The following is a 243026-nucleotide window of genomic DNA, read 5'->3' on the forward strand; positions in this document are numbered from 1 at the left end:
AAGATAGCGATACGACTGACAAAGTACCCAAACTCACAGCTGACAATGAAGTGACGCCTTCAGACGTAGTCCCAATTGAAAATTCTAAGGTAGAACAGGTTACTCCAATTACACTGAAAGACACCACAACAGTTCCAGAAAAAGATATCTTGGAGCCTTCTACCATTTCGCCTGAACCTACTACGTATTATACTACTTATACATATTTCACAACTTCGTACATTGGTAATGAGACAATTTTGAATAGCAGATTAGAGACTGTCACTAGTGTTTCGATTCCTGATATTACTGCAACACAGCAACTTGCAACTGGTAGAGCGATTGATGGTCCAGTCTATAAACAGACCTTAGCGACTGAGGAGAAATCAGTTACACCATCAAAAAGCAGTGAACTGCCAAAGATAGGATTAATCTCAACGATTCGGTCTAGCCAGGTCCAAGATGGTACGACTACGCATTATATGACTGACGTACATGGCACGTATATCGATGGCCTTTATGCTCAAGTTGTAGAAAGTTCAACGAAGATAGAAACCCCACCCTTGCCATCTTCGTCTATCGCCACTCCAGTTCTTCCAACTGGTGTTTTGTCAGTAAATAGTGGCAGAGTGGTAGATGCCGATGAAGTCACTACAATTTACTTTACTACGAAACAAATTGGAACCTTGTTCGACGGCTTATATGCCAAAGTTATTGAGAGTACTTCGAGCACTAAAATAGATGAAGAAAGGAAAGCGACTGTTCCACCTGTTCAGGGACATCGAACTGGTTTAGTAAGATTAATACAGGGTCAAATTGAAAACAATGGAACAACCATATTCTATCAATCAAAAGTAATTGGTACTAGTATTGATGGCAGGTATGCACAGATCATTGAAAGCACTTCAAGTTTCTCATCTGCAACTCCAACAGTAAACATTGCACCAACAGCAACCTTACCTCTTACAAAACCAACTGAGATTCCAGAACTTTCACCTTCACCAGCGGTGATTCAATCTTCTTTGTCTGAAGATTCTACAACAGAATCTCCTGAGCAAAATGATGATTCTGATCAAAGCGAGGAAAACGAAGAGGAGGAAGAGGAAGGTGAGGATGGACAGAGCTCCAAGAAAAAATCAAGGCTAACATTCTCAACCAGAAAACGGACATTTACACCCGTAATTAGACCATTCGCTTCTAGAAACAGGCCAACGTTTAATCCAAAACGCAAAGGCGCACAAGGTGCAACTACGATCACTAGAACCGACATAACGCCTACAATAACAGCAACTTTAGCTGGCAAGAGTAACAGATTCGCTTCCTCTAGAGGACGAGTCAGTTCACCAATAGGTCCGTACTCCTCAACTTTAGCTCCATCAGGTTCAAGAAGGTTCTCTGGAAGAAGGGGACCTTCAAATACTGCGAGCTCTTATGCTTCTTCTACACTAGGAAGTACTAGAGGCAGACCCCAATCGAGAATAACTCCGTCGTCTGTCTTCCAAGGAAACAGACGAGGACCAACATCCATTAGGGGATCTTCGGCAAGAGCTGCTAGCCGTGGGTCAAGCTCAGTTCATCCTGCGGCATCTACTAGATATAGACCACCTATTCGACCTTCGTCGACATTGCTTCGGGGGCAGTCAACAATTAGACACGAAGATCAGGAAAACGATGCTAACGAATTCACTACTACCACTTTAGTGACAGAAGAGACCCCATTCACCGAAGATACGGAAAGCGGCGAAACTGTAACGACACCCTTGCAAACAACTACAGAATCATCAAGGAGGTCGACAAATCCTTTGTTAAGATTCCGTAGGCCAATTAATTTGAACAATTCTGGAAGAACTGCTACAACTCCCAGGCCACCAACAACCACAAGAAGGAATGCCAATTTAAACAGAGCTACTCCGCCAACGACTCCTAGAGTAACAAATGCGCGAACGAATGGGAGAACAACTGCTCCAATCTCTACAAGACCACGACAAAACAGTGCAGGACTTTTCCCTCCTAGAGGCTTATTTGGTAAGAAAACAGAGTTACCTACTGAAGAACAAATAGAACCAACTGAAGAAGCTGTACACGAGGGTGAAGAGAATTTGGAGGATGAGGCTGTGGAAGAAATAGTTGATAACGACTATGAGGGATCAGAACATGAAGACAGAACTACAGTCAATCGACGTTCTGGTAAGTCCATTCGACCCGCGGTACAAATTAGACCATTTACGAGAGCAAGGAGAACTCGTCGCCAAGCGAGTCAACTCAGACAGTTAACGAATCGTTTTCGTCGACCAAGTCAACCAGGATCAGCGAAAATCGAAGAGAAGTCTGATGTGAATGAGAATGTGTCCAGCAAAGAAGACAATGGAAAATCAAATGCAAAACCAATTGCTCGTTACAATAATCGTGGACGGTCTTTACAACCACCTCGACCGACACCAAAGTCAGCTAACAGCCCAGAGAAAACGTCAGCAGAGTCCACAGAGCTAAGTTCAAGCAAGGTTAGACCAAGGACGAAGCCATCCAATGGTGACAGGAGTCCTTCAACTAGAATAAAGCCATCTCCCACTTCTAGCAACGGTAGGCAATTTACTTTAAGAGAAAAAGACGGAAATTCGTCAAGCAGATCAAATTATAAACGGCCTAACTCTTCAGGGTCCAGAAGCAATAGTAGGACATCAAGTAACTCAGACAGAGTGAGACCAATAAGGTTGAGAAACGGTTCCAATAAGTCATCCGAATCTTCTAATTCGAGGCGAGTATCGTCACGTGGCTCATCAAGGTCATCAAGTAGGAACGGTAGAAGAGGATCCTCAAGAACAAGAGGTTCTTTCGAAGATATTAGGGAATCTCCCACCATTTACCCAGACTATGACGGAACAATAACAGTCACCCATTATGTTCCTAACGAGGTGACAATCCCCGTTGTAAATAATGGTGTCACGGAGCATCGAAATATTATAACAGCTCAGCCTAGTACCGAGGTTTTAGCACCCTCTCAATATAGCACCGTAACAGGTGCAGACGGCAGGCCACTGGTAGTAATCGTTAGCGAAGTTACTGGTACCAATCTGCAAGGTCAGACTGAGGTCACTCGATTTCTGCTTCACGAGACGTCCACCACTCGGGTTTCCCACACATTGACTACTCTCGGTGGTCGCAGAGTTTCGCAGTCGGTAATCGTGCCCACGACAGTCTATTCTGTAGAAAACATTGTCTCCACGATTCAACCTGCTTTGCCTGGCAATGCTCCTCTCGCAAATATCCTGCTGTCACAGCTGCTTCTCGGTCAGTTAGGTCAAGCGAACCCTTTGCTACAGCCTCAGGGTACACCTTCCACACAGTATAACACACGTACGACCTCATACGTTACTACGATTACGAAACAACAGAGTACAGTAATCCCTCTTACTTTCCGGGGTAAGGAAATTCTGACAACTTTGGTGGACACTTCAACCAATGTCGTAACCGCAACAGAGTTTATCACGGATACGGTTGTCGTGACACCGACAGCCTCTCTGCCGGCGGCCAACTTGAACTCGTTGTTGCTACTACTCCAGCAACCTCAGCAATCGGCAAAGAATCCTAATCCACTGTTGGACCCCTTGTTCGCTGCGGCTCCATTCACCCAGAGCAATACTTTACCTGGAGAAGTTGAGAGGAGACACCAGCCAGCAGATTCAGACTATAAGCAGGATAGTTACGAGTACTCGGAGGAAGAAGATGACGTCCAGGAGTATCACAAATCGTCTAAGACACGTAGCAGTAGAGGGAAGTCGAATGACAAGAAAGAGGAGCATTCTAGTGCGCCGAAGGAAGAGTCCAGCGTGGTGACTCTTTACGTTTCCGGACGGAGGCCAGGGGAGTTCAGTACCGTTCTGAGCACTGTGAAAGTAGGCGATGCGATTAGCTCCTCCAGGAGACGAAGGGACACTGTAGACAACATGGTTGAAGTTCGACCTTCCATTCCTCCGTCTTTATACGCAGAACCGCAGGAAATTACTATTTTGGCAGCGAGCGAGGATTCGATGGACGCGCACGCGCCGACACAGAGTCTCGAGAGCGTAGTGGGTGACGTCGGACGGCACATTTCCACGTCTATCCACACCTAACCTTCGATAGAAGTAGATCCCTTCTCCCATTTTCTTTTCCTTCCTATCATCACTCTTAATTAAGTCCATCATGACTCATAAAAACCCACCTAGACCGAAGCTGGTGACTTTTCCGTAATTTCACCGTGTTAGTCAGTTTGAACAGTTCGTTGACGGTTCGTTCGCTTCGTAAGGAAATTTAGTTATGTATTATAGTGTATGTCTGTAACATTACTCGCTCGAGCGCGATGCAGTTTCCATGGAACAAAAATTGTGGAAAGCTCACAGCTTCGGTTAATCGAGAACCATGTCAACTGGATCTTCAATGTCCACTTTTCGTCCTGTTTACTCTTCCAATCTTCTTTCTATTTCCCTCTGAATATCCTCCTTCGAACGTCGTCCTGTACTACCATCTACTAACAGAGCCTTGAATCCGCCGCCGCACGCGCGCCCACACGACAAAGTCCAACGCATGGTACTGTCTGTTTGCCGTCCAGCATCGCAATAAACACACTACGCGATGAGTAACCGTTACTAAGTGCACGAAACAGGTATGTCGAACTATTGGATGGTTGCTTAACCCACCGGATGCTTAACACTCGACGAGAATCCCTCCCACAGTTGCTCGGTTGCGTAGATATAACTTGGAAGCAGAAACGTAAACGCGTTTACAGCAACAAGCCAAAATGTCGCATTTTCAGATGATAATCCTGACGACTATCCAAACAGCGACTTTGATAGCAAACGCGAAAGAATCAGTAATTGGTCGCACGACGAAGGTGACGATAATGTCAGAGACATCGCCAAGAGTAGTGACGACTATTTTGAGGAGGCGCCAAAAAAACGAGTCCGAATCCGTGTTCCTGTCGTCAGAAAGAATGGAAAGCAACACAAATTGACTGTTGTCAGACGTAGACCCATAGCCCCTCGTACACAAGAATTCTCATTGACTTCTACGAGTCACACGCCACGCAGAATCGTTGTGACCCGAGTCAGAACTTTGGGTTTAGCTAATACGATGCAGGACGAGGATTCTGATAGTTTTCGACCTGAAACTGGACGGCACAAAGTCACTATAACCAGACGTCGAAAAATTGAATCAACGCCTACTTTGACAACGGATACCGAAAGGAAAGGCAGAGTTACCAGGAAAAAGTTAGTTGCTGTTCGACCGATAGAACCGACACCGAGCTTTGCTATCATAACAACTGGTTTCTTTACTGCACCGTCTTATGAATATGAAAACGAGTACTCGGAAGAGAGTATTGATGAAGAAGAGGATGCCAAGCAAGAAATTACTACAACGGTGACGCCCAAACTGGAGGAGACGCCTAATGTCATCGATAGCAAACCAGATGAAAACAGCGAAGATAAAGGAAAAGAGGCCGAGTCAAAGATGGTGAAAGAAACCAGTACAAGTGAACCAGTTATTATTACCGATAACTTCTTCTTGCCTGAATCTAACGATGAATACGAGGAATACGATGATGAATACCTTGAAACAACGACGACTGAAAAAGCAAAAGAGCAATCGAGTGATGAAGATATCTCAACTACGACTAAGTCATTGGAAGATGAAGATAAGAATGATATCACAACTACATCTGAAACTCCTCAGATGTCTGAGGAAGTACAGTCAATTGTAGAGAAGACGGCGAATACATTTGACAGTGATAATGATTATCAAACAACAACAGAAACTCCATCAAGAAATGATAGTAATTTGGATGAAGAACTGACCACGGTTAAACCAGCAGAAGAAGAAAATGTAACAACACAAGCAGAAACGACTGACACAACAGACGAATACAGTTTCGGCACTACGACTCCTGCAATTATAGAGGAGGATGAAGATGAAAATGTACCTGGGACAACCGAGTCTATAAGGACAACAGTATCTGTGGATGAAACAACAGTTATGAGTGTTTCTGAGGAACAACCTGAAACAACTACAGTTGCAGAAGAATTGATTACAACTACAACTACGGAGGAAGAAAGTCCACGAGATAGTACTGAGCATTCCATGTCATCTACGGAACCAACAGAGTCAGAAGAATCTTTATCACAAGATGCAGGTCGTTCACTTGAAAAAGAAGTCGAAACTGAAATTGAAGATACTTCTCAGCACGATATAGTATTTTCAAATCAAAAGGAAGTTGAATCTCATACTACTACAACTGTTCCAAGTATAGAGCCTGAAATCAAGAAGCCCTCGGCAGACATGGAAGATGTTATCATTGAAAAAGATCCTTCAAAAGTCATAGTAAAATCACAAGGAAGGGAAGAAGTTCAGACCGTGCAACCAATACATTCTGTCATCGAATCCACTTCCTCTTCACCCGATACCCTACCAGTTCTATTCGACCTGCCATCGTCAATTGACATTGCACCCAGTTTTGCAAGCGTGCTACCTCTCGAGACACCCCAATCAGTGCCACATGATTCGACCATTCGCAATTACCTCGACGATTCGGAAATACCGAGCGTAATCCCTCTGGGAGTGGAGTACACACAATCGTCGGAGTCGAAAAGGACCTCCGAGGTGTTCGAAGCCACCCCTAGTCTCGATAAGCCGAAGGTGACGACATCTATCTCGTCTCCAACCCCCGAAGATATCGAGGCAGGATTAGCAGATGACCTTTACCTATCTCTGTCGAGACCTGATTTCCCTCAGATTTTACCCTCGAAACCGACCACTGTCGAACACAAGACGATATCCACACCCGAGTTAGAACCGAGTACAAGCGTTTTCTATACAGAGACTGTAGTGACGTCGACGAGATTGAGAACTTACACGTACGTTGTGACACAACTGAACGGACTGGAGACGAAAGTGACGTCCTCGACGACCGTCAGACCGAGAGTTACGACGCTTACGTTGACGGTGCCTGTCACGGTGACTATTACTCCTACCGTGGAGTCGTCAGCAAACTCCGTATCGTCTGTGTATAATCCAGTATCCGTCGTTGGTGAGTAGCTCTACGCTATCTATCTAAGGCTATCTGAGCCTTTTCTATGACGATCGTTGCGTGGCTCGAACTCTTTTAAAATAAATATAGCGACATATGTCAGTACGAAGTCGATTGGATGGGGAAATTTATTATTATTCTGGAGCAATTGTTCAGACATCGCAAATCAAGAATGTTCCATATTAGGCTCAACATTTCTACTTACTGAATCTTTAATGTTTAGTATGAAAAACTACTACGAATAACTTAGAAAATTGATCTGTAAATAGTAGGTTTTTATGTTGAATAAAGTATTCCAATAAACAACTGTTTCATATTAACAGCAAATTGAGAAAAGATAGAGCAAATCTCTATCAAACGCCTGTAAATGCAACCAATTGTACATGAATGTGCCACATTCTACTATCACTTCTGGCGCACGAGAACTGAAGTCAGAGTCACTAGTTTCTGGTCTTCAACTCATTGCAGCATTTACAGTTTTGTATCTACTTTTAGTCTATTTTTCTTGAAATTGAACTAACTACGGTTTTAAAAACTAGGTGCTTCTGGCCAGTTTTCTTTTCTGTTAAAAAATGGAGAGAAACGTCTTGAATCGATTTAATTGTTAATTTGATCGTATGAAGTGTAATTTAGCGATGCCTGGAACATTGCTCCTTACTATATTTAATTTCTGCAGCAATGTCAAGTATTTTTTATTACAGTCGTTCGAGTCACACGATGATTAGTGTAAAAAGTAACCTTTAGACTAATAAAATTTCTCCTCATGGTAACTTGTTCACATGAGGCTGTACAAATGCTCCTCTGAATCTGACTTTAATTGGCTTAAGGCATTCTAAATTTTTCCTGTATAATAGAACTCTCAGAGACGTGTATATATTGTAAATGAAGAGCAATCTTGTACATACTTGATCCTTTAATGCATTGTTCATTGTGTACAGTTTATATCTAAATATTAAACAAGTAGAGTTAAACCGACTTTCTTTGTCTTCCTAAATCAGTGCACAGTGAACAACTGCAGCAATATTGAAAGCCTGCAGATTTGTAATAAATTGAAAATTGTACACATTTGTTACATATTATAGAATGAACCTACCTTGGGTGTAATTTGTAACTTATTCGATTCTGTGTGTAATGTATAAATATTTACAATCTTGTTTAGCTTTAGTGATGTACATTGAAGGTAAAAGTGTAGCAAGTTAAGCATGATGTAATCGCTAAAATTATAATCACAGGAGAACATGAGGTAAAAGATGAAGAAGGTCGAAGATTCAACCTAGCTACTCGTGTCATGTCGAACGGAGTGGAAGTCATAGTGGCAGGCCCTACACCAGCATTACGCTGGGAGAATTCTCAACCTCAGCCCACGCTGACATTGTCTGACGCGGTTGTCATGATGCTTCCTGAAGATAAGCCTAATGAATTTGTCACGAAAACCTGCACCACTACATTTACGTACCTCGCCACGATTACCAAGGATGGCACAACCACTGTTTCGACAGAGCAACAAGTAAGAATATAGCATATTATCACTAACAATAAAAATTAAAATATTAGTTTTAGACATGATTTTTGTAAGAAACGGAGAATTTAAATAGCAATGTCTGATGATATCTATAAAATTCTGTATCAACATTAGTGAGATAAACTTCGTATTTGAAATTATTGATATACAGGAAATTACATTCCTGTGTACACTTAGTCAATATTTAGGGAAAAGGATTATTGCTAACTTGACCCATAATGTAAATATATTCTACTACAAAAGTAAACTATTGCAACAGCTATTTCTTCATAAATGTAAAATATTTTTTAAATAAAACATCAATTGGTGTTATCATCGTGTAGATATTACTATTAAATTTACTTTAATATTTTGTATGATGCTATAAATATAGAGTGATTAATATAGATACAAAAGTAAACTATTGCAACAGTTATTTCTTCATAAATGTAAAATATTTTTTAAATAAAACATCAATTGGTGTTATCATCGTGTAGATTATTACTATTAAATTCACTTTAATATTTTGTATGATTTTGTATGACTGATTTCATATGAAAAAAAGTTAAAGTATGTTGAACTGAACTAATTTTACTGTACAAGTAGCAAATATTTATTATAATGATTTCACTAATATTAGCATCTTATGACAGAATTCTAATTTATGTCTGGATGTTTCTGTCATATATTTCTCTGTGTAAATGGTATCAAAAGGATGGTATTGCATAGAGTTAGAGATAGTATCAGACTTACTGATAGATACATGTGAGTCTATTCTAGTTAAAAGAAAAAAAAAATGGTATCAATTATCACTGACAAAATCTACTCTATAAGGTGGTAGCAAACACAGCGACAGAAGAGCGTCACAGAAAACATGGATCGGAAACAGCTGCAGTGACACTAGAAGCATCACCCACACTGCATACAGAAGTCTTCAAGACAACCTACACATACCTGACACTGAATACCGATCACCCGAATATAGACAATGCCTTAGAAAGTAGCACGAGAGTGATAACAAACACGGTGACAGCGCCACAGCATTACTTGGATATGATCCTGGAACCGTCAGAAGCACAGCAACCAGAAACGAACACGTATGTTAGCACTCGAATGCTGGAGAAGACTTTCATGGAAGATGGTCGAACCAGAGTCAAAACTTCAACCGATATTGTCACTCAGGTTGGTACCTCAAATGCTGAAACTTGTATTACCAACGAAACGAGCATGTATTTTTCTTTAAAAAAGGGATAGTCTTGTAAAAATATTTAACAGGTATTTCTTGTCAACATAGCCCTCAAAGCAGAAATTTGAAGCTTTTATTAGCTTCTTCAATATAGAAATTCAGTGACAGGAAAGATATATGTTGAATATTTTTCAAGTACTATATCTCACCAAAGCTTCCTCAAAGTGCTCCTGACAATGTCCCCTTTAAGCTTCAATAAAATTGTTTAATTTTTTCGTTTAGCTAATAATAACAGAGTCTGTACCTCCTCCGCGTCCAACCAGCGTCACTACCACTCTGACAGCACTGGATAATACTGAAGAAAGCGTCACCGACGTAATGAAAACTTATTACATCACATACACATACTACAATACCTTCTTGGAAAAAGGTAGCACGGTGGTTCGAACCAATGTAGCAACGTCAACCGATGTCATTTTGGAAAAGATGCCTGTGAAAAAGACATCTACAAAAACCGCAGTGGTCAACTCGACTCCAGAGCCTATTCAAATTTTTGCAACGAAAACGTATCTGACAACGTTTACGTACTTCACAACACTGCTTCAGGTACTATACGTTACGATTCGTATTTTTCTTTGCCAAGAAAATTTGCTTTCAAGTGGTAATAAAAAAGGTTTATTTCATATTGCTTGACATTCTTGGCAAGTCCTTTTTATTAAGGATAATTATCTTAATGAGCTATTTTTTAAATTATTATGAAATGCAATATTATAAAATCAACTGTCTAGAAACCAAGATTAATTGATCACTACTAATTGTAAGGAACATACATTTAACGTTATTCAAAAAAGTCTCGAAAAGATGATATTATATTTTGTAAGGAATAAGAAATCATTCGTGGTACTTTAGACTGCGATTATAGAGGATGTTTTTTATGAAAAACTAGTGTTCTGACGAATATGTCAACGAGATGAGTTCAGACATATTCGTCAGAAAACGCAACCACTGTAACTGCAGCCTTAAAATTCACAGATTTCATAAAAGTATTTTCAAGTTTACTGTCCCAAATAAGATCTATATTTTCTAGAATCATCCTTTTGGAATTAAATTCGAAGTTGTAGCTTGCTAGCTTACATATTTTTATTTCGTTAGATTATTATAGGAATTCATGTTTTGTATCTTTTCCCTCTCTTCGTTGGCATTGAATATATTTTGCAAAAAATAGTAAAACTACGAGTAAATAAATTTTTATATATTCTTAGGCTGGAGCAGATGGAGAGACTTCCACAACTGTTTCTTCACGATCTCATATCGTGGAGAATGTTGTAACAGAATCAATAGCACCCAGTTTACTCGATGCAGGCTACATGAACGCATTGTTAACAACAGCACATCACTCTGACCCAGTGAAGAACGTTGTAACTGGATCAACAATAATTTTCTTCGATGAAGAGGATCAGATCGATCCCACCACTACTACTAATTTCCCCGAAGCGACTTCTACTATCGAAATACAGAAAGACGAAGCGATCTCTGCGAGTTTGGTATCAACAGAACCATCATCTATTAACCATGAACTTAATCACAAGCCTGCCGATCATATTAATCAGGTAATTTAAATATTTTGATTATTTTTTTTTAAGTTTAAATTGAAATTGATTTGATAACTTTCATATTTGACTCGATCATTTTTTAAATCATTCTTAACGTTAAAATCGTGAAATTAATTTTAGGAAAATAACATGACAATGACGGCTTCTGGGGATACCGATCAGAATAAACGACCTACCAATCAAAATACAAACGATCAATCTTCTCAAGTGAGCAACCTTCTCAGCTTAGGATCACTGGGAATCAATAGTTTGTCGGCGTTGGGGCCTGTAATCACGGCAATGGCTGGTCTCTTGCAGGGAAAGACTTCTTCAATTTCGCGAAGAAATGATACAATGCCACAAGAAATGCAAGAAGTCACCACACAAAGATCACCGATTTATATACCTGTAGCAGAGTTTGCTGATGGAGACATAGAAACTGCTGAAAGCCAAAACATAGGTAAGTGCCGTATAATTCACAGAACACCATAAATCGAAAACAGAATTGCGAAACTACTGTACTAATAGATATATAAATATATAATTTAATTTTGTAGTACAAAGAGAATTAAATTGTTTTTGAAGGCACTCATCTTGCGAACATGAACCACAATTTCATCGCAGAAACACGTCACAAAGTGGCATCTAATTTGGCTGATGGCATTCCCATCTCACCAGGCGAAATTATTACTGCAAACAGTGACGTAATAATCGGTAAACCTGGAAAAATGGCACCAAGGCCACCTCAAACATTTTTGGAAGATGAAGAACATATTGGGATGAAACCACCTCCACTTCCAGTTCCCAATATACCCGTCCATCCAGTTCTTGAAGTTTTGGAAAATGATCGAGAAGACTCTCAACCTCAACAAGTCTACCAGAGTCATAAGGGCCCGCAAATACAGATATACCCTGCGCATCAAGTCTATGAAGAACATCTGAAGATTCCAGTCTCGATTCCAGTAGATATCAATCCAACGTTGATACCTAAACAACCGCAGAAATTGCATCCAATTCAATCGTCCCCACCTAAAAGAATGGGTTTACAACAGGACGTGCTAGAAAATGATCCTTTATTGAAGCCACCTGACAGGCCTAACGTGGAACAGTATGCTAATCCTAATTCTGATTCCATCGAATCGGAATGGAGTCCCGAAAAGCCTAGGAGACCTTGGAGTGCAAAAGATCCTCTTAAGGCTTCTCCTCATCCACAATTTGATCAGGTAGGTACCTCTGTTTCTGATATCTGTAGTTTTAAATATAACTATTAAATTGAATTTAGAGAATGATCAAAAATATTGCCTTTTACTTTTCAAGAACTTTACATGAAGTCTTTAAAATATAAATAAATTTTTTAATAAATTTATATGATATATTTAATTTTATTAATTAATTTATACCACAAACTTAAAACAGAGGATTATTACCATTTTATGTATAAATATTTTCAATCGATATCTTAAACTATATGCAATAGCATATGACAGAAAAACAGTATTAATGACAAATTGTGTACAGAAATAATTTTCGCACAATTTTTTAAGACTCCTACCTTATACACAGTCTTTACCAACAGAGGGTTTTTTAATTAAATACTTGATATAATTCATCAACCTAATACTCAAAATTATAATAAATGTTCCAGAAAATTGGCTCAGGAAAACCACCAATAGAGAAAACGTGGCCTTCGTTTGAAGATCAAAGGCGACCACCATGGGCACAAAAGGATCCTTTGCTCCCTAATACTCCTATTGTTATCCAGAGTTCAGAATCTAAACTCAGTCCATCAGAGCCCATCGTCCATCAAGTACCACATGTGATTGATAGATCAACAGGACAGCCTCTGCTGGTTAACATTCAACCTAGTCAAGTGGCCAATGTTGTGATTCCTCAAGGTGGTACACAAGCATTGATCTTCGGCGACACTAACGAACCTCATATAAGTGGCCAATATTTTGATGATCCTTCACCATATCCGGAATCAGAAGTTGGTTTAGGCTTTGTTGGAATGCAAAGGGTATGTTCTACAAGGATAACAGAATTTCTTTACAAAATATTTCATAGATTCAAATTATTTAAATACAATTTTTTGAAATTCAATACCAATTTTTATATATGCATTTTTATGGTAGTTGAAAATGAGTTTAATAGCATTTTGTCAAAACTAGAAATAATTACTTATTTTTTAATTTAAAGATTATTTTTCTTCATACTTAACATGTTATTCTTCTTTTTCATTCAGGTGGAAAATTCAGCACAGTATTCCAATGGAGATAATCCTGCTGACTATATGGTCCCACCATCGCCACCCCTCAATTTCAAGAATCCTCCTGAAAAATCAGGTTCCTCTAATCGGCCATCTGTCATCCCCTTATCACCAGGTCGCTTTGACTATGAAAAGCCTCAAGATAACTTAGAAACACCAATAGAGAAGCCCGAAAAGAAGCCATCTGATATGTATTTAATCAGACACCCTGACAATTCTGACGCTTTGAATGGCCAAGGACACGTGCACACTGAAATCTTAGTCCATCATAGGCCAGAGTCAGTGAACGTGCGACCACAAAGTATATCACATCCACCCACACACTCTCATGTGCACTCTGGTAATAATGTTCCACCTCGTGGACAGTATCCAAAAATCTCCAAGCCTGGAGAATCAGGTACTCCACCCAGGCGAACTGAAATGACAAATCCATCAGATAATTCTCATCGCTATATTATCTTAGCTAAACCAGACTCAGGAAATGAGATTGTTCTGAATTCGAATTGGAAAAATGATAAAAAGCCGCCTCGAATTTTAGTGAATAACAGACTAAGGCCACGTCCACCCATAAGATCAACTACCAGCCACCCTCTCGAAAGACCGATCTATATTGAAAGGCCACTCAGGAAGCCTGTTTACAATGGACCTCAGAGACCTCCACCAAAAATACAAAATACACATACGTTTGTCCTTCCTCATCGCCCAGTGATAAACCCCCAAATTCATCAAGAACCTCCAAGAATATCTACTTCAAGGCCGCCAAATAGTGGAACAAAGGAACCAGCAGCAGAGAAACAGCCTCCATTTGGACATTATCCTCAGGTAAATAAGAATATTAATGTATTGGTAGACTAGTCATAGATATATTTTGTGAAAAATTAGAGGTTGAAAATTATTACTAATTTAATTACAGCAGATCGAGTTCCAAACCAGACCACCCCATCTGTATCCAGAAAACAAAAGACCACCTAGTATCACACAGATGAAACCTCAAACAGAAAGAACTGAAGAACAGGTGCCAACTGGAGCAGTAGAATATCACAACCCCTCTAATCCAAAAGTAAAACCTGAAGTACCTAAACCGACCACAGTGAACAGTCAGTCTCAGAACTTTAGCTACACTTCATCACAAAAAGAGGAAAAACCACAACTGTGGGATGGGAATACGAACACGAAAAAGACTCCCGATTCCGATATTGGTGCCTCAGAACCTGTCAATTATCACAATGTTAAAGAAATTCAGAAATCTGAAAAAACAAAGGATAACGCCGTTACTTTTGTTCAGAGTAATAATACAATATTGAATGGAAACATAGTTCCCGATAATATAGTGATAGGGAAACCAGTAGAAGTTAATCATGTTCAAGAACAAGAGAAGAAACCTACACGATTACATCAAGGATCGCCATTTGTTTATGTAAGTGATGGGGTAACGAATCAGGGAATAGCTTATGGATCAACTTACTATAACACCAAAACTCATGAAATGCCAATAATTCATGGAAAACCATTTGGAGTGTATACTGGATATGAAGATACAACTTCCTATGGTCACAAATTGAAAGAGAGTAAACCAGACCATAGCACGTCACAAGGTATACCTTTAACGTATTATGGGAATAAGAAACCATCGTTCAATGACAAACATCAGCAAAACAATCAGGCATCGTCAGGACACCAATATGAACGAGATGATACTATAGATTTAAAGCCACCAGCCATCATTCCTCAATTTGTTCCAGAAACAGATAAACTTGACATATCGTACCCTAAGCCACCTATAATGAATAACGGAGAAACTAGGCCAACTATGTATGTTAGACCAGGAATTCTAACCCATTCGTCGGAAGTAAAACCTAGCCAGGTCATACAATTCAACGAAGTCAAGCCAAGCTTAGTTCATGAAACCAAAGTCAATAATCAGAGTCAGCTGCAACTGGGTGGCTTTGTAGACTTAAATTCGGAGGGCACTGTGAAAGTTCACAACCAACGACCTAATGAATTAAGACCTGTTGTACATGAAATCCCATCTAATAGCAGCGACATTATAAAAATTAATTTCAGAAATAGCACAGTCCCTCAGAAAACCGAAAATCAGTTTCCTTTAACAAACATTGAAACTATCAAATCTGGATTTGATAAGAACCGTCATAAGATTGTATCTCATCCAGAATATAGTCCAGGAACAAGAGTTCATCCAGAGTATCCACATATTATTACTAAACCCAAGCCGCCAGTACCAGGGCCGATAACTATCTCGACTGCCAATACCAAGCCAGACAACAGACCAAACAGATTTTCCATGTCTGTTGAAGCGATGGGAGAGGAAATCAATAGCAAGACACAAACTGAACGACCACCCAGCATGCTAATTACAAAAAATAATTCAAGTGATAAAAAGAAGAATAAAGAGACTCTTGAAACGGCTTATCAGACAAGCTTTGCTACATCAAGTGCAGACAAAGATGATTCAGTGCAACATGATACTAAAATTAGGATACGTCCTGTCGAAACATCTACTGGAGATATGCTAGGTAACATGGAAATAAACGTGCCATCCAGAGATATGATGCCTCCACCTCTACGACCCGCAGTAGGAGTGAATCAGTCCAATAAAAATGAGGAAGAGGATCTAAAACCGCCACCCATTCCATCACACGATGTTGTTGGGCTCTCCCCACCGCCAGTTGACATTACGACAACCAGTGCGCCCATAGGAGATCGATTTTCCTTTGTTACTGCAAATGAATCCGGCTTGAAACCTCCGCCCAAATATATTTCTCTGAAAGAGTCTTCTGTTGCATCTTTGCCTAGTGTCAGTATGGTTCCACCAAGCCCAAGACCTTCTTTGGCAAGGCCTTTCATCGTGGAATTACTTTCTCAGGTGAATTTCCGCTTAAATAAATTTTCTAGTGATTTTAAAAAATATAATGCTGTAAACTAAAAATATTTTTCGTTAATGAACTTTAGTTAATATATATTATTATTTTTCTTGTTTTTTAGGATATGGTACCTCCACCGCCAGCGACACAAACTACTAGACCATTAGAAATTGCTACCGTAAGACCAGCTGTTGCAGTCTCCGGTTCAATTCAAATTGCAACTGCTGTCGCAACTTCTCATATTCCAGTTGTCCAAGACATCGAGTCCAAAATACCAATTATACACGGAACTGTGGATCTTCCAGTTGTCGTTGACGTGCCTGAAATTTTCAGACCAGTTGAGACGAAGATGACAGAGCACGTTAGCATTTACACTGTTCGGCCATTCGATACAAGACCAGTGTCCAGGTACTTAAAACATCCTTTGCTACCTTTTATGTTTTCTTTATCTTATATTCAGTATTTAACACACTGAAAATATTTTTAGAATATCAATACAACCAACGGCGATGCTAACAACAAACCTAGTGATCCCAACGAAAATGAGGCCATTACAAGTGGATCATATCCAACCTAGTAGATCGTCATCTACAAGCCGAATCGTTGAGCCAACAAAATCCTACACATCTGATGTGCCACGGAATCCTGTGAAATATCCAGAGCATCCAGTATTTTTGGAGTCCAGTCACGATAACGTTATATCATCGACTAAAGTGGAACCTACTGAAACTCTAACTTCCGTCACTATTCCAACTCAGAAGAAGGAATACCGGCCCACAATGACAAAAGATGAAGCTACAACAGTAGTTCCCACACAAGTAATAGAAGTAAAGCGAAAGAACGAAACCACCAAGAAAGTGCAGACTACAATAAGTACAACTGACAGTTCAACGATTAAAGTAACGAGCACATTGTTGAAGAATAGTGACAGAAGAAATGAATCGACAGTTAAGTTGACAAAACACATCAGTAACAGTACAACACGTGGAATAGCTAAGGAAACAACCACTACTGTGCACATGAAGCCTAAAGAGGTGAGAACTATTAGTAGTTTCTGAAATTTTGCTTTTTCTATTTAGGCATTTGTCTTACGCATTATGACTTTGAACGACATTTTTAATTTAATTTCGACTGTCTAGGTCGTACGATTCCAAACATCGACAGTAACCAGGACAGAAACGTCAGTCTTAGGTTCTCCACCAACAACAAGAACTCTGCTTCTCACTCATACATTGACGTCAACCACGGTTGAGACAGTAACAGAAACACTGTTGCGTCCAACAAGCGTGGTCGTGACATCGACAATCTTACAATCAATAATGACCAGAATACCTTCGTCCTACGAAAATATAGTTGACAATGACTCTATTTTCGTAGTAATGAGTGACCAGAAACCTCCTGCACCTGGTGCCGAAGAGGTAAATGTAAGATAAATTTCTTTTAATTGTAAGATGAAAAAGATGTTCTGTAATTCGAAGATATATTACGTAAATGATCTTTTAGGTGGAGGCTGAATATGGTGACATTTCGAGAGATGAACAAGATCCAACTGGAAACGAAATTCACAGAGTATTGGCTGGTGGTGTCCTCGGGGCACCAGTGGTCTCACTTCAACCAATTACCAATCAATGCTCACCTGAATGTAGGGCTTCTAAGGCAGAAGTATGTGCTGAGGTTGAAAATGAAATGAGATGCATTTGTCGTCCAGGTTTTGCAAGAATGTTCCTTGATCGGCCTTGCAAACGTATGTATTAGTAAATATTCAAATACACTTATATTCTAGAAATTAACGATCTTAAAATTCTTTATATCTTAGTAAAAATTAATTTTACTGTTTCCTCCTTTCAGCAACTTATACCTACACTTTGCGAGTTGGCTTAGACCGTATTGGTCATGAACCTGTTAAATACAAAGCAAACATGAATGATTCTACATCGCCAGAATACAAAGCCTTAGTGGGCCCAACTAAGGATGCTCTGGATAGGACTCTGATGCAGAGTGATTTGAGGGACGTCTATAGGGGCTTGAAGATTTCTGGATTCACGCCAAACCCAACGAAAGTAGAATTCCATGTACAACTCAGCGACAACACTAACGAAACAAGATTAAAGGAAGTCCTTCGAAAATATTTGATCGGAAGCAATTACAGTTTGGGAGGCACTGAAGTCTATGCTTCGAAGAACCTTGATGTGGTAAGTATTTTAAAAAAGAAACGTCTTAAGAAGTTTTCATTTTAGATCCGAGTATGTGTAGTTTCGAATTTTTAGAAGCCTTCACTCAGCAAAGTAATAAAGAAACTAGTTAAAAATTAATGATGCATTTCAGATTGATGCAGTCGATTTCGACGAGTGTGAAACCGAAGAAGGCGGTCCTCACCACGACTGTTCACCAAATGCAGCTTGCTTCAACTTGAGAGGTTCTTATCAATGTTCTTGCAAGGAAGGCTGGGCAGATCTGTCCGAAAACCCAGCATATCCTGGAAGGACTTGCTCCCAGGCACCTCTGGGTTGCCCTAGTTGTAACAATAAGGGACACTGTGTAACAAATACCAATGGTCAAGAAGTCTGCGAATGCTTCCCCTGGCACAGTGGACAACGCTGCCAAGTTAATCTTAAAGGTAGGTTTAAAGTAATTTAAACATGAACTTATCAGTAATATGAAAAAGATTGTTTTCATCATCCATGATAGAAATAGGATCGTTCTAATTGTTCTTGGTCAGTCTGCTACTAATATATACATATTTAACTTAATTTGAAACTGTAGAGTACACATTACATGCAAACATATTTCTCGTATTGGTATTTTGTCTATTGATAATATAAAAATTAGCATTTTCTATTAAATAAGATCTTTTATTGTTATTCCTACTCATTATATAGATATAGTTAGGCTCAGTATATTTAAGATATTGCCTCATAGTTATTTTTGCTATCTACATTTCACGACGATGTGATAGACCCACGTGATTATCTTAACATACGTTCCTGAATTCCTATTCATAAAAACAAATTTTTTTCAGTGCTACTGATAGCTCTGGCTACAACTGGGGCAATATTGCTAGGTCTTCTGGCAGTCTGCGTGGGCATGGCGTGCTTCCGTCATCCCAGTCGAAAACGGCAGACTGGCGACAGAAGGGCTATGATTCCTGGAACGGGTGGAGATACCAGTAGCGAGGGCAGTGTCACGGATCTGGCAATTCCTCATCACGTGCCACACGTTCTGCCACCACCGCCACAGATGATAGCACCCTTGCCGCCGACGAAAAGACCAGCCCCGAAAATCAGTGGGAAACCTAGGCATCAACCAAGAAAAGCTACCATGGTGCCAGCAGCTTCAGGTTCGTTACCTAATACTCTAGTTTTTTTATTTAAAAATTGTGAGAAATGATGACAACTTTTGTCAATTTACAAATCTTATGATCTCTTAAAGAGATTTTTAAGGGAATTTCTATACTAAGCTAGAAATTTCATTTTCATAATTACCAAATTGATTAGTTTAATATAAATGCATTAATGTTATCATTACTTGAATTATTATAGTGCCCGTGAACGACGAACAGCGAGATCGTTCACTGACAGTGATGATTCCACGTGCCAAATATCGATCAGCGCCTCAATCTCCACAAAATTATAAATCTGGCATGAGCACGTTTTCGACAGAGGAACATAAACTTCTCAATTATCTCGACAACGGCACGCACAATGCCGGAAACAGGAAACAGAGTATATCCAGCACGAAAGACTGTAAAGAAACCGACATGCAGGTCATCAGAACGCCTGCTAGCCCCACTGGTGCTCTTGTTAGTGCAGGCTTCCAGGTATATTTTCACATTAATATACACAACGACTATTAATTACATTGATTTATTAAGCATGAGAAATATTTATTCGATTATAGAAACTAACATCTCTTATTGTTAAACTCAATATATCTTCCTCATGATTCATTATCTATAAGAATAGGGGCAAATAATAAATTAATTGTAACTAAGTTTTCTGTATGTATCTATAAAGTGGATATTTATTGGCGTTAAAAAGTAGAAGCGAATATAAGAAGATACATGAGAAATACTTCCTTCTTTATGATTTATCATGATTTAAAGTCAATTATTATTTATTATTATTTATCTCAATTGGACTACTTTCATCTACACTTGTTTTATAGTACAAAAGGGAGAAAAAGAATACTGCACACTGTACTAGCTTTGTACAGAATTTCTATTCACCTCTGCGTATGCCACACTCTACAAATGTTCTCATTTTTATTCTAAAATTGCTCGATACTTTTTAGGTCTCAGCTACAGTAACTCGAACAATGGACGCTGATTCGACATTGGCTCGATCCTGCGGCGAGACTACTGTGGAAGCAGCGACCAAGGTTTTGCGGACAGGAGACCTCCAAGTTGATCTTTGCTCGACGTTAGCCCGTTCCTGTGGCGAGACGACCATCCAAGCGCCGACGAAACTGTTGAGACTCGACCTAGGGGAAGCAGGCTCCACCTTGGCCAGATCCTGTGGAGAGACGACAATTCAGCCGCCAACGAAAGTCGCCGATGCTCGAAGAAACAGCGTTAAGGACTCCAGAGACAACAGAGACACCAGAGACAGTGCTAGCGAAGGACACACAATGGCTGAGAGGGATCTGGGTAGCACGCTGAGACTTCCGGCGCAGCATCCGCCTCTTTATAGCCCGGACAGGGTGAGTTACGAGCGAAATTCGAGCTCTACTTATGATCTTTAGTTTTTTATATACTATCATATAAGTTGTTTTATTTCTTATGTTAGTTTCATATTTTAGTATCCCTTGGAGTAGCAGATATTTGACTAGTATTGTAAATATTTCTTACAAAATCGCAAGAAGGAAATTATAGAACTAACATTTTTAATAGAAATTTTTCTGTGTAGATATAAAAAGTGTTAAAAAGCTAAGAATTTGAAATATTGTTGAAACATCTTTTTTTACTTATCAAGTCCTTTAAAAACACACATTTTAATCTTGTAGCATGCATTTAAAAAGCATTAACATTGAAAAAACAATACTTAAAAACCTTATTTTCATTTAAATAGTGCAGTAATTATTATGGTATCTTCAAAAATTCTTTATTCTTAAATTAAATTCTTGATCACAAGTTTGAAATAATTTTCAAGCACTTTTTTAAATCATATTAATATATCATGAAGCTTATCTTGCATCAAACTGAAACTAACAAGTATATTTATAAAATTAGAGAAAATATTAACAAATCTTAATTTGCATTAATAATATCTATTCATCATTAAAATTTCGCTACATGGTTTTAATAATATTGAATAATTAAAAATAATGAGCTTTATAGTATTTTTTAAGCTCAAGTATAAATCACTCACAATCATTTTAATAATTAAGAAATTAAAAATTCTATAATTCATGTGATAATAGCAACCCCGAAATAGGATGGCTACTTGAATGTACTGATTGTGATGGGCAATAAGAAAGAATAGAGTTTGTAATTACAGAATAATTATCTTTGTCTTAACGCAAACATTAATTAATATTTTCAGACTAGCGATCGAGAATCGAACTTCGACTCCCTCTAAACATGGAGCACCCTTAACAAAGGAAATCTGGGTGGCGGAGGGTTGTGGACTAAACCGCTGGACGGTTGTCTCCACATGTTCGCAAACCGTTCAATAAAATTTTCTTCTCGTTGCCAAACGGAAAGAAAAACGAGTTTCGCGAATCGGTACAAAAGTATCGATCGACAACAAAATGTGCGAAATTTTAGCTATTCTGAACATTGTCGACACATCGAGATAAAAAATTTGAAGATATAGTATTCTTACTGGGAGGCTTTAATTCGTTTATTTTATTCAATTAAAACACTATTTATTCAAAAGCTTCTCATAAAGTAAAAAACTAATTCTCTCGATAGTAATTGACAATCTTCAGGATAATCAGACGCGCGACAAAATATTGAAAAAAAAATATATGGAAGCATAAGAAGCGCTTTCTTCTTTATTTATTTATATTCGTATGACGTTTATATATTTAGACGTGTCAATTACGGAAAAGCGCTCTCTTTGCTATGAGCGAGATTTCAATCGAGTTCTATCGGATGTGAATAAATTCACAATCAGGTTCAAAGAGACGAGCGCATTGTTTATCCCCGTGCCAAAATGCAACCAATGAAAGGAATGCTTTCCAAACAAGCTGTTTCCGCCTTCCCAACTATCGTTATTACGTTTTTCATTTTTGTTTCTTAATTGACGGTTACGGAGGGCACGAAATGTTACTTAGAAACCTTATTGGTACAGAGAGTCTTACGGAAGCATATAACTCGTGTGGGATTTATCAGTTTTATCATAATTCATCATGGCCAACAATACTTGGATACAGACCCTGTCATTTGACAAGTGATGGGTAATCTGTATTAGTAAAACGTTTTAATCTAGAAAAAAGACAGTACCACTAAAAGACAACTAAATAACCAACACATTTAGAGTGAGTTTAATCTAATTCAATAAAAGAAACGTTTGCTTCACTGATTCTATACATTTGCTTTCCAACAAATTCAAAGAATAATAGACTACTCGGAGCAATTAGAAGATACTCGTGCAAATATTTTCGCATTTGATTATTTATATATTCAAATATTTTCTATGTTTATAAAAACGGGGATCTACTAATTGTTTCGAGTGGTCTATCATAAGACTCACATGGGTGAAAATGAGACTGTTTATTGAAGAAAAAAGTTTTAAGAGTGAAAGAAGTGGCTCTCAAGTACAGGTACAAATTTCGCGCAATCGTTTCGCGTCCAGCTGATCGAAGAACACGCGAATCGATGCGTGAATTAACATAGTGTCATAGGTCGTGAACGGCGCCGATCGCTACGGGTTCAATAACCGCGCGATCAATCGCGAAAGCAGACATTATTATTATTGTTGTTATTGTTTGTTTGTTTAGTCTATTCTCTGATGGGTCGCGTCATGTTGCCCGGCTTCGTCGGGGAAATTCGTACATCGCGGGAAAAAATTTAATCGAATTCCATCGGTGAATCTCCATTCGATCACAAGCAACGATACTCTAAACTGAATTAATTAAAATGAACCTCTATAATTTGTTTTCATAGTTCATACAGTTCTTACACAGCTGTTTCATCTACTCTTGTTTTATCTATTAGAGATTTCCATGTGTGTACAAAGTAGAACATCTTTGCCACATTAGATATATTGTATCTTTTGTACTGAAACTTTAAATAAAATTAAAAACTTTAAATAAATTTAAGAATACAGTAATATTTTTGTGTTACATGAAAGTTTTACTAATTAAAAAGTTACCATTTACAAACAGAGACTGGAAACTCTAATGGCTCAAAACCACTTTGATTGAGTTACTATTTAAATGAATTTTGGTCCCACTATGTTACATAAAATCTTTGGAGATATCGTTGCTAGTGAAAGACGTTGAATTTTCTGAGTTTGGATGCGAGAACGCGATTGGATTTTGACCACTTGTTCTATCGAGACGAAGCCGCGGCAACGTCACTGGATCAGACTCAAGGAAGAGTGAGCAGGACGTATTGCAAAAGGCACGTATACGTGCAAATTTAACTCTTTAGCTCAATAGGTAACATAAGCGAATTCATTACGGAGGACAGGTGTATCATTAACGATGTTACATTTTTTTTTATAAGGCCGCGTTTAACCAAAACAGCGTCCGAGATTCCATCGGACGTGAAAAGGAACGAAGGCGACGATGCTCGTACCTTATACGTATTGCAACTATGTACTAACTTGTCCTTTCTACGTCCAAATGAAATCTTCTTTATATATATGCATATACATATACGCATAGATATTAATTTTATACATATATAATATACATATAAATATATTCTGTTGTACATATTATCTCCTCGAAAACTTCTACTTAATGCTATTGTAATTTTGTGTACTTAGAGCCTGTATACTTATGCGTAATTTTAATAAAAATGAATAATACAATGAGTTGTTAATTCCTTATTAGTTATCCTCCTATTTTTATTTAAGAGGAGAAATTAATATGACAGTCTGAAAGAAATAAAAAATTTTGTTAAACTTTTTTTAATTTTTGTGGTTTCAAAAATGGTCCTTAAAAATATTAAAGTAAAGTTCGTAAAAATGATAAAGTTACAGAAGTTTCGTTACATGTAGCGCAAGACACGAAACTAGTCACTTTAAACAGTAAGTAAAGACAACAGTAATTAAAACAGTAAGTAAAACAGTAATTACTTGAACAGTAATTAAAAAAAAAATAAAGCAAACAACAAAATACCATAGCAAGATTCAGGTGTGGGAACGAAGGCTTAAGCCTTTACTACTTAAGGCTTTACTACTTAAGTAGTAAATAGTAAATACTAGGAGGAAAGGGAAGACAAAGTGTAAGTTGTCCAAGAAAGAAAAACAGACAGTGGAGCGAGGAGGTATGATAAAATGGATAAAGCGGCAAAATATAAGAAGGTTGTTAAATGAATTGAGAAAGGAAGATACTGGATGAAAGAAATAATGAAGAAGAGGCAGAATGCAGGCAAAAAAAAGGAAAGCGTTTAAAATACTTATGAAAAATAAATAAAATTTGTAATGTAGGTAAAACACAATGTAACCCACCTTACAATGCTGGAAAGCAAGTAATAAAGAAGCTAATATGTACTACTACTATTCTTTTTAGTTACACGTACGAAATTTTCGATTAAATATAATTAATTCTCACATATGTTGAAGAAATATTGATTTCTTCCTATTTTTTCGACATTTTTTCTACAAAGTTTTAACATTCTATAACAATTTCTTATTTTTTTGTCTTATAGTCGAAGAAAATGGTGTTCCAAATTTTAGAGCTTGCACTTCGGTGTTTGTATTTCAGAAAAGTTATATGTCTGTCTATTTCAAATTTTGACAGGTCTTAAAATTTGTGGAGCCTCCTATTATTATAACTACATTGAAAACCACTGGTTCGTGTTACGATTACAATTATTATTTTTATATAAAATTTTTAAAAGACACAGCTCAAGAAAGGTACTTTTTAAAAGCACTAAAGGTTTTTCAGAAAAAATTAGAAAGTTGTCTAACAAAATGTCGTAAAATAGGTTTTAACAAATAAGATAGTGTTTCTAAAATAAACTTTCAAAATTATTTTAAATATATCACTTGAAAACTTAAATATTTCGATAACTGAATTAATAAATACAAAACCTCAAACTATATTATAAAATATGTTGTTATTAAAACGGTAGGATATCAATTTTGTATTATAACACATATCTTTTCAAGCCATTATTACGAATTTCGGTAGGCGTGCATGTACATATGTACATTCAAATTGCGCGCGACATCATATACGTTTTCGTACGCATGCTCTTCGCGCATGCTGCGCCGGCGTGCCGTAAGGGTCAGAGACGTTTGTTCGATTGTCTTGTTAAACATGTTTAATTCTGCAACTGGAGGTTCCTGATCATTTACAAAGATATATTTTCTTAATTTTATCGTATTATCATGCAGGTAATAAGAAATCTACTTTATTTAAGACAATTATAATGAATAATACTTGTTTGAAAAATCAGTACTTCTTAAGCACACAAATTAGCTAGAATTTATGTTTACTCCTTAACATAAATGAATTGTCGATTTGATACGTGTGACAGAAAAATGGGAACATAATTGTAGATTTTATTATTAACAATACATCTGTATATTAGTACAAAATATTTTTTAACCCATACAACTATCCAATAACTCATTACTATTCTGCGCAAAATTTTCTGTTACTCTAATAAATCGAAGTAAACTTTAAATTAATTATTTTCATTCTCATATATTGTGTATCGAAATGTACTTGATGTATTTTATATATTTGCTTCAATTATGCATCTTTCTTTTTTGACCAAGACAAATTGTAACATGTACAGGACTTCGAGTCAAATAAGTGGCGCCAAAGTTCAATTGCACCTTTGACAGTTTTATATAAATTAATAGAATTCATTAACGTATGATCAATTTCATAGGTTCTAGTTAAATTTCTGTGATCTGTGAAATAAAATATAGTTAGTATTGAATACATTTTATTAACATTTTATTCTATTTGTTTCTTGCGTAGAATACGTTGGCGTAGAGTGATCTTCGATACTGTCGAAACTCGGATCATGCGCGTAGCATTCTCGAAGATGCGCGCGCAGCCTACTACGAATGGACGACGCCGAAGGGCAGAGCTTGTTGCAAAGGTAAGTTTTTTACTATTTTCCGTGGTTTTACTGCAGAATTTAACAGATTTTTGTATAAATTAACAAAATATAAGATATTATCGTCTTACTATGCAATATAATTATATCTATATACTCATATAGTCTATATATTCATATAATCTATATATTCATAATCATTCGAAATTTAGTGATTTAGAATTTCTAAATTTTCGATATCTAATAAAAATTGTAGCAATGCCTAGCGTCTCCCCACTTTCTTGTAACATTGCTAATTATCTGATACAAACAAAGGGTGTGATCATATCACTTTTAATTAATGTTAGTACTCTTATTTATTACATGTTATTACTTTTATCTACAATTATACCTCACAAAAATGTTTGTCAACTTTCAATTATAACTCAGTTTTTATGTCGCGGTATAAATATAGTAATTTTACTCTATTTTATAGAAAATTAGGGTTTGTATGCCACAGTTTGAATACATACAACATATTTAAATTTACTTTTACATATGTATTTCTGTCTTATTACAGATTTGTGGCTGTAACTGGAATGAACTGAACGAATGCGCTGTTAATATGACAAAATAATATATATCGATTAACTCAATTGAATTTTGACGGCAATGGATTAGCGAATTTCTTCAAAGGGTTGGTAAGATTTCAATTTATTCTTAATAACAAGTGGTAAAATTTATATCTACACCTATATGTACATATTTCTATTATTTGTTTTGTTTATGAAATCTTCTACTTGTTCAATATTAATAAGATGGAATATGGAAAAACTGAAAATTACAGATTTTGATTCAAATGATTTGAATTTTCATAAATAGGGTTCCTTGTGTATGTATTGTAATACTCAATTATACAATAGATTTAAAGCAAGTAATTGTTACTAGATTTTAACACATTAATCGCGACTATATAATACTTTTTGACATTACGTGTGCATTTTTTGACGCATAATGCAGTTTTTACTGCAAATTTAAACGAAGTATAATTTTAACGTAATTAATCATTTCATATGAGCAGGTTTGATTAAAGAATGTTAAGTTCTACTACATTCCATCATATGAAATTCAATGAAGTTGTAAATACACTTACAACTTTAAAAATAAAAAATTTTGATGTAATTTTTATTTGAAATGTTGAATTATTTCTGTATAATATGTATGTTATCATTTTGTTATTTAATGTTTTACTTACATATTCTGTTGATAAATATGCTTTCGCGAATATTTATTCGATATTTAAGACAGTAAGATATGTGGATCGTTCTATACCAAAGAAATAGAATTTACTTAAGCAGCAGAGATGGGCGTTACTTTAATAAATTTTATTGAAATAAATATACAGAGTTAAAATATCATGCTAACCGGTGTAATCTACTTTACTATCATTTCACATATTTATTCATATGATTATTTGACTCAATTTTTATTTCCATAAAAATGTATTTCCTGTTCATGAATAATTCATAGTATTTATTATTTCGATTCTAACATTATTTGAATGAAAATTAACTAGAAAAGGTTTATTTAATAGACACTCATATCAAGTAACGTCCGAATCTGCATGACAAACACTTCAGAAAAGAAAAGTTTTTCTACTGTCTCACTGTCTCTCACTAATAAATAAGAAAGTTTTTTTTCAGCTATTTTGTGACCGCGCGCAATGCGGTTGTGTAGAATCAGTGTTTGTTCCGTAGTTATTTGTATTTCACGATAGTTATATAGGGCAAGTTGGCCCAAATAATATCCATTTACATGTATAGGTACTTTAAATTTATATACACACGCGATATTAGAGTCAGTGTTTTGTTACGTCATGAGCAATTGCAGAGCACCACAAAGCTCTGATACATGTGAGCACACACTCTTCATCGACTGATGACTTGCGGTTGAGTTAGTAGTCCTTTATTTTTGTCTTTTTTTATTGTTAAAAAGGTGTTGATGTATCGGTACATAATGTTGAGTCATGAAGGAAAGCTCCAGAGTTGGCGAGTTGTGCTACCAAAACGTGAAGAATAATGTAAGTTTTATTTTATTTTATTAAAATTGTATATAAATGTGCCATTTTTATATTTACATTTTTATATTTACATTATTTTACATTATATTTACATGTAATTCTAATTACACATAATTTGTACTGTGACTTATGAAAAGCAAAACTGTTTCATTAATGTAATATGAATGTAGTACATATAAAAATTTAAATCTTTGGTCCTCGAACTTTGACGAAATCGTTGCCACTGTGAATGTTTTACATAAGTGAAGATATAAGCATTATTTCATATTTGCATATATAATTTCTTTACATTACTTTCTATTTATACTGAAAATATCCCATAATCTACTACTTCTAACACTATGAATTAAATACGTATTTTAATTTTACTTTCAACAAAATGTTTGGATATCAATTTTGTTTATCAAAGATCATTCGTCTATTTAGAAAGTTCATTTAGTTAAGAAATGTTCAATATTAGAATTAACATCTCGAGAAATAATTTTATAATCCAATAGTTAGAAAATATTATCCTTCGAATAATTATGATCATTATTATATTTCGACGTATTATAATGTCGCATAATGAAGACGTTTAATCGAAAGGAAAAACCTCTACGTGATGGAATGAAATTCGCGCTTTCATTTGTGATGAGGGATAATTATCCATTAAAGGAAGGAAACTTGTAGAACAGAGAATAGTTACGGTGGAATTGGATTATTCGAGGAACCGTGACATTCGCTAAAAAGTGGAAAGACCGTAAACACGGAACAAACGTTGATGAAACCAATGGCGTAGCGCCTCAAATATCCATTTCTCCTAATAGTATAATTACCTCGCATTCTTGCACTAACTAATTCTTAAGTACATAAAATTACAATGAAGATTTAAAATGATTAAAAGGTAAACAAAAATTCGATTTTTTCTACTTTCAAATAAACAGAAAGGGACATTCAAACTGAGAAACTATTTCTTCAAATAAATTTAATTTTTAAATTGCTGGTATTTTTTAATAAGCTACATCTGTTAATAACTTACATATGATTATTGAGTCATTTTCTAAGGTTTAGTAGAAACACTCAAGATTATATTATGTGCTCTCTATTTTATTATAATCCTTTTTCGACTTCATTACAATTTAATTTTTTATCGTTTCGCATACACTTTTAACAAATAGTAATAGTAAGTATAATTAAGTAGATACTTATAAATCTGGCGCTCCATTGCTGTAATTCATTCGTAAATACGCATAAACTTACTTTCCCATTTTTTCGCCTGGAGAATATAATTCTTTTCAATCTTCGTTTCTTCTTTTACTTTTGTCAATTATCTCACCTTTCTCAGAAAAGTAAATATTAACTAAAATTCCAAATATTATTTGCTGGAAATCAACAATTAAATCAGATTCCTTTGAAATTCTGAGAAACTGTGGTAATCCCTAGAGATTTTATCGGTCAACTCGTTACGATTCGCACTAATTAGAGTGATCTGCAGAGTAAACGTAAATGCTACCTGCGTAAATTAACTATATAAAGCATTATAATATGTTTTTTGAAAAAATTGTAAAGTATCAATTTACAAGTAGAAGAAATTTACATATATTGAATGTGGGGAACTATCGAAGATAATAGAATTTAGAAAGCTTTAAAATTAGACGAAAATTGGAATTATGTTAAAAGTTCTGACATTGACTTAAAATACTTCAGAAGGATTTTTATTCTTTGAAACTAATACAAATTTATATCATATCTACAGTTCAGAGTTTCCTATCAAATACAGTTATTTTAAGTTGTTAGTAGATAGTAGTGGGAGAATGGTTTTCAAAGAATTATGATTTTTGAGTTATGTTATTGTTTCTACAACTCTCATTTTAACATAGTATCTGGATATTACCCAAATTATAATTAAAATGTTTTTCCTGCCATTACTACAGAAAATAAGTAGCTATACACATATATAAACAATACATTGCTGTTAAGAGAATAGCTTTTTGGCTAAAATAGGATGAAATAAATGCACTTTTCTATACAATAAAAGCTACGTATTTTTTAAGATCAATTATTAGCTTATTAGGAAGTAGCGAAAAGATGCTCTCTGTTTTGTATTTTTGAAAAAGGCTCGTAAAATCCGTAACCACCAGACTGTAAATGATAATGTCAACCAATTTACTATTGCCAACATTAATTGATCCATACAAATAAAAGCATTAGATTACCTCCTTAACTATCATCCCAAAGATAGTAAAAGTATTTGAAAGTGGAGATAAAACCTCATCTGTAAAATAGAGAAAATGTAAAAAATAGGAACAGTTTGCACACGAGGGTACAAATGTAGATGTAAACATTAATTTTCTCAAAAATAAAATACTCGTTCCTCAACGTCATGGAATTCTCAACTTTTATCAGACTCTTTGTCAATGTCTATTCGATATTCGATTAAGACACCTGTTTCAAATATAGTATCAATATCAATCTTAACCACATTCATGGACCCATATTTGTCTAACATAATAATCCAATAAAAAATTCGCTGAAAATCCGATTTGCTTGTACTTTAACCCTTTAACAACACCTACATTTTAAAAAGTCGTACTCCCTTCCTGCAAAAAAAGATGACAAAACTAGTTCTCACGTGTCGAAATGAATGCAATATAAAATACAAATTGCTACAAGCATCCAGTCCTAAATGCATACCCTCACAAGCAAATGCAAACATTTATTTCCTAGCAGAGACCGTAGCATAATCCCAAAGTTAAAATTGACGGCACTCGTATTTCACGAAACTTTCGCTTTATCGTCTACTCGCGACACCCATAGTTAAAGGGTTAAGAAAGCCCTTATTCTCGAATGCTAGATTCGGATTAGGCCTACGCCACTGAAACGAGGACAACTTGATTCTCGCGCGAACAAAAAGCGGGGACGTGCGCCGTGCTGCGTTTCTCGATTCGTCGCGGTGCGAGGCGCGGCCTGCAACTAAAACGAGCCTAATCCACAAAACAAACCGATCCGCCGGGCCCTGTTCAGCCCGTTCTGTTCGTGAGACGTCCACGGTGTCGAGGTCTGTCTCCCATACGCGACGAAAGGCCCGATTCGACGAAGGGCCCTCGAACGACTGGCAACTACCGCAAATGACTTTATTTATACCGTCGGCCCTTATTAGGACTCCCGAGCCATGGCCGTGTAAGGTTGTCGGAAGGTAATTTCGCCGGTACCAGGCTTCTTTTGTCGGACCTCGCTTTTTGTACGGCCATCTCTGCTGAAATTACTCCCGACGAGAATGCAAGTTTTTCATGGGAGCGTTACGTGAACCGTTCGCTGTTGATACACTGTTCTCGATCGCTCGATAGTCGTCGATTTCGTTAGAAAACAGTATACGACGTGCTGGGCGTTTTGTACGTACATACGTCTCGCTGAGGGATCTGCTGGGTTTCGTGCCGCAGACTTCCATGGTGGATACTGTTTTCAAAGGTGTTCAAGGGATGTGGAGAAACAAATTAATACTAAGTAGGTAAAGCTTGCGGTTGGTGGTAATATTGTGGGTGTAGATATTATTTTTTTTTTTAAGTAATGATAGAAATCAACTGCACATTCAATTCTAATAAGAAAATCATGCAGACTCTATTGCTAATTTTCTACCTAATTAATGTAGATGCAGAGTCAGAATTCGCAGTTTTAACTAATTAGTATTAAAAATTTTACAAAAGTCTAAGATATTTCGAGCCCTTAGTTGGCTATTTTATATCAATTTAAGAAAACAGAAAATTGCGTAGATTAACCTTTTTAACTTTGAAGAGCCAAAGATTTTTAGAAGCCATACTGCTCAATTTCATATTTCTATAAAATTTTTAATTTGATCACCTAAGTACGTGATTAGTTGTTAATTCTTCGAAGAATGAAGAATGTATCCGCATCATTATTTATTATTGCCATGAAATAATAATTATCAATAACGTCTAAATAATATCTATGACTACAACATGTAGGATTTCTAAATTTTAACTGCGTAGCCACATCACGAATGTTTGGTTCGCTGTTTTCTTTACTTTTTATTGTATGCATTTGGTCAACTTAATATCTAATTGCCCCAAAAACCAGTTAAAATAACACCTAAAAGTTATTGGTGTGTTATAACAAAGTGATAGGAAGAAAATGTTTTCTGCACTTAACACAAAATCTGATAAGCTACATATGTATGAATGGTATTTCTATTTCCCTATTTTCGTTATTTTAAAATTAATTCGATGTATTTAGGAAGAGTAGATACTTATGATAGGTTTAGATTAATATTTTCATTGAGGAAGAAGTTAATTTAATACTTTCATTCGTTTATCAAATTATCATTACATGATAAAAAGTGTCAGTGTATGCACTAACTGACTTGTATGGCTACTTGTACTTCCATAACTAGCGTTACAACTTACAGCTACTCTCCTTTTCACAGGTGCTTGTCGCAGTAGTTTTCAATCTTCCCTTTTCAGATGTGTAGCTCTAGGTATGTGCATCTAGAATTATAAGGCAAATAGCACAAATCACATAGGTATTTTTATTTCTGAGATACTGATGCTCGAAATTTCAAACCTCAATGTTCTTATATTCTCATTTTTTAAGGATAAGTTCTTTTAATTCAATTAACTTTTATATATTCTAAATTCTAATTAAAGTATAATCTCAAATTTTTAGGGAATTCGACTTATATTGTTTTGCTATAATAGAATGGAGTTGCTCATGATGCGAGTACTAATTTTTAATTTTATAATCATTTTGCCACTGTATCTTTCTCGTTTCGATATACAAATACTAAATGGGTTCACCTAAATATTAACAATATCACTATTATTAAATTATGAATTTAATTAAAAGTGTAATCATTTAGTGCTTAATAATTATCCAATGCACCATGCCCTTTGATTACAACCGTTTCGTAATCAGGAATTTCATTCATTGACGTTAATTACAATTTTTAATCATTAATCAAATTACATCGTGTGCCCAACTCTGACTGTTTGAATACTTTCATTGAATTGCTCCAAATGTTATTATATTCCCTCTTCCATCGCGTTTACACGCGTATAAAATTGTCAACAGAAATGAAGAATGAACATAAGAAAATTATGAAATCCTAACGGGAAGCTGCGTTACGCAAGGAGGACTTGGTCCAACGAAAATATTTCGGTCTCTAGCCGAGTCTTTCCTTCGACTGTGACCGCCTGCTCCGTTGGAATGTTGCGCGGTAAAAGCCAAGCGGAAACGGTCGAGGATTTCGGTCTGAGAGGACCGAACACAGTGCCCTTTTTTCCCGGAATTAGCAGGTCCGACGCGTTTTTGCGACGCATTGCACGCGTTGGAGAAATTGGAACCCTTGCGTCCTCGTGTTTCTGGCGACGGACCCCTGCCGATTTTTCGGCTGCGTCTTTTCTTTCACATGTAGCTGTTCACATCGTGCTCGTTTCCTTCACCGAACATAGATAAGATTTCGTCGAAAGAGAAAACGAATAGTCTATGTTCCTCGAAGGATTCGTCTAATACTGTATTTTTATATTTATCGATAACTATAAAGGTACTTTTGAAAATGCAGTTTTCTATTCTTTCTTCGTTTAAATTTGGATTAGATCTGATTGCACTGTTTAGTCTCCTATTCGCTCTATTTCTAATCAAAAGCCTATTTTCTGTCAATAGAATTTGTATCCTGTATTATACTCAAACTACGGATGCTACTTTATACGACTTCCATCTTGGAAGCCACTTTTTTCTGAGGGGAAGACGTTTTGTTCCTAACACTTTATTGTGGTCTTATTTTGTTGTTCCATCTATGATATGTCACTTTTAAACCATGACGATGTTTGCGTGATATTTATATGGATGCCTGACACCTTATGGTTTTTTAACGTGTTTACCGCAACAACTTTTTTATAGCTGGAAATGACGATATGATACAGATCGTATATGCTTCACACCTGAACCATAATATACTGATATTTTAAGAGATGTAATAGAAATGTGAAAATACGATATTAAATTCGATTATTTCCGTGGTGGATGTTATTGTAATGATCGAGGTGTAATAATACTTTTGTTACAAATATTTGTTGTGTATAGGTACTAAATTTTTATAATAAGATGAAACTATAAAAGAACAGGAACGCAACGTTTATTATGACCCATTAGATCATTTAAAGATTTATTTTAGCAATTAAAGCAACTCGCTTTTATTTCATTAGAAATGTGATTGGAAATTTATAAAAATAAAATTCCATTACTTTAAATAATTCTAAAATATAGTATACGGATGCTGCAACCTCTCAGTTGAAATAAATGTCACAATTTCTATTCATTTAATCGTTTACTCAAAAGATTGATTCTTTGTTTCTTTATTGGAACATTCGCTTTTTTATTTAATTTATTCTGTTTTATGAGTGTTTGTTTTGCTTATTTTTTTCTAATTTAACTTTCTTCCTAGTTTTCCTTTTCATCTTTAACTTTTCTAATCTGAAACCTTTTCTTTCTTCTTAATGTTCTCTTTCATTTCTAACACTAATTTTGAATTTGTGATACTTCCTGGATGGGTCAAATATACTAGGATAGAATATATTCCATTTTAGAACTATGTCACTAAAATTTTAAATCTTTAAATGTTTTGAATTTCTCATATATACTACATTCTGTTCAGTCTCAGGCTTAGGGAACACCAGTTAAAATGCTAAAATAATTAAAAATGATTGTTTCTTTACACGTACTTTAAAAAATACTCTTACGTGACATGATTTATAACAACAACAAGAATATGAAATAAGTATAAACTAGAACATTTACTTCACTGTATATAATACTCCTACGACAGCCCCCTAGCTTAAATCATCACGCGCCACAGCCTCGAACCACCAGCGCACATAAATCTCCCGCAGGTTTCCCAAAAGGCGCAAGAATGTCATCGATACAAGTGGTCGAGCCAAAAATCAGCCGAATATAGTTCAAATTCACGTACAAGGGGTCGAGGGAAAGGCAGTCCTTGGGCATCGGCTCCGTTTTCATAGTCACAATGGCGTTACACTAGCCCAGGCGTTAGAGGTCCTTCAACGTGTGTCGCATCCCACGAAATAAATTGTCCAGAAATTTTAAAAGCCGGCGCTCTTTGTGGGATTAGCCGGCCACCGCGGGCTACCAGTTACAAATCACCAGTACCAGTGACCAGTTGCCACCTATCACGTGGCCCACTACTCACGAAGGGTCGCGAATATATGCGCGGCTGGAATTACTGCGATCCAGCATGGCCGGGATCGGTGTGAATCGTCGGAGAGTCGCTGAGACGAGTCAGCCCATTGTGTTCGCGCTGCATGGTAGTTGCATTGTTTGTAAACCAGGCGTGATCAGCCTCCGACGATTTATAACGATCGTTTCGGCCTCCACCTCTATTCTCGCATGTCAGATGCTTTCTCGGCACGCTGGATCGATTGCCGTCATAAAAGCATTCCATCCGGTATCAAGGGTTCAAGTACCGTGGAAACTGTATTGGCTACCTGTGTCGTGGTATGGTGCCGCCTACGCTAGGCTTTTTGAAGACTCGAATGATGCAGAGATAAATGAAAGGTTTTTTTTTTTGTCTTAACAAGCGCGCTCAAATTAAGGGAGGAATTTCACTTTTGGTAGAAAGTCGATTTCTTTAAGATTTTTTATTAAGGAAACTAAGTGGTAAATTATTTTCAGTCTTTTTCTATGTTTGCGTTATATGTTCAAGCAGTTATAATATTTTTTTAGAGAAGAGTCTGTTACCCATTCTGTCTATATTTCTCCTGAACTATTATGTCCCTTTTTCAGTGGTTGACTTTGAAAAAACTATTTAATCGAATAGTTTGAAATTTTTGCTGTATATTGAGAAAATTCTTCAGCGTTTAACGGAAGAGAAGCATAAGGTATATTCTGTTACTATTGCAAATAAATTGCATTAGTTTTCTGAATAAATTTGACCATTTGGGTTTAACAATTTGTCATTTTCTCAAATGCTTTCATTTTGTTATTCTTCGCCAAACGATACAAACGATATAAAACAAGAAACCATCTTACTTCACTATTTTACATGATCCGAGGGCGATATATTATGCCAATTAGTGAAAAAGGAATATATATATAATGGCAGAGAAAATATAGTTGGGATGTTTCATTGAATCTTCACTAAATAAATATAACTACTTGAACATATATGTAGTAATAATGTACAGAAAGACTAAAAATAATTTGCCATGTAAATTCTGTAATAAAAATCTTAAAGAAATTTTTATGAATATTTCCACTTAGATGTCCTAATTTTAGGCGATTTTTAAAATAAAAAATTATTATATTAATTAGAGATCGACAGTTTTGACATTTTTCTTATATGTTTCTGATAGAAATACGAAAACATGCAAATATGTTCAAATTCAGACCACTACGAATTAGGAAAACCGACTCTTTTAAGGATTTTTTCTAAATAAAATGTCTATTAAGGCGTTAGTTGCAGGTTCATATTTAGTAGCATATCAATTATTCAAATACAAAATGAGTTACATATCTAAACTGATTATGTTACCACCTCATCTACATTTTGGAACATTGGAACACATAGCACCAGTATTGTTCATTGGATGCAATACAATAACATTATAATAAATTTTGATCCTTTGCAGTCCAAATGCTCCATCTTTTTTTTAATGATAAATTTCACTAAATTAATGAGATCTTAGTATAGGATTGGAATTAGCACTTCAATTAATAGAAACGTTAATATTTCTTCAACACTATCTCTACATTCTCATTGCCATTACGATATTTCTCGACTAGTTTCTTCTTTCCTATATTTAAACATGTTTGGATTTCCTATTCACACTTTATAGAAGTAATCCTAACCATTTTTATATTAGGCAGCAATTGCATTGGTCAGCCAAAAGTTCCACTAAATAATACCATGACATCTAACGTGCTAATGAAGACATCTTCCCAGTAAACCGTCAGAAGAAAAGGAAGGTCCGTATCCCTCGGCCGAAGTTCCAAATCACCGGCACAATGGCCAACTTCGCGTCCATTGTCGGGTGCAGGGCCGCGGCTGGATCGGCTTCTCGTATAATAGCAGAGAAACTAGCATTGTGCCACTTCCTGAAAGGTGGACAGAAAGGAACCTGGCCGTGATCTATGGACCAGATCACCGTGCCATCGAATCAGACCTGACCCTCTTCACCCGCGCTGAGCACCCCGCCCCTGTCTCGTTGATCGCGGAACCAAAACGCGTGAAAAGGATTTCACAGAAAATACGAACACGAAGGATGTTGCCGTTTTACGGCTGTTCGGCTCGTTTAACTGGTGGCCGCGAACACCGACTTTGACCGAACCGAACGTCTCATCAACGCGGTTTCCTCTTCGTATACTCTTTTTATTCAATTCTCTTTCTCTGACTCCGAGTCAAAATAAACGCACCGCGTTCTGTGGGCACGGTACATCGAGACAGGATTATTCGCGAGTGGTGGTCCTCTGGTTGACTACAATTTGTGGTTTCTTAAGGTCCTTCGTTGATGTTTACTGAAATGCTCATTGAAGTTTTGTGTGCAAAAAGGGTTGTAATGAATAGGTAATTTATTCTTAGGTACATTAGGTATTTTTAGGTGCAGGTTTGTTTTTGTTTTTATTTTTATTGCTTTATTTTTATTGTACAGAATGAGACATGGTTTCCTAAGCAGAAACATTGAGTACGTAGTATATATTTTTGAGTATTTAGTCAGTTGATTGTTATTTCTGGCAGTCAGTAGCTTGGTTCTTTTTCTTATTCTGTTGAATTGCTTGTACAAAAAATTTGTTTAACATTACAATTTAATTGAAATAGCGTTTTCACCTGGGGAAAGGTTTCTGCAGTAATAGATACTTTAACGTGTGAGGGAATATTATTTTTCTTACAATACCCCTTTCATTCTTGTGTTCATGGAATCATGTGTTACAAATACATATTGTGTTACACACTAGAAAGTAGGAAGATAAAAATAAATAAAAGAAGTAAAAAATAGATAACACATTTTCTTTGAAAATGGGAAGTACATATATACATACTTGTATAGATACTTATTATGAAATTGTGATGTTAGTAGTAAAATAAATAATTATATCTACAGTGTTTCTGACACTCTTTAGAAATTTAGAAGAATACCATGCCTTTACCTTTGGAAATTAATAGAGGTAGAATTGTAAGATTTAGTAAGTTCTTTGTATAGGAAGTAATGGTTGATGGTAATTGAAATTCAACGGAAGTTGTCTTTATTCATTCATCTAACGATTTTGAGAAATGGTAGTTACAGTGAGATAGCAATATTGAAAGAATCTAGCAATAACCTGGAACATCCTTAATGAGGCATTTGGTAGGTGCTTTGAAGACGAGATGACACAGTAACTTTTTCGCTAATAGATACGTTTCTATTTGAAACAGCAGTTTCTCTAAAATGCACTTCGAAGTATTCTCTAATATTCACTAATAACTATTTGAAATAGAAAACAATTTATAAATAAAAACAAATGACTCCAACTTCATCAAGGAAAAATTGATTTAAAATAGATAAACAAATTATTCAATTTTTGTTAATTATACTTATTTAATATATTTCTCAATTATGTAATTAGGTTTTCCACTATATCATTAATAATATAATATAATTTCATATTAGATAGTTACTCATCATAGTTTATCACATCTTCATTTTATCCTTATTAACAATTTTCAGATCTAAGTAATAATTTAAATGAAATATCCTCACACAAGTTAATGATATTTTTTAATGCCTTATTTAACGTACAGAAACCCCTAATACTAGATTAGATCATTCTTGTAGAAAGTAGCATAAGTGTCAAAATTGAGAAATGTTCTTTGGTAAAAAATTATATGTACCATACAGAACATTTTTTTACCAAAAAACAAAAACTTTTCATTTCGGCGCTTACGTTACTTTCCACAAGAACGCTTCAATTATAAGACTATAAAAATAATATCTTTCAACTTAAAATACAAACAAAATATATGTATATACTACATGTTTGTACTCATGTGAAAGAGTTCAAAAAATTGAAAAATTTGTAATTATTATTTGTTTGAGTACGTAATGCACATTAACGTCGAAAAGAAACGAAGGAAACGCATGCATACACGCACCTGTCATCTTTCCCAATTTTCCAAGCCACTAACAGGCTCAACGTCCTCAGGCTAGGCGCTTGCAGCCTGCGGCCGGTTACAGTGAACAGAGAACGTCAAGGTGATGAGTGACACAAAGCCAGGACATTAGCAGTAGAGATCCTGTCATTTACCAGGACTTACCTGCCTTTCATTCCTGGCCGGTGCAGCTCTTAACCATTCCCATAGTTCGAGAAGTCGCGAGGCACGGCCTAAATAGCAGATTCTCTTCAGCTTTCGAGCGATCCATCACTTTTGCAAGGGAAATTACATATAACGGGTGTCGGCTAGCAGTCGTAGCTGTGCTCTTTTCAAGATTTCATGGGTGAAATTCAGCGTATCTGATGAGCGCTACAATAAGGCCTATCGTCTCACGGTTTGCTCGCGAAGCTATTGAGAGTCATTGTGGAGATTATACGGGCTCTCAGTGATGGGAAATTATGAACGATGAAATTCTAAATGGTCGATCGAAAATTGTTCCAGGGATCCTTTCGCTTTGTTACCATAAACTATTGCAATTTTACATTATGATAGTCAGCTATTTTCTAGTTTTACAAGGAGACATTGTCAGTGATGTCTCTTTCAGGTCCTTCGTGGACCTACAGCACCGATAACAAGAGAACTCCAAATAGTGACACTTACTTGTTACTTTAATTAGCGATTAGTCTTTTTCAGATTCAAGTTGTTCAATTTTCAAATATTTAAGTTTTAAATGTAGTGAATTTTTTCTAAATTTTTATACTTTTACACAATTCAAATTATGTGTCATACAAATAATAGCTCCACTACCATAGGAAAAAAATGTTTAATTTAAATAATTCTAAACCTTGAAATGTATGTTTCCTAAATTTAATTCTCTTAAAGATAAATGAATTTGATCTTGTCAGTGTAGAAAATATTTTATTTAGCACAAATTTAACATTGTCATCTGAAATGAGCTACTCAAAAGTATTCAAAACCGTATTTTAGATTCATAAGAAGTTGATTACTCACTGCAACATCTAAAACATAAAATCTACAGTGAAAAATTGACTTAAAACGCTGTTTCATAGCGAGTCATTTATACGTCCGTTCCTTATAATTTTAGTACCTTTTGAAAATCGAGACACGCTTCCGTGCATTAACACCGTATCCCGAGGTATTCAACTCGACAACCATTAAAGTTTCACTGTACAGCGAAAATAACAAACAGACAATGAAATCCGATTTTTCACGGTCCCCCACTATCTGAGAAACACATTTCCCGGTGCATCAAGGATTTCCTATTTTCCACGGAGCGTTTCAAATCCTTGGAACGTGTCGCAATAAAGGTAACCAGGAAATCGCAGGATCTCGAGGAGTGACACGCCTCATAGGAAGTTAGGAACCGATCCTCTTCGTCGAGTTTCATGCTATGCTTGTGTTTAATTCCAACCACCGTGTAATCCTCATTCATATTTCATTCAACTATTGATATACTTAAGATTAGATGTGATAATTATAGGGAGTTATCTTAAAGAAATACTTCATAATATAAAATCACTAAACGATACAAGAGAAAAGAAAATTAATATTTTGCTTTTGACTCTAGCAGAAAAGAATTTTCTTTAACTTACTTTAAGTTCTTAGTATGTATTTATTACATACATCCATTTCCAGTTTGTATATTTAACCTTTTGGCTCATAAGTTATTTTGAGGTACAAAATTGTTTTAAATATTTTTTCGACTCTTTATATAATGCTGATAGTCTACATATAAGCCATTCATAGATTAAAATTATTAATTCCATTTTTAAAACATTTTTAAGTTTTAATGCCAACTCACTCAATTGATGCCTTAGGCAGCAGTCAGGCACCATCCACTGACTACCACTGACTCTCATCGATCGTCATCGACCAACCACCAAAATTAATATTCATGAATATCGTTGCAAATTTGTTCTGATATTTTAACATCAATTTCAATGTTAATATTTCGTATAATATTCAGTCAACAGAAGACGATAATTGTTTACATATACCATTTGATAGTTGGGGTTATATATAAATTGAATCTTCTGAAGTGGCAAGACATTTTAAAATTATATAGTCTGGGAAATTTCATTTTTATTTGTTCCAAATTTAAAAGTCATTAAATGTGTTTGAACAAAACACATTTGATATTTTGAGATTGTATTAGAAATTATAAACCAGTCGCAAACAGTTGGTGACAGTCGGTGGTGTCAACGTTACCAACTATACGTCAAACAAAAAAGATATATATATCTATTTAGATTCATAAGAACAAAAAGAAAATATATAACAAATACACGACAAAATATACAGTAATATTATCTGGCAATTATTTCCATAATTTATTTAATAGATATAATTAAGGTATTACACCTGTCATTTCTACGTTTGAAATTTGGTCCGTGGCTGTTGATCGTTAGTGATGTTTGAAATGATCACTCCCTAACTTTATACGTTTAACCCTTTCGCGGCGGAGCGCTCAGAAATGTATTGCGCTCCAAGCAACCGGATCCACACTATCGCAGCTCATATTCGTCGTCCATGTATCCATGATCGGGGCAAAATTTATGGATAATTGTATTTGATTATGTAAAAAAATCTCTGCACAAGAAGCGTGTACTGCTAGCGTATCGAAAACAAACGACTTAATGGACATTGTTGGGCAGCTACTGATAAAAGCGAACGGCGCCAAAAGGCGTTGTTCGCTCGGAGAGAGCATCTATAGCTGAGCGCCAAAAGGCGCTGTTCGCCGCGAAAGGGTTAAAATGGACATAAATATCCTCGATTTGTGAAGTTAACTGACCTGGCAAATGCGCTAATATACTTATCTCCATCAGAAAATTGAATCAGTAAGCTTACAAGCGCTGCCGGAAGTACCAACCCGACAGCGCTCGGAGGCCAGCTCGAGGAGCCTAGCGTCACGGTTTTCTCCGAAACGTCATCGCTATGAGCTGACTTCATTCGTTACAGCGGCTTCGCCCGTTCTTTTGAGAGCTGCAGCCCCCGCGCCTTGTCGTATATAAGGAAAGGGCGACGTAATTAGCGCCAGTTCGATCCTTTGTGTTACTCACGGGGCGTCGAGAACAAGATGATTACCGGCTCTCTACGGGACCTCGTACGAGCAGGCGTTGCCAGCCTGTTCGAAAATGAAAAATCGCGGGCCCTTGCCGCGTTCTCCTTCTTCATCCCCCGTTTCCCTTTCTTTTTCTCTTCGCTGCCCGTTTCCTTTGTACACCGAGAATCGGACCCATGACCCGCCCCGCCCCGGCCCCCTACGAACTCGATCGTTTTAGATGTTTCGGACACCTTGAAAGAGCGCCAAGAGAAAATCCACAGGACGTGAAACAATGGGAACGTCGTGAATAGAGAAACGATCGCGCGCGAGCATAGATGCAATGGATCCTTCGAGAGGAATTTCGCTGATATGTCGTTTTGACATCGCGTTTCTTCGGACGCGTTCAGGCGTATGGAGAGTCAGAGAGGTAACGTTGGAGGGTCTTAAAATTTGGCGGTTGCTTCTTTTGATGGTGGTTTACTGAGCTACGATGTGGTACTCGTTAGACGTGCGATGAATAAGTGATCGATGTTTGTTTCTAAATTGTGCTAGGGGTGTGGAAATTCTGCGTGAAACCATAAACCTGTTAATCCCCTGATCATGAATCTTTTTATAGCTATCTTTATTTTAGATAATTTAAACTTATTCATAAACATTCTTTTAAAAAATATTTACTGTTAATTATTAATAATACATGTTATTAAATACTGTGTAGTATTAGTGTTTTGTGATATATTTCACGGGAGTAGAATTTATAGGTACCACCAGGGTTCTATTTTTTGGTTAATTGCAATTGTGGTTGGTGTCATAAGTGGTAGGTGCTTTAACGTACCTTTAAAATTTAAAAAGTAAAAGGCTTTTCTTCTTTTTCTGAAAAATTTGTGTATTATGCACCTCGTACCAAAATAGGATAAAAACATGTTATGATCTTGATCTGTATTAATTATTCACACACAAAATGTGATTGTAATTTCTCATGAATTTTTGTTTCATAGTGTTACATTAGCTTCTTAACAGTAAGCATGTTTGTACAATATTATTATTGTTGATATATACTTTCAGTAGCTCCAAACAAATGACTTTTTAATTGCATTAATTGAAGTACAGCATTTGTTTCAACGAAATCTCTATTATTATACACATGCATCGCTAATGTGAACTGCGTACAGTTGAAAATGCATGTAATATGCTAACTGTAGACTTCGTCCAAAATATTAACCAATTCTAGTGATTAAACTTGAGATGCATTTATGACAGAAGCAAACGCTGATATCACACAACCACAAATGCACCACCTCATTGACCAATTGCATTTAACAGAAAATCAATCTTATTGTTAGACATTTTTTTCATCATATTCTGTAATTGTAACACAAAGCAACGTGTTTACATACTTCTGTTTCTGACTTTCCAAAAAGTATCATTCAAACTTCTACTTTATGGACTTGCGTCTCATTTCATCCTCATTTTTAAGGGAAGAGTATCCTTATTTCAGTCTCTTTTGCTAAAATATATAAATTCTGTCTTGTTAACTCGAGTCCACGTTACGACTTCTAAGTCGTTAACTCAAATATTTAAAAATTTGTCCCACAACATTGTGTCTTAACATTACAGATTTCGCTCATTTGCTATAAAGATGCCATAACTAAAACATTTATCGTTTTAAAGTTATCAGTATAGAAAATAAACAGTTTCTACTTTGAATGATGATATTATCTTCTTTTCCTGAAAATCATAAATGTTGAGTTATTATTAAATATTGACCCTTTCGCCATAAATAAATAATATATCCGTACCAACTTAATCAAAACCCCATAAGCAGAGTCCACGATCGCAAATAAGTAACCAAACTTGTAATTAACATATCTCGAAGCTTCTCAGTACACCGTAGAGGATAATAATCGTTTCAGATTAAGCGAATTCGGGCAGAACGAAACGCGAGAAGCAAAGAAGAATCAATTTTGCTTTTTCTTGGCGCAGGCGACGCGGTTGGCGCGAAGGAACAGCAGGTAGAGCAAACATGGAACGAAGGGGCCCCGCTGGTGACTTGCGAAACTCGCTCTCAGAGGCTTCTTACGCTCCTGAGCAAGCGTCATGGGGCCCTTCGAAGCTCATAAAGGCCGCGAGAGGGGCCTCAGCCGTGGAAAAACAATGAGGCGGCCCGATCGGACTCGGACTCGCTCCGCGGCCCTTCTGATTCGCCATGAAGCGAACAAGAAATCGAGAACGATGGCTGCTTCCCCTGCCGCATTTGCCGCCGTTCTTCCTCTCTGCTCGTTTCTGTTCTTCCTCCATTCGATGTACGTAGAATACCTTTTTCGAGAAAACCTGTGCCTCTGTCTTTATCCCGGGGATTGACGTCAGAATAATGAAACATCAATGCCCATTTTCTAGGAACGGTGACTGAGAATGTGGAGATGCATTTTGCATGAACTGGAGTCGACCATAGTAAGATAACTATGGTCATTGCAGGATACTACGGATATTTTTAGTAAATATTGCCTTTAGTCTATTCATTCGTAAACAGCATGGAGACATTAAACATCATGATTTAATGTTTAAGACTTAGGACCTTTAAATATTGCATGGACAATATTTTAATGTCGCCCTCATAAAATTTAACTACATAAATGTGTAAATTATTACACTGAATGTGAGGTTTTCACATTTGTAATAGTTTATTATGAGAATACAAGAAAATGACAATGCACCAAATGTTAACCGCTAAGCACGAAACCATTGTGAGGTGGTTTAAAGTTGCTAGTTTGTACACAGAAATAGCAAACTGGCTTTCGCAATTACTTCCTATAAATTATTCTTTTCATTTCTCGAAGGGATTTCCCATTTTTCTATACTTTCGCCTTTGAGAACACGATAGATGTATGTATAGGTATATAATTTATAATATAAATTTTCGAAAGAATGTCACTATAATATATTACACCTAAAGCACTTAATTAACTCAACTAAAATAAAATTATATTATCGCTCAAATTCTTTAAGGAGGGAAATAGTTTCATAAAAAATGATACAATACAATACAAGAAAGACAAAAGTGAGCAGTTAATAAGGCATGTTTTTTAGATGAAGTCAAAAAATATTTGTGAGCTCTTACGATTGGAAAAAAAGAATACATACATAGATTTATTTAAGGAGAGTTATTCTGCTCGAATAATTCGTCTGAAGAATACTTGCACGAAATGGGTGTGTGAGTGATATATTTATTGAACTGTTTGACAGGTATTGCTCATAAGTCATATTTCTTGAATTGCGTTATTTTTTAAATGTAATTTTAAATACAAAAATAGAAAGACATATTATACACCCAGTTTGTATGTATTAGCGTGACACAGGGAAATTGAATATTAATAGAGATTGCTGTACCTAACAGATTCTTGTATTTAGATATGATGGTTTCATTGTCCAAAGGCTCAATATTGCATAATAAGAGAGCTATTTAAGGATACTGATATTTCGTGAATCAAAAATATATTTGAACCTAGCTATACATAAGAAAAAGATGTGTTAAGCTAAAAGAGGCTTTTTATGAATATTTAAACTTTATAAACTAATATTAACCCAACATGGGAACGACCATTTTCATTCTCAACCTGTGAAAGATCTTCTGTGCTTTATTGAATGTATAATATCAGAGCTATGAATCTAATACCTACATACTGGCTGAGTTTCATCAGAAGAATGACCGACAAAGTGTTGCGCATAGCAATGGCTACCTACGGAATATCTTGTGTATTGATTAAACGACGAATGGAGAACAATAGCTTTTCCATAATACTGAAGTGACATTAATAGGGAAAGCTAAAATATTTACGAAAGGAATCTTTCAGCTTCTCTATACCATTTATCTATGTATAAATGTAGTATGTAGTTACTGCATAACAAGTAAGGGTACAAATTCTATTTTAGACACAAATTATCGTTTTTCTTCTACTATTTTCTTATTATACAGCATTGAGTGTTTCAAATAGAAATATATCTTTCCAACACAATATTCTACTAAACGAAGTAGTTTTTACTACACTAGTTCTCTATTTAACCTAATTATATATACTAAAACTAGGAGCGAAAATTCTTTTTCGGCTCACTACACACGCAACATAAGGCCCCAAGTATGGACAACCGAACACGCGTTAAGGCAGCCAGGTTTTCGAGTCAAGGTGAACCTTCCGCGTCGTCGGGCGACGTCCATCGGCCTCCCGAACGAAGTGTGACTTTCTTAAGGCTTCCAGGGCTCAGGGTTCTCGCTAATTCGTGGACGACCTTATCTCGGGATCTCGTTTGGGAGCAAGCTACTAACTCTCGACACCTCGGTGGTAAATTCTCCCTTTCTGGGTCCCCGTTATCCTGCGCCGAGTTCTCGTGGCAGGCCGCAGGAGCGAGCAGGACCGCGCGCGGGCAAAGATTCCTCGCGTGGACGTAGCTCAACTTCCAGCGTGCAGATCGGCTGGGAAGATAGCTGCCGGACCAAGACACCAGTATCCTCCTCCGGGAATCGCGCGCCGTAGCGAAGGATCCTCTGAAAAGCGTCAGGTACCATCGTAAATCGTAATTCGTCGGTTTTCACCAGCGGACATTCGGTACATGGAAGTGGATCGTGGACCGAAGGACACCCCCTGCGGACTTTTCGTCGTCGGGACCCCCGACGTCCTCCTCTTCTTCTTTTCCCATGTCTCTCAGGGTCTCTCCTACCCTCTTTCTTCTGGCGCGAGCGTTCGTCTCGAAGAAAAAAGGAAGAGCCGTGGAACAAGAGTCAGGAACGCGGCTTCACGGAGAAGAGAGGAGGAGAAAGGTAGCCAGGGGGAAGAGAGAGGCGCAGGATAGAGGAACGTGGTAAATGGGGCTGTAAATCTGGCGGGCAGACCCATTATAAGTTTATTACCGACTTTCCTCGACGCGCGACACTTCTTCGGCTACGAGTCGGATTCGAAACCTGTTACACGGAGAACAGCGTGCCTCGAGTTGTAACCGGCGGAGGTGGGAGGGACGGGGGGTCCACATCGAAAAAAGGACATTAGTCATGTTCGTTTATTCTGTCGGAAATGCTTAAGATATTTTATGCTGGACACCGCTGCGGTTTTTTCCGCCGTTCGTGTGTTTCGATGATTCCCTCGTGAGAAACGGTAAAGCTACTTCTGCTTAGCTATTATATTTCTTGCTTATTGTTGGAGAGAAAAAGAGCATTTTGAGAGTTGTATTGACTAGAAGTTTCTCAGAGGGAGTATGTACGTAGGTAACAATACCCATGATTCCTTATTGCAATATTCGCATTAGACTATTGGAATAATATATACCTACTTATAAGTTTTAGGTACCTGTGACATTCTTCTGAACATAGAATTTTCATATCTTGTTCTATCGTAGCCATTATAAAACTAGATTTAGAATAAAGTAGTCTAAAGAATTAGGTAATATCCTTGGTAGAGTTACGTTAGAAAATATCTGAAAGTTAACTATGCAACAGAAGTCCTACTACACTAACTAAACTCGAAATCTTCTGGAATCTATCTACTTAATCCATAGAAAGTTTTATTTAAACTCGTTTAAACCGACATTCTCCTTGTGTTTATGGTCTTGTATAGTCGCACGCTTCTAACTTGTATTCAGACTTCAATCCTTTCGCGAAGCAGATTTTCGTCCGTGCTGGATATTTGAAGGGGCCCCACCGAGCGTTTCCACGTGGAGGAAGGTGGGACGGAACCCCGAGGGTTTAATAACACCGTGGGGCCTGGCATAACCGACCGAGACTGAGTCGAGGGGCCCCCTCTTGGCATATATATAGCAATTAGGCCGTGGAACGTCTCTATCCCGAGCCGCGGCGGCCTTCCCAGCCATGATTAGAGGACATACGTACACGGTGGGGGCCCTGCGCCACGTTCACCGCAAGATTAAGGCCTCTTCCACACTGCCTCCAACCCCCGCAAGTATCGTCAGTCTCACGTCAGTTCAGGTTTTCTACAGTGACGACCTCGTAACACTGGTTGTTTATGTGACAGACTGCTTCAAAGCGTAGCACTCACTTTTTGATGAGTCCTTACCAGTCGGTAGAACTCGTTAGACTGAATATGCGAGCTTCCCGTTCCGGGGCATGTAGCAAATAGTTTATGAGATATGAATACCTGAAGTTGTTTTGTGTGCTACGTGTTTTTAGATTTCAAGATGTCAGCTATCACAATTGAAAAGCTCAAGACTTCAACTTTTAGATTTCAAGATTTCAGACTTCGAAGCTCACTAAAATTGCAGAGTTTAGATTTCAGGATATGACACTTTAGGTTTTCCAAATTTTCCAATTCTTTAGATATGCAAATTTTGAATTCTTTCAAAAGGTTGTGGCTCTCGAAGCAACATTAATTGTTGATATCTTGTAAACTATTGTTCATATGTCCCTTAAATAGGGTTATACAAATCTGACAAAGATTTACTAAGAAATTAGCATTACACTTGAGAAGCTGTCTTCATGAGATGAAATTCGTAGATCAGTTCAAAAATGTGATAAATGAAATTTTCTTTTGTCATGAAGAGCTAATTAGGTCAGTTAGAATGACACTAAAGCCTTGATTGTTTTGACCCAGCTAATAACCTATTACCTATAGTTTTGTATACCTACTTCGAGCTTACGACTCTTTACTCTGAATTCTGCTATATTATTATTTAATTTACTTGAATTAGTGACTTACTTACTCAGTCTTCTTAAATATTCATTTTTGAAACATGACTAAGTGGATGAGAAATAACTGAATTATTAGAAATGAAAATCCATTTTGATATCTATCTCACTTTTTTTTATAAACGTCGTCTAATACAAAAATCGAACTTTCGACAATAGTTGACACGAAGAAATTGACATAAATAGTATTTTTGATGTTTATACAGACTGTATATCAAATTGTCTGAAAAATACGTCTTAACAGTCACGTTGCTTAGTGACAGAATAATTTGAACAGTGTGAATGGGGTTTTAAATTTAGTTCTAAACGTAAGAAAAAGATCCTGCCTACGGTCATGGCCGAAATAAGGATGAGATTAGCGTTGTGGTCGAATGGTCGAAGAAAGACGTAAATAGGACCGGGGCAATATATCGAGATAGAGGCGGCTATCCGACAAAGATGTTTGCGTCAGCTACGGAAAGAAGGATACATAAATAAAAGACAGGTGGATTTTTCTGTCCACGGCCGAGATAATCCGTATCGACCAGAACGAATTCACCGATTTCTCGTGTTCCCACTTGACATCTTGCCTTTTTAACTCAAAGAAGAATTTCTTTGGTCAAGATGGACACTCTCAAACCTGTTCAGACTCATCTTTAGAAGATTTGTTTCTCTAAGCACCTTTCTACTATAGCGAATACAGCTTATGCACGAATGCAAACTTATCAACTTAAAAAACAAAAATTAATTAACAATATTCTTGCGTTCTTTTTTTTAAATTTTAAGTTATGGGAACCGAGAAGAAAATATTTAGAATATATCATAATTAGTATATTATAATATATATTATAATGTTAGAATTAAAAGATGCATTGTAATAATCTATATAAGTAGTTATTGAACGAAGAAATATTCATCTAAGTTCCTTAGAAAAATTTCGCCAAGCATCATTGATAAACTTGTTGAGTGAAGCAGTCGCTTCTCTCGAGGCTCGTGTTCGGGAGGTCTTCGCGTGGGGCGAGGCCACCATGTTTCTTCGGGTCTTTTCGAGTCTCTGCTCGTCTTCGTCGTTCTAACGAGATCTCGTTCGCTCTGTCCTCATTCGGACCACGGCGTGCGAGCATCGGCCACCTTGGGGCGCCCCCGGGTGGCGAACGGACCAACCTGTCTGCCTCGCGCCACCTCTGCTCCAATCCTCTCCTGTTCTACCTCTCCCTTTCTGTCTCTTCTTCTTCTTCTTCTCTTCTGTATACGACCTGACTCCGTCTTTCGGCATGGAAGATGCTCATGGCTGTGAAATCTGTTGAAATATTTTCAAAACACCTTTGAACTAGTTCGTTTCAATAGCTTTCTAAGCGATTTTTCAGTTTCTTCTTTTGTATTGCTACAACTTTAACCATTCATTTTATTCTTCTTGAGGGAGTTATGATGTGTTTTTGCAAATTGGGATGTACATTTTGTGATGTAGAAATAAATATACATTAGGAAAAGTTCTTTCTATTTATTTTTGAAGATTGGGGAGAACTGAATCAATATTCTGCTGATGTATGAAATTAGGTGCCTTCTATATCCGCTTAATAAGTTTCCAAACCTCCTTTCTCCTATTTATTGCTAGCTAACACTTTTTGAGAGAAGCCAAGTGTCTCTAGGATCACTCAATTATAATATCCACTACACCAGTATAATAAAATAATTCCTAAAGTGTTAATCACACTCATTTCATTTTCATGAATTAATCACAAAAATGTAAAACTTGGTTTCCAATTGAAATACAACTCTTACTGTACATCGAGACGTACTATAAATATTGAAAAAGATTGCTCATTAGAAACCCTAAATAAGTTCCATCAAAATCGGAGAGAAGACGTCCACAGAGAGCTAGTCGATATCACCATAAATTGACCAGGTTCGTTTCGAAGACCCCTGAACATGTCGGTTTCAAATCCCAGGAAACGAGGAACAAATTATCTCGTCAGACGAACGCACACCGGTTTAAAGCGACGAGATCGCTCATTGAGAGCCCTAGAGAGGGGACGGGGCCCGATTCCCCCTCTCTGCCGCATGCTCTCGCTGGCGTTAGTCCCATCACGTGACTCTATGCCCTTCTATCAGGCCCAACGCCCCACTATTCGAACTTCAGGCACCTTATGACCCCCTCTTCCTCCGATAACTAACTGACCCAGCGCCTAGCGCCCCGCGTGTCGGCACAGGCGGCTCCTTTCTTACCTGATGAACGCGTACAAACGCACACGCACGTCTTTGAGGGGCCCGCCGTCACGCCAACGACGTGTAGAAGAGGATGATGAGAAAAGGAAGGAGGGAAGGATGACGGTTAATGAGCTAGAACCACGGGGGTGCTCGTCGGGCCCCGAGGCTCCTCCACCTTTCTGGGAAGTCACGAATTGCAGCCTCGTATTCCCTCTCCTCTACTCGGGTTCCGTTTCTCGCGTGAAACTTCTAGCCGCTTTTACGATCAGCCTCGACTACCGAGAGCGAGCCAACAGCTTTCTGGAGATGTACGAGCTGATGACGATGGCTTGTTGTAGGGGTCGAGGATCGAAGCCATTAACGATAATGAATTCTAGGTTGCTTGTTTGTGTTCGCGAGATGTAGTTAGGGGACAATTTACTATATTCGCGAGGCTAGGATCAAAATGGGTAATCCTAACAGGCACGAGTAGTAGTTACAGAAATAGTACTGTCTTAAAAATGTTAATACTCTTGGTTCAACTCTCACATGAGTAATAATTATCTATGTTATTAGGCAATATAATTTTAATTCATCCTTTTTGTTAAATTGGATTTATCAAAGACTTTAAATTGGCTATCACATTCGTATATTTAACAGACTGAAGTTCTTAAAAGTGGTGCGTTTTCGTTGGTTACTACTGTAAGTATGGTAATTGGCTATGAATGGTTTGTGTTGGCTGCTGCCATTTGTGGTGATACTAATTTGATTTATATCCTGATATAATGTTGGTTAGGTGAAACCATAGAATATATCAAGTTTCTTAATTTCCTGTGCCATCAAATTAAACCTCTTAACTAAGAATAAGTGATTGAATGATCAGTAGATATTTAATAGCACTATAATAACTGTGTTTTGAAAATGACTAAGTAGCAAGAGATATGTTTCACGACTTTCACATTTTAACTGCTAATAAAGAAAATTTTCCATCCTGAAACTTTATCAAAGCAGAAGTTAATATAGGATTTCCAGAGAAATGGCGAAGGGTTGACACACCGAAAAATCCATGTTCGTGTGACTTCAGAAATTCTTCGAGGTCTTATTAGATGAGAAGCAAGGGTGCCGAAAGATCAAAGCGGATCCGAAAAATAATCTTCGCGATGGTCCAATGCCTGAACAGAATAAAAGGAGACGGTACCATGATTTGACAAGGAGAAGTAGGGAGAAGAAGAGAGAAATCAGCCTGGCTTGAGAACAGAGAGAGACGAAAGTGCGATGGAGCAATAGTGGGGCCCACCTGACCAACAGGTACCTGGTAGGGCCCCCCATAAGGAGTCTCATCATTGACCCGGCCCACTCCCCCACCACTCCGTAAAGGTTAAAGGGTTTTAGTCCTCCCTTTCTATGGTCAGCACTCTACAACAACGGCTCACTGGCAACTCAAGATGTAGCTAATGAGGATTTTTACGAGATGTTTAATTAAATCAGTTTCTATTATTTAAATCTACTATTTTTTCTATATACCCTATCAAGATTAAAATGTCTCGACATGTGAGAAAAATTAGAGTTTTGAATATTTCTTTTAAACTAACTTTATTTGGGAAAGTGAAAACAACTTGACTGAATATTTGTTAAAAGTAAGAGTGAAGAAAGGTACTATCTAGAGCTATGCAAGATAAGAAGTTTTTTATGAACGTCTTTAGTTACTGGTTACTTAAACATGATCTATTCAATTAATTATCAGCACGATTAATAATCATTTATGTATAGTTTTGAAACAAGCAAGTCCATGAAAGATTAAGATAACATGGAAATACTGTAGTCTATTATGTGTTAAATATTCCACATTCATGAGAGTCTCTATTGAATAAAGTACTTTTAGGTGTCTAAACACAGTACAGGAGATTAATTAGCCTCTGATTCTCTCATCCCCTTCATGAACATACAGAATAAAAATGTTATAGGTATTCTGTTGCCCATGTATCGAGTATTAGGAAAAAGGACTAGGTTGTAATAATATTAAAAAAACATAAGTACACTTTTAATCGTCACACAAGACATATATTTATATTTCTCTTGCTATTCTTTTGCATTTCGTGAGCTATATTTAACTCAACTTACACCTACTGTATGTAAAAAGTACATTCGCCATTTTCAGAATTTTGCATATAAGCAAATATGATTCATACCATCAAATACGATTGTTGAACACTGAACCTAATGGAGCCATAGTGTCAAACATGAAAGTCCATAAAAAATGTTCACAGTCAACTTATAAATATTCAAGTATATATCAATTGAAAAATATCATTAATTGACTGCGGATTTGTACACATTTGTGGAAATTTTAAACACGTAAAAAGTTTAAAAATCCATATAATATTAAAAATATATAAAATATGAAAAGTAAACAGCAAGTTGTAGTATTTGAAAGATGAAGTAAATTTATATTTTAGTTCCATTTCTTTAACAATGTTTAAGAAAATATGAAATTGCATGAAAATCCGCAGTGTAATTATTAGTTATACTACTAACAAATAATTCGAAAAGTCCCATTGTTGTAAAATGGATACCATTCAGAACTTTTACACATAACCAATAGATACTCTTTCAATGACTCGAGCCAGCAACCCATATTCCACTGACACTATCGTTACAAGGGAGCGATCGCTATAAAGGCACAGACAAGCTGGCGCAGAAGACTGGAAGCTCGCGCAAAAGGAAACTCAAGGGTGAAACGGAAAGAGATATTAGTGTTCATCGTAACAAGCGATGTTGTTGCTAGTTCACTCACACTCGGATAGAACATGCAATACGCGCTTCTTTTTGTTTACGCCGGATTACACGGCTACCGTGAAGCGGGGTAACCACTTTTTGCTGCAACTGCAATAGCAGATCAGTCAAGCCGGATCGATTGGATATGCTGGATAATTGCATTTATTCTCCTCGCTGGAGTAGTGTAGTTAAAATAGGAAGCGTAGGGTCACGTGTTTAGACATGTACTGACTTTTATAGTCATAACGTCGGTTGGAATTGAGAATCTTAGAAGATGAAAGAACTTGTAGTATTTCGAAGAACGAGATACTTAAATTATTTGTATTTTATTAAGTAACGGTATGACTCCATAAATGTAGAACAATCTTCATGAAATCTTTACGTGATATTTCAACCACAAACTGTATTATACCTTAGATTTTCCTTTAGTATGTCTAAAAGTTCAGAAAAACGTTCTGATCTATTATAGTGCCAATAAATCTTAAATTACTATCTTCTACATTCTTACATCCTTAAACTAGAACGTTTTTAAAATCCTTTACATTTTACGATGAGAATGTGTAGGTGTATTAATCGTTATTAAGTCATTAAAGACTTTAGCATTCTATGGGATCTATGCAATACGCCAGCAATGTTGAAAGGCATAAGGAATTCTATTCGAATGTAGGAAAACATTTCCCTGCACTACATGTGTTAATATTTGTCGACACCTGTTACGTTCAATCATAGCTATTCCAAAGCTCCCAAAATCAAATTAGATAATTTCAAGACAAGGGTTAATTTCCAAAAATTCACCCTTATGCTTTCGTTAAAATCGCCTCAGCCCCTAAAACAATCCCAATCTCCAGTCACACGCTTTCTGACTTCCTGTTACGTGTCAAGCATCATGGAGGGGAAAGGCGAGAAGAGCCTTTAGCATTTAAATTAACAATTTCCCACAAATTGGCCATTAAAAGTCGGCGCTTCCTGTGTCTCTCTGATTCTCCAGCGATAATCATCCAACGAGGACCATCGAGTACCCGTTTCCAGCGTATCGCCATGAGCAGAAGCAGCGGTTGAGAGCGGCCCTAAAGTGAGCCGCCCAAAACTCGGTCCTATGGATGATCTCGTTGGAAACATGAGCGACCTGTGGCACCGAAGGAGCAGCCGTTGTTTCATGCGTTGATTGGTCGATCGATTGAGAATAATTAGACATCAGGCGAACGAATCGAAAATGGTGGGAGAGGGATTGAAGTGTTTGTGGGAAATACAAACGTGACGCGTTCCTGGCGATGGAGAGAAGCGCCTGAAAAAGAAAATCACGACCAGGTACTGTCCGTTACGACAGGCACCACGGGCTGGCCAGAGGAATGAGGGACAACCACAACGAACCGACGGCTAGTTAATGACTCTATGCGCTTCATTTCTGCGGTGATTATCGACCCTTTCTTGTCGTTGTGGCCCCTCGCTCGGCAACCCTGACCAGACGCGTTACCCCCTGATGACGATACCATTTCTCTTGCAATCCACGAAAGCAACGCTAATTAGTCAGCGAGGGGAATGGTTGATACTGATTTCTCTGAGATTTATGCACTAAGATAATGCAGTTTCTGAATTATGTAGACAGGTGATCCTTTATCGATGGAAATGAGATATTTTGGAAATAAATTTGCTTTTTAGGTAACACTCTCTTGCTTCTTTTATAGATTCTTTTATTGCACTTGTTTTATTTATAATTAGCAATATAGGAGTCATTAATATAGACTTACTGCCCTTTGTTTTTGTAAAGACAGTGGGAAATCATTACTAGATAAGAAATAATAATTTCAGAATATAACTAAATGTTAGCCATTTATAATGCATTCAAAGTAAATTGCTTCAATTTCATAAATGATTATATCATTTTTTTACTTACACACTGTTATGATTATTATGTATTATTTACCTTGAATTCCGAAAATTGAAACAAACAAAAAGGCTTTGAAAATTTGTTAAGGAAAAATATTTAACAACTTAAATATAGAGCTATCTGAAAAGTTAATGTTTAAATACTCCAATGTTTGAAAAAATTTGAATATTTAGATATTGTAATATTCATATACTTAAAAACTTTAAAATCTAGTATGTCTCCTAAATAATTGAATATTGAAAAACTCAAAAAGCAAAAATCGTTTGTTGCGAGACCTGAGGAAGCAGAAAGAGATGACGAGTTTTCCACTTATTTCGAAATCGAATTTTTATCTCCATTTTGTTTATATTACAGTGAATGCAATAAACAAAAACCTGCAATTTAATGCAAGAACAATTATTTTTGTATATATTGTTTGTACTCATTGAAACATTGTATTGTTTCGGAAAAGAGTTTTTACTGTGTAACGTTTTCAGTTGCTTCACACGTGCTGCAACAATCGTCAGGAAATATGAAACCGACAGAGGTAAAATGCGAAAAAGGCCAAGATGCGTTGACAGTAAGCGTTTAAGTTTCAAGGAACTTCTGTCGTCGGGTAGCCAGATTTCTACAGGCTTTTGAGATTTACACAAGGAAAGTCACCGTAAGCAGAAAAAATATTTGACCGACTACTGTCGTGAAACTTCGTGACTCCCTGAAACTAAACACTTGAAAGCCTCTTGAAATTGTGGTTCAGGAAGTTTCAGATTATTTCAATTCCATAAAGTCTTAAAGGGTGAATGTTAACTTTATTGCAAATTCTTAAAGTAATAGTTCATTAATTCAGTCCTGATGTTGAAAAGAATAACCATCTCGTACTTTTATTTATAGATATTTCAGTTAAGGAATAATATATATGTAACTTCTTTAGACAAAACTAATTGGTAATCCTTAATTATGTTTTATGGTTGCATAAAATTTCATAAAAGTCTATATGAAGCTTTTTATAATACTTCCTCTTCTCGTTAGTTAAAAGAGTGCTATAATAACACACTCATTCATTTTATTCTGTACTATGTATGATAAACAAAATACATACGTAGTACAACTCAATTATAAATACTATACAGTCGCTTCTAACTCTCATAGAGTGATATAGTATTTTCTCGTAATAGCCTCGTTACATTCATTACAGTTTAAAATTATTTAGAGTGAAGGGATTTTATGTGCGTGCAGTGCCATTCATAATTTTTGATAAGATCAAATAGTTTATTAACCATAAGTTGATCTCTTGTTCCACGTCGTAAACTTGCTAGTGAATAATTAGCCAATATCAAGAGAACAATATATTTCCCCTTAAAAACATTGAAATTTCGTTTCACTTCCTCAAAGTGAAAATTAAGTTCACACACAATGAGCAATTAAATTCTCTCATCGACTCCGAGCAATCCTTCCATCTGATACTCCGGTGTAAACACACACCGGTGGACCCACTAATCGTCCCCATCACCATGGACACGAGTCCGTCTATACATTCTTGATGAATAGTCTCTCCCCTTGAAATAGTTTCATCTTCCCCCGCACTTTGCCCACGCGCCCCCTACCAGGCGCCCTTACAGTCCGCCTCGTACGCCTTCGCAACCGAAGAGACGGGAGGAAGGAGCCGAAAGGAGTGAAGGTGGGAGTCAGGGACGGCTGGTGCTAGTTGAGTTGTCGAGCTGACACGCGTTCTTCGTCCTGCTCTAGCGACTAGCATCTCGAGCTCTCTCCCTTCGATCTTAGTCCCCACTAACTCCATCTCTCGATGCTCTCTCTCCACGAGATTCTTCCCACCATTCCGTCCAGATATCTCTTCGCATCCACTGTCTCCCTCTTCTACATCTACCATCGATCCCTCTCGCTCGCTCGCTCTGTTCCTCGTGGAACACGGCAAGGGCGTACGGCTGTCGCGCTCCCTCTCTTCCGTTTCGAGTTTTCCTTCGAAGACGATCCTCGTTGCACGCACGCCCACTCCGAAACGCACGACGGCAACCACCACCGTTCGTCCTCCGTTCGTAGACGCTCGTGCTGATGCTGGCAGTGGTGGTGGTGGTGATGGTGGTGGTGGTGGTGGCGGTAGTAGTGGTGGTGGACTCTCAGTACCGCCATACCCGCCAAAGCACGAGCACCGTGACAACCGCACACACGTCTAAGCCCGCGGATTTTTGGGACTCGCACCCCCCGAGACTGCATTACTAGTGGATCCTCCCGCGAACGGTTTTTATGGATGATAGAAGTAAACTCTGGCGGTGACGACATTTTTGCGATTGCTAGGGACCCCGTTGGTTTTTGTTTTTAAAGTGTTTCTGGTTTCTGGTGAAAGATAGTGCGATGACAGTCGGCGGCGAGTGAAGCTCTCATGTGGTGTCTGTCAGTGTAAGGGAATTTCGGGACTGTTCGACAATGAATATCATTTGGAATGGATTATCCGATGGCTCTATGAAGAACACCTGTAGAGAGTTCAGTGTGCTTTCGTTTGTTACTGTTTCTTGACGACACGTGAATCCTCGTTTATGCAGGGGACTGATAAATGACAATCAGGACCGAGATCGTGTGTGAACTCCAATTTAGTTTTTTCAGTTGTTTTTTTATCATTAGTAACTCCATACAGGACTCAATTAGTGACTCCAACCCCAGTGTCTGTGCGAAGAGAATTCTCGGAATACCAGCAATTGAAGCAAATTTCTATATTAGGCGACCGAGCTCGTTACTCCCGAAGAGCAGAAAGCGACAACAGAACGGAAGGACAGTCATTCCGATCCTATCAAGATTAACTCTAGCGAGGCGTCAGGGTTAGCCGACGGGAGCCAACGTCCCAATCGACTCCAAACTCGAATCACGTCTAGAGCAACGTAGACGTTCAAATCAAGGATCCGCAGCCATAAGTTTTCCAGTGAACCCGAAAGCAACCGGCAGACGTCGGGAAAACTGTGAAACGCTGTTCAACAGAGGTGAATCAATTTGTTCAGAGCTGAAGCATGCTATCGTGGATCAAAGGGCATTCGTATCGTCGGGCACAGGGTGTCAAACGCGACGATCTCCCCTGATCCTGGACGAGCAAGCAGTCAGTCGCTGGGCGCACCACTGGGTTCTAGCCAACAGCGACAAAATGCCAGAAAAAGAGGTTGCTTACCATCAGGAAGCATTTTCACTGTTGCCGCCACCGCCACCGCCGCATCATCCCCACTCGGCCTTCCACGCGGCGTTCCATCCGCACCCCCATCCGCCGCCGCCGCCACCGTTCCACCCTCATCATGGACCGCCACCCCCTCCGCATCCTGCGGCCGCGGCTGCGGCTGCCTGGGAGCATCACGCGGCCGCTGCAGCCGCCGCTGCCGCAGCGGCTTTTCACGCGCCACCGCCTCATCCGTAAGTCTATCTTTTGTACCATGAGCATGGTGAAGCATAGAGTACTTGCTGCGTCCCCTGCGATGTGGACATTATGCAGTTCCTTCGGTAGATGTAACTTGTATATCGCGAGTGGAACAGTGTTAGGAGACAGTGTCTTCGTTATAGAGGAGCTACGAGGGTAGATTGATGAGACGGCGGATGTTTATGGGAATTCATATAGTTTGAGATGGTACAGGAGAAATGGAAGCTGAATAGAGATTTGTTTCAGGGCTTAAGAATGGTGATTAATGTGGGTATTTTACTGGGAGTATTTTGTAGATTTTGAGAGATTATGTGTATTCTGCAGGCTTTTGGGAGATTAAGTTTTCTTCTTGGAGTAAACATCTGCTGTCTACTGGTGATGTTCTGAAGCGTAGAGAACCAGTTGAAGTTAAGTTTCTAGCGTCTCTATTAATGCTAGAAGCTTCACATATAAGATCTAAATATGTGAAAACATGTGTCAAACAACCTTTGAAGACACGTTTCGAAATCAACACTGATTTCCTAATGGCACGTTTTCTTTAATTCCGAAATGAGACATTTAAATTTACTTTTGTTCTTGAAAGGAGCTAACCATTGAATGGCGAGAGATTTGAGCTTTACAAGGGCAGAGAAATTAGCTTAAATTTCTGCCCGCTGCTGATTTTTTCATTAGGTATTCTAAATTATCGTCTAGTATATCATGTGCATGTACACTGAATACTACTGACAACAACCAGCAGTGTATGTTTACCTTTTGAATAAAAACCTCCCAAACTGTTATATTTGAAACTTCTGAATGTAAGCAAAATTCATTTGGAGTTTGCATCCGACCCGACGGTTCAGTAGCACTGTACAGAGCTAATTTCATTAGGGGTTGGACACGCTGATACCGTCGGATTGAATGAACAGTCCAAAAAAAGGTTTATACTCAGAAATCTCAAATAGTAACCACCTAATATTGTGAGAGCTTGAAATGTTGCATAGTAAAAAATTATCACAATGCATTCATTTACATGGGACGTGGACGATTTGAATAATTTCATTTTTATCTTTATTTCTAGCAAAACTTGATAGGCACAAAACAGCTACCCATTTCTATTATCCGAATCTTCTAACAAGTTCTTAACTTCTTAGGATCAGATCTATTATTCTTACATCAAAACTAAATCTTTCGTAACTTAATACGTACAAGCTTTCTAAGGCTAAGGGTATACATGTAGCTCTCTACTTGTTAATTATTTCAAAACGTAAACAGTAGTATTTGTGCTAAACAGATAAAAGAGATATTGTCAAGATATCTAAACAAATTTATATTATTTTCAACGACTTAATGGCTTCGTTCATTATTTAATCAGTATTTTATTGGAAATGTAAATGTCTTCTCTGGAAATATTCAGTAGACTCAATGGTCCAGTTCTAATTCTACACCTACGCCGTTTTTCAAATCTATGTGTCATTGATATTTTATGAAAAATAATACAAAATGAGGAACGTAGTAATTCACAAGATTTGATTGCAGTTAGCATTCAGAACCAAATATAACTATAATAATTTTACCTTTAAGAATGTTTTAATCTTTCTTAGAAGAAGAGTACTTCAAAGAGTTAGTAGCATAGCTCTCTTTTTAATTCTACAAACAACATTCTTCAAATATTTAGCAAAGCAAGACAGATATTGGAAAATTAGGAGCCTCGAAGTAAATGCAGTCTTTCATCTACATATTCATCATTGCTGCTACCCAATAAATATCACAATAGCGTTAAACATTAATCTCAACTTACACATTCAACGCTTTATCATATTCGTTGACGCCAATCGCAATACGATTCACACAACATTTAATTCAATTACGTCCTCCCTAACTTTTAGCTCGAATTGCGCAGAAGCCATATCGACAATCCCCCGCGCGAGTATGCGCTGAATGAAAATTAACGAGGCAAAACTTAATGGAAATCTCCTCGTGGATTTCATTCGCCGCGCACCCTTAATCATCACCTTCGGACGTGCGCTTATCTATTAACACATCGGTTTGATTCATGGGGCTTAATTACTCCTAATAAATGTGACCGAGAGCGAGGTCACTCGAAGCCGTCTTCGGCGTCCTCTTGATCGCGATACGGTTGCCTTGTGCTCGCCTGTTGCTCGTGAAAATCGCGATGAAAGCGTTTTCCGCTGGGAAGTGGAAGGAGTCGAATGGTGGCGGGTCAGAGGAGAAGGGGGACCCAGTGTCGGTGGTGAGAAGATCGCGTTGCAAGAGAAAGGGGGCTTAACGTCTTAATCGAGTTAATTAAGGCTCCTTCGCACGTTTTCACGTTCCGCAAACACGACACGCTATTGCACGCAACGCGATTAACTCGACGTCTTGTTAAGGCTAGGCTAGCAGGCTTATGGAAACACTGAGTGAATAAGCGCCGCAATGATAATTAGACTGTTCTAATCGGTGCTCTGAAACCCCTATGCGAGGCTGACATTTGAAGGGAAATTTCAGTAGAAAAGGTTCGTTTGACTTAGGTCCTAGTCTTTAAAATAGTATACTATTACTATTATTGATCTTATCTTCACGTTACACAATTAGGATGGAGTAAACTCTAATAATGAGACTATTCTTTGAATTTTTTAATGTATTCGATATACGTTCTCATGATTGTTTTGACTATTACCTCATTATTGTTATTGTTATTCATTCCTGTTATGCTGAATTAGGTATCTCAGTTTCTACAATCATCAGGTACTTGCAATTGCAGTTACAATTACCGTTCTCTAATTGTAGGTTCCTAACCTTGATTGATGCTTAAAACTGTTCTGAAACAAAAGGCTATTGTGTAGAATCTTATTTAATTCCATAATGTCATGTTTGCTTTGTTTTCGTAATTGGAAAAAAATTGTATGACTTCATGGAAGAATATTTTATCAGTGTGAAAGAAGTACCTCTTGAGAAATTCAATCTGTTGTTATTTCTTTGCCTAACGGCAAATCTGCTCCAAAAATTTTATAGATCTAAGATACTCCAGAATCTCTTCCCTTAAGAATGCCGAAGACTGTAAAAAAATATTCCTAAAATATGCAGAGGAGACTTACTCTCGATTAGATATGATTCAACGCAGAGACAGGTGCCCGATCCCAAGCAGTTGCTTTGATCAGCATTGATTCAATTAAACGTTTAATCACAACAAAGCCGAGTCTTTACAACCCCTTCGAATCATCCGTGAAATCCTGCTGGTTTGGTGTTCAAACATCGTTAGCAATGTATCCTCCCCTGGATGTTTTTATCGTTAGGCGAAACGAAGGCGTTGGAAAACGAGAACGATTGTTGCGGGCACGTCATTTGAGTTCTATAGAGCGAACTGCAACCGCGGGATCGCGCCACAACATCCTCTTCTAGAGGGAGAGTTCCAGCTCTCCATAGGAGGGCAAGAATCGCGATTCAGCCTCGAGTGGAGCTGTAAACGCATTCGCGAGCCAGTAAATTTCGACGGGTGGTCAAATGGACGTAGGGCGGGAATGAAACGAAACTGAATTGAACAAAAGAGAAAGGCAGAGATTAAACAAGGGTCAGGGGTTAAGAGAAAGACAGAACTGAAGGAAATGATGGTACATATTTAAAATTTTAGAAGAAGTAAATGTAGATTTAATATGCACGCTCATAGAATCTAGATAATTGTTTCAGAGTGGACTTTGAAAATCTTAAGTTTATACAATATAGGCAATAATAAGAGAATGAAAGATAAGAACGTAGGCAGTACTTGATAATGGTTAGAGTAAATGGTAGGACAATAATAAACAATTCTTTCATGACATATTGTGATAAAATTTGGTGAAATTTACTATTCCGTGAGAAAATTTATAGAAAAGAGAGGAATTTTGATAACTCGTTAACTGGCTGAGTTTATGGGGGGAATACAATTTTACATTGGTTGTTCGTAAAACCATCTGACAAGTCCTGGATAAATTTTATTTCAGTTGAAAATGAAAAAATTTAAAGTTGTATTTAAGTTCTTCTTTCTTACAATTAATTATGTAGTTAAAAAGTACAGAACAGATCGATTTATTTCAAATAATAATTTTAAATAGCAAGTTATAATACTGTTTACTTCCTCTATTTCAAAACTTGAAAATGAAGTTACTTTAGAGAATATTTGCATATTTTATTTGGTCATTTGGTCATGCGAAATAGCAAAATTTAACTTTTAAAGTTATTTTTGAAATAAGAGGAAATCTGCAGAACCAAAAAGTTAAAACTCTATTTTCTAATAGCCAGAATTTACTTTAGTTCACATCAGATGAAAGCTAGTTTCTGTTAGAACTACATTTTCAAAATTTTACTACTGTTTTTGAAATAATTACCTACGTGATGTTACGTTACATGTAACAAAACATGGTCGCAGTTTAGATTTATATTCTGAGGAACTTTATAAAATTGTCTCAATTCAGAGAAAAAAATGTACGAAGAAGTTGACCAAATTAACACAAATGGTATTTAAAAGACGTTCTAATTCAAATTCTAATAATTTAAATACAATCACAAAAGAAAACTTCTGTCTACTATTACTCACAAATAGTATAAAAAATTCTACTCTTATCTTTACTTCTACCAGATTACGGAATAGTGATGAAGTTAGAATTTGAGAGATTCCCAACAATAATTTAGTCATTCCCTTGGTTGGAAGAATGCCCATCAATTTTTCCTCGTTAGCGCGGCGTTGATGAACGGAAGTACCACCTCCATAACTTTCCCATGTCCGTTCTTCTGCATGGTAAATCGCTCGGAAACGCGCGTTCTAAACGTCACAGTTACTCAGGAAGAATGCGTCGCGGCTTCCGAAGTGGCTGGAAACGCAGAGGAGAATCGCGCGGCGACGGCAGGCGTAAAATTCATGGTACGCGTCGGCCGGCGTTTCCCTTCACCTCCTCTTCAGCCGACATCGACCGGATATTTTCGTCTCTTTACGAGGATGCGAGAGTCGCGGTGTATTTTTGCCTTCGGTGTATGTTTTACCCCGTCACAGCCGACGGTATCGTCCATTTCATTCCCCCGTGACGAGTCTCCTCCTAAATGTCCAACGAATGCGCTTCTTCACGACGTATTTTCTCCTGATTCGAAATTTGCGACCGACATCGACGTCTTCTTCACGGCGCAGCCGTGTTCTCGTCGGAGTCCTCGAAACTGAAAGATTATCGTAAACTTCGTTGTTTGTTTTGCTTATGTTTTGAAACAAACACGACGCGCGATCTGGACGAGCAGTTTTTGATTCGACTGCAGTTTATCTTGGGACATCGGTTGTGTATCTCGTAATCTGTATGAGATTTTATGTAATTTTATTATTTGGAAAGGCAAATCGAATTAGAATTATTGAAGATGTTGGAAAAATTGTAGTTTCAGGCTTAAATTGTTCTAATTTGCTGTTTTATGGAAATTCTAAATAGAGTTGTAATAATTCTCAGATGTGAAATTTTAATTTTTTTTATTAATTAAATAAAAGCCCTCTCCATTTCTGTTCAAAATTGATTTTTTGATTGTTGATAAATTGAATCCTCTAGAAGTTAGCACATAACTATGTTCATATAAGAGTTTCGTGTAGTTCCATATTTGATTATAAATAATATAAATTATAAGGAGGCAAATTGTATTAGGAATATTGAAGATAGTGGAAAAATAAAAACTTTAGACTTTGATTTATAGAGAGTCTAAATTGTCCTGATTTATTTTTTATAGAAACTGTAGTAGAGATTTAACAATTTTCAAAAGTCTTAGTTTTTTTTTATTAGTCACATACGCATAGGTTCTCTTGCATCTATTTTTAAAATTGATTTTTGATTGTCGATTAATTAATTCTTCCGAAATTTAGCACACAACTACTTCCACATGTGAGTTACGTGTAATTCCAAATTTGTTTCCACGTTGTATTCAATCGTTTGCATATCTAAGCAATTTTTGAAATCGATTTTATCGAAAATAAAGCTTCAAACGAAAAACTTTACATCAAATTCATTTCTTATTCTTTTCGCGCAAATTCACTATCTGCTCAGCTGAACTACGGTTTCATATCCACTTTGTATACCATACGAATTCCTTTCACATGAATTCCTTTCATGTGCTATACAAAATCGAAACAATCTGAAACATTTAACAATGGCTCCACCTTTCTTTTCATAACTCACGTTGCTACTCCTTGCCTACGTCACCTGCATCACTCCTTTCCTGCATCACAGTTCAGAGATCGGTCCATTAATAATCACGTACATAGTCCTAAGTAAGAAACAGTTCCTCCGTATGTTCTTTATAACAGATCGCAGTTCAATACACACGTGATGAAAGCGAGCGACGATTCATCCTGGGATCCGACAGGCCAATGATATTTGCATTTTCTGGCACAATCACGCCGTTACTCGTTGCTCATCGACAACGATCGACGATCGAGCGGACACTTCCTGGGGATCGGTGAATGCAATCCAAGTGTACTTGCCGATTGCAAATACCGGACGCTTGTCGTTTCCCTAGCGAACGCTCCGCGTGTAACACTCGCCGAGCTGTCCATGAATACGTTATATCCGTTGTACCCTGTAACGTCTATGATTTAAACCTTTGTTAACGCGCGTCTCGTCTCGGGGAAAAATAAGGGACTATTCAATGCTCAATTCTGGCAGAGAAATTCGTTGGAACGAATCGATTCGAAGCGAACTGTAAGGAATAAGCGATGGTATAAAAGATACTACATAATTGATTTTAGACCTTTTCCTCTGAAGGTCTCGCCTATTCGAATCCCGAGTTGAGTATTCAGGTTTTGTATATGTAAATGGTTTGAAATGGTTTGTCACAAACCGTGAAATGGTTTGTCTTGTTTCGTTTTTTATTTATTGGAGAAATTTGTCACTTATACGAAAGTATTTTCATGGTATAAATGATCGAGGTTTAGTTGCAGGGAAGCGAGATTTGAACAAGTAGCAAGGTTCGTGTGATTATCGAGGTATTGGGTGTATCTTTGGTATCAGGTGCTTTTATGCTGAAATCTATAGGAACTTTTGGATTTATATGTTACTTATAATATGTTTTATTATTATATGTTTTCATCATAAACATATTATTATGTTTTGGACTCTATCCCTTTTCACTCGATTCTCGATTTGTCCCTTCTAAAGGACTAAAATAGAAAATTCATAACCTCTAAGAGCAGTTAGTTAATCTATTCAGTGCTGGGTAGAAGTTCTCAATAATCTCTTTCAAAGTTTGCAGAGATCTTGTAGCTTTGTATATTGTCAAATTTTGTTAACAATAATAGGTGTTCAATACGCAGTTGGCATCCCTAGTGTCAAACTGGATAACTCTATGACTGTAAGGCAGAACTTAAAACCTTTATTGAGATCTAGAATATTGAATTTATTATTTATAAAAAGAAGAAAGTGCATCGAAAGAACATTTTCACATAAAAATAAGAGTTCAAGAAGACACAAATCCACAAAACAGTATCTATTGAAGTTAAAAACTTTAAACTTCAATATCTCAAAAACAATAAATGTCTTAGGTCATTTTGCCTTACAATGACAGAATTATTCTCCCAGCTGGTTTCGTTTAGCATTATCTGTATTATTAGACCATCAGCTTATCATACTTATCAACATAATAAAACTACAAAAAATTGGATTCGATTTACTTTGAGTAAAATCAGCACTTGCACTTTTCATTAATCTCTATTGCCAATAAGACCGCATTATTTAATAAAAAAAGTCTCAGTTGCCTTGATTTTCATATCAGCAGAAAATTTCTTGCACCCTTTATTACTCCAGATTACAGTTCATTAAAAACTGACCGTAGCTTTTCTCGCGCCGCATTATCGCAACTGGCTGAAATATAGCGCGAGCCATTAGGGCGTCTGTTCTGTCGTAGAACTTGTTTCTCAAACGCGAAGCCGAGCACATTTCCCTGATCACCGGAGCTTGTTCCCCGCGCACGATCGAACCGAAAAGCCTGAATAATCCTGCTGTCCCCGAGAGAGGAGACCCCCACAATCATCCGAGCATCGACACCGAGGCCTTCCCCCGGCGCATTTTTAAGTCGAACGTATTCTCAGCTGTTGGACTGGAAAGAAGAGAGGATAGTAAGGAGCAAAAAGTCCGAAACCGATTCCCTTATCTTTGGACGAACGCGAGCATGGAAGTTCCAGATTCCCGGGGAACTCGAGCACCGAGCGAACGTAACGTCAGGTAAATCGGATACCTGGTCGTCCTTAGGAATTTTTATCACGATCCGGCCCCACGCACCGTTCGTGGGAGGAAAATCTGGTCCCGCGCAGACAATGAACGCACGCCCGCGTCCCGTTTATGAATCTCTTCATCGCGTGGGCCTGAGATCGCCGAAGCGAAACTCAGAGACGGAGAATAGTACCAAAGATGCGGGCTGTTATCTGCTTGCGTTCAACCACTGCCACGGGTGACCGTTTCGCGCCTTCGACTGATCGAAACATCAGCTTTTTTATCGATAGTGAATTCTCTATTGAGATTCTTTGGTGATACTCCAGGTAGTCCTTGTGAAGTTTCAGTTGCTTATAATGTGATTTAATATGGCGTGGCACCTGTGTGACTCTGTTTCTATAAAAAATGGTGGCAAGTGATATGAAAAAATAACTTCTCTGTTAAAGGATCTTAAATTTAGGATTTTAAATCTACTATGGTAGATTTGTACTTGCAGAGATACTGCGCAAATATTATAGTATTAAAAGTTGTATCTTTAATTAGTTTGTGTTTCCTAAGTTAAATAGTTCATATGCGTTTCAAAAATACAGAAACGTTCTTTTAAATAGAACTGTGGTACAGAGTATGCTATATGATTTTGATAATGTAACAGGAAAAAATGGGTGTCCCTTCGTATGAACTATCTAGCTGAGGGGATAATCGTGAATATTTTTCATATCAGACACTGAAAGTTAGGTTAGCACAAACACGCTGACGTCGACTATACCGAGGGTTAAAAATGTTTAAAGTTTTACTAGCGCTAATCGAACAATTGCTCCTGACACCAGCACCTTTCGATTTATCTTCTGGGAAGTTCTCTTTTCACGATAGATACGATTACGTTCGACTGGTGAAGAGATCGATTTGTTTGTTATTCGATAACTATTCTTGGACTGCTAAGGGTGATATCATGTTGTGATACTGTCATAGAGTTTTTTTAGCATCGTTGCATTTTATTGCAACTACCTATGGCGACAGTTGTTCTGGCGACAGAATGTATATTAATAGGATGGAACATGGAATCTAATTGAATTTTTGTGCTTGTTAATAACAATTGTAAGAAATTTAATTTATAAATTAAGATGTGCCTATAACAAAATCTCCGCGCAGCTTTATTCCTTATTCAGATTTTATAGACACTCATATGTGTTCTAATTGGAGCTAAATATTTAACCCACTCTGCTCAAAATCACTACAGTAAGAAAATTTCAGTTTCTAAGGCTTTCAAGCATTCCTCCAACATTTACGTAAACCACGGAAACAGTCATGCTTTGAACTTTCAGACCCTTGCACAATCGGAGCAAAGACAAGCAACCACAATAGCGTCGACACAAATCCTGAAAGGGACTCTAACACGTAGTTCGCTTCCAGAATCCCTCTGTACAGCTCCCTCGCCTTTCTCTTTGACTGAACGTCAGAGAAAACCGAGAATTCGTTTAAGAAAAAATCTCAGCCGATTTTTAAGAAAGCCCTATCGCGTATTCCTCCAGTGTCTCGGCTCGAGGCGTGTTGCGCGTGTAAAAACGGGAGTCGATTTGTCAGCGAGGAGGGATCGCGATGTACACGGTAGGAGCTCGTCGAAGGAAGACGTTCCTCGAGCCTCCCGCGTCCTTGTTCCCCCTTAACCACTCTCTTTCCTACCCTTTAGCGCGAATAGAAAGCCGCGGGGCGATACGAAGCGCACGCGCGATTTATCATTGGCGCGCAGTCCATTGATAAATTCCAGGCATTCATAACGCCACGATGCGCGTCGTACACGGCCGCGCTACGAGCACCAGAGACATACGATACCTGAGCACGATACGATACCAGGCGATACCGAGCTTCGCGTACACCACAGCCCAGGGGGGACGGTTTGTACCCACTACCTAGACACTGGAGTACACGCGGCGAGCTGATAACGAGAGAACCGAGAAATTCACTAACAGACCGAGCTGGCTTCCCCTTTTAACGTTTTGTGGGGAACTGGCTTTGCAGAGTCCTGTGATTTTCGTATTTTGGTTACAGTTTTATGAGGCAATGGATTTCAAGCTGGAGTTAGTAGAGCAGTTAAAAATGGAGCATTAAATCAAAAGTTTTTAATGATATGTAGACAAGATATCAGGCTATTCAGTACTTTGTTAGCTAATAAATGTCAGTTACTTTCCTCCTGTTTTTCAAAGTTGAGAAATTTAAAGAAAATAATATATATCATAATTGGGGAGCTTTGAACAAAAACGACTCTTGCTAAAGACGATTTTTTAATAATAATACATTGTAGTGGTCAGAAACGAGATTAGACATAGTGGAACCTATTCCATCAAATTTGCAATATGTGTATTTACAATCTGTAATGAATATTTTGTTAAAAAGGACATTAGACAGCTCAACAAGAATTAAAGGTGCTACAGTACTTTCTTTGCTCTTCGAGAAAGACACAAAAATTGGCAAGGGTTGTTTTTGTTATGACATATAGCAGCTAAACAAAGAAATTCATGTTGATGACTTTCAAAGAATTTAATATGAGCAGTAAAATAGCGAAACCAAGCTGTAGAACCAAGTTCTAGGATTGACCTAAGCAGTGTACAATATATTAGTTTAAGGATCCTCATATCATTGAATACCTAGAAATTCTCTGAATAAGTTTACATAATAATATTCTTATATTTCTGTAAAAGACACAAACCATGATGGAATAGAAGATTGATGCACTTTTTTGTTGTTTACAAACGTTACTAGTATAATAATACAAGTTGTCTCACAGTTTTTCTTTTGACACTTTTCAGTATATTCTAGAAGTGAAAATAAGACTTAGGTAAATACAGTCAGACCTTTCAATTTGAATCTCAAGAGAACAAACATAGATTTAACAAACATAGATTTAACAAACATAGATTTAACAAACATAGATTCGATTTACATAGGTTTGCATAAGGATAAAAATTTCTGTAATTATATAGGTTCAAAGGAAGACAAATCGAACTTTTAGAGGACAGTTATTTATTGTGTCCGCAATTTCCGCATGATCTATTGCCTGACTGCTACTTGCTCTTGGCGCCTACAGGCGTTTAAGTAATCAATGGAATACCTACGTGTGCTGAACGTCTATAGGAAAATTGATAGGGGTGTAAAATTTCCGCACATACCACAAACAGAGTAATTCATCAATTATGTTCAAAGAATTAATTTGCATTCATGGGCATGGATTTACAAAATTTCTGGTGTTTTTATACCAAAATGTAAGACTGTTAAAGTGTTAACAAATTAATATAGCTTAGTTCACTAACCGCCTATTTAGTCCTCTATAACTCTGTTTCTTTCATGAGTAAAAAAAATGTATGATGTGAAACTAGCAAATATTAACCTTCAGCTATGAATTAACAATTAGTTCAAAAATTTCGAAGGATTTATTCCAAAAAAGTGGTTTAAAACTTTGAAGTTATAATGGATAGAATATCTGTATACCTATGCATAATATATATATAATTTAATTTCACACAAAAAGGAAGAGAAGAGGTGTGCCACCAAGTGGCCTAAAAACAGAATAAGAGAAATATATTAGTAACTACGTGATTTCAAGATGCTATGGCGTTCTAGAAAGTTATAATGTTCAAACATGTAATATCCTCGTTCTATAATCAGACACAAAAAAAATTGATTACTTATCAACAATATGAAACACAGTTTTGCGTTTAAGAAATAAGAAGAAACAAGTCCAATCTCTCGCAATCAATCAAGCAAACCAAATCACATTTTCTACAGTAATTAATTTTTTTCCTAAACTATTTCCCTCGAGAATTCCCAAGCAGACAACTGGATTCATCAAACCAATGAAATTCAATAGGTTCTCAACAATCCGAAAGGGGAGGCGCGACTTTCACGCCAATTGACTGCACCAGCTTGGTCCGTCTGGCACGAAAAAGCCTAATCAGCTTAACGAGACAATTAGCCGATGATAGCCGCCGATAAATCCCAGTCTGTTTTGTCTGCTTTGAGCTGCATATCACAGAGAGATTAGAAATGAGATTACCCTGGCCAAATATTTCTCATGGTCCTATCTTGTAAATATTCATTATCATAGCGGCTTCTTTGACACACGACGAACGTTCATGGAAATTGAAAGACAATCCTTGAAATAACGTTCGTATTATACGTGTTACCAAAACAATACTCTTTGATATTTATTACGGCCCAGTATACGCGATGACGTTTTGAACGTCCATCACTCGACGCTGCTTGGCAGCCAACTGGAGATAATTGGCGGAACCGTGGTGTGAAGTCGGCTTTTCTAAGGAAATATTAGGTCTAGGAGTTAGCCAGCACACAGATTGAGACCCGGAACACGCGGGAAACGTGTACGCCACGTGGCCAGACTTTCCTTGGCCAAACAGATTTATGCCGGTGTTGTCTTTAGTCCGCAAACACAGGAATACCGTGCTGCAACCACTTCCGCCCGCTTTAAATCTCCATGTCGTGCGCACCGTTTCGGAGCATGGCGTTTCACACGCTGGGTAAATATACTTGGGGACGTTTCACGAGGTTTGTTTAAACGATTTGGCAGGAACGATACAAACGGTGAGCCTGAAAGGGAGTTTTGTGCATAGGTAATTATTGGGGCATTGTTCATTGTTTTTTGAATATTCAAAGTCAGATTTTAAGTGAAAGTCATATTTTAATTGAATTTGTTTCTGAAATTTGAATACATAAAGTATATTATGAGTACAGAGTTCGATAGGTATGTTGGTAGGGTATAACATGTAAGATTATTTTAACCTTACTTTAAAGCAATTTAAGAAATGACTAGAGATGATTATAGGTACCTGAATTTATTTGTTTAACGAAAAAGGTTGATCTTCTTAATTTGAACAAAGAGTTCAGATTTTTTATTTATGGGTACTATGTGTTAAATTAACTTTGAAAATATAGGTACCTATATGATTGCAGTAAAAAAAATCTAATCCATAATTAGAAACGTCCTCAATATATTTTTGAGTCCATAAATGTAAAGATAATTAAAAACAGTGTAATTTATTCTGTTTTTATGTTGATATTAAATTTTAGTGCAATAGAGTTGATCCGCCATTATCTATTCTAGGCTGTTTAAAAACAAATTAAAAATTATTAAAATGAAGTAAAATTATACAGCGCACGATGACGAAGTTTTGGTTTATTATTTAAATTCTATACACTGATTAAAAACTTAAACTATAATAATCAGTTATAAGAAAGTAGCGGTTATTTTATGTCTACCAGAATTTTAACGTACTTTGCGCTAAGTTTATGCTAATGCTAAATTTATAAATATACTCATTAGTATAGAAGTCACCAATAATCCTAGTACATCTAAAAAGAACAAGTAAGAAAGTAAAAAATGTTCTCCTCTTGTTTTTTCATTCAACTTCAAAGTATTTTTCTCGAGCTTTTTCCAAACCTATTCAAAAACTCGAAACTTTTGAGCACGTACTTATATATCACTAAACAATACACATCATACTATACTCCATTTACAAACGAAATTCGTCCACACTCCACAACTAAAGATTCTCCATTTTCCCTATTCCAACAATTACAAACAATAACATCGAGCTTTAACAAAGTACTATAAAACGAGAAGGCATTCAATACTTATCCCACAGAAAGAATAACAATCAAGTATGTAGGTACCACAAAAGCAAAAAAAAAAAAAACAGAAACAAAAAAGAAACAGTAGGTACACATATCAAAGATATTCAAGTCTCGCTGGCCCATCCGGAAGCCCCAGAATCGGCCCAACAGAAAAAAAGAACACGACAAGATGCCCATGAATCGATCTTACAGTTTGCCCTGAGAAAATAAGAAAAGAAGAATCTGCGTTTTCTCAGACAACAACGCGTCCTCCGTGCTGGATTCAGAATATAGGGAGCGACGGTTCGAGAACGGGAACGCAGTAGGGTTGAAAGTGAACAGAATGGAGTTTCCTCGAAAAGCGACGTCGATGGAGCCCGCGAGCAGGGTGCATAAACAACGTCGTTGCCATGGAAGCACGCGCAGCTCGCATAAAATCTCATAATGCCCTTGTCCAAACAAACGTACGGTGGCAGTGTTATGGCGTTCGAGAATTTACCACTCTGGAAAGCGTCGGAGGAAGGCGGCAGGAGAGGCGGGAGTGACCAGAAGAGAGATCTTCACGCGTAGGAGTGGCACTCGAGTCTGCTCGTTTAAATCCAACTACAAGGTAAACCTCGCCCGCCCGTTTGCTCGCTCGCCCCTGGCTTCGATCTCGTCCCGTTTCCCTCGGATCTTGTATCGAGCTGCAACGCTTAATCCGATTGTTGCCGGTTTGTCGCGTATCCCCGTGGACGTAGAATTCTCGACCGACCGCGAGGAAAGCGCGGGATTAGCCGGCTATCATTGGATCACAACCGGGGATTTTCGTTTTCGGCAATTGCTGGGGCGTGCTGGCCAGGGCAACTTAAACGTCGAACACTAATTTAGCGGATTACATGCACCTGGGTACTTTGGAAATATCGAACTTCGGCTTTTTAGCTTTTGCTTGGAAATATGGAGGCTTTAAGTTACTTATAAATGTGCGGGATTTTAAGTGAATCGATCCAAATACGGAATTTTTATAGTATTTTTTGGCTACCTGTTTTTTTAGAATGAAAGGGCACGTAATTTTTGGATTAATGATATGGAATATTTCCTACTCTTTGTTAAAGGTTTTTTTACAGTTGTGTCTTCTGAAATTATTCTGTTTGATTCATTATATTTCAAATTTTAAGAAAATTTTAGACATGATTAATAGAAATGGTTATATTCAAGTTGTTTTGTGAGTGTTGACAATTAAATAAATTCGATATTTGAGTAGATACTAAAAGGTTTTAGGTTTTGAGTATTCAAATATTAGAATACTTGAAAGTTTTTAATTTTAAGAATTCACATAATTTTACTCAAGCTATTGTTATTCCTTGAATTGTATATTCAATTTGTATTAATATTACAATTTTACATAAAAACATTACATGTTAAGTAAGCAAAGAAAACATCCAACTCTTTCTTCTACAATACAAATTTCTTATATTTCAACAAAAATCTACTAAAAATACAAATTGCAAATAATCTTCATTTACTTGTGAATACTAAAAAATGCTACTCTTCATGATCAGTAATCCACCAGAAATGCTCCCTTAAAAATCCCCAGGAGCTAAAGAGTGAGAATTCAAAGTCCCCCAAGTAAGAAAGAAGACAAGCCACAGATTTTTCTCACGTTGCTAGGCAACACGAGACGAATTTACGAGCTTCTAAAGCGAAATATGTTTTGAACGCAACGTGTTAACTACACGAGATGCGGGCCGATAAACTTGCAACCGGGCCCAAGTCTAGAAACAAGGAGCGAAAAGGGGAGTTTAAAAGGACGATCGCGAGCGAAACGAGCTAGAAGGTCGAGAATCTTCTTAGAAGTGGCATAAAGATAACCGCTCTATTCGAGTAACCGTGAACCAACTGGTAATCCTGGTACCCACGATCCAACTCCATTGACTTCTGTCCACTGTCAAGTTAACGACGCTTAATGACAGCTGACAGAGGCGGTGGCCCGAGTCGGGTTTCTCGGCTTTCTTTTCCCGCCTCTTCGCAGACCTCGGAATCCTTCGTACCGCGGAAACCATAAAATTGCTTCTTCAGAACAACTTTAATGCTCCAGCCTGATCGTCCTCGATGCTCGTCCTCGATTTTATCATCGATTATTCCAGCCCCCCTCGGACGCATCCAGTTGGAACGTACGATAATCGGTGGCGTGTAAATTAGAGGTGTTCGAACGCTAGAAATATTCGATCGCTCGAAATTCGAGTCGACCACAGCTGCAGCTTGTTCTAGTCACCCGTGAATTCGATTATTGAGACAAGTTCCATAGAAGTCAATTCTCGTGTGTTCGGAACGAATTGAAGATTTCGAGGAGGAATATTTTGGTTTTAAATGAGTTTTTTTAACGTCGTATCAATCTTGGTGATTTGCAATGACTATTTTAGATGAAAATAATGTGACTGTTAGAACTTATTAGAGAGTGAGACATTTTTTAGGAACGAAATAACATTCGATATTAGTTTACTATTGTTGAGGTTGCTGTGTAGAGTTTCTTTCATTTGATAATTAGTATAGAGGTTTAGTATATTTACGAGAATTCAGGAAGATAGTATGTTCTACAGAAATTTGGGAGTTGCAAATATGACAAATTGAAGGGTTGGTTTTGGAAACTAAATAAGAATGAGTTAATTTTAAATATCCTAGTCTACTTTTGTTGATTATTACTTGCTGTTTCTTGTAAAGATGTAATGTATCTAAGGTTCTATTAAAGAATTTTTCATGAATTTTTAACGCTTACGATTATTTTGCGAATATTTTGTTTTGGTTTGAGAGACTGAAGTTTACATATGCATACATATATATATATTTGGTAACTGTTTGAGGTTAAATTATTCTTGAAAGAGTAAAATATGTACTTGATAGTAAAGCATATTGTACTAATTTAGTCTGCTACTAAATTATATACCCCTTTCTTTTTGCTTAATTTGTTTGCAACCTCCATGTGCACTTGCTTCTGGGATTAATTTATTTAGCAATGGTTCGAGTTTTGCATTGTCAGACAAGAAATAATGTAGAGATGGTAGACAGTCTAACGAGCTTATAGCAAATTAATATTGGATTTTTCAAGTCGCTAAAAAATGTAGTTGGATGCATCTAAATAATTTTAGATACTAGATACAGTTGTATACCAATATTTAAGATTTTCTCTGTAGTTTCATATGTGTCTGTGCAATATATTAATATGTATAGCCTTCTGAAATTATTATCGAACTCCGATGACAAACTAGAATGAATAACAAAAGATTCTTATTCTTTTTAAATACATTTCATGCTAAATTGCGCTAATACAAAATACTTTTTACATATTGGATCAATTTCTATTTTTCTTTAGTATACATTTTCTTTCTTTATTCCTTGAAAGGGGTCTATTATTTTAAGTCGTTCTCTATTTTACTAGGACATAATGTATACCATAAAATTATTAACAGAGAAAGTGATCTCTGAATGGTGCTTTTTTATTTATAAATTCGTTACATTGTACCGAGTTACGATTTTACATAAAATAACCACTCTATTTTACCATTAGAGGTATTAGTCATGTATTATTATATTAGAGTATTTCATCCTATATTTCTTTAAAATTGATTAAACAATATACAACGTAGAAATGTTGCAACTGTCTTCATCGTTTACATTACATTACCAAAGTCAAAAGTTACAACTAGCTAATAAAGTACGAAACATTCAGGCCCACTGCAGTTATCACGCAATTCGCTACCGTTCCATTCACTAAAATTTTTCATAGCAAACCTGCAAAAATCATCTGTACAGAAATAAACTTTAATCCAAGTTCTGTTTGCTCAATAAAATTCATCGCGAGGGAACGTCGAATAAAAATCTAGCTGCAAATGGCATTCCGGTTGTCGGTAAAGCGGGCCCATGATAAGAGAGACGTATAATAAGACGTGATAATGGGGTTGTAATAAAGATATGGAATGCATGACGCCAGAATGGAATGTGTCTTGCCCGTATTACGATATATATATATAAAGTTGAGCAAAAATTGCCATAAACTTATGTATGACTGTCATATGCGTTTTCAAAAATAGAAATCGTTTCAAGGACTTAAAAAGTGCAATATCAACTTTCAAATACTTATATACCCAGTGTAAACTTTCACGCCATTTTGAACTCATTTTCATACATGTTTGCCTTTAGGTCACTTTCCTTATTACAAGTATGAAACGTGAAATTAGTAATGCCAGTTTTCATTGTAGATTCAAAATGATTTCCGAAGTGAAAATTTTATGAGTATTTATTAGTTGCTTTCTAACTTTTATTGCATTCCGTGACTGCATTTTTAAAAGCAATAATTTATGTGAAATAGTCTGTATTTATTATATATCTTTAGATATCAATTTTAAATATATAGATCATAAATACTCCATTAATATTTTCTTAGAAACGTAGCTAGTATGGCGCCTCTCTATTTTAAAGAATTAATACTTATATAATAGCATTTTACTAGAAATAATAGAAATTCTGCAAACACTTTTAACTCGTGTTGCTCCTCTCAAAAATTTACCTGAATTTATAAAATATCTAAACATTCTGGCAAGCCCACCTTTCAGGTACAAAATCCTCGAAAGGGAAACGAGTGCTACCTTTTTTGAAAAATGGAGAAAATTAGCGCCACGTTATCCTATGAGAACACTTTCAATGTTTTGCCCGCCGCCAGCGCGCTAATTGAGCCATTAACTCCGCCCTTTAATCTTTCACTTGTACCTTCGGCGTGTTCGATTTCCTTTGTTCTCGGAACAGGATGAAAGGTTCGAAAGACCCTGAATCGATTCTTTGCTGGGATGAGAATTGTGACCAGAAAATTCTTTGCATTCTTACAACGCTACAATTATAGTTTGGGGAACAATACCTTTGAAAATAGACCTAATTGTAACTTATGTCTTCCGTGTACGTTTTAAAGGCATTATAAATTCACATTTTTCTTTCAATGCTTTATTAAAAAATGAATAATGTTTATTTACAAAACAAGATGACAAAAAAAAGGTGTTTCTGAAAATAATTTATAAGTCAATCACATTCTAAAGATATTTATAATATTCATAGCTTGATCAAGTAAACATAATGCTTCTACTAAGCATGCACAGCCATGTATTATTACAACAGTGGGTGAGATCATTGATTCACTCTATGTTTAGAAGAATTCTTAACCAAGATTTTTCTAAACAGAAGAATTCTTAGAAGAATTCTTAACCAAGATTCTTCTAAACATAGGCTATTTAAAAATTATCGCAATATACGTATGTAACTTCGTAAATAAATATTATTCATACACTCAATCTTACCTAAAAAATAACTATAAATATTAAATAAGCAAAGTATAAGCTAATTAAGTAGTGTTCGAAACTAAGTGGTCGAAAAATATGGTACTACCTTCTCCAGTATCTGAGTCTTTTTATTTGCTCCATTGACATATATGTAGGATAAATCATTACACAGGATAAAATATTAATAAATTCTTTAGAACGTAGAAACCTATACAATTCTGAAGGAAATCCAAACAGACAAGGCTATAACTTCAATCTTCAACTATGAAATTTAGTAACATTAAATAATTTTCTTTCGATAAACTACTAAAGGCCATTCTCGAATATATAATATGGAAGTTCATTATTTATTATATTTCGTGAATATAAATTATCCATAAAACTGTAGTGGAAATTTCTGTAGTCGAAGTGACTTTCTGGAGAAAAAGGGGACCTTCGAAAAAACTTGTCGACAGGTTGTTTAACACTCAGCTTGAAGGAGGGGTTATGAAACGTCGATTTTTCGTAACGTGAGAAGAATTCTGTCTCCCTGAGGGATACACGAATACTGACCGTCCTATCGGGTCCGAGTTCCTCGAAAACCGCGCTTCGAATCGGGTATCTCGATAGAGGAGGCGATCCTTGATTTTCTATGGAAGTGAGAGATTCAATGCCGCGAGGGAACGCCTCGAAAATCCGTGTCCTAAACCAACATCTTTATGGACTTGGTGTTTCTTCAAGGGGCCGCCTTATTACATTGATTTATCGCTTTGTGCTGTTGGCTCCATCTGGCGTCGAGGCCTGCTCGAATTTATATGTAGATCTTGGGATTCGTACGAATCAGTCCTTGAGCGGTGCTTGGTGGATGGAAAAGTACATCTTTCTTTAATAAATTTTATTTTTGCTTAAGAAACTTCGATAGTCCATTGTGTCGACATTTCTTCGTTGCTCTGCGTTGGCTTTCAGCTAACACAATGAGACCTCGCTCTATTTAAGATGTTAGTGTGTTCTGTTTAACGTTTGGATTGTTTATCATCTTTATACATACGACAATCTAATTTTTAGGAATACAAGCTTAGTTACTACAGAGTCTAGTGAAATTAAATAGAATTGAAAAAACGCTAAAATTATTACTAATTGAAATGAGCTTTATAATTGAAGATCAGGCTGTAAATTCTGACGTGACAGTTAACATGTGAAAAATAATTTAGTTATTCTGTTATAAAAAGAAACCTTCCTATTGATTTATTATGTATATGCATACACCATGTATGTTTAATGACTGAATTTTTTGTAGAGATGTGAAGAAATATTATATTACATAGAGTGTTCGATGACAAATGTCAGAAATTTCAAGTAACTTTTCTGCGTACAGAAATAAGACAAGAATGGGTTTCAGACCTCATTTCTGAGTTATTAATTGTTCAGAAAGCGCCTAAAATGCGCGTAAAAGATGTCTGACTTAAAACTTATTCTACTGACTTTGCCTGACTTGATTTGATGCACGACGTCAGTAGAATAAGTCCTAACTTAGACATAATTCATGCGAATTTAGACGTTTTTGCAATAATTAATAACTCTGAAATAAAGCCTTAAATGTTATTTTAAATGTTATTTTAGTTCTAACTTGAAATCTAGAACTATGTACTCCACAAAATTTGTTACAACTGTTGTCGTATACCCTATACACTATGAACTAAAGAAGTTGTGTCTATAGAAACATATCGCCTATTAGCTGCAACAATCACATAACTAAAAAATTGTTGTTCGAATTGTTACTATAAAAAGAAAGATTTTTACATTAACTAATACTGCTATATCAATACCCTGAAAACCATGATTTCTTGTGTTGTTATAGCAAATGGGCAATATTGCGTTTTATAGGTTCATTTCTGTATTAATTAAAAGTACGTATTTATTTTCCCTGAAAAATTGCATTGTGACCTAAACATAGCAATTATCCGAATAATTCAAGTGGCTAAAGTAAATTACAAGTTCCCTTTTTCTCTTTTAGTTAAGATTAATAAAAAGAAATCGCAGTTCGTACATAGCTATTAATTAGGGACTAGCATCAGTAGGTAAATCCTTGTTGGATCCTACTTGAATGCTAGGATTTCGAATGATCGGTGAAGGGTGTCTCGAAACAAGGACTATGGATGCATTGTGAGTCGATCCGAACAGATATCGAGATGCGTGGCCGGGCGGATGGGCGTGCATCCGATTATCTTGGTAACTCAATCTCTCCTCTCGAGCCTAGTCGTTTCTAGCCCCGACGTGGGATCTGCATGATCCTATGCATCGAAGGGGAGTCGTATTCTAACACCAATAACAGTACTGTTGCTTCCGAGAATCTCGGTCGGCACTTCAAACATTCTTCCTTTGAGCAGAGAACAATTTTAAAGGGAAATTGTCGATAGGATTCTCAAAAAAAGTAGATATAGTATAATTGAAACCATTGCTCTTTTGTCAACAATGTTTCACATTTTTTATCAGTTTAATCTATAGTATCTTTGGAGAATTTAAACAATAAGTTTTATAGGTTTATTACATTAAGCAATTTTAAACAGTGTCATTTAAGTAGTTGAATATAGAGGGATTGAAAATAGCATGCTCATTATTGTTTAACTAAGGACTGAAAGTAATAAAATATGGATATTGCAAGTCCAAAGTATTTAATAAAAAATGTAACAGCTATCTGCAAGTGCCACAATGTTTACTTTTTATTATTCATAAATTACACTACCTTATTTCAACCCATAATTCTGAATATTATTTTACTATAAAATATAAATTCAATATATGATATACCTAAATTGTTTATTTTAGTTAAGTTTACAGTACATCTTGCAAAAAAATCAAAATGTTCAATATATGTATATATTCGTATGCTATATAAACAATATGATAATACATATTTTATATTTAAATTTCAAATAAAAATATATATTATATTATTTTGTAATACACAGTACAAAGTTGTAAATTTAAATAAGTAGTCCTTAACATAATAATTCATAGTTATTTAAACTTTAACTATAGTATCTAAGTATTTAAATATTGACTTCATAAATTAAAATTGAAGTATATAATTATACAACTGAAATGCTCAAATTATTTTCTTCAATTCTGGAACTATTTCTTCAGAAATCTGTCATTTTTGTATTCCTACAAAAATAGATATACATTACCAATTGAAAATAACGCGATTGACAATCAATTATCCTAATAGAATCTTTCATTTCAATCCTCTAAAAGTAAATAAAAGCACCGATTCTGGTTACACAAATTCCCTCCAACGTTCGTTGATCGACCCTGAGGAGGCTTTGCTCGCGAGTCGATGGCCCGTGGCGTATCGAAAACAGAGACGTCGACATGAATCATACCAGCGTTCGCTTACCACGTGCAACGTGGAATTATTACGTACCTGCTTGTACGCGTTCATCTTGCAGCGTGCACCCACATTAAGCGGCCACGCGCTAAAGTGTGCGTACGCGTGTGCGCGTGACTGTGAACGATCATTTTGTTGCCTCGACCCACGCACTATCTGCTCATGCGCCCATCCCATGGGAATAACAGTCACCAGAATCACTCGAATTTCGGAGTACCGTTGCATTTTACGTGACAACCTGCTTTCGAAACTTTTTGTCGATGTTAGCGCCCAGACCCGATAAAGACTGAGCTAACTGCGAAAGTGTTAAGTGGAAAGAAATTTAAACAGCAAAGCTGCAAGGATATTTATATTACAGCCGATTTGCATAATTTATATTATATTTGAAACGAAACTGAATATTTTTGGAACGATTGTACGCTGAACGTTGACTCATTTCGTCTCCCCATTTAAGGAATTTAAGCTTCGCGCCGAAGTGTTACAAACCGATTAATTGTTGCTCTGCCAATGAGGAGAAAATTTCTTGGTCTTTTATATGAACCTCTGAGGACGATGCTTGAGATATTTAATTGGTAGCCAGAACAAAAATGTTTCTCGACGAGTTTCGCTTAATTTCGGCTCTTTAGATGTCCAGCTTGATGAGAAACAGAGCGATCCTCTGAAACCATGATCTTCTTATCGAGCTTCTTGGATTTCGGTACACGGAAGAGAATTACTCTGTTCATGGAATAAAATAATTTCAAATACCAAGGCTCAGGCTCTTAATGCTTTAAGTATTCATTGACGATCGAGGCAATAGTTTCTTTGAAGTAAAATACAAGATTATGGCGCGTAACGCCATTAATGATCTTTAGTATCTTTCTGTTTTTTTAAATTAAAGCACATGAAATTTTTTCTAGTTTTAACTCGAAATTAATGTCTGCAGTCGAAACATTTGTTCTATTTTGTACCAATTTTATATTTTGAAAATTTTTTATTCATATTCGAGCAAAGTGTTACAAGTTGAAAGCACAAAAGTTTCTTACTTCTAGCTTTATGAAACATATATTAGCTAAAATTTATTAAAAGATCTATTATTTGAAGTTTTAAATACTGGAAAATTTGTGTACGAGAAGATAATCGATTCAACTAAATAAAAATTGAAAATTTCTAATTTGGGACAATTATATCGCATGTAAGATGTAGGTACATATTATAAAGTACAGTTTTTACACACTATAAATTTGCCACTTGTATAAATAACAGACTTACACAATGTGAGAAGGCAAGAGAAAATGACAATAATTCCACCAGACAAGGATAATTACCATGAACTTATAACGAGAAATAATTGCACACGTTGTAAATTGTATACGTAGAGCCATTTGTAAATACATATATTTTTAACAGTTACATACAACGTACTCTAAAAATTTTAATTTCAACACTTAAGGATAATAAGTTACTCGAACTCTAATTTTAATACTAGTTCATTTTTGTAACCAATAGATCTCAGTATAGACAATTAACATATACTGTACCAAATAATATATAATATAATATAATAAAAAACGAAATGTGGAATAATGTGTCACAAGAATAAAAATCTAGAGAGAATTACAAATTTTACGAATATCTACACAAAAAGAATATTGAATAATCTTTGTGTTCCAGAGATAAGCTCTCCCAATTCATAAATTCCAGTCCCAAATTGTTCACTCTTTCCACTGCGAAAGAAGTCGAAAGTTTCTAGACTGTCGGTCCTCTTTCCGTAAAGCGTTTCTACTCGTATAGAAATGATCAACGTCGAGGACAGAACTTTTTGCAAGGAAGTTTACATCCCGCCACATTTACGGCCCATAAACGCTTTCGGTACCGTTGCCGTCATTTGTTAATTTACAACGAGGAAGCGGCGGTACGTTCCAACGGCCTCGTCGATTCAAAATTTACGATCATCGACAGGATCCCGCGGTTGGGGCTCAAATGACCGACTGGGCGCAGAAGCAGCGCGCGATTTTCTTATGCAATCGAAAGCCGCCGGCCAATTGAAACGTGATCGAGTTACAGGCCAATCCGACGATCACGTCTGTCAAGCATTCAAATCTTTATTCGTTTTCTTCGCTTCCAGCGGCTGTTTTTGATTTGATCGCAATAAATGGTGCCTGGCGAACGCTACTTGAAAATCATTCTCCGTATCTGCAGTACCTACCGTGTGCCACGCTTTCGAACAATTTCGAGGAATGATAGATTGCAAAGCTGTCTAACAATTTGCTGCGGGGCATACGATTTATGAAATCCTGTTCCTTTTCTGTGGTGGCTGTGTAATGTTTGTTCTTTGAAGGATGGTAGGGAATTTGGAAAATTGTGCTTCTTAACAGTTTTTCTTTTCTTTGGTTATCGATGATAATTGAGAGTGTCTTATTTTTTTATTTTTTGTGTTCACTTTTGGGGAGGCTTGTGTGAAAGTAGATATTCGATATCAACTTGTGATTTCGTAGAAGCTACGAGTTTATAGAGAATGAGACGTGTCGCATTATCAAAGGTCAATTTATATGTTGGTGATTGTTTATTATCTTATCAAGATGTACGATGAAAATTATTCCTGTAATCTGTAACTTAAGATCCAATTGATAATTAATGACACAAACTGAAAAATTAAAATTTAGTTTGTTGTTTTTGAAGCATATTAAATTGGAAAGAAATAGTTGTTAATGTGTGCTATTAATATACACTTTTTAGCAACTTGTCAAAATACTATACATAAAAATTCTCAGTTTTAAATTTCTAGTTTAATCATCGCTAATAATTTTTTTTCATTTTATTAACGCAGAATTTGAAAATTATTTAAAATCCTCCAATATATGTATAATCCAATAATCACCACCAAAGTGAAAGTTATAAATACGTATCACAAGAGCACTGAGTACTAAAACCTGTTTCATTATTTTATACCACTTTGCAGTTTACTTATAGTATACAACGAAAAAATTTGTAAGATATTTAAGTTTAATCGTTTTATGCTACCCTACACCACTATTCTATACCAGCCACTTCTAACTGCTATCAGATCATAGAAATCAGAGCTCCTCGAGTAAGCTTCGTTCCTTTTTTACTATAAACCGAAAGTACAAGTATAAACCAACCATTTCTTGACGAGCACATCAATGCTCATAAAAACGATCGGAACGACTTCTAGCACGAATCGACGACCACGCGATAACGACAATAATAATCGACTAACATCGCTCCAGGACATATTTGTCGAGAGGAATCAAGCATACAAGAGAACTACAAGCTGCAGATGCAGTCTGTTGTCTAATGAGTCCTCCCAGCGGGTATTCACGATCGGTATGTCTTCATCGTTGCCGCAGGAGAGAGACATTTACAATAGAATGCAGACGCAAGAATAAAAAGTAGTCGCAATAAAATTCAAAAAAGAGATGGCTTGATAAGGTGAAGATTATGTGCAACTTAAATATGTGCAAAGGTTAATTGAAGATGTAGAACTAATTTCTGAAAAATAGGTTATGATATGAAAGCAGTTCAGTTTCCTTGAGAATTTATGAAATGCAAGAATATTATAGTCTACAAGTTTTATTTAATATTCAACACTAGAACCTTTTAAAAAGTAGACTTATTGAAGCAATTTCAATAACTGATACGATTTTTGTAGAAACATTATACATTAGGTACCTACTATTTTTAGGAATATTGAGCAAACGCTGAGTAAACTTAAAATAAGTATAAAGAAACTGAACTTGGATCAGATGCATGGTCATCGATATATGAAATATGCATGATAAATATGCATTAGGATATTAGAGCTCCTACGCACCGAGAACACTTTGTTGCACGACACGTTGGTCATTCGAAGAAACGAAATAAATAATTTTATCGCTGTGTAACAGAAAGAAAAGTGAAGATTGTCATACAGTAGCTAATATAAATACATATATTTCATAAACGATAAAACTGTCGTGCAATAAATCGTTTCAAAGGTGCACCTAGTTTTAAAGAATCTCTACAATATTACCTAGGTATACAGTAATCGCATCCAGAGGGATAAGTATCAAATATTTTACATCAGACCAAATCCTATTAGCAAAAGTTATCAATCATTGCATAGAAGCTTCCTCCACCAAAACTTTCAAACTATAAAATGACTAATTCTACATCAATTGAATTGGAGAATTGAAAAATAGTACAAACCCAAAATCCATATTTAGGAGATATTTGATCCGAACGTGTAATCCTATGCATTTTATATACATATTTGGACCTCAGAGCCACAGTCCCTTACATCTACTTACCTTCTAGCTGACTAAATACACTTTGGTTTAGGAGTCTAGATATAGTTTTCTGATTATTCAAATATAATTCATTTGAATCTTGCACTGTTCTTCAACTAATCCTTCCAATTTTCCCAAAGTTTCACCAGTGACGTTTATGTGGCACTAAGAAAGGCCCCATCTCGATCGCCCAGTTATCTCCCATGTTGCTCCAGAATCGATCGATCGATCTTGATCCCTCGTAAAGCGAAGCGGGCAAGATCTTTTTTGCCGAGTCGTGGGGAGGATAGGAAGGTGGTTAGGGCGAGTTGGTAGGTAGGCAAGTATTACTTGCGGTAGGACGATCTCTTAGGAGGTAAGACTCGAACTAGGGGAGCCGCGGGGAGGAACGAAACAGAGCGGAACACGGCGGCGAAGAGGTCCGAGGAGAGGGTAGCGAGCTGTCTGGATCGATGATGCATGGTACCAGCGACTCGGTCGTGCTACTCCCTTGCAAACTTCATCTTCGTAGCTGCTTCCACCTCCTCCTCCAGCTTCGAGTCTCTTTAGTCTGGCGCCGATCCGCGGGGCCGCGAACTCGGATACGTGGAAACAGCAACCGGATCAGACACGGATTTCGCTGAGAGCTTTCTTCCCTCAGCACGTTTCTCTCGCTGCTATTTTTCATCCTTTCACGAACGTAAAAACGAGAAAACTGAGGCCACGTTTCGGTAACATTCTTCTAGCTATTTGATCATGAAACGTCTCAAGAAAAGGAAAGTTATGAGGTGCCCCTTGAGAGTTGTCGTTTTAGAATTTCTAAGACATCTTGAGAGATGTTAGGCTTGTGGAAGCCCGGCTTAAGAGATTGAGAGGATCCAAGCAAGATTGTTGCCGGAGGTTAATATTTCAATTCTTGGACAAAAAGTTTCTCGGAGGCACCAGTCTATGAACAATTGCCACTGAATTAGCTCCAAAGCCTTCCAGGAACGTTAATCTACCCTTTTTTGTTCTATCGTGAATCTTTTTACCACGCTGAGAAGCTGGGCTTCGTCACCCGTGGAATCTAACGAGGAAATAAGTAAGCGTATAATCACGGGAATCGTTATGTCTCCCCGAGATTGGCAAATAGTTGATGGCGCTTCGTTCTCGTCGATGACGTCTTCCATACCGGTTTCCCGACGATTTTGCGTTCCGAGATGCGATGAAATTTTTAAACCGCCTCTGGCAACCCCCTCTTTCCATTTTCGTTCGCAGGCAAGGGTTACCGACGATAAACGACGATCGTTTCGATGTGCAGGCTGGTTGAGTAAACCTAGGCACAACCCTCTGGCCAGATAAGATCGCGGCGTGGCCTCGAGTGGATGCTGAAGTTAAAGGATAATTTAGTAATTACGGCCAGATGCTTGCCCCCTGGGCAAACCTCCACTACTCCCACGAGTATAATCGCGCGTGTACGTACTATGCGATACATGCGCGTGAGATCAACGCAAGTATCAGGAGGTTGTCCACTCCGTACAGTCGCACAGCTAGTTTCTTCGATATCGTTTTGTTGTTTTACTAGATTTAACATTGCACGTTGAATCGGTGTGCAGGGTTTTTAGAGAAGGCATAGGAAGAACTCGCTGAGTGTAGTAATTAATTTTTAATAAGTTTTTGCTAGTTTGTAGATCTTGCCAAGCTGAGTTGATATATCATTTTGAGGGCATGGATTATGAATAATAAGTAGTTTGTGAGGTATTAGAATTAGAAGCTCTGTACACCTTACCTTTTTGAAAATTTTAAGTTTTCAATGTTTAGAATATTCGAATTTTAGGAATTTCATATTTCCAAATTTTTATATCAATTTTTTGAAGGAAGTTAAACACTTGGAATAATTTTAATTACTAATTGATTCATTATTTTTCTACAAACTGGCAAGTGTTTGTTAATATATCTATAAAAGTTTTAACTTCTATGATCCTCTTATATATTGAAAGCAAACACTAGAAGCAAAGTAAATACATACCTACGTATTTTAGAATTCTATGATATAACTAGATTAGATTTTCTGCTTTAAAGTTAAACAATGGTACCTAGGTAAACGCAAACATAAAATTTAATCTATTTAATGGAACTTTCTGTTTAATGGTACAACATTTTTCAGTTCACAAATTAAATTTGAATAATAATGAAGGACCTTTAAAATAAATGGAGTGATATTATTAAAATATGAGAATTTAGAACTCAGTGGTTGCCTTTAAAATTGATATTTCTAGAAAGTGTTGCTCTAGCTGTCTCCGCGACAAGAAAATTGAGAAAGTTCACGAATGTCCTTAATCGCGTGTCGTAATCTAGTCGCACGTTCTCCCTCATACATCCGCATGTTAGTCCAGCGTGAGTTGCCTCCAGCATAAAGAGGTACGACCGAAGGTAGTCTGGTTCTCAGAGAACATTACTGTAATCAATGAAAACGGGAAATCAGTTGATCGTAAATACTTCCGATTCGAATATTCCTTATAGAGGACATTATTGTAGTAATCGTCATGTCTTAATTTTGCAGAAAATATTGCTGTCTTTCTAGGTGAAGTACTATATTTGAGATAATATAATTTCGATATATTAACTATCGAATTCTATTCTTGGATATCGTTAAATAATTCAGTGTAAATTACGCAATTGTTTTAAAATTAGAATTATGTAAAATAAGATGTGACATTAAAGCTAATTTGCACTAATGTAGCTAGTAGCATATTACAATGTAATATTCAAACACTAAAGCAAAAAGTAAGATTGTGAGGATATTCAAGTATCCAAATAATGTTTTAAGCATTTTGAAGTCAGGATATGGACATGTAACTTTATGAAAACAAAAAGTATCTAAAGTTACCACAACATTGAAATTTAAAGTATCCTTTTGATAGCTAACAATAACTAGTATCATTATCTCAAACAGATTATCTAGTATCAAATCACTGTTTAATCCTTTTGTGACTAAATCATTTTCTTAGAGCATTTTTATTCCTATTTTTTTTTTCTTAGCTAGGCTTCCAACATCATTGGTGCCATAAAAGGAAGAAATAATTATGAAAGGCTTAAGTCTCACAATTAATCATTCCACTATGCTCCTATAGCTATTACACCTATTAAACACAATAATATTAAAAACTATGAGTAGTCAGGTTTCGGTTAACTGAAGTTTTCCCTTATTTTATCCAAAGTGACCCACACCTTTTGCAAGCACACCAGTGTTAAACTAACATTATAGTTCACCTCGCTTATGACACCAGTGTCACTGTTCTCTGCGGGCCATCCTCCTCCGCGGACAATCTCGAAGGATTTCAATGCCTCCAGCTAACCCCAGATACGCGCGTGCGTATACAAAGAGCCTGGTCTGTGTGGGTGCAACTTGCTCGGAGCACGAAAGTACGTGCAGCCAAAGGTGGTTTGCGCCACGAAGATCGTGCGAGTTTACTGCACGAGCGCTTCTTTGTCTCGCATGCTCGCACACGTGAGGGCTCCCTCGATCCTCCTTTCCCTCTGCACATCTCTCTCGAGCACTCTGGAGCGTGCACGTGAATTTATGCGTCGGTTCTCCTCCAACGAAGGGCCCGTATCCTCGTCCTCGTCCGATTCATCGCGGACCGGAGATGATGCATCGTCTCCTTGTGTCTCGATCGTGGCTCTCTCTCCGACATGGTGCCGGTCTATCCGCTCGTCTTCCTTCCTCCTCTTCTCTCTAGCGGTCTTAACAAACGCTGGGTACAACTCAATCGCCGGTCACGATCCTTAAGCGGCTCTCACAGTAGGCCCCTTCAAACTCTGATGAATCGAGCGACGATAGGTTCCTCCTTGCTGATTAATTTTTCACTGGTTCTTGTGGGACGCGATCAAAGACGGGGATTTAATTACTTGTAATATGAACGGCCATATTTGTTGAGGCTTCTTGGATGGTTCTGTTCAAATGGAATATAGTGGACTCCATTTTGGTAGCTAAATGAAGGGCTAATAGAAATTCATAAGAACTACAGTAGTTTTTACAAGTTTCTCAGTTTGCTTAAGTTAGCATTTGGTGAAACTTGAAGGCTCAAAAACTATCAATCCTTTACATTTTGAAGGTGCCATAATATAGTGCTACTGTAAACCTAGACTATACTTAAAAATCTAATAGTAGATAGTTTCACATATCTGGACCACATAGCCAAAATGTTATGTATTAAGTCATTCAGAAAACCAGTAGACTGAATACATCCTGGCTCTGGAATCCAGATATAAATCTTATATCCTTGTGATGCCTTGTAAAGTATACAAATTTTGTATTAATAATTAATATCTGTGAGAAATAATCTTTAATTTATCATAAGTATTTATAGTTATTATTAGCATATATGTTATTTGAACATCCCTGATGTACATACTACATATCTAGACTGAGAAGTCCAGACAGTCGAAAATAAAATTGATATAATTCAAAACACAAAGTTAAGAATAAAATTTCTTCTAATATTTAGTCTAGCAATCACTTCCACTTTTCTATATCTAAAAAAGAAGAGCAGAAACAAATAAAAAAATCTCAGAACTTCCGAAAATTCTTATCAGAATTGACATTACTCTTTTCTTTAAAATATCCTCTCAATTTTGGATCTATCTTCTCATAATTGAAAGGCATATCTCACGTAAGATTTCAGCTTGTGTTCGTCCCCATCCAAATTATCTTTCGCCAAAATTTCCCAAAGGGCTGATTTACGCGTATACTGACGCCGACGAATTCGCCATGCGTCAACGAACTCCTCGACAGAAAGTCTCATTACGAGGGCCGTTACCTCGTGAGAAGCTCAAAGAGACGAAGAAGAAGCGGCGGAAAGCTGACGGGGGTTGAAGAAAGGGGAACTTGGGACATGGCCGAAGAAACGCGGCCCGGTCAACATCAGCATTAGCGCGAGTTTCCGAGGGGCATTAATCAGGATTAAGCGGGCGTGCTCGTCGGCATTTCACGGACGAAAACACTTTGAGATTTTTTGAACTACGGCTCCTGACTTATTTTTCTACGCGCAGCTTCTTCGCGCTACCGATTGTTCATTTGTCAAGACGTTGGGTCGCCTTTAAACCCCTTTTATCCCGAGGACGTTCGCAGGAAGAAAGGCTTCAAAGCCTCCTTGTCTTCGATTTCAATGATGCCCAGCCATGACAAACGCGCTGCTTTCATTCAACGTCTTTGGAGTTATCGAATCTATTCGTGCAACTTTAATTGACTTAATTCTGCATTTTTTGATGACTTCGTTTCCAGTCATGCTGTGAATTGCATAAGCAGCCTAAATTTCAGAGATATGGAAATACTAGAATATACTGAAATTATTTTAATTTGATAAATATTTTTTAGGGAATGCATTATCGAGTTATATGGAAAGCAACTTTGGATTCTGCTCCAAATACTAAAGCAAATTTTGTTATTTTGTTAAACTTAGCGGAAATGAGAGAATTATAGAATCTTTGAGTAGTAAGTGATAGCTAATTTGAAGTTAGTTTGTGAACAATTTTAAATGACCAATTTACATAGTATCTTTCTTTTATTTAAATTAATTTGAATGCACTCCGCTTAAGAAACATTCATAAGAAAAAGGGTTAAGTAACCGCTAAACTTGTTTCATTTAGAGAAAGGAAATGTACCATGAGTTGTATTAATATTGGATTTACTTTCATGGACACCATTTCGCACACGGAGAAATTACTGGAAATCATAAGTGTAGAAAATAACAGAAAATTAAGGAATTTTAATGATAATTGTCATCCAAGAAGTCAATCAAGAAATATGTATAAAAAATAATAATAATTTTGTGCCAGATTTTATTTATAGATACCTACAGTTTAGAACGTCAGCATTAACTCTTTTTATTCTTGATGTACTAATTTATCACTTTCAAGATTAGTTTAAGTTACTTTTCTTCAATGTGCAAAACCATTCCAATAGAAATTTCCTCGAGTCAACTTCAAATCAATAACTCGATGTTAGCAAAAAGTGACACATTGAATACTGGCTGTCGGGGGGACAGTTGATAGTGTATACGGCTGTCATTAAACCGCAGTAACCGATCAGTAGAGAAGATGAAACGTTCCTTTTATCGTGCGGGGTTATCGGTCGCCCTCGACATTAGCCATTAAAATGATTGGCCCACCAATAATCAAGTCGCCTCGACAACTGGTACCCGCACACCATGCATTCTGTCACACGAGTCAAAACGAACGCAGTTTAGACCAGTCTGCATACTGTCGCGTGAAATCAACGTGTTTGCTGTTCCACTATCGTATACAGTTTTGTCAGTCTATTTAACCCTTTTAGAACCAAATTTTTTCCAGACTAAAAGAGATACTTTTTAACGTCTACTAATAATAAAAGCCTAAATTAGCTTTTGATGATTCTAAACTTTTAGCTTTAGTAGTTGTAAACGATACCCATCTCTACTAAATATAAATATACATACTTATTATTTAGTTTTTGTAAGTAAAAATATAATTTGCACGTGGTAAAACAGGACTCATTATTTCTAGATATATTTAGAAAACTGAATAAATTACTTAATGAAGTCTATGTCATGTACGTCACATGTCTCACGCTGAACTCTTCATTATTCACTTAAGTCATCTAATAGATATTTGTCTTGCCTTATAATACATTTTCAGTGTTGTAAATAATTTGTTCTAAAATCATTATGCTTCTCATGCTTCTTTATAATTAAAAATTCCATGACTAATCTTATATGTGTATAGAATATAAAATTATGACGTGTAATAACGAATGCAGTAATGTTGATAATTAGCAGACCCAATTAGACAGAAAAATAAACATAAAAAATATGTATAAAATACTCATAACATGTCATATCATATACGATGCATACCACCACAACACTTTTTCATTTTTAAACTGACCGAGTATAAGGTAGTCTTATCTACAGCAGAAGACAAAACCTATATGCAAAACAGCATGTCGCGAAAAATCAGTCGTATGCAAGAAACATGAAACAGACAGATCAGAGTTACTCCGAACGCGGGCTAGCTCGAGGGAATTCAATGAGGCCACTGTTAGCGTATGAGTTCATTGATATCGCTCAATTAATAAATTTAAATAGCCCGACGTAATTCCACGGCGTCTCGTCGCCGACGACCAGCGAGGCTCCGGGGATGCGCCAAAGACATTTCTCTTCCCTTAATTTCCATTATTCTAATTGAAAGCCCTGAGTTGTAGCATAATGCTTACATTTTCGTGCCCGATCGCCGAGCAGACGGGAAAGACATGATCGGTCACGATTCTGCGAGCATAGTTACTGGGATACCTTTCTGTGATTAGGCCTGGGATCGCTTTTACCGCGTTTGACTTCTGGGGTCATTGAAGTCTCTCAGATTCTATTCATCTTGTACCCTTGCTTCTATCAATTTCATATTAGATGAATCCATAATATTTTTGAATCCAGTAAAAGAATTTGTGTTGTTACAAAATATAAATATAGTCTGATTGTGGTAAACAAAATTATAGATAGATAGTATTATTTTAAAATCATTATTTATCGTATCTGGTATGAAGAATTATGATAATTATGATTTATGGACACATTAATTGCAATTTAACTGTGACGACATTTTTAGAGATTGCAGTATATTATTAGTAATATGATTATTAATCTAAATATACTTCGTTAAAGAATACCTAGCTGCGTAAAAATATTTACATTTCTCAGTTTTTAAATTTTGTAATATAATATAATAATTGACAGTCGATAGATTATTATTAACAGAAACATTTGTATTTACTTATCTCGTATAACACTATTTATGGTACACTAGGTTACATAATATTTTGTCATATTTTATAATACTGAATCTGAAGAATTTTATCTGAGGACAAAAAAGAATTTTAGGTTTTGAGAGAGGATGTGATGGGTACTGCAGAAAGTAATCCAATTACTTCATCATAATTAGCTGCCACAGAAGACCTTGTCGAACTGTAACATTCTGTAAAACTAGGCTGAAAAATATATTAAACAATGACTAATTGTGTACGGGTAGCAATTCCAGTTTACATTCAAATTTTCACTAAGACTTTTGCAGATAGATATTTTTATTCTTGTATCGTGTTTCATTTTTACATTTAATAAGACAAAAATTATTATTAATACATGAACTTGTATTGTAAAAATAATGGTTTCTACGTAATATAATACTGTTTCACTTCTAAAGTTTAAAAATTTGATCAGTAGAGTTAAGAAACAACTGCTCCTCATTATACCTCTACTATAATACTGTAAAAACATTAACAAATTTTACACCTAAGAAAAGTTAGAAGTAATTAGCATATTCCATGTTCTCCAACTTACTATTACTCTCCTAAATAATTATCAGAAGCAGAATTTTTACATAACCAATAAACGTATTTTGCCACCTTAAATTGATATAAAAAAGAGAAAATTTATAATTATAAAACTAAGTTTTACAAAAGCATCTCTCAAATACTTTCACAATTCCATCTTACGTGAATTGAAACGACATGAAACGTGTTATGTACAAGAAACCCCGCGTTAAAGGGCGCCAAAATCTAATCTCTGTCGCTCTTACATCCAATTAAAGGAAATCGAATAGAGTTACATTCAAATCATAGTCCCTGATTCTCGGCGCGATACCTCTACGAAGCGATATCGACGAACATTTACTTAATTAGACGATCCATAAAGCGAGTCTAGAAGATAGAAAAACGCAATACAATTTGTAATCGATGCGCTCCGGATACAAGCCCGACATTAGAGAATCGCGGAGGACGCGAGCAGGGCTCGTTAGTGCAGCAGGACCATACGAAGGGTAGGTGCAAACAGGTCCATTAAACTGAATGGCGAGACATTCTTTTCGCGCGCTCGCCGCTGATGTAAATCGACCTTAATGGCCCGCGTTAATTGAAGCCGCGTCCGTCCCCGGGGCTACTTGACTTATCGCGGGAGGAATTCCGTGCAGCAGGTTGTTCCAGGAAAAGAAACGCTCGAAGAAAATGCAACCACGCAGGACCACATGCTCCCGTCCCCATTTGCATTCGAGTACGTTTCTATCTACGCCTGCCCTTGAACACAGTGGTTAAATCTTTGCGTTCGGATAAGCAACGGGTTCATATCTTGCTCTTCGCTTATTTGTTCTTGCCTTGGCGATCAAGGATATCTGCGTCGATCAGCTCTTCCTCGGTTTGAAGGGAATCTCGTAAATACTCTGAAGAAATGGCGTCTGGGATTAACTTAGATTTGTGTTCGATGGGAACATAGTTAATGTGAAGAATGGTTTTGGAAAATTAGATTTCTGATTTGTATTGCTTTGGATTAATTAATTGTTCGGTGTTGTAACAGAATTTCAGATTACTCTAAAAGGTGTTTAAAAATCATTTTGAGTAATAGAGATAATAATTGAATTGCAGACATATAATTTTAGTTATCTTTCCCCAGCGTGTTTCAAATTTTTAAATTGCATAATGTACTGTAATTGTGTGTATCTATTTAGTGAATATATCATTAGCACACATCGCGACATTTATTCTAACTGAATTTTTAATATTTGGCAAAAATTAAGATGTAAATTTTAATCTTTTTCTCTATTAGATAATATTTTCAATTGTTCCTTTCGCTTAATGTGTATTTGCTTCAGAAAAATCCACACAATTCCAATAACATAATTACTAGTTTCAACCATCATCAAATTCAATAATAATAAAAAAATCATGAAGAATCACATATCACTGAATTACAATACAACTGAAATGAAAGATTTTGTTTTACTTCATGCGGAATCTATAGAGAAATATTGAGACTTTTATATAGGACACCTTAAGCAATATTGAAATAGCTTTATATTTTAATACTGTCGATGAAAAATAAATGATTACAAGGTTACGGTGAAAAAAAATGAATGAATATACTTTACAAATTACACCTGCAAGACATAAGATATCTGCAGCAGAAACATATCTGTAAGAGAAAAATGGTAGTAATCACAGGACTAGCAAAAACCATTAATTTTTAGGATCCTGACAAGTTAAACTACATCACGATATACACTTCGATTGACTTTCATCAATCATATACGCGTCAATAAACGTTGCGTCATAATGTAGACTAGGTTTTAAAATAACTGTACTACTCTAAGCCCGCTAACACAAGACAGACAGTTTACATTGCTAAGCTATCACCGAAATTTCTTAATATTCATTACAAATCCAGACATATCAGAAGTCAAAACTCAAATCATTAATTAGAATCTAAAATACATCTCGAAGTTTTATAATTTATATTTTCATATTTATATTATCTAAGAATTTACTTTCAAAACTGATGGATCAAAAATTTTAATAATTAGTTTAAGGAAAAAACAATTTATTATTGGTCATGTGACACTACGTAATGACACATGTCAGGATATATCTAATTTTAAAAAACTGGTGAAAGTAGAAGTTTTTGGAAAAGTACATAATTTATAGAAATACTGTTGCTAATTTATATATTTTTTCAGTTTCAAAGACTAAAATATATACCTATAAAATATATTCTTATACGATGCAGTTCTTTCAAATTCGTCTTTCCACATAGTTTAAACAGAATGATGGTATTCTCTCAGTCTATTTTATATGCAGCATGCACACGCGTTAAGCACGAAACGAAGCGAAGTATATTTACGACGAGAAAAGTGTGCCGACATAGTGTCGAGAACCAGCCAAAAATTAGCCCAATGACAACGATTAATGATCTGCAGTCTCGCCCGCGCGATTTAAATCTCGTCCCCCGCCAGATTCGCGCGGCGTTCTGCCTGCATCTGCGTGAACTTTTTGCCGCTTTCATGACACCGTCACAGGGTTACCCGAGTGCCATGAACTCGTGAACTCTTGCTAGTAGAGCAACCTTGGCGAACTTTCCTAGAATTCAGTAATTACCCTACCAAAGACTAGTGTACAGAGCACAGTCTTCGTCAAACATTCTTTAAGACACTTCTCAGATTCTCCAATCCTCAGGTTCTCTTATAGTACTCTCCCACTATAGACTCACAAATCATTGACGAGTGTATAACAAAGGTTTCGTTTCTGACGTCACGTCTCGTAATGGTAGCCTTCTCTAATTTCATCGAACGCGTGAATGCTAACAGGCAAAGTTCATTTTCTGCTAGATAGTAGGTAACATATTAAAGAGCTTATAACAAGAGACTCCTGTATCCGTAAAAAGTAGCCCATATTTACTGCTCAGCTGTATTATACACATTGAGAACACTGTCTTTATTCAATTCCCATAATTTGCAAGTGTATTAACGAATGCTCTCCGTCTCCCTGTAAAAACGACCTCAAGAAATGCCGCAAAAGACAAGACAATCTATAAGCAATAAATTAAGCATTTATTGCGAACGGTCGATTCTCAGAATACAAATGAATGATAATCGCGATCGGTGCGAGTCCCCTCGGTTGAAAAAAGAGCACCAAATCTGGGAGACCCGTTCTATCGACGGACATTTCATTATTGGCTGTCTTTCCTCGCCCCGCCTAACGAAACCTCGATATAATCGCCAGCCTACCGAATTAATGAAAGGAAAATTAAAGGGCCAGTCGTTTCTCATTAATCTCTGCCGTCCGCGTAAGAAGCAAATGACGGGTGTCCGAGCAACGAAAAGATGATGGACGCGAGTTTTCGGGACACCCCGTAGAGCACTCGTCGGTGCACTCTCATCGAGGTCTCTCTGCCTTAAGTGATGGCGGCCATAATGTTTTATGCAACGGAGTAGGCGGATGGGAACTCGAACTCACCGCGGGCTGTCAACGCGCGATCATAATTATTTGGCGTTCCGTTCGACGTGGATTCCTCTAGCAACAAATGTGTGCGGGCCCGTCAGTGTGATCGCATATGGTACCATATTTATGTGTAAGTTTCTTATGAGGTTGATCGTGATACGTGAAAACATTGATCGAAGAGTCGGGAATATGAATCATTAATATAATTACCTGGTAAAAAGCTTGGCGGGAAGTTGGCTGAAGATGAGCTTCAAGTATGCTCGCGTCAGTATAAATTTCGTCTGGGCGCAAAAGAAAGTTGGAGATGTTCATGAATAGTAATGGAAGGTTGAAACAGATCACATGTAGAAAATAATTATTGCTTCTGTGTGTTTTCTAATTGTATGTTAGGGGACGTGATTATATGGAAGTCCTTTTATTTCTAGGCTATTTTTTAGAAACTATGGAGACGTGATAATATGGAAATCCTTTTATTTTTGGGCTATTTTTCAGAAACTAAGGTAATTAACTGTAATACTGCTTAAAGAAAAGATTTTCATGTGTTTTCTACTTCTACTTAAGAGTTTAAAATTCGTTCGATTCTACTTTGTCATCGTTACATGTATGTACGTGAAATTTAATTGCACATAATTAAGTTGTCGTGCAACAGATTGCATTTAAAATATTATTTCGATCGTGAGGGTTCAGTAATTCATGAAAAATAATCATATTCATTAGTAACTTTCACGTATTTTGAGGTCATTTAATTTCTGTTGAAAATTTGATTTACTTATGCTAAAAATAAGTTCTTTACTAATTTTTTTTAAATTTTTATTAGCAGTTAAATACATTTTCTTTTTGCGTAAAATTGTTACTGTTTGTGGTGTATCTGAAAATTGTTTAGAGCAAACAAGTTTGGCTTGTTATACAAAATAGGTGGAATGAAAGAATTGAAAATGAAAATTAAAACAATATTTTAGATATCGTAAGAAATTTACAAGATTAATTTATAGTTTATATTCTGTTAATGTTTTATATTCTAAAAGATAAGACTAATTCTTCATACTTGTCTTTCAAAAGAACCACTATACAAAGCAATTTTTATCCACTAGCTTGGTACTTAATTCAGCCTTAGCATGCACTATTCACATCTTTGATAAATCTCTCTAGGATAACCAACACAGCAACTGACTTCAGAAACGTGTCCCACAATTCAATAAATTTCTTAGTAATCTATGAACCTATACTAAGCAAACATTATAGTTTCTCTTCACTTTCTCTGTCACAAGACAAATAACGTGTCAGTGTTCTATATATCACCTGCCAAACATGCTGCATAATTTCATAATTACTAAAACATCGCAAGCTCATAAGGAGTATCTGCACACAAAGGACATAGGCACTTATACCTTTCAAAACAACCCAAAAATTAGCATTTTCCAAGCAATAGCTCCAATATTAAACATCCAAAAATTCCTAAAAAAGATTCACAGCCAATTTAACAATCGGTTACACGTTCACAACAGCGCACAGCGAAAGATTTATTAGCCGCGCACATAGCGACGACAACGCCATCAGCGAGGCACCCTTCGCGCGGACAGAGACCTCGAGCGCCGCGGGTTTCCACCCTCCTTCCGGGCCAAATAAATCGCCAGCGATATTTCAGTGTCAAAAGTCACGGTTCCGTTCTCCAGTTACGAGATGATTTGCGTTGCAATCGAGTCCGCGAGGGTCCCCCGACCCGCGAGCTGCGCGAAAAAGGCTGTCTGAGTTCGTCGGGCAAAAAGCGAGGATTTTAAAGGAGGTCGAGGCACATCCGTAGGAAACAAATGATCCGCGGCAACGAACGCAACGTTGTGTCCCGAGTTGGCCCGAAACGTTCCAATTATACGCGAGAAACGACCCGAAACAGGTTTCACGGCGGAACGTACACATAATTTCCCGCCCCGATGCCAATAAAGGAGCTGGCCACGATTTTATAAGAGCCGCGCCTTCTTAACGCCTTTTTCTGCCTTTTGGCCCCGTGGATTTCTCTCGCTCTCTCTGCCTTGTCTCTCTCTTTATCAGCATATAAAATCTTTTTCTTTTTCCCTCGATGTAAGCCTGGAAGCTGCTTTTGCTCTATCTTTCTCCGTCCCACCCTTGCCTGTCAATCTCCATCTTTATCGCATCCTTGTGTACCCTTTCCTCCTATTCCCTCTTTCTTCCCCGTGCACGTTGCACTCTCCTTCGTCTACCCTCTCTCTTTCTCTCGCTCTCTCTCTCTCTCGAACCCTTATTCCAGGTCTATCTTTCTGGTTTTCCCATTCGCGCATCGTCGCTCTCTATCTCTGTTGCTTCGAGCCAGCCTCGCTTGGACGCATAACAAGGAATCCTACGACTTTATGGTCGCTGGACGGCAGCACCGAGCTTTTATTGGTCTGACCATCGGCCGACTAATGGCTCGATGGATCCAGATTCGCCGAGTTCGCGCCGGCCACCACACAACTTCTTCATTTTACCACGTCGTACCTTCTCCAACGCGGCTGCTGAGGTACCTACCGCGCTGTCACGGCCCCCGAACGCTCTCGGTGTCCTGTTCGTCGATTTCGATATCGAAACGCGAGCATTCGACCTGTACCCTGGGAAAAATGTCCGCCGCGAGAAAGGGGAATCGCGGAGCAGGCTCATTCTCAGGAATTCAGCATAGCTAATACGGATGATCGTTCCTTCTTTGGGCTTTTGATGCTTTGGTGGCGATGTTCATGTAATCCTTGGAGAGGGATATGGATCCTTGCGATATGCGTAGTGATTATGGACGTCACGGCTATCTTGGAAATAGATATACGTGTGAGTACGTGCTTAGGTTGACGAGGCTGTTAAGAAGGGAAATATTCATGATGGTAGTCTTAGAAAAGCTTTTAGAATTTGTGGTGCAAATAGAGAGTGATTCGATGTTTATATTGTGTCTAGTGTTGTACAATATAGTTTGCTAGTAAAATGTACCTCTTATAATAGTTTAGCAGGATTAGTAATCTTGCTTTTACAGTTAGTCGAATTGTGATTCTGCAAAATACTACGAAAGACATATAATATACTGAAATACATACATGTACAGGTAAAATTTCTAAGAGAAAGTATAGTTTATAGTAATTATTTAGAAGGTGAAACAATTATCTATTTGCTGATATTCTACTTCTTTAATTGCATCTATTTTCATTTAATTGCATTTTTATAGTTCATGGATTTGAGATTTTAGGTGGTTGCTAAACAATTTAAATTTGACCAGTCCCTACATTTTATAGAACTCATAGAAGTTTGCTATATGATATTCCCTCTACATACCAAGTATGTATTTTTGAAATAAAGGAAATTAAAAAATCCCAACTACGCATACATAGTTTAGATTCAAAGACATCAAATTTATGAAACTAAGTTTTACTTGTCTTCGAGGAACTGCTCGTATAGTTTGCACTGAAATCAATCTCTGTTCCCATAAACGAGAAGAAGAGAGAATAAAAGCAAACGAGAAAACCAATCATACAGTTATCTTAGCAATGAGTCACGGTTTCGATGCATGAAAAATGAAATTTTTCTAATCTCTATTAAACATGAGTCAAGATGGAGATAACAGAAGCTTGTAGAAATTACATTTTCTCCTATTGTTAATTAAATAATAATTATATTATATTAAACTGGGTCTCTCCTCAAGTCTTTCTCAAACCGTAAACTACCTCTAACAAAAAACCTCCAAGTAGAAAATGGCTTATATTACTACTCTCCAAGAAACATTTACTCTTACAGTATTCCTGCTACCCATACAAAGGACCCAATAAAACACTTTACTCCACCCATACCAAGAACCACGGCGACTCGGCGAATCAAAAACCGTGATCCGACGCCGCGTAAAACGAGAGAAGCTAGAACAGCTGGAAAAGTAATATAAAGCACGAGAAAACCATAAAGAGCGCGATAAAAGAGCGAAGAGGAGTAAAAGGAAATGGCAGAGTCAAGAAACAGTAAACGACCCCAACGAAGATATGGAGGGAATGGCCAGAGTCGACAGAGAGAGAAAAGAAAAGGGAGAAAGAGAGGGCGAACGATAATTGACCGTTTAACGATCGCGCCGATTTCCTCCCCGTAGGGGTTGGAGGTCCTCCAGCGAGGAAGGACACGGCCGTATACGCGAGAAAGCTAAACGAGTACGAGTAGGTACGAGAGAACGTGCGAGTCGTGAGTACAACATCATCAGAGGCAGGCCTGGTCGCTGGGTTCCTTCGTCCGTTCGTATAATAAAGACGCGTTCTGCCGCTACCTCCAGATTCACCCTCTCCCTCTTCCCTGCCCCCAGCCACCGACGTCGTGTCTTCTTCTGTCTCTCCGTCTCCCGCTATCTTCCGCCCCGACGCTTCGTCCTTCTCCCTCTCCTTTTCTCTCCTCTTCTACCACCCTCCCCTCTCCGCTCCCCTGTTTCAATCTTTTTATTTCCCCTGCCCCTCCTCCCTCGGACCGTTTGGCCATACGTTTTGCCTCAGAGATTCGCTGTTCGAGCGGTCCTCGCGTTCGTCCTTCTCCCTCGCTCGGGACCCGCATCCCCCTGTCATGTCGTCCTTCTCCAGGCTCGTCTCCTCCCTTCGTTCTACCCCGTCCCTTTCTATGTCTCACTCTTCTTCTTCTCTCGTCGTCGCGCGTCCGTTGTTCGCCTCCTGCCCTCTCTGTCCGTCGAGGGTTCCGGCAACCCGCCCCCGTCGCCCGCAGCGCGAGCATCCGTGGTATTTTTGAACCGGTCCACGACGGGAGGCTACTTCAGGGCCGCACTTTTCTGAGGTACCGAAAAGCCTGCGAGGGCTGCTGGGCCCGAGCGTTTCTTATGGTTCTGGAGAAATAAGGAGACTTTGGACTCGAGGGATTTGGAGAGAGTTCATAGGCTGAATTTGAGAGGGTGATTTTGGAGAATTTTCGAGTTTTGGGAGAGCAGGCGTTGGAGCAGGTTTCAGTGATGATTACGCGGAGGGATACTTATTGCAGCTTGGTTTAAAATGTTGGCGAATTGTTTGTTGATCTGTGGTACAAGGATGTTGCTAGTAGTGGATAGTAGGGGTTTTTAAGTGAGTGGAATTGGGTGTAGTAGACTCTTTCAATTGAGGTTAGTAGAGAACTCCTTTAGATCTGTTCTCATTCTTTACTTTAGTTTCGTTTTAGACAAGCACTTTTGGGGATATTGTAATTACTGAAGTTGAACAATCTGAATCTAGGCACGACAGCCAAGTTAAGCTCTTTACTGGATTCCATTGTTGCAGACACTGTGTTTAGAGTGGGAGAGTTTTGTTTGGGTTAGCTGTCATTTATGACTTTAAGAGGTTACTGAGGTTACTGAGTTTAACAAAATCATTAAAAATTGACTTTGTAGAAATAATAATGCTGCTCTGACTGTGGCCAAGGCACCTTTGTTAATTTTACAAAAGTCTATAGCAGATCCTACAAAAGTATGAGTCTCTAACCATTTTTTTCTACGTCCGTGTTGGGATCAAATATCTCAAAATGTATGTTTTGAACTTCTGCTCTTCTTCTGCTCCTCGATTCAATTTTGCTTGTTTTACACCATTACTCACACCTTTGATAGAACGTAACTTGTCTACCACTTCACCAGTTGATGTTAGCAACTTGTCTATCACTATAAATTAATCAACGAGCCATGAACCTATAGCAAGAAAACGCTATCTTCCTCGAGTTGCAGCGTACCCAGGAGACTATTCGAGAATACTGTCAGACCTAACTATACGCCAAGGCGCAAGGTAAAAACACTGTCTCCAGACAGCGATAGCAATTTACAATTCTCACGGTGATAATTAACTTACCCAAGTTAAGTTTGTCGGTCGGTCTCTGGGGACTCGAGCTAGCTCGTTCGAGACACCTCTGTGATCTGAGAGAAGGTTCGCGATGAAAGAATGCAGTACGTCGCAAGAATGCAATCGGGGAGAGAATTCGTGTAAGGGTATCGAAATAGTGGCTCAGGAAAGTTGATTAAGTAATTTCTACTGTGACTTTTAGAAACATATCAATAATTTAAAATAGTACAGCTTGATTTATATGACTGATGGAAAAGTTTAAGGAAGGAAGAATACAATCAAGAACAAAATTAATGTTACTGGTTCAGTGATTTTCATGTCAAGATAAGCCTGACAGGGTAATTAATTTTTCCTGCGATTTTGCAGTCTGTTCAAGTGGCTGAACTAATACATATGATTCATGTATAATCACAAAGGTAGACACTCGTGTAGTGAATTCAATTTGCAGTGTTTAATCGATTCCAGACATTTTAAATGTTAATGTACTGCACGGGTAAGGGAAGATGCAGGAAGTGCAGAGTATTAACTCCTTGAATGGAAACGATGAATCTGGCCTGTTTGAATATAATTACTTTATAAAGTTATTCTATTGAAACAAAATTGTTTTTACTTGACTACAAATAAATTTAATAACAACTGAAATATATTACTTGGATATAAATCTTAAGGCAAGAGGTTATTTAATAACATTCGAAGACTTTACAAAGAAGTTCTTAAGCAACTATGCTAGTCAAGTGGCAGTTCATTAATGAACAACACAAATAAATGTAAATTATAGTAATAATTTTTCACCATAGATTTATAGGAAAAAAGTTAAATATTGACATAAATGATTGTATTACGAAAATAGGATATTTAAGTGACTAGTCTTTAGCTACAATTGATTAATTTGAGCAGAATTGACAGAAAATTTTTTACATAAACCTCTTTTTTTGATAGCAGTTAAAAAACTGAGAACAATGTTACAGAAATGAATACAGTCATTTCATAACATAACGATATAATTTTGTGCCAATTTTGGTAGGGTTCTTGAATACAGTTTTCCCATTTCTGACAAGAAAAATAAAAGAAAAGCAGTCTTCCTTCGACTCTACCTTATGTTACTGTATTAAAATATACCAACTTTTGTCCACAATTTTTCATTAACTGTGTGGTAAATCAATTCCACATTTTACACAAGAATTTTTTGTAATACAAATTAGTTTTGCTAAAAATTTGAGCAAAATCTTGAATTTTGACATTTACCTAAGAACTTCCTTAATTTTCGCTAGTAAAGTTTCATCTGTTTTACAAATAAAAATAAATTTAAAATGAGTTCAAGAATTTCTCATCATAAAACAGTAGAGTTTCTATTACTACACCATTTTAAACCATATATTCTAAAAATGAAGAAGTGATAGTTTCCACTTTTTCACATTTTTTTAACCTACCTCATTCTATTACAATGTTTAACGACTTGTTAAAAAATAATTGAATTAATTTTAGGGAGTTGATTAGCTTCCTAACGCTCGATCCTCACGAAAAACCATACAATGCTCCGTGTTCATTACGAATTACTCCGTTCGATCGATTAATTAGCCAATTTCCGCTTGAGTAATCCGCGCTCCAGCAGTTTATGTAATAAATTCAACGATCTATATAATTGCATTGCGTAATCAGCTAGTTCGAAGCTCGACGGTTAAATAGTAGCCGCTTCGAGTCGCAAAGAAAATTATTTTCGCATTTTCCACCGGGGGCAGACATTAATTCACTGAAACATTCTCCATCGAATTATCTCTCACAACGATGAATTAAAATTCGCCAAAGTGGACTAGTTCTGCGCTATTTTTTCACAGTGTTAATGCTCGCGATTAAGGTAATCGCACCCCGTGGGTGTAGTCGAGCGAAAAAATGAATGGGGAACCGGTCACAAACGATTATCCTCTGCGACGCAGTTCGTGCGCGAGCAACAGGTGGTGGCATTGCGCGCAGGGAACGATTCGCCCCGAGGGTTTCACCAGCCAGCCACTATGACGAAACACGACATCCCCAGTTGCACCCTCGACCGTGTCAGAACAGGTGTAGCTTATTTTCTGGTTCTATTCATTGTGCATTCTTGGAGCAACTCGATTTTTCTGGTTTCGGGAAACCAATTTCCTCCATGCCTATACAATATTTCGTCGCATAATTATGATCTGAAAATAATTAACCCTTTACAGATTGGAGTGGTTTAAGTAAAACTAAATGAAACCAGTGTACTAGTCCTAGGAATGAGTTAGTATATTGTAGGGGCCAATAAAATTGCAACACTCTGTAAAAGTAGTATTTGTTGAGTTCTTTTTGTGTTTATTAATATCGATAAACAGAATAGTATATTATATGAGTTGATTTGTTGGCAAGAAATCTTGGTAAGGTTCTCCAAGTGACGTGATGAAGACTCCTCCAACGAAGAGTCCTAATTTTCATCCAGTAGTGAGGCCCATTAGCCAGATTCTTTTCAATCTTCTGATTATTTATTGTCATAGTAATTATAAACGTGATACCTGAATATATCTAAATTGTTACACAAATCAAAATTTCAAGGAAAAAAAGAGAAGTTACACCTTTAGTGACATATAACACAGAGGATTACTTCTCAGGTGACAGTTGAACCAAAAGCATTGATATTTGTACGATGGTGCAATTTTAATGATCATTACTTTATTGGCAGTCGAGAAGATAGTTCTACGCCATTTTAAAGTCCATAGCCAAATTTACCAGCATTATGCTAGATCTAGTTAGACTTCAAAATTACGTAAAATTATATAAAATTACGTTCTGGGTAACCAAATAAAGATGTTTAGAAACTGTATGTAGCATCTACCTAAGTCTCTACCACGAAAACCTTCTGCTATCAGTGTCTTAAGTTTCAATAGTGACAATTTGTGGAAAAACATAATAAGAACGAAGAACTGCTCTAACAAGTGTCACTATTTCACTTTTTTTTATTAAAGGTGCTTTGGATGAACAAGTGTAAATATGAGTATATTCATCTACATCTCCTTACTTCGAAAATCTATATTTTAGTACACAGAACCTCCATTACGTTCAATTTGTACTCGTGATTTATTACGTGATTAACATTCAACACATTCGTTCCTGTGGGGGTTGCCGCTAGCAATACTTTGGATGTCGTATTTTGTATGTTTTTTTAAAATATGAGCAATGAATCAATCTTAAGATTTATGAACTTTCAAGTCACATAGGTGTCACTGAAAATAATATAATTATAGTTCGGAGTACATCATTGAAATATGAAATTCTCATATTTTTAGTGGTATACGTATACATATATGCGAAACTTTACAATATATCAAAAGAAAGTAATTAAATAGTTACATGCCAAATTACTCAAACATAATAATATTTCATCAAACATTATAGTATTTCATTATCTGACTATTTTTATGCAAATTACTGCTTGCATAATTATCATCAAACCTCAACAAGAATGTCTACAATTTATTAGATCCAAAAGTAATTAGAAAGTCTACAATGTTTGCACAAACGTCACAGGATTCTCTTACATTTATACGACTTGCATTCTTTTGCTATAAACAGTACAACGTAGACTGAGGTTGTATCAAACAGTCCGAAATGAACGTCCTTAGCGAGCCGACCAAGAGGAACTTCACTTTCGTTGATCATTCAAGTGCTGCTCGTACGAAACCCACTCCGTTCCTCTTTGTCTTTCCCTTCGAGCGGGCCTACGATATGAAATACTTCGACGTTAAAGCTCAACAGGTGGTATCACCGAGTCTGAGGTGCGGAGTATCCCGTTTCAAGCCGCACACTGTTACTCAAGTACTACGCGGTCACTGCGTGCCGTATAATAGTAATTAGCACCGCAAAACTGTTAAAATATCCTCGACATTCCATCGCACGGTCGTTGACACGGCCAATAAACGAGGAATATGACTGTGAAAAGGCAACATTCCCTGTTGCTGGATAATTGGTGGAGTAGAATTTAACAGTTTTGTAGCAGAATGTGACAGTGAGTTAAGGAATTTCAATTTTTTATAAGTCAGAGCAAATTTTAAATATAGCTTGGACACTGTTAGATAGGATGTTAAGAAGAGTGTTTGAAGCTTTAGAAATTTATAGAACTTATTAAGAAGGTTAGAGTGCTTAAACAATATCAGTCCTGGAATCAATCCTTTTGATAGAAAATACGAAAATTTGTTTTTACATTTGGAACAGATCTTTGGCATGTTTTCCTTGCATTTGCTCGTAATTCCAATGCAATATTTATATATTAGTGATAAGTAAATTAAAGTCTCTTTAGGTAACCTCATGAAAAGAAATCCAAAAGGCTCAAGTCAGGTAATCGAGAAGCCTTGCGTCTATGAAATAGTCTTGTGTTATAATACATTTTGTACTAATATACTTTTAAACTAATTTTTCTATTTTTAGAGTTATACAAAAGTTTTATTCGTTTAGAATAGACACTTGTTACTCGTTTGGGTGTCTCGGGTGTCTGTCTGAGTTCTATAAGCCCCTAAGTTCAACACCTTCCTATTTAATACCACGTATAAGATATATCTTCTTGATTAGGAACAGTTCTTCCTGGAAGCTTTTCTTGTTATACATTTAATAATATACATACATAATTTCTTGGAATTGTTCCAAGCAACGTGTTTAATTCATGCTTCCAACAAGACGATGAGTTGGTGGGAGAGTAATGTCAGTTTTCGACAGCTAAATCTCAAGATAAACAATTTCAGATTACGTATTCGTCACTGTTTATAGTAAACTCGTTTTATCAACGAGAGGCTTTATATTTACAAAACTCGACTTTCATTTGAATTGAATATGTTTACATCTTGTCAAAAGCGTAGTTACTCGCTCTTACATTAAGAAAAACACTGGATGTCGCGTGAAATTATTAGAAATGGAAAAATTAATCACAATCTAGGCATCTTTTTAAATTGCACAAGAATTCGATGGAAATATTCTCAGAAATGAATAGGAATTTACTCAATAGGAGCATAATTTTATTTACTATAAGCTCGCAGTAACTAAATTGTAATTTGAAGCAAAAATTATTGATATTCTAACAAAACTCTAACAGTAAATATTCTAATAAATATTCCTATTTATTTATTAAAAAAGTCTTATGATTTCACCAAGTTGAAAATTTAAAAATGTGGAAACACATTAGTATGGCAATCATCTGCACTTATTAAAATCGTTGAATTTGTTTTAATTTTACAAACTTTTTCCTATTTCCAACTTTCCAATTTGTGACTATAAGGCATGAAAAGACGTTGATAGAATTTATCATTTTACTCCATAAATTATACTTTTTGAAATCACAAAAGGATATGCCCAAGGAACAGTTATCTCTATCTTCTACATTCCTCAATGAAAGCAATTATACCGTATCCTATTAGGCAATTATTCTATAACACCAATACTTTCATCAAATAGAGTCATGAATTTGTCCACAGCGTTAATGAAATTTCCCTGTGCTTCTAGTGTAATTAACCTATCGCTTGGGTAACAGCACGCGATTTGAAACAAGATACTCCTTGGACTCGATGATACCACCTGTTAAGCTTTAACGCGCGAGTATTTCATATCGTGAAGCGTGACGCAGTGAAGGGGTTATCGTCTGTGAATCGATGAACGATGAAAGACGATACCAGGAGTACGGGGTCAATGCATGACAAAGATAAGTGTAAGGAATTGCGAGCAGTCGATTCATCAAAACGCAAAAGTTCCGTCGCTATGAGTTGGCACATCAGAAGGCTTGCTTCTCGATAAGGATCTTATCTAATAGTTCTCTTCTGAAAGGGTTACGTTGATCGATGATGTCCAAACTCAATGACTTTGTATTTGCCAAAAATTATATTACACCTTATTAATATTCTATAAATTAGAGTTACCCGAAGGTTATTATTCTTCATAAACGCAACAGCTTGAGTCATTTTAAAGCTTTTTTATTTATATTCAATTTAGATTAACAAATATAACACAGAAAACATTAAATACAGTAATCATAATGTAGGGGACAACGTTATGAAAAGACGTTAACGCAAGGAAATTGTTCGAAGTTCATTTAAAAAGAGTCGCCTCCAGGAAATCGTAGCAATCGTTTCAGAAGCCACGAGATTTCGCACAGGTTGAGCACCACTGGGTATAATTATGACATCTAATTAGGTTTTTAGCGGTTGGCGGTTGGCTCAGCCCGCAACAGCCATCCAGGACTCGAAGAGCCGCAGTCAGGGTCTTTTTTCCACGAGGCAGCTCTGGTTCTGGATTCTGGCTCAACTTCCCCTCTTGGACCCCTGATCTCTCTGCCTCGACCCTCTCGCCGATAGAGATTCCGGGCGAGTCCTTTTGTTTTGTCCTGGTTGCCCTTTTTGTACTGCAACCGATTCAATCGACTCCCGTATACAGTCGAGTATCTTTTCTCTTTCTCTAGAAAGGAAGAGGAGTCGGGATGAGTGCTTCCACGGCTCGTCCTTGAAACCCAGATTTGACCCCGAGACGAAAACAGTGACCATCGGGTCGAGGATGTGCAACTTCATCGAATTGGAGAGCTTAGAAATAATTGGGGGCGAACGTGCCAACACGAAGCAATTAAGACGAATAGATCGCCACAGTCTGATTTAGGGGTTAAAAGCACTAGGAGTTAAAAGTTAGGACTATTAGGAATTAGGAGCTGGGACCACTAAGAGGTGCATAGTACTAGGGAAATTAATTTAAATTGATTCACATGTTAGGTGAGCTTAGGTTCTGGGCTACTAATAATTGATTTTTGGACGTTGCTTACTGAGTTAACTCTTTCCTTCATACGTAGTAGACTACTGCCTAGAAATACCTGGACATGTGATTGAACCTAGTTGAAACGAATTGTTAACAATACATGTTCTTGAAACATGGAATAATTTATGCTAATTTTACAACCTATCCATCTCGAGAGATTTTTATTACAAAAATATGAATGTTTTAGTCAAGTTTCATCAAGTTTCCAAACACGTACCCATCAACTCTAAGTAACTATACCAGTCAATAATTTAAAACAGAAAATTGCCTCGACGAAATCCGCAGAAGAAAAATCTTAAAAATCCACTGCCCACGTAAAGGTACCCAGATATCCAAAGAACTCTTGCAGACGATCAAACGGGATCCCATGGCAACAAATCACAGACACTGCGATAAACATCGTGATAAGATTTCCCCAATAACCTTCCCTTGCGCGTTGTCTCATTTCGCGCGAAGAGAGCAGGACAAAGAGAAGCAGAGGTAGCTCAGATTGGGCGAGAGAGAAAGGAAGAAGCAGAAGGGAAGGACTCCCGAGGGATTAGCATTGGAACGTGAAAAAGTCTCTTGTTAGATGGCAGTGGTACCCGTTCGTTCCAAGACGTCATTAGGGCACGCCACGTGAAGCCGAGAGGCTCGGAGATCGGGCTGCGATAAGCTTCGAGTGGAGCAACGTAGATGAGAGAAGGGGTCGCGAAGCAGGAGAGGGGCCTTAGGCCCAGTCGGATGGGCTCGCTGAAGGATGGGGGAAGGACGGGAGAGGGAGTTGACTGACAAGAGTGGGGAAGGGCCAAGGGAATGAAGAGAGAAGACGAGCCATTGGGAGAGGGAGGGATGAAGGAGGATACGAGACGAAGAGTGATTGAGCTGTAGTCGATCTTGCTGCCCTGTCGAAGTCTCGAATGTCTTGATGCCGACCAGTCGAAGATCGAGTTCGCTCTCAATACGAGAAGGCCCTTCTTTTCCTCTCCCACTACCTCTTCGTCGTCCTTGTCTTCCTTTCTTGTTCCTCTTATTTTATCATCTCCTCTGTTCGCACCACCGCTACTCCTACCTGCTTCCTCGCCCGCGGTTGATATTTCTATGAAGCTCCTAGCTTCTGCTCGTTCAGCTACGCGATCTCGGCTCGGGTTACCACAGAGTAGCAATGCATCTAGATGAGCGGTTTGCTGCATCCGTACGCGCCTGGAACATGTAAAGCTTTCAGAAAGCCGTTATTGCTACTGGTTACTTCGAAGGGAAACCTCAGTTACTAATGTAGGGTTCAAGCAATACGTCGAAAGTACGAATTGATGCCTTCGAGTAGTTATAAAGATCGCGAATTACAAGCAACGTGAATGCTTTGTAATTATACCTGACAGAAGGTATTTCTCTTTGCAAGATGAGTACTTTGCATGACGCGAGTGTTGTGCAATGTCCACGCAACGAAGTAATATTATACTTTAATCTTAACCATTTATCGCCAAATCTGAATTTTAAAGTCAACAATAAAGCGCCACTTTCGGGAATTTTTATAACTCGACAAAATTACAATTCAGCGTCTGTTTGCGCTGGTGGAAAGTACGTTCAACCAGTTGAGGTTGCGTCATCGTTAAAGAATATAAAAAATTGCGCGTGAGAACGCGTTTGATATCTGATATTCTTGTAGGTGTAAATGGAGACAAAAGATTAGTAGGTACGAATACTTGGCGTGTATTTACATACAGCTGATAACCGATATTGAAAGTGCGCGCTTTATTGTCGCCGCCGAGTCCGGCATTTAGCGGCTACTAACAAGATTACCGGTGGGCCGAGGAGCAATTGATCTCACTTAATTACAAGCCCTGCAGTCGCGACAAACGCTCGAGATTACAGCCACCCTGGTATCTCGTTCTCGAAACGTGCTGATCATTTCTTTTTCCTCCTTTCTTTTCAATTAAATGCTGGCAAATGAATTTGTATGGCTTTGGCTAAATTATTATTTGAGTTAATTATACAATATTTTCTTTTTTATTTATAACTCCATGTAGTAACAGAGAATGAAATTGTTCTACTACTTAAACATAAAATTTGTTGAATATGTACACATTGCAAGCATGGTAGTTATAGTAAATTGTATAAATCAAACTGCTAAATAAGAAAATTGAATTTAAATTTATTAGTGTTATGAGTACTGTTGTCTATTTAATTTTTGTTAGTTAAATCGTGATTAGAGAGATTGATATTCTTTGATTTCTAACAATGAAAAATTATTTGAATAATTTTCTTCCTGCTATTACTAATAGTTTTCAAATCTGCATTGTCAAATTCTGTTATCAATATCTTAAATACTAATTCACTTTAATTCCTCGCACTGTATTATAATAATCGTGTACTGTAAAAGATTTCATATTTTAACTTTTATCGAATCCTATGAATCGCGAAATTTTAAATATCTCATTAACGAAGAAAATCGATTCGCCTCATTTTCATAATAAATAGTTCAAATATTAATCACTTGACAATCCTTTCGAAATAAATTTATCAAAAAATTGTCGAAACAATATTTTCGTGGCGATTTCGATTCTCAATCACGCAACAGTTATTTCTTCACTGCAAACGTCTTCCTAACATGTGACAGCAAAGGTAGGGATGCGTAGCACGCCTATGGATCACATAATTAGAGGGTGGTAGGTCTAAATTCATAATGTCCTTGCTAACTATCTGCCACTCCCTCGAAATTCAGATCGAAAAAAGGAGGAAAGGGAAGAAGACTCGAAGACCCTCATGAGCGACGGCCACCGTTCTACTCGGTTCTCGTCCTGTTCCTTTATAAATCGTCGACTCGTTTCGGTGAAAGGTCAGCGACTACCGTTTCCATCGTCTGGACGTAGTATCATCCAATGAGATATGAAGTGGCTCTGCTGACAGCATGGAAATATATAATATTGAACAGGGGTTAATCTAACTGGCACAAATCGCTTTACAGGTGCATTCAGCTGTTTGAGATAAAATGTCACCTAGTTTTGGAATATTATTGCTCAGTTTTCCATTTTAGAATAATATTGTCATTCTGACACCAGTACTAGAGAAATTATAATAACTATGGTTATTACAGTATTTCACTGAGAACAGTTTGAAATTGATAATTCTCCGTGCCTGAGAGTCAGATACAGACTAATCCAAGTCCATGATTTCAAAGTCCTTTGTCAGAAGAATAATTCATATGTTACACTTTCACAAATTACTGTTTCTGTCTTATTATTCAAAAATATTAAGCAGTTGAATCGATAATTCCATATCGTCTGTGCTCGAAAAAGGGCGAAGTTAACGTATTTTTTTCTGAAAACTCAAGTTGCAAGTATAAAAAGAAAGCTTCGAACTCAACCCATTACAAACTTGAACTAAAATTAACATATCTCCTTAACGAGACACCTAAAGAATGACCGTCTGCCAATTGGTATCACAGAAAATTACCACGTCTCATAACGAACTACTCAAATTGAAAAACAGGCTTATCGTTCATCGTGTCAGCTTTATTGTCAGCTCGAAGCTCCGAGCGCGACAACCGAGACGCCGCTTGCCATTTAGCCATCCTGAGAGATAGGACGAATAATCAGCGCGGCTCATTTTTAATCGTAATCAGCCGTATCTGCGGCGCATCGACGATGAATGGCGAGCGAAATTAAAGCTGGACACCCGGTACGTAATATATCGGTGCGCGGCGGGCACCTGCTAAGAAAGAAAACTTACGAAGGAATACGATAAAGGGGGATGATTGTGATCTGAGACTCCGAACGCGATAGAGCCATAGATCATCGTGGACTGAGACCGGCCCCGACTTTGCTCGCTCTTCTCCCTCGGGGGTTTCGTTCGAGGAGCATCACGATGCACAGGCGCAGGGCCGCATCTAACGATGTATAACTTCAACGTGGCAGCTCCTTTAATTGCTAATCTTCCGGCTGGCGGAATTCACGTCGCCTATTGGAAAAAGTTTATAGTAGAGCCGCGACGCCCATCTCCTGGAAAGCCAATAATTTAGTCCGGTTTGCTACACAGAGCACGCGCTCTAGTTTTTTCATGAACGTGCCTGAGCCAGAGTCTATTAAGCGATCACCGGGGAAGGGACGATGAACGCGGCGCTGATTTGAATAGAAGAAAATCGGTCGTTGAGCTTTTTTATGGCTTCGCGGTTTGAATCGGTAATGACTTTGTAGCGGGGCCCGTTTTTGCGAGCTGTTGTAGGCTGTGGAGTCTGTGGATCCTTTGGGATCCTTCGGATGGGGTTGTTTCAAGATGGCGAGTAGGAATTGAATTGTTCTTCCATTCTTTTATTAGTTTATCTGTTTTCTTTCATTTGACAAACTATATAAGAATTTAAAGGAATTTTAAATTGTATCTTGAACTGTGATATTTATATAATACAGAGTAGACCAAAGATCACTTTTTGATTTCTTCTAATTAGAAGCTTAACTTATAATAATAAAGAAATGTACAAACTTGATTTGTAAATTGTTTGCTAGTTGAAGTAATTTAATTTGAAAAAATTGTATATTTCGCTCTCAATAATTCGGACAGTCTTCTTTCCCTGAAAAGGAGTTTATCTTAAAAAGTTGACAGTAGTGGGATTGCACATTTTGACTGGTTGCGAGAGTTTAAGAAAATTACTTCAATAGCAATTGCTTAAATATTTCAATTCAGAGACAATTTCGACGTAACTTTTAATGTTACAAATGCTCCGGCTGCTCTTTGCAATTTCAAGTATTTTTATTTATTTTTACAAAATTTAGAGTCCAAAGATATCAAAGAGTTACTCTGAGTCCACCCTGTATGTATCTTGATTTATTTTTATTTAGAGTGAACAAGTTTTGACAACATATGTGTAAATAACTACTACTTTGAATTCCCAATATCTCTCAAAAACAGTGTACTCAGTTATAAATTCTTGATTCAGCCATAAGCCTACAACGAGAAACATTAGATCATATGAAACATGGTAGCTTGTGAAAAAAAATACATATTTGCTGCATTCAATTTCAGAGAACACAAGTTTTCCAAATCCCCTTAGAAGGACTAACTTTTCCTTTGCCTCACTTCCATCATTCCTCTTCTATTCATATAAGCATCGCAACTGCGATACCAGCTAGCTGATTCAAATAAACAAGAGACAAAGTCTCACGGTAGTACCGAATACCTGTTCCAAATAGGTCCAAGCTAGTACCGATTGAACCACAAGCTAAGTCGCGGCCGATTCTTTGGACAAAGGTAGTTGATCTCCTCCTTACAAGCATACGATCACCCACCGCGTCCCAGGCTTGTTTCCTTCGCTCTGGTTCTCCAGCTCGGGACCACGCGACGTTGCCATGTCTCCCGGAGAGACGCGCGCGCGCCGATAGGGCAGTGAGGGAGAAAAGGTCGAGGGGAGTGGATCGAAGGTAACAGCCGGTAAGTCGGTAGCATTCAAAACGATTGGCGCCCAATTGATCGCCGTTCCCGCAATGACCATACCGGAAATCGCGGCGCAGTGCACGTGGAAACCGCAAACAGCCATGCGCGGTACCCTCGCCGCTTTCTTCGACCCCACACGTTCACGCCAGCAAAAATCATGGTATCAATCTTTCTCACTTCGGTATCATGTTCGATCTTTCACGCGCTGGTGTTTTTGGCAGGCAATAAATAATCTGCTGTTATCTTGTTATACTGTATATCGATGAGTGGGAGTATGGATAATATATTTACGAAATAATTGAATTTGTTTATATAAGTTATTTTAAAGTAATAAAATATTGGTTATTGATATGGGCTGATTTGACAAGTTGTAGAATTTGTATTTGAATTGAATATATAAATTTCAAGTTTAGATATATCTAAGACCTAAGGGATGCCTACAAATATGTAGGTACAATAGATTTGTGAAACGTTTGAGAATTTATTCTAAAGGAATCCTGTTTACACCCAAAAGCTTCAATAGTGATAGAGTTGTACGATGCTGAGTTGTGAAAACCTCAAACCTCTAATTAGGGTGTTTCAATATTGAATCTCGTGTTAAGTCAATTATTCGATGCCTTACTATACAATATGTATGTGTATGCAGCAACATAATATATTACTCTAATATTTTCAGACACTTTTGACAGATAAACTTTTTTGAAGAAACGTACTTGACATTTCGAAATTATTAGAAATTGTAAACCAGTCGCAAACAGTTGATGGTAATCGGTGGTCGTAACGTGATCACAGCTACTACATATAAACAATATAAACATATATCTGTTATATATTTTAAATAAATATTTATATTTACGTTACCAAAAAAAAATATATATATATAACGAATACAAGACAAAATATAAAGTAGTGTTATCTGACAATTATTTGTATGATTTATTTATTAGATATAATTAAAGTATTGAATCTGTCATTTCTACGTTTTGTTTGGTGGCTGACGATCGGTGGGGATGGTCGAGTGTGACGGCTCCCTTGCAGCCATGAAACTGATGTTTGTTCGTACCCCTCTAGCCTTATCTCATTTTTTTTACACAATGCAATTCTATATTTATAATGCAATTTGAATAGAATAGACATAATTCCATTCACAATTGAATGCAGTTCGTTCGTAAACTTATGCCTACCCATTTTGATGTAATCAGTCAGTGAAATCGATAGACTGTCAAGGCGTTTAAGGAGGAAAAAGTAACAGTAAGATTGATAGATAAAAAGAAATTAATTCAGAGTTAAGTATCGTTCCTTTTCGTGTTACTTAATTGCTTCATTATATACAGTATTACAATCGCCGGATGAAGTACGAGCGATTAAATTGAAAGCAGCCGAGTCAAAGTTTATTCAAACACGATTTCATGAATTAGATTGTCCAGTATTTTAATTTTCCAATGTCTTCGCTGCTAAAATTTATTAATGCATGTTAGAATAAAAGTTTACATTCATTTCAGACTAATTTACAATATTCTTCTTCATATAGTTCAGATACATTGCAGATACCATTTTGTTTGGGCTTGTCTCATTCATATAGAAAATTCATACAAAATAATTGACCTTCTATCGGGATTCAGTAAAACCTTGATAGCTGTATAAAACAGGATTCTGAATGCGTACAAGTATCGAGACATATGCTTTTAAGTATTGAGTTCATCAGGCATTCTTTCTTCAAAGTAAATAATATTCATCTGCATATTTCATTGAGCTTTTAAGAAATACAGTATAAGGAGGTTTCCAAAATAATAACTCAAATTTTAGTTCAATTTTCTTCAGTAACAATATAGCCCAGACACAGACTAATTCAGTAGAGTTTTGAAGAATAAAAACAAAACGTGCTTCTAACGTAAGTCTTATGTAAATTTTGACCTTCGTTTACAAGGCATGTAGCTGCAATAGCATTAAATCGCATAGGCTGCAACAATGAGACCAATAAATAGTAGGATAGTTTAGTAGATAATTTATGAACCTCTCCTCAAGTTTAATTCCTTTCCTCACAGCGAAAATGAATCAAAACATTTTTGAGCAAAGTAACATACAGAGAGAAACCATCAATAACTGTTAAGTCAGCATCAGCAATCATCCCACCGCATTTAGTCATGATTAGATCTCGCGTTGCAACGAGTAATAGAGCTATCGCGCGCTGAAGCGGTCTTTGTCCTCTGCGAAAGTAAAAAGTTTCGACGTGTTTCGCACAGTTGCTCGTCAGGCCCTTCTTACCTTTGATCTTATTGGCTTGTACCACAGCGTGGCGAGATGGGTGGGGCACGGAGTGGGTTATGTCCAAGCCACTAAATCTCTGGAGAGACTTCGACGTTGAAATAATAAACATGTCCACTGGGGACTGTCTCTCCCTAGCGTGCTTTCGTTCTCCTGGACGACTGGAAGGACGTAAAAGGGTGCACATACAACGGGGTCCAAGAGCACCGTGACGAGGGGGAGTGAGATGTCCGTACCCCAAACATGGAACGCAACAGCCCGCCAAATAGAGCGATCCACTTAGAGGATCTAATGCCGCTACAGTTTTTGTAGTTCTTTATCTTCCTAAGATCGGTATCTACGATTACTTCTGACGAGTTATTTCAATTAATGACTTTATGGGTGCAAGTATTTTCATTGGCTTCCAAATTCACCCTTCTATTCCTCAATTCTCAGTTAATCCTATACTTTAATAGGATCATCGTTTTAAAAATTTTAAATAAAGTACTTGGTTGAAGAAATAAATGAGAAATAAATCTACAAAAATGTAGATACATAAAAAAGTTCTTGAAAAAGGGTAACCTTGTTCTAAAAAGGTAATTTATCTTTTCACAACATCGAGAGGAGCACATTGCTCGCGTTCGTGGATCCTACGACAAAGCATTGTTGTTTTCTTTCGTGATTAAGAAACGGTCGACTTACACCAGCTATGTACAGGAGCACGAGGAGGTACCAGGCCCTGAAGACTTTGGCCTGGCGCAAAAACAGGCCCAGCGAACCGCTGTTAAGTCGTCTTGGATGCAGGGATGCATCTACCGATCCCACTTGACTTGTTCTTTGAGCTTAGATGGGGAAATTGTTGTTAGAGTTTCTGCCAGCGTGCTCGTACTACTAATCACTTAATCAATAGATTACTTTTTCAGCATTCTTGGATGGCAATTTTCAATTTTAACTTTTACAAAATTCCCTAGATTTCTAAATCACATTCCTCTGTTAGTTTTAAAAGAATCGCACTAAACAGCTTTAAAGGTTTGATTTCCAAGATAATCCTTTCAAAGTCTCAAGTTCAACTGCAAATAACTTTCTGACTTATAGAAATTCAAAGAAATTCCTTTGGAACATCTTCATGAGACATCACAGAACAAAATAGTCTCCTAGAGTTCTGCCAAGTTTCACACTGGATGTACCCACTTGTATTATTATTACTCCAGCCCATAACTCTATGAGCCAAGATAAGTGACTATGCTAAAACAGACGATATGGTTGCATACACGCGGTCATCCAAGGAACGTCCACGTTCCCGATGAATCGAAGCGGGTGGTTGAAGCATACCAGAACAGAGGAATACGAAAGGAAGGGACTGAGCGAGTCGGCGAACTAACTCCAGTCACGCGCGGCAGCTGTAATCACGTCAGCGCGGTTCCCTGCTCTCTTGATTGGACCGTCCATTGGTTCCCTACCTCTTTTTCTCTTTCTCCTTTTCTTTTTTCTTCCCTTTTTCCCTGTCCTTCTATCTCCTCTGCTCCCATCGCTACTTCCTCTTTGCTCCGTTGTCCACCCATCGGTCCTCTCTCCCTTGGAGCACGCATGCACTCCACTCGTTCTAGCTCTCACCCCATTTCTCTGGGGTTCTCTTCTTCGTCCCAGGCTTCAACCTAGTTGACCACTTGCTCTGTCCTTCCCCATCCCCTCACCCTCCTCACGACTTCCCCTCACCGCTCCATCACGATTCCGTTTCTGTCCTCTCCCTTCGTTGCTTCTCCTTTTTCCACGCTCTTCCTCCCTTTCTCCCCTGATCCTCTCTGAAAGCCGTCGCGCACAAATGAGGTTGTCGCGTCAGCGCGTGCGTCCACGGCGCTGCGGCCTCCACAGACGAGTACCCCCACAATGTCCAGGGGACTGGGACGAGTTTTTTTTCACCCCCCACAACCCACCCAGTTTGCTCGAGATTTCTTCCTTTTGTCATTTTCTCCGACTCCCCGCCTTCGCTCGATCATTGTTCTCGGAAGCGACGTGGACAACGAGGAACGATGTGGATGCGTCCAACAGGGTATCGTAATTCTTCCAGGGGATGATGGGGATGCTTGTTGCTCGAACCTTGCCCAGAGAGTTGACGGAAACACGTGAGAAGGTTCGCGATACTCCGATTTCTTTCTGGAGAGATGGAATGATGGGTATCGCATAGTTTACTCTGTTCTTAATTGAATCAATTGACTGGGTACAAATTTTTGGTACATAGTTTCATTGGTTCGACATGGGGCTGCCAAATTTGAGAAAAGGGGAAGTGAAGCAATTGTTACTCTCAGATTTTTTACTGTAGCTTTCATTAACGATTAATGGTCGTTTTTTTATTTTGCACTTTAAGCAATAATACTCTTAAAAATATTTTACTCCTAGTTTATCAATTCATATTTTTTTATCAGAATAGATACGTTTTGTATTACTAATTTGTAATTGTATGTACTGTATTGAAGTTGACAAGTTTTCTTCTATTTTCTTTTCAGTAACCTCCTTCACAAGGTTTTAGAGTCTCCATCATTGTTTGAATAGAGGAGAAGCAAATCATTAAATTCCCTAGAGTGTTTTATATTAGAATATAGTCTTCGTTCATAGGTTTGTTCTTGAGGAAACAATTTTTAAAAATTGTTATACCATGACAAATGACCAGTCTGGGCTTTTGAAGCACAACCCCCACTGTGCAGTATAAATCCCTTTTCTACAGAAGTGTACCCTCGACTACTGTTCACAATACAATCTGAAGTCGAAAGTAATCTCTAATATAGAAAGAATATTCCTTCTATAATGAACTATTAACGCAAGGACTACTAAAGACTAACGTATACCTTCTTAAATTGGTAGATATGTATTGTATTTCATTGATATTTTTGTAAAAAATATACTGTTACGTATTTTTCAAAAAGAAAGAGATAATAAAGATTCAATAGACGAAATACTATAATACTATTAAATTTGTCAGAATTTTCAATAGTTAACTTAGTATTTTCATTTCAAAACGTCTAAGAAATAATATAGTAACTATGGGGCAATACATTTTCAAGAAATTATAAAAGTAATGTGTAACCTCAATGAAATCTACAACATAGAATTTACGTTTTTGAAAGAATTAGATTGGACTAAAGGATTCTTCAGTTTTGTTAGAAAATTTACTTCAAAGAATGTGATTGCAAGTAATACAATCTTATGGTACCTATAAAATCGAGATTCAAAACTTTAAGCACCACTATCTCGAAAACAGAAATATGTGACATGTATCGTTTTGCTTTACAACCACAGAATTATCCTTATGTATGTATCTATTATAATACATCAATCACACGAATGTGTCTCTAGGGACCACACAATGGCGTCCCTCCTAAGACCGAGTCCGCGCAATCTAGCACCAACGTGTTAAAACGTGTCAATACAAATGAATATTCAGCTGTGCCGTTAGTTATCAGTCCTATAAAACGTGGATGTATCTAAGAGAGAAAACGCGTGTCGTCGTACTGAAATTACGGTCCGTCGCTCCCGTGGCCACGCAACACGGCGAGATCATCCCTCAACGATTTCATGGTTAGTTCCTACGCGGAGGGACGCCGAAAAGTCGTAAATAGCCGGTAAAAAGCAGCCTGGACGCGCGATATTCACGCATACCGGGGATACCGAATACGGTGGTACGTTACGACTTTATGACGGTCTACCATAAAACGCGGATGTAGTACAAGCCGAGTAGTTCCTGTAGGTGTAACGTTTACACGGTAAGGAGAACGAACGGGACAGGGCAACGAACAACTTTATTATTTTCGGGATGTTACATCGTCGAAGTTTCCGAAACAAGTTGAGAGGAGGCTGTAACGTAATGCTGAGACGCACCACGTAACTGAACCATTGTTATCTGGCTTCGATGGCGCTTGCCTTTTGTGAAAGTGGAGTGACGCTAAAGCGAAGTCTGATAAGTCAATCTTCTTCTGTGTGGGTGAGATTTAGGAGGATATTGTCACTTTATTGTAATCTGGAGTTCTATCGATGGACTTCAATGAAATTCGAGCATTTAATGGAGCTAGTCATGATTTAGAACTTTGATACTTTTGCAGATATAGTAGGACGTGTATTAATGTGAAAAGTGCCTTATTTTTGGGAAACAACTTTTTATTTTTTATTTTCCTGAAGTATCTTTTCAATGGCACCAAGGATTATAAAATAATTAATCGTTCAAAACCACATATATATTTGTAATATTTTATATAACAGTTTTACATTTTGTACTATATTTTGTCTTGTTACTTCTATAAATATGGCATCTGGGTCAAAATGGTTCAGTATTCGCCAGGTGAAGGTTGGCAGAATCTATAACAAAGTATAACAAGTCACTACTAATGGTGCTACTGCTAAATATAGAAACAAATATTCGAAGCCTTATAATTCCTCAAAGATCGAAACAAATTCCGCTTTTGGACGTTCGAAATTCATCGCAGTTGTACTCAGTCCACTTTAATTACTGTTAAACGCGTCGCGTTTAAACATTCAAGCATCGTCGTCGCAATTGTACAATTTCCGCAGGCCGACGACAGGGAGATCAAACGCGAGCGGCACTCCATTCCCTGCAAATTGGTTAAATTGCCACATTACGTTCCACAGGCCGATTCTCTGTAACCGATCAACTTTTTATCGAACCGAACCCAGGCATCATAAGAAAGACATTGTACTCGTCTTTGTATCCCCGACGTGCTGAACCTCGACGACCAGCGAATTGTCACGAACAAAAGCGACTCCAGCGGCTAATTCGCTCGAAGACAGCGGGGACGACATCGTGTCAACATCCTCCGTGTTTCGCGTACACCCTTCCGCGCGGTTTGTCATTTACTGTGACAATTATTAAATTCCCGCGTAAACGCAGCCTGCCTGGCCAAGCTGCAGATTTACAGGATGAAGCAGTTATCTGTGCGTGCTGCAGGATAAACGACCCGAAATTGCGTATGAACGGCTCTCATTGGAATTCGAGGAGGTTTGTCAGAAAGGATTGTTGCCGAAAGGGGTGTCTGCTTAAAAGAAACGTCGGTAAACGGGAGAAAGAGGGAAAGAGAATGCAAAGCGGTCCACATGTAGATGAATACACGTCATTTGCATTTGTACGTTGCCCGGCGGACTTTTAATTGGAGGGTTGGTTCGACTTGTTCCCCGAGTTATAATTTTCGTATTGAGTAGATAGAGTGCGAGGTTAATGAGAACAGGTGGAGGCAGAAGAATAAAGTCTTATGCGTTTGAGATAGTTTTTAAGAAATTCTGGATTGATAAAGTAAGACTAAAATGTTTTCAGAAGCATTATTATTTGAGGTTATGGTGGATTTGTGATAATAGGACATGTGTACAGAAACAATTTATACGCTGAGAGTTGAATTTAATCTTTCAATTAGCAGAGATACGAGTGATAATGGGAGCAAGCAGTACTTGTTCATTCAAAGTATGTAATAATAAGTTATGAATGAAGTAAGAAACTCTTAATGAGGATACATTATGTTTACGATTATACTGCTATAAATATTGTAATAAATATTGCAGCATAAAATAATTGTGAAATTTATGTACTCATAAAAATTCGAAATTTGTGTACTCATTTCTATTTTCCTGATTAATATTAAATTAAACTTCAGTATTAAATTAAGTACTTGAACTGAAATTCAATCAGAATTCCAAATGTTAAAATAATCTATATAATGTACTAAATACTACAAAAGAAACAATTTAATAAAGAAAGTAATATGTTAGAACAGAGCGGTAAATTCGAGATGAATTAACAGTGGAAAGGGCTTCTAGAGGGTTGCAAGACCTAACCAAAAGGAAGTACTATGCACAAATGCGAAATTGGACCTCATTACCGGCACGCAGCTGCCTCCAAGCTAATAAGCCATCACAGTTTCTGTCGCTTTCATGCAAATGCTGTTTCTCCAAGGTATTCTCTCCGAGCTGATGAAAGAGGGAAGAAATGTCAGTCTCCAAGCAAAAGACTTAGTCAACACGTTACCAATCACTAGGGTAGATTAACCCGTTTCACTGCATATCACTGATCGAGTGACTTAACTGGGTAATGAAGATAAATGTCAGTAATGTCGTAATTTTACACTTGAAATTAAATGTAACACAAAGTTGCACTAAATAATTCATGGGAACTCAACATTTGTATGTTCAGCGTGACTGGGTTGATTTCCAAAGTTTTCAATTAAATAGAATTCTATTGTGGTTTGTAGCTTTTCATTATCTTCTTTAACTAAACAATAAGAAAAGATACTTAACTTGGCACATTACGTTGACATGTATCCTAACAAAAAGTCCTAATATGCCTCCTGTTTCGTTTCTAAATAATAAGTAATGTAAAGTTAATGTCTGTACCTGAAAGCCAGACTAATCCAAGTCTATTTTATTCAGGATTGAATTTTGTACGCATGTATCATTTTACTACTTTCTCTTTAACACAATAATAAGAGTCTATTTACATCACGTTATAAGTAAAGATCTAGTATAACAGTAAAAATAATTTCAAGCAACATTCTAAAAAATCAGCGAACATATTTATTCTTCTGCTTTCCCAAAAAATAGCTAAAAAGGACGTGGGCTAGTTCAGCTCTCAAATACAGATTTAATAATAATATGTTCCAATCGGAATGCATTGGTCTCTACGTCTACATTAGTGCCTAGAGCTAAGTGTCAATAGTTCAGGGTTAAGTCAGTAGTATCAGGTAAATCATGATCTAAGCGCATCCCAAAGGATGAAACAGCGGGGGAAGGGCTGGCGAGAAGCAGGAGGCGTAGGAGAGACGCGTTATCCCGAAAGTTTAGTGGCTGGCGCGAGGCAGCACGAAACCAGTAGTAAAGTTATTCAGAAAGAGAGAAGGGGTCAGAGGATGGAGATAAGAGAAGGAAGGGAACGAAAAGGAGGCTGAAGGAGGCTGGGTATCCGAGTACCCGAACCGATCTTCACAGATAAGGGCAGAAGGTGTAACTTACTAGGCCTCTTGTATACCTCGATATATCGTACCTTTATATATCTCCGTGTCCTCCCGTTACATGCCCTTCTCTGTATTCTCGCTGCTCTCGCTTCTGCGTGTCCGTTTCCTCTCTTTCAGTTTCTCACTCCCGCTCGTGCCGATGATCTTGCACTTTCCCTTCCATTCGCTCCTGCACGACTATTATGTAGCTTGTAAACCTTTCGAATATGTATATAAACGTATACACGTGTGTACATATATAGAACGTGTGTACGAGTGTGTAGGTATGTGTCGTGGAAACGCTGGCTGGGCCTGCAGGCTGATCGGGCGGTATAAGAAGCTCCAAAATATGCTGCAACGTGCCGGTCCCACGGACCCAAAATAAAGACTATGGGTATCTCTGCGGCTAGAGTGCTTAGGTTTCAGTTTAAATTGCCCGCCAATTTTTGCCAGACGGTTGAATCTTCCGAGGGGTAAGGAAGCTTTATTTTTTATTTGAGAAAGTGGGTACGTCTTCGGAGTATTGCTGTTGTTAGGGATGGGTCCTCTTTTGGAGCCAGGATATCTGATTGAAATTGCTGATAATGGAGTATTTGTTTGTTGCCAGTTTGTTATTGTCTTCATCCTTTCGTAAAATGATTTCAAAGGCATAGGAATGGCTCTCGTTCTTACCTTTTCAATGAGACAAGGCATTGGTGTAGGGATTTGGGCTTAGAAATGTGTTCCTAATGCGGTATGAGCACATAATTAATTGCAAACTTTAAGATTATGCCCAGAAAATGCTGTGGATCTTAAGTGGGATGAAATTGATTAAAGTGATTAAATTTTACGTACTTATCAGTAAGTTAGTATTGATTAAGGTTATTAGATAGCAAAGTCCAATTCTGTTTTTGATACGGTTACTTTGTGTCACGATTTTTCTGTTCCTCGAGTTTGAAAAATAGAGTAAACACAATGGTAACACATATTTGTCTGAACTATACATATAAATTATGCCATATAGATTTCACTTTTGCTTCGAAATAGATTTATCGTGAATTCAATATCTTCTTTAACATTTGTTTTACACTTGCAACATGATAACGAATGTATTTTCAATTAGATATAAGAAGTGTTACTTAAAAGCTTTTAAGAGAAAAGGTGAATAATGAAAATCATTCAATTTATAACATGTAGAGAATCTGGTTACTAAAATTGTATAGTATGCTTCTTTCAAAAACCGTTTTTGGAGAGATCGTCGAGATAAAGGCAATTGTAAGCCAATTTCGACAGCATTTCATGCTCTCTGTCTCTCTCCACGAGTAAATCTTCACGAAGGAGTCAAAACGGCTCGTTCGAGATTTAACGCCTCAATTATGAATTCATCGCCGGAGGCCGTCTGAGGAGTGATGGGATGAAGAGGACTTCAACTGCCTCGAAACATTGTCGAATATATTGAACACTTCGTAACGATCGAGAAACTTCCATGTATTACATGTGGCATAAGTTTCTGTGCCAGTCTGAGGACTGTAAAATGGTTAATGGAGAAACAAAGTCTTCTTCGATCTTGAAAGTAAGATGTAGGTAAAGAAGATTTCAGAAAATTTCATAATGGCATCACAATACAATTTCGGAGTCAAAAATTTTAAACAACTGTACTGAAGTAAATTCGGGAGCTCAGTAATTTGATACATTTGTAAAACAGTGTTTTCTAGATAGAGGTTTATGGACAAAGCTACATGGCGAGGGACGTATTTTCGAAAAGGGTTCTTTAATGTACTGGTAATTTACTTGGGTCTTGCCAAAGGATAGCAGCGCATGCGAGAGTTTATTTTTTCGAAATAATTTCAAGGTACATACATAGTTATGCATAGCAACGAATATTTATCGGGGAAATATTGTAGCGCATTTACTAGCTACAAGACCTACCTTATCTGTATTCTTCATATTGCTCAATTGAGCTTCTAATGTTTCACAATATTGCATAGATGTAACTTCTTTTTAGAAAAGTTTTCAACAGTTACTTACTTCATTTTTTGTTATGTCACTTTGTTGTGGACTTTTAAAAAGTTATCAGTTGACGATCATCAGCTTTCTATGAAGCTACTGTTGAGAGCAGATGAGTTTTACAATATTTCTTAATTTTGCTTCAGAAAATATTTTCTTCTTCGACAATAAAAGAAATCACTTAAGGTGCATCCATGCACAAGTTTTACCATGTTCTTTGAATTAAATATATTTGGTTGGGATAAGCTAATTTTGATAGGAAACTTTCACAGCTGGAATTAGTGGATTTACCAGCTGATACGAAAGTGTTAATTACAAATCTAGACTATCGAAAGAATCTTTCAATACAATATCTCAAAATACAATCTTTGAAGTTAGTACACTAGAATGAAAACTCAAGCAATGATAGGATCAACAGAATGCAGTTAAAATTTATCTACTCGAATAACTAACATTAACAGAAAGTTCGTTAGAAAACCTTTCTAAATAACATATCTTGCTCCTTAAATCTTAAACAACCCAACATCAAAAATGATTTACCCAAGAATAGCATCTAAAGCTACTAGAATGTCATCAAAATGTCTGCAACCAAATTCAAATGCAACTCCACAGATTTCCTTCTGAATCTAAAAAAGAAGATATCCATCGAGTCGCAAATGCGGCTTTAATCAGAGAACTACCCTTTTCTAAGTTCCGACGAGATTACGATCTGAGACGCAATTTGCATAGGGTGTAGGTTTTCAGGATTAGAAACTCATACAAGCAAACGCGAACGTTTTTCGTGATCAGAACCGGCCGAGGGCTGTGGTTGGAACGGAAAGGAAGGCGGAGGAAGGAACGCGAGCGAGGGATGTATGCGTGTACAGGAACGAATTCACGGCTGTCCTTAATACTCTTACTAAGGCGATTTATCCTCAACACCTCGATCGGCGCGAGTAAGAAAACAAGAGGACGAACATGGCTATCCCAGCCGAGTACAAGACTGAGAGGAACGCGGTTGTGTGTAAGATTTAGCAAACTGCTCAGCCTCGAATAATCTGGCCTCGGCTTTCGCGAAAGAGTTATTTTAATTTCGCGAATTGCTTGTTCGATGTTCCTAATTAATTTCCTTATAGAAAAACTATTATATTTCAGATCAATACAAAATTGTTAATGAGTTGAAATTTTGTCAAAATTTTGGTTACTTATTGCTATAATAATTAAATTCATTCTGTGCTATGGCACTTAAATTTCCAATTCTCATAGATCACATTATGATTGAATAAAGATAATGGTAATTTCTATTTCTATCGCCGTAAACAAATGGCTTTAGTAAATGGGTACCTGCGTGAAAGGGATTTGAAATGAGGTTATTAAAAAAGTTTTATAGTGAATTGCTTATTTATCACTAATCACTAGTTCGTACTTGTTGTTTCTTCTAGCATCCTGTACTCATTAAATGTCGTCATATTTCCTTTGAAAACGGCAAATATTTTGCATAAAACTTTCCATACTTTTCGTTTCCTTTTGGCACATTGATGACATTCCTATTCACTAAAATCTAAGCCTTATATTCAAGACTGTATAGTCCCAAGACTTAGCCACCCAATTAGTTGAATCTAATTAAATCAAGCAAATAATTTCCCTCTTTCACGCGTCCTGCTGCCAGGTATTCACATTTAGGTGCCAATCAACTTTTATCACGATCGAATCCCGACGCAGAGTCTGCCTAGAACCAGCTACGTCTTCCAAAAATCCAGTCAATCCAGCTCACCAATATTCCAGTGAGCTAACCGGACAGATCCTGACGTTGGTGCTCATTACTCGTGCATCGAGCCTCGGTAGTCCTCGATCACGTGCTGGATCTCTGAAAACTGACCATCTGCCGAAATAACGACTTAATTTGCCCGAGACTCGTTTAGCCCGCAGCTAAGGTGGCGGCCTCGTCCATTTCTCAGAAGCGTCTTGCTGCCGTTGCCACGGCGTCGTTCCTGAGTCACCGATGCGCGCTCGGCTACCGAGCAGCTTTCGGTAAGAAATTCGTGATTAAAATCTCGGCTTCAGGCCTGTTCTGACGTTCCTGGTGCCAAGGACACCTCCTCAACTATCCTCCACCGCCGCCCATCAATTTCTATTACTGCTTTCGTTTTACGCTACCAGGACGTGTCTCGTTACCATTCCCAACCAGGAATTATGTTGTTCCTATCAAAGCGTACTGGCTTTATCTTGCGCCCGAGGGTACTTGATAACGGGACGAGCTGAGTGTTCGCATCACGGAACGAGGAAGCTGCTGTGCAGGTCACAAATGTGTGCAGTTTGTTTCTTTAGTGGGCATGGCTGTCAATAAGTAGATGTTTTAGTTTTGGCATCTAAATTAATGATGCCGCGAAGTCTTATTTATGAAGTTTGATGGTTTTAAGCGTTTAGATCTGTGAAATGTTGAAGAAAAGGAAATGTGAAGCTACAAGTAGACACTTCGCTGAGATGTTCGGGTGATAGTATAACCAGTTGCAAAATTGTACATGTAGGGACTCTGCGAATGTATAGTATTAGAGATTACACTGTTTCGACAGTCGCGTAATTGCTAGATTGGGAATTTACTGAAGCAAGCAATTTGCTTCTTCATGAGTCTTCGTCAGTTTGTAGGACTTGACAAGATGAAGACAGTAGTTCTTGAAGAATTTGCAAATATAAATATTTTGAAATTTAAATAAAAATTTCAACTTTATACTTTGTAAATTTTGAAGTTTACAATTTTTACTGACTCTATATTAGCAAAGAACTAAAATTACCATCATTTTAAGAAATAGTATTTTGACTAAAAATTACTACTAAATAATATCTCTAGCTATGTGACTGTCACATGATACCTGGCGTCAGGTGCTCTTCGTAAAAAAGTAGGTCTCCGCAGATACACACTTAGCTCTACGGAAGAAGCCAATTTTCGACGATCGGTCGTTCTAAAATTTGAGTAGTGGCTTGATGGTCAAATGTGTGGCAGGCTCCAAGGGATCTACGAACGTGTTATATACGTGGCGGGCATCATTCTGACGCCGTCAAGGCTTACCAATTTTGGCCTATAATTTAGAAACACACTGTTCCGCTTTTTCGATTAGGAACCATATCGTCCGCACCTTTTCATCTCTTCACCGTATTTTATTCACTATGACGTCTACTAATAGCTTTTTTACTTTCTGTTTCAGGTGAGTACCTTATTTCTGTCTAAACTAGACAATAGTGAAACTAGACTCTAAGGAGACAGTGGTGAGTGTACATTCAAAGAAACTCTATACGTAAATACAAATTTTGTAGTTTTACTATATATTCTTCTGATATTTTACAATAAATTCTTAAATTGTAACAATTCTAACTTTCAAAGGACCGGTCTTATCAAGTCTGAATTTTTATAATAGTTAGTTATAGCTAGTACAGAAACTTTCTATTAATATCCAAGTTACAGTAATTTAAGTGTGTGTACTCAGCTACTCCATAAACCAATAAATAAGCTTATGTAACTGATAATAATTAATGACACTCTTACGTTTTATAAGTTAAATGGTTCATAAGCATTATATAATTAGCACAAAATTATTTAGAAAAATTCTCTTGAACAAAATCATGATGCGGTACATGCTATAACGCAACATTTGATAAGCTCAGCTCATCGCTAAAGCGTTAATATATTGATTATTGGTCGCATGGGCCATTGATAGCCTACAATATGAATGGCCAGTAGAACTTTGATTAAATATAAAAAGAATTAATGTTAATATTAATAAGGAAAAAAGGGAACATAATTCCTATTTGTGTTAAATAGGATTACTTCATCTCTTAAATACAGTAGTTTTGTAGTTTGTCACACTGAACTTGGCACACAGTAAGTTGACACACTTTTTGTGTCATGTAAATTAAGCGGGGACCCGGGTATAAAGGACCTCCGAAAATCAAAATACGTCAGATTCTAAAAAAGAAGGGATCAATAATTAAGCATGCTGAGATCCTGATCAAAATATACCATATCACAATAATAATTATATTGTAATAAGGTAAATGTTCCAATAACTGGACGCTTCAGATGTCAAATGTCCCAGTAAATGAACAATCTTTTTAAGTATTGTTATACACATCTCGACACGTAAATTGCACACCAGTAGCTAAATATACTATCTTTTGTATTTTATTAAATACATTAGAATTCAAGTTTAAAACTAAATAAAATTAGCCTTAGCCTTGGTGTTAAAGTACCTCAACACGGTAGACTATTGGGACATTTGCCTTATTAGTTTAAACTCATGTTAAAATATAATTTTTTAAAGTAAAAATATTCTCATCCACACTCTTAACAAGTTTCATCGAAAAGTACCATAACTAGTAGAAAATACTATAACCAGCGATGCTCCTATGCCGCCCCCGCAAATGTAATGAAATTATTCCTGTCCCCTTCTCGCATTACTTCGCTATCGACGCAGGTGCTTCAGCACACAATCAGGTTCCTCTTCTCCAATCCTCCACGAGTCGCTGAAGGAAAGGCTTCCACGATATTCGAATAGTTCCTCGTCGGACAAGGCGACATTATTCCCTTGGCAACTGTTCGAACGTCGCACGGTGGCCAGCATCCGCAAGCTGTCGTCCATCCGCGCACGTAATCGCCGTCGCGTACACCCCGACGATAATCCTTTATCGCTAAAGAGCCGGAGAATCGTAGGCAGATACGAATGCGATTTTCAGAACCTGTTATGGTCGTTCCGGAGCCTCCAAGGTGGTCTACAATTGCAGTAATAACTCAATTATCCTCTCTGGGCTTCGTACCCGCCTATCTGCCTCTTTTACTCTCAAATCTCTCACTCCGTCCCTCCCTTCCCCACGCAGCCCCTATCCTCGTTGCGCTCACTAACTCGCCGCTGTCCCTCTCGTTCCCGCTTTCCTGCGGTTTCTTCCTGCTTTTATCTCGATCCAAACCCCCTCTCCCCGCCGTTGCCTGCTTGCGGAGCGTAATAATCCCTTCGACCCATCACGATCTTTCCGTCCACATATTATTAGGGGCTGCGCGCACGGCGGGGCCAGAAATCGGCCGTCCGCCTCGCGGCCTCCGCCGGCCATAGAATCATATCGAAATCGTACAATTAGTTCGAACGATTGCCCCGCAATGATGACTTCTCTCGTTGCTCGCAGGTTTTACTACAGCCGAACCGACCCAACGCGAGCTGCTTTCTCTGTTTTTTTAATTAAGACACCACGGAGGACGCGAAACAGAGCACGCGCAAGGGACTGGTCTCGCAATTCGTGCAAAAGATTGAGGGATGGAAGTTTCATGATATTTGGTCTTTAGGAGTCTTGGAGAAGTTGGGGAATATTGGTGGATCGTGAGGTAGTGGTAGTGGGGAATGGTATTTTAAGATTTTGGTCAATCGTAAATTGTGATTAAACTGTGGTTTTTTATGTGTGTGGGAAATTTCTATATGAAGAAATGTAGAGTATTAATATAGTACTTTTATAAAATTGTACAAAATATTGAAAGTTGATACTAAAATTACCAGAGGGTGAGTTTATTTACTAATTACCAAGATTTTATTTTTTGAAAGTACAATTTTCTAGGTTAATATTGAGTACAACTAAGGAAATGTATAATTGGTCAAGATCCCCCTAAATTATCTACTTTTTCGAAAACTTGTAATTTTGGCAGTTCGATAAAAGTAGACATGTATGTATGAATATTGGCAGTTTGAGTGTTAAATACAGTATATAGTTTTCTAGTATTTTAGGGTGAAATATTTCCCTAATTAGGTTCTATTTGTCTAATTGTATTTATAAAAATAGGAATTTGCATAAATGTTTATAATTTAATTATGGTTGTCGAGGGCCTTTTTGATGTTTAGTATTTCTTTTTGGTGGATGAGTTTCTTGGAAGCTTTCCTTCTTAGATTTTTGTGTCCTGGCGAACAATGAATGAAGATGAGTTGATAATGTTTAATTCTGTATGTATTCTGAAGGTACATTAAAGTATTTTCGTTAAACTGTTACTATGAAGAAAATGTATTTAGAACCTTGGTAATACCGATTTTTGTAGTTTTCTGAGATGTCATAAAATGATATCACCATTCAGAAAGAGATTCTACAGAAAGAGATTAGTTTTATGAATTGTGTATGGGACTGCTATTCTTATTTTATTAATTCAGGACATGAAAAGCTAAAAGAATAGTTTCAAAAATTTCGGATTCTTTAAAATTTCAATGAGGTCTTTCGTTGTTAAGTTAGCAAAAACTGACCGAATCTTCTTTCGTTTTCATGTGAATTTGCAATTACTACAAGTGAAAGTATTTACAAGAGTATTTACCATAGATCAAATAATATTTACAAGAAAATTTCTCCTAAAAGGAAACCTTGGGAAATCTCTTCTAAAATTTCTTTCATTTCTTCTCAAATCCAAAGACCCATGAATATTTTTTTTTTTCACATATATTGACAAATTTTGTTTAATTAAAAATTGCAGCATTCCTTATTTGTTTACAACTTCCCAGTTCATTTATAACAGAACTTACAGCAAGACTACTTCGATATTATTAACTCACCCTCATATCACGCAACCATCACCACAACCATACACACAATATCATCAAGCAAGAATAATAACTCTCCCGCACAGAAGCCAACCTAAGACCTCCTCAATCACAAATACCCAAAGCTGAAGTGACCCAACGTGACCACATAAATTCCACCAATCCTCGAAACGCTCACTTGAAGTCGTTATACACCCAGCTCCGCGAAACTCTCCCCGCATAAAGCGTGCACCGAGCGCTCGGAGGACATTCCGAAAGAGATCCCAAAAGGAGGTACGAAGGAAACATGAAGGGTCAGCGAAGAGAAGAGAAAACGGCGAAGGAAATGGGGAGAAGAAGAGCGCGCAACCGCGTGCTGGAGGCAGCTCGGTCCAGTCCAGAGGGGTTAAGCCAAAGCCCCATCGATCATGGGATCCAGCCAGTCCACGATCCCATGACTCTGACCATAAAGCCCCGTAAGACCCGCGCCGCTCGAGAAGAAACGAAAAGCATGAGGCACGGGTGGAAAGGAGGCGAAACGCGGCACGGAAAGGAGACCGAGCTCGCGTGCGTTGGGAAAAAGGAGAGAGAAGGCGCAGACCCCATAACCGTGAACTCTGTACGCCGCGGCTTTATGGCGGTACGACGACGTGGAATTACCCCCGTCGTAAGCAGGTATATACTTAAATCTCGCGCTCATGCACGTAAGTCGCGCACGAAATTGCACTCGGCCGATCGAGATTGTGGAAAAGCCCCTCGATACCCGCGACTAACGTCCACGCTGGCCATGGACCATGGGGGTGTGGCGTGATTTACCATTGGGAACTGTGCCGAGACCATGCTTATGCGCGCTGGTTTTTGATGGGTTCGCGTGTGCCACTAGGAGATAGATAGGTACTTCATTCCAAGAAATATTGAGCTGCCTTCGTAGCAATTCGCTGCTTGTGCTAGCGCCAGGGTACCCTGTTCCACGCCTGGCTATCCGAACAAATCAATCCTGTGTCTTCTATGAAGTTGTGCTTGGGCTTTTTCTATGTGCTCGTTCAGAGACATTTCTATTCTTCGGTGGGGAAATGGCTATCTTGTTTTATTGAGGCTAACGTGTATTTTGTGAGAGATGGAAACGTTATCCGATCAGACACTGGTAGTTTGAATGGATTATTGTTTCTTGGGATTGACGTAATGTCGGATAGTCTCTTGTTGAGAGTTTGTTGGTGTTTCCAGTATTGTTTGGGATTATTTTCTTATGAATTGTTAGGACTGAGTTTGAGGGTACTGAAAAGAAGCTTTGGAGTGTAGATTAACTTTAGGAATGTTTGTAGTCAATTTCTGCATAATATAGTATTGTTTAAGGACTTCTGAAGATTTAGGGTAATTTAAAGATATGTAATGGTGACCAATAGTGATGATAAAAATCATTTGTTTTTATTATTCAAATATACAGTACATTTAGCCAGGTAGAAACAGTTTTAAAAATAATATTCCTCATGATTTTAAAAAGAAAATATTGCAGTTTTGTCAATTTTTAGAAATTTAATTCTGATTTTTTCCTAACCTAATTAAATTCTTCACTTTAGTTAAAAAGTTTAATAACTTCAGTTTCAGTAAAAATTGTATTTTAACTCTCACTTATATTTACTTTTATTTATTTCAGTTATTTAGTTTAGTTCCATATAAGAAAAAGTGTGTATATGTAATTCTGTTTAATTTTGCATATTTCCCCCAAAGAAATTAAGCAATTCAAGTGCGGAAGCTGGAATCTCGTTGAATTTATTTACAATTCAAAAGAGGAATTCAAATAAGGAATCTTTACCGCTCTGCGAGTGTAATTAATGACTGCAGTAATTTCTCCGCGTGTTAAGCCGTCGCGAAATGTATTACCTTATTAGTATTTTCGTGTGAGGGAGCATCTTTAATTGAATTGTTTATTCAGTGCAAGGATAAAATAAATAACATTGTTACCGTAAGAATTCCTTTTATGGTTATAATTTTATGCGTTCCAGTTATTACCTGTCAGTCTTCGCATCAGCATATGCTGCTCCTAATTGATTGTGTCTTAATTAATCGTAAGTGGAAATACTATGCAAATTTTTACATAGCTCTTTTCATGATTCCTTACGACGTTTACTTTATTTATATTAAAATAAACAGTGTACCTCTAATTATAATCTTTTTTCATTCTTTGTAAGATCTATTTAAATAAGAACATCCACCATCAAAGTAATTAATTCAAGATTGAATATGAATAAATGAGTATATCTAACGAGAATCTTCGGATATACTGACGTTTCCGAATCTACATACTCTACCATTTAATTTCATTACTAGATAAACACCAGATATTAATACGTAGAAATTGACTTCAAAAAATGTTATTTATTCAGTGGATATAAATAACCCTTTAATATATGCACAGAAAAAGATTTGACAGAAAATATATCTTACACTCCACAGGCTCGTTGCTGATTACAACTTACCTCTCAAAGTCTGCACAAATAGCAGGAGCCATTTACAAGCCAAAGTGATTAACCCCGCTTTTAGAATTTTTGAAAACTGTAGTGCTAAAGTACTTGATTGATGCTTATCTTTTGATATTCGAAATAAAGATAAATATTCTTTTGGTACAGTGAATCATTTAGAGAAATGAACAATTTATATATAAGATTGTCAACTTTAAGCAACCCTCTTTTACCTAGTGTCACTGACCGAGTGACATTTTCACACAAACTTTTAACAAACAGCAATTAAACTTAAATACAAAGTAATTCCCTTCAATTAAACCCTTCAACACGGGCGAACGCTGTCTTATCAATTAAGACGACATGAGCTTGCATGCAGAACATCGCGATACCATTTTGGCCGCGATCAGGCAGATGGTCGGCTGCTCTTTACGGTTTAGGATGGAGCCTTAATCGTGAACCGAGTTAATTGAACGCACGAAGGGTCGGAGGCGAGAAACGCGTGACGCTGTAATTTTTCCGAGTCCGTTTTAATTTGCACGCGGCCAACCACGATAAGTCCGATGCAAATCTAACGACGCCCATTAAGGGAGACATCACCTTGAGGCGCCTTAATGACAGCCCTTAAATCCTCCAGATCCGCGAGCCATCCCGTTATCTGCGCGAGGGAACGAGATCGTTTAATCTGATCGCCCCGACAAAGATAAAATCGGATCGTGGTTCGTCGTGTTAATTGCCGCGCATTTTTCTCTTTCGTTCGTGAAATTTCCGACCGTGAACTTCTCTGTTTAGTGTAATGGCCAGGATTATGTATGTGGGTACTGTGGGTACTGTGTGTATACGCAGTTTACGTGTTACAAGCTTGTCGCTATTTCTAATAATTCTTTCAAATATATTGTCTCATCTTTTCTCATTCTCGCCTGGAGCAAAGACAAAGACGGTTAATTTATTTTAGAAATGTGTGCAAGCAATCATCGTGTTATGAGCCTTCGTTGGATATTAAGTATTTAACTCTGGTATTGGAGAATTGTCATATACTCTATTCATCATATAACAGTTTTACTTAATTCAAGTTTTGTTTAAATTATTTGGTTTAATGTAATAGAGAATTTCATATAATTCGAGGTGTTTCATAATGTGTAAGCTTGTTATTGATAATGAATTTCAAGATTACGGCGAGAAGAGACAACGTTCTTGTACATTTAAGAATAATATAAAGAAGTGACAATAACATTAAAGGAAATTATTTTTGTATTTATTACTCAATACACTTATTTAAATGTTCAATACAGTTACTGAACAAAATTTTGTTTAATTTTTTGTGAATCCACAACAGAATTATAATGACATCGATGCATCTAATTTTTTGTTTCAATTTTTTATAAAAATGAAAAACGAGATAAAATGAGAAACCAAATATAAAGAATGACTCAAATAACAATAGAGTTGGGGTAAAAAATTAGCATTTTTCAGTGACTATTTTTGTATTCTTAATATTAATAATAGTCAAAATTGTTTTTGTTCTACTTTTATAATATAGTTATGCAATAACTAACATGTTACTTACTCTTCAATTACAGAAAAGATTCCAATTTTATGATTAGTAATACATATTCGCAGCACAGTTCATAACTTTTCTTATACATGAATTATCATAATATCCATTTCATATTATTTTATCTGAAATCTGTAAAATTCTTCAACTTTATCAAGCAATCGCATGAATTTATGTGGGATTCTTATATTATAGATGAAAGGGAAAGTTCTCCCTTCTTCAAGTTAAATTACTTCCTTTTTTAAACATAGAATAACTAAATTACTCTTCTTGAGAGAGACCAATTAAATGTATAGGTATTTTAATGACTAAATTAACTTCAAAATACTAATATATGTGTTTTAATTTGAATATAGAAATCAGCTCAAATTTACTCGATTATCTGATATTAATTTGATATTAATACCGAATTTCAAGACACTATCGTCCTTCTTAGTCTACATCCGTGTTATTCGTTTACTTTCTGTCTGTGACTGATAAAGTTAACCAAATCATTCAGCTGTCAGCCGTTTTTCAGCAATGTAGTATTCTTATGAGTTAATCGTTCGCGCGTGGTGATGCTTACGAGTATGTAAATAGCGTGAACATTAAAAAGCCACTCGTGGCGAACTTATTTCACGGTGGATGCGTCGAGTTCCGTCCAAGCATAAATCAACGTAACGCGGCCCACGCAGCAAATAAAGTGCTCGTGATAATTGCGTTTCCTTACATTCGTAGGGATTCTACGCGTTGAATTTCATGCCTTTCTTCGGTTTTCGTGTGGGAATGTGGAGATGGGAAGCAAGCTGAAGCAAGGGGAAGTATTGCGTGATGAAGAAGATCTTTAAATATTTTTATGACTACAAAAATTAAATTGTGTTTTAAACTTTATGATCGTTTGAGAATTAATAGTGATTACCTTAAGTCTTAAGTGATCGTGTAACGATCGTGTATTTAGAATATCTAAATAGTGATAGAAGATAGGGATTGTGTAGCAATGGTTTAGCTGATGTTCCAGATAACAGTAAAAAGAATACTAGATCGTCCTATAAAATAACGTTGTTTGTTATTTCATACTTCGTCTCGAATATGTGGAAATTTGTCGAAAAAGATTAAAAGTATAATTGAAAAATCGAAAATAGTTATGGAAAATAATGGTTTGCACATCAATAATTAAGTATAGCTATAAATATTAATATTCGCAGTAGTTAGACCATATCCAGCGACATTACTTACAGAATGCTCCAATATACATAAATTCAGTTAGGGATATTAATATAGAGCAAATTCATTGATTTTACTGTTATTATCGAATGATCATTTTATGATTATGGAAGCTCTTAATTTTAAGTGTATTTAATGTGGTTTGCATATGTTGGTAATACCAGCTGTGGTAGCCTACTCCTTTTAAGATGTGCACTATGCATTATAATTTTATCACTCTTATTTTACATCATTTCTTGTTGACTTTTATTGCAAACTACCAGTTATCATTCTGTCTTCTACAGTGCATGCATGAGAACATGGCAGTACAATTTCGACTCGCTATAAACTCATAATATGACAGGAACATAAAAAATATTCTTTGGAAGTAATTCATAAGATAGTAGCTCGTTTTTCATTTAAATAATGAAAATAAAGACAATTATAAGTTTAACGTAAAAAAGTACAGAGAATAGTGTAGAGAAAATATTGTAGGTTATTTTGCTACAATTTTATTGCACATTTTAAAAACGTATTATGTACTTGCATTATTATACTTCGATATTAAAAACTGTTCACGAACATAATTTTCTTAGAAAATAAGATTTTAAAGATACAGATACTGTAACAATGTAAGGACACTACCTTTGCAATATAACATACAATATTTGCAGTATATATATACTATTTTAATTTATATATAATTTATTATTACAAAATTTCTTACACAAAATACCGTCGTCAAAATGGGTGCCAGAAATATCACCTCATAAAATTCTATAGTTTTCATAACATTTAGCTTCTTACTCCAAATACTATTCACTGACCTAAACTTCCACAGTATCCCTTTCTTCGCCAACAAAATAATACCAACCAACAAAGCGCCCACAAAGAAGACATATAATTATTAAACTCCCCAGAAGGAAAACCAACAATATTCTATCAAGCTCCTAAACTACGAGTCTCAGCTGTGCACGAGCATAAATCATCATAGCCCAGGAGAACTCCATCATCGCGCTCGCCGAACATCCCTCCCCAATCAGCCATTAGACGTCATCGTCGAAGGCAGATCGCTAGCCTTCTTTTCTTTCTTCCTTCCTTCCTGCCTTCCCGCGATTCCTGCGTTTGCCCTCGGCCGACTGCTTCCCTGCCTTTCTCCCTTGCCAAACCAATCTTCCATCCCCGGAGTAAGACATTGAGGCACCTGCTAGAGTCCAGCTCAATCAGGGAGTATAGCGTGGCGGAGAGGAGCCAGGAGACGGTAGTGGGAGAGCTTGCACGGCATACTCAGGGAACTGTATCCGGACGGGGCAGGGGCCCTCGACCGACTGGGTGGTCCTACCGCTTCAGTTGTGTTCCGACGCGCTTCAAGCTAACACTACGAACACTATTTCGATCCAGCGGTATCGTTGTCCAGCGCACGGGAGCCTGGACCCGCCAATTCTGCTCGAGTCCTACCATCCTTCGAACAATCAATCGCCGCCGCTCTTTCGACACGTTCATCAGGGATTTTAGCTTCGAGCCCTGAGCGTCTCGTGCGACACGCTGGGCTCGCGTGTTCCGTGATACTCGCGCTTAGGATTCGAGAGTGAGAACCGTGCTGGTGCGGAGAGCCATTCACCGAGGGACTCCAAACTATTGGAATATTAGAATTATTCAGATTGATCGGTGAATGTGCAAAGTGTCGACGCTAGGAGGCTCGGTCTGAGAAAGACGTCTGTCAGATCGGAGAAGCTGTCAAGTTGAAAATTAGCCGGAGAAGCGAGGGACAGTTGGTGACGTTTCGTCAGTGGTGAAGGGTCTTTGTGCTGTCAGAAAAATTGACAGCGACGTTCGCAACAGGTTTGGAGCACAGTGAGTCCTGTTTGTTCTCGTGGCTGGAATTATTCTAAGGTACTGAGAGCCGATGATCGGTTGCAGTGGATAAACGACGAGATAATTCTTTGCTGCTGAAGTGAAACGATTCGATCGGAAGATGCGAAGGAAGGAGAAAGTATAAGGGACGATAACGACAAGGTGGCACGGGCTGTAATCAAATGCAGGTTTATTTAGAACGGACGCTTTGATAAAGTGGTTAGTGCGAAAGCGTGGATCGAGCCAATCATACCTGATTGCCTGGACGTGAGTTGTGCGAGCCAAGAGAGAGAAGTAGAAAAGACGAGGAGGCAGCGGAGACGGGAGAGAAAAAGACAAACGAGTGGAACGATCATCGAGGCTCGTCGCGGAGGCTCGAGATGAAGACGTCTGGCGTTGATGTTGCGCCACGTGATTCGTAGATCGTCTCAATTTCTCTATTCCGTCGACTGTGATCGCCGATCGCCTTTAATCGGGACTTGTCGATTCTTGCAATCGTTGATCTCTATCCAAACGTGACTCTTGAGCGATCAGAAGGCAGGATTTGAAAATGTGATGATCGTTATACCAGTGCAGGACCAGGGTGAGTCTGAATATACAATCTTCATAGATTCTTAAGCCTAGGAAATATTCACCTACAGATACTAACAGAGCAGTGATGCTTTAGGTTGAAGTTGATAAAAGAATGCTCTTTAACCGAGTCTACCGATTCGATGAAGCTGGGTAGATCTTAAACGAAATTCCTAGGTACCTAAAGGTAACTACATATATCTTCCATTACTAACAGAAAGCAGCATTCCCAAGTCTTGTCGACTCAGAAATTAATACGAACCTAGGCCAGCTCCTCGAAACAGCATTCATTACACAGATTTCTGTGAAAGATACTGTACAGGTATTGCGTGAAACGTTTCTTCACGAAATTTCCCGGCCATTGGACCTGGCTTCGAAGACGCCTTACGTTTCTGACCCTTCGAGTCCAGGTATGCGCACAGACCATAGAGCCATTCAGCGTTTTTTCTTATTCTTTCCACGGGAGTTTCACCAAGGGACCTGGGTCTGTTCGATGACCACGAGACGCCTAATTCCTAATTCTTATTCTCGTCGGTACCGTTGGGATGCTGCTTCGCCTCTGTTCGCCGCGGCTAAAAGCCCTTTCGAATTTTCGAATTCACCGACCAGCTGGAGAAATATCTCTATTATTGTCATGGAGATGACCAGTCTGGGAGAATAGGTCGACGAGAGAATTTCACGGCTGAGACTATGACCGAACTTTTCACCTGCCGACATGTAACGATCGGACCGCTAAACAGGAAATTATACAAAATAGTCTGTATTCTCGTGCAAGGGAACAGGGGAGAGCAGAGATAATGAAATATTTTCTGTCATTAATTTTTCTTTGTTAGTTTCGGGGAAGAGCGGCAGATTTTGAAGGGAGAATGGGGAACTTTAAAAAACTGATGTTTATGGAAATTTAGGTACTTGGAAGCTTGTTAACATATAGTTCTAGTAACATGAATACCTTCGTTTTTGCTCAGGAAGGCACGTTGCCTTGATTTAAGTTTGTTTTAGTGTCTTAATTGGTTTTTGTAAACTTGCTTGTTTGATGCACAGACAATAAGGAAAAACTAAATTCTGTAGAAAGTTTTATCATTTTTCTGTTCCTCCTGAAGTTTCCAAAAGTAATGAATACTCATTGCTCCAATTATAGGTACTGTTCCTATAATACCGATTAAAAGTTTAAAATCATTTGTCAATTTTTATTCAAGATTAATACTTTTAACAACTCTTGTAATGTTATTTTAGTTCAATACAATCCCTTAAATGAACACACTATATTGTTGCCTAGATTCTGCGTTTAATAAGGAAAATTGTAGTTTATTTAACTCAGAAAATATTCCCAATTTTTTGTCAATCATGTATACCAAAAATGTCCACATAAATATTTTCTTGTTAGAGATTCAAATTTCAAATTTTTCTCCATTTATATCATACATAATATGTTGTCTCATATGAAATCACTGGTCCATCAAAAATCTTTCGTTATATGCACGCGATGGATAAATGAGGGACGCCAGCAAGGTGATAAAACACGAATAATCAACGAGTAAAAGAATCGAGACAGGACGAGCGCGTCAAAGAGGAAAATTAGAAGTTTGTCTCCCAGAGGAGGAACCACCGATGCCAGCAGGCAATCGTACAAACCGATGGACATAACATGGGAGAACCAGTTCTCTCATTTCATTGCGTTCGTTGTCCGATAATGACGCACAGCACGGGCACGGTATGTTGCGTAAATGCGCGTGTGAAAGACAACCCACCAAATGCAAACATCACGGGGTGCTTTGGCTGTTTACTCCTTCCACGTTTTTCTCGCCCCTTGAAAATTGTCCTCGACCTCGACCTGTTGCTTCAACTGTCCGTACATGCTAATTTGCTGCAATTATGACAATCTTCTGCAAGAGGATACCGGATTTCCATTAAACACGCTTTTACACGATGCATGGTAGAGGTCTTCGCTGATTAATATTATAGTATATCCAAGACATTTGTATTTTAACTGTGGTAATTTTGTTGATTTTAGCGAAAAGGAGTTTTATTACCTTAATTATAGAATATAAAGGCTCATTATTTTAATGATGGGTAAAATTTTTCGTATAATATCTATACCTGAGAGTGTGATTACGCCAGATTTATTTCTTTCGATATTGCGTTTTATACACCATTTTACTGCTTTATAACTAATACTATAAACTATTTCAAATATAATATCAACGAATATGTGATCATACGTGTGCTTCTTTTTTCTATAAAAATAATAGAAAAGAACTTGGAACAATTTGATTCTATTTACAAATATATAAGACATTGCTGTGTACTATTAATTAAAGATAAAGCTCAGAATATTGGGCCATAAAGTGAAAACTTGGGGAATCGTAAACATTTGTGAACAGATTAACATGTTCATTGTATGTGTGTGGTTAGCACTTACAACAAGATAAGAATTCATGCATAGCTTGAACTACAGAAACTATTTTTTCACTCTACTTAGATCTTCCTTTTTAGGAAGCAAATTCCAATTGTTAGTACGAAAACTGATCGTAGGATTTTAGAAACGAATTTTCTACAGTTTAAAATCTAAACTCCCAACTGGTTTGATGAGATGAGTTTGCAATGAGACTTAATCGCATTTTTCTGTTGCAGTTATTTATTAACCCAGTATCGACCATATAATTTATGGCTAGATTTATCAAACAGAATTACTAAATTACGTTAATATAGGTTGGATTAAGGGCAATTTTTATTGGATTAAAGGTTTTTAAAAATAAAGAATAAAAAACTTTTCTAATGAGAAGGAGCTCACATTAATCAAGTTATTAGAGTTTATGTGATTCGAATTCAAGTAATTTGAAACTTTACCAATTTGAATCTGTGATTAAAATCATTTCAAGTTTCAAGTGAAATAAGCAGCACATTCATATTAGTGAAGTATTTTAATTTTTGAAGTTACTTAAAATTTAAGTCGTTAGGCAACTTAAAGTTAAACAACTTGTCCAATGTGAACGTGACTTAAGGTTATTTTCATGTTGCAACTAAATACACTATGTTATGGTAATAAAATTATTCGATTACTTGCGGTTTCTCAGGCTTTCAATTATCGAGACATAGGTATCGACAGGTACAGCCGTTTTCAATGGATGTATTATTAAAAAACTAATACTTTCAAAATTTATTCAAATTCTATGTTTCCAGACTCTTATCTCTATCACAAAATTATTCTAATTTAAAACAAATTTCGGCTTTTTACGTATTCGTTGAAACTCATTCGTATGCTAACATTGCTTCCGTCTAATGCTAACGTTAGCCTGTGATCATAGGATGATAAAGTCGATAGCAACTTAATAACGGGGATTGTCAGAAGACAAACAACTCGATGGAAGAAATGTTGACTGGCTGTGAACAGAGCCGATATGAGAGCATCTGATATCTCTTAAATTAAAATCGTTTTGAATCGAAAAGTAATTGATGGGTTTGTATCTAATTAGTCTTAGATAAAGAAAGCAATTCTTTATGTTTAATACACGTACAGCAGGTTGGAAATTTTGAAATCTGAAAATTCTTAACTAGGGTTAAGGGAGCAAGACACTCGTAAGACGAAATCTTAAAAAAGTGATCATAAGAAACAAATAAGTATTTCGAAGGAATTTTTCTGAACTCACGTTGATTGAAATTGCTTAAAAAATGTCTGTTTATAGTAGTAATAAAACACAGTTTCAAATACAGAATGGATCGTTAAGAATTACCACTTAGAATATTTCTAGGAGAATTAAGCCTTTTATACCTAGAAGAATTAAGTTTCTTAGTGTAATAAGTGCCACTGAATGAGCCCAATAATTTGTTATAGATGAAGTTACTTATTTTAGAGCTACGAAGATACTCAAGGGCAAAAGACGTCAAAATATTTAAGATAGCAATGTTTATAGGTTCACGCTATAAATTAATATTTGAGGCATTCACATAAGGCAAATAAAGAAGGAACTTCTTTGTATCACTTCTTAACTCTAACCACTTTGTCGTATTTCATTTTTTAGAGATATAGCCAATGTCTAGAATTAGGTGCTGTCGAATGCTAGAGGGAACTTCCCCAATAGGATACATAAATAATTATAGGAAAGCAATTGAAATCACATTTACCACATTTAAACCAATTCAGTTTTCAAAACATATCATTAAACAAATATTCAAACACTCATAGGACTTCTAAAAGCTTTTCAAGAAAACTGTCGAGATTCGTTAAATTTACCCGCTACTAACACTCACTAAAGTATTTATTCTCTGCTATATATTAAAAGACTAGACACGCTTGGCTGCTAGGTCAGTTCATTACCAGCGACTATCAAAACTCATTTAACAAAATATTAAAAAGCATGATATCACGTGCCAGGTAATCCCGAGTACCCTTGCCCCGACGATTTACGCTGATCTCCATAACTCGCGGCAATGTAACCACTAAAATCACAAATAACTGTATTACCAGCGTAATCCCCGATAGGAAGATCGAAGGGCGAGCGTCGCGGCCGTAAGTAATTCGAAGTAACGTCCCTTTAATGAAATTACATCCTATTTGCATCCATAATATGGCCGCATGACGAAGAATCGCCAAAAGGGGCCCAATAAAAACTCATTAATTTCCTCGTCGTCCAGTGCGCCTCGATATCATTCCGGTTTCGGTCGGGGCCCGTTCCAGGGGAACGAGCAAAAAAAGGAAACGAGTCCGCGTCGTGATCGATCTCTCGAGCGTATCCGAGCGCATGTACGAACGAGTTACCTGTTACCACATGTTAATCGCTGGGATGCGACTTTCCTCACCCCCTTACATAAGCGGTTGATGTACACGTAGCCGGGGACCGGGCCCCTCCGTACACGCGTGCGTGCTAGCGTGCAAGCGAGCGAGTCCCCGAGCCAGCGTCCTCTCGGTCGGTCGCGTGAGTCGCGCTGGCGATTCCCATCGTGGGATACGCGAGTAATTAGCGAACGGTCTGCTCGTGTAGATGTTAATAGACGTGTCTAAGGATTATGTTAAACGGCCGAGATTATGCCCAGCCGCAGATTCAGAATCGTTTCGATAAATATCGCGAATGACCGTGCGTGCCAGTCGGTATTTTATAACGTCGCGTCCTGCCACGCCGCTTTTCGCGATCGGATGACGCCAATGAGCGGGAAATGTCCCTGTGATTGGGACTAGGTTTTGGGACTGTAATCGTTAGAACTGCGGAGACTTAGAAATTTGTTTGTTCTATGAATAATTGGTACGTTCTTAATTTGTGGTACGAGAATTATATTTCAATGCACAGTAGACGCTTTTTACACTTATTTCGTGGCTGAGGCACGTTAGCTGGAGGAGGAAGGACACGAGTCGTAACGTAACAGAAATACACATGCTAACACATATAGACTATGTGCCAAAGTTACTTAACTGTGACTAGACTGCGGATTTTTATGCATTTATGGACATTTTAAATGTGTAAAATGTTTGAGAATGCATGCAATATCCAAAAATATAGAAAATAGGAAGAATAAAGTACAAATTGTAGGATTTGAAAGATAAAAGAAATATTTATTTGGGATCCATTTCTTTAACTGTGAAATTGCATAAAAATTCGCAGTTTAATATTACTCTATGACATTATTTACAAACAACAGCATTTATAGGAAATTTTAGTAGAGGGAGTTCATCTAGCGCCAGATGGCACCTAAAACTGGGCATTAATTACGTCTTCAAAAGGTGAAACGCGACAAAGTGGTCAAACTGCAAAAGTGACAGAGGGCAATTTCCTTTCTATTTTTGTAATTTGGCCGCTTCGCCACGTTTCATTTTGTAAAAATATGCCTAAGGTCTAGTATTAGGTGCCATTTGGCGCTAGGAGAATTCTCTCTGTACAAGAAAATACAGAATCCAATAAATATGCAAAAATGAACAAAATATCAAAAGTTAAATACATTTTGTGCTACTTGGAAGGTAAGATAAATTTTCAATTAGATTCTATTTCTCTAAATGTGATTATGAAAATAGAAATTCTCATAAAAATCCAGGGATCGTGCGGATTTCACGAGAATCTGGGAAGAGAAAGTATTTGTATTGATCACTTGGGTTTTAACTTTCTGACATGTTGACTGTCATATCATCCATATATGAGTGATGATTTTTACATAATTGTGAGTAACATTAATGTACATAACTATGCTGATAATTATGACAATGGCTTTAGCAAAAAATCTAAAACAAAGCTGAATTTATCATTTAGTATTTTTGAGCCTGAACTTCTACCCACTTATGCTATTAAAATTATCAATGAAAGAACAATCAATGAAAACTCTGACAGACCGAATTTTGGGGTATTTTCGTCGCAAAATTATGAACTGGTCGAGATCATTACAACAGGTTCCAAGGTTAATAAACTGTAAGTGTACATAGGGACTTCATCTGTACGCGATTTCGATCGAAATTGGGAGATTGCAAGTATAGATGTCTCCAAATCTAAGTCCCGAATATTTAGGTGAAAGAGGGAATAAGTGGTTTAGTAGCATAGCAGAAACTGACTTATCCTGGCAGTTACAAACTGGTAGCCAGTCGATTTGATTTAATTGATTCAATAAAATCGCTATTTGGTTGGACAATGTGATTTACAACGAATAATAATTACGTGGAAAGTTAGTAAAGGAACATATTTGCAATTAAATGTCTATAAATTACGTATAATTAATTATAACTGATTAAATATAAATTCTGACTAAAGCAATTACAGTATTTGACAGAACCAATCATTTCTGTCTTTGGAAAGTAAAGCCACTTACTACGAATCTATCGTGGAATATGTTGGTCTGTAATGATTATTAATTAAATTGGATTTATGTTGAATGATTAATTCTAAGAAGAATAAAAAAATGTTCTAATATCATTACTCGATTTCTAAATGAAAACTAGGGCAATAAATGAAGAAATAAACTGAGTGTTGAATTTCATTTAATTCTCTATAAATCACTATAATATTTTTTCTTTCTTTATACTCTCTGTATTCATAATTGCATCAGGTAACTTAAAAATTCAGCGATTCTCATTAAAACGATTAATTTTCGAATCTGAAGTGTACTGATAATAAATTCAGTATGAATCGTAATTAAGCTCCGTGCCAACATGCTCGAATTTATTTCAGAGAGGTTAACGTATTCAATACAAGATACCAAAAAAGAAGGTTACAAGCGAAGTATGTAATTAGTAAAATTCAGGAAAAAGTTCCAATGAACATGTCTACCAAAACTAATACGTACTAGCAGTAGAGTAGGACTTCGATTAATCGGGTTAATAAGAGTGTCAAACTTGTAGCAGTTCACGATATGCATGGCTATTTTTATTAATTTTAATGTACTAATATTAACTCATTAAGTAAATAATGTTCCAATGGTGCCAGTCCTGTTGCTCTCCGATTCAAGCAGGGATACGATTGCTGTAAACACTTAGCAAAAGAAGGATTGTTGTTGTTGTTATCTCATAGATAAGAGACAATCCTTATATAAAACTTCTAATGATTATATCCCAGTCTGTACCATTTAAATAATCAATCATCCAATGATTAACCCCTTAATCAGGGGAAGAAGTAATTTTTGTTATTCCTTAAAAGTGTCTTGTATAATGTCCACTTGTAACCAAGCACTGTATACCTGTCTATGTTGTATACACTAAACACAGATTAAAAACTGTCACAGTTAATAACTGATTTATACTGATTAACATATTCGTTTTCTCGCTTAATCCTTATTACAATATAACACTTATCCCAGCAAGGCACAATCACTCAGAGGTTAAATCTAGATCTCCTGGAACCAGAATTCAAAAAATTGCAAAATGTATACAAAAAGGTTTCGAAAATTTGTGCATTAAATATTGAAAACTTCGAGGGCTTTAAAAATGAAGGAACGTACAAAAGTCGGCGAGCTTAAGCCTTCAATAAAACGACTCCACCTAATATGCAGCGGATTAAGAGGTTAATCCTTCGAGTGGTCAGTTAGAAAGGCAAAAAAATAATTGAAAAGAAATCATGAAATATAGATATTCATCTCATTCATAATAAATACAAGCAATATGGATATTACAGAAGCTAAAGCCCGTTTTTACCACACTTCCTCATTTTAGTGAGCATTCAAAGGATTAAAAGGGCTCGCGTCGTCCCTTCCATTTCGGAATTTCGATCCCCCTGGTCGCCGACCTACAATCAGCCTATTCCTCCCAGGCAACATTGAATATTTTACCTAATAGCGTTTCCCGCCACGGTCCAGCGGCTCGTAACGACCCGGGGTCCGTTTCTCGAGCAAAGCTTAATCCGCCGGGCGTCAAAGCGCCGCGAGCCGTCCCTGAACAGATCGCGACGGGTTGTTTGCTCTCGCTCGGATTTTACGGCTCCGACAGGCCAGGCTGGACAATTACTGGTTGTTAAACTCTCCGACTGCATGGGTAAAGCGATCGCAAAAGTCCGCGGCCGCATCGCGACCATCGGCAGCTGCAACTGCGCACTTTAAGAATCACCATCCACGCACACCGGTTTCTGTATTTATTTTTACGCCGTCCCTGTCTCCCCCCCCCCTCCTCCTCCCCCTCTTCCCTGCCCCTTTCGCTCGTCTCGCCCGACTCCCCCTCCTCCCGCGGGCTCATCGTTCCGATTTATGAACGACGATTACTCCGAGAGTGAGAGCACGAGAGAGACGGAGAAAGGGATCACGCTAAATTACTCATTAATTCGACGTTAATGCAGCGAAAGGGTAATTTGCGCTTTTATGCCGGCCGATGTCTCAGCCATTTTTGTCGTATATTTCGTTTAATGAAGGTAATTACGGGAAGACTGACAAGGTTCTCCCTGCCTGCGATCTTTCTGCGCCAAACATATAAATTTACATGCGTGACCGAGCCCTCGCGATTTTTTGGGCGTTCACTTCCCTGCTGGCCCCCTCCAAGCGTTCTCTTTTTCGGACAGCCCTCCTGGATTAATTCGCCTCGTTTTAAGCTGTGCGCCAGTCGGGCAATTTCCCACGAATCACGGAAGCTTTTAAAGATCGAAGCGAGGTCTGATAAATGCTTTGGACGATTATGCCTTGACCATGATGTTCCGTTTTTTTTTGTTATGGTGGTGGATAGTATTGGGGATGAAGGATTATGGAGCCTTTGAAATTTCTTTTATTTGAGTTTGGTTTATTCCTTCAGTGCTGGCGTCGCAGATTTTTGTATTTAATATGGATAATATGCACAGATGGTTTAGGTATGATAAGATGAAACGTTGGGAATTTTTTGTGTAGTACTTTAATTATACTATGATATAATAATTTTTTGTAATAGAATTGTAGTAGTTTCATTATATTGTGTATTGTTATAATACTAATACTGTGCTCCACTGACAAGATGAGTCCTGAAACCAATAGAGTTGTATTGTTTTCAGGACTCATCTTGTCAGCGGAGCAGTATACTACTTTTATCAGTTGAAGGTTAAACATGTACAGAGAGTTAGTAGGACCCAAATTTAAGATTGAATATTTCTTCCATACTGACTGATATTTGTGTTTCTTTATGTTTAATTATGTGAGAATGAGAATTTTTTTGATAAATTAATGGTCAAGTATCATTTTATTCATTTAAAATTTCTACTAGCTTACTACTATATCTATTATTTTGTTTGTAAGTTCAATTATATTGTTAACTAATAGGCTAGGTCTATGCCTCCTATGAAACTTAATGTTAAAAAATAAAATTTGTTTGCTTAAAATCTACACACTTTATGAATTCAATTTTCATATGAAGCTAACTTTATTGAAATTACGACTTTAGGAAGAAATTACAAAAGTTATAGCCAGTTTTAGATTTGAACTCTTTAGAAGTATCATATTATATAAATACCAAATATTATAAAGTAGGTCAAAATAAGATTGAAGTCGGAACCTGCTTCGTAGCCATGGTCCAACTTTTCAATTTTTCAATTTATTTTATTGAGCTCAGCCCACGCTACAACTTTCCCCATTTCGCTTGATTTTCAGTACTCCTGAATTGTTTAGTACTACAGTTTTGCTTTAATACAAGTTTCAACTTCCACTTATGTATCCTCAAAACTATGTCTTTTATCTTACCACTTCCTCATCTTTGTAAAAATAAATTCAAATTGTCAATACCTAAACTAAACATACAAAACAAGTTCTTTTATATTTTATAACTGATTCCAAGTCATCAACTTATACCATGACAAAATTATATCCAGAATTATTCACCTTATAGAGACTCTTCTTTTCAAGTTCTGATACTCTAAAACGTATATATCCTTAAAAAGATGGAACTCAGTCATCCAAAACAAACATGACAGTGAATCAAACTGGTCACCTTTCAAGCAGGATCAGCATGCCTAGATTTTTATACAATGGAAAAGGGAAGATAGCATGTTCTCGGGATGAAGAAATTATGCGATAAATGCGGATCTCTTAATTCTGACGGGACAAGTTTACATTAGGTCTCATCTCGTTGGATGCATCTTGGCCGAATCGTGTTCATGGCCGGTGGACAACCAGTAATTATCTTCGCTAAACTAGAGATCCTCATGATTGCACACTTACACACTGTGTATTTTCCCAGACGCAGAATCTGCTTTGATCCCGCTTCATGCTTTTCCCAGCGTCACGATTATTCACGGGCCTAGACCGTAGCGCATCAAAAGGTGTAATTTAATTGAGGGAACTTAGTATTCAGCTCGCTGACTCTGTAGTACCGTAAAATTAAGTGACAGGTTGGATCGTGGGTGGAAAATCTGAAGAAACAAAGGCGATCCCATTATTTAAGATGCATTACATCGTATTAATGTAAACAAAAATTTAGAATTGGACTTAGAGGAACTGAGGGATTTGAAGACTCGTAGGATTATTGTATTTAGGAATTTCTTTTTATTTGTCAAAACTGACAGCTGATTTCCTAATTTATGAGATAAAACTTAGTCCTGAAAGTTTAATGGTCATATTCAAGTTGAGTATTTTTATGCTTCTATGGCTTCTTTTAAAAGCTATTAAAGTAGATCTCTTCATAATATTTTCAACACAATATCCACTTACTTCAAATATACAGAATGAAATAATGTAAGATCTCACTGCTGTTATTTGCAATAAGGTTCTGAAATGTTTTTCACAAAAAACACAAAATTAATGAATTTTTAACACTATTTGTTACTCTGTGAAATAAGAGCAGTCAAACTTCATTATTCTTCCATTTACACATTTCCTTGAACGCATTTTCGATGCATTTAGGTTACTGGTTCTTGTTCCTTTCATTACTTCGCTGTTAAACACCGTTTCGAATCTCGTCTTTATCGCTTGAGGCTCGTCCTGAGAAAAGCGATTGTCTTAAAACGATTCTAAGAACAATTTGAGATGAAGGCTATAGAAGAATATTTTTCTTATAAGAAATTGTGAAGAAGTGAAATAAATTGGATCTTTATATATTTAGACTGGATAAGTCAAGTATTACTAGAGATAGAGAGATAAAAAATTAATTAAATAGCGTATTTAAATTAAGTGAAAATTTACTTTAAAAAATTACTTTACGAATTGTAGTAGGACGATTTCATATCAAGATGAATATCACCTTTGTTAGAATGAAATATTAATACGGTATCTAAATTTTTAACAAATTTCTAAAAGGGAAACAGTGAAGTTAAGAGCAGTAGTTTAACGTATTATTAAAAGTTCTTCGCCTCCAAGATCAAGAAGCTGAAGAAGAAGAAAAGGCATCCCCGATTTGTTTGTAATTGCGATTTTCCTCAGATCACCAATCCAATTATTCACGAGCGCTCAAGAATTAACGCCGGCGTGTGCTATTGACTTAAACGAAGGTGGTCCTCTTTGCGAATCCCTACGACGCTTAAAGCATAAAACACAGAAGTCAACAAGGCGTGAAAATAATCCAAACAGACCAACCAACCATCGATCAAACTTGAACCGATTATTTCTACCATCCAGAAGACAATACGCTGGCACGAACGACTTCCTTCAAAAGTCCCCGATAGAAACGTTCTATCCACACCGAAGATCATTGAATCGACGTCCAACAAATCAACTTCTTAATCTGTCTTTGACTCAAACAAACACGGTGACCGTTTTTTCTTTTAAACCAAGCAAAAGAGGAATTCCATCTCCGTTAGAGTCGGCTGAAAGAGACAAGTCATGCAGAAAGTTGGCAGCGATATAAAGACGTTTCGAGCTGTTGCGCTCTCCCGAGTTGTATGCAAATAAGACTTCTCAGCGGCGCGCCACCGCAGATCCTCTTTGTTCCCCGTTTGCGGTCGCGTTCCTCCGCGGTGGATGGAAAAAAGGGGAGCGGCTCTTAGCGCTTAGAACAACCCTGGGCGAAGCAGCGAGTCGCTAACGCGCACCGACCTTCCGAAACGTAACCGCAGACCCCCTTTCATGGATCGAATCGGAGTCATCGAGCTGGAAACGCGCACGATTCGATTATTCCCGAGCTGAACTCGAAGAAAAGGGTTCAGCGACACGTCCAGGACACTTCTCGATCGGGATACCCTCGAACCGCACGCGGTTCCGCTCAATCGACAGATCGAAACAATTAACCGAGCGTGTGGCGAGCACGGTCTCTTTGCGGCAACGTCAATGCAGGGGGATGCTGCAATGGGCCGTTGTACCCTTTTGTGAGGGGCACACTTGCTGGGAGAGTATTCAAGACGAGTGTGCTTGGATTTTTAGTGGCTTTCTTTGTAAACAAATTTTTGTTCTTGGGAATTTTAATTTTGGGGAAGGAGTTATTTAAGTTATTTAATTGTTTAGAAAGTGCGTAAAATACACATGAAATATGTCTGAGTTAAGACTCATTCTATTGCCAATTTGTACTATCCAGGTCAGACTCAGCGAAATCAGTAGAATAAGTCCAAAGTCAGTCATATACCTTTCAGGCTTTTAGGCATTCTCTCAACAATCTATAATTCCGAAAGGAAACTTTAAAAGCATTTCCGTCCCCTTTTGTGATGAAATATCTGACATCTCTGGTCGAACACCCAGTATAAACAGTAAAATATTTCTTTCATTAAACACTATTTATCTTGAAAAATCTGTAAGTAATTTTCTCAAAATAATCCATATTTCTCTGATTGCTTTCGATAATAATTTCCTGTTGCTTAAAATTTTGTATTATGTACAAGTAGTAGGCAATCCTCAATCCTTCATTAATCTCTGCAAATATGGCAAAAATCTGAATAAATATAAATGTCGTCGTTACTCCCATCATACTAGATAACCCTTCTGTGGCTGGTGGGACATGTGCATAATGTCCTACTTATATTTTTCTGGTATCACTAAAAAGAGTTATTCAACCACAAAAGAGTTACGGTTGAACCTAACAAATGCTCCCCTCATCGTTTTCTGGAAGTCGATTCCAAACACTCTGCCCGACTTAAATTCATTAATCGTACCCCCCAAAACGCACAGAAGTCGAGCATGTTCATCAAATCCTTTAACCTTCCCAAATGCATCCCCGAAGAAAGGGTTCATCGACGCGTGCAAATGTCGTACCTCATCTCGCGGTCAGCATTGTTTCACCAGCAGGCAGAACAATGCGTGCCCGTCGATTTTGAGAAGAACGGGACGTGTGCCAGGCTGCAATGCAAAATATCGTTCCACCTTGCGAACAAAGCTAGCTTAATCGACCCTCTGGGGAGAGGGTAACGATTATTAATACATCAACAACACGGCAGAAGGGGCTCACGAGTCGGTTCTCTCTCTTGCTCTTTCCCGTGCAATTACCTCGACGGATCATCGAGCTCAGCCAGTCGGAATCCTTTCATTCAAACTTTCGACCTTCGACTGGCAAACACGAACCCAGGCTACCCTCGGTGCCCTTTCTGACGCGGAAGAGAGGCGGTGTCGCCGCGTTTCCGGCCGCAAAGAGGCTCACTGGACCGTGACTAAGTCAACTCGACGTACCCCATGGACTTTATTACGCGACAATATAATTATTTCGCGTGCTACTCGGTGCCACGACGGGAATCGGTCGGTCCGCGGCTCACGAGGGCGGGGGAGAAAAGTCAAGCCAGGCGTGTGCCGTGGTTGATAGGCAACAATGAGGCCGCGGCTCGGCTCGTTTGTTTGCCAAACAATCGGCCCCGCTTGGCGAGCGCCGCCGCGGCGAAAACAACGAGAAACAATCGGCCATTGTTTTTGCCCGCTAAGGAGGAAAGGGAAGCTTGCGGAGGAAGAGACGCCTGTGTTGGCGTCGTCGAGGGGAGGCGAGTATTTCGGGGGTGGCGGAGTGTTGAGACAGGCTTGTTTATGGCCGCTCGAAATATCGTTAATTGACTGACTCCGTATGAGCTTCGGCCGACGAAACGCGTCAGGACGTGTGACGCCGGTTAAAATGGGATCCGCATGGGGAAGGGTGATTGCGATAAACAGAGGAGCTTGCGAGAGCCTGCGAAGATGGGCGAGCTTCCGCCCAGGGAATATCTTATAATTTCTTCTTGATATTCTTGAAGAGTTCCTTTTTAATCCTTTTTTTCTTAAATTTCTTGATAACTACGTAGAAATATTTATATTTTGAACCCATTGCATATCTAATATGTACTTCATGGAAGTATCTTTAAATTTACAAATTACTTATGTCCTTGTTTTATTTGTTGTCATTCCTTAGCAGTGGACTTGACTGAACTGACTGAACTTACAAATTTAAGCAAGAGCTTGGTTTCTGTTCATATGTAGCCATTCGATAACGTGGGGGAAGAAAGGGTTGACTTTTGCCATTTGAGTCTGGTTTTTCGACACAGACTTAAACATTTAGGAATATTAAAAATCTAGAATAATATTAATTGTTATGTGGAAATAGGACGTAAGTTATATTATAAAATTTTGTAAGGTATTCGAAAGATATTTCGCAGTTAGGTGAGTAGAATAAATTATCTAGAGAACAGTAGTTCTCTAAAAGTAGATATGTCTGTGGAGTTTGTCAGATATCGTGTCAGTATTTAAAAGTTTGTAATGAGTAATCTACCTTATTCTAGCTAGCTATTAATCCTTGAAAAAAGTATTCTGGTTTGTTACAAATATGCCATTTAAATAATTAAATTAGTATTTTTATCAAATGGAGCTTTTTCTTTTCGTTGGAGATTACACACATACGGATTGATGGAAAAAAGAGGAATAGGTACTTATCCAATTTTTGTGTTCTTATTCACTAGAAATTTTTTATCTAACTTTTCGTCAGACTAAGCTGCATTATAGATTTGTTTATAAAGATTATTGAAAGCATAAGAAAAGTATAGCAGTCAAAAGGTAGAAATGTAAATGTTTGTACATGTTTCTCAGCTAGTATTTACGTACTGGTTAAAGATGACAAAACTGCTTATAAGAATTTTAGAAAATATTACTCTATTTTCGCTACTTTTCAGGAAAAATTCAAAAATTTACAATGTTCATTTAGAAAACTCGTATTGAAATAGGCAAGAGTTATTTCATTATTTGGATTGAGTTAACACTCTATTCAAGGTTCCACTGTTACACATATTACCTTGTAATTAATATATTTATGCGACATTATGGTATTCCCTCAATGTAAGCTCGTAGTTATTTCCAGTATTTCTTGAATTCACTTATTGCATCATTTATCATTCTCCTTTTTGATGAGTCAAAAATTGAGAAACCGAGGCGAAAATTCATTTTGACAAAGGTATCTCTTCCATTTTATGAGTTCAATGATAAGAATTGTCAGTTTATTGTATCTATATTGTCTGTATCTACAAGTCAAAATGATATACATAAGTCATATTTCCACAAAATTTGACTTTTCTTCTATAACTAAAATCTTCAGAACAGAATTCATATTTTTAGCAAAGTGTGTTTTCACTAAAGGACTTTTTCCCTAGCACCTAGATTCCTAGAATATAAAAAGGAAACACCACTCCACAATAATTAAGTTTCAAATCTTCCAACATCAATTTCTCGAACATAAAGCCATACCTTCTGTCTCACTTTGCAACCACAGAAATAATCCTCTCAGCGTCCCGTCAACCTGCAAACAATCGAATCGACTGAAAAAAATGAGCTTCCGATTCTTGGAGGAGTTCCACAGTGGGCAATCTTCCACCGAATCTTATCTCATCGCGTTAACTATGAAGCTCTCGAAAGTTCGCGCTGTTATGACTCCTCGATCTTGAATCCCGGCGAGGGACATCAAGGCGCTTCTCGAGTCCGTGAAACCGGTAAGAACATCTCGGGCGTTTCGATCGTAACGCCTCGCGAACGTAACGACTCCGCATTCCGACAAGAAAAATGTCGACCGGGAATATTCCTTCGGTCTCTCTCCTCGGCTCTCTTTCTCTGTTCCTTATCGGTCTCGATCTTTGTCTTTCTCGAAAGCGACACGCAACTCGGCGTAGCCGCGCCGCGAACGAAGGATGAGGAGGAAGGAACCGATGCGTGCGCTCGGAGAAACGCGAGGAACAGAGACGGGGAAGGCCCTCAAGCTGCTTCACACGTGGCGACAGTCGCGACGTATTCACGCGTGCGTACGTATTTATAGCGGCTGGTACATTGTCGGCGGCCTTTTAAAAAAAGAACACCGGGATGACAACGAGGAGGAAGCGCGAGGCCGAGCGAGCCTAGCGAACGTGTACAGATCTTGTCAGAGGTTGACGATCCGCGACGCTCATTGTTGCGACGTTTCCGTTTCTTCGTGCGCAGGGCCAGAGCTTTCCTCGGTGCCAAAGGAACAGAAGGCATTCAGATCTGCACGCGACTGTTGGTTTCCTCAGGCTTCGGGAAGAGTCTGTAAACGAGGGAAGTTAAAGGACGCTTCTATTCTGCGTTCGAACAGTGCTTCTTCGTTTAGGGACTGGCTGCTGGATGACCAGCCTTCTGCTAACATTTTCTGGCAATGGGTTGCTAGGTGTTTTCTCGATGAGGACATTGTAGTAGCATTTTCCAGAAAAGACTTATTACTATTACCATACATTTTCTTGTAGATACTTCGTAGAGAACCAGAATTGTACTCGTTCAACTGTTGGAAATGTGTAAGTAATAACACGGTTTTACTTTTAATATGGGTAAAACAATTTACAGAAAACTCATAAACAGCATGCTCTTGTAGACCCTTACAATTCTAGTTCTTTAGATTGTCTGAATGTATATGTATATTTTGTATTAGATGGGAATATGAGAATTTCAGTCCTAGACTCAAGAATAGTTGGTCATCCAACACAACGATCTAGGGTACAGGACTCTGGTCAGTTTTCCTCCATCCAACAATTAGTTTGTATAGATCTAATTGTAGGTTAGTATTTTCCACGCTTCATTACATCTACTCCAATTATAGGTGTTCACGTAGCCTAGATCTTGTCAGTTCGATTAGGCTAATACTTAATTGAAATAGTGAGTTAAAGAATAGTAAAGTCTGGAACCCATATTTTCAGATATTTGATTTTAACCTGTAAGTCTACGCATTTTACATGTCTGGACCCTGGAGCCGGAGTGTATTAAGTTCCCTGTTCTTCCATATAGCCTAGTATACTTTGGCTTTGAGATCCAGATATAATTTTGAGAATATTTGAAAATGGCCAATTTTGAACTTGTACTGTTCTTCAACTTACCGATTCAGATATAAATGGGATTGTTGATAGAAACGTTACAAAAATATATTATACTCAAAATATAATTGCTCTATATTCCTCATCCAGGTTTTCAACGTGACTCGTTTGGGAGTTTATAGCGAGGGTTGTTTTTCTGAAATCAGTTTAGGTGTAAGATGACTCACTTTATCTGTATATATACATCATATTTATAACATATCATAATCAACGATGGCATAATTAGTTTATTTAATCCTTTAAACATATTTATCAACGCAGACAAAGAAATAAGAAGTCGCTCAAAATGATAAGAAGAGAATACTAGCCTATTTTAGAGTACTACAAATTAAACAGAGTGTAATCCTTTCTATCGATATAGTTGTGTTCAACAAGATTAAAAAAGCAAAACGAACTGGACGAAAAAGGTGAAATAGATAACGTTTCAGGTATTTGTGTTAGGGTTTATTGGTATAATAGACATCATGCAGTAGCCCTATTCAGGCTACCGAATTGGCGAGTCCTCCGCGAAGAGCATGATAGAAAAAGGCATCGTGGCATGAATTAAGGACGACTTCTGAGTAAGTAGGACCCGGCTGCAGAAGGGAGGGCTCCTGCCAGCCCTTGTTACTGTCTCTGTGTTTTTCTCTTCCATTTCATCTCTGTTTTATCACATTCTATAACAATATATATATTTATAAACCACATAATCCAAAAAATTTGTACATAGCAAAACCTGAGAAGCTATTTATAGAATTAAAATTTGAGTTATACAGAGAAAAAGGGACTTAATACTCTCTGGCTTTGGAGTCGAGATATAAAGTCTCGACTCGAAACTTGTCATAGCGGCCACCTTTCTGAAATGTCCAACATTTGCTTAAAAGAAAAGAAGTCCCTAGTTAAGACACATTAATTTTTGCTATATAATTTTCGAAATTCGTGGAAATTAGTTACACCGTGTACAGATGAAACTATACCCGCAGGATCTCTGTAATGGTGGGAAAGTGAAAGTCTTGAAGGTTCAACGATGCGACAGAGTTTTTGCCTCCGATGAATTGAGGCATGATTGAGGCAAAAAAGGGCCTGGCAATCTTTTGCCAGGCTAATCGCGTTCGGACATAACAGTTAAAAACGTTTGTCGCCTTAATCTTTTTCCCTGGGATAATTAGTGAATCCGCTGGATGGATAACCAATACTTCTTTTTTAGTTCATCTGTACTCATCAGGCTCGTCTTCGGTCCCCAAGATCGTCACGTGTGCGTCCCCTTAATCCCTCTTAAAGGCCCCTCGGGACGAATACTTGGACACGAGGATGCCCGAAGTAACACGAACGTAATCACGAGAAGGAACGCACACTCACACACACCCGCGCTCTCGAGGACTCCGACGGGGCAGACATCTCTTTGTTAGAGGGTCCAGTTCTTTCCTCCTTGTAGGAAAAGCTTTAAGTCGGATCCAAGTCGAATTCGAACACCACATTCAATTATTAACTCCCTTTCAAGAACTATTCAAAATATAAATGGACTAAAAAATTTGTAATAAAGATACTCAAAAACTTCGATAAAAAAGCGGCTATTTTCACTCTACTTAAGCATCGAGAAATTCACCATATACTTGCATCTATGAAGTATTAACTACATTACTTTAAAGAATTCCTCAAAGCCAACATCTAAATCCTTCAAATCTTATAGATATCCTCCCTCATTAGTTACAATTTTATATCAAATCTCTAGAGCCACACCCTACTTTTGTCAAAAGAATGTTTATAAGATCTTCTAAGAATTCTTACCCTGGAGTAAACTGTTGCTTCAAAAGATACTCCTAGTTTTAAAATTGAGGAATGATGTTTTCTGGATCAATTGGAGCAGAGTTGACCACAACTCAGCCACGTCGCTACGGAGACACACGCAGGAGAGACGTGTAGGTCGGGGTCGAGGAGAAACGTGTACGCTAGTTAGTTAGACCTGCTGACGGACTCTCGAGGTCCAAGAAAACGATGCACGAGCTCTCGCGATGGTAATGGTAGCCGTAGGTAGGACCCGATGCGTGTGCCACGCCGTATATTCCAGCCGTGGATTCCGTTGTTGTGTGCATTGTCGTATAAGGGATACGCGATTCGCGGAGATACATATTTGTTACGGAGATGCTCCTCCTCGGCGCGGACGTGAGTCGCCTTTGCGACTTCAATGAAGATCTCCCAGGTGACTGAGCTCCTTTCTAGGGTGAATTTGTTCGTCTTCCTTTTCTTTCATGTGACTTCCATGGAGCTACTTGTTGCTTGTTTAATCCCTAACTGATGTGATGTCAATGTTATAGTAGAATTGGAGTAGAACAATTATTATTATTTTATATTTGTGTAATGTATAAAGTATTTTAGTTTTTAACACTGCTAGCCTATTATAGTATAATCAGCCTATTCATCTTATTTGTCTTATAGAAAAGGTAGAAAGATTTTCAATTTTATTCTTTCAGATTTTTAAACAGTATTGAGATGCTTTCTTATTTTTTGATATAGAATACGTGAACCTTCATTATATTACTCAATTCAACATGAAAATATTTTCTTACCAAATGCAGTTAGTACTAAATTGATGGAATGTTTATAGCGTGGTATTAGATTTTTTGATAGACAGATATCTTGAACATATATTTTTCGATTTAGATCAGTTTAAAAACTTATTTTAACACTTGCTTTTAAAGGTACATGGAATCTTAATAATAGGAATAAATATAAAAGGTTAGTTGATATTTCAGAAAAAAGAAAACGATAATATTACAATAAATAATAAAACATATAGCAATAATAAAAGGAATTATGTGAAAAAGTTTCTGTGTTACAGTGTTTATTTTTTTTTTTATAGATTCGTGAAATAATACAAGTAATTACATAGCTGAGGCTATTTTATCTGATAGTAACTTGTTTCAGTTCCTTTAAAAATTGAAGGCCAAAAATAATGGGAAATAATTCTAAAGAATAAGGGGCACAGTGACAAATTCATAATAAAAAAAATAGTAGATATATATTTAGAAATGAGAATATATACACAAACATTTCGCATTATAAGAAATGGTAAAAATGGTAAAAATGATAAAACTGTTAAAATGGTAACAATGGTAAAAATACACAATCACGAATGTAATAACTTGTTACCTCACAAAAAGTAGCAAATTAAAATCTAGCTAAACAAGTTATTATGCATGTACAATATTTCTGTTTATTTGTTATTGATAATTTATTCGTCATATATTCCTTAATTTATTCATAATTACAATACTATGTACCATCTTTAAAAATAATTACTCTTCTCCTCCTTCATACGTTGTTCAATATTTTCTTAATTACACTCGCCTGCTATTCCATGTGGTAGCTAATCGCGTCTCGTATGCGTCCATCGGAATCGCGTCCGACGGTAGCACGATTTATCATGTTCGAGGGAGATGCATATTTGTTACGAGACGGTGTCTCTTCCCGGCGAGGACGTGATCCGCGTTCGTGATTCGAATAAAGATCTCCGGCTTGTTGACTTCGTTTCCAGGGCGAAGCTCGTCTGGAATCGCGAACACGCTCCGAGAGAGAAAGGAAGACTGGCAGCCGCCTCTATCTCCCTTCCTGTTCCTTTTTCTGTCTCTCTAATAGTCCCGTGTAATCGGTGCACACTGCGATTCCAATGAACAGATTATCTACTAAACGCCGTGAAATCCTTTTTTTACTATTCATTGTTAAATTACCTTACAATCTTCCTCGTACAACTAATTAACAGAATGTGGATAATTACGATGAGTGAAATTATTGGATTAAAGTGCAGTGATGCGAGATTCTTAAATGTAGAAATACTTAATGTCTGACTAAAAGCTTATTCTACTGTTGGCAATAATAAAATCAGACCAGACACAGCAATGTGAGTAGAATGTTTTCTTAATAATACAATTAATTGTTTGGAAAAGAAGCTTTAAAAGCAAATTTGCAATTCCTTACTCTTTTTATTTTGGTGTGTACAATTACTTATTAAAATTTATGACACCTGAACAGAATTTCCTGTACTTATAGATTTGTATGAGAAAGAGATTTGAAGGATAAAAGACAAACCAGAAACTATTACATTGATTCTATGAAAATTATTCCATTTATTTCAGAAAGAGATATTTATAAGATGACCTGATATTTTCTCCTTCTGATGCTCAGTTTTCTATTTTAATAACACTTTCACTTTAATAATTTACTACTAATCTTGATGTGCTTATGAGCTCAGTATCTTAAAAAAAAAATTTACATTGACATAATTACTCAAAAGTAGGTATGTGTAACCTGATATACGATTTACAAAACTGTTTTAATTTGATACACAACTGAATGTCACAAAAATAAAAAAAAGTGGATGTATGGTAACTATAATAATTATGAAGCAATCTATTACAATAATTCCTTTACTCATTCTGCTAATGTTATAAGTTAGTTTGCAAAATAATAAACCAATTTATATTTTCCAAAAAAGTCCCTCCTCTCATCAGGCACATAAAAAAGGCTGAGTCATATAAGGAAAACAGATATGGTTAGATCTATAAATCACAAAGCGAGGTCCTTGGAGGTTCCCCAGCTCCAGCGAAAGATTGCATCTGTAGGACATGGGTTTCCAAGTTTGAGAAAATGGAATATTCATAAAAGTCTATCTCGCCTTGCCTTCGCCAGGATAATTACTTCTCCACAGAGTATTTCGTAATCTCCGCCACGCGTTTAATCGGTAATTAAGGCTTAAGGTGATTCCCGCTCTTCCCCTTTCTTTTTCTCTCGGCTGCTGCGCCGCGGTCAGCCCACCGTCCTCCTCGCTCGTCCTCGAACGCGTCCACTCGATCCGAGTTATTCAACCGGCGTTACAATTTTTTTCTCGCGTGCCTTTACTAGGGCACTCATTAAGGAGCAGTCGGAGGGGCGAGTGGGGCCAACTCGTAATTAGTGCAACTAACGAGGGACGCGCTTCTTGCGATGCGCGTACGCGCGTAATACCGGTGCATCTGCGCTGCTATGCCATCCATGATTCCCGATTTTTCTGCCGCCTTGCTGCCTCTCTCCGCCCTTCGCCCTGCCTTTTTTTTGCTACGCCACTATCTGGCTACCTGACTTCGATGCTGTAACGATTCTATAGCTTTTCATAGTGGGAATAAATCGAATCATTTATGCTACTAAAAGAAGACTTTTCCAGTTGAATCGTAGTGGCTGTGTGACTGTGAATTCTGTGAGTAACGTCAGAAGGATGAATTACTGATACGAGGTATACAAATTTTGCATATTTTGTTTAAGACTAGCATAATGATCAGCATACTGCATTCACAGTTGTGTGAATGAAAAGAAAGTTTTGTAATAGATGTGAGACGTAGGTTTGTGATGATTATGATACAACAGGTCTACTTTGGAAATATTTTTATGGAAGAATAAATTATTACATGAAAGTAACGTTGAAAGTATTGTAAAACGAAAGATAAATGAATGATCGAATCTACGAAACTTCTTTTTTGTTTTTAGAAAGGTTCTCTTTTCTCAGCCTATAAAATACTTATAATGTATCAGTATAGTAGATTAGAGTTATTAAGGAATTAAAAAAAAAACCGAGTACCAACGTGAATGAATTACTGTACATTTGAATATTAGCGATATTTCTAGCTTGTTTAGCATATTGCATATCTTAATGAACGATGAAGTCATTTGAATAATTAATCTAACGACTAGTCTACCGAAGACTGTGTTTAATTGTACATAATTTGAATAATTCTGTACATCAATTTCACGCTATTTGTAATTAAATGTTGTTAATACTGTGATTAGTATTCTATTGCTAGGATACTGGCATTATACTTTAACAATTCATTGGAAAACTTGTAAAGATTGATCAAAAATTATAAAACTGAAAATTTGTGATATCTTCTCTGACCCTTTCAGTCTTTAGTCACTTGTTCATTGAACTAAATTGGAAAATACTAAATATAATCAAACCTAAAAATTGGCTACATTTGATACTTGCAAATAGATTTTATTTCGTGATCAGTACTTAATTTATTTAATATCTAAAATGTAATAAATTTAAAATTAGAATGTGTAATACGAAATAGGGAAGATGTATATATTAAATTATTATATTTTAATTATCGTTCCTAATTTCAAATGTATTGGTTCAAAGCAGTAGAAATGTATTAAAAATAGAGTTGAAAAATTATGTGCAAAATCATATGTAAATGTTTATATAATAAATAACTAACCCTACTACGTGAAAACCTTATATGAAACAATATTTATACTAACACGTCATTATAAACACAGCTAATTAACTATTAGTGTCTAATATCAAGTAATCAAAAATGTAAATATCAATAACAGCTGCTTCACTTTTTTCTCACAATTAAGGAAACTTATAAGTAATAACAAATTACGATGGGAACAAAAAATGTTATGTCTTCTCAGAGATAAACTAATCTTAAGTGATATTATTTATGGGATAATTTAATAGTTAACATGTCTCTTTGATTCTCACAATTAAATTATAAAAAACGATTCTTTCAATCCTTACGCATATCATACGACTTCTCTCTTGCGCCATACATCTAAATACAAGACATACCTTCGATCAAAGATAAAACATGCTAAAAGCTCTTTCCAGGAAACCAACGAATTAAATTACTCCGCGATTTTCGTAACCACTAGGCGATTCGGAAGATACATATTTCTCATACATATTTTTCCCAAGGAAAATCTTACTCCCGTTTCACCAGAATTCCATTTGCGGAAACGACCTTCTTACGCAACGAGTGTTCGCGAGTTTTACTCGAGACACCGAAAGTCAACGAACAGTCGACGAACGCGGGCCAGAGAAGAATTAAGACCCGAAGCCAAATTCGATGCAGCTTCGATCAGGCTCCACTCCTTCGAAAGGGTCCCTGGGCCGTTCCACCTGTTCTTTTTTCTCCCATCTCGAGTGCTATCTCTTTTAAAGGGTTCAACATATACGAACGCTTCTAGTCTAACCGGTCCACGGACACAGCGATGCCACCGTGTTCACGGCATGGTCGAAAAACACTATGGTGCTGCGCGCGTGGAACAAGGAGGCCGCTCCGTAAACGACGGAGAGGAGACAACCAACGTACCCGGGAGAATTATTTATGGTGGTTGATAGAGACGCGGGTTCGAGGCAACGTTGTCTACGAGGCAACAGACCCACGCACTGGCATTCCTGCCTCCTTCCATTCTGCACCGTACTGTCCCGCTTCCCCTGCAGTTTGGTCCTCTTCTTCTTCGCCTTGCCTTTCTTCTTCTTTTCTTGCCGGCCAACTTTATCCTGCTCGGCTCGCTCGTCATTCTCCACCTTCTTGGACACATTCGTTCGACATGGTCCTCTATGCTCAAGTGTGACGAGTTGATGGGAAGGATTTTCTGGAATCAATCAACCTCGGATAGCTTATCTGATAAAGTTAACTACGTGGATCTTTGGCATCATAAATGCGAGCTGTTATATCGGTGTTTTATGAATTGTCTGTTAGATTGTGGTGAACTTTTTTGGTGGATAGGATTAGGGATTAGTAGAGATTTGGCGTGGAACTTGTATGGAAGCTTGTAGCTGTTATGTGGTTTCTTGCTTTAACTCTTTAGTTACCGCTGCAGTAGTTTAGAGCGTGTAGAACATTGTAAGACCGGAATTACGGTGTTCAGCTATAAATTTAGAAAATTATAAGGCTCTCCCATTAGGACCGCAGGCTACAAAGAGATTAAGATTTCTTCAATAATTCAACCTCTTGAATTAATCCTTGAATGCCATCATCAGGGTAATACATACAATCTTTGCTTGCTATATATACAGAGTAAATACTCAGTAATTGTCACCTTGAATAGAACCTAATAAACTTTCATCAAAAATTCTTAATGTGTATAATATATCTGGAGCCAGAATGTATTAAATCTACTGTTCTTCCATGTAATTTAATACACTTTTGCTTTGAGACCCAGATATAGAAGCAAGCACACTATATCATCATTGTGGTGAATTTTGGTATACTTTAAACCCACAAATTTTAGAGTAGAGCCTTAACTTTAAGCTAAATTCATAAAAAGTATCGATGATTGAATCAGTGTCAGTTTCTGGGTACTTTTCCCTAGCTATGTGATCTATTTTAAGATATCATTTTCGCTACTGGTAGTCACACAATTAGCGGTACTAGTCATTATGATTGTTCCAATAATATTAAAACAAAATTCGAGTGAAATGAAATTTGAAGTAAAACGATAGGGTTAAGTACTCTTGCACGCGGCGTATGTAAAAACTACTACCAAAAATAAGATTTTAAACTAATAATGGAAGAGGTAATCACTTTCCATGAACATCCAGCGTACAAGGTTACCCAGAAAAAGTGAAATATCCTGGTTACGTCCTGTTATTGACCCTGATTTCATCCTCTGGACCATCGGCTCAGCGAGACCCTCCCGACAGAAACGTGGTTACTTTTTGTCCGTGCTAATTGCGAGACACCTCCCTATGTTTTCCTGCGCTTAACGACCAGGTGAACACCTTCCTCGTTTGGTCGTGTGTGTGTGCGTCGCAGTACATAATGCTAGTCTGAGGAGTGCACTGCGTGTAACGTATAAACTCCACGGTTGCATTGAAAATCGCGATCCTCTCACCTGCTCCCTAAAATGCAAACACCTTTTCAGGAAAAACTGGAATTTGGCTAATTGTTGGTCGAGTATTAGCCTGGCCCACCGAGAGTAGACTTTTACGACGCATGAACATCACGATGGCTTCTTTCTTAGGATAGGCTCCCATTGGTCACCCTTTCGCTTCAGGCTCTGCGTGGATGAGCAGAATTTTTTGTTGCGACGCACCTGCCAGCAAAATAAATAAGCGAATGTATGTAAGATAAAGTCGTGGTAATTATAAATTATATAATTATACTGAGAAGAATTTGAGGATTCTGTTTTACTTGTACAGAGTACTCTCGTTATAAACTTGTGGCACTGTTTTGCTACTTCTTATTCGATAAATGAATAATTCACGCATGAGGTAACCTTAAGAGTATGGCTCCTACATTTTACAAGGTTATTACTTGTAATAATTGCGAACTGACGTTGCACACATTTTATAATTTTTAAAATAGGTAATCGTATTATGTATCAATGACATTGAATTTTAAATTTAATTCAATTTCGAATTGTATCAAATCTTCTCATTAAATTTGAAAAGAAAGCATTCAATATAAGTTTCAAAAATAATAATTTACAATTCAAAAAAAGCAGGTATAACTGTGTAGTATGGAGAATCATAAGTGTAACTGCGAATCGACTGGACAAAACAAAACTGGAGCTCCATATTCTTATTTTGTCACGTGAAAACACTTTTTTATCTTTCGTGCGATGAGGTGATAATGTTCTTCATAAGCAACGGGGCCTGGACTGCTGAATGGCGTTTTTGCGTGCAACTTTGTTGGAGGAAACATCTGCTGTTTCGGTTCATAAAGTGCCCGAGATTGGCGGGCCTTTCATGATTACGAAGAAAATGGAGGGTCTAAATTGTAAATTACGACTCACGTCGAAAGGTTTAAATGTATTAAAAAAAAGAAAGTTGATCTTGAAAACAGGGATACACATTTTATATTAGCAATAATCAGCTAATAAAACTGCCATATTAAATGGAAGTGGAAAATTGTTATCACGGTTGAGCAAAGTAATTCTTCCGTGACCGAACACGAAGTTGCCTTCTCAGCAACACAGCTATCAAACTAAATCATCTTTCTTATATTTTATTTTTCAGAATAATTTTTCAAAATGCACATGCATTAAAATCACTGACATCGCTAATTCCCTTATAAATTAGAACATCATAAATCTTCCACAGTACATTCATAAATCCCAAATGCAATCTCAATTGCAAGAATATTTTTTTTGTACTCAAAATGTACACATCCACCGGAAGAAATTCTATTGTTAAATTTATTATCACTCTAGTGAGTGCCCATAGCTCAATGTTCCTGCCCTCGAAGGATCCTCCAGGAATCCTCCCCTCCCGGTAAATGGAGAAGCACAAGCAGCTCGGCGAGAGTTCCCCGCGAGCGTAATAACTTAATTACGTGATGCCGTGGCTGGATAACGTTTGGGTGTTGAGCGTGGGGGCCACGGAGGTTAAGGTGGGCCCACAAACTTTTCGTACGACGCATCAGGCGAGTGGGGATCGGCGGGCCAGGCGAATGGGCCAGGGACGAGGAAGGGTTTGGGCGCGGACTGGATTGTGGGTACTACGAGAAGCGTAGGCGTCTTGCTCTTTGGCCCGCGGGAGATTTTTTGTGGGGCGGACAGAGCCGCATTCTCTTATTTATTGCCCGGAATATTAAGTTACCCACGTTACCACGGGGCACCGTGAGGCCCTCATGGATCCTAACCACCAGCACAGCCGCTAGTGACGGCCACTCGATCCCCCCTCCTCTGCGAGTTCCCGAGCAATTTAATCTTACGGAACTTGTAATCGTTTAAAAAATCGGTGTCACGATTCGACGCCTTGTACTTCACTGGTACACGGAAATACTTGTTTCTTTCGCTGAGTAGAAAACTACTCTAATCTGAGTTTAGCTGAAGAGGAGTTTAATATACGTTAATGTTGACAATATGAATCATACATAATTGAATCAGTGTAGTAGGTTTCAGGTAATTAGTTTGGTAAATTAGTTACTAACAGTATCAGATGATATTAAACACTTGGTAAATTAATGTATGCTTGACAACTGGTGGATTGAATTTTCAAGGATAGCATGAGACCAGGTGAAGGCTTCTTAATTTTGTTAAATTAAAGATGTTTCCACGTAACAAGTCACTATAAGTTATATCTGTGTGACACTAAATATGATAATATTGTTTTGGAATCTTCTCTTCTGACCAATAAGGCCAAGCATTATAACATGAGTACTCTGAGGACTAGAAACTAAAACTAGACTATACACCAACAATAGACAAGTCACCAATTGTGAGCTATGTTCTTAGATATTTGACACGCAGCTTAGAACACCAAACATGAATACAGCTTCCAATGACTCAACTTGGCACAAATTGCTACAGCAAATTTGATCAGTTGAAGGTTCGAGCCAAGTTAGGTACAGGTCACTGAAAGTCCCTCTAATTTATAAAGATACATTTACATTGTTACGAATGCCGTAAGTCACGAAAAGAGTTCATTATTCGGACCCCGCACCGAGCGTCTCCCTCGCTTTATCTTCGTCCCTCTTTTTCGAGATTGCGACCCGTGGGGCATGCTGTGTGTGCCCCTCGCTGGCTTTCTCGAGAGGGTACCTCGGCAAGTATCGTGGAAGAGAACGAGGGGGAGGCTCTATCGTGCATCAGGGATCTAAATTGATTTTAGATCCCAGGAACCGATTGGGCCGCGGCGAGAGTAGCTTCGCGTTAATTAAGAGAGCCGTGCTGCTGTCTCAATAAAGCTGCATCCTTGAATTACGAAATTATGATGGGAGCTGATGCTGGCTAACCGATATCAGGAATCTTCGCTCGCGGTGCTTCCAGATTACGTTCGGTTGCTGAACGATCGCCCTGAACCGCTCGTCCTTCGAAGATGGAAATCAATTTGCATTTCCTGGCGGATCGTGCGAGCGAGTCAGCGTTTAAGGCACCATGCGAAAACACAATAATCATAGTTGCTGTTAATCAGGGATGTTGACGATGAATGCAAAGTTAGAAGCAAGGAGCCCCATGCTGAGCGGGAACACGGGCAGATAGCGCATCAGAGTCACAATGGAAACAATGTACAATTCAGATTGGCGGAGGTAAAATGAAACTGTGTTTTTTGCGTACGTATACAGAAGGGAGGACCACTACGGAGCAGGTATACTACTCGCGCTAAGGTCGAAATACGAAGCAAAAAGAGGTGGAGGCTGAAGCGAGGGGACCAGGGTTCGCAGCCTGTTTCGGTCGTTCATAAATCCTCCACCTTGGATCCAACCTCCCTCTTCCACCTCTCCTCCCTTGCGCCTTGCCTTTACACGCACGCACGCAGACAAGTAGAAATTTAGTCGCGCGCACACCAATCTCCCTTACGTTTTTATCCAATTTCTTATCCCTCTCTGGCCCCCTCACGGCTGCGCCATTATGCTTCTCGTCCCTTCATTTGTTTCCCAGTTTCTTCCTGTCGGGGCACCCTTTTTCTCTCGACGAAGGTACCCAGGGGGAGGTCACCCACGCAGATTTAATATAGAAACGCGTAAACACGCGGTTTCCTGAAAAATCGCTGAGAAGCTTGGAGTCCTCGCTAATGAATTGTATCGTAAAACGAACTTTTTTCTTGCGTGAAAGAATTTTTGATAACATCTAGCAGTTTTTTGCTACGAACAGATGTATAATGCATACTGTATCTTCATTTGTCAGAGGCAACTTCAGTTTCAGATTTTTTCAGAGCTTAGCTTCAGGATTGAAATCCAGCCACTCAACTTCACATAGCAAATGTTAGCTGATATTTTCTGTAGGTGCAAAAGACAAACGTAAAAGTACATTTTAAATAGAAATTTAATTTCAATTTATCACTTCCACTCTAGAAGATCCACCAACTGCACCCTCGTCTGATGCGAAAAAGGCATCATAAAACCCTGTCTAAATTACACGACGCCATCGAACGTATTCAATTTGAAAGGGTACTTTGCCAGCCAGCAAGCAATGCGTCCAGGGTTGATCCGCCCCTGGTGCGATCGGGCAGGTTGCATTAGACGCACATAGGTGCCCACAGAGCCTGTGATGTGTTGGTGCACTTCGTGGTAGAAGGTGGTGGAGGTGGAGGTGTGTCGACAATCAAGATTACGTGGGCGGATACACGCGCAACCCAGCGCCGGCGGCCTGGCTGCCCTGTCCCGCTTCTTCGTCGTGCTTGTCTTCTTCTTCTTTGCCTTCTCCTTCTTCTGTTCTCGTCCTCTCTTTCATCCCCCTCCAGTTGGCTCGCGATGTTTTGCATCGTCTCTCGCTGCCTACACTATTTACAATTCCCACAGCATAACGTGTAAGTGTACTCATCAGTTGCACACTTTAGAGATACTCTAGATCACTCTCCCTCTCGCTGCGATCAGTTCTCCGATTAACCCGCATCTTTGGCCACGGAAAATCTGCTGAAGCTGATGCTTCGGGGATCTTGCAATGGATTTGTAATCGCTTTATGATTGGTGGTAGCGATCGATAGTGGATCTGGGTTTAGGATATTTGGGAGATTATGACATGAGTGAGGTTTGAATACATCTCAGATGATGTAGTGGCTGTATAATATTAACTTATCTGATGAATAGTATTATTGATTTTACACTTTATCTCAACAGATTAGGTATCATTTATAAAGGGATTGAATAATTTTGTTATCTGGATGATAGAGAATGATCTTAGGAAACAATACTGTGCCTAAGTTAATAATTAACCTGAAGAAGGTAAAGTGTCTGTATTACATGTAAAGGCTAAGATGGTAGTATATAAGTCGTTAATTATAACACATTTAGGGTAGAACGAAAGCTATACCTAATGCAACATAGTAGGATTGTGTTGATCTATTAGAAGAAGGTGATTTATAATAAAATGAATGAGTTAAAGAACAAAAACCACAGTCTGAGATATTTGATCCCAACGTATTGTTCTGTGTATCTTGCATATCTGGAGTCCAAAGCCAAAGTATATTATGTCCACTTGCTTTCTGTGTGGCTTAATAGATACTCTTTAGCTCTGGGATCTGGATATAGCTTTGAGATTATTTGAAAATGCCTAATTTTGATAAATAGAAAATCCCAAAAGTTCTTAATTTATATAAATTATCCAAAAACATTTCTCGAGTTAAATATTAGAAGCTGAATTAATAGTATCACCTATTTGGGACAAACGATAAACTCAGTAATATAAGTGATTGTTAAAACAAATATCTCAATAGACACTGTGAAATATTTTGGAACCTTTTGCCACGTTTGTCTCGAAAAAGACAAATACTGTAATATCATCGTACCAGCTTAATCTTGGATGGAAGCAGTCTTACAGTCAATTGAATGCTTAGAATTTTGTAGGCAGATTAGAGGAATTAAAATCACAGTACGAATACCTCAATTATCTCTAGGCCTACATTTGCACTGTTTAATAATGCGAAACCTAATCTACCCCCAATCTCAGAATATTACAGAAGACATCACACTGCAGACCCTATTTTGAGTATTTCTACCGCACAGCACAGTCATTCATCACATCCCAAGATACTGAGCAATCGATCCAGATTGTGCAAGCTCTCTTTCCTCAGTGTTATTCGCTAATTGGTTCCTTCGTTAATTCTGTCAAGACCAGTGAAAATCAACAACGCTTCGGCTTCTATATAATGATCGGCAGTGTTACGGTCTATCAAGCTTCAGAATCGCTCATAAAATACGACGTAGTGCGCAACGTTCATGGTAACTAGATATTACTCACCTTTCAACGTGATCGCTCGTTATATCGTCGATCGACCAGGTTTCTGATATTAGTCGTTGCACAAGGCGAAGCTCCATTCATGCTAGAAAATGCCAGTACGAGTTCGAAGATCGTGTGGCGTAAGCTAATCATACTAATTAGCGAGTGTTCAGTGTTGAGCAGCGGCAACAATAAATCAGCTTACTTTACGATCGGGGAAATTTTCGAACCGGTAGTATGCGTGACATTCAACCAAGTTGAATGTCTACTTAAATGCGAGCGTTCTACATAATTTCTGAAAGTTATAGTAAACGAAATGAAATATTCTGGTTAGGACAGTGGTAATTTGAAAATTATGGTTGAAGGTACTTATTTGCATATTTATTGATTATGGGTGTCACTTTATGAATACGTTTCTAACCAGTGATAACTATAATACTAGGGTCTCTCAAGTCTCGCTGAGTTAGTGACCAAAAAATAACACATGCTTCTGGAAACTCCAAATATTATTTAATTATATGCAACGTCGTTCATAAATAAAAGTCTATCCAATCTATAGCAAATGTAACTGCAAACCTATAATGAGGAAGGACTGCACGAAAGAAAAATGTTAAACAAAAGTTATTGAAGTCTCTTATAGAATTTACCAAAGTACTCTAACAAGTCTAAGTGTTATAGAATTAGTAGGAATCGACTTTCTAGATTTAACAAAGCTGTTCTTATTGTAGTCAAGCTACCCTTGTCAATTTGGTAAAGTTCTATAACAAATTCTACTTAGGAGACTTTGCAAGATCTGCATGACCATTTTTCTCGCTTGTAATCGCACCAATCGTTTCGATTATCCTGGTACTTCTAGAGTCCAGCATGCCAGCAACTCTGTCCTTCCACGATCGCCACAAATACACCCACCATCCTCCTGCGCCAAGAGAACGTAGAAGGAAGGAATCGGTCGAGCAAAGGAGACGAATCATTCAGCTGATTCACCGCGGTGATGCTGACGCCAGCATCACTTCGAATCGGCGACACCCCGACAGGCAACAAAATGCGTGTAACATCGTCCCCGGAGAGCTTTCTATTCGCCTTGGGTCGCGTCCGTCTCCGAGAACTGGTCCAATGATACAGCAACGTTATCTGGCTATCATCTTGCTCTCTCCTCACCTTTCCGCGGCAAAAGGACTCTCGGGATAAATTCATGAGCGCGATGTCCTCCCGAGCACGTAGCGGCCTCGAGGAGCCCGGCATGTAAATGTAAAGAGGGCTTCGCGCGCGCGAAGGGAACGAGCCGAGTGCATTTTATTAGCGCGAGCGAGAAAGGGGGCGGCGGCGAAGAGAAGAAGGAAGAGGTCGATACCGCGGTCGCAGCAGCGGCGGAGGGCCAGGGAACGGAGGATCTTGTAAGCTCGCGCTCGCGTCGACCTTGCTTCGCGCGAGCACACGCGGCGCTATTACCACGCTGTTCGCGCGACGTCAGCCACGCTGCTGCATCCGATCGCGGGGAAATTAACGACGACGCGTCAATCCTCCAACTCCGAGTTTGCATCCGTTCCAATGCTCGTCGATATTTCACTCTCTAGCACGCGATCTGGGTGTCGTCCTCATCGCCTGTCACTTCAAACCGCTTTCGAAACTAGCATCGACTGGGATTATATGCCGCAAGGGTAGTCTTGGGGATCGTGGTGTCCTTGGAATTTCTTGGAAATGCAGTCAAATCAATGATGCGCTGGGTGACTGTTAGACAGCGGATCTTTATGCATTTGTGGGAAATTTCTACGTGTGAGAAATACTGAATCCAGAGATGTAGACAAATCTGAAAATTATTGAAAGATGAGTACAGTTTGTGATATTTGAAAGCTGAAATGAGTCTTTAATTGGGTGCTATTTCTCTAATTTTGTACATGAAAGTAGGAATTTGTGTATATCGAGTGGTTATTGACATGGATAATGGACCTTTTAATTCCAATGGCCATCTATAGACACTGGTTTTTGAAATTTCTGTTTTATAGATGAAGGTCGCAAGATTAACTTCTTCACGATCGATAGTGTAGATGCACATCATTGTATTTTTAACTCACGAAAGCTACACATCACTATATTTATTTTTATAGGATTCCGTATACACAAGTATTACTGAAAATTTTGTAATAGGCGTAGTAGAACCTTGATTGTTGTAATGTAATGAGACTGAATATTCATGCAATTATCAGTGATATCGAAGTAAATTAGACATTCTTAAATTGAAATTTACTGTTATGTTTATTGGCTATAATGTAATGGGATAAGATATACGTGCAGTAGCCGATATTATAATTACTGAAATCCTACTGTGCGTAGCATATTATTCACTAGTATATTATTTAGTAGAGTGCATGAGATTGTGTTCTTCTAACTTTACAACTTTCTAAATTCTGTACATAGCTGCCTCTTAAACGTTCAAGGTATTGCATACTATTTCTACCACTATTACTATTTATATTTAGCATATGCTTATTAGATTCATAGGCTAAAGTAATCTCAGATCCAAACGATTTCGGGTTATTAGAGAAAACCCTTTCTCATCATTTACTAATAATACGAGTCTAAATAAGTTTCACATAAAATTTCATGATTTCAAGTCTTTAAGTGTAGGAATATTCGAGACCCAATATTACTTTATTTTTATTTTAATTAACAATAACTTTAATTTGATTAATTGTTTACTATGTGTATTACGTATTTTCTTTAAACTATCTGCGAATACCGAAGGAAGTATACAGGGTGTCCCAGGTTTTTTTGGCTAAATAGTGTCAGTATATTCTACAAATAAAAATAAGAAAACAATGTTTAAATTATAAATTATATTCTAATTATAAATTATAATTTATATAATTTATATAATTATACTAATTTATAATTATACTAATTATACTAACTTAGAAATTATACAAAATTTAATTTCAAGTTTTACAATTACTAGAGAATGCTATTTCTTTATTATTACTTTGGTAATGTAAAAAACTGTGCTGTCTCAAACATAAAATTCCACATTGTTACATATAATTTTGTTGACATCTGAAGATTGGTGGGTTGAAAATTGTGAGAGCAGAAGTAGATTGGCCATGAGTCTGTCGGATTATACACTTGTACAGACTACTAGATGCTATACATCTTTAACTCTTAGGTAACATGGTGGAATTATAATAAATATTTTTATAATTGATGTAAGAATATCTATGGTTGATTTACAATATTTAAGAAATTAAAAGACTGAATTTTCTCTGTATCACAATATTTTATTGTGCATAATAGAACCCCATTACATAAAATTTAACTATACTGATTTAATGAAAATGGGGAACATTTCAATATATTGAACTCTGATTTGTACACTATACAAAAATCTTACTTGGACATGTAATGAATACTATTCTAGAATATTCAAATGTCGCTTTTGGAAGGTCTCAACATTTTATCAGCGTTACTATTAGCTTCTTCGTTTAATACACCGAACCTGCATTGATGTTAATATAAACATTATTTTCTAATTCTTATATTTGCAAGTTTCAACTACGGTTCAATTTGCTAGCCTAAAAAATTGAATGCAGCTTTTTCTGTCATCTCAGCTACTTCGAAAGATTCATAAGGAAATAGGAGGAGTGATTGAAATAGTATCAAATTATAATGTAGCATGGACTACAGGTTCCCCATTGGGTAAGAAAATTTCTGGCGAAAAACTTAATTTCACGATTGGTTTTCGCTGTACGATGAGGACGGGGCTGGGGTTCTGGCATTTATCCCAAAAGGAAGAGCAAGCAGTTATTTCGCTGGTCGGAATGAAGCGTGGCGTCCAGGCAAAAAGAAGGCCCCAGTCGTTTTATGCCTTGCTCGCACCGTGTTGTACATTAGCTATAGGTGTGCGTACACACCGAAGGGGATAGAAAAAGACCGGACAGGAAGGACGGGGAGGCAGAAAGACCAGAAGGTAATTGTACGAGGCAATCACGAGCGCGTTACAGCGTTCTGCCTAAAAAGCGTGACAAAATGTAGTGGCTTCTTCAATTTAGAGAGAAATAGGAGAAAGAAGACGGGAGAGGGGCGAGAAAGAAAGACGGAGGCTGAAGCATAACTAAAATCTTCATCGTTTCTGATCACGGCGAAACTTTTGATGGGCCATCGTCTCCTCCTGCAAAAAACGACTCGGCCGAGGACGAGTTTCAAAGGACGATAAATAAGATCTGCGTTTTCCTTCTTCTTGGGATCGCGACTTTTAGGTCTTCGTTCCTTTCGCCGATCCTCTTTTTGTCTTTCGAAGTTACATAAGCGGTTTGGGAATCGATTTCTTGCCGACACCGAGAAATTGCTTCTTTGTAATGTTCCCCGATACTTTATTGCAAACTGTGTGTCACTGTTTCTCTTTCACAACAAGTGGAACACTACGTTTTCTGTCAACCTTTTTTTTTCCTTTTTGCACACTTTTCCCATTATAGCCATTCCTTATCCTGGTAGGCTTTTGTTTGTAACTTGAATTGGTTCTGTATGCGCTTTGCCCAAATATGGAATCAGTTTTATCTTGAAGGAAGGGGTAACTAAGGACAAGTTTCAAACTTATGAACTTTGTTCAATTATACTGTATCCAATTATTGTCTTCTAAAAATATGTGGATATATTTTCGGTCTTTAAATAGTAAATGAAGCCAGGGAAATACAAAGGATCTACATTTTTAGGTGTGAGTAACTAAATGCCTATTAAATTAAGGATATTGCAAAGAGATCTAGATCAGCGACTTCTATTTATAAAGAATTCTTTATTCTAGGTAGGATTTCAATGATTCATACTCAATCTACTCTTCAAAATAGCCATTTCTTCTATTGAATTTTAATTTCTCAAGTCATATCACTTTTGCTGCATTTCATTTCCGTTATTACTATATCTTCGTACTGTTGAACTTTAGTAAACAAACTTTACCAAACTTCCTAAACTTCAGCGAATAAATAGCAAATATAAAAGAAACAATGTCTCTTTAAAAGTTTGCTATTTTTCTTTAAGGATTCTGCAACTACATTCTTTGCTCTGTAATAGTTTACATAAAAAAATGTTTTTAGCGTTGTCAAATATTCTGAATTAAAGATTTCAAATATTCTCTAACCCGAGGAATTAAACTGTGCAGAATATTAAAACCTGTTGTTAAGCTCTTTTTCTCAGCATGTCCTTTCGAAATGCAGAGGTTTTACACTTCCCTGCCTACAGTTTTATTAAAAAATTCAAACAATTGGTAATCCCCATCAAGTACTTCGCCTCCATCGTTCCAAAATAGCGTAGTCTATCAAGTAAGGAAAGTAGCGATTTCAGAACTCACTCACGATGAAATTAGCCCCATAATAACTCTCAGCGTATCACAGCAAATGATCCGAATCTGCTAATAACCATCGCGCGACTCACGTAGCGACGCTGGGAAAAAAGAAAGGACGAGGCGGACCGTGAGAGGCCGCTGAGAAATACTGGTCCGCAGCCACCCGTCGCGTTCGGCATTAGCTTCATTACGGAGAGGTCAGCCGCGACACTTTCTGACCTTCCTTTTCGGAGCTCCACGAGCTCCCGGAGATAACGAGCGACGTAGAAAGGCGCATCGTGGCATCGACGTGCCGGGAAACGATGGGAGAGAGCGAGATGGAAAGCGGCCAAGTCGGTTCCTCTGTGCCGGTAAACGACCTTCGGCTCTCCGGTTCCAACTTCTCTCTTCGAGCGTCAATAGAGTCATTAGTCACGGCCCCTCGGTGTACCCACGATATTCGTGCCTCCTCTACCTGGGCCCTGTTCCTTCTCCCCCTGCCGCCTCCTCCTCCCCCGTGCACCGCCATGTCCCTTTTTCATCTCCACGGATCGTTACTCCCTGCACAGCACGGAATGTCTTCGACGATGCGTCCGATATTCTTCGAAGACGTCTTAACGCGTTGCGCAAATATTAGGTGGAGGCTCGTTAATGCTAGGACTGAATAGAGCAACCATATCGAACGAGATGTCTGGCGATGGAGGGTGGATTGGGTGTTGAAGATGGAAAGTAGGGTGATATGAAAAGGTTCTGTTATTGGCTTCGGGTTTCTGTTGAGGAGGATGCAGGGCTTGGGGCAGAGCCAGGGTTTTAGTTTGAAGTTTTGTTAAGTCGAGAAATTTGCCTTGTACGTATTGTTTTCGATTTGTAGGAAGTGATGCTTGAGAATTTTTTAGTAGGTTTAGTACGTATGCTTATATAGATTCATATGGTGACCAGGGATACTAGATGTAAGAATATGGAGTTAGTCACAAGTGTTCATGTTACTTGATACTTAAATATTACTTGTTGACTCGAGTCACGTGACCATTTGTGACTACCTTTTACCTAATGGTGACAGGGTTTAGTATTTTCTCATCATACCCTCGCAGTCGTCTTTCATACTTCTGAGGGAATTACTTCGTCTTTAATTTTGTTTTATTTTTGCAATTGTCAAATGAAGAACGAGTTATTGACGTACCTATATGCATCAATGTATGGCTAGTCTAAAACTTAATTAAAATACAATCTTATATAAAAGCATTTGGTTTAATACTAATATATTACTCATTATAGAGCTGCTAAATATTAGCTGTTTACTTCAAGCAGTAATTGCAAAAATCAATATAATTTACAAATTACAAAAACTTTTCACTAGCGTTCTGACTAACCACTTGGTCATACAATAGAATTATATTTGAAAGATATATTTTAAGGAACAGTTAAAGTTTAAGATCAATGCAAGTTTTAGGTGCATTGACTGTAGTTCACTTGCCAGGCAATAATACCAAACTATGTTTAGCCTACTCATACAAAATTATCTGCATAATCCAGCCGTTGGTAGCTAGTACATTTAACCCTAAGAATTATATTTTATTACCATGATCATATTTAGAAGACTTCATTACATCTTATTGCACACTTTTCTACAAGAAAGGGTGAAACAAGTACCAATTTCCCTAATTACATCTCAACAATTTCCAAACACATATCTCTAATACTTGCTCCCATTTCCACCAGAGTAACCACTATCAGTCCCACGAAGGTGTACTCAGAAAAAAACGATTCCAAAGGGAGAGGAATTCAGGTAGCGTTAATGGAACGGTGCAAAAACCACGACACCTACCTGGAAAATGTCCCCGAGGGCTCCTATTGGTCCGAGCGAACGTTTTCCAGCGCGATCGCGGCCAATGAATAATTCACGGTGTACCACGTAACGTTTTTGCGCACGAATTACTTCATTAGAGGCGGCCAGTCGCATCCTGTCGCGGCGACGGAGCTGGCTGCCTGCCTTGCATGTCGATTTTACCGAAACCTGAAAAGGAAGAGGCGGCAAAGTGGCGGTGAGTTTCTATGCCGTGTCACCGACGACGGGGGTAAATCCTGTACACCCGTCACGTATCTCTGGATATATTCCTGAAAAACCTCCGAACGGTAGTCGAATCTCGCGTGTAAATCGCCTCGAGGTGCATTTCTTCTTCCTTCTTCTCTTCACGCGGGTGACGAGGGGATCATTGGTAATTAAGGGAAAAGCCGAGGTTTTGGTTCAGCGGACGAGCACGCGAAAGAAGACAGCTATCGAAATGCGGGACAGCGACGCGATGTCCAGCGCGATGGTAATCGAAGCAGACTTCGATTTTTCGAATTTTCTTCAGTTTGCTGGACGTGCTGTTCAAGTTAATTGCCGATGGCGCTCTTGAATCCTAATCGAGGGGTGCTGCTGACGTTGGTAAGTAGATTAACGTCAAGTGTTGTGAGGTTGAGTTGGCGCAGATGTGAAAGAATATTAGTGTTTGGGTCTGATTTAGGGGTGGGTTGAGTGTCCTTGGCTCGTGGGAGATGCAGTGAGATGCTTTGATCCTTTGATGCTCGTGACCAGAACTTTAGACACGAAGTTAAGAAAAGGAGCGACATGCTCTTCCTGCTGAAATTTAGGATATGAACTTCTTTTGAGCTTTAAATTTGTAAATTGAAAGGAAATGGTAGCTATGAGGTTATAAATAATGTCGTTGGAAATTTATTTTTAGTTATTGAGAAAGTAGGGCAAGTTCATTTTCTTCATGAATGAGATACTTAAGGTTTCGCGATTCATACGATTTAATCCTAGCCAACACAAAATGAAATCAAATGATTTTGTAAAAATAATCGTATTAAGTAATCATTCAGAACTCGTATGTAGAGCTGCAGGAATTAGAATAAATATATCAGAAAATTTTGGGTGGATTTTCAAAAATTGATTATTGATTATTGTATTTAAAGAAATGATTTCTTCCATGACCCCCGTTTGACAAGCTTCTTCCTTGCTCTTAAAACCACTAGGTTTAGAAGAATAGCGAGTTAGAGAGGCGCGATAAATCCAGTGGGTGGCGTGATAAATTTCTTTCGCAGAAACACAAAAAGCGCATTAACGTCGCTCGACCGAGCATCCCTGCGACAAGACAGGTAACCGTTGTCATTCGTAGAGAAACTGCTAATGGATACAAGCGAAAAATGGGCGTCTGCCAATCGGTTTTTAATTCTAAAGAAGCTCCTTGAAAAAGATTATTCGAAGCAAAATCTGTATTTTTTCCTTTGAATTCGATTTTTCTGCTCTTCACTTTTTAACTTTCTTATGTGTGTAGACATTCGTTTTTCTTTCATATCAACTCCTATTGTAGATATGTATAATTACAAATTACAAGTAATCATGTTTTTTTTTCAATTTATTGGTTCTATTATACATATACTCTATTAAAATTATAACAAAATAGTACGAAATAATTGACGAAATGAGAATATAACTCCAACTTCTTATTTATCGTAATGATGCAAAACTATTTAAATAATAGTACGAATAATTGTTCATTACTTCGATTTCAACTTAAAAGTATTTTGATGCTGATACATTCAGTATTATAAATTCACAATTGACAGTGACTTCAATTGTTTTTCTTAGAGTAGTATAAAGCACACTCAAGACTGAATCTTTTTGCACCCTCATGCTCAGAATAATACATACTAATTTTATTCTCACAGAAATAGCCAAAAAACGATAAGGTGAATGTCCCAGTAACCGACCATGTACCGGTAGCCAAAGACTAATTAAAGCTAGTTTTAATTAATTTCAAGCTTTAATTCTACTATACTTAATAAAAAACAAAAACTAGTACATTCAGCTACTGGGACGCAATTGGAGTGTCGGGACATGCACTTTCAGGTTGCCCATTTATTGGTATATTTGACACCTTAAGCGTCAAACCTTAATCGTTCTATAATCATTGAACCCCTCAATCAACCACTCTAAAATACTTAACTATTTCCAAAGGAATCATTCACCGAGTTCTTCAAACATAAAAATTACGCCTACCCATAAATTCAAGCAAATGCCCAATTTGTTGTCTCGCATTTCACTCTGAATTACCTTCCATTCTGGTTTTTCGCCAGTTGTACGATCAAACCAATTTCGAGCACTAAACGACACCCGTTGACATAACAGGTTCGACCAGCCGGCAATACGTCCCGTTTAACACGGTCCTCACGTCGCCCGGTAATATTAATTCGATATGCTAATTGAAAAAACATTCCAGCGTAACGAGCTCTCGGGCCGGGGACGTCCTCTTGTCCCTGGCGCGGCGAATTCTCCGAGGACGAGTGTGTCCGCCTTAAATGAATTAGACTCACGTACACGAGGCGCTACGGAGCGTTCGAATGGCCTATAAATAACGGCTGGGGTTAGTGTATAGCGGCGTTACGTTGGATTTTCAACGAAGGAGCGGCTTCGATCGATCCGCGGCCGCAGCTTGCATATCGATGCCTCCACGACCGAGCTCGCGTGCAAATATCTTGATTAACGAGGCCCTCATTTACCCCCGAGAGGCCTTCTTTCACCGGCCACGAAAACATTGTGGCCAGTTCTCACGAGGTGTCTCGTCGATTAAGAGAATACTTATAGGCCGGCCTGTCGCTTCAAAAGTCGTTTTTACGGTTTCGCTGTCGTGTCACGGGACACCTTGCTCCGCTGAGTTAATGATGCGGGTAATCGGCACGTTCCTCAATCTTATTTTTCTTTCGTGTACTCGTGTACTCTTCCCTTCTGGCTTTTAAGGTTTTAAGGACAGTGAGTTGTGAAGTTCTCGTGGATACGTTTGGTGAAGATTGAGGGGTCAGAGTGTAAAGTGGAACATGTCCTATAAGCAGGAAAGCTGAGAAATAGAAGATTTATTACTATTCTTATTTTAAAAAATTTTGTTTGCGTTCAGAATATCTTGTGTTACAAATATTTTTGTGTTTTAAAGCGTAGCCCTATTGTGTAGCCCTATTTAACCCGGAATTCTTAAAATGGGTCAAAGTTTAATATGTAAAATATTTAGGTGCCATTAGCGAGCATTAATCAACTGAAAAATTGGAAATTTTCTGTGTTACTACTATTTTACTTATTTTTAATTAGAATTATATCGATTTTATTACATAATACCAATTCAGGATGGAAAAATTTACAAAGTTTTTTTGACACAACCTAATGTGGTGTTTTAAGTTGGAGATTAAAAATTTGCTCATTTTTCGTATATTTAATACTGAGCAGTGATGAAAAATGTTAAATAGAAAGCTACTATTGAACTATGACCCAGTGAAAAGAGTGTATTCGTCTGTTCGAGGAGAATAACCCCGTCTCGACGTTTCACAATTTTTCGCAGTAAGAAATTCTTATGACGCTTTACGATCGTCGCTGTACCAAGCTTCCATGGCAACAAGCCAATACCCAGCAGATGAATCGTGGCAGGGTTCACGAAATTAGCAGAAAATCGTTGCGATCGATGGTGTGTATTCCCATTCATTATGTATATTCAAGTATGGCATCGAGTTTAGTGGTGTTTATGGAATTTCTTTTGTTTTGCATAAGAATTAACAAATGTTAAAATCTTTATTCGAACATATGTTGCATAATGAGGTATCTACTTATAACAAAGGAATACTAATTTAGCAACATAACTTTATTTTTTTTAAATTAGAGAAATTTTTAATTATTTTGGAAATATAATTATAAACACAAATTGTCAACATCTCGATATGAACTTGCAATTATAGATCACTGACGAACTTATAACATACCTTTGTATAAAAATAAAATTCAGTCATTCAGTTTTCTTCATGGAAGACGCTAGTAAAAGGGGATGAAAATATATAAAATCTATTTAAAAAAAATCGACGAGCCTATAGTGAGGAAATCCCCTACTATTTTATCATTAACCTCAAAAAACCGATCACTAATTCATCCAATTGCTTTTCCCTAACCTCAATAATTATATTTTTCCGTATACAAACACTTTTATCTTATCTAGATCAAAATGGAAGTTCCGTATCGAAAGATTATAGGGGAAAGAATTCCTCGCCATTTTCCTCTTCACTTTCTCCGACAAGTTCGCTCTTTTTTCCTCTTTGTGCCGTTCTGTGGTCGCGTTTGAAGCGCGTGCCGCTCACGGCGTCAACCATATGGTTTCCTTCCACTCTTTATCGTTCTATGGCTGGGTTCACCAAGCCAGGGTAATAAATATCATAACCTGAAACCTCGTGGAAGTGTTAGGCTCCCGACTTAATCCAAGTTAAAGCCGCGAAACTCGTCCTGGGGACCGTCTGTTTCGCTCCCTCAGTCCTTCGTGCCCGTCGTCGGGGTCGCTTTGTCACTCCGACGCCTGATACTTTGTCAGCCCGGGATTTCGGCTCGTCATGCGATTAGCAACCCTTGAAATATTCGCAGAATATTTTGTCAGGGTATTCCGTTGACGATGAATTTGTCATTGATGGAACATTTGCGAATTTGTGCCGCCAATCAAAGTATTTTGGATACAGCATGCTAAGAAATAGTTTCCTTTTGAGATTATTGAGATTCATAAGCATCATTTTGAGTGAAACGTACAATTAAAGGAAGAGGGAGTAAATAAAAATATATTTGACTTTTTTCTTGAATTTATTAGAATATTTTACATTGTTTTTCTGTATGTGTGTTGCAGTATGTATGATTTCAGAAACGCGACTCACGAGTATGTAGACTGCTGTTATTTATTTAAATATACAGAGAAGCGCAGAATTCAAATATTGGCTATGCAAAAATGTACAAAATATAAAAAGATAATATACATTTTGTAATACAGTAGTATTTGAAAGGAAAAAGATATAGTTAATTAAAGGTTCCATTTTTCTAATTGTGTTTATGAACATAGGAATTTACATATACATCTGCAGTCCACACGTGGTATATAATATAAAGGGTGATCGCTTACCTATAAAAAATTTTAAAAATTGGTCGCTTTGGAAAAGATTTAGACGACAAATCAATGATAACTAATAATAAGAGTTACTAAGAATAAGCTTCTATCGTGCAATAAATAGATACTCCCAAAATCAACAGAATGTGCCACTTTAGGGAAATAGAGATAAGAAATATCATGGCTTTTCAAATTTTGCTTAATTTATTAGAATATATTTTTTCTTTCTCAGATAGAAAACATTTGCTCCCCTTCTACCCTTGCGCCATAGCATCAGGAAACCTGGCAGATGTTCTTGGGCAGCGCTTAGTTCGCCTCATTACCACGAGTCACGTTAATGAGCTTGCGACCCTTGATACTTCACTCGGCTTTCTCTCCCCTTCTTTTCCTACTGTTTGAATATAAATCGGCTACCAACGCAAGACGCAACAATTATATTTAAAGTAATCAATAAAAATTAGCCGATTCATATTCTATAAACTAAAAAATCTCTAAAATTATTTTGATACATCTTCGATAAAGCTTATACATATGGACTGTACTAATTTTAGTAATTGAGAAAATTAAAAGAATTTTACTTTAATTTAATTGACTAGGTACAAGTTTTACTAAAGTTATTATCTTGAAACTATAGAAAGTATGTAGACTACCACCCCTGGCAAAAAGTTCTGCTAGGGGTGAAAATGCAGTAGTATGAAGTTATTAAAAAATAATGTAGCTTTTGAAATGTAAAATGCTATCATATGAACATAAAACATATGGGAATATTAAATAGCTTTGGTATGGTTGTATTTTACATTTTCAAAAACTACAACACTTAAATAATTTTGTGCTGTTGCATTCCATCGATAACTTTTTGTCAAGGGTAGTATTTTACAAACCTTTTATTACATAAAATTGAATTATTACTCCATAGAATTATTGCGAAAAGGGTGTAGAAGTAATTTAAAATATGTATGCCAAATGCAGAAACATATTCATAGAGAGTGAGTGAAATGTTTCGACTTCGTGGGGACGGAAATCAAACAGTTTCCTCTTGACTTTGCAAAAGGGGAAAAAGGACCGGCAAGGGGAAGCCGAAGATCGTAGGAATTTCAAGACGACCCCTGGTCTCTGGCAGACAGGCCGTAGATAAAGATAGATGCGTCGGTTTCCGGCGTGTCGAGTTAACGACTCGAGTTTTATCTGTCGGTCCTCCCTTCGTATCTCTTGTTCCTGGCCGACTGCCGCGCTTGGAAAGCGTAGAAATGGAGATGGAGGGGAAGGAAAACAGCTTTGAGAAAGAAATTAACAATAGCTTAATTGGAGAAGGAAGCAGGGGGAAATATGTAAAAAAAATACTTAAGAATTGCTAGACAAGACTTTCGTTTTTGTCTATGAACAATATTTAGTAATTATAAGTTAGAGTTTAAGACGTCTGCAACTTTGTTAGCAAGTCTAACTATAGCGATACTATGACTACATTTTTTTAACAAATCAGAATATATAATATTTAGAAATTGTTTTACATTTGAACTGTTGTCTAATATTGCATAATATTTGAAATTTTCTTGCTGGAAATGGGAAAATCAAGAAACTCAGTTAAAAATGAAATTTAAATAAATATTTAAGAATGCTTCATTTGTTACAAGTTATTAAATTTCTGAAAGTATGAGAAGGGGGATATTCTTTTTAAATGTCACTACTGTTTTTTATCTACTCTCATATTAAAAGTAGGCGATTATTTGACTTATAATAAATTACTGATTTTTAAATTAAACTTCGTATTTTATTAAACACTGCAACTAAAAGTCCTATAAGATATAGTGGATTTTCTAAATTCTCTCCGAAGAAGCTTCATTCATGATAGGCTAAATAAAGTCTTTCATTAAAAGTGAGAAATCTTTCCACTTAAATAAAATAAATTATATGTAAAGTATTGTGAAAACCTTCATTTAAATATAAAATACGTTCAGTACTATTAAGTATGGAAAACAATATCGCTAAGTGTCTTCCACGACTTCGTTTGGCAGCATCTCGGAAGAAACTCACTTTTTTGTGACATTCTTGCTTGACATTCATGTGATTTAACTCCTTTTTGGCTTATTTTCTGTGGGACTATGTTAAACCTCGAACCTATGCCATAATCAGCGACCTTAAGAACAATGATACTCGTGTTATTAATGGAATTGGTAAAATAGAGTCTCAGTCGTGCGAGAATACCATAAAAGATTGAGTTTCTTCCGAGACGTTGCCAAACCAAACCATGGAGGCTATTTAAGCGATATTCTCTTCCATACTTAATGACACTGAATGCACTGAGTATAAATTAAAATGAAGATTTTCACGACACTGTACAGCCAACTAATTTTATTTAAGTTCAAAGATTGATCACTCCTAGTGAAATATCCTACACGTGAAAAAGCGCGTGGAAGGCGAACAATGGACAAAGCGAGAAGGAAAGTGATCGACGAAAAAGAAGCGTAAGGAGCGGATAAAAGGGGTTGACGAGAAGAAAGCGGCAGAGTGACGAGGGAGAAAAAGGAGGACAAAGCGATTGGCGGGGAAAAGGAAATAGTGGGCGAGGAGGCGGCAGAAAAGGAAGGAAGGGAAGTCGGGGGCAGAGCTGCAGCACGAGTCATCTGGCACTCAGCAGGATTCGAAATAGAATTGGTCTCGTTCCTTCCTCTCTCGCCTGCTATTTTTCCTCTCTGTTGGCCGTTTCTCTCCCGGAGTGAGAACAAAACGACGGGCAAAAAGACGTCGGGCCGACGGGGCCGACGATGTTTTCATTGTAATTATGTCCCATGTCCCTTCGGCTTCCCTTGGCCGAACTTTTTACGGGCCTGCTACTAAGCAGCCTGTCAAAGCGTCCTAATTTTTGTCCCGGATCAGACGCTCCGGATCTCGACGACCTTACTAATTTCTCTCTGCTATTTCAGTCCATTTCTGAATTCCATTAATCTCTTCGTCGAGATCAACCTTCGGACGAAGGTTCTTGATGCTTAATTGCTGGGGTTATGAAAGAGACGGACTAGAGCTTATTTAGAACTGCTGGAAGTAAAAGTTTAGTGAAATAATATACGTTGGGCAAGATATTTTGCGGTAAATATTGATTCAAGTGAGACAGTTTTAGGTTAGGATCTCTGAGTTTTGCAATTTTTTAAATCGAAGCTAAGATATGTTGCTGGAATGCCACGCCCTCGGGAAAATATTGAAAATCAAAAATATAAAATTCTTGATGAGGGTAGCAGGAAAATTACTAACAACAGGGACTTCTTTAAGAATTTTTTCCAAAGTATCCATGAGACTTTTTAATACGAGAGTTTTGCTCACTTCTTTATTCACGGTTAGAGAATAATCAATAATTTTTTCAATACGCAATAACAGAAATTGCGAAAGTTATCTAATGAGATATATAGGCTGTTTCGATACACGGGTTTGGATGATTGACATGATTGTGGTTGCTCTGCTTATTTGAAACGAATGAATGATCAACTATTTTGATTAGTAAGGACACAGTTATGGTCTAAAGTACGGAAAAGAAAATATCTTGATATTTAAAGAAATGGCAGATCTTTGAAGTTGAAGTATCGATTTTCGTATGTTTTCGTATCTATCAAAGATAAAAAAATAGAAAAAGACATCACATTTTAATATCCCTAGCCTAATAAACCATAACTGTATCCTTACCAATTAAAATGATTTATCATTCGTTCGTTTTAAATGAATAGAACGTCCGCAGTCGTGTCAGCCATGGTCAGTATACATATATACAGTATATCATTACATAACTTTTGCAATTGTATATTAAACAAATTGTTGATTATTGTGTTTTTCGTTCTCTCAACTAGAAAACCCCCTTAAATACAGCATTAAGAAAATAGTAGATTACCATTCGATAACCATTTTATGACTATTAGATAAAGTTTGCTAAGAAAATTTTATTTTTGTTTAAAATTAAGAATAATATAAATCAATGTATTAAAAGATTGATTGAAGAAACACAGATTGATGAAAAGAAACACTTTTCACATTGTTATGTCGCCTAATAAAAGATACAAGCGTTAAAAATACTATTTTAATAACACTAGTAGAATAGAAGTAATACAAAGGAGCAACATTGAATTAATGAACAATAAATCAAGTACAAAATTCGGTGATATAGTCAAATTATTAGAATTGCTGCTCCATTTATAAAAAGTACTATTAAATATAAAAACATTACCAAGGAAAACTTCCAAAAACTCTATGACAAATTAACCTCATCTGACTTGCAAATTTCATAACACAATTTACAAGACATAAAAAATAATAAAGTACTGTATTAACATTATGAAATCGTTACACACAGTGTCCACAGAACAGTTGCAGCATCCAAACATACCAATATCCACAGGAACCAACTCGAATAGCGTGGTCAAAGAAAAAGGAAAAGGGTCTAAGAGACTCTCGTCGGTTTCAGAAGCAGTATATCGCGGATTATATGACAAACCTGTTAACACGAGCGGTGGCGTAAAGCAGGTAACGAGTTGGCGGTAATCGTGATCCGTGGACTCTAAGTAAAGTCAAACAGTCGACTCGGTTGTCTTTGCTCAGCAAACTCGTGCCAGTGCGAAGCCAATATTTAGACAGGGTCCGGCTCAAACATCGTAATACGCGTTGAAACGTTATGACACGCGCCAATTGCTGTCTCTATTTCCCACTTGCTCCTTAATTCCCGCGCAACGACATGTACCATATGATCGATATTATTGCAGATATAACGACGCAATTTCCCATAAAATGATAACATTTATGCGAGGAAGCTGTTTCAGCTTCATTTGATGGCAGAATTCGCTAGAGGTATCTTTGGTCTAAAAAGAAAACAATATACATATAAATTATTTCATTGTTACTGATATAGTGATAATAACCGTTACAGGTCGAATATATAATACTTTCAGTGGTGGCATTTAAAATTTGTCAGAAGTGTTAATATATCACAGTACAATTATTGTGGAAACAATATTCGACTTCTCTTTCTTGTAGAATTGAATTCGAAGTGATCCAGTATTTAATTTCTGGAACATTTGGAATCTGATTTTGTTAAGTTTGAAATAATGTTAAAAGACAAGAGGTTGATTCAAATTAATGCTTTAAAAATAACATGCAACAACAAAAAAGTAATCATTTTTAGTTTCCAGAAAATGGAGTAAGAGAATTAAATCTCTTACCTCTCATAGAATTATTATCATTATTTATAATCAGTCAAATAGTTGTGTATTTCTACATTAATTAAAGCAACAAAATGACCAAATGGAACTTTTGACCATGTTTTCGATTAAACCCTATCGGTTATGATAAGTGTATAACTGGTTTAGAAATCATTGATTTATGGCTACCACGTTCCTTGAATTAGTTTTTCTCACGCTGTAACAAGAACCATATAAAATTTTATTCGAGAGAAGAGTCGTGTAGTTCCCAAAGCTGTTTCCGAGATAGAAATTTATGGTAGAAACGACGACAGACATAAATATCGGGGATTTCTTTGAGGAACACGCCTAGGAATGCAGGAAACAGTTTGGTGGTGTCAAACGAAATCGATTTAAAGACGGTTGTTAAAATACCACTACGTGACGTTAATGGCTTTCTGTCAGTCTTACGATCTCGTGAACATCCTTTGTTCACATCTTCATTTTGTTGTGTTAAATAACAATTAGGGGTAACTGAAATTCTTGAAGCAAACCCTTTATTATTTTGTTTCTCTGTTGTACCCTGCCTGGTTTATATGTATAATTAAAAAAATTATAACTGACACATTAAATCAGATATGAATAAAAATATGCAACAATAATTCGAGTTCCCACCTTGCTAATATGCATACGAACCTAAATTGCCGGAGGATCGGCAGACCGTAAAATTTAAACATGAAAGTTTTACACGAAAATGATTAAAGCGTTAGAGAACCTCAAGAATAGAAAAGCATGTAATTTTCTTTAAAAACATACTATGATGTATAAAATATGTTAAGTACTCTTATGTTCAAGAATAAAGATAATAGTTACATAATTTAATTTTGGAAAATGAAACCGAGATATATTTTAAAAAAATATTTGAAACATTTATTGCAAAAATGAAAATTTATGAATTTCTTATCAGGTAAATAGGACAAAAAAAAGCAAAGAATTGAAAACATATGCAGGTATTGTTAAATTATGTTAAAACCAAAAATTGGAATAGATATCTCAGGTATAATCATAAGAAAATAGTACTTATTATTTAAGAATATTTGACACAACCAAATTAAATTATCAGAGTTCTTACGAGTAATCTAATTTCAATCATATTATGCTTATGATGCTATTGTATGAAAACTGAATTTGCTATTAAATTTTCATACTTATTAGATCATTTAAAGATTAAAAGAAGAAAACGAACATATATGACAACTCAGATTAAAATTTTCATGCATAAAAATTGCACACTATTATCTGCTATAGCTGATAAACGACTCATTGATTGCCCTAAATAGCTAATCGAATAGAGTTCAATTTTAACCCCTTCAAAACCAATTTTTGGAGTTGCTAGAGAAATTCCTTTTTTTAAATTATAAATAAAAAGACTGTAGAAGCTTTATGTAGAATTTAAGCTGTCTAGGTCATTAGTTTTAGAACCACTCAAGAACTGTTGCTGTGTACATGCAATGTTGAACGTGAAAGGATTGAACACAGTGTCCACATCATCAAAATTCCTAACTTGATAATCTTTCTCCAAGAAACGAAGTCGTTTTACACACTGACTTAAACTTCAATTCAAACATACTACCGTTTTACGTGATTTATTTTTTTATCCCTAACAGTCATTGAAAACAGCTGACACAACATTAACCTCCACCAAAAATATCATCAGAATTCTCGCTCAGTAAATGGCAGGATCCTCCAGTTTCCCTAAGAATTTCCCATCGCCCAAGAGAAATGCCTCGAATGCACGACCTTGGCAGTGAATTACGTACTTCAACTTCTCGGCAACTTTCGCTGGCGCAGAGCAAGCTACATGCTGCTCGACGAGTTTTCAATAAAGATTTCAGCCACCTGACGTTCTTTGTAATTCCACGAAGAATTCTGGACGCGTGTCGAGATATCGTCGTAAAGAGTCACTAACGATGCGACCGGGCGAAGAGAATATCTTTGAAGGTACGAGACACGCGTCATTTCCTGATGTTTCGAGCGTGGCGAACGACCGTCAGTCAAAACGCGAGGCGCTCTCCTTCGTGGGGACCCTATTTCCTCTGTGCCACTCTATCTTTTAGTGAACCAGAGCAAAGCGCGGCGAACTTCTCAGATTTCGTGCGTATAAAGCGATTTTCTGTGCCCTGCTGTTGGAAGCTTCGTCCCGTAAATTACTTTTCTTTTCGTAAGTGATTTATTTTCAAATTACGACGTATTTAATTAATGGCGAATTGTGGTATTGTGTTTCCCATTTTGGGAGGCAATCATGTGGTTTTATGAATACTTTTCAGTGCACTTCTGGCAACTATAGATCATTTTCTTTATTTTGGAAGATTGAAGTCATTCAATAGTTTTGTAGTGTAAACGTTTGTGTAATGTTAGGAATTTTATGTTGGTTTTTAGTTTGTTATATTTTTTAGTGTTTTTTTTTTTAGTTCAGGAGACTGTTCTCTTTTTCAATTTTTATCAGTTTTATTTTAGGCTCAGTCCATTATTATTTATGATTAAAAGGAACGAAGGAAACTGAAACTTAACGCTTCTTTTGAACTTATTTGTATAACTTTAAAGCAGAAAATTAGCACCACTTGAGGACCCTACAAATTGCTGATAATTTTTGAGTGACACAAAATGTATTTGAAGGTACAGAATGCATATTTATTAATACGTATTCCGTGCCTAACGAATAGTCTAAGGTTAAAAGCAAGCCAGACAAGCACTCTTTGTGATTCTTAAATTTGCCAAGAGGTTTTTTGTAACCAGCTTTTATGATACACCTTTGTCCAGAAGACTGGGCAAAGAAAAAGAAGTAAATCACTGTCAGGGAGAAATTTACCAGGAAACAAGTTTACCATTGGTAGAAGACACCTGTTCTGTCGTCGAAAGGACAAAAATAGAATCTTTGACAGAGAGATACACGCCATTTGTCGCGGCTTTGAGCGTGTCGTAATTTCATTTGTCAAATGAGCAGCCGTCTTTTTACATTGTCTTTTTGAGATGATTAATTTGTCGTCTGCGCTACTTCCCCTTTGAATGAAATCTTCTGTGTTCCTTTAAATGCTTTTCTTATGAAAGAAATTAATATTCAGTGTACTTATTTTATCAATTTAAGGATCTCTTTCTTTGTAATTTTAACTCTCTGTTCATCAATTTAGCATTTTCAACTGAAACATTGAACTCTAAGATAGTTATAACATTTTTTTTTTTTTTTTTTTTTTTTATTTAGTATTTAAAGTCGTTGTAGTTATAACATTTTGTTCCATTTGTTCTGTGGTATTTTTCTATCAGTGCTCAATTGTTTTAATGTAAGATTAAGTAACGAAGGAAATTTTTCGAAGAAATGTTACTCAAAGAGATTCCAATTGTTTTATTTTATTTTTATTAAGAACGCAACATTTGTAAGAAGCTATAAGAGTATTAGAAATTGAAAGCATAAACAATTTTCAGATATCCAGACACCATGATGCTGTGTAGGAGAATTTTTCTCAACAGTTTTATTTTCTAATAATCAAAATTGCATATGAACCATTTAGCTAGGAAACACAATTTTTCTAATGATGCAATTTCCATTTTCATTTACGCCAGGGTTGCCAGGAAGTTCTTCATTGGCATTGAGAATTAGATTCAGTCATCGATCTGTGACGTAGCAGGAAGTAGAGAAAGAAGAAGTTGAAGTCGTTGGTGGGAAACTAGGATTGCCAATGCCAAGCAACGCTTCCTTCAAGTCCCAGTTTTCCACCACCGATCTTAACTTACACATGCCCTCTGCAGTCCCTATTTCTCCACAGATCGATGACAGTTCAATTGTTTGCACAGATGAGGAATCTCCTAGAAACCCTGGCTTACATAGTGTTTGTGCATGTAAATGGAGTAACATTGGACATCATGGAACAGTTAAATCTATAGCAGTAAGGTAGAACGACCTCTCACATTTTCAAAGAATTCGAGTTAAGACCCCGATGGAGATATAGAATATAGAATTTAGAATTTAAAATTTATACAATATAGAATTTTTAAAAAGAAGAAAAGATATTAAAGCAACCTTTTTACACAAAAATAAGGACACAAGGAAGGTGATCAAATCTATCATACAATAGTATAATAAAGTGATCACAAATACGAGAAATTATAAACACATTTACATGAGATTAGTATTGAGGAGTCTTACTTAAGAAGAAGAAAAAGGGAAATGTACACAACCGTGCATAAGTATTTGGACACTTTCACATTATTGGAAATTCATGAAATATCTCTAATCAAACCTATGCTATAGAATTTTAGTTGAAGTGTCCTTTATGCATTTCCCAGAATATGAAAGTGTTCAAATACTCATGCACGATAGGGTACAGTTTTATTTAAAGGTGTCAATCACATGATCACCTAAGATAAAGGAATGAACTTTTAATACACTTTAAACAAAAACACAAGTCCATAAGATAGTATTAAAGTTGAAAGCTTTAACTCTCCAAAGCACAAAAACTAAAGAAACTAAAAAGGCCCAGTCGCCCAGAAATTTCATTCTCATAAAATTCAAAACTCCTTAGAGAATTACTAGGGCGCTTCAAATAATTTTAATTCTTCAAGATAGCATAATAAATATACCCCTATTTATATTCAGGTACTAAAAACAGGTACACTTAACTCCACCATGTGTTGTGTTCCGTTAACTCAATATTTTATTACAAACGAAACTTACAACAATAGTATTACAAAACGAAAAACGTACACTTGACAACGTTCAATAGATATTCGTATATAAGTCCTAGACAATTCAGTGAACTGTTGCTGACGAATAGTAGTAAAAGTCTAACTCTCGAAACCAGCATTGGATATATATATACCTGTTTTTAGCGATATATATATTCGATATATATATATGTTCGGAAATTTTAAGAGTGGGGTTGTTTTGGATGTAATAGATTATCAAGGGATGAGACACTGAGAATAAGGTTTGAAAATGGATAAGAAATGAGTAACTGAGGACAGGGTTCACGGATGACTCATGAAAAGGACTCACGAAGGAAAGAATTTGAGTACACATTGATTATTAGTTCAGCTTTGCAGATGTACGATAGAGATAGAGAAAAATTCAGAGTTGACATACAACAATGCTTCAAGGAGTCAAACGCCAACCTCTCAGATCATCTCTTCTCCAACCGCCGAGATATTCTTCACTTTTACGAACTGTTTCCCAAGGATAAGAAGCTAAGATTGTCACAAATGTTCCAGATTGACCAGCAGCGCAACGGCAATCGGCAGTGCAGCCACCGGCGGCGGTGGCGGAGCGAGTAGCGGTGCGAGCAGCGGCGCTGGCGGCGGCACTGGTAGCGGAGGTGGCGGGGCTGCCGGCAACGGGACTTCCGGCGGTGACTTCCTCCGCAGAAGTCACCCCCTCTCGGACCACACGGCCCTGCATCCCGCCTACCGGCTCAACTACATGGACCACCTTTACCACCAGCTCCAGGCCTCCACGCACAGTCCCAACGCCTCGTTACACGGTAATTATCCTCGCTTGTACTTATTCCGAGATAATAAAAGCGATAGGGGACGGGGACGTCGTCTAATTTCGACAACATGCCCGTGGAGCTTGAAATTTATTCGCCTACTTGCTGTCGACGCTGACGGTAACGTCCGTGGCTTCAGCTGTTGGTGGTGAGACGGTAGTCTTTGGTGGAATGTTTTTGAAGGTATTCTTGAGATTGTAATATGGTAGGTCTGGGATTTGGGGGGAGTTTTGGGTTAAGTAATTGTTACTCTCTTATTGAGTAATTCTTTTTTTTTATTATTGTATATTGTTAAGTAGGTATACCTCTGTATTTGAACTATTATTGGCTAACATAGAATGATATCTTAATGACTATATCACACGTAGAACAGAGATGTCATAAAAGCAGGACTACGCCTCGCGTAGAGAAGGCTGTTGGACAACTGCGCGTTCATAACATAACAAAATAAAAGACGACTTAAGATTTAAAAAATAAGGACTAATTTTTGGAAGTAACAAAATAATAGAAGAAATCGTATTAATTCAATAATAGGGAATTGTTAGTGTTAATTGATCAACTATGTACGGTATTAATTTTTTGTTTGATGTGTATACTTTCATTTTATGTCAGTTAAATACCTATGAACAAAAAAATTAGAAATAAAGGACAATGTTAAAAAGTGATCATTTCTGAACTCCTAGGACAGGAAAAAAATTCTTTATGTCATGAATATACGTTCACTATTACACTTAGAAACGAAAAATGTGGCAATCATTCTTTCTGAAAAAAAGTAACGAAGAAGATGGGTTTATATAAAAACAAGATTGTGATTTAAAAACTTTTTTTAATTATTAAATTAAATTAATATTAGTTTATAATATATAAACTATAATTAAAAAATATTATTTTTATTATAAAAAATAATTTATAATTATATATATAAATAATTTAATTAACTGAAATGATAGTATCATCAGGTATCTATTAAATTCATTTAGTACGTAAAACAAGGATTTATGAAATTGATACTTAATAAAACAAAACAAAATGAGAAATAATTAATAATAAAAATGGCTGTATCATGGATATCATAAAAACAATAATTGCATCTAGAATTACTTACTCTAGAAGTAACAAGTGTTATAATAAACTAAGGTAGGCGTTGCAACTATTTAATTGATTATAAAAACTGTTCCAAGTGACATGTTGCATGTTTATTCATTGTTCCCACCGTAAGATTTTTTGGTATGAAGAATTTTTCACAAAGAAAAATCCTGTGTAGACATGGAAGCATTAGCACAATTTGTTTAGAAAAAAGATTATTGTTTGAAATACCTAGAAAAGGTAGAATAAATAAAAAATCACAATTTTTTAAAACCGATCGAATATATTATTTGAATATTTTACTAATTGATATTATCCATTATGATGCACAAAATTCGTCGTACCCAAGAGTTTTTAGATTCCAAAAGTAACTTTTTAAGTGGCATCATAGTAATAATATTTTAATATTCGCATTTTCCTATTATTTTTCGTTTATGAATATCTACAATAGAAGAAGTAATTTTAGTAACATAGAATACCTTCTCTGCTGCTCAATGAAAACGCTGAGAAGCTATATGAAAAGGACCCGCATTTCCGGCGGAAGAATCTCTTTAGGAAGCAACAAAAGTTCTTTGAATCTAGTCCACCGTATGAGTTTTACGATATTCGATATAATACTTCCTACTTAAGATTGATGAAACAAAATTTGGACTACTTTTCAATTATTAACAATTCACTTTATCTCTTCTTGAATTTTTCAGGACTGGGTGGTTTGGGGCCCGAATACCTGCTGCACGCTGCGGGGCCAGCGAGCAGCCTTGCCTCCTCGGAATTCCCGTTTTCCATCGACGGTAAGTTTTGCATGTTTAGTTTTACATTAATGTTATTTTACAATCTTCATGGAAAGAAAGTTATTTAGGAAAGTTGAAGTTCATTTTCCTCCCTGAACAAAAAGGAGAATTCCAAGAATATTGTAAAAATTTACCAAAGTTCTGCTGAAAAATTGTGCCCTTTATATTGTTATAGGAATTGAACTTAAGTTTATTTGAGAATTAGTGTTCCGGTTTTCACTTTAGATGTACAAAGTGTATTTGCAAACCCTTTCCCTATGCTAAATCTATGCTAACAATGTTTGCATTAGTGTGATTACTGTGAGTGCAAAAAGTTTTATTCCTTAAAAGAACTTGCTAACACTGTTTACTTAGTTTTGATCTACTTTGAATAATTTCAATACTAAAATTGAACCATGCTCCATCTGATTTTAAATTAATTATAAACGTCTACAAAATTTAACAGCAGTTTTCTATATATATTGTATATACTTGGAACTAAAGATAATAAGAATTATTTTTAAAATACAAATTGTAAGAAATATATTTGTCTTGAGATAGTTATTCTTTTGTTTTATTTTTTCAATACTAATAAAACTACTTAAAATCTAACAGAATAATTATAAACGTATATCCCTAGTTAAATTAACATTTTGTAATCTAGGCTACATATTGACAATTCTCATTAATGTTAATATTATTTATTAAGTTAACGTTCACGAACATAAGAACGCAAGAGATCACACCTTAGTCAAAGAGAGATAACAGAGGGATCCCAATACTGTTCTAAATTTTTAAATTTCATTCGATTTTAAATTTTCAAATCTTCAGGTTTTCAAATATTCTATATACTAATTTTCAACTTTTTTAACTTCTCAAATTTGAATTTCCAAGTTTTCAATGATTCAAAGCTTTAATAGGTATTTTCAAATTTGCAATTCACAAATCTTCAAACTCTTTACTGCTCCCCTATTTAGTTTCCAATTTCTGATATTTTGTATTTGAGTTCTAAGAACTCAAAATTTCACCTTGTTACGATAAGGGTTAACAAAAATGACTAAGATCACTGTTCAATTTGCATTAAAAATTCTTCTGAATGTATCTAAGTAGCTAATGCGTTAAATTAATGTCACTCGCTAGAGATACAGTTTCTCCAAAATTCAACCGCCTAGAATACTTGATTTCGGTTCACTGAACAGGCACGCAGAAACTTTTTGGTTGGTCCGCTTGGAGCCGACAAGTGAATCAAATAAAAGATCCTGATGCATGGTACGCGCAGCTAGCCGTAGGTGTAGTAGCGCTAGCAGCAGGTAGGAGATCGACCGGTTAAGAGGCCGAGAGGCTAAAAGACGACTGAAAGGGTAAACGGGGCCTCGTTAGTCACCACCGCCGCATAATTGAATCGACTTGGAGCGACACGACCTCATTAACACCTTAGCGCCTATCCTACAGGTTGTCTCACGTTTCTTCTTCTTCCTCCTGCTGCTCCTCTTCCTCCTATTCATCTCGATTTGCAGCTCCTGTTTCTTTGTCACAATTTTAACGTCTAGTCAAATTATGTGCAAGTAAATTCTCAATTTTTTAAAAATTAAAGCATCACTTAGCAACATGAAAGTTTATGATATTGTTAAAATATTTCAAAGGGATGTAGGTTCAGAAAGAGCCCATTAATGGATAAATTCTTTTATGTCAGTAATAATATTGTCACAGATTGACTGTGCAAATTTGTCAAGGTTGACTATGCTTATCTTAGCAAGAGAAAACTAAAGAAGTGCTCAGTATCAATATGTACTGTTAATGTATTGTACCTCGATGCTCTGTTCAATTATTTGGTTTCTCATGCACTATTGTTCACAAGTATTTGGTTGTCGTGACTTATAGGCAATTCTTATATTGAGATTCATGAGAATGTATTTGAAAATTTATTTATTATCAATTAGGGTTTCGTGATCATGAGAATTCCTACTGAACAGAATTCTTTCAAAAAATGAATGGACTTAGCTGTCGTCCTCCTATCCTAAGTCATACTGACAGTTCTGCCATGCTTGCGTAGTCGATCTCTACTTTGATGTGCATGTTTTAATTTACAATCTGTTTTTGACTGATTGTGTATTCATTATCTACATTTATTTAATACATTGAAATAAATTTATTTTATACAAATTCATTTAACAATAAATATTAAATACTTGACATTGAATATTCAACAACAATAACAGAAAGAATAAAAAGTCCATCCAGAACGATTCCATTAGTCTTTTAATTCCGTTTCTTCCGTTCAGTCCCATAAATTTACGTATCGTCACGACTTGAATATTTGAAGCGGCCTGTAGCGTGTTAGTATGGACCGAGTAGCATCGAGTGAACTGCGCCGATCGGAGTGGCCGATTGCACCAATTTACATGTCTCAATTCCATGTTAGTCCTGCGAGGGGCAGGAGGGAGGGAGGATTGGAACGTACGGATCGTGTAGAGTCCAGAGGGTCGTGGGTCACGAGGACGCTCGGGGTGGGACGAAGGGATTCGCTGAGAATCGTTCGCATATTCATTAAAGTCCAGGACTTCGACGAGCGAGAGCAACCCTCTGCGTCGAACAGATACGGCGATCGATTTGCTTTGCTTATGGAAAAAGCCTATTTGGGAATCATGCTCAACGAAGAGAAAGAGTCCTGTGGTAATTATATGCGCTTTAACTCTTAGCATACCAAGGGTAATTCAGAAATTCCACTAGTATTTCTCTAACACCAGTAACTTTATATTATTAAACTTACAAATCTTCAAGTTTCTTAATATTTAATGTACAAATCTTCAAGTTTCTTAATATTTAATATACAAATCTTCAAGTTTCTTAATATTTAATATACAAATCTTCAAGTTTCTTAATATTTAATATACAAATCTTTAAGTTTCTTAATATTTAATATACAAATCTTCAATTTTTCAAATTTGCAAATTTTAAACTTCCAAGTGTACAGGTTTTTAGTATTTGTAATTTGGGGATATTTACAATAAAAGTTAAGTTTTCAAGCTTTTTAATTTTGACATTCAAATTGTTAAAGATTTGAAATTATAAGAGATCCAAGTTTTCTATTTTTGAATCTTTTCATGAGTCAATTTAAATTTGTTCCTATTTCTGATTTCCAACTGTTTGAAGGAGTTTCTGAATTCTGTTTGTGCTTGGAGTGTTTCATAAAAACTGAGTTCTCTTTAATATAATAGGAATTAAGGCATGTTTCCATTAGCAGGTAAAAGAAATGATGGTTTTTAGGAGATGTGGTTCATCCATTTTCGTCTTTTGACAAAATAAGTAATTGATGTAGTAATCAATTATCTTAACTGGAGTTAATTTCACTGCAATGTGAACTTACAAGTTCAACATGAACATTCCATTGAAGTCCAAATAATAATCGCCCACTAAACAAAAAAATAACAATTAACTAGAACAGTTATACCTCTTTTACATGGCGATTCAGAAATCGTAATTTACGTGTGCGATTCAAATCGAACGATTCTTCCATATACTGATTCCTAAATCGTGATTCTCGTCTATATTGTCGTTTATATCTTTGTTTTCCCAATTATAAACAACGAAGGTAGACATATGATTGCAACAAGTTCAAGTTCATTGCAACAAAATAAAAATTTATAAAAAAATGTCTTCAGCAAAAATTAGTCAGCTTCAAATGGGCTACTAATTGTGGTATTAAAAATTTCCAAAAAACTTCTTCTTTTTTTTTTGTTCAAAAAAGAACCAAATTGTCCTTTAGTTTTTTTAAATGGGATCATATATTTTTGATTTCATATAATTGCAATTGATATCAAGACGAATTTAACGACTTAATGTATCATGTCCTTGAAGTAACTTTGGATTTAACTTACACACCCTATATGTATAATTTTCTAACAAAGAAGTTCATAATAAAGGAATCGTGAACTTGTTTTTCAGTTGTATTATACTTGTTGTTTCCTGTTCATGATGTATGCTTTTTTGACTAAAGACTTTTCTGAGAAAATGGATACTATTGTATATGGATATAGATAAAATAATGAATGAAAGCAACACTAATGTATTTGATTCTTTCTACATTTAATTTTTTCCCATACATATATTAAAAAAATGAATTTTGTCAATTTTTCAAATGCAGGCTCTCTGTTTTTTCTATGCTTCTTATATCACATCAATTTCTGGAAAAACCACCACTGGCGACTGACTGATCGAGGATACACGAAATTCGTATCACAATTCTGCAATTACCGTGTAAATGCCATCATTTGTTTATATTTTGTCATTTGCATCGATCTGAAGAGAACCAAATGTCTCCAACTGGTGACCAACCGATTGAGAATACACAAAATTCTTATCCAATTCTGTACTTCACGTGAATCGCCATGTGAATGGTCCCATTTAATTACACGTATGGTCGATATCCATCATACGTGAATCACGATTCACGAATCGCCATATGAAAGGACTCTTATTGCGAAATAATCTCCTTAGAACCTACTTAATTTCCAATTATTGTTAAAGACATCACCACTGTGTATAAATTAAAATCTTAATGTCCCATATTTCTATCCTCTGCTGAATCTAAAAGATGCAAAACGATCGAAGAAAGCAACAATTTATACATCACTGAGTAAATACAATCGTAAATATACAGTTTTTAAAAGCAGAGCAATCTTCAGCAAAATTACTTAAAGGATCTACTCAGTACAAATCGCCCTGAAAATTGAGGAAGCCGCGCCAGTAGCGAAACATAGGACGTCGTTCAGGAAAATACCGAAAATTCAAAAGAACAAGGTCCACAAAGGAAGTACTTAATGTTATAACACAAGTTAGCTCAGAATCTTGTTCATGCGTAAAGACTCGCCTCATTTCGCCCAAAGGCTACAAAGTTCTCAGGGACCACAAACGAGCGTCCGGCGACGAAAAACGAAATTCAACTATATTGCGTTACAAGAACGAGAACCTCAAAAGTACCGCACTCGGGAGGGGCGAGATAATCGAGGGAGTCGAACGGCCTCGATCCAGCCACGAGACCATCGAGGAACCTTAAACGTTTTAGCTCATGCGGAAAAACCGCATGGCAGCCGTTTCTGTCTCTCTCCCTCGCTGTCCGCTCGTTGACCACAGTAAATTTGATCAGTGCTCAAATTAATAACCGGCGAGGGGATAAAAGAGCGCGTTCCCGAGAGGCGAGAGAGAGTTGGAAAAGAAGCGGAGACCCGACCACGAGTAATTCTATACCTGTTGTGCGCGAACGAGCGATCAACCAAGTGGAAACTGAGGAGAAAGAGCTGATTCGAGCCTCCTCGTGGCGCTCTGTATTGCGTAGCTTGTATGAGTCGGTTCAAGTAGGTAGAGCTACTCTAGGAATAATCTTGAGAAAAGATTATGAACTCAAGGAGAGTTTGAAATTTGTAGAGTGTTTGACAGCTGATGCTACAAATTTTGAGGAGCGATCCCACGTGTCAAAATAAGAGGAAAATGAAGAATGAGAAAGTTGCGTATAAGTCTTCATTTCAGAGTTATTCTTTGGTGAAGAAAAGTGTAAGATTCGTCTGAATTGTGTCTGACTTGGGTCCTATTCTACTGGCTTCACTGTGCCTGACGTAGCTAGGGTGCTTTGGCAGTAGAATAAGTCCCAAGTCAGACACAGTTTACGCGAATTTTAGGCATTTTTAGGAAGTTAAGACAATTTTGTTAGTCTTGATTTCTGTCCTAGCTTATCATGCAGAATCATCCCTTAAAATTTCTGGCAACTGTTGTCGAAGACTCTGTATGCAAGAAAGGAATTAGGAAGAAATTCTAATGAACCTATAAATGCTACTATTGTTCATATTGATAATAAAGCAGCATTTAATTAAGATAATATCGTGTGTTCTTGTTATAAACTCGTTACTATATGTGGCAAGTAGAAATTTCACTGAGTTAACAACGATTAGAATTGTTTATATTAAAAATGAAACAGCGATGAATAATACAATATCTTATACTCTCGTTATGAGCTTGTTACTCTTGTTATTTTATCTTCCTATCAAGGAAAACGGTTGAAGATCACAGGGGAAAATACATATGATAAATAACAGTTTCGGTTCTTTGCAAGACAACAATTTTAATATTAATTTGGTTTAATTCGATTATTTCATATTATCTATGATTCTACTCAGTTTTAGAATCAAATTTGTATTTCTCCAACACCCTTGCAAGTTAAAATACAAATTTATTGTCACTAGTTTTGTTATTATTTTATTTTGTTTTTTACGAAGCTTCGTGATTTTTTAGCTTTTCCTAAGCTAATACTTATCATATTAAATAATCAAATAATTCTTGACATTAACTGAAAGCTTTCTAATGAGTAGTTATATTTTGTGCTTTATTCAGTTACTCAATTATTTAACCGAAGATATTGATTACAAAATTCAATACTATCGAGTTCAATAAATTGTCATTTAATAATTGTAAGCCTTTCGTGAACTTATTAAATTGAATTTTTTTCAAACTATCACGCTGTTTGCCTATATATATAACTACATTCACAAAGTTATATTTTCTTCTTTCTAACTATGCTATATTAAAATACTCCTTTTAAATTATCAGAAGATACAAATGTTATCACAAAAAACGTGGTCTTAACTTATAAAGTAGAACATAAAACAAAAAATGCACGGTCTATCGACTGTAAGTAGCTACATGAAGTAGCTACATAAAGCATCTAATTATCAAAAATAAACTCAGACTTATTAACCCAAACCTAACCCAGACCTATCCACGTATGGCATCAAAGGTTTGAACCCAAAGTCGACCAGAAAAAATTGAAAAATTAGCAACAAATTGTCCACCAAAGAGCAAAGACTGAGTCAAAATACATGAAAGTAGCATACGCCAAAGGAAGCAATGCGAGAGGAGGTAGGGAACCGCCACCAATAACCAACGATGCCTTATACAAGCCGCCACTACGAGCTTAAGAAAGTGGTTTGTATATTACGTCGTTGGCTTGTGGTCGCAGGCAAATCGCCGCTAAAACGTTCTGACCGCAGAATCTGCCTTCCCCTCGCTGCCTTCTCGCGTCCACCATCCTCAGCCCGCTTCTCTTTCACCTTCCCCGGTTAGTTCTGGGCATCCACCTGATTACAAGTGTGCACCGAAAGGTGGACTTTTAAAATCCCTGTCGGTGTGCAGAAATATTCCCTGGTACTACGAGCTGCAAGAATTTGTAGCGCTTAATTGAACTGGTTCCGTGGCTGCGATGCCAGTTTGCCTAGAAGGTTTCGCAGTTATTCGTTGGATCTGCATTGGAAATCGATGGCTCGGTATCTCCTGGCATCTCTATACTGCTGGTATTTTATTTCTTAGGTGTTTAGCTTTTGGGTATGTAACTTTTATACTGATGTATCTGGAAAGAGGATTTGCCTGTCGAGATATCAGAGATTTTAATATAATCTGATGAAACCATGGCAGTTGAGAATATTTTTGATTGGTTCAGCTTTAATGAGTTCTAGTCTGTGTATTAAAGCTCTGGGTTGTGGATCGGTGGAAGGTTTTGTTTTAGAAATTGGTTCTTGGACAAGGAAGGTAGGTGAGTAGGTAGAGCGAGAATTGTGCAAGAATCCAATAACAAAAAGTCTAATTTTACCTAGTCTTCATTCTATTTTTCTGAAAATAGTATCAATGAATTGGTGAGAGTTTTTTGCTGAAAATAAACCCAAACACGATATAAATCTATCTAGGTTTGATATTTAATCATTAATTCATTTTCCTTCGAAAAACTTCAAGTCACTGATATTTAATCATTAATTCATTATTCTCAGAAAAACCATGAATTTTCTGCCTTCACCAATTCACTGAAATTATTTTCGTAAAAGTAAAGTTAACACTATGGAACTTAGAATTGTCGGCATGGAACGATAGATTTAATCGCGCAAAGCATTTCTTTCAAGGTCCGATACAGACGAGTGACTTTTCATCACACGATTATACGTCTGTCTTCGTTATTTTATAAAGACATACGATCGTACATCAGGAAGTCGCTCGTCAGCATCAGGCTTAACGGCAAATGCACACGAGCGATATTTTGACGTACAATTTCGTTGTGATTATATGTTTTTCTTTGTTTTCCCAGTTACAAGTAACGAAGACAGACGTATTATCGCAATAATATCGTGCGTGAAAATATCGCTCGCGTGCATCGGGCCTAAATGTTGGGTCTCGCTAGCGACGCTCGATGTAACATGTCTGTCTTGCTCATTCTCGTTCTACTTATTTTCCTTATTCACTGTACATGATGTTAATAATCACATAACAAAGAGCGACGAGGATGTGTTATTAAGATTTAAACAAATAGACTTCTATTCTTGTTTAAGTGTATGTGGAATAGTTGAAGTTCAATTATTTTCAGTGCTGAATAAAAAAATCAAGTTTGAAATTGAGATTCGGGAAATTGTAAACCCAGAAGTGTTTTATCGTTGGTAATTTTAATTTTGAAACAGAAGCACGGACTTATGCACCTTTTATTTAGCATTTTTCACAGTCAGCAGCTGATGATTAAATAATTACAGAGTAGAGGTAATTCTAAGCTTTTAGTTTTTTGTAGAAGTGACGATGTATTATTATGAATACTGAGAGTAAACGTCAATCTTTTCAGGAAGAAAGTAAATTATTAATTCTTTGCAGGCGATAGATCTACTTTAAGTAAACAATGTGTTTATTGCAGTACTATTACAGGGTGTTCAGTGGCAGCTGTCAGAAATTTTAGAGTGACCTTCTTTAAAGCTTTAGAGTTACTAATTGTTGAGGAAACGTATCAAATTCAAGTGAAATGCGCTTGACTTAGGACTTATTCTACTTTAGGCCTGCAGTAGTTAGTGCAGATACAAAGAAATTCGTAGAATAAGCCTTAAGTCAGACACAGAGGAATCAGTAGAATAAGTACCAAGTCAGAATCAAAGAAATCAGTAAAATAAGTTCCAAGTCGGACACAGAGAACTCAGTAGAATAAGTTCCAAACCAGACACAGACATATTAGTAAAATATATTCCAAGTCAGACACGGTAAATTAACACGCTTTCTCAGTAATCAGTAACTCTACTGTCTGAGAAGACTGTCTTCTGACTGAAGTCTCAAACGTATTTCCATTATTCTTGATTTTCATTTTATTTCAGCGTACAGAATCAACTCTAAATTTCTGACACCTGTCGTCGAACATCCTGTATCAAATCATCTCTTAAGGTTTCTAATACTTATTGTCAAGAACCTTGCATTGCTCATGTCCTCTTAAATCTTTCCCCAATATCTATTCCCCTAAACCCAGTCATCCATTTTTCTACCACAGTTCTACAATAACAAAGACTCTCAACTATAATTTCCAGTATCAGCCTCCTCGAGGCTAGGGAGTCCACGTGCCTCAGCTATCAGAGCGAGCCGGAAACGGGCTCTTAATCATCTCTTAAAGTTTCTAACACTTATTGTCAAGAACCTTGCATTGCTCATGTCCTCTTAAATCTTTCCCCAATATCTATTCCCCAAAAACCAGTCATCCATTTTTCTACCACAATTCTACAATAACAAAGACTCTCAACTTTAATTTCCAGTATCAGCCTCCTCTTAATCATCTCTTAAAGTTTCTAACACTTATTGTCAAGAACCTTGCATTGCTCATGTCCTCTTAAATCTTTCCCCAATATCTATTCCCCAAAAACCAGTCATCCATTTTTCTACCACAATTCTACAATAACAAAGACTCTCAACTTTAATTTCCAGTATCAGCCTCCTCTTAATCATCTCTTAAAGTTTCTAACACTTATTGTCAAGAACCTTGCATTGCTCATGTCCTCTTAAATCTTTCCCCAATATCTATTCCCCAAAAACCAGTCATCCATTTTTCTACCACAAATCTATAATAACAAAGACTCTCAACTATAATTTCCAGTATCAGCCTCCTCGAGGCTAGGGAGTCCACGCGCCTCAGCTATCAGAGCGAGCCGGAAGCGGGCCCTAAGTAGCTCACCGTACTCGGATCGCTTCGACATCGACAGCATGATCCGATTCAGTCCCAATAGTCTGGCTTCCATCGTGAACGGGTCCCGAAGTAGCAGCGCGAGTGGCAGCTACGGTCATCTTTCTGCCGGTAAGTAACCAAATTACGTATCATTATCGCCGTGCCAGTTCCGCTGTCAAACTCGCCGAATTATTCCGGATCAAGATTTACCGCGTAATTAATTGAACGCTGAGCAAGGGAACGACGGGTGTGAAAAAAAAAAAGCTTGCAGGATCATCCGATGGCGGATCGACGTCGAATCGGAGCCACGGTGCAATTTTAATAATTGGCCCCGGGTACGTTCCCTTCGATTTTTCATTTCTCGGCTGTAAATCCAGCCGCGTCGGGCCCACGTGGAACACCTGTGCGCGTAATTAGTCGTTCACCTTCGTGGGCAGTTGTAAGAGAGACATTAAGAGCGATTTACATCGCGGATAAATATCCCGCTAAATCTCGTGAGGCGGGGAACGTGCAATTAAGAGATCACCCGCGCATGATATCCCCCCAAAAGCGTAAGTCATTGCTGTTTACTCGGCTATCCGAGCATTTTCACCGGCAGCCACGTTCGGTGATTGATTGCTCGTAATTGCCGATGCCGTTGTGTAAACCCTTCGCTGCCGATGGAGTCGCTGGCAATCAGGCCCTGATGCAACTATAAACGTTTCACCCGGGATACGCGATACGTGAATTATGCGTGTGTAATTACACGTGTAGCCGAGCAGAAGTTGTTAATGCGACTATCGCGTAACTGCAATATCTCCCAGGCTATTACTGCCGACTGGCCGCAAACAAACGGAGCTCGTAAACGGTATGCGCTTACACGCGGGTAGCCCTTTGCTCGAGAAATCAGGTTTCTTTGGATTGGGATTTAAAACGGGCAGCGGGCAGTTAAGAAACGGAAAAGAAGGCTTGAAGGCTAGGCTAATTGATTTTTTAGCGACATAAAATTCGGGTCAGCTTCGACGGTAAATGGGTTTCGCAGGTGAAGGGACTCTCGAAGAGGAATGGGAAGGTTTTGGGAATGATTTCTTTCAAAGTAAATTTACATTCTTGGGAATTTATGGCTTAAGGGCTCGTGGAATTTAGAAAATAGAAGGGTAGCATTTATTTCTGGAATAACTTAAAGCTGGGATATAAAGTTCACAATCTTCGTTCAAAAGTTAATGTCTTTTAAAGATAAATGGAATTATTATGCGTAGCTTAAAGAACTTTAATATATCTTCAAAATTACGCTTTTGTAGCGTCGACAATCGTGATGGTCTGCAATTTTATTTTATGTATCAAACATTAAATTATATATTTATGTCATATACATTCCTTAATACTGTATTTAGAAACTCTATTAAATCTTCTTTATTTATAACCTAGTATAAATAGATTCCTGTTGTTCTGCTAAAACAGATATAAAGCAACAAAATCTCGTGTGAAGCTCAATTCTAAAAGAAATAATCTTTATTTAATCTGACTCTCACATATAAAATTATTATAAATATTAACTTCAAGTCAAAGTATGGTACTGATACAGTTAATATAACTCGAACGAAAATTAATAAGCCATTCGAAATTTCCGCTCAGTAACGTATATGCAGTAATAAGAGATAAATTAACGAGATATAGCGAAGATTAGAAGACCCCGCCCTCAAATAATCAGAAACTTCGCGAGGCACAGCATCAGAAGTTCAGTCATTTTACAACGTCACGTCATTAAACTTGTACAGTTTCATCCCCGATCGCAACGTCCCGCGCGCAACGACTTGCATAATTCCCTGTAATATTACCAACACAGGTGGTCCGGTCGTATATCATTTCCCCGTCGGAGGAACATCTTAACATTAGTCGTAAAATGGCCGTGATATCGGAGGCGTCGTACTTTCTCAGGAAAACCGGGTTTCCGACCGCCGAATTACCATAATTACACGGGCCCCAATACGAGAGGAATAAAGTCATTGGCAGTAGCGTTAACGCGCAGCCCTCGTCCTCGTAAGGATCAGGTCCTGACGTTTAAAGGCTTGCACGAGGGCCCGGAGGAGGCAGCGAGGAAGGGGAGGCATCGAATTAAGGTGCCGATGCGCATGAAGCCATTATAAAGCCGGCTGCAGCACGAACCCGCGGTACGCCCCACAAATCGAGCAGACTTCCTTGCTCGCGAGTTAAGGGCAGCCGGTAATTTGCGATTAAATGAAGTAATTAACGGATTAAAATTCAAGCGGCGCGTCGCGATCGCCGATCGTTTGTCGGCCTGACCGTCGTCGTACGATGCCCCGAAGAATGTTGTCGCTCGTTAAATGTGCCCAATATCCTATTCTTGTTCCTCCAATATACCTTCTGCCAGCGTCTCTTCGCGTAATTTATGAGATATTTGACGAATTCTTTCGGCGTCTGAGAACAAGCTCGTGTGTCTGAAAGAGACTTTATATGTACCTTGCAGGGACCAAAGGATCTAGTGTTTCTTGATAACGTTTTCTGAACATTTGAGGTTCTAGAGGTGTATTTATACAAGCCAGAATTCGAGTTGCATCGTGTTAAGGTACTTTATTTGGGTTTTAGGAGAAACTGTAGGAAGCAATGGTTCTTTATATTTTTTATATTTTTATATGACTTGTTGGGAATAACATTGAGAATAAATTTTGATAATTTCATGAAAGAAGGAAAAGATGGCACTGTTTCTATGCACTTCCTTCTGATGTCAATGATAAGTATGCCCCGAAGAATGTTGTCGCTCGTTAAATGTGCCCAATATCCTATTCTTGTTCCTCCAATATACCTTCTGCCAGCGTCTCTTCGCGTAATTTATGAGATATTTGACGAATTCTTTCGGCGTCTGAGAACAAGCTCGTGTGTCTGAAAGAGACTTTATATGTACCTTGCAGGGACCAAAGGATCTAGTGTTTTTTGATAACGTTTTCTGAACATTTGAGGCTCTAGAGGTGTATTTATAGAAGTCAGAATTCGAGTTGCATCGTGTAAAGGTATTTTATTTGGGTTTATAGGAGAAATTGTAGGAAGAAATGGTTCTTTATATTTTTTATATTTTTATATGACTTGTTAGGAATAACATTGAGAATAAATTTTGATAATTCCATGAAAGAAGGAAAAGATAGCACTGTTTCTATGCACTTCCTTCTGATGTCAATGATGAGTATATAAGTAGAAAGAGTTGGTGTATGGTCAGACATTTATTGACAGCCTCACGCTGTGCTCCGAATTTAATTTACATTACAAATAACAGTTATATTTAAAATATATCCACGACAAAATGGGATCTTGTTATCAATCCCAAATTATAAATAAACGCACACGTATAAACTTTATCTTCTTCGTAAATTGCGAATATACATAGGGAAATTTATTAATCAAAGTTGTTAATTATATCATTCCATATATACAAGTAGATGATGGTTTATTACTTTGACAATATACGACCGAATTCGAAATATAACAGCATTTTTAACTAAAATATTACCTTATTATGTCAGACATACGTTTTCGAGGTGGCCTCAGTTATGATCTCATAATATTACAATGACAAGTGAAGAATATTGTTCAGTATATGTCTTATAGTTACTCCAGACCTGGACAAATATTATTGTTAAAGCAATATATAAGTTCATTATTTTTAGTTACTTTACTCGAAAATATGAAAAAAATTCTGCTTTATTAAAAATAACAATTTCAAATACTGAACTATAATACATGTTCCGTTTGCTTTTGAAAAAGAAAATTCATGTAATAAATTTAGTTACAATATTTGTAAATAAAGCACCCATTCCTTGAAATATAATAAAACAATTGAATTTCGCTAGTTGAAATAATATTTAAAATAATCTTACTTCAAATATACTCAGGTTCGAGTTCTTCTCATAAAATATGACTATTCCATTCTTCCAAGCTTGTGTCAAACGAAGAATGGGTCGTAAATTTCGTAGTCCTAATAAAAAAGCTCCCTCGACAGTGGAAAGCCACTAACATCCTCAGAGATTCCAAACCTGCATGCTGCACTTGCAAAATCTTACTCCCGTATAAAATCCCTGGAAATATCCATCGTCGAAGGGTCAGCAGTCTTCTATTGCTATTCCACTGAAAACAAGCCTAGCGTTAAGGTTTCTGGAAACGTATGTGAAAAGTGGGGACAATTACCAGCCATGTAGACCTGGTTTGCGTCCTTAGATCGCGTGACGCTCACTAAAACGCACATGAACGCCGGTAATACACAGTTTCGAAACGAGACACTGCGCTGCTAATCATTAAGCGTCCGTAGGCACGCAACGTGCTCGCTTTTATGAAGCACCGCCTAGAACGTGGGCACACATGGGCGTGACTAGTCGCTTAAGTACTTTCGTGCACGTACGTGATGGCACCCTGAATGGAGCCTGATTGTATCGTCGATAGAACCTTCATGGACTGCTAAACGTTTGAGTGATTTGATATGGGAAAGGCTACTGTTGAGATGGTTCATGGATAATTCTGGAAATACTGTCGAGGACTGCGTATCACGGAGCAGAATCTAATTTGAGAAAGTGTGGCTGTGGCGTGCAAACTTGATACAAAATGGGAGGTCCAGGTGGTCTGGGGGGAATGAGAAAGTAGCTCGGGGAAGATCTGTCTGTTACGACCAGTAATCATCGATATCATCACGATGATGGGACACTTTCCATGTAGAACTTTGATCACTTCGTTTAAGATCAAATTCTCTGTAAAAAAGTCTCTCTGATTCCTAATTGTCTCTTCGTTAAAGTATCGTTAAATCATAATTCGTGTTTTATTCTCAGTGCAATGAATAACAGAGAATGAATTTGTTAATAACAGGTTGGTTAAGTCAGGTTTTATTTTACATGATATTCCATGTATTAACAAAAGGAAAATATATATATTTTTATATCTCATGTATTGGGTACTATTTTTAGAGTAACAATTACATACAACAACAAATTAAAGGAAAATATATAATTCTGTATGAGAAATACAGATAATAGTTAGTTAGATATATTATATAACAGTCTCTATTTGCTTTTTCTTAGTTTGGACCAGACATAGGCAGTTCCAACAAATTAAATTAGTTTATCTAGGGATGTACTTGTGGTATTGTAATAAAGTTCATGAGTTTTCTTTGATGAGGTTCATTGAGAGTTTATCTCCACTATAATTTAACTATTTTCTTATAACTCTTGAGAGTGAATGCGCGAACTGAAAAGGTAGCATTTGATTTATCCTCGATTACTGTTCACAAAAGGACTCTGAGTGAGCAAAAGTCATAAACTGTAATTACAGCCTAGTATATGAGGGGTACAATAACTATATTTAGCTTTGAAGCTTACTATGATGTAATTAAAATACTTTTCGATTTTGTCTATATTAGGCATCCATATGAAGACTTGATTTGTTCCCAATACTATTGAACACAACTGCTAGTATGAACAGTTACGTACAAAATAAAATAGACAAGTAGAGGAAATAGGTACGAATTGAATTTAATCAAAATAGTATAACTATTATGCACTTAAGTTTTATATATTATATATATTTATAGTACATATATTATTTAGGAAGTAATTCAAATAAATACTTACATTTGTGTTTAAATAAGGTATACTTAACGAAAATATTGCAATTACTTCACTGTCGACAGGCAAAAATAAGTTGATACTCGTTTAATAGTAAAAAAAAAATTTATAGAAAACACTAGTAGCATAATAGTAGTAGTGCTTTGATTAAATTGAATATAATTTATTGTATTCAAATTAAATTAAATTTCAAATTATATTGAAATAAATTGAATATAATTTATTATATTCAAATTAAATTAAATTTCAAATTATATTCAAATAAATTAAATTTCAAATTATATTCAAATAAATTAAATTTCAAATTATATTCAAATAAATTAAATTTCAAATTATATTCAAATAAATTATATTAAAATTATAAAAAATTATAATAAATTATATTCAATTTCATACCTATTTCTTCTATTTGTCCACTTAATTTTGTCTGTAATTGTGCATCAATGTTTCCTCCCTAAAGTAAGAATATTTCAAAATTCAATGATGCATTACTTAAAGGAATATAGTGAGTAAAACATGGTGATCAGGATGTTCTTCATAAGAGATAATGCTTTAGTTTGTTTGTTAATGGAGAATTAAATATTTTGAATATGGTGCTTCAGTTATTATTTATGAAACTACTGACAAATAGTATATGAAACTAACTTAATCCTAAGTAAAACTAGAAAGGAGTCTCCATGTAAATAGAACACAATTATATGTAGAAGCTAACTTATAGACTCCAAGGGAACAATCTTGGACGTCTCATTACAAGAAAGCGTGATTAGAAAGACCGTTACATGTGGCATTCATGAACCATATTGAGTCGTGATTAATTTAGTTAGAGCAATTGACCAAGCAAACTTGCCACATTCCCAATGAAGGCTTATATTTTACCGTGTAACAAGTACTATTGTCAAAGCAACGATTTATAACAATGAAATCGTAAGCAGCCACAGTTTAGTGCTCACGAAGAGAAAGGAACGACAATCCAAAGCAGGCTAAGAGACCGATTTTGCAAACTTCTCTTTATTGTTGGGTCACGTGTAGTCGAATAACCATAATATTTATTTAACTTATGACGTTTCTTCAGCGTTTGTAAATGTCTTTGTTAAGTGTACGTTTAGCGAGTCGCTTACCCTGTCGGTTTCTTCGCGAAGGGAACACAATACACTCGCGGTCTACATGATCACTATAGCTTTATGGTTTCGTAAGAGAGGCTAAGGGACTTATCATTGAAATGCAAGCTTAGCTTACGTGCCGGAAGTCCGGCGTTTCGTGCTTCGACTGTCAAGAGAATGGACGCGGTCCGATTTCGATCTCTATCGATTATCCTCCTATCGCCACCGTAGTCCCCGCTCGTTTTAACTATCAAACACTATGCAACACCCACCGTTCACGTAACGTTCAATGACCGTTTTACATGATCGTATCTTTTACGACCGCAGGGATAATTTGCATGTTTGAATATTTTCGTGTACTTCTGAGTTGTCAGCCTTCGATCTACAAGAATATATTACTGTGTAATTAATTTTTTGAGATATGCATTCGAAGCTTTCAATTAACGTAAACTCTGAGTAGAACTTGAAAAATTTGCTTCAATTAAAGAGGAGGTATGATTTCAGTAAAAAATATCATATATCAAATCAACCCATGAGGATTACAGTTATTGCAGATTGTTTCACCTGCAAGACTAATACGTTTACATTTGGTCACTTTTATTGATCATGATCATCTTCCATTTTTTAACTAACTTTTGAATTAGTTTTACGAAAAATGTCTACTCTTAAACCAAAATATATATCTTACATGGTGAATTTATAAGATTGAAAAATCTTCTATCATGCTGTCTCGTAAAATTTCTTACATAATTATAAATTGTTAATCTCGTAATTTAACTACAGTTTATCTTAATGAGTATTAATATTGTACCCGCATAATTGTTTCGTTGCAGCAATGAGTCCAGCGCTAGGGATGCATCCAGGAATGGCACCGCACTTGCAGCAGTTACAGGCCCACCTTTTGAGGAGTGCAGCTGCTGCAGCGCTTTTACCTCATACCCATCCTTTACAGCCTCCTGCACCTCCTCCTCCGCCTCATCCACACCCTCATGCTCATGGAATATCACCTCATTCGCAATTATATCCTGGTGTACCACCTCACTCTACTTCGTCGGCGACTTTAGGATCCCACGGAGGACTGCCACCAAAAAATGAAGTGAGTAGAGTAAAATATTGTTGCAATATATCTGGTAAACAAGAAAGTTCAGCTGCTCTTGAAATTACAGTGAGACTGCTGGTAGCTTCTAGATAAAATAATTTTGTTTTCCAATTCACATTAAACTATCTTTCTCCTGTAAGAAGATTGTTTAGAAATCTGATTTTTATAAGACTCGAAGTTTTTATTATAATGTAATCGATCTTTTAACTCTAAAAGTGACTATACTCTCTTGGTTACATAATAGTTGACGTATGACATTTTTACAAAGTAGGATATTTGTAGCTTTTTCTTATGGACTGTAATGAGTGTGACAAACACTTTAATAGGGTTCATTAAAATGTTACTTGCCTCGTCTACTAGTACATGAGTAATGTTGGGAGTTGATAAGTTGGCTAAAAGAACGCCACGAGGTCAAGAGGGATATTGCACTGTGATATTTAGTGAGGAATCCTTAATCTTGTGATGAATTATCAAAGCAAAAGGACATGCTGATGTATTCAATCTCAGGAAATGTAGGCCATAGGAAGGAGATTTTACTATAACATTATAATTTAAAATTATTTAGAGAAAAAGAGTTTTGTTTGTGTGCATTGTTACTTACAATTTTTATAATACCATAGAGGGACACCATGAAAATTAGTTGATCTCAGAAAAGTGTCTCGCATTATAAACTGGGTAGTAAACAGTGAACCTAGATGAAGAACACACTTTCGACTTACTAGCTCCCAACAATACCAGAAGCTGTAGTTTTAGACAAAGGTATTTTCCTTTAATTCTTTATCAGCGTTTTGTATTCTTCTGAAGAGTGTTGAAAGGATTTTTGTTAATTTCATTTCTAGTTACTTAAATTAATGTTACATATTCATATTGAACTGCTACATCCCTTGTATACAAGCAGTCACATATACATAGCTGTAAATAATATTCCCTAAAGCAGCCATAAATCAAATGAAACAATTTTTATATCTTAATTGGTATGGTGAAGCCAGAGCGTTTATATTATCTCGCTTTCGATATTAGTTTTGTAAAGTATCGGTGAATTACTTATAGACAATAATAAAGTGAAAAGTTGTAAATTTTTTGCTCACTGTTTTTAATCCTGTTCGATAATGGAGTGACAATCGTTATATCATATTATGCTGTAACACTAGTACCATATCAATTAAGAGTTAATAAAACACTGGAAAGTAAACAAGACGTCGTTCTTTCCATAGGAGTGACTTATAGTCAAAATGTCAATAGACCTGACTGATGAATCCAACACCGCAAACTATAAATGCCAAAGTTGTCTCTCTAAATTTCATAAATTGCAGCTGTTCCATTTGACAGCAGAATAATTCACACCGCCACCCTATCGAACAAATTATTCAAGTTGCCTGAAATTGTCGATCACCTAAGTACCATAAATCGCTTGCTTATGTGCGAGTATTCGTAATTACGTTCTACACTTCAGTGCGCAATCGGTATATCAGCAATTACGCAACGGTACATTCAATCTTGCCTTGCTGCATCTGGCATGATACGCGATATGAGCGTATCGTAGGATGCATTGCACACAGGTGTTTGTCTGATTGTTATTACCCGTCAGGGATTGAAGTGCGCTCAGTAGCTCGTCATCGATTTATCGCGAATAAACAATTGTACCCGCAGCCTCTCGTCGGTCCCCCTGTTATTCAACGACGAGGCTTCTCAGCTTCATCCGCAACATAGCGCGCAAGAGAAGAACGGGGAGAAAGAGAAAAAGATTGGGTTACCCTCGCATAGTCCTCAGGTTACAAGCAATCTCTTGCACATTACTTCGCCAGCTTTCACCCCCGTTCGACCACGTGACCAGACCCTTTTATCTTTCTCGCTCGTTGCCTCCGCTCATCTTTCTTCTCCCCTTTTCTTCTCTTACTCTTCTCCTGCCCCTTTTTTTGCCGTCGTTCTTAACCGTGTTCTTCCTATTCGTCTGTCTTCGCTTGCATTCGCGACTCTCTTTCCTGTTTCTTCTTCTTTGCGCGATTCATCGGTCTGCTCTGATTTATTGGCATCCATGGTTGTGTTTTCATTTTCTTCGCCGCGACATGACTTGCCACGTGTCCATACGCTCTAAGGTCCCCGGTCCTGATTGCAGCGACTTGCATTTCGCTCGTTGCACTCCTGCGCCGATTCCCGATTCCATGTGGGCATGACAACGGGCATGTTCAGTCCTATTAGTGATCGATGAATTTATAGGTCTGTTGTAATCGAGAGGTTTCTTTTGGGAACGGTAGACATGGGTTCTAGTTGGGTTTTGGATCCAGTATAGACTAATTTTGTTAGCGATTCGAGTGTCACCTATTAGTTACTTTTGAGGACTTAGTAATTCTTATTATTTTATTTTGTTTTGGGCACACGTTGTTACACTTAATGCTGATTATTAAAGATAATTAATATTATAATATACCTATATACATACGTGTATATATCAATATTCAAACATCTTCACAAAGATGCTGTTTCTAAATATGAAACGTGATCTAATAATTCGCATTAAATGCTTTAAAAGTGACAAACTGCGTATTACTGTTCATTCTATATTCCTCATTCTTCAAGCTTAGCTTTTGCAAATGCAGTGCAGAAACAAGTTGTAGAAATAGATACTTATTCAAAGTCATGTCTATATTAACACACACATGCGACACCTAAGTAGTACTACAATCGAATGGACATGAAATGACAGATTGACATAATTCGATACGATCAATTGAATTGATACATTCTAATATGCGAGATAATTACAAGATCGCGTGCAGATCATGTGTCACGATGCACGTTTACCTCTCATGCACAAGCGGCGTGTTTGGTTTACAAACCACTATCATAAAGTCAGAGATTGTTGATACTGCTCTTTCAATTCCAACAGCGATTACATTAAACTACTAGAGTTATCGACATTTGTGGCTTGACTATCCTAAATTTAAATGCTCATGTAATGTCGTCATTACTTCCATCTAAATTAGTGTTTACTTAAATCGTGGCTACTTGTATCATTCTTTAACGTAACATTCAGCGATCGAGAGAAGTTTAATTGTAGGTTGTTTTATTTAAGCAGAGCGCAGAGTCCTGCAGAAAAGCGTCAGAATCGTCTACCAGGTCAGTGACAGCGGAAGCAGACACTTCCTCAAGGCGGACTTCTACCAAGGTGAAGAGGGAACCGGCTACAACAACAACAAATGCAACGACAACGACTGCACCACCGACTCACCCTCAGGGACTTAGCCCTAGTGAAGATCTTCGAGACGAACCTGGCGACTTCATTGAAACTAATTGTCATTGGAGGGACTGTGGCCTCGAGTTTCCAACTCAGGTAAGTTTTAAATAGGTTTCTTATACCTTCATTCTTCATTTTTCATTGCCTGTTGATTACCTGTATCTTTCTTTACTTTTCTATTTCAGGATGATCTCGTGAAACACATCAACAATGATCACATCCACGCGAACAAGAAGAGCTTCGTTTGTGGCTGGGAGGACTGTTCAAGAGAGGAGAAACCTTTCAAAGCTCAGTACATGTTAGTCGTACATATGAGAAGGCACACTGGAGAAAAACCTCATAAATGTACCGTAAGTATCATCAATCTTTGAACACAATTCCAGTAGACTATATAAAAACCTCAATTAATATCTTAACATGTGATTACAGTTTGAGGGTTGCTTCAAGGCGTACTCAAGATTAGAGAATCTGAAAACACATCTCAGGTCTCACACTGGAGAGAAGCCTTACACCTGCGAGTATCCAGGTTGCAGTAAAGCATTTAGTAACGCTAGCGATCGTGCAAAGCATCAGAATAGGACTCATTCCAACGAGGTAAGAGTTAATTCCTGAGAAAAATAAAAGTTACTTAAAAAGGGAATAAAATAATATTTCTAATGGCAATCATTTTCTAGAAACCCTACGTTTGTAAGGCGCCAGGCTGTACGAAGAGATACACGGACCCGTCATCCCTAAGGAAACATGTGAAAACTGTCCATGGCGCAGAATTTTATGCCAATAAGAAACATAAAGGTGGTGGCGGAGATGGCGGTGGAAGCGATGAAGCTGGTGCAGGTGGAAACAGTCCTAGCAGGAGTGAGGATCTTCATCCAAAAACGCCCAGTCTGTCGAGCCCCAGCGTGAAATCTGAAAGTGAAGCCAACAGTCCCCCTAGCATGATGCAACAGCAAGGTAGTCCTTTGGTCGGTGGCTGTAATGACGAGGTGGCGGGTGTTAGTGCACTGGCTAGTGACGCAGTGGCGCTTGCTGAGGAACCTTGGAACGAAGAACCTGATGATTTGGACATTGCTGATCTCCCGGTCGCTCTCCGTGCTATGGTGAGTTTAAAGCGATATCTCTGTTATGTCCTTACCGTGTTTCCACATAACATAACAAATTCTTAGGTAATATACGATTGTCTGTTTGCAGGTTGGTGGAATTGAATCGCAACAACAGCAACAAGCCCCGCCACTTGCTTCGAGGAATCGTTTGAAAGGAAGATTGAATGCTAAAGGCATGCCAAATCTACCTGTTAGCGTAGGTGGAATGAGGGGAGCACGTGGAATCGGCCCTCAAGGTAACATCGGTGATCTGAATAGAAGGATTACTGACTTGAAAATGGAAGGCGGTGGACCTGCCCGCCAAACGAGTTTAGCCGATCTTCAACATAGGCTGCAACCTTTGAGCGAGCCACGAAGAGATAGTAATAGCACAGTGAGCACTTATTACGGCAGCATGAAGTCTACGGAGTTTGGTAGCCGACGTAGCAGTCAAGCCAGCGGTGTAAGCGCTGTTAGAATGGGTCAAGTTGGGCCTGGAAGTTTCTATGATCCAATCAGTCCAGGCACATCGAGAAGGAGTAGTCAAATGAGCACGGCTTCTGGCAGAATGAATCCACCAAATCACCTTCAAGGGCCATATCTAACGAACAATCTGGTTGTTCAGACACAGAACATGTCTCTTCAGGTATGTCTTCGCTTGTTCATAAAATAGGACAACATTTTTAGATTATTATTTACACCCTCAGTAGTTTTGTATTCGAAATATTCATAATAGTATTTTATAAATTCAGGGACTTCAGGGTATGCCAGGAGATTGGAATGGCCCAAATAGCCATTGTACACAACCACCTGGTGATCGTCGTATGTCTGAGCCTACTAGGGGACAACAAACTCATAGAAATTCGCCTCCTGTACCACTTCGACCTAGGTCAGCTCAACTTCCAGAGCATCATCCTAATCAAGAAGTTATTTTAGACGAAGTTGGGGAAGGCGAGATGGTAGAGAATAAATTGGTTATTCCAGACGAAATGATGCAATATTTGAATCAGGTAAGCGTTCAGTATTAGTTCAATGTCTTATTAATTTATTAAATTTCCTGCTTGTAAATTTACAGTATTGTAAACAATTTAGTATTTTTTGTTTCAGGTCCAGGCAGGTGGAAACCAAATTAATTATCGCAACAGTCCTCTACCAGTCTGTCAGTCGCCAATATGTAGCAATCCTCTGCATTATCAGCGTCAAATTCAACCTACGTGTAATTACAATCAACCCCATCCACAGAACTGTTACCCACCGCAACAAAGTTCCCAATCAACTTGCACAAACTATCAGGCTTCTTCTCCATCCTCTTACAATCAATGTCCCAATTCCCGGTCTGCCCAACCTAATCCACAATATTGCCCTCCACCTAATTATCCGCCACAACCAAATGGAGGCCAAGTACTTAGTCCAGCAGCAGGGCAAGTAATGTCACCAGGATCTCATTACGCTCCCAGTCACATTAGCGATCAACCTCTAACATCACCTGCAGCTGGTGCCCTGGCACCTCAGCATGCTCCTCAAAATCTCCCACAGAACTCTGCTCAATTAACTAGGAACTGTTCCCAAAACCACATGCATCACACGTACTACCCTGGATACGGTTGTCAAGGACAGATGAATGCAAATTGCACTGGAAGTTCAAATGGACAAGTAAATCATCCTACTAATCCAACTTGCGGTCCAGCAAGTCATGGTACAATGAACCAGCAACATTGCCTGCAGATGCATCAAGCAGTCAACTGTCCACAGCTGTCTACACATTGCACACAGACACACACTATGCCAAATCAACAGACGATGAGTCATCCTAATTCACAGTGTAATCAAACATCTACCCAGTGTGCCAGGCCAATGATGACGCCTAATAGCCAGGTATCTACTTTACATTCTGGACAACAAACCTCGGTGTCTGGTCAGTGTGCTCAAATGTCACCCCATTGTTCTCAGTTGAACATGAACAACCAGGTCAAGTCGATGACCAACATGACTGGCCTTCAGGGTTGTCAACAGCAGTCGCAACAGCAAGCGACTTCTCCCTGTTTCCAGATGACTTGCTCTCATCCTAATGGTAGCCATCGGTCTGTTACTGACAATAATTTGCATAAGAGGATGTCCCCACAGCTATGCACCGCTCAGCAAACCAACTGCAGGATTCAGCCGCAGCATCAGACTTGCACCCACAATTGTCAAACTCGAGCTAACCCACCAAATCCTCATCAGTACTCTTGCAACTGCCAATGGAATTATTGCACCGATCAATGTTACCACGAACAATCTGGGAGCAGTATGCCTGAAATTCAGTGTCGGGACATCAGTCAATCTCAGCAAGGGTCTCCCCTGAAGCCTCCGCAAGGAATGAGGCAGGATTCATACAGGAGAACATTAGAGTACGTACAACAGTGTAGAAACTGGTCAGGTAACGCGCAAACTCATGAGACGAATGTTTCTAGTTCTACTCATCCCATGTCGCTACCACAACCTCTGCCATCGAGTGCCAATATGGTAGTAAACGATATGACCTCATCCCTGAGTTCACTGCTCGAAGAAAATAGATACTTGCAAATGATTCAGTGAATGTTACGTGTATAAATATTTTTTATCATACTTTTTTACAAACTTTTTATAAATAGGAGTTGAACTATTGATTAAGCATCGAAAGCGTTTAAATAAAATTTAATCAAAGATTCGGCTGAACGTTAAGGACAATTTAAATTTCTGTACTTTTGAACGAATGAACAATTTTGTATAAATCTATGTATTTTTTACTGTACTGTTAAGGGCTCAATGTAGTTGATATTTAAATTAATGTAGTGAAATTGTAGATTGTGACCTCAATGGATGACATTCTCGGTGATTAAGTAATCGTAATTAAAGTGATACATATTGTATGAAAAAGTTCAAATATGTTATTGTCTTTAGAGATATATTGTTTGTAAACTATAGTATTTGTACGAAGTTAATGAAATTTCGAGATGCCTTATAGACGATCTAGAAACGCGGAGCGTATACGTAAGATAATTTATTGTTTTTGGAAAATTCTATTTAAATGAAACTAGTTAAACTTAACTAAATTTATATATTAAATTTATAAAAACGTTACGCTAGCGCGTGAAAGAAGTGTTTTATGCTGCATCGAAGCTAGGTTTTATTAGGACGGAATAATATTGCATTTACAATTACAACGCGCACAAGAACAAGAAACAATCTTCGCGTCAGAGACTGCAAAATATTTTTCGAGGATACCGTTTACTTATAAATACATATCTTTGTACCGTATTTTTGTACAACCAGTCTTTTTACAGTGTGCCAACTTATTACTTTTCGTGTCATCGTGTTTGTCATAGTTGTTAATGTAACGAATGGTGTACAGTGTGCACTGTGATATAAGAAAGTTAACACGATGATAATATCAGGTACCGCTATAAGATATCTCCTTTCTTTTACGATGGTACGTACTACTGTAAACGAGATTAACTGAACAACAGGTAACGTATAACAAAAAGACCAATATTAAAATATAAAGTCTGTATATAAATTTTAAAATAAGAGATTACGAAAGATTATGAACTGCGTGCGTGGTAAAGTTAGACAATTATCTTGTAAGAGTGTATCGAGCGCGTGTGTTTGTAAGTTTGAGCATTTTTCATGCAAATCATTGTAAACAAACGTAAGATATTTGTAAACATGTTAACTCATGTGTTTGATACGGCTAACCGAAATGGTTCTGCATAGAATCTACGTATTTCGAAATATTTGTCAAGTGCCTTTTGCTGTCATCGCTAGACTACGAAGAGTGCATAAGGAAGTTGAGGACACAGTGTACCTAAAACTGTTTTTGTTATATAAACACTTTTGTATGAATTTTATCAATCTACGATTGCGAAGTGCAAGGAGTCTTGTGAATATTATATATATCTATTGTCGTATACATATAGGATAGTAATTCATTGCGCGTTTTAAGTGTGCGAACGGGAGGTGCATGACAAAACAGTTTTACATCCTGAAAGTTGTTAATTATTTTAAAATAAATCGTATCAGTCCCATCAACAATGTATATCAGTCATGGTTATTCTGATTCTTCTTTCCTTAATTGTCCCTTCAGTGGTAACGTGTAAATTATTGACATATAATATAATATATGTATAACATAATTGTGGATAATGTTGAAGAATCGTCGCAGCACAGGAAATTGTTAGGTACTTTTATAATTTTTTAGATTTTTTGACACAAAAATAGTTAATATTTAAGAAAATATTAGCAATTTTGTAGAATTATAGAATCATGTTAAATGTGATATTAAAGTCGGAAGTAGAGTAGGGGAAGATGATAGGTCGTAGTGGGGGTAAAACGTTAGTCCCATGTTCCACGTCCCACGATTCTGGCATTGCTGGCCCAAAGGTAGGATCGTCTTGGCGATCCTCTGAAGAGACTTCGTGGACTCTGAAGTACCCTGGCCTACTATAACTGCTGGGCAGTCGCTACTCCTTGGACTGGCCAGTGGACAGTTTGACCAAGCTTAATCAAGCTTAACGATTGGCCATCCTTGACCACCAGTAAGGTTTGCTCACATTTCAAATTTAATCCTTCTATTTCCTTTAATTTGTATGTATTCTACTTTACTGTCTAATTTAATATCAACACATTCTTTATTAGCGTTTAGGTGTGCAGCAAATTAAAATATCCTTTATTGTTCTTCTTTAATCCCTGGCCACGATTCAAGGCCCATTTAAACACTTTAAGACTATAACCTCTTAGTTTTTCGTTCCTGGCATCTATTGTTATTTTTCATTTTAATATTCCTAGTACTACGAGTGGTAAGAATTTATATACTTTTAGGAATACTGGAAGATTGAGTTGATCTGAATATTGTTGTTCTGTAACAGTTGTAGCTGTAAGATATAGCTGTAATAGATATGCAGATGATTGTCTCGAAACCTCTTGCCTCCTCTTCATGTCGTGTGGTGTCATCCTTCTTTTTTATATATTTTATAATGTATAGTTGACGATACACTGACATACCAAAGGCTGCTGGGTTTGAGTGAGCCAGAAATAATGAGTCAGAAATCAAACCGTGAATGCCTCTCCTACTATCTGCTCCAAGTTCCATTTTTCATGATTCTTTTCATAATCTGTGTGCACTACAAATAATTTATTCGAATTCTATTTCCCACGTGCCTAAACCAAATGCAGACAAAATAGCTTTTGCTATTTCTTTATTTATACACTGAAATTCGTAGGTACAATTGTAGAAGGTACAAAACAGGAACGGATTCGTAACTGATCACATTCACTTTTGTAAGTAGGAACGACACGAAATGACTTACATCGACAAAACGAAGATACATTAATAATAAAAATATTTTACATTGAAAAGTATTAAAAATAAAAATTTCAGCAGCTTTAAATCAGTGATATGTTTCAAAGTGTTTTCTATGTTATGTGAAAGTGAAGTAGAATCAATCTGTGCATAAAAAAGAACACGTACAATATATAACATAACATTCAAAATTATTTTTGATAAATTCTGAGACAAGTCACTATTGACTTATTTTAATTGAGTGATAAGTCTTTATAATGAGAACCAAATATTTCTTACTTTCATATATGTAAATACGTGTACTAGTACCCTTAATGTACACTATCGGCCAAACATATCCGAACACTCGATAAATGTGGCGTGGCAATATTTAAATATTAGGTATTTAAATCTGTAAAATACACATGGAAAACAATTGTCATCACTTTCTTGAGAATAAACAAGTTACAAAATTAAAAGATATTCATTTTATATCTTACTGACAGTAGGTTAATTTATTAATTTACACGAAAATTATATGAAAATCATAAAATAAATAACAATAATGCCTAATGAAATCATTCTAAGTCTTGCTATCCGAAATTCCAATTACACTCTTGTCAAAAGTAAGCAAGTGTCTAGATATTGTTAGCCGACAATGTACACGTGTCTGTCTGTGACAGAAATAAACGTCGAATAATATTCTCTCGTAAGAATAAAAAATGTGGGCGTCTCAAGGCTGTGATTCGTCGGAGCCACTGCTCGAGACAGGTTTCTCGATATTTTCAGTACCCTCAGTGGACGATGATTCAGGTACCTAAATAATAAACACCATCATCAAACATTTGATTTTAAATACAAATGAAAAAATAAGATTTATGTTGGAACGAATAATTTTTTATATTGTATAATATAGGGTGTCCGCTGACAGATTTAGATTTTAAAACATAAAACAACGTAAAACAAAAACAAACCATAAAACAAAAAATAGTAATTATACGTATAATTTAATACTATCTATTTACTTTATTTACTTAGTTTTACAAAATGATTCCCTCTAAATGTGTTCAACAAAATAGTGCAACATCATACACAGCGCAGACTATCATGTATTTGCTTTAAGATCTTCTTCCGATAAAATTCATAAACCGATCTGATGGTGATATCCCATGGCTACCAAGGTGGCTATATTTGACCCTTATGGACTTGTTTTTATGGGAGTATCTCAAAAGTACATTTTAAATAAACCAAATGTCATTAACCCGATGAATACGACATCTTGAAAGGAAATATTGCTAAATACCATCGCGTCGTCTACTTTTGATAATGAATCTAACAAAAAGGAAGACATTTAGGCGGAATCATTTTTAAAACATAAAATCTGCATCCTTGCGCTGCATTTTGATAGTGTTAATAAAATTACATAATTGATATTTATGGTTTATCTAAATTTTAAATCCTAAATCTGCCACTGAATACCCTATATTATTCCTATACACATGTGTAAGACTATATGACGCATTAGATATACTTTTAATAAGAAGCCAATGAATGCAACATCAGAGTGCAGATATAAATCTCTCTGCTTCTTTTTGTCACCTATTTGATGCATGCGAATTACACTCTTAAGAGAACATAACAAAGATGGAGCTATGTACTCCCCCTATATTTCCATCCTCCCATCTTGACATCAGCATGCAGTTTCAATACCTCATATAGTCTTATACGTATATAATTATTCCTACAGCATTATCAAAAATTTAAAAAATGATAACATTTTACCTGTTGAGGTAGATCAGTCAAAGTTGTCCGTAGTCTTCGAGTAGGAAGCACATCAGGCATAGGAGGCGGAACAGGTGGTTCACCATACACCTCATGAAGTTCTTCAAGTCTAGTGTTCAATGCAGAGCTTCTCTTACTAGTAGCGTTCATTTTATTCACCAGCCATTTAGCTTGTTCCTCCAACCGTTTCAACCTATCTTCCCGTGCTGCTAGAGCTTCTTCTGGTGTTCGAATTTTCGGCTTCGCAACACTTTCTTCTTGCTTAGAAACACTTGCTTCCGTAGTTTCCTTTGTATCAGTCTCTTTAAGGGAACACGAGGGAACAGAGTCCGCAGAGGAAACCTCTTTGGCTGTTTCCATACTCGAGGATGAGTCTATGGGGGCGCTGTCAGAGTCTATAACACTCTCTACCGATTTGACTCTGCATTTCTCGGGACTTTTCGATTCTCTTTCTTGGACCACCGTTGCAACCGACGAGGACGAGTCGAACGAGGAAGAAAACGAAACGCTATCGAAGGGGTCCTCAGAGTCCGATAACGGTGGACCGAAAACTGGAGCAAAAATTCGATTAGATGAGCCAACGACGAGAGGATCTTTGAACTGAACGTTTTTCACGGACAAGGGTGTCACAATGGACAGAGGGAGGGGGCCGATAGAGAAAACAGACTGCGTGCTGGATGGGCTAGTCACAGTGGGTACATGTGAGATAGACGATAACGAAGGTCCTTCACTTTTTGCTTTCTCACCATCCGTGTCCATTGTTTTTGGACTATCTTCTGTTACGTTCGATGACAAATCGATGGAGACGTCGGACACAATAGGTGGTTCAGAAGTATCGTTATTTGTATCTGGATCCTGTGTGTGTATCAAGGTTTGCGATTCGAGATCCAAACTTCTTGCAGCAGAATTTTCTAGAAAGGTTAAATCGTCCTCTTCAAGATTCTCTGCATTGTTTGCTTCCATTGTAGAACTTGTAAGTGGTATTGAAATTGTATTTGATTCACTGAGTCCTATGAGGTTCTGAATGACATTTGTTAGAGCTTGGTCTAGTGGATCCAATGATTCCTGCGAATTTTCTGATAATAATTGCTGTGAAAGAAACATGTGAATCAGAATTGTTATTTATTCCATCTTTAAGAATTATTGAATTATCTACTTACTGTTCTTTCAGTTATGTTTGCAGCTTGAATGTTTAGAGTTGTATCTTGTTCCGTCTCATCTAGTTCAGTTTCTGTCTCTGGAGTAGGTGTTCGTTGCTCCAGCGTAGTCGAAGAACTTGTTTTTGGCTCTGACAATTCAGTATCGGTTGGTTGCTCTGATTCTGTATCTGGTGTTGGTGCTCGAGGACTCTCCTAAAAGTATTTTTTGTTCGAATAATATTATGAATGATATTTTGATGAAAACACAGACTATGCTATACTTCAAATAGTCTGACTCAATACAATTTCTAATTAATATAGTTGAGATCATCGTATTGTAACAATTTTGTCCCCAGAGATCAAGAATTTTCTTTTGGGTATAAAAATAAAGCAAATGATGAATCGTCACCCAATGAAGATGAGTATTGCACAACAAGTGTTTAAAAGTATCTAACAATATAAACTTTCACAATTATCAAAATACTCTCATTAAGTAGTCACCCAACGAAAAGAATAGAAAGAATGCAATTTTCATCTATTCAGTAGAAAAAATAAAAATAGTATACCTTTCTTGGTTTGCGCCGCGGACCCAGTCTGATTCTTTCCTCAACAGCGTTATCTTCTTCATCTGTGTCATCTCCTCGTTCGTCGCTGAATCCACTTTCAGCACTGTATCATAAAAGCAAATGGAGTCGTTAAAGTAAAGTGGACCCTTAAACTGGAAAGACTTTTCAGAGTATGCTTAAATGAAATTAAATCTTTGAGCTTACCTATTGCTAAAGGAATCTTGAACAACCAGAGCTTTCCTCGCAGCGAATTCCCGTCGCAAGCTTCTCCATTCCAACTCGGTGTTGGTATTTTTCTGTCTAGCTGACTCCCATTTCTCACGACAGTACTCTAACTCTTGCTTCAATTCTTGCAACATTTTCCGTTTTTGTTGCAATTCGTACCGTAAAATTTTTTCATGCGTATGTAGTTGCTGATGCTGAGCTTGCATACGATCGACGATAGTCCACGTTTTGCTCAGTTCTGCTGATACAGCTGACAATCTTTTTTCCTGGTGGGACATTTAACAACTTTTTTCTCAAAAAAGTCAAACACTTCAAATTTTAATTATATTTTTATATGAATTAGAATTCACTAATAATGCCAACATTTAGAAAGTTAAAATGGCTTCGAACATGACATAATTAAAGCTTCCTTTGTTGTAACATTACTAATCCAAATATCCTACCTGCTCACTAAGCTTGCTTTCCAAATGAGTATTCAACTGCTTCATCCGATTCATTTCTTTCTCCAAGTGTTTCTTCTCCAGAATTAATTCCTTCAAACGAATATACGTTTTGCTGACTGATATTACTAGCCTGGGACCAGCAGGAGTGTCGACAGACTTGTAACAACTGTTAGTGTCTGAGGAGGATGCTGCAGAAGTAGATGAATCAGCTTCTGCGTGACAGCTCAATAATTCTAGCAAAACTCGCCACACCTGAAAGAAAATACACCATGATATTCAACAAATTTTGTATAAATTCTTAATCTTAAACTTTTTATTTTTAATAATATAGAAATTATAATTATGTATGTCTAAAGATATTAGTACCTTAGGCAGCTTATGAGCTATTTCTTCCTGTTGTAAATCCTCTTCTTTCTTTTCTGCATCACTTTCAGCTGTATTGCTTTCTCCATCCGCTCGTTTTTGATTTCCTTTGTTGCCCTCGACTTGTTCTACTAAATCAAGTAAAAGCTTCGGTAGTGCTGCAGCTTCGGTGCTTTCTTCTCTCGCCATGTCGCAAATTAGATCGTGATTCTCCTAATGAACAGTGATAAATTTGATTTCAAAGTAGAGATGATATAGTGATGATAAGAGATAAGAATATTTCTACTCCTTTCTTAAATTGATTTGAAAAAGCAGGTTCGTCGATCTTTTGCAAGGAGTGCTAAGTGATTAAATATTATAATTTATGAAAAATTCATTTTAATGATTACTTATTTAATCGAATGGAATAATTGATGAACCGAATGGAAGTAATATTAATTAACAGATGAGATATTTTTAATGAAAATAAATTTCGAAAATAAGATAGACTACTTTAAGAATTTCTGCTATATTGGAGTTTACAAGTTTTGATGAAATAATAAGTAATGGACTTGTATATGAAATGGTTAGTTAGTATTTTTATAGAAAAGGATTCTATGTGTTTGTAAACTTCAAATATCATTCGAAAATTAATTGAGTTGTATAAGTCTGAGATTGGACTGTCACATTGTTCGAGCTCGAACCATTTATCTACTACTTTATATTACAATATTTGATGGTTTTATAAAATTGCTAATTAATATAACAATTATTGAATCAAGATTGTGATAAACCAGTGATGGTGAACTTTTTGGAAATCCTCTACATGATCTCAGAAAATTACTTAAAATATTACAATTTTTTGTCATAATAAGAATATAAAAAACACTTCCTATGTAAAGAAGGTTGATTCATACCTGAAGTAATTGAGTCAGTCGATCGAGATCCATGTCGGCAGAAGAAGCTCCAATAAGCATTTGAGTAAACAATCCATTAATAAGGGACATCTGGTTCTGGAGATCCCTGCAGTCTGCCTTGGTAAGCCCCAACTGAGACTCCAGGTTTGATATTTCAGAGTCTTGAACATCAATCTAACGCGACACAAAAAGAGATATCTCAAACATAGAATCTTTCAGAAGAGATTGCGTATTCATACCTTTTCGTCAGCTTTTTTGAGGTCCTCTTCCAGACACTCAGACTTTTTCAGAGTATAATCCAATCTCTCTTTTATATCTGCAAGCTCTTTGACAGCCGTATCCTTCAATTCGGTGACTATTTTCAGTCTCTCGTTGTAAAGGCTCTTCAAACTATTGATATTCTCTAGCTGACGTTCGCATTCTAAACCAACGCCGTCCTTTACATCCAAGAAACTTCTGTCGCCTAATCTGACCAGCATCTGCGCCAGATGATCCTTCAACTCGTTGGCACGACGTTCCCTGGCATAAAGAGCTTCCCGTGTCTTGTTGGTAATATTAGACAAGCATCGAATGCGGTAGCGATGCTGATCGGGCTCGATTTCCAGATGATATCGCAGATCGTCTACTTTCTCGATTTGGTAACGAATATCGTTTCGAAGTTCGTCAGAGACCTAATGGCGAAGTACCCAATTGTAGTTATTAACTTAACATAAGTTCACAGCAGGAATAATGAAAGTATTAATGTAAGCTTTAAGATAGTATTTTCATTAGGCATTCAAATAAGATCGTATACTTTTGTGTTAGTCACGACATAGCAAAATTAAAGAGGTTTCATTCTCCAGTTATTAATTGTTGAGGATACACCTAAAGTGCGCCTGAAATGTGTCTGATTTTGAGATTCATTCCATTTTCGATATCAGCCATGTCAGACGCAGCGATGCCAGTAGAATAAGACAGTAGAATACATCTGTTCATAATCAGACACGTTTTAGGCATCCATTCGACAATTAAAGTCTTACAAAAAGAAGCCTCGAAGCTTTATCGTTGTTTATTTTGTCTTATTTTGGAATGTAGAATCACTCTTTAAAATTTCTGATCTCTGTTATCGAACTCCTGCTACACTTCTCTCAATTTTGTATCGCGTACCTTCAAAATGCTTGACAGTCGTTGAGCTTCCAAGCGTTTTGCTGCCAGTTCTTGCTCATCTGGTTGCTGGTCTGTTACCCTAGACTTTCTACCACTAGTATCCACTGCATTTGTCTGTGCTTGGCTTTGAGAATCGTTCTGAGCGGATCTTAAAAGCTCCAGTACTCTCGATGTCTCGGAATGAGCCTCCTTCTCTGCGTCTAATTCTCGCCTCAGTCGTTCCATTTCCGACGAAACCGCAGCAATTGCTCTTTGTCTAGCCTCTCTCTTCAAAGTTAATTCTTTCTTAAATTCTTCTATATTGGTTGCATGACCGGCTGGTGGACTTTCTTGAGGATCGTCTATCGACTCACTTGGATCTGTGAAAAATCGAAAGAATTTGATGTGCAGGTATATTTTTATACAAGGTGTAAACATATTCACGTTGAAATATTTTAAGAAGTATATAATAAAAAGCCTCAAATAGAGAATACAACATTTTCTATAATAAAATATTTAATTATGAAATGGTCTAACAATAAGTAAAAATTTTAAAGAAGTTGAATTAATCTCTTACTTTGTAATGTAAATTGATGCAATTCCAAATAAGTGATAAATTAAACTTTTTCAAATACTTTACTTAAAATTAGACTAATTTCATAATTTGGACATTAATATCTGATACACACGTGTAAAAAATAAAATTCTGGTATAAAAGATTCTTTCAAGCTGGAGTTTAGGATTCTTTATGTTAAAGGTACACAATTCTTGAACAATGTTTAAACTTTTCAAATAAACAAACTAATAAACTTACCAACATTACCACTGGAAGTGTCATTATCATCGTAATTTCTTCCAGTCTTGATAGTTTCCTTCAGTCTTTGAATTTCATCCAAAGCGTCCTCGAGAGCTTTTATTTGTTTCTTCTTATCCGACACCTCCTCAGACAATTGCGCTTTCAACTTCGTAGTCTTTTGGCTCTCTATGCTCTTAATTTGTTCTTTCTCTAACAGCAATTTCTGTAGATCCTCCTCTAAACTAGAGATTTTAGCCTCGGCAGTGTCTTTATGCGTGTTGAACGAGTCAATTTCTTGCAATAATCTTTCAGTTTCCTTTGTAGCTGAATCGAACTTCGCCATGAGTTTGTCATAATCTTCTCTATGTTCTTGCAAAGTCGATTCTACTTGTTTCTGACGTGTCTTTGATTCCTGAAAACAGTTTCATGAGACATAAACGTTACTAAAAAATACTAATATAGTGTGGATATGAGAAGAAACTAACAAGAAAAGAAATATAAACAATTTTGTAACATAAAAATGTTGCTCGATGGATATCATTTATGCATATTCTATTTAACTGTATACATTTTGTCAGACAAGTAATACAAGAACTTTAGACATACATAACAAGACAAGAAATACAAAAATAAAATTATCCGACTGTATGAGTTTTTCTACTGTCAGATTTTGATATAAGAACATAATATTTTTCTATAATTCAGGATACAGAAAGGTACTTGTTTCATAGGTATATATTTTTTAAGTTGACTCGTTTATAAGTTTATGCAAAATCATGTCAGACATCTTCAAGAGTATTACTTCGAGAAACATATTTGAAGTTTCAAGTTGCACTAATAAACAATAAGCAGCGCAGTGAAATATTTACAGCACTACTACTTGCACGAATTTCAGTGAAACCTTTTAGCAATATATTTTGAAGACAACAAATTCAAAGGGGAAATTTAATATAAAGGAAGTATATAACTTCTTTAAAAATGTACACTGAGTCATCTTCCTGTTGACGTTGCTACTGAAACTCACTTTTCGAAACCTCTTACGTTAATAAACATTCGTAAACGCACCTCATACTCTTTCGTCAGTTTCTCCACCATCGCCTTTTCTTCAGCCAACTCGTTCGCTAGCCTTTGGTTAACACTTTGGTATTCTAAACGTTCAGACTTTAATCTCTCGATTTCCTCCGACAGTCTCGTCACGTCCATCTTAACCGTGCTATCTGCCAAATTCTCCTCATCTGTCACCCTAGATTCTAGCGTCTTAGACATCTCTAAATGCAAATTCATTATCGGTCGATCCGTTTCGTCGGTAAACCTTGAGTCGTCCACTTGTATAAGATTTGTGCTATGTGTACTGTGGATAGACCTAGGTCGATCTTCACCACTCATCCCTATTCGATTCACTAAATGTTGACTCCTTAATTCTTGCTCAGACGTATCAGCGCTATGTAGGCTCTTATTCCGTACAAAATCGCAAGCAACATCGACTGTCTGATGGGAGTCTATTAGGTCCCGACTCTCTGCTGAAAGACAAACGTTCGTGCACTCCTGTTCGTCTTCTCTCTCAGGTCGAATCTTGGTCAATAGCTCCAATCTGTCTATTCTGGATCGTAGGTTCCTTCCTTCCTCTTGGCGTAGATTCTTCTGTTTGCTGCGACACGTGTCCCAATTGTTCGCCAACAAACTCTCCAGTCTAGTGACCCTGAATTCTATGCTTCGCCTCTTTTCTTCCTCCTCGTCTGCCCCTTCGGTCTGAACTGTTAATCTCCTCTTGACAGCCTCGTCTTCCATATTCGACGAAATTACTTGCCTCTTCGACTCTTTTTCCTTCTTCAGCTCCACGTACAACGCCTCCAGATGACCTAAAGTGGTCGTGTAAGCGTTCGCCAGCTGTTGATTCGCCGCAGCTAGCTGTGAGATTACTCTTGAAAGCTCCATGGCTTCTTGGTGTTGCTGAGGAAGCGAAGGGCTATGTTCCTCGGCTGCCTGCCAACCTGTCATCTGCGCGACGTACGTCAACTGCAATATAAATAAATGGACTAATTTCAGAGATGCTAATTGACCTGACCGGGGGATCAACGATCGGAATTCTGGATCAAGGAATGGGTACGTCAGCTCTTGTTCTTTTTACATTACGACGGAAAGAATCGACGTTGCAGGCAACTGTAGAATTGGTTTGTTACTAAAAATACCAGGATTCAGTGTAACAACTTGATTCATGAACTTGCTGTGATTTCTTTCTTTTTTAATACCGAAATTTGTAGAAATTTTTGCACCACTGATAGAATCAGTTCTTAGCAACAATTTTAAGGCACTTGTGGTCAACTCTATTTCAAATTTCAGAATTCAATTTCACATAATGCACTTCAATAATGCTATGTTTTAAAGGTTCCTACACGTAAGTTTGGTGTCTCCAAATATCCAGTTCCTGGCTACGAAATATCAGTACATAGGGAGGAAAAAAAGAAGTAATTTTTTATCACTGTTACTTACGCTAGAGGAATACTAATAGTATTTCAAAATACCCACGAAATTTTTGGTATTTCTAATTTTTTTCGAGTAACTGGGATCTTTAAGCGAGCTACACTTTGCGTATCCATCCATGCGATCACAAAGAGACCCGCTCTCTGCGGTAAACAAAGGTCCTCGCGAAGCTTGTAGAAGCTCGATCCGCGCTCGATGATCCACGGGAGTGCACTGGCACGTTCTGCAATGAGTTCTCTGAAGGAACTTGAGACATGAAGACACGTGATCACGATCAATGCCTGCTTCTTCGTGACCGTGACTCAGCGTGTTTTCCCGAAATCACGGAGGGTCTAGAGCTTTTGGAAAACAGCCAGCAACTGGCGTCGTTTTTCCGCGAGACAAAAGATCATCTTCTGCTTGGAAAATTTTTGATCGCCATCTGCGCACCAGAAGTATTGTCCAAGAAAGGCAGACAATATTTTTTTCAATTTTTCGATCATGTGTGAATAATCAAAGCTGACTGCTTTAGAGTCACTGCACCTAGCGAAAAGCTTTTAACCAAACGCAATAATATGAAGTTATTTATATTATAAATATTGTAGTTTCTGAAATGTAAAATGCTATCGTATGAATATAAAATATATGGGAAAATGAAATGGGTTTGGTAGGATATTTTCAGAAACTACAGCAATTTTAAATAACTTTGTGTTTGGACGAAATTTTTTGCTAGAGATACCAAAGAGATAACTGAAGTACCTAATTAACCCAAATTAGGAAAGATCCCTCTTCTAGAGGCTACATAGTTCTGACACTGAATCTCGTGCATCAAATTTGAAAAATAGAAAGAGCTAAAGGAGGTATTTAAGGTCTAAAGGTGAACTTATAATTTAAAAGGATTTGATAAATATGTAACTCACTAATGTTTCTCGTCGAGGAGATGTCAAGTTCGATAAATTTGGCGCTGATGGTCTCTGATTCCATGATTCATCGCCCTTCAATGTCGTGTAAGGACTAGGACCCTGTAACATTTGTCACAACGATTAAAACATTATAGTGAAGTCTCCAAAACCCCATACACACTGCGTAGTACGTTTGCCCGTGACTATCTGAGGGGTTAAATTGCTTTCAAGAGCAATAAATGTTCGTTTTATATTTAACCTGCGATTGAGGTTCTTCACCCACGTCGAACGTGCTGGTCTTCGTCCTTTGTCGTATATTTTCGTTCGTGTGTTCTGCACAGCAAGATTCCTGTGCCCCGTAGGTAAATGTTTCTTCGCTTCGTTCTCTCAAAGGTGCCGAAGGCGGAGGAGCATTGTTGTTACTACTAGCCGCACCCATAATGTACTTATTCTACTTGATCGCAGTGCTGTCGTGTGAAATTTAGATTCTTTGACTAGTTCAACAGTCTCGTTGTCCAATAAACAGGTGAATTATCTGAAACATTGGAAAGAATAGTTTACAATCTTAGTATTTATCTTGTTTTTATGTTGGAGTTAGGTTGGATTGTGTGACTTTGGATTTATGGTGGATTTAAAAGGTTCTTCTAATTTAGTTTCCATTTGTTAGAACAAGAATTCTATTTTTTAGACCTTAGATTTAATTCTAGACCTAATTTCAAATTTTAAATAATCTGAAGCTCCCTAGAGTGCTTTGGTAATAACAGTGGTAATTGTTACATTAGCTGAGGGTTAATTATTTAATTTTGAAGGAAGTTATATTAGTTATGTAGATTCAATTTTCAAGAAGATTGAGAATAACAAACAGAAATATAAAATATAGAAATAAGTACTTCGATGACCAAATTTTCATTTCTTCCTAAAACACATAAAAAAAATATGTTAAGATAAACGAGACCATTAACCGTACCTCGCTGATCTAACAAATTACAATTAGCTTCGCAGAGAGAGCGAGTTGGCACAGAAGAAAAAAGTTGGACAGGTCAGCTTGTATTTTTAGAAGGTAGATCTGTCCTCTAGATCCTTTATTTTAAAGTCTAGATCATTCTTCGTGGAAGAAAAAAATCAGAATAAAAAATATCAAAGTATATACCGAAAAATACACGGTCACACGTTTTTTTAATAGAAATTCCGTCTCAATTCATTCTACGAATTTTAAACACGAATTTTTTTACACGTGGCTAAGGTAACTCTTATCTCACTTGTATTAAGAGTCAAGGGTACTTCTTCACGGCAGGAAATTCTGGAAGATGCTTCACGACACACATGCCACAGGGACTCTTCTCGCTAGGCGCGAGCCGGGATGTAAATACATTTAAATATAACTCGATCTATGATTGAAAACGGCCACGTATTTGAGACCTGTACGAATGTCAACAAAGAACTAATTGAGTTCCAAAATTGATTAAACTAATTGGAGTGTTAAACATTTTTTAAACATCGAAACTGAATTTACAACTTCGTCTGCAGAAACGAAAACTGTACGATCTTCCATTAATTTAGAGGAACAGATTGGACCAAAAATGTGATAAAGGTAACTGAAGAGTAAGAAATCAGTAAAAATATATCACATAACTATCTCAATTGAAACAAACTCTATTCTGCTGCCGCGAGTACATCATAAATAAATGCACGAGGTACTTCAGCATGTGATCCAAATTTAGATTCACGCAAGAAGTTAGATGGGCTGTGCACTTGAAACGAATAGAATAACTTTACGCGTTATAAGTCGTGAAATTATCGAATAGTGGTAAATGATCGTGAACAGTTGGATGAAAGTCAGAGAAAGTTTGATGAGAGGAGAATCGACGCGCAAGAACCGTGGAGGAAATGAATGATTGATGCGAATAAAATTGATTTTGATTAGGTTTTCGAAGAATAGATTTGTTTCGTTATCTGTTGTTGCGTTTACTCACCGATAGTCGTCCGAATCATCAAAAATTTGCGGAGTTCGATTTCCCTGGGGTCAATGGCGACACTTGTCTACCGTCGTTGCTTGCGGCTAGCGACTCACTTCTCTAAAAATACCATTTCGAAAGACCGCGTGCGCGAAGAAGACGAAGCTTTCGTCCCAAGGAAAACTCGCGCGTGCGCGATTCACATTTCCGCGTGACTTCCTACATTCTAGGAAGTCGATTTGTTCTGTAGATATTTTTCAGCGTCGAAGAATTGAATTAGTGAGTTGAGGAACCATGAGTACAAAAACCATATTTTGATTGCATTTTATACATAGCTCTGAAATTATTTTCAAATAGTTAATTTAGGATTTATACTGTTCTTTAACTCACCGATTCAATCAAATCCCAAATTTTCTAATTTGATAATGAAAACTTTTTATTAGCAACTGAAAAATTCATGTACAGGGCATACTACTTCATTCCTGTTTGTTTTATTTTGTTATAAATAATCTGTAGATATTGTATTGTATACCTATACTAAATAAGGGTAAAATTATTTTTTCGTTCTACATTTGCCTTTATTTATGGCTATAGTATTTTTTAAACCCTAAATATAATTTATATTTGCATTGAAAGGCATAATATGAAACACTTTTTACGACTTATATTTTATAAGATGTGAAGAATAGGAAAAGTGTAAATGACAGAATGGAGAAAGTATAACATACTTTCTACATTTTGTTACGGGTACCTATCACCTGTTTGTTTTAGTAACAAGTATTTTATACTGGACAACTAAGCAGTTGTTATTTAGTGTCTCTTTTCAGTGTGATAAACTGAAGAGTCATTAACAGAAATTAAGGTTTCTGTTAAAACCTTCATGTAGGCATTATGTAAATTACAATGTTTGAAAAAATAAGGAAGAAATAAATTAAACAGTATAAATGTAATTTTACTAAATTACAAATATTGCAGAAATACTGAAACTTAAAAGCTTCTTACTGTCAATTTTTATATTACCTATATGTATAATCAATCCGAATATACTTTATAAATTTATAATATGTGGAAAAATACAATAATGTAGATAATATTTTGTTAAAACAATGTAAAAGATTTCTGTATTTTGTAAAATTTAACAAGTTTATGGGGTGTATGTAAACTTTTGTGAATGACTGTATATCATCTCAGATCTGCAGCTGTCACTTGACTGTCATCGCCTTTGAAACGACTTGTCAACAGTTACACTAAGCATGTATTGCAAGCTTAACACTTTGTGTAACATTTAGGTATGTTATTTGAAATTATACCTATTCATTATGTATATTCTATTGTAAGATAATAAATAAATTTTGGATAATTAATTGGGACAGTATCTTCTCTACCACCTGCTGTAAATTTGAGAAATTTAATAAATTCACTTAGTATATCAATATTCCTCCATTTTTGACAATACAAATGTGTAACAATTTTCTAGTATTTTTAACAAAATAAAAATCGATGAAGTAAATCTTCTACTATAATATAAATAAAAAAACAAAATATTACAATTTTATTCAAACATTAATTAACAAATAATACTAAACCATGTTATTATTTTTTTCAGTTTACACGTTCCAAAAGAAAAAATAAAATAAAATACACCAAAAATATTTTATTACCTATACTGCATGAAATATTTTTTACAAAATTCTTTATTAACAAGCATCAGTCTGAATTTTTTTTATGAATAACATATTTTGGACTATGAAACTCTAATACAATAATATCAGCGTCAGTATATCACTTCGAAACAGTACTAACGCTACGTTATTTGTATATACATGCAGGTATATTTTTGTTAAGAATTTTAAACGGAATAAAACAATCTTATACGTCGTTCCACTTGCGGTAAGTAATAATACGATGCATTTGGCGTCGGAAATAAATTTTGCAAATTTTGGCTAACCATTTCACTAGTAAATTTCGCGATGTCATATATTTTCCACAAACTCCGCGACAATCATAAAGAAAACGCAGAACGAAAGACGTACATAGCTACGAAAACGAAAGCAAACTAACAATAGCGCCACTCGTATTCTATATTTAGTTGGTTTTTCGAAATGTTCGAGGAAGCTGTACACGTGCTCGCGAGTAGCAAGCAGGAGGATTTCGACTTCCTGTAGTTGGTCATTACAACTTCATTCTTTTTTTTTGAACAATGTAATAACTCAGTTGGAGGATGTACATAGGATGTCCCAACAAAATTGCAAGTATTGTTATTATTAATGCATAGTTAATACACTATAAATTATGAATTGTTTCTGTACTTGAAATGGTCTGTTATTACATGAAACATGGCAGCAGTGCAAGGCTGCAGATTTACACATATGATGAATATTATTTTACTAGAACACATTTACTGAAAATTCAACATTCTCTAAGAACTGCTTAAAGTGCACTGAGTTGAATATAAACATTTACGATATATTTTACACATATCATACATACAATAAACATTACGATAGATTTATGAGAAATTGTATTTTTATTGTATAGAAGAATTACATTTACTAGAATCAACTTTATGAATCGAATATACTTATCGAATGTTCGTACAAAATGAAAGTCAATTTTTCATCGAAAGAATTGATTTTAAAAGCTATGTTGATTAGACATTTTTTACTCCTCTCGAAGAGTACTATCAGCCTTTAAAGTCTTAAACCCTTTTTTTAATATCCAGTATATTTTACTTTGAATATCTTTGCATATTGTGTGTATTTTCTTTTTTCTCGCATCTTTAGATGTCCCAATCTTACAATCTAGTAATTTCAATCAATTATTTATTGCAAAAATAATCTTCCAGTTCAACTCTGAGATTAACAGAATAAGGACTCAAGTCAAACCTTTATCCCAGTTTTATCCTTAATCCCAATAATCCCTCTTACGACCAAATGATGGAACATTTTTGTGATAAATGCTTCATAATCTTGAAGCTTCTTCATTAGATCCACCTGTGCTAGTCTTTCACTTGTGATAGTCATTTCTGCCAACTCCAAATCACGGGCAAGTCGTCTCACACGTAACACAGTTGACCATTATGTAATAGCAAAAACTGAATCTGAAGTTTTACAGTTTTCTTATAAATTAAGATTTAAGTACACTGCACAGGAAGTTACGTTAACGTTTGCACAATTATGTCAAAAATCTGTATTCTATATGCAGTGTACAATATTTATCATTATATACTTGTAATTTGTTACTTGCACCGAGCTTGGTGGTTTGTTTTTTTCTAAATTAGAAATTAGAATTTTATTGATTTCGCCAATAAGAATTATAAATGTAAAATTAAGTATGACGATTTGAAACCCTCATTTCATTATGCATTAACTTATTGTATGGATAATATGCATACAGAATACTAAATAAAGGGGTTAAGATTTTAAGGCATTATATTTCTGATTAAGTAGAGTACAAAATCTTTAATTGATATAGATTGCTAAATTTATGTAAAATTTACGTTTGTGGTTACTAACATTTTATTATTATCCATACAGCACAGATACGTCTTAAAAAACGTTTTAAAGATAGCCAGTAAAATCCTAAAAATGTCCAAAAGACGTCTTTGAAACGTCTGAAGTTACAAATCAGTATGTCTTTTGGACGTCTTAAAAGACATTCATAAGACGTCTTAAAGACGTACAAATTATGTGTATAAGACATTCAGACAAAAAATAGATGTCTTTAAGACGTCCAAAAGCGTAAGTCTTTAGGACTGCAGACGTAAACTTTGCAAATCTTTAAGATGTACGTTCTTGGATGTTTTTAAGACGTCTAAATTATGTCGTAAGACCTTCAGGCATAAAATGAACATAAAATAGACGTTTTCAAGACGTCGTGTGCTATCTGGTTAGGTTTCTCAACATGAAATAACTTCAGGTTTAAACAGTTTTATTTCAGAATCTTCAAATGCTCCAACGTGTGAAGCTAACATTTATTTTTTGAAATATTGCGAGTAACAAGATTATATGCTTGATGACATCAAATGTTTTTCTTCTACAAACATGCAGCTTCAGAGATATCGTAGGTCGTTTTATACACATTTCTCGGTATAAGAAATTTTCCTGGGTCATAAGATATCGGTAAGATAATTGAAAGTCCATCGTTATCAGTAATAATCTCCTATTGCAATACTTATATACACTAATAAACACAAGTATGCTGTAACAACTTAGTATTGATTTTTTGTATATTCTACATTTACTGTTTCAAAAATGAGATTTATCTCTTTTACATCGACAGATTTATGGAGAAGCTGAGAGTACGAAGATATAACGAAACAGAAATAAGAGTTTTCGCCTATAATTTCTATTTTTTTGCTGACTTAGAAGAATTGGTAATTGACATTTCAATTCACCTGTATCGGTTTTAAATGCGCAATAAAAAGTACTGAAATATCTAAAGAATTTTTTAGTTACATGATTTTAGGTGTCACATGTGTCGTACTTTCATCTAATTACAATGGTATATTGATT

At 37.0% G+C, this 243026-nt stretch overlaps 4 protein-coding genes across 6 annotated transcripts in view; 3 read left to right on the plus strand and 1 right to left on the minus strand.

Annotated features, from left to right (window-relative positions):
* The window catches only part of LOC143182543 (uncharacterized), an 8515-nt gene extending 4424 nt beyond the window's left edge, over positions 1-4091 (plus strand). The window contains exon 2 of the mRNA XM_076383583.1: positions 1-4091. This exon is cut by the window's left edge and continues 3204 nt beyond it. Coding sequence (XP_076239698.1) covers positions 1-4091 — 4091 coding nt within the window.
* Positions 1-22042, plus strand: part of LOC143182082 (uncharacterized) — a 126686-nt gene extending 104644 nt beyond the window's left edge. Inside the window, exons 3-22 of the mRNA XM_076382822.1 lie at positions 4772-7039; positions 8272-8546; positions 9375-9722; positions 10009-10332; positions 10989-11336; positions 11460-11778; positions 11904-12541; positions 12964-13335; positions 13561-14406; positions 14501-16468; positions 16588-16874; positions 16954-17500; positions 17606-17884; positions 17970-18210; positions 18315-18658; positions 18792-19083; positions 19486-19803; positions 20006-20283; positions 20757-21164; positions 22007-22042. Of these exons, the coding sequence (XP_076238937.1) occupies positions 4772-7039; positions 8272-8546; positions 9375-9722; positions 10009-10332; positions 10989-11336; positions 11460-11778; positions 11904-12541; positions 12964-13335; positions 13561-14406; positions 14501-16468; positions 16588-16874; positions 16954-17500; positions 17606-17884; positions 17970-18210; positions 18315-18658; positions 18792-19083; positions 19486-19803; positions 20006-20283; positions 20757-21164; positions 22007-22042 (10736 nt within the window). The remainder of the gene's footprint in view (positions 1-4771; positions 7040-8271; positions 8547-9374; positions 9723-10008; positions 10333-10988; positions 11337-11459; positions 11779-11903; positions 12542-12963; positions 13336-13560; positions 14407-14500; positions 16469-16587; positions 16875-16953; positions 17501-17605; positions 17885-17969; positions 18211-18314; positions 18659-18791; positions 19084-19485; positions 19804-20005; positions 20284-20756; positions 21165-22006) is intronic.
* A 37514-nt stretch (positions 22043-59556) lies between these two features.
* Ci (transcriptional activator cubitus interruptus) lies at positions 59557-223175 on the plus strand. Its single transcript, XM_076383262.1, has 12 exons — positions 59557-59816; positions 196321-196589; positions 198383-198472; positions 208380-208577; positions 215982-216244; positions 219324-219578; positions 219668-219832; positions 219912-220076; positions 220157-220579; positions 220671-221207; positions 221314-221571; positions 221669-223175. The coding sequence occupies exons 1-12, from the start codon at positions 59557-59559 to the stop codon at positions 223136-223138; spliced, it is 4353 nt and encodes a 1450-aa protein (XP_076239377.1). The 3' UTR covers positions 223139-223175.
* Positions 223176-225760: 2585 nt separating this feature from the next.
* LOC143182189 (uncharacterized) lies at positions 225761-238617 on the minus strand. Of its 3 annotated transcripts, XM_076383037.1 has the most exons (16): positions 238531-238617; positions 236817-237092; positions 236576-236677; positions 234261-235211; positions 233214-233607; positions 232421-232779; positions 231514-231945; positions 231275-231448; positions 230382-230591; positions 230016-230267; positions 229552-229838; positions 229348-229450; positions 228803-228994; positions 228389-228731; positions 227643-228193; positions 225761-226677 (listed from the first exon to the last, which is right to left on the minus strand). In XM_076383037.1, the coding sequence occupies exons 2-16, from the start codon at positions 236994-236996 to the stop codon at positions 226594-226596; spliced, it is 4614 nt and encodes a 1537-aa protein (XP_076239152.1). In that variant the 5' UTR covers positions 236997-237092; positions 238531-238617; the 3' UTR covers positions 225761-226593. The 3 variants fall into 3 exon arrangements, with proteins under 3 accessions (XP_076239152.1, XP_076239151.1, XP_076239153.1); XM_076383036.1 differs by having other exon boundaries at positions 227643-228731; XM_076383038.1 differs by lacking the exons at positions 236576-236677; positions 236817-237092; positions 238531-238617 and adding an exon at positions 235686-235798 and having other exon boundaries at positions 227643-228731.
* Positions 238618-243026: the final 4409 nt, after the last annotated feature.

Source organism: Calliopsis andreniformis, chromosome 8 (genome assembly GCF_051401765.1).
Source record: "Calliopsis andreniformis isolate RMS-2024a chromosome 8, iyCalAndr_principal, whole genome shotgun sequence".
Lineage (NCBI taxonomy): Eukaryota > Metazoa > Arthropoda > Insecta > Hymenoptera > Andrenidae > Calliopsis > Calliopsis andreniformis.

What these genes read in the sequence shown, in the direction of transcription:
- Ci (XM_076383262.1), top strand. Translation starts at nt 59,557, where the DNA reads ATGCCAGAAAAAGAGGTTGCTTACCATCAGGAAGCATTTTCACTGTTG. An exon ending in CACGCGCCACCGCCTCATCC is followed by an intron (nt 59,817 to 196,320) that starts GTAAGTCTATCT and finishes CAAATGTTCCAG; the next exon opens with ATTGACCAGCAGCGCAACGG. An exon ending in TCCCAACGCCTCGTTACACG is followed by an intron (nt 196,590 to 198,382) that starts GTAATTATCCTC and finishes TGAATTTTTCAG; the next exon opens with GACTGGGTGGTTTGGGGCCC.
- LOC143182189 (XM_076383036.1), bottom strand. Translation starts at nt 236,996, where the DNA reads ATGGGTGCGGCTAGTAGTAACAACAATGCTCCTCCGCCTTCGGCACCT. An exon ending in GTGAAGAACCTCAATCGCAG is followed by an intron (nt 236,678 to 236,816) that starts GTTAAATATAAA and finishes CAAATGTTACAG; the next exon opens with GGTCCTAGTCCTTACACGAC. An exon ending in TCAAAAAAGCTGACGAAAAG is followed by an intron (nt 231,449 to 231,513) that starts GTATGAATACGC and finishes GTGTCGCGTTAG; the next exon opens with ATTGATGTTCAAGACTCTGA.